At 44.4% G+C, this 288358-nt stretch overlaps 1 protein-coding gene and 1 pseudogene across 1 annotated transcript; one reads left to right on the top strand and one right to left on the bottom strand.

Moving 5' to 3' along the window:
- Positions 1–60606: 60606 nt before the first annotated feature.
- Positions 60607–187866, top strand: LOC124556483 (probable glutamate receptor). Its single transcript, XM_047130438.1, has 7 exons — positions 60607–60895; positions 68513–68601; positions 71444–71620; positions 80977–81209; positions 130530–130747; positions 165792–166048; positions 187402–187866. Exons 1-7 carry the CDS (start codon positions 60635–60637, stop codon positions 187862–187864), a joined length of 1698 nt encoding a protein of 565 aa, XP_046986394.1. The 5' UTR covers positions 60607–60634; the 3' UTR covers positions 187865–187866.
- On the bottom strand, positions 79360–79477 carry LOC124557021 (annotated as a pseudogene).
- Positions 187867–288358: the final 100492 nt, after the last annotated feature.

A 288358-nucleotide genomic window follows, 5' to 3' on the forward strand; every position in this document is an offset into this window, starting at 1 on the left:
CACCTGAAGGAAGTGTGATAGGAGCGTTACTGTTTGTAATAGGTACACGCCAATATGGTAGGCAACGTTTGTTCTAGTAGCTCTCTAAGGTAGATCACACAATTGTAAGCTTTGAAGTCATGTCATTAGAATATATGAAAGATTTCCTTTTGGGAAGGTAACCAGGAAGAGTCATTTGAAATTGAGAAAGGCGTTAAAATTATTGGAAGTCAGATTAGAGTTATTATATCGCTGTTGGGACTGTTGTGAAGCATAAGAGCACCCACTGTAAGTTCGTTCATACCATTTTGTCCTCTTAACACCACTAATTTGAAGAAAGGAAGATTAAAATCTGGTGTCACATTGGCTTCAAAGTTATTAGGAATGGAACACAAGCGCAGTTAAGGGCGGTGAATGGCAAATACCATATTATTTTTTAAGGTCGCCAGGCAATATTCTGAAGCGTTTTATGGAACCCGCGGAAGACTTTAATCATAATGGTTGGACGTATACAGGATGTTTAAAAATTTCTATAGTAAAATGCCCAAAAACCAAAACATTAAGAGAGACCTGAGCCAATCGGTCCTCCCATTCTAATCTGCCTCATACGGAGAAGTAGAAGTGCTGCATGTGCTTAGCACGCGTGCTGACACATCCTTCAGCCTTCCTTCGCAACGAATCACGCACTCTTTCAAATACACCAGGCTCCACTGCTCCAGGCTGCATTGCATCATATGCACTGGGCACACGCTGCTGTAGCGTCTGCATATTGTCGACGGATTGGACATATAGCAATGCTTTTGAACGTTCCCTTAGCCAGAAATGGAACGGATCACACTTTCGTGAACGCGGAGGCCATGCTACCAGACCCCCTCGACCAATCTGTCACCCATGAAACGTTGCGGTGTGGTACTGTCGCACGATCCGTAGAAGATGGAGTGGTGCCCCCGTCGTGTATAAACCACGGTCGTTGTCTTTCTGCAGTGGTAACGCCCTCCAATATTGCTGGTAATTCATTGTGGATAAATCGGTAATACCCAGCGGCAATTAATTTCTTTGGTAAAGTGTACGCCCCAATGGGTCTGTTATCCACAGCCCCTCCCCATACATTGATACTGAAGCGATTCTGATGCCTCACCTGCACGACTGCTCGATGATTTGCATCTGCCCCACGTGTATCTTGAGGCAATTTACTACACTATCTCTTGTGAATCCTGCCTCGTCTGTAAATAAGATGAAGTCTGTGAACTGCGTATCGCCAACGGCCCGTGTCTTAACAGCTGTGGGTTTCCAGACATATAATTATAGGAACTTTTGTTTTAGTTTTGATCAATACCGTCTACAGTAAGAATATGTGACACTTTTGTAACAATCTATATACAGGGTGGTCCATTGATCGTGACCGGGCCAAATATCTCACGAAATAAGCGTCAAACGAAAAAACTACAAAGAACGAAACTTGTCTAGCTTGAAGGGGGAAACCAGATGGCGCTATGGTTGGCCCGCTATATGCCGCTGCCATAGGTCAAACGGATATCACCTGCGTTTTTTAAAATAGGAACCCCCATTCTTTATTACATATTCGTGTAGTACGTAAAGAAATATGAATGTTTTACTTGGACCACTCTTTTCGCTTTGTGATGATGGCGCTGAATAGTCACAACATATGGCTCACAATTACGTCTAATGTGAGAAGTGGGTAGTGATTCATTGTTTGCATGCGTGACACATTACAGGAGCTACATTTCGTGACGGAGGGCAATGTACAAAACACTCAGCTCGCATTCACGACTTATACAGGGTGGTCCATTGATAGTGACCGGGCCAAATACCTCATGAAATAAGCATCAAACGAAAAAGCTACGAAGAACGAAACTTGTCTAACTTGAAGGGGAAAGTGGCGCAGTGGCTAGCACACTGGACTCGCATTCGGGAGGACGACGGTTCAATCCCGTCTCCGGCCATCCTGATTTAGGTTTTCCGTGATTTCCCTAAATCGCTTCACGCAAATGCCGGGATGGTTCCTTTGGAAGGGCACGGCCGATTTCCTTCCCCATCCTTCCCTCACCCGAGATTGCGCTCCGTCTCTAATGACCTCGTTGTCGACGGGACGTTAAACACTAATCTCCATCCTCCTTGAAGGGGAAAACCAGATGGCGGTATGGTTGGCCCTCTAGATGGCGCTGCCATAGGTAAAACGGATATCAACTGCGTGTTTTGAATAGGAACCCCCATTTTTATTACATATTTGTGTAGTACGTAAAGAAATATGAATGTTTTAGTTGGACCACTTTTTTCGCTTTGTGATCGATGGCGCTGTAATAGTCACAAACGTAGAAGTACGTGGTATCACGTAACATTCCTCCAGTGCGGACGGTATTTGCTTCGTGATACATTACCCGTGTTAAAATGGAACGTTTACCAATTGCGGAAGAGGTCGATATCGTGTTGATGTATGGCTACGTTGATCAAAACGCCCAACGGGCATGTGCTATGTATGCTGCTCGGTATCCTGGACGACATCATCCAAGTGTCAGCACTTTCGCCGGATAGTTACGTTATTTAAGGAAACAGGAAGTGTTCGATGACATGTGAAACGTCAACCACGACCTGCAACAAATGATGATGCCCAAGCAGGTGTTTTAGCTGCTGTCGCGGCTAATCCGCAAATCAGTAGCAGATAAATTGCGCGAGATTCGGGAATCTCAAAAACGTCGGTGTTGAGAATGCTACATCAACATCGATTGCACCCGTACCATATTTCTATGCACCAGGACTTGCATGGCGATGACTTTGAACGTCGTGTACAGTTCTGCCACTGGGCACAAGAGAAATTACGGGACGACGACAGATTTTTTGCACGCGTTCTATTTAGCGACGAAGCGTCATTCACCAACAGCGGTACCGTAAACCGGCATAATATGCAATATTGGGCAACGGAAACTCCACGATGGCTGCGACAAGTGGAACATCAGCTACCTTGGCCGGTTAATGTATGGTGCGGCATTATGGGAGGAAGGATAATTAGCCCCCATTTTATCGATGGCAATCTGAATGGTGCAATGTATGCTGATTTCCTACGTAATGTTCTACCGATGTTACTACAAGATGTTTCACTGCATGACAGAATGGCGATGTACTTCCAACATGATGGATGTACGGCACATAGCTCGCGTTCGGTTGAAGCGGTATTGAACAGCACATTTCATGACAGGTGGATTGGTCGTCGAAGCACCATAGCCCGCACCTTCACCGGATCTGACGTCCCCGGATTTCTTTCTGTGGGGAAAGTTGAAGGATATTTGCCATCGTGATCCATCGACAACGCCTGACGACAAGCGTCAGCGCATTGTCAATGCATGTGCGAACATTACGGAAGGCGAACTACTCGCTGTTGAGAGGAATGTCGTTACACGCATTGCCAAATGCATTGAGGTTGACGGACATCATTTTGAGCATTTATTGCATTAATGTGGTATATACAGGTAATCACGCTGTAATAGCGTGCGTTCTCAGAAATGATAAGTTAACAAAGGTACATGTATCACATTGGAACAACCGAAATAAAATGTTCAGCCGTACCTTCGTTCTGTATTTTAATTTAAAAAATCTACTTGTTACCAACTGTTCGTCTAAAATTGTGAGCCATATGTTTGCCACTATTACAGCGCCATCTATCACAAAGCGAAAAAGTGGTCCAAGTAAAACATTCATATTTCTTTACGTACTACACGAATATGTAATAAAAAATGGGGGTTCCTATTTTAAAAAACGCAGGTGATATCCGTTTTACCTATAGCAGCGCCATATAGCGCGCCAACCATAGCGCCATCTGGTTTCCCCCTTCAAGCTAGATAAGTTTCGTTCTTTGTAGTTTTTTCGTTTCATGTTTATTTCGTGAGATATTTAGCCCAGTCACGATCAATGGACCACCCTGTTTAGTATTAAAGTTCGTGGTGTTTTTGAGCGGTCTTCGAGATTTCACTCCTGGATTTAATTCTGTGCTTAGCTATCATCGTTCGTAAGTTAGTGTTTTCAAAGGGACATGTAAACATATTCAAAATGTTCTGCTTTCATGTATGCTAGAGATTTACCATGACCGTGTAAGAATGAAAATTGTTACCACTGATTTTGTATCAGTTATCGGGTATAAGACAATGGTATTTCAACAATTTCACAGTTTGTCGTAGTTATCAGACATGTTTTCTCTGAGGTTAAACCGGTAGAGTCGTTTTTACTGCCATCACTGCTTGTGAATATGAACTAAAAACGTTAACAGCATCACTCAAAGAAACTTTGCTGGATAATGTGGATAACCCAAATACGAATATTTCTCAGAGGTACGATGGTGCAACTCTTATGAGTGGTCGTCCTTCGGGTGTACAAACCCTTCCAAATGAAGACGCGAAACATGCCTGTTTTGTCCATTGTTATGCCCATAATTTGAATCTGATTTTAGGCTCAGCAGCGAGTCAGAATACGGACGTGAGGATTTGTTTTACTAACCTTAATGAGAGTATTTTCCAGAGTTCTTCACAGTGAATAGCTCTGCTAATATTACTGATATAGTGAACAGGAAAGTCCGTCATGTTTACGACACGGGATGGAATTTTGAACCAAGAACTATGCAGGTTGTATACGAAAATAGAGTGTCACTTGTAGAAAGCCTGGAGCAAACTGAGCTTACGTCTCGACAAATCACTACAATTACTCAAGAATCAGAGCTCCGTCCGAAATTAAGGAACCCAGCATTTCAATTTTAGTTGCCTCTAATTAATCATGCTGTGCCAGTCATTGCTATATTGTACAGCCAATTACAGGAATGACTAGTTGGCCCACTAACTGCACAACAAGGGGTAGAACATTTCAAAAATATATCCGAGATAGCATCATTGACATGATTTCCATGTGCAGGGAGGTGCTGCATCCTACGCAGAGAGACAAACAGGGAATCGAATTCCCATAATTGTTGTTGCAAAAGAAGTATGAGATAAAAGTATCGCTCAGGTTGCTGAACACTTTGGGTATCTCGTCGCTGCAAACTTATTTAATTTCAAGAAGTTAGTTTTTTACGAAAGTCAGTTTACGTACACGTTCGCCAAGGGGCCCGGGTTCGATTCCCGGTTGGGGCAGGAGATTTTCTACGCTCAGGGACTGGGTGTTGTGTTGTCCTCATCATCATTTCATCCCCATCTCCGACGCGCAAGTCGCCCAATGTGGCGTCGAATGCAATAAGTACTTGCCCTCGGCGGCTGAACTTCCCTGACTGGGGGAGTGCCGGCCCACAATGCCATACGCTCATTTCCATTACGCAAACGTTGCTGCAGATGTCTTGCAAAATACTGTATAACCCTTCCTTGAATGCAGTAAGTTGAGACAAGAACTTCGGGTACTGTACACGAAGAACGTATTCATAACTGTCACAGGTGCTGTTCCACTACTGCAATTCCTGTTCCAAAATAATTTGCAGAAGCTTTTAGTGAAACAGTGAGACTAATGACAGTGATAGTTACCACTCCAGCGACATCGGCTGAGGCGGAGCGATCTTTCCCTAACCCGATGAAAATAAAAGCTCAACTGCGAATTACGTTTGTGGTAGGAGGACATAGGACACAGTCGCACAGCCGGTGTGGACGTGCGGTGTAGCGCTCCGTTTTGTGGCTCAATGGTTACGTAACCAAGTAGTAGGGTACGTGTATATTACGTTCCTTGTGCAGCCACCGAACTTCTAAGTAGTGATACTTCTCGTTCATCGCCATCGTCGTCTTTGTGTATAGTTGGTTAAGCGGAGGTTCCGCTTCATACTCGTAAATAATGTCCATGAATTCGATCAGGAGAAATACTTTGAGGTTCACCTGTGTCAAGAATACAAGACATGTGCAACACACGGCTTTGGGCGTTCGTGATTGGCTACGTGAAAATTTTGGTATTTCTGGTCATAATGCAGAGTCCATTCAAATGGGTAGTGAGAAATACTGTGTTTCTGCTAAATTTCATACTTCTGTTATGTTAGATGGAATGTTACTGAAAACCCAGGGCAAATTTGAATTCCGTCATCGTGATGATGCAGTTAGTAGCGTTGATATACACTGCTGGCCACCGTAAATGCAACACGAAGAAAGGCAAGAGGTAGCACAACAAAATTTATTTTGTAGATAACATGTTGACCAAGTATCAAATGATTACGTTTACAGACGTCTGTGACATGTGGCTCCTGCCAGAATCAGTAGCCAGAGTAGCCGCCATTGTTGGAGATCACCGCTGCCACACGCCTCGGCATTGAGTCAAAGAGACGTTGGATGGGTTCCTGGGGTACAGCAGCCCAAGCAGCTTCCACACGTTGCCAAAGATCATCTGGTGTGGCAGCTGGGGATGTAATCTGAGTCTCTCGTTGAGCAACCATGGACCACATGTTTTCTATCGGCGAAAGATCCGGAGAGCGAGCCGGCCAGGGAGGCAATTCAATCTGGTTATTGACGAAGAACCTTTGTACAATGCGTGCCACGTGTGGTCGCGCATTATCCTGTTGAAATATGGCTGTGGCCGAGCCCTGAAGGTAAGGAAGGACAATTGGCTCCAGCGCCTCGGATATGTAGCGCCGGCTATTTAAAGTACCGGCAATGCGTACTAGAGGCGTGCGAGAGTAATATCCAATACCGCCCCATATCATAATACCCGGTGCAAGACCAGTGTGGCGGTGCATAATGCAGCTGTCCAGCATCCTCTCTCCGCGGTGTCTCCACACTCGAATCCGACCATCGTGGTGCTGCAGACAGAAGCGTGCCTCGTCAGTAAAGACAACGTCATTCCATTCTGCCATCCACATCCGTCTGTCATCACACCATTGGCGACGGAGACGTCTGTGGTTCTGCGTCAATGGTAGACGAAGCAATGGACGTCTTGCGGACAGACCACTCTGCTGGAAACGGCGTCGAATGGTACGCGCAGACACTGGATGATGCGTTACAGACGCAATGTGCTGTGCTATGGTTCGGGATGTCACTGAGCGATCCGTCACTGCCATGTGCACAATTTGCCTATCAGCATGTGCAGTGGTGCACCGAGGTGAATGCGATCGACCACGTCGGTCCGTCGTAACCCCTGCATCCAACGGTCACATATCCGCATTACAGTTGTTTGGTTTCGTCCAACACGACTAGCGATTTCTCTGTATGATAATCCACAATCTCGGTAAGCCACTATCCTTCCTCTGTCGAACGCGGATACTTGATCAAACGATGTTCGCTGTTGTCTACGAGGCATAACTGATCGTCTTGTGAAACAACCACAAGGTAAACACACGTGCCGAACGTACACTCGTCGAAATCGCCAAGCCTTAAATGGCGCTATTAGGTGGCGCCACTGGCGCGCGTGATGTGCGTCTGCGCTGAAATTCTAATCAGTTGCATATCTCATCGCTGCAAACCCATGGTGTAAATTTCACTTGATTCGGATGCTTCCTTCAGGGTGTTGCATTTACGGTGGCCAGCAGTGTAAGTAACGCCTACAGCGAACTGGAAACTGTCAAGTTGCTAAATCTTCCCCCACACCTTGTGACGTCCGTTGGGATTCGTTACGTCATATACAAAAAAATTACATATATATTTTACATATATTTTTATTTTTAATTTATCAGCATGATTCTCTCTCTCAGGGATATTGTCTTTTTTTTTATCACTTTCACTTACGTGCATAAGTAAATATGAAACGGGTTCTGGAAGGGCCTCAGTTATTCATGTACCAACTTTAGATTTTGAACTTGATGACTAAAATATAGTTGCCGTTAACTGAATTGAATGTAATTTGGTTAATTTCTATTTACTGATTGCAAAGCAAGGCTTGAGAGAATTTCGATTGTTGCCGTGGAGCGGCCAAGATGAAACTTACTGAACTTATGGAATCTGTATAATTTAAAAACCTTAACTTTAACGTAAATTAATTATCTGTTGCAATTTTAAAAGGTTCGTACAACGAAATCTCTCGCATTTACATTTACTGCTAACACTTTGATAAATAAATTAATAGTTCGGCGCGTAATGGCCGCCCAGAGCCTGCATCGGAAGATGAGCTTCTCGCAGCGTAATTACTGAAAAAATGCTTATTAAAAATAATTAGCCACTGCGAGCATTTGAGGGGACATTTATTACAAAGAGATTCATTCTGTAATAATAATAACAAGTTTATTTTAGCAATAAATACAAATAACTTACTTAAAATATGTGTAGCCGCTCAATGGCTGCCTTCCGTATAGCGAAACAAAACAGTGTTCAAATGGTTCAAATGGCTCTGAGCACTATGGGACTCAACTGCTGAGGTCATTAGTCCCCTAGAACTTAGAACTAGTTAAACCTAACTAACCTAAGGACATCACAAACATCCATGCCCGAGGCAGGATTCGAACCTGCGACCGTAGCGGTCTCGCGGTTCCAGACTGCAGCGCCTTTAACCGCACGGCCACTTCGGCCGGCACAAAACAGTGTGTCCACCACAAAATACGTCCTTCCTCCACGGCCGTACAATCGCGTCTCTTTCGATCCTTCTTTTATGTTCATAGGCATTAAATAAAGATGCTATCGCTGCATATCAGTTGTTACAAGAACATTAACTATATCTTTTACACTAAATATATTCATAAAATACGTAAACTATTATTTACAACCGCTAAAAATGTCAATATTTATGTGACATACCGTCACAACCTGGACAACAAGGACTTAAATACAGGCACTTTCTAATTACGTACAGGTAAGGAAGGAAGGAAGATTGGATTTAACGTCCCGTCGACATCGAGATCATTAGAGACGGAGTACAGCTCGGATTATGACAAGGGTGGGAAGGAAATCGGCCGTGCTCTTTCAAAGGAACAATTCCGGTAATTGCCTGGAGCGATTTAGGGAGATCACGGAAAACCTTAATCTGCATGGCCGGACGCGGGATTGAACCACTTACAGATAAAAAACGTCGAATTCTAAAAGTGGTTTACTGGATACAAGTTCCAAGCTACAATGGGATTAGATCTGCACGATTTGCCACTTCTGACATTCCATCCCACATTCTTGTAGGCGGATGCAAGGCACACATAATATATATTGGACAAACTCACACACGTCATGTGTGCAATGAACCAGGACATCTTCGAGAAAACTGCCCACGGCTCATTTTTATTCTTGGAAATAATCTGCAACAACGGACAAGATTGCAGGCGCAAGAATTGATTCCTTCAAGTTTTGCAACAGGTAACACCGAAAATACTACGTGGAATCCACTGGCCACTCTTCTAGTTTAGTTGAAGAGGAGTTCCCTTCCTTGAACAAGAGACTAGCAACAAATAAAGTACACAAGAATGCAGACAACGATCAAAAGGTTCAAATTGTTCAAATTGCTCTAAGCACTACGGGACTTAACATCTGAGGTCATCAGTCCCCTAGACTTAGAACTACCTAAACATAACTAACCCAAGGACATCACACATGCATGCCCGAGACAGGATTCGAACCTGCGACCGTAGCAGCCGCGTGGTACCGGACTGAAGCGCCTAGAACCGATCAAAAGGATGAAACCGATAAAGACAAGTCTGCTGCAAATATTGACCAGGAGAACAGCTACCGAGTCCATGAGATTTTAATTCAAGAGCAAGAAGACGAAACATACATGGAAAATTAAAGTCTTTCTTGAGCTCATCGAAATCAGAACAACAAAAAACTGCCCTTAGAAAAGGGCAGTACGAGCTCCGAAGAAGACCCTGAAGAAAAATCAGCACAGATACCAAGGAAACAGAAGCCCGATAATGTTTCAGCAATACAGGGCGGGCCCGAGTTTGACGTGGAAAGTCAAGCGGAGACAGATATTCTTCAGTTTCGACAACCATACCTGACGAGCCCATTGAGCCGTCCACAACAAGAAAGTAAACACCGACCACTGCAGCAAAAAACACGCCAGGCAACAACACAGGAACAGCTGAGTGTAACCACAGCAGCTGTGACTTGAGCATGTAAATGGGAAAGTAAAGTAGAAGGTTGTGTGGAAACAGCTTTCAGTGTCACAACACGATCTGCAAAGCACACAGTTAAAGCAGTAGAGGGAAGTATTAGCAACAAAAAGACTGCAGAATCTTTAGGTGTTGAGAAGGGACCGAGAATGAAAGCCAAACCAAATCTAAATGCGGCACGTCGGAAAAGGTAAGAAAGGTGCAGAAAGAGAACAGAAAGACGACGAAAACGGAGTAATGAAAAGTGAAATTCCTGGAAAGGAATCCGGACAAGACAACTAAGTAGGGAAATATGAATGGACGTGGAAACTGACAAATCGCTCGCAGTGGACAATAGAAGGGTGCTTACTCTACTCGCATTAAATATCTGCGGAATAACACAAGGAAAAAAACAATGAGGATTCTGCGGAATTTCTTAAAAACCAATGACGTGGGCATTGCCTTCCTTGATGAAGTGGCTTGCGAAGAAATTAATCTACAACAACAATACAATGTGTACAACAGTATCGGCTCTAGCGGTAGCGATTGCTGCATTTTAATCAGAATTGGACTGGAATTAGAAAAGCAACCGGGTGGACGAGTTATCGGAGCCAAACTAAATGAAACAACAATATTAAACATTTATGCCCCATCAGGAACACATTACAGAACTAGTAGGGAAAAGTTTTTTAGTGGGACTACTTCATACTTTATGAGACTCGCAAAGGGTGACACAATAATGGGAGGAGATTTCAGTTGTGTTGTAAGACCGGCAGACACAACAGGATCAACCCCTAAATGCGGCTTCTTAAATACTATGACTGGAGAACCAAAACTGATAGACGTCATAGGTGGACTAGCCATCAAGCGATCCCACTACACGTGCGTATCTCCACTGTCAGGCTCGAGACTGGACAGATTTTATACGACAACGGGAATAGCTGTACAGGACTATGAAGTAATCTTCGTCAGCTACTCGGACTACCATGCAGCTGTTGTTAAGCTAAAAGGCTTAGCCTAACCCACAGTAATGGGAAAGGGATACTGGAAGTTAAACTGCAACTTGCTCAACGTTGAGTGGGCAAAAACAAAATTCTGCGAATGTTATCGAACCTGGGTTCATCGGAAGCGGTTCTTTAGTAGTGTCCGTGAATGGTTGGATAAAGTGGTGAAACCTGGTATTCGTAAACTGTTCAGAAACGTAAGGTATAGGATCAGTGATACTAGAAGGAAAAACATCGAATTCTATTATGTGATTGTTCGAGAGTTCCAAGAAAATGTGGATAACAGAGAAGTCCTATCGCGTGTTTTTAAGAAATTCAAAAAGAAGATCCTAGAACTACAGGAAAGAGATAGCGAAGGCAAAATAATCACCTGCATAAATAAGAGACAAATTCCAGACGAAAAATGGAGCATCTACCACCTCAGAAGAGAACGGAAATGGTGCAAACAGAGATTTATCGGAAATCTAATGTCTTCCGACGGGAACCACACTGTTAATATGGAAGATATTAAGGACCAAAAAATGGTTCAAATGGCTCTGAGCACTATGGGACTTAACTTCTGAGGCCATCAGTCCCCTAGAACTTTGAACTACTTAAACCTAACTAACCTAAGGACATCACACACATCCATGCCTGAGGCAGGATTCGAACCTGCGACCGTAGCAGTCGCGCTGTTCCAGACTGGAGCGCCTAGAACCGCTCGGCCACCCCGTCCGGCACTATTAAGGACCACTTCCGGAGATTGTTCGGTGAACAACCATCAGATCCTACCAAGACCGCAAGTTGGCTACATTACTGCACGGCTTCATTCACCGACGAAAATCTCACTACGTTGATAGAGCCCATATCCGAAGAAGAAATTGCAGACATTATAAAGCAATTACCTCGAAATAGGAGCCTGGGAATTGTCAGCATACCGTAGCAAAGAGAGAGTCAAACATATTTAGAAAATGAACCAGGAATTATAGTCCTTGTACCAAAAACTTCGAAACCAAGAAGAGTAATTGATCATAGGCAATAACTTTGTTATGTGGCGACTCAAAAATAATGGTGCGCATAATAGCCACAAGACTAAAAGAGACTCTTCCAGAAGTAATCGGGCCTGGCCAAACGTGTAGTGTTCCCAACAAGAAGAACATCGACGGACTTTGTTCTGTATGGGACACGACCTTCTTCTCATGAATGTACCAAACCGGAACAACGGGATTGTTGAACATCTAGCTAGAAAATGCCTTTGACAACGTGTCACCAATATCTAAGGAATGTGTTGCAACGCCATAACTTCTCACAGTCCACAATAGATCTGGTACTACCACACCTGAGTCCAGTGGCCTACAAAATACAAATAAACTGCCGCTTCACGGGAGAATTCTCAATTCAGCGCTCAGTCCAGCAGGGATGCCCGTTATCCATGATATTACTTATAATTTCCTTGGAGCCAATGATCCACTCAGTCATCACTCTCTGGAATAAATGTTGGTGCTCAAAGATTCGCCGTTATCGCTTATGCCGACGATGCAACAATTGTACTCACACAGCATTAAGACATTGGGAAGATACTAGAAATAATGGAGTCTGATAAGGAAGCAGTTGGAGGAACAATAAACAACAACAAAACCCGGCTCCTATTGTTGAACAAAACTTCACAACTCACGCCACGTCCCTCCACAGAATACGACGAAATGGAAGTGCTCGGCTTTAAACTGAAGAATAACATGAACGAACTGGTTGAGGATAGTTCCAAATCAACGGTGGAGAAAGTAACAGGCGTCTTAATAGCGAACAGCACTGGGAATTTAAGTCTTTTCCAAAGGATACCATATGTCAACATGCTGGCCGTTTCTAAAATGTGGTATACCGCTCAAATACAGACATCGAAAAAAGGTTTGCATCACCTCGGTTACGAGAGTTCCGGAACCTGTACAGCAAATTGGAATAGAGATCATAAACATCGTTTCCGCCCTTTTTATTGCTCATGGAAACAACACACTGCTTGTTGTACCACCACACAAAGAGACCTTCAAAGGTGGTGGTCCAGATTGCTGTACACACTGGTACCTTTGATACCCAGTAGCACGTCCTCATGCACTGATGCATGCTTTTATTTGTCGCGGCATACTATCCACAAGTTCATCAAGGCACTGTTGATCCAGATTGTCCCACTCCTCAACAGCGATTCGGCGTAGGTCCCTCAGAGTGGTTGGTGGGTCACGTCGTCCGTAAACAGCCCTTTTCAATCCCTCCCAGGCATGTTCGGTAGGGTTAATGTCTGGAGAACATGCTGGCCACTCTAGTCGAGCGATGTCGTTATCCTGAAGGAAGTCATTCACAAGATGTGCACGAAGGGTGCGCGAATTGTCGTCTATGAAGACGAGTGCCTCGCCAATGCGCTGCCCATAAGGTTGCACTATCGGTCGGAGGATAGCACTCACGTATCGTACAGCCGTTACGGCGCCTTCCATGACCACCAGCGGCGTACGTCGGCCCCACACAATGCCACCCCAAAACAGCAGGTACCCTCCACCTTGCTGCACCCGCTGGACAGTGTGTCTAAGGCGTTCAGCCTGATCGGGTTGCTTCCAAACACGTCTCCGACGATTGTTTCGCCATGGACGTCGAGAGTGACGTTCCGCACAGTTTGAGTCGTAACACGACGCCCAGTGGCTGCACGAAAAGCATTATTCAACATGGTGGCGTTGCTGTCAGGGATCCTCCGAGCCATAGTCCGTAGGTAGCCGTCATCCACTGCAGTAGTAGCCCTGAGCGAGGCATGTCATCAACAGTTCCTGTCTCTCTGTTTCTCCTCCATGTCCGAAAACATCGCTTTGGTTCACTCCGAGACGCCTTGTTGAGAGCCCTTCCTAGCACAAAGTAACAAAATGGTTCAAATGGCTCTGAGCACTATGGGACTTAACTTCTGAGGTCATCAGTCCCTACTTAAACCTAACTAACCAAAGGACATCACACACATCCATGCCCGAGGCAAAATTCGATCCTGCGACCCTAGCAGGGGTGCGGTTCCAGACCGTAGCGCCTAGAGCCGCTCGGCCACTCTGGCGGCACACAAAGTAACAATGCGGACGCGATCGAACTGAGGCATTGACCGTCTAGGCATGGCTGAATTACAGACTACACGAGCCGTGTACCTCCATCCTGGTGGAATGACTGGAACTGATCGGCTGTCTGACCCCCTCCGTCTAATAGGCGCTGTTCATGCATGGTTGTTTACATCTGTGGGTGGATTTAGTGATATCTCTGAACAGTCAAAGGGACTGTGTGGTACAATATCCACAGTCAACGTATATCTCCTGGAGTTTTGGGAACTGCGGTTATCCAAAACTTTTTTTGATGTGTGTAATACCTATTGCTCAAATAAATAAGTGTATAGGAGGGTTCATCTGGAAATTGATGCTACTCCGTGTAGGCAGAGACCAGTTAACAAAACCGTCAAATGATGGTGGATTAGTCTTAATGGACTGTGAGAAAAAATACACCGCCCTCCTAGTTAAATATCTTATAAACTCCTTGAAACAACCAGCTAGTCAGTCGGATTTATTAAAGCCCACGTGAGGAATTACCACAAGAAGTAGAATTCACATCACAGCGACACCACCTGAGACTCACGGGAAACCCTTACTGCGAACGTTGTGGCTTGACAGACACAGCGCTGCACCGAGCAGTAGGCTGTTCACAAATTCTGGGCTTGTGGAAGTGGATTAAATTTATATGTGCAATGCTGTTAACGACAGCAACGGCTGAAATTAACACCAAGAAGATAATTTTCACGGATTTCGAAACGTTCCCTGCTTCAAAGACGAGAACAGTCACGTGGCTTATATATCCCTATATAAACTGCGTCATCAACGATAAAGGTGAATCTGCAGCCGATTTCAAACTATAATTGTACCAACAAAGGAAATAAATTATCAGAAACAAATGGGAAAAAGAAAAATTTTGCCCATTCATACACCTTTTGTAAGAATAAGGATGTTTGAAAGGGGAGACACCAAACAATTACTTTTCAGAGGGAATCTCGAGTTGACGTAGATGTATAGCTTTGTGCCCTTATTTCAAATGCAGTCAGAACAAGAATTTAATTCTCCTAAAATGCCACGAGTTACATAATAACATACCCCTAAGAAGAAGAAGGTTTTGAATTCGGGAGGAAATAGGAATAGTCCACCCAAAAAAATCATATTAAGAGAGAAATGACAATAGTTCTGAATACTTTTGCAACTTTGAAAGATTACGGAATTGTACTTTTTTGTAACTTGCAACTGTAAATTTGTTATAAATTATCAATAAAATATATGTTGGAAAAGAAAGATAAGATACCTGCCTAGTAAGCAGGAGACATGGGGTCGAGTCCTGGCCTTGGCACAAATTTTAATTCATTACTTCAGCTTCTGTCCTTATCGCATATGAAGTTGAGACTCAATACATCCTCAGGAAAATGTAATTGCATCGGATAAACTATTTGTTATTTATTATTGGCCTTTTCATGTTAGTTATTTGAAATTTTGTAGACTATTTTCCAATCAAATTCTTGGAAAAAACTTCACGAACTGTCACTGCAGATGACTTGTCGTACATCGAGAGATGGGTGACATACGAGCTTCGGGGCAATGTGGACGTGTCGATAGTACGAGGCTCGTAATACTGAAAATGTTACACAAAATATACATCTCTCTAAGTTACCTTTAAAGTTGATTTTTCATTCTTCCTTTGCATGATAATATTATGTTAATGATTTTTAGGTTGAGATCGCCTGTAGGCTGCTGAGTAAAATCAATATTTCTTTTGCCATACGCGTTTCGCAGCAGTTTATTAAGGCGTAATCAGTGGCTGTGTGTGTTGGTATCGATTTAAATGTGCGCTTTCAGTACTACTGGTGAAGTTATCTATGCTGTCTGTAGAACAAGTTTTAGGACAGGACACAAACAGCACAATACTCTCAAAAGAGGTTTTTGTTTTTAGCGCTAGCCTCACCAGCATACAGCGCACATGTGGGACAATATCAGTACATACAGACGCTGAGTATGCAGTAATAAATTGGGGCGGAACAAATATTGCCTTTATTGAGCTGCATACAGACGGTTCAGACCTGTAAATCATTAATAAACACACCGGACAAAGAATTGGTGACGCCAGTGCGCACGCACAGATGAATCTTAAAGCCTTTACAGATGACGCAACGATCGTGTCATGTGTACAACCCCGCGCAATGCCTCTACGTGAGCATAAGGCAGTGGCGATTAGAGAGACACCTATGATTCAAGCGGACATTGTACTCGTACGTGAACATGGGTAAACTTAAGAACGTGAGTTGCAAAATGGGACAATCGTGTTTGGCCGTGCCCATAACCATAAACTGTGTGAAGCTGCTTTGTATGTTGGGGTTCCATTTCGGACTGTTAAACGTGTCTACCAACAGTGGTGTATCTCACGTGCCCACGAAACAAGACGTCAAATTGTGGTAGGAAAAAGTTGCTGACAGAGGGACAGGAGACGGCGTTTCACGGCCAACCTGTTGGCGGGAGAATATTGCGATGGGACCTACATGCAATGTCCATTTGGAATCGGGCACGAGACCATTGCACACCAATACTTTTCGAAACGACAGGAGCAAATTTCATCGGGTGGAAGAATATGTGACTGGTTTTCTGAACACTTCACCACCGTATAACATCTCGACAGGCCTGCATACCCACCTAAATTGAACCCCATAGAAAAGTTGTGCGACATGCTGGAACATCGGGTAAAATGCCACCATCAGCATCCCAGAAATTTGGTGGAATTGCGAGATCAAATCGTTAACGAGCGGCTCAATATCTCGCAGGGGATTTTCAACGAATAGGGTATTTGACTGTTATCTGGAAATTGTCTTAAATAATTAATTATGTAATTTTAGGCTTTTAACGTGCTTTTTTTCGCACTTGAATTTTAGTATTATTTTATAAAAGTGAAAACGAAATTCAGATAATTTGAAAGCTCGCTAAAACGCTCCATTCTAGTCATGTGATGTCCGTGACGTCACTGGCTGGCTCGCTACTCCTACTGTCATAGTGCTAATTCATTGTGAGGTCTTGTTTTGGAACTAACGTTTCGGAAAATGTGTTAAAAATGGTGTGTAGTACCATACTGTACAAATACACCAGTAAAAACTCGTGAAAAGTTGTTTTTGAGTGTTCCAGGGAATGAGAAGATGCGCGAAGTGTGGTAAACTGCCACCATGTCGATGCCGAAGTTCACTAACTTAATTAAAAACGTGTTGCGGTGTGAATTAACATTAACCTACTTCCGAGATATGCTCTCCCACTGTTACACAGAACAGCGCCATTCAACGAAATTAAACTCCTAGTGAAAATTGTCGTTTTACCAGCCTACACCTGAATTATTCAGTAGCACAGTTGTTAGAGCGATAGACCGTTGAATTTTATGAGGTTATGCCCCTAGATCGGTGGTTCGAAACTAACACGAAAGAACATTTTAACTTATTTTTAAAGCGACAGCCTTCTTATATGAAAACCAAATCACAATTACAAAACCTCAGCACGCCGATCAGAAACAGAATATTACTGTCCAAAATGAGATTTTCACTCTGCAGCGGAGTGTGCGCTGATATGAAACTTCCTGGCAGATTAAAACTGTGTGCCGGACCGAGACTCGAACTCGGGACCTTTGCCTTTCGCGGGCAAGTGCTCTTGCCGGCGAAAGGCAAAGGTCCCGAGTTAAAGTCTCGGTCCGGCACACAGTTTTAATCTGCCAGGAAGTTTCAGAATATTATTGTGTTTTCCTTGTTGTTTATATGCGCTTACATTTGCAAACGCTGTGTACACACGTCGCGTTCAAAAAGATATTTTCTAATTAATATGAGCACACACCTTTTACTTGATTAGGGACAATGTTTTTATTTTCATACTGTCCAAATGGTTCAGAGCACTATGCGACTTAACTTCTGAGGTCATCAGTCGCCTAGAACTTGGAACTAATTAAACCTAACTAACCCAAGGACATCACACACATCCATGCCCGAGGCAGGATTCGAACCTGCGACCGTAGCGGTCGCGCGGTTTCAGACTGAAGCGCCTTGAACCGCTCGGCCATCAAACTAAGACTAATGACAAGCTATATACAGGGTGTATCATAATTAATGGCGTAAACGCATACAGTTGAAAGTACACGATTCTAGAAGCAAAAAAGTCTCAGTAAACATAGGGTCGAAAATGCACACCTTAAGAGCTACGAGCAATTTTTCATCTTCGATACTGTGAAGCAAATCTCGTCTACTGCAAACACTTTGCTTTCCATAATTTGGGAAGTGGTAGTATGGACCAAAACAAGAAAAATGTCCAGTAAACATGTGCTCTAAAATGCATACGTTAAGAGCTATGAGCACTTTTTCGTCTTCGCTACCTTGAAACATAACTCTTCTAATGAACAAATGCTCATAACTTCTAAGGCATGCATTTTAGAGCCCATCTTTACTGGTAATTTTTTTCTTCTTTTGGTCCATACTGCCACTTCCCAAAAGATGGAAAGGAAAGAGCGTGCAGTAGAAAAGATTTGTTTCACAGTATCGAAGATGAAAAATTTCTCGTAGCTCTTAAGGTACGCATTTTCGACGCTAAGTTTATTGAGACATGTTTGCTTCTAGTATCGTGTACTTTCAACTGTATGCGTTCACGCCATTAATTATGATACATACTGTATAATACATCCCACAATCAAACAAACTTCTAAACCTATATGACCCTCCTACCATTCGAACATGTGACCTCTTTACCTGCTGTCGGATGCACTACCTGTTGCGCCACCGAACACCTGCTGCTCGCTGGTTTCTTTCGTTGGGTGTCTCCTACAGACGAAATCAGCACTAAGCTTTGATAAGAATAATTGTATTGTGCTTTGGATCGTAGCTCTTGACTGATAGTCGACAATCTAGTTATAATATACGGACTCTTTTGCAAAAGTTATACAATTAGCGAATTTAATGATGTTAGACGGAGCAGGGAAAAGAATGCGCGTTGTTGCGCATACAGCAGCTCTAAATGTCTAAATGGGGGAGCATAAACGCATTAACTTTCGCAAGGCTTCCGCTATGGCTGTTCACAAAATTCCTTTCTATTGCTACTTGAAAGTTGTAATTGCGTTTTCCATCACTAAATAGCTAAACTGTTTGCAGAAAAAGTACATAATAACCTCGTAACTTCGGCTACGCAGCTGTAACACACGTGTCGTTTCGTCTTACTCTCTTCCTCTGACGTCATCAGAGCATTAGCCAATAACAGAGCGTTTTCTATCACGTGACCAGATATTGATATTTAATGATACTTAAGCTTTAATTACGTAAAAATAACAGATATATTGTGAGAATATTGACCATAAATGCTATTTAAATGCTATAATGATTGAGAATAACAACAATCTGAACCATATATTTACCACAGGAAAATGGCCTATTGTTGAGTACATGCCAAGTCGAGTTGCTGCACTACTCTGGACAAAAGGAGGTCCGCCACGATATTAGTGTATTGCAAGATTAGCCTTGGGCGACTGAACACGACCACTGCCCACGACGAAAACCAGCGCCGTCAGATGCAGGATACCACGAATACGCGCGCCGCCCTACAGCGAGAAAAAACAGTTCTCAGCGGCGGTGTGAACGTGTTAATCAACGGTTTAACCGACGGTTGAACGATATGGACCACTAATCCAAAAATACAGAAATGATACAAGAAAATAGCTCTGGTTTTTTGTGCCACACACCTTTACTCGTTTACTGAAAATGAAACAGTGAAACTTACTGGTCGATTTACCTTAGTTGTGTGTTAACAGTAGATCAAACTGGGCATGGTTGGTTAATTGGTAGATCTGGGGGAAGGGAACATACAGTGAGGTCATCGATCCCATCGGATTAGGGAAGGATGGGGAAGGAAGTCGGCTGTGCCCTATCGAAGGAACCATCCCGGCATGTGCCTGAAGCGATTTAGGGAAATCACGGGAAACCTCAATCAGGATGGCCGGACGCGTGTTACAACCGTCGTCCTCCCGAATGCGAGTCCAGTGTGCTAACCACTGCGCCACCTCGCTCGGTCTGGGCGTGGTTCAAATGGCTCAAACGGCTCTGAGCACTATAGGACTTAACTTCTGAGGTCATCAGTCCCCTAGAACTTAGAACTACTCAAACTTAACTAACCTAAGGACATCACACACATCCATGCCCGAGGCAGGATTCGAACCTGCGACCGTAGCGGTCGCGCGGTTCCAGACTGTAGCGCCTAGAACCGCTCGGCCACTCCGGCTGGCCTGGGCGTGGTGCCGCACTCGTAAGGCACTGGACTTACTTTCGGAAGGATGTTGGATCAAATCCAGTTTTCTGCGACTTCCGTAAAGCATTTAAAGTAAACGCCAGGACTATTCGTTGAAACAGACGTAACAGTTTCCATCCTCAGAGCTCATGCCTCGTCTCCAATGAGCTCGTCTTCGGCGGGACGTTAAGTCGTCAATCTATCTTCATTTTTCCTACAGTAGACCGATGTAAAGTCTGAAACATCCGTTGGTCCCGAAATCTGAAAATTTGAAACGTAGTGTTGGCGTTGTTTTCTAATTCTGTGACCTTTGACAATGCCATAACTATAGCAGAAAACTCTCCAGTGTTTGACGCGCTCGTGTGTATTCATAACAGTTCATAAAAGATTGAAGGTATCTGTAAGAATGCTGAGCCTCGCGGCGGTGACATTGAATAATATGTTCTCGGGCTTCTAGCAGGATCACGTGGTTAAAATGTCACGAGCTCTCGACCAACTACTCCTTGACCATAAGTGCGGCCAATCTGATGTCGCGTAGGCAGTGCGCACTGTAGAACAACACTGAAAAAAAGCATGACAGGTCTTATGGCCTACGCTACCTACCCAGATATATCCGCTTTAGTTGAGCATGTTACAAAAACGGTCACCGGATCAAATATGGAGAAACCTCTGTCATGACTCGCACTAATGGTTTCTGGGACAGCGTGATTAAATAAGCTACTGAAACAAAAGTCACAGCCCACACCGTTAATAAAGGCTGCGGACTGCAGCTCAGAGTGGCGTGGGATCCAACGGTCGCACGGTCGAAACGGGCGCATCGAACTTGGAGTCAACGTATGTCCATATATGGCGATACCATTGGCACGAATGACATCATAGCCGGCGACTAGAGTATATAAGGGCGTACTAGCAGACCGTCAGCAGTTATTACCCTTGCTAACGGCCAAGGAGTAGAAAGCTCGTGGCATTTTAACCACTTGACGCGTTTGGAAGCCTGAGAAAATTCTATTCCATCGAAGATACTGAACTAACGTTTTCGGCAGGAGATACGTTTATTACCAAACGATATACAGATGCAGTAATGTTTCTGAAGAGAACGACAGTTCTTATTAACGGCGGTCAATAAAGATTGTAAAGATCAGTATAGTACTGTAACACATTCCAAACGACGCAGTGACAGTTTTCACAAAAGTAGCCCGGGAATGTGAAGACAGTGGGGGAGACGTCTGCCAATACAGAGAAGTTCCAGCCTTGCAGATTCACATTTAGCACAGTTACTGGCTATTTTTGTGAAATGTTCTTAAATCTCCGCTCTTCGCTTGTACGAATTCTACGGACAAAATTTCGATAATTGTTCCAGGATATTTACTGAATATTTTGTTATAGGAGTGCCCTGGTCACCGTTGCCTCGTTACAGAGTAATAATGTACATCTACATTCTTAGTCTGGAGTTCGCAATTATGTGTCTGGCAGAGGGTTCATCGAACCACGTTCAAACAATTTATCTTGTGTTCCACTCTCGAACAGCGCGCGGGAAAAACGAGCATGTGAATCTTTCCGTGCGAGCTCTGATTTCTCTTGTCTTATTAAGATGATCCTTTCTCCCTATGTAGGTGGGTGCCAACAAAATATTTTCACACTCTGAGGAGGAAGTTTGTGATTGAAATTTCATGAGCAGAGCCTGCCGCAGCGAAAAACTCCTTTGTTTTAACGATTGCCACCCCAGTTCGCATATCATATCCGTGGCACTCTCTCTCCCGTATTTTGCGGTAGCACAAAACGAGCTGCCTTTCTTTGAACTTTTCCGATGTTTGCCGTCAGTCCTATATGATGCGAACAAACGTAGAGTAAGCAGTATCTTTCGCAGACCTATTGCATTTTGTACGTGATCTGCTAACAAACCGCAGGTTTTGGCTTTTTTCCCCACAACATTATCTATTTGATCGTTCCAATTCAAACTATATGTAATTGTAATCTCTAAGTATTTAGCTGAATTTATGGCCTTTAGATTTGTGTGCTTTATTGTGTAACCGAAGTTTAGTGGATTCTTTTTATTACTCACGTGAATAGCTTCACACCTTTCCTTATTTAATTACGGTTTATTCGGTTTGCTACTCGATTCGATCTGTCTTTGCGAAAATATCTTCGCTACAGATGCCTGTAGCATGCAGTCACGAAACGTACAACACGAAGCAGAGTACTGCAACAGTCCTCAGATACAAAAGTACTGTGATTTGGCCACTTTCGCTCCGAAATCAGCTCAGCGCAGCTACAATATTGCAGTGCCTGTTTTATTCCGAATTACGATGCAAAGTTCCGTCGGACATGCATGCATGTAAAATATCTCCCCTGCACGGGAATATACATTATGGATGTACTAGTAAATAGGGACACTTGGTTGACGACATATTCAGGGTGGCGAACTGTAAGCCACCTGATTTGTGTCCTGAATAACAATTTTTTTTAATAAATTGCAGCTGTTTCAAAGAAAATGCCTTTCTTGCATGCTGCACATCGAAATTTTTATTTTTATTTATGCACCCAGACGCGTTTCGCCTTTTTTACAAGGCATCTTCAGTAGGAATCCTGAAATATTGCATGATTTGTCCATTTTTACACATAGGTTATGGTTGACAAATGTTGAAATTTATGTGTTACATGGTTGACAAGATCTGTAATTTATTGATGTAGAAGAATACAGCTTGGAAATACAACCTAATGAATCACATGTTCAATATGACTGCCGTTTTGGTTTACAACTTCTTCAAGTGCGCACACGTGCATTTGTGATGACTCTCTGACACAAATCTTCTGGAATGGCGCGGCGTAACTCCACAATGATGGTCCTAAGTTGCACTGCAGTTTCGATGATTCCATGGCTGGAAATCGCGACCCACACGGATACTTTCTCCCTGGATGTGTCTTTTGTGCGAGGTTCACGTGCCCAGAATCGAACGTTCTGTTTGTTCACAACACCCTTCACGTAAAAATAAGCTTCGTCAGAAAACCATGTGGTGTGTAGCACTGCCTCTTCGTATTGCTCGATTGCCTACCTTGCAAACTGTCCTTATCTCTCGCAGTACGCTTATGCGCCACAGTCATCATACAGGGTGATTCAAAAAGAATACCACAACTTTAAAAATGTGTATTTAATGAAAGAAACATAATATAACCTTCTGTTATACATCATTACAAAGAGTATTTAAAAAGGTTTTTTTTCACTCAAAAACAAGTTCAGAGATGTTCAATATGGCCCCCTCCAGACACTCGAGCAATATCAACCCGATACTCCAACTCGTTCCACACTCTCTGTAGCATATCAGTCGTAACAGTTTGGATAGCTGCTGTTATTCCTCGTTTCAAATCATCAGTGGTGGCTGGGAGAGGTGGCCGAAACACCATATCCTTAACATACCCCCATAAGAAAAAATCGCAGGGGGTAAGATCAGGGCTTCTTGGAGGCCAGTGATGAAGTGCTCTGTCACGGGCTGCCTGGCGGCCGATCCATCGCCTCGGGTAGTTGACGTTCAGGTTTCATAACTAACCTTTTTCGTAGGACTCTCCATACAGTTGATTGTGGAATTTGCAGCTCTCTGCTAGCTCTGCAAGTCGATTTTCCTGGGCTGCGAACAAATGCTTGCTGGATGCGTGCTACATTTTCATCACTCGTTCTCGGCCGTCCAGAACTTTTCCCTTTGCACAAACACCCATTCTCTGTAAACTGTTTCTACCAACGTTTAATACACCACCTATCAGGAGGTTTAACACCATACTTCGTTCGAAATGCACGCTGAACAACTGTCGTCGATTCACTTCTGCCGTACTCAATAACACAAAAAGCTTTCTGTTGAGCGGTCGCCATCTTAGCATCAACTAACGCTGACGCCTAGTCAACAGCGCCTCAAGCGAACAAATGTACAACTAAATGAAACTTTATAGCTCCCTTAATTCGCCGACAGATAGTGCTTAGCTCTGCCTTTTGTCGTTGCAGAGTTTTAAATTCCTAAAGTTGTGGTATTCTTTTTGAATCACCCTGTATATTGATACAAGCGAAGATCGGATTGAATAATTCTTTGTACAGATCGGCGTGAAATTCCCAACTCGGGACTAGCTCTTCTTGTTGATTAGCTCGGGCTACGACTCAAAGCCACTGGAACTGCTTCAAAGTTTTGCGGCGAGCGTACGGTATGTCTAAGTGGCCGCTGACAATCCAAAACAGATGCAGTACCTTTGAATTTTTTATGTAATCTGCGTATTGTCTGTGGGTTGGGAGCCCCCCGTGTGCCGAAATGAGCACGAAACCTTATCTGTGTCAATGTAACGCTGTTCGTCGCCGCGAACAGTAACACATCTTCGTCTTTTGTGCGACGATCAACCGTCCTTTGTCCGCCATCGCGGCAAACTGAAATGACGGACTCACAACGGAAGCGATAAACTCGCAACGACATCTGGCGCAATTTCCATGAACCGCACGATTTGAGTGCGCAATTTGAAAGCTATTGCCCCAATAGTATACCTGTAGGATCAAAATTCAATCGGATGACTTATCGTGCTCTACCTGTAGAAGTCTGGGTCTGGTCGTGAGTCATGTTCGGGTAGCCAAATGGTTCCGGCACGGCTCAGCGTGTTCGGTCAGAGGGTTAGCTGTCCTCTGTAATAAAAAAGTGAGTTAATGGATCAACAACGAACTTAAACTGGTGTCTTACGACGTCCGCCCCGAGCAGATGCAACGAACTAACACGAACACAATGAGATTAAAAAAAATAACAAAAAATGGTAAGGCGACCGCTCAGGGTAAGCGGGAAATCCGGGTTCGAGTCCGAATCCACCACAACTTTTCATTGTTGTCGTTCCATTATACAGCTGATGGTTGTCCATATTCACAGATGCGAATAAATTTCATGTAGGTCAGCACAGAGTCGTTGTGCCGTTATTCCGTTACTTTCCGTCAACCCATTCACGAGGTGCGTATCGGCCAACTTTTTATCGTTAAACCTATCCACACCGCTGTGTATCATTGTTTATGTACAAACAAGACTGACGAAAACATGAACTCCTGACAGAACCGAGCAGTACAGAGTACAACCTTGAGAGCGAAGAGTGAAGGGGACATCACTGTTGTCAAAAGCTAGTACCGTAAGGGGAAAAAATTTGTTTTCACACAAGACACACAGCGCGACATCGAAATTTGCACTGTAGTGCAAATGTTTTCAGTTCAGTACAGATACGAAGATAAATGGGTGCAAGACATCAAATGATATGCAATTACTCTGTAAGGAGCCACCGAAGACCACAGGTCCCTCATACCAAAACACTCATAATATGTACCTAAACACCCACCGGACTTTTATTGGAGTCGTTCGGCTTCACCATGTAGAAGGTTTCATCTTAGAACCGTAATGGTTTCAGTATCTCAGTCGATAAAAGAAAATTGCGAGTGTTAATCATACTGCAAAATACACATCCCTTTCCTTATAAATATCTGCCGAAAAACTTTTTTCCAGTAACTCGAACTGTTATTAGAATACTAACGTACCCACTAGAATAAATTGACAAAATTAGCAGAAATCGTTTGAATAAACGCTCGGCGAACACTCACTGAAACCAATCGAAACCGTCAGATATGCAGGAGTATCTGTATGCCAAGGGGGAGGTTACCATGAGAAAAAGATTGAATAATCAACGAAAGGATAACGTTCTACGAGTCGGGGCGTGGAATGTCAGAAGCTTGAACGTGGTAGGGAAACTAGAAAATCTGAAAAGGGAAATGCAAAGGCTCAATCTAGATATAGTTGGGGTCAGTGAAGTGAAGTGGAAAGAAGACAAGGATTTCTGGTCAGATGAGTATCGGGTAATATCAACAGCAGCAGAAAATGGTATAACAGGTGTAGGATTCGTTATGAATAGGAAGGTAGGGCAGAGGGTGTGCTACTGTGAACAGTTCAGTGACCGGGTTGTTCTAATCAGAATCGACAGGAGACCAACACCGACAATGATAGTTCAGGTATACATGCCGACGTCGCAAGCTGAAGATGAACAAATAGAGAAAGTGTATGAGGATATTGAAAGGGTAATGCAGTATGTAAAGGGGGACGAAAATCTAATAGTCATGGGCGACTGGAATGCAGTTGTAGGGGAAGGAGAAGAAGAAAAGGTTACAGGACAATATGGGCTTGGGACAAGGAATGAAAGAGGAGAAAGACTAATTGAGTTCTGTAACAAGTTTCAGCTAGTAATAGCGAATACCCTGTTCAAGAATCACAAGAAGAGGAGGTATACTTGGAAAAGGCCGGGAGATACGGGAAGATTTCAATTAGATTACATCATGGTCAGACAGAGATTCCGAAATCAGATACTGGATTGTAAGGCGTACCCAGGAGCAGATATAGACTCAGATCACAATATAGTAGTGATGAAGAGTAGGCTGAAGTTCAAGACATTAGTCAGGAAGAATCAATACGCAAAGAAGTGGGATACGGAAGTACTAAGGAATGACGACATACGTTTGAAGTTCTCTAACGCTATAGATACAGCAATAAGGAATAGCGCAGTAGGCAGTACAGTTGAAGAGGAATGGACACCACAGAAGTTGGGAAGGAAAACATAGGTACAAAGAAGGTATCTGCGAAGAAACCATGGGTAACAGAAGAAATACTTCAGTTGATTGATGAAAGGAGGAAATACAAACATGTTCCGGGAAAATCAGGAATACAGAAATACACTCCTGGAAATTGAAATAAGAACACCGTGAATTCATTGTCCCAGGAAGGGGAAACTTTATTGACACATTACTGGGGTCAGATACATCACATGATCACACTGACAGAACCACAGGCACATAGACACAGGCAACAGAGCATGCACAATGTCGGCACTAGTACAGTGTATATCCACCTTTCGCAGCAATGCAGGCTGCTATTCTCCCATGCAGACGATCGTAGAGATGCTGGATGTAGTCCTGTGGAACGGCTTGCCATGCCATTTCCACCTGGCGCCTCAGTTGGACCAGCGTTCGTGCTGGACGTGCAGACCGCGTGAGACGACGCTTCATCCAGTCCCAAACATGCTCAATGGGGGACAGATCCGGAGATCTTGCTGGCCAGGGTAGTTGACTTACACCTTCTAGAGCACGTTGAGTGGCACGGGATACATGCGGACGTGCATTGTCCTGTTGGAACAGCAAGTTCCCTTGCCGGTCTAGGAATGGTAGAACGATGGGTTCGATGACGGTTTGGATGTACCGTGCACTATTCAGTGTCCCCTCGACGATCACCAGTGGTGTACGGCCAGTGTAGGAGATCGCTCCCCACACCATGATGCCCGGTGCTGGCCCTGTGTGCCTCGGTCGTATGCAGTCCTGATTGTGGCGCTCACCTGCACGGCGCCAAACACGCATACGACCATCATTGGCACCAAGGCAGAAGCGACTCTCATCGCTGAAGACGACACGTCTCCATTCGTCCCTCCATTCCCGCCTGTCGCGACACCACTGGAGGCGGGCTGCACGATGTTGGGGCGTGAGCGGAAGACGGCCTAACGGTGTGCGGGACCGTATCCCAGCTTCATGGAGACGGTTGCGAATGGTCCTCGCCGATACCCCTGGAGCAACAGTGTCCCTAATTTGCTGGGAAGTGGCGGTGCGGTCCCCTACGGCACTGCGTAGGATCCTACGGTCTTGGCGTGCATCCGTGCGTCGCTGCGGTCCGGTCCCAGGTCGACGGGCACGTGCACCTTCCGCCGACCACTGGCGACAACATCGATGTACTGTGGAGACCTCACGCCCCACGTGTTGAGCAATTCGGCGGTACGTCCACCCGGCCTCCCGCATGCCCACTATACGCCCTCGCTCAAAGTCAGTCAACTGCACATACGGTTCACGTCCACGCTGTCGCGGCATGCTACCAGTGTTAAAGACTGCGATGGAGCTCCGTATGCCACGGCAAACTGGCTGACACTGACGGCGGCGGTGCACAAATGCTGCGCAGCTAGCGCCATTCGACGGCCAACACCGCGGTTCCTGGTGTGTCCGCTGTGCCGTGCGTGTGATCATTGCTTGTACAGCACTCTCGCAGTGTCCGGAGCAAGTATGGTGGGTCTGACACACCGGTGTCAATGTGTTCTTTTTTCCATTTCCAGAAGTGTACAAGTCGCTGAGGAATGAAATAAATAGGAAGTGAGGCTAAGACGAAATGGCTGCAGGAAAAATGTGAAGACATCGAAAAAGATATGATTGTCGGAAGGACAGACTCAGCATACAGGAAAGTCAAAACAACCTTTGGTGACATTAAAAGCAACAGTAGTAACATTAAGAGTGCAACGGGAATTCCACTGTTAAATGCAGAGGAGAGAGCAGATAGGTGGAAAGAATACATTGAAAGCCTCTGAGGGTGAAGATATGTCTGATGTGATAGAAGAAGATACAGGAGTCGATTTAGATGAGATAGGGGATCCAGTATTAGAATCTGAATTTAGAAGAGCTTTGGAGGACTTACGGTCAAATAAGGCAGAAGGGATAGATAACATTCCATCAGAATTTCTAAAATCATTGGGGGAAGTGGCAACAAAACGACTATTCACGCTGGTGTGTAGAATATGTGAGTCTGGCGACATACCATCTGACTTTCGGAAAAGCATCATCCACACAATTCCGAAGACGGCAAGAGCTGACAAGTGCGAGAATTATCACAATCAGCTTAACAGCTCATGCATCGAAGCTGCTTACAAGAATAATATACAGAAGAATGGAAAAGAAAATTGAGAATGCGCTAGGTGACGATCAGTTTGGCTTTAGAAAAAGTAAACGGACGAGAGAGGCAATTCTGACGTTACGGCTAATAATGGAAGCAAGGCTAAAGAAAAATCAAGACACTTTCATAGGATTTGTCGACCTGGAAAAAGCGTTCGACAATATAAAATGGTGCAAGCTGTTCGAGATTCTGAAAAAAGTAGGGGTAAGCTATAGGTAGAGACGGGTCATATACAATATGTACAACAACCAAGAGGGAATAATAAGAGTGGACGATCAAGAACGAAGTGCTCGTATTGGTTCAAATGGCTCTGAGCACTATGGGACTTAACATCCATCTGAGGTCATCAGTCCCCTAGAACTTAGAACTACTTAAACCTAACTAGCCTAAGGAGATCACACACATCCATGCCCGAGGCAGGATTCGAACCTGCGACCGTAGCAGTCGCGCAGTTCCGGACTGAATCGCCTAGAACCGCTCGACCACCGCGGCCGGCAGTGCTCGTATTAAGAAGGGTGTAAGACAAGGCTGTAGCCTTTCGCCCCTACTCTTCAATCTGTACATCGAGGAAGCAATGATGGAAATAAAAGAAAGCAAAACAAATAAACATAAAAATTAAATGAGCAAGTCATATGTAATAGCCGAAAGTAGTGCGGCAAACATGCGCTAACGAAAATCGGCTAATCGAACAATGTAGCTAACGACATTTTTGACCAGGATGAGTAATACGCATTTCCGTTCGAATGATATACACTGAGGTGACAAAATTCATGGGATACCTCCTAATGGTGTGGCGGACCTCCTCCTACCCGGTGTAGTGCAACAGCTCGATGCGGCATGAACTCAACAAATTGTTGGAAGTCCCCTGCAGAAATACTAAGCCGTGCTATCTCTATAGCCGTCCATAATTGCGAAACCGTCGCCGGCGCAGGATTTTGTGCATAAACTGACCCCTCTATTAAAAAGCACTCCGTCGTCAGGCCACGAGAGGCCTACCGGGACCATCCGACCGCCGTGTCATCCTCAGGGGCCGGCCGCGGTGGTCTAGCGGTTCAGGCGCTCAGTCCGGAACCGCGCGACTGCTACGGTCGCAGGTTCGAATCCAGCCTCGGGCATGGATGTGTGTGATGTCCTTAGGTTAGTTAGGTTTAAGTAGTTCTAAGTTCTAGGGGACTGATGACAACAGATGTTAAATCCCATAGTGCTCAGAGCCATTTGAACCAATCATCCTCAGGGAGGATGCGGATAGGAGGGGCAAGGGGTCAGCACACCGCTCTCCCGGTCGTTATGATGGCATTCTTGACCGAAGCCGCTACTTTTCGGTCGAGTAGCTCCTCAATTGGCATCACGAGGCTGAGTGCACCCCGAAAAATGGCAACAACGCATGGCGGCCTGGTTGGTCACTCATCCAAGTGCCGACGACGCTCGACAGCGCTTAACTTCGGTGATCTCACGGGAACCGGTGTAGCCACTGCGGCAAGGACGTTGCCGACCCCTCGATTACGTCTCATAAATGTTCGATAGGATTGATGTCTGGCAGCCTGGGTGTCGAAATCATTCGCTCGAACTGTCCAGAATATTCAAGCCAATCGTGAACAGTTGTGTCCAAGTGACATGGCGCATTCGTCATCCACAAAAATTCCATCGTTGTTTAGGAACTTGAAGTCTATGAATGGCTGAAAATGGTGTACTTTCAATCAATGATCGGCTCAGTTGGAGCAGAGGGCCCTGTCCGTTCTACGTAAACACAAACTACACCATTATGGAGCTACCACTAGCGTGCGCATTGCTTTATTGGTAACCTGGGTCCATCGCTTCGTGGGGTCTGTGCCACACTCCAACCTACCATCAGCTCTTACAAACTAAAATCGGTACTCACCTGACAAGTTCAGTCGTCTAGGGTCCAACCGATATGGTCACGAAACTGGGAGTGGTGCTGCAGGCGATGTCGCGCTGTTAGCAAAGGCACTCGCGTCAGTCGTCTGATGCTGTAGACCATCAACCCCTAATTTCGCGCCCGCATCTCGTGGTCGTGCGGTAGCGTTCTCGCTTCCCACGCCCGGGTTCCCGGGTTCGATTCCCGGCGGGGTCGGGGATTTTCTCTGCCTCGTGATGGCTGGTTGTTGTGTGCTGTCCTTAGGTTAGTTAGGTTTAAGTTGTTCTAAGTTCTAGGGGACTTATGACCACAGCAGTTGAGTCCCATAGTGCTCAGAGCCATTTGAACCGTAATTTCGCCGCGCTGTCCTAACGGATACGTTCGTCGTGCACCCCACACTGATTTCTGCGGTTATTTCACGCATCGTTTCTTGTCTGTTAGCACTGAAATTGTACACCAAAGCCGCTTCTCTCGGTCGTTAGGTGAAAGGCCCGGCGGCCGCTGCGTCGTCCTTGGTGACAGGTAATGCATGAAATTCTCACACGTTCTTGGCACACTCTTATCACTGTGGATAGTGGAACATTGAATTCCCCAACGATTTCCGAAATGGAATATCTCATGCGTCTAGCTCCAACAGCCATTCCACGTACAAAGTCTGTTAATTGCCGCCTTGCGGCCGTAATCGCGTCGAAACGTTTTCATATGAATCACTTGATTTCAAACGACAACTGCGCGAATGCACTGCCCTTCTCTGCCTTTTGTGCGCAATACGATCGCCATCTGTATATGTTCATATCGCTATCCCATGACTTTCGTCACCTCAGTGTACTATCGCAGCAGGAGGGCACTGAACCGGTGAGAAAACTTGAGCAGGTGAACTAGTTTCTTCTGCATGTGTGTCCTTGTGGAGACACGGTTCCCCACTCGCGGGGAAGTGAAAGGGCGAGCCTCTGTCACCTTACTCGAAATCGTTGAGAGCGTGTCCCGCCTGAGAAACGGCAGGAAATGCGCTTCAGCGAGCTCCACCGGGCTTGTTAACGCGTCCACCCCGGTTCCTTCCGCAGTGAGAATCTCCAGCTGCGCATGCCTCATGCAAATATATTTCAGACCAGTTGAAATTTTACCACTTTAAACCTTTCAGAACCTCTTGCTACAATTGTGTACCTGAATTTTTGCTGTTTCTTAGCTGCAACTGAAGTATTTTTTCCCCAGTGGAAACCTGAGGTACGCATTTTTGAATGTTCAAACTTTTCATCGTGCGCACGTGCTGCCTATTGTTGGGCATCACTACGAAAATATCAGCAAGTCAATGTAGCAGTGCGCAGCAGCTTGTGACCACTAGAAACACGGATGTGATTGAATACCGTTATTCTTATTTTGGGTAGTAATTACTGAATGATCATTTTACTATCTATTACAATAGATAATATTTTGTAACTAGCTGTTTTAGTCCATAAAAGGAAGCCAAGTGTTCGAAGTGTGTTTTGAAAGCGAGTATGTGTTCTTGTATAAATCTTGCACCTAAAATCACTAAAAACTCACCTAAGAGCGTCACCACATAAAAAATTTCCTTCCTCCAGAAAATATTAAGGTCTGAAAGGGTTAATGTTACGCACTCAGCTCATTCGATAATCGTCTGTCCGCCGTAAGCGTTCGGTGTTGCATCGGAGACAAATGTTCAGACGTAAAAGCAGCATCAGGCGTATCCCAATATGCATAAATGACCTATCAGATAACATAAAATGCTCAATGAGGCTGTTCGCGGATGATGTTGCTAGTAGTGCAATGGAGGAAGTCCTGCAGAAGATCGATGGTTGGGACGAATGGATCAAATGGCTCTGGGTACTATGGGACTGAACATCTGAGGTCATCAGTCCCCTACAACTTAGAACTACTTAAACCTAACTATCCTAAGGATATCACACACGTCCATGCCGGAGGCAGGATTCGAGCCTGCGACCGTAGCGGTCGCGCGGCTCCAGTCTGAAGCGCCTAGAACCGCTCGGCCACACCGATGGTTGGGATCGATTGACTGTTGATCTCAAGCAAATGTAGCTTAGATCGAAATAAACAATGTCGACAGTAACCGAGAGTTTTAAAAGATGTCAGGACTCTGTTATACAAGCAATGAAGATGCATGCAGAAATTGAAACGAACGCAAAATGTCCAAGATTGGTGATGGCTTAGAGGTGCTCGAAACTTAGTGCTGATTTCAGTGTGAGATACATTTAATAGTTATCACAACGAAACTTTGTCTCGAAATCTGGAAGAAAATCCAAAGAGGTTCCGTTCGCGTGTTAATTATAACAGCGTCAAGACACAATCAAGACCTTACTCTGTGACAGCAATGGTAACGTTAGTGACGACAGCGCCACTAAAGCTGAGTTGCTATATTAAGGTTTCTGTTATACTTTCACCAAAGCGGATGCAGAAAATATTCTAGAATTCGAATACAGAACAGCTACCAACATGAGTAGTTCGATAGTAAATTCCCTTTCTGTAGCGAAGCAACTTAAGGCGCTTAATAACATAGTCTTCTGGTCTTGATTGTATACCTATAAGGTTTCTTTCAGAGTGTGCTGGCGCAGTAGTTCCATTTTTAGCAGTCAAGTACAACCACTCGCTCAATGAAAGATCTGTACCTAAAGAGTGGAAAATTGAACAAGTCAAAGGAAATGAAAGTAATCCACTGAATTATAGACCCATATCATTTACATCGATTTGTAGAAAATTTTAGAATATACATAATGAAATACTTCGAAATAAACAATTTGATGGGACATAACCAGCGTCAATACAGAAAATATCATTATAATGAAGCGCAACTGGCTATTTATCCGCACGAAATAATAAGTATTATCGACAGGGGATCTCAACTTGATTCCATATTTATAGGTATTCAGGATCCTTTTGACACTGTCCTTCAAAACTGGTTTCTAATGAAATTGCGAGCCTATGGAATATCGTCTCAGCTCTGCGACTGGATCCGTGATTTCCCACGGGGAGGGCAGAGTTCGTATAATAACTGACGAGAGGTCTTCTGGTGAAACTGGAGTTATATCCCTTGTCCCTCTTGCAAGCGATTTTGTCCCTCTACTGCGCACAGTGTGTACAAACGATATAGCTAACAATCTGAGCAGCCCTCTTACATTGTTAGCAGATGATGCCGTCATTTATTATCTAGTAAAGTCATCAAAAGATCAAGAATTACAAAAAGGGTGGCTTCAGCTGCCGGAGACTGTGCTCATGTGTGTGTGAGTTGCGTTTGCGTGTGTGTCTGTCGTCTATTTTTGACAAAGGCCTTGCTGGCCGAAAGCTTATTTGGTGACAGTCTTTTTGTTGTGCCTATCTGCGACGCATCATCTCCGCTATATGGTGAGTAGCAACTATCCGTTTCATAATACTGTTACATTCCATCCTGGATTTTCCATTGTTTGGAATTACTAAAAAATTTAGACAAGATAGTTGCAGAGTACGAAAAGTGGCAATTGACGCTGAACGATAGAAAGTGTGACGTCGTCCACATGAGTACTAAATAATTCCGTTAAATATCGGTTACACGATAAATATTGCGAGTTTAACAAGTGTCGATTTAACTAAATTTCTAGGGATTATAATTACGAACAAACTAAATTGAAATCATAACATAAAATATTTGTGATGAAAACAACAAAAATGTAAATGTAGAAATGTAAAAAATGGCTCTGAGCACAATGGGACTTAACTGCTGTGGTCATCAGTCCCCTGGGATTTAGAGCTACTTAAACCTAACTAACCTAAGGACATCATACACATCCATGCCCGAGGCAGGATTCGAACCTGCGACGGTAGCGGTCGCACGGTTCCAGACTGTAGCGCCTAGAACCGCTCGGCCACTCTGGCCGGCTGTAGAAATGTAACATACTGCACCTATATAAGCGGGAAGACATGTTGTTGTTTGACAACACGATAGCTCACAGTCAGCGGATACAGTCATATGTATTAAATTACCGGAAGTCTAGGTGTGGAGCTGTTTAAAGCGAAATGATCAGATAAAACTAACCCTAGGTAAGGTAAATACCAGAATGAGATTCATTTAAAAGCCTTTAAAAAGTACAATTTACGCACGGAGGAAATTGCTTCAAGACCTCCGTTCGTCTGTCATTGACTATTGTTCGTCATTGCGGGATCCAAAAATGGTTCAAATGGCTCTGAGCACTATGGGACTTAACATCTGAGGTCATCAGCCCCCTAGACGTAGAATTACTTAAACCTAACTAACCTGAGGACAGCACACACACACATCCATGCCCGAGGCAGGATTCGAACCTGCAACCGTAAGAGCAGTGTGGTTCCGGATTGAAGCGCTTAGAACCGCTCGGCCACAGCGGCCGGCTATTGCGGGATCCTTTCGAGGTAAGGTTGATAGAGGAAACAGCGAAGATACAAACGAGGTCTGCACGTTTCGGGACGGGTTCATTGCCAAGGAAATGATCATCCAATTCTAGTGTCAAACGCTACAGAAGAGGGGTTGTGTATGACGGTGTTATTTACTGATGAAATTCCGGAAGGATATGTTCCTAGGAGACTGGACCAAAATATGGTTTACTTACACATATATCTCATGATAAGGCCATGGCACTCGTTCTTCCAGAGCACGATTCGCGACTGGATAAAGAAAGGGAACAGCGACAATGGTGCACGAAGTATCCTCCGCCACAAATAATAACGTTGTTTACGGAGTACATATATAGCTGTAAATTCATTCAGCCGGAATCAATCCTTTTCCTTTCATCGTTCGGCCCGTTTGACACTACATCTCCATAAACACAGCAAATTGTGTGTTTCACGGGACGAAATCGAAATATTCCCTGTTTTACTCGTAAATGGAGTGCTGGACAAATGACTGTATGCTTCCCTAGCATCCTAATCTCTCTTGCTTTAGCATAATTGTCTTTCCACCGAAGATTTGGTGTCTTCAATAGAACAGTTTGCAGTTTGTCACGAATATATGTTCTTTAAACTTGCCCAACGGCGCTTCTCAAAAGGGCATCGCGGTTGTTCTAAATACTCCGATGCCTCGTTTACTGAATAAATGGGACGATTTCAAGAAGCGGTACGCCCTTGTACACCTTAGATCTCTCTAAATCCGACTTAGTGAGGATCCCAAATTCTTCTGCAGTACACGAGAAGAACCTTGTACGCTGTCTCCTTTACAACGTCACACACTTGGCAGATTTGTTTAGTCTGCGGCCAGATGCCCTTCCTATCTCCATGGTTGTCAAGGGAGGAAATTCGTGCACGCCATCTGTCTGGCAATTTTGTAAACTTTGCCCCGTGTGTTACCGTATTTTAGTATTCGTGTCTCGTGTTTTTTCTAGATGAGCGTGGAAACTGCCTAAAACCACAGTCAGGCCTGCTAGTGAAACCCGAAATACTGTTTCGATCCGGATTTGCCTCACCTCCCTCTTTCGTAAATTAGCGTGCTGCACATTAGTGTATATGAAGAGATCACTCATCTTTCCAGAATACTAAACTAAGACTACCTTTGTGTGTTCATCCCATTTCGTGGTAAGGGTGCAATATCAAGGGGAGACAGATACTTCTTAATGCAGAATAAAATTCAGTCGTAAGTTGCACAGATATTTTTATTTCGCTTTACCTGTTTCGAGAAATTAATTTGTCACCTTCAGAAGCCAATAAAATTAGGGTTACTATAAATCCTTAGACCTTGCCTATACATTTCCGTGAAGTATAGCTCCTCGTATAAAATATGAAAGTTAGTTAAAAAATGTTCAAATGTGTGTGAAATCGTATGGGACTTAACTGCTAAGGTAATCAGTCCCTAAGCTTACACACTACTTAACCTAAATCATCCTAAGGACAAACACACACACCCATGCCCGAGGGAGGACTCGAATCTCCGTCGGGACCAGCCGCACAGTCTATGACTGCAGTGCCTTGAACCGCTCGGTTAATCCAGCGGGGCTAAAAGTTAGTCCAATGCTTTTTATGTATTGGGTTGATGCATAAGTTTATAGCGATTTTGCATAAGTTTTATAAACAGAACAGGTACACTTAATAGAGACTTATTCATCGATAATATAGTCTGCTTCACTATCTACAACAGTCTGCCAGCGCTGAACTGATTATAGGAATCACGAATGACTCGTCAGGCCAGCAAGGTCCTCATTTCTGTCCCCGATAGAATATGTGTGGGGCCAACTCGAGTGTCAACTGCGTCCCATTTCCAGTATCCAGAATATCAAGCACTATTTACATCGGATGTGGACCGTCTTATCTCAAGAGAATTTACAGCAGCTGTATGACACCCTTCCCAATCGAATGAGTGCATGTATCCAGTCCAGAGGAGGTGCAATGTCATACTCATAAGTGGGCTCGTACTGCAAAGTTCTTTCTAAATTTCACTCGATACGAAGTATTGTAATCGCTGAAATAACATCACATACCCTTTCAACCCATGAAGTTTCGTTTTGTTTCCTCTTCCCCTTTTGAATGCCATACTTTTTTTGTCAGGCAATGTGTTAGTTGTTGCCTTTGTCGTAATATCTGTCAGTTTGGGCACTGAACTTTTGAACACATTGTAAACTGTGAATAGCCGCGGTTTTGTCACACTACCGTCAGGTATCCTTGAATCAACCTCTACCTCTGACGACGACTTCTACATCTACATTTATACTCCGCAAGCCACCCAAAGGTGTGTGGCGGAGCAGGTAGGCTTCCAAGTAAGAATGACATACTGACTGTTGATTGCCCGGCAGTTTTGTGTCCAATCGCATGTCTACTTGTTATTCCTGTGAATGTATTTTTCTCGTTAGATTCCGGCGAGGAATTGTTTCTAGGCCTTTTCGGAAATCAAGAAACAATTGTTCATCTCTGTAAAAGTCATCATACACGAGGATAATATATTTTCCGTAACTCCAAAAGAAATCGACGCAGGAGGTATATGTCTATACGTAGCACGATTTGTTGGCCAGAGCCATGTAGTGAACTGGTACTAGAAGGCGGGCCAGTTCCTCCTCATGTTCAGTATAAAATCTAATGGGCACGCTGTTGATCCTGTGGCCCTTCGCTTATTTCTATGGCTGTCAGTGTCTTGTTAGTGCGACGGTCGAACGTAAAAACTGTGTTGAGATCTTCTCCGGTGAATCAGTTTTCGGCCTTTATTTTATCATCTTCAGCACAGATAAGTTTATCCGAACAGCTGATTTTACGAATGACCAACACATTTTATGGTTTCTTAACAACATAGCAGGTAAGCTGTTACCTTCGAATTCACTGAACACTTCTCGTTTAGTTCTCCTTACGCTTGTTCTGATATCGATCAAATTTTATTTGTACGCAAGGGTTCAGCTTCGTTTCATTCTACGTTCACCTCTTTAAAGTTTCGTGGTAGCTTCCTAGTACACTACTGGCCATTAAAATTGCTACACCACGATAGATGACGTGCTACAGACGCGAAATTTAACCGACAGGAAGAAGATGCTGTGATATGCAAATGATTAGCTTTTCAGAGCATTCACACAAGGTTGGCGCTGGTGGCGACACCTACAACGTGCTGACATGAGGAAAGTTTCCAACCGATTTCTCATACACAAACAGCAGTTGACCGGCGTTGCCTGGTGAAACGTAGTTGTGGCTCTGAGCACTGTGGAACTCAACTTCTGAGGTCATTAGTCCCCTAGAACTTAGAACTAGTTAAACCTAACTAACCTAAGGACATCACACACATCCATGCCCGAGGCAGGATTCGATCCTGCGACCTAAGCGGTTTCGCGGTTCCAGACTACAACGTCTAGAACCGCACGGCCACTTCAGCCGGCGAAACGTAGTTGTGATGCCTCGTGTAATGAGGAGAAATGCGTACCATCACGTTTCCGACTTTGATAAAAGTCGGATTGTAGCCTATCGCAATTGCGGTTTATCGTATCGCGACATTGCTGCTCCCGTTGGTCGAGATCCAATGACTGTTAGCAGAATATAGAATCGGTGGGTTCAGGAGGGTAATACGGAACGCCGTGCTAGATCCCAACGGCCTCGTATCACTAGCAGTCGAGATGACAAGCGTCTTATCCGCATGGCTGTAACGGATCGCGCAGCCACGTCTCGATCCCTGAGTCAACAGATGGGGAAGTTGGCAAGGCAACAACCATCTGCACGAACAGTTCGACGACGTTTGCAGCAGCATGGACTATCAGTTCGGAGACCGTGGCTGCGGTTACTCTTGACGCTGCATCACAGACAGGAGCGCCTGCGATGGTTCAAATGGCTCTGAGCACTATGGGACTTAACTACTGTGGTCATCAGTCCCCTAGAACTTAGAACTACTTAAACCTAACTAACCTAAGGACATCACACACATCCATGCCCGAAGCAGGATTCGAACCTGCGACCGCCTGCGATGGTGTACTCAATGACGAACCTGGGTGCACGAATGGGAAAACGTCATTTTTTCGGATGAATCGAGGTTCTGTTTACTGCATCATGATGGTCGCATCCGTGTTTGTCGACATCGCGGTGAACGCACATTGGAAGGGTGTATTCGTCATCGCCATACTGGCGTATCACCCGGCGTGATGGTATGGGGTGCCATTTGCTACTCGTCTCGGTCACCTCTTGTTCGCATTGACGGCACTCTGAACAGTGGACGTTACATTTCAGATGTGTTACAACCCGTGGCTCTACCCTTCTTTCGATCCCTGCGAAACCCTACATTTGAGCAGGATAATGCACTACCGCATGTTGCAGGTCCTGTACGGGGCCTTTCTGGATAGAGAAAATGTTCGACTGCTGCCCTGACCAGCACATTCTCCAGATCTCTCACCAACTGAAAACGTCTGGTCAGTGGCGGCCGAGCAACTGGCTCGTCACAATACGCCAGTCACTACTCTTGATGAACTGTGGTATCGTGTTGAAGCTGCATGGGCAGCTGTACCTGTACACGCCATACAAGCTCTGTTTGACTGAATGCCCAGGCGTATGAAGGACGTTATTACGAGCAGAGGTGGTTTTTCTGGTACTGATTTCTCAGGATATAAGCACCCAAATTGCGTGAAAATGTAATCACATGTCAGTTCTAGTATAATATATTTGTCCAATGAATACCCGTTTATCATCTGCATTTCTTCTTGGTGTAGCAATTTTATGGCCAGTAGTGCATTTATTATTGTATGACAGGAACAAGCTGTATCGAGAAGACAAGATATTATTGGAGGTACGCTATAAAGTGAAAGCATTTGAAATAGAAGCCGGGCCAAATATTATAAAAAATGGAAATAAAATAATGCGTCAGCAGAACGATGAATATGTTCGCAGAATATAGAGCACATGATGCAGGGAAAACAAACGCCCCCTCACAGGTGAATGATGCGGCCATCCGTCTTACTGTGTGTAGGTAATTAGTTGCTCCTTGGCGCACAGCCAAGTTGGCGTTTCATCCAGACGTGATTTATTTTGGAATTAGTCGTTGGCTCAGTTGCTATATATTTTCTTGGTCGTGAAAGCCTGTCCTACTTACCTCTACCTGGGAGTTCATAAGAGATTATGACTCTGGTTTTATTCTGTGAAATGTTACCCCTTTATTTCAAATCTGACTCATTCGTAAATAAAAGCAACCTGACCGAAATTATTTAAGTTTCTGAGTGGCAAGGACTTTAGCATAGCCCAGGGGAATAAAAACGGAAGGGTTAACCGGAGTTAACCAAGACAAAATTGAAATTGAATCTATACTGTAGGCTTTACGCATTTACTAACAAGATATCTACATCTACATGATTACTCGGCAAATCACACTTAAGTGTCTGGCAGAGGGTTCATCGAACCACCTTTACAATGATTCTCTACTGTTCTGCTCTCTAACAGCACGCGGAAAAAGCGAACACCTGTATCTTTCCGTATAAGGTCTAATGTCCCTGATTTTATTATGATGATCGTTTCTCCCTACATAGGACGGCGTCGAAAAGACATTTTCGCATTTGCAGGAGAAAGTTGATTGTAATTTCGTGAGTGGATCCCGTCGCAACGAGAATCGACTTTGTTTCAGTGATATCCATCCTAAATCCTGTATCATTTCCGCGACACACTCTCCCCTATTTCTTGATAACACAAAACGTGCTGCTCCCCTCTGAACTTCCACGATGTACTCTTTTAATCCTATCTCCTAAGCATCCCGCATTACGCAGCAGTACTCCGGAAGAGGACGGACAAGCGTAGTGCAGGCAGTCTCTCTAGTAGACCGGTTGCATCGTTTAAGTGTTCTGCCAATAAATCGCAGGCTTTGCTTCACCTTCCCCACAACTTTTTCTGTGTGTTGTTTCCAATCTAAGTTGTTCGTAATTGTAATTACTAGGTATTTAGTTGAGTTTACGGCCTTTAGATTAGATTGATTTATATTTTAACCGAAATTTAACGAATTCCTTTCAGCACTTTCCATCATTTAGGGTCAATTGCCAATTTTCGCATCACGTAGGTATCTTTTTCTAAACCGTTTTTCAATTGGTTTTGATCTTCAGATGACAGCATCATCTGCAAACAGCCTAAGACGGCTGCTCAGATTTTCTCCTAAATCGTTTATAAAGATAAGGAACAGCAGAGGGCCTATAACACTACATTGGAGAACGCCAGAAATCACTTCTGTATTACTCGATGACTTTCCGTCAATTACTACGAATTGTGAATTCTTTCACAGGAAATCACGAATCCAGTCGCATAATTGAGACGATGTTCCATAAGCATGGAATTTGATTACAAGTATCTTGTGAGGTACAGTGTCAAAGGCCTTCTGGAAATCTAGAAATACGGAATCAGTTTGAAATTCCTTGTCAATAACACTCAACACACTGTGTGAGTAAAGAGCTAGTTGTCTTCACAAGAACAGTATTTTATGAATCCTTGATGATGCTGATGTTTGGTTTGTGGGGACCTCAACTGCGCGGTCATCAGCGCCCGTACAAGTCCCAGCTTTTACACAATCCAATATTTAACTCAATCCAATCTAGCAACTGTCACGAATGATGATGATGACGATGATATGATGAGGAAAACACAAACACCCAGACCCCTGGCAGAGAAATTCCCCAACCCGGCCGGGAATCGAACCCGGGACTTCTGAATCCGTGCTGACTATGTGTCAATAAATCGTTTTCTTCGAGGTAATTCATAATGTTCGAACACAGTATATGTTTCAAAATCCTGCTGCATACCGACCTTAATGATATGGTCCTGTAATATAGTCGATTACTCCTATTGCCTTTCTTGATTATTGGTGTGACCTGTGCAACTTTCCAGTCTTTGGGTAAGGATCTTTCGCCGAGCGAGAAGTTGTACGAGTATATGATTTCTAAGTATGGAGCTATTGCATCAACATACTCTGAAAGGAACCTAATTGGTATACAGTCTGGTCCGGAAGACTTTGTTTTGTTGAGTGATTTAAGTTGCTTCACTACTTCGAGGATGTCTACTACTAATTTACTTGTCGTGGTAGTTGTTCTTGATTCGCATTCTGGAATATTTACTTCGTCTTCTTTGGTGAAAGAATTACGGAAGACTGTTCAGTAACTTTGCTTTAGCAGCATTGACGTTGACCGTATTTGCATAACTATCGCATAGAGAAGGCATTGACTGTGTCTTGCTAGCATACTTTCCATACGACCAGAATCTCTTTGGATTTTCTGCCGCGTTTCGATACAAAGTTTCGTTGTGGAAACTATTGTATGCGCCTCGCATTGAAGTCCGCGCTAAATTTCGAGCTTGTGTAAAAGATTGCCAATCCTGAGGATTTTGTGTTCGTTTAAATTCGGTATGTTTTTTTCGTTTTTCTGCAACAGTGTTCAGACGCATTTTGTGTGCCAAGCGGGATCAGCTCCGTCGTTTTTTAATTTATTTGGTATAAATCTCGCAGTTGCTGTCGATACTATTTCTTGGAATTCAAGCCATATCTGATTAATTGTTAATTTGGAAGGAAAGGAGACTGTCTCTCAGGAAGGCGTGAAAGGAATTTTTATCCCATTTTTTGAACAGGTATATTTTCGTTTATTTTTGGAGGATTTGGGAGTTGCGATATTCAGTCTCACTACAACAACCCTGTGTTCACTAATCCCTGTATCCGTTTTGATGCTTGTTATTAGCTCAGCATCCTTTGTTGCTAAGAGTTCAAGTGTTTTTCACAACCCTTTACTAGTCGAGTGGGTTCATGAATTAACTGCTCGAAATAATTTGGAGAGAATGAATTTGGCACCATTTCGGATGATGTTTTGTGCGTACCTCCTAATTTAAACATGTATTTTCACCAATATATCGAGGATAAATTGAAGCCACCACCAACGCTGTTGAAATTAGACTCAAGTTTTCTTTGAACTTTTCAGCAATTGTATCGTCTGAAATGGGAGGTCTGTGAAAGGATGCAATTATTGTGTACAGAAATTGCATCTTACAGATAGAATTCGTGGGATGCATATGTTTTTGCCATATCTGCCCTACTTCAGCTAATAATATGAAAACCCTGGGATAATGTCCGAGTAGAAATCTTCTCCATGCCCGTCGCTCCGCTGTCACGTGTCTCGAATTTCAAGAGCGAGACGTACTTAGCTGCGTAGCTGAAATTTTTATTTACGAGGGTTGGAACTTAAATAGTGGCAACTCTTTATTCACAACCGATACAAAAGAGTTACATGTTTGTACCTGTTACTGTCCTTCAAAGTAGTCACCAGCGTTGTGTAGAACCCCTTGCCAGCGATGTGGAAGGCGTAGTATACCGATAGCAGAGCCTGTTCTGCTGATGGTGCGAATGGAGCGGTGTACTGCCTGTCGAATCTCTGGAACAGTTCTGAAGCGAATGCCACGAAGCCAAAATTGAAACGCCAGTCCAACGAATAGCGTCATTATGGGTCGCCGAGAAAGTTGAAAGTGCGTCAGAGCCCCAGTATGGCGAAAGTTATGGTGATTCTCGTGTACGACTGTGATGGTTTTATCCCAACGCATTACGTTCCTCCACGGCAGACCGTCAATGCACAGTATTACTGTTCAAAAATGGCTCTAAGCACGACGGGACTTAACATCTGAGGTCATCAGTCCCCTATACTTAGGACTACTTAAACCTAAATAACCTAAGGACATCACACACATCCATGCCCGAGGCAGGATTCGAATCTGCGACCGTAGCAGCAGCGCGGTTCCGGACTGAAGCGCCTAGAACTGCTCGTATTACTGTTCGTTCATGGAGCATCACCTACGACTAGCTTTGCGAAAGAAGCGGTGACACGTTCTGCGCAACCCACCCATCAATTTGTACGACAATGCGCGGGCGCATACAGCGCAAGCTGTGGCTGCTCTGTTCCATGGGACTGGGAAGTACTGGTATCATCCACTATACTCCCTGGACTTAAGTCCTTGTGACTTTGATTTGATTCCGAAGATGAGGGAACCACTTCGTGGCATTCGCTTCAGAACTGTTCCAGAGATTCGACAGGTAGTAAACCGCTCCATTCACACCATTAACAGAACAGGCTCTGCTATCGGTATACTACGCCTTCCACATCGCTGGCAAGGGGTTCTACACAACGCTGGTGACTACTTTGAAGGACGATAACAGGTGTAAACATGTAACTCTTTTGTATCTGTTGTGAATAAATAGTTGCCACTATTTAATTTCCAACCCTCGTAATAAGTCTGCAACCTCAGCATAAGGCAGGCTAATTCACCACAGTTTTGGGTACAATAAAAATGAATAGAGTATGTTTCAAGAACGTGGTTTTTGAGTAAACACATGTCCTTAGGGAAGGGAACACCTGACTTCCCTCCCAGATTTACTAATTCAAGCTTATGGTCCATTTCTAATGACCTCGGCGCCTTAAATCCTTACCTTTCTTTTTCTGATGATGGTGTACCTGGATTTATTGTTGAAGCATGATACAACATTTTATTTTGTCTCTGCAAAACCCAAGGAACAAAAATCGAAATACCAGACAGTGCCCTTGAGGGAATGATTCGAAACTCTGTTAGAAGAAAGAACAGAATACTTTTTGGTGCCTTACCCTTATGGTACAGTCTGCTTATTTTCTGAAACAGAAATAATGTACGTTCAAAAAATGGTTCAAATGGCTCTGAGCACTGAGTTACATGTTTGTACCTGACTTAGCTGCTGAGGTCATCAGTCCCCTAGAACTTAGAACTACTTAAACCTAACTAACCTAAGGACATCACACACATCCATGCCCGAGGCAGGATTCGAACCTGCGACAGTAGCGGTCTTGCGGTTCCAGACTGTAGCGCCTAGAACCGCTCGGCCACACCGGCCGGCTAATGTACGTTCATCGGTAACAAATTCAGTGTAGGTAGTAGAGCTAAGTACTACATTCAGCTTTCTTGGAAGTACGCGAATCAGAGAAAGGGTAAGGCAACACACATATATTTCACTCTCTCAGTCATAACCTAGTGACCGAGCGAGGTGGCGAAGTGGTTAGCACACTGGACTCGCATTCGGGAGGACGACGGTTCAATCCCGTCTCCAGCCATCCTGATTTAGGTTTTCCGTGATTTCCCTAAATCGTTTCAGGCAAATGCCGGGATGGTTCCTTTGAAAGGGCACGGCTGATTTCCTTCCCAATCCTTCCCTAACCCGAGCTTGCGCTCCGTCTCTAATGACCTCGTTGTCGACGGGACGTTAAACACTAACCACCACCACCACCAATAACCTAGTGTCTTACCTATATTAAAAACGAAACACCCAATCAGAGTGTACCCAAAGCCTGCCATATTCTTCCTTGCACCGCACCCCACTTGGCACCAAACAGAACAGAACAAAACAAAACATGTGGCGACGAGGGAGGCAGAGGGGATGGCAGGAGGGCTGCGTGTGTGCAATGTCAGAGTGGCTGTGCTAACAAGGGAACCTCCCATTGCACCCCCCTCAGATTTAGTTATAAGTTGGCACAGTGGATAGGCCTTGAAAAACTGAACACAGATCAGTCGAGAAAACAGGAAGAAGTTGTGTGGAACTATTAAAAAAATAAGCAAAATATACAAACGGCGTAGTCCATGCGCAAGATAGGCAAAAGCAAGGAGACTGCAGGCTCACGAGCGCCGTGGTCCCGTGGTTAGCGTGAGCAGCTGCGGAACGAGAGGACCTTGGTTCAAGTCTTCCCTCGAGTGAAAAACTTATTTTCTTTACTTTCGCAAAGTTATGATCTGTCCGTTTGTTCATTGACGTCTCTGTTCACTGTAATAAGTTTAGTGTCTGTGTTTTGCGACCGCACTGCAAAACCGTGCGATTAGTAGACGAAAGGACGTGCCTCTCCAATGGGAACCGAAAACATTTGATCGCAAGGTCATAGGTCAACCGATTCCTCCACAGGAAAACACGTATGATATATCCTATACGACACTGGTGACGGCATGTGCGTCACATGACAGGAATATGTTGTCGACCCACCTAACTTGTACACTTGGCGAATGGGTAAAATGATTCTTCTACCTTGCCCGATTTAGGTTTTCTTGTGGATGTGATAATCACTCCCAAAAAAGTGATGAAAACATAAGAGTTTATCAGATAATAATTGTCTAAAATTAAAAATTAAACTTTTCACTCGAGGGAAGATTTGAACCAAGAACCTCTCGTTCCGCAGCTGCTCACGCTAACCACGGAACCACGGCGCTCCTGAGCTTATAGTATCTTTGATGTTGCCTATGTTGCGCATGGACTACTCAGTTTGTATATTTTGCTTATTTTTTTCATAGTTCCACACAACTTCTTCCTGTTTTCTCGATTGGTCTGTGTTCAGTTTTTCAAGGCCTATCCACTGTGCGAACTTAGAACTAAATCTGAGGGGGGTGCGATGGGGAGGTTCCCTTGTAAGATGTGGACATATGCTTAGTCAGCATGCTCTCAGACACATCGAGACCTGTTGACATGCTCAAACTTGCATGTGCCTTATTTCTCATATTACAGAAATGCAGAATGCAGATGTATCAAGTTGCTACCAGATTGGGGGCAGCTGTGTACCAGTGGACTGGAAAGAAGGAAATATCTCTGTGGCTTCAGGGAATAATTTTTTTCAGCCAAATCAGAAATGGCTCTGAGCACTATGGGACTTAACAGCTATGGTCATCAGTCCCCTAGAACTTAGAACTACTTAAACCTGACTAACCTAAGGACAGCACACAACACCCAGTCATCACGGGGCAGAGAAAATCCCTGACCCCGCCGGGAATCGAACCCGGGAACCCGGGCGCGGGAAGCGAGAATGCTACCGCACGACCACGAGCTGCGGACGCCAAATCAGAATCGGGGGTTCGAAAGCAGGACGATTTATAACCTGTTATATGACACCCTTTGTTAGGGATATACGTACTAGAAAAATTATAAACTGTGCAGCAGATCAGGTACCACACAAAACTGTTCGCATCAGTACGTAGTTCAGAGAGAAACTGTTGTGTACAAATCTTAGCGGGAGGAGTATGATTAATGAAACACCGTAATGTCATTGGACTGATGTCTGAAACCTCCCGATTCATTTTTTTTTCTCGTCCATATTACTTTTTAACATGGCACATGAAACACATTTAGAATAATAATATTGCTATTGTATAATGCATTTTTGATATTTTGCATTTTCGGAGTAATGTTCATAATGGTTTAGATACTTTTATTTCCTGTAATATTCCAGATAAAATTGTTTTCTTTTTCAGATATTCGAAGCAGTATGAGTTCAACGAAGTTCAGAAAAGAGCTTTCACACTTGTTTATTCCGGCTGGCTCCATCAAGTTTGAAGGAAGCGTCGTAAGCCGACTGTCTTGCAATGAACAGAATCCATTCTTCATCGTGTTGTTACACAGTAAAAAAATACATCTTTCTTTACAGACGGTGAGCATTATTTTTGATCCTGCGTTTACTAACTATAGAGACGAATTTAAATGTTACAGAAATTCAGTGACAACGAAGCACTAAGATACAGTGGTAAATATGCGTAAGAGATGCAGTTAAACTGACACCTTACATTAGGGGTACTGACAAAACTATCTGAAATTAAACTACGTAAATTCTTTAGTATTAGTGCTACAGGAAAGTCTATTTGAATTAAATTATTTACACTTTCGTGAAGTACGCACATATCATTTAGCGCAATAGTATCTGGTAGCAAGAAAGTCGAAGACAGATGCACAACTCTGGTTCAGGGAATAGTAGTCTTCGTCTTACGTTCATGAATTAGGCAGCTACCCTGTTTCGTTTTCGCAGTGCTTATATCCATTGTTTCCTTGGTCGACCTATGTCGCTCCTTCCTTTCAGGCTGTAGCTCAGGATTTTCTCTGGATAGCTTTCCACCTCCCTTTCTATTCACTTGCTGTTTCTACCCATCTCTGTATTATGTTATTTGCTCTTTACTGGCACGTACATTCAACCCATTCCAAAAGTTTCCACTTTTAATGAAGTCTCTTCTTGCGTAGCCATGCCTTCTCCATGCATTTTTCTCTGCTGCTTGTATTGTGCTATTATATTTCTTTTCGTCTATCTATCTCTCGCCTTAACACATCTCGTATGTTATCGCCAAAGTTAAAAAAAACAATTTTTGTAGCTTTTATTTCCAGGTTTTGTCTCTGCATGCCCTGTCTATAGTTTCACATACTGCTTGAAATTTGTGCATGATTTATCTACATCATTATCATAATCGTAACTCGTGTCGTAGCTCTGATTTCAGATGTGGCAGGTATATAATTATTTAGTTGTTTTTGCTATATTCCGCCGAATTACGTATTTTCTTGAAAGGAAAACAGATAGTTATCCAGCAATTAAATTAGATAAACATACTAATCTACGGGGGCGTGCTGAAAAGTAATGCCTCCGAATTTTTTATTCTGTTCTCAGTATCGGTTGAGATGTTACAAGCCATGCATATTGCTCGGTCGACCTTCCCGCTTCGCTGACTCAAGATGCAACCCTCTGCTATTTGCAGGTTATAAAGTAAACATACAATGAAGTGAAGATGACCTCCAGTTAGCAGTCCAGCAGAGAAAACAAATTTTTACGGAATAAAATCTTAAAATTTGATTACGTAAGATAAAAGCCCTGCCAAGAGGCATGGAGCTTGTCGAGGAGAGATGACTTACGTGTCTCAGCGATACAAATAGCCGTACCGTAGGTACAACCGTAGCGGGAAGATATCCGTGATGAGGCTAGACGAATATGCGGTCCTTGAAGAAGGGCAGCAGAGTTTTCAGTAACTGCAGGGACGACACACTGGATAATTGGCTGATCTGTCCTTGTAACATCAGTCAATATGGCCTTGCTGTGATGGTATTGTGAAGGGCTGAAAGCGAGGGGAAATTACAGCCATTATTTTTCCCGAAGGCCTGCAGCTATACTGTAAGGTTAAATGATGATGATATCGTATTGGGTAAAATATTCTAGAGGTAAAATAGTCTCCTATCCGGGCAGGGATTACGTAGGATGATGTCGTTATCAGGAAAAACAAATCTGGAATTTTACGGGAGGAAACGGGGTGTGTTAGATCTCTTAATCGGGTAGGTAGGCTAGAAAACTTAGAATGGGAAATGGGTAGGCTAAAGTTAGATGTAGTTGGTCAAATGGTCAAATGGCTCTGAGCACTATGCGACTTAACTTCTGAGGTCATCAGTCGCCTAGAACTTAGAACTAATTAAACCTAACTAACCTAAGGACATCACACACATCCATGCCCGAGGCAGGATTCGAACCTGTGACCGTAGCGGTCGCTCGGCTCCAGACTGTAGAGTCTAGAACCGCACGGCCACTCCGGCCGGCTTAGATGTAGTTGGAATTAGTGAAGTATGGTGGTAGAAGGAAAAAGACTTCTGGTCAGCTGAGTACTGGGTTAAAAATACAAAATCAGATACGGTGACGCAGAAGTACGAGGTCTGTCTAAAAAGTATCTGACCTTTGATTTTCGCGCACAAAATAGAGACGATAGCGCGGCGCCACTGTAAACAGTAAAGGAAGAGACGTTTATGCGCATGCGTGAATTTTGTCCCCGCCTTCCAGCGCGTCAGTCGCTGAGTGAGGTGCTACACTACGTGTTCGTCGGATTGCCGATTCTCTCAAGATGACTGAACGTGTTGAGCAAAGATACTGCATCAAATTTTGTCAAGCTTGGTGATTCTCAAAGCGAAACAATTCGTAAGATTCAGCAGGTGTTTGGAGAAGATACGATGTGTGTAACACAAATTAAGGTGTGGTTCAACCGATTCAAAAGTGGCCGCGCATCAGCGGAGAGTAACCAGCGTTCTGGCAGGCCCCAAACTGCTCGGAGTGCAGCTGTTGTTGATAGGAGGCAAAATTTGGTGATGGCAGATCGTCGTTTGATTGTGCAGGAGATTGGTGGTGGTGGTGGTGCTGGTGGTGGTTGTGGTTAGTGTTTAACGTCCCGTCGACAACGAGGTCATTTGAGACGGAGCGCAAGCTCGGGTTAGGGAAGGATTGAGAAGGATATCGGCCGTGCCCTTTCAAAGAAACCATCCCGGCATTTGCCTGAAACGATTTAGGGAAATCACGGAAAACCTAAATCAGGATGGCTGGAGACGGGATTGAACCGTCGTCCTCCCGAATGCGAGTCCAGTGTGTGCAGGAGATTGCCCAAGAGGTTGGAGTGAGTAAAGATTCTGCACATGCAATTTTGTGTGATGGTTAGAACATGCACCGAGTGGCTGCGAAATTCGTGCCCTAGTTGTTGTCGCCAGAACAAGGACCTTCTGGACACCAGCAACACTAATCCTGGGTTTCTGAACACCATGATAACTGGAAATGAGTCATGGGTGTACGGGTACGACCCAGAAACAAAAAGACAGTCGTCGCAATGGAAGCATCCCGAGTCTCCAAGGCCGAAGAAAGTACGGCAAGTGCGATGCAAAATCAAGGTGATGCTGACTGTCTTCTTTGATGTCCGTGGAATTGTGCATCACGAATACGCACCGGAAGGACAAAGAGTGACAAAGGAGTACTATCAAGATGTTCTCCGTGACGCAGTTCGGCACAAAAGACCAGACATGTGGACGGCGAAAAACTGGCAACTGCATCACGATAATGCTTCCGCATATTCATCCCACTTGATCCAAAATTTCTTGGCCAAACATGGAATTACAGCCGTTCGCTAACCTGCCTACTCTCTAGACATGGCTCCTTGCGACTTCTGGTTTTTTCCAAAATTGAAGACGCCACTGAAAGGATCCCGTTTTGAGAGTAGAGAAGAGATAATGCGGAACACGACGACGGAACTGAACACCTTTCCCAAAGAAGACTTCCAGAGGTGTTTCCAGCGGTGTAAGGATCGGTGGGCTAAGTGTGTGCAAGCACAAGGGGCCACCTTTGAACAGGATTAGTGTCCCAACCCCGTCAGGTATTCGGAATATTTTTTCTGGCCAAAGGTCGGATACTTTTTAGACAGGTTTCGTAGGTCTAATAATGAATAAGAAAATAGGAATGCGGGTAAGCCACTACGATCAGTATAGTGAACACATTATTGTAACCAAGACAGACAGGAAGCTAACACCCACCATAGTCGTTGAAGGTTGTATGCCAACTAGCACCGCAGCTGATGCAGAGATTGAGACAATGTATGATGAGATAAAAGAAATCATTCGAGAGGAAAATTGAATTGTCTCATACAGCATGGTCCACATTTACTTGGTTAGAATTTTTGTTTACTTTATCTTGCATCCTGCGTGAAAATATTAAGAAGATGGATAGGTGTACTCCCTTTGAGCTCCGTGTATGTACGAGGCGTAGTAGCGAGTGAACAGACCAATGTTCTTGCAAGTGGTGCCAACTATGGCGCAGCGAACTTAATACGACAATAGTGTCCCTTATAGTACAACGACGTTCATACTCTAATGTTTCTTAGGAACAACGGTTTCAGTTTACTGCCGCTAACTGCCCACTTAACCACGTTCAGCCGCACGACGAACACTTATTAATCATACAACTCCAGGGAAGCGCTGGTACGAATGCCTGCAGCATTGGAAACTATAACGAACACCACTGGGATCCTCGGAAATGATTCAGTAAAACAGCACTGCCTCATTAGCAGGATTCAGGCCTCTCTTGTGATAGGGTTGGAGAAGTGAAGTGCCTGGGTGGGATATCCACGTAGGTGACTTCAACATAGACCGACATCTACATAGTTAGTCCTCAAGCCACTGTACTCAAAGTACATGGCGTAGAGTCATCCAAAACGGAGATACAAGAGAAGATATAGACCAGATCTGCAATTTGATCTTACCAAAATCTCAATCAAGAGTTAATGTCACGCAGTCAGTAGGAAAACTAAACATACTAGATGCACTAGACGATTACAAATGGTTCAAATGGGTCTAAACACTATGGGACTTAACATCTGAGGTCATCAGTCCCCTGGACTTAGAACTACTTAAACCTAACTAACCTAAGGACATCACACACATCCACACTCGAGACAGGATTCGAACCTGCGACCGTAGCAGCAGCGCGGTTCAGGACTGAAGCCCCTAGAACCGCTCGGCCACAGCGGCCGGCAGACGATTACAAGTTCAGTAATACTGAACTGATATAAGATGGGAAGCACCTAGAAAAAAGATTTACGTTAATTCCTTTGTTTCTGAGCAGAAAGATGTGTGATGTGTCTTCAGTTCTCTACAGTATGTAGAAACTTTAGAAGTCGAATCCAGTGCACTCGTAATTGAGATGAAATATACAGCAATCTAAACACTTTAGGCCTAACGAGAAATACATTTCTCGCGTGACCAGATCTCGTCGCTCCAACGGATACCCATCAATAGTTCATAACATTTCTCGGTTTTATTCCAGTGCCGGCCGTTGTCGCCAAGCGGTTCTAGGCGCTTCAGTCCGGAACGGCGCAGGTTCGAATCCTGCCTCGGGCATGGATGTGTGTGACGTCCTTAGGTTAGTTAGGTTTAAGTAGTTCTAAGTCAAGGGGACTGATGACCTCAGATGTTAAGTCTCATAGTGCTTGGAGCCATTTGGTTTTTCATTCCAGTGGCAAGACATGCTGAATATTGTCATATGTTACGACCTAGTTGGGCTCACTCCTCTAGGCCTCATCGCAATGTACGAGTTGTCAATCACCTACATCTACAGTGTGTTACCGAAAAACTTCGTAGAGTTTTAGAGGGTGTCATGAGGAACAAATTGAGGATAGGAACCAATATCCGGAAACGTCATTCAACGGCGTTACAGGACGTCCAAGTTATAGGCGGCGACTCCTGCCAGTAGCCACCCTTTCGGCAGCAAACGTGACTTTGCACATTGACGGACCATCTGCGGAGCGTCTCGAAATGTTGTTTGCTATTGAGTGTTCACGACTGACTGCCACGATCAGCAGTCGAGCAGATGGAGCTAGCTGCTGTGTAGATGGGCCTCGTATTCTATACAGTTCATTTTCTTCCTGGAACCCTCTAAAATCTCCCATGTTTTTCGGTGTACATGAAAAAAAAAACAACTCCTGGATCCAAACCTGTGTCCAAAACCACCATCCACCGAGGTAACAGGACATCCATAGGAGACAAGGCCTATCTACGCAGCGGCTAGCCCCATGTTCTCCACCAGCGATCGTGGCAGTCATTCAAAATCACTGAATAACAAACACCAAAGATTTAGGTGTTCCTTTTTCCCACGCGCTATTCGAGAGTGGAATGGTACAGAAGTAGTATGAAAATGGTTCGATGAACCCTCTGCCAAGCACTTATGTGTGAATTGCAGAGTAACCATGTAGATGTAGATATAGATCATTGTGAGAAGTTCCGCCTACGGTCCGTCAGTTTCCGGACACGGGTTCCCATCCTCAATTTATACCTCATGACACCTTCTTCAGCTGCACGAAGTTTTTTGGTATCTTTTTGTAACACGTTGTATATCTGTCCTCCGCAAACCACCTTATAGTGTGTGGGGTAGGGTACTTTGTGTACTACTGTTACTTCCACCGTTCCCTTTTTCCGTCGCGAACTGTCCTTAGAACGAACAGTTGTTGGTAAGCCCCCGTTCAATGGTTCAAATGTCTCTGAGCACTATGGGACTTAATATCTGAGGTCATCAGTCCCCTAGACTTAGAGCTACTTAAACCTAACTAACCTAAGGACATCACACACATCCGTGCCCGCGGCAGGATTCGAACCTGCGACCGTAGCAGTCGCGCGGTTCCAGACTGCAGCGCCTTTAACCGCACGGCCACTTCGGCCGGCGATGCGATAACAAAGCACTAAACAAAGAAAAGTGCGAGGTCATCCACATGGGTTCTAAAAGAAATCCGATAAATTTTGGGTATACGATAGATCACACAAATCTAAGGGCTGTCAATTCGACTAAATACCTAGGAATTACAATCACGAGCACCTTAAAATGGAAAGACCTCATAGATAATATTGTGTGGAAGGCGAAACAAAGACTGCGCTCTGTTGGCACTAAAGAGACAATCTACATTACACTTGTCCGTCCTCTGCTGGAATACTGCTGTGCGGTGTGGGATCCTTACCAGGTAGGATTGACGGAGGACATCGAAAAAGTGCAAACAAGGGCAGCTCGTTTCGTGTTATCGCCCAATAGGGGTGAGAGTGTCACTGATACGATACGCGAGTTGGGGTGGCAGTCACTGAAACAAAGGCGGTTTTCTTTGCGGTGAGATCTGTTTACGAAATTTCAATCATCAACTTTCTCTTCCGAATGCGAAAATATATTTGTTGACACCCACCTACGTAGGGAGAAATGACAATCATTATAAAATAAGAGAAATCAGAGCTCGAACGGAAAGATTTAGGCGTTATTTTTTCCCACGTGCCATTCGAGAGTGTAATGGTTCAAATGGCTCTGAGCACTATGGGACTTAACTGCTGTGGTCATCAGTCCCCTAGAACTTAGAACCACTTAAACCTAAGTAACCTAAGGACATCACACACATCCATGCCCGAGGCAAGATTCGAACCTGCGACCGTAGCGGTCACGCGGTTCCAGACTGTAGCGCCTAGAACCGCACGGCCACTCCGTCCGGCTGTAATGGTAGAGAAGTAGTATGAAAATGATTCGATGAACCCTCTGCCAGGCACTTAAGTGTGAATTGCAGAGTAACCATGTAGATGTAGAATAGTATGTAAGCGGAGCAAACACGGGCTGCAAGTGGGGGAAATCCACTGAGATAAGCGACTTTGACAAAGGGCAGATTCTTATTAAGCAGAGCTTGTGAATGTGTATCTCGAAAACGGCGCAGGTGGTCGATTGTGCACGTGCAACCGTCGCGAGTATCTACAGAAAGAGGTATAAGGACAGTGAAACTACCACTAGGCGATAAATCGTTTGATGTCCACGACTCTACACAGAACGTGAGGTTCGAAGGGCTGTCCGCTCTGTAAAGGATAGATGGTGATCTGTGACATCTCTGCGGAAAGAGCACACTGCTTGTTGACGCTCAAGTGTTTCGGAGCACACCGTTCATCGTACACCGTTGAACACGAAGCTCCGCAGTAGACCCCTATGTGTTCGCATGTTCACCCAACGACATCGTCAATTACGACTGCAGTGGGCACAGGACCGTCGGAACTCGACCGTCGATAATGGAAACGTGTCCGCTCTTCGAGTGAATCACATTTTTGTTACACTAGGTCGCTGGTCGTCTCCACAAACGCCGCCATCGAAGTGGACGGCGGTTCGAAACGTGCGGCGCAACACGGACGCAGGCTGGTGCGAACAGTATTATGCTATGGGAGACATTTTTCTGCGTTTGGGTGGGACCTGTGGTAGTAATCAAAGACACGCTGACAGCTGCGAACCATCGGCATCCCTTCACGCTGGATGTCCTACCCGACGACGATTTCCTCTTTCAGCAGTACAATTTTCCGTGCCTGTAGTGAAGGCAGCAGAGGATCAAGTAGGTAAAAAGACGAGGGCTAATAGAAATCCTTGGGTAACAGAAGAAATATTGAATTTAGTTGATGAAAGGAGAAAATATAAAAATGCAGTAAATGAAGCAGGCAAAAAGGAATACAAACGTCTCAAAAATGAGATCGACAGGAAGTGCAAAATGGCTAAGCAGGGATGGCTAGAGGACAAATGTACGCATGTAGAGGCTTATCTCACTAAGGGAAAGATAGATACTGCCTACAGGAAAATTAAAGAGACATTTGGAGAAAAGAGAACCACTTGCATGAATATCAAGAGCTCAGATGGAAACCCAGTTCTAAGCAAAGAAGGGAAAGCAGAAAGCTGGAAAGAGTATATAGAGGGTCTATACAAGGGCGATGTACTTGAGGACAATATTATGGAAATGGAAGAGAATGTAGACGAAGGTGAAATGGGAGATACGATACTGCGTGAAGAGTTTGACAGAGCACTGAAAGACCTGAGTCGAAACAAGGCCCCGGGAGTAGACAACATTCCATTAGAACTACTGACAGCCTTGGGAGAGCCAGTCCTGACAAAACTCTACCATCTGGTGAGCAAGATGTATGAGACAGGCGAAATACCCTCAGACTTCAAGAAGAATATAATAATTCCAATCCCAAAGAAAGCATGTGTTGACAGATGTGAAAATTACCGAACTATCAGTTTAATAAGTCACAGCTGCAAAATACTTTACAGAAGAATGGAAAAACTAGTAGAAGCCGACCTCGGGGAAGATCAGTTTGGATTCCGTAGAAACATTGGAACACGTGAGGCAATACTGACCTTTCGACTTATCTTAGAAGAAAGATTAAGGAAAGGCAAACCTACATTTCTAGCATTTGTAGAGTTAGAGAAAGCTTTTGACAATGTTGACTGGAATACTCTCTTTCAAATTCTAAAGGTGGCAGGGGTAAAATACAGGGAGCGAAAGGCTATTTACAATTTGTACAGAAACCAGATGGCAGTTATAGGAGTCGAGGGCTATGAAAGGGAAGCAGTGGTTGGGAATGGAGTGAGACAGGGGTGTAGCCTCTCCCCGATGTTATTCAATCTGTATACTGAGCAAGCAGTAAAGGAAAAAAAAGAAAAATTTGGAGTAGGTATTAAAATCCATGGAGAAGAAATAAAAACTTTGAGGTTCGCCGATGATGTTGTAATTCTATCAGAGACAGCAAAGGACCTAGAGGAGCAGTTGAACGGAATGGACAGTATCTTGAAAGGAGGATATAAGATGAACATCAACAAAAGCAAAACGAGGATAATGGAATGTAGTCGAATTAAGTCGGGTGATGCTGAGGGAATTAGATTAGGAAATGAGACACTTAAAGCAGTAAAGGAGTTTTGCTATTTGGGGAGCAAAATAACTGATGATAGTCGAAATAGAGAAGATATAAAATGTAGACTGGCAATGGCAAGGAAAGCGTTTCTGAATAGAGAAATTTGTTAACATCGAGTATAGATTTAAGTGTCAGAAAGTCGTTTCTGAATGTATTTGTATGGAGTGTAGCCATGTATGGAAGTGAAACATTGACGATAAATAGTTTGGACAAGAAGAGAATAGAAGCTTTCGAAATGTGGTGCTACAGAAGAATGCTGAAGATTAGATGGGTAGATCACATAACTAATGATGAAGTATTGAACAGAATTGGGGAGAAGAGGAGTTTGTGGCACAACTTGACAAAAAGAAGGGTCCGGTTAATAGGACATGTTCTGAGGCATCAAGGGATCACAAATTTGGCATTGGAGGGCAGCGTGGAGGGTAGAAATCGTAGAGGGAGACCAAGAGATGAATACACTAAGCAGATTCAGAAGGATGTAGGTTGCAGTAAGTACTGGGAGATGAAGGAGCTTGCACAGGATAGATTAGCATTGAGAGCTGCATCAAACCAGTCTCAGGACTGAAGACCACAACAACAACAACAACAACTGAGTCAGAAGCGTGCTATAGTGGTTTGAGGAGCATTATAGGGAACTCACGTTGATGTCCCGGCGTCCAAATTCGCCTGATGTAAACCCTATGGAACCCATCTGGGTCGTTATTGGGCGCCATCACCGCGTATGCAGGTCAGCGGCCCGTTATTTACGCGGATTAGATGACCTGTGGATCTAATGCCACAAACTTACCAAAGAACGGTCGGATCCCTAATACGCAGAATCAGCAATGATTTCGTTTCAAAGTCGGGAAAGTAAGTAAGTAATTACGCAGGTGTTAATAATTTTTTGGCTCATCACTGTATACTGCCTTGTAATCAAGTCTGAGCTCATAACGGAATGGTTGCTCTATTTTTATTACGACCATGTTGTGTCAGTAAGATTACATGGTGTACAGATTCATTCTTCAAGCGTGAAAACTTCCAGTCGCATTCTGACACCGTCTGTTGAATTATGTGGACTTCTACCTTTCGTCATTCCGTAACGCCGAGTCTCTTGAGCAATGGTTGGATACTTAAACGTTACGGCCTCACTTTCCAGCTGGCCCTCTCGACAGCGACAGTTAAAAGAAACTGCTCGCTCGATGGAAGTGTTTAGATGTTTCAAGCACTGGAGATTCAGACGTAGGCAGCTGTTAATGGCTCACTATGTAAGCGTGGAACACAAGGAAAAAGTAAAGTTCACAGAATTTCGTTGCGGTTCATTCACTTATGAAACGCTTACTAGCGCGCCGCTTAGTTGACTTGAGTCGATGTTTCTTTGGTCGGCTCTATAGCAAGAATTTTTCTTCCTTTGTCATTGATGTAAAAGACTCACAGAATTCGACTTCCGAACAAAGTTTAAAGGAACTTTCGTCTCAAGATTTAGGTGCTATCTCACTATTCATGATACATGTTATTTGGCGTGTCACGCAGTTGAAGTTCAAGTTTTCTTTATTTTGTCGCATGGACTGTGCTGTGTATATTAACGACCGTTTAACGTTTTCCTTAAACAGGGAGTTGACTTACTGTAAATGATTTTTCCATCTGCTAACTGCGTGTCACAAATCTGGTTGTCCTAAGCAGTTTAAATATAAAAGGTTTCGTACTCTGTACGATCTGTAGGATCTTTATCACCGTTGTACTCTTCATCACTGATGTATCAAAATTTTCTTGTAGACGTAGCTCACAGGAATGTACTACCACAAGACTGATTATTTTTCATGAAATGCCTGTCCGCTTTTGTATTTCTTGGGATTATGATGAGTTACAGTAAAGGAACGAAAATATTGGTAAATAGTAACTATTTATTTATTATTTACTTAGCTTATTGCATTACGTGCCAATAAAGGTACAGTCATAATAGACAGCGGCTACAAAAAAGCATAAAAGAATTAACAATTTTCACAACCAATATAGATATAAAAGGCATTATATTCCAACCTCAAGGTGTTCAATCCATTGTATCGCCGATGCGGATGCCTCTAGGAAGTCAATCCAGTTTTCCTTACAAGAGCAGAAAGACAGTCGCTGCGAAGATCCTGGATGGATTGTCTCGGTTCGCTACAGTTACAGTCCGGAGATGTTATTTTTCCACTTTTATAGTGTGAAGCGACAGAAATACAATCGTGAAACGTCTTTATACATCGATCCAGACTCCTTTTAAGTAGAAAATCAGTAGTGTAATCTGCGTCTCAGCCCATTTATTTCAAACAAAATTTCTAGCATCTTGAGAAAACGAACAAAATTTGTTTTTGAAAACCGGCTAGTAAGAGGACATGCAAACGTTATGAGTTGTTTGTGAACATAAGACACTTTGCGGCTATACGTCAAGTTATTTGGTTAATTAGGGGACTTTCACGTGGGTCAGGACTAGGAAAGCTCTACGAAGAAGTACAACAGCATTTGTTGTACGTGATTATAAAAATTAGAGAAATATATATTGTTAATATTTGCAACAAAAAAATGGTTCAAATGGCTCTGAGCACTATGGGACTTAATTGCTGTGGTCATCAGTTCCCTAGAACTTAGAACTACTTAAACCTAACTAACCTAAGGACATCAGACACATCCATGCCCGAGGCAGGATTCGAACCTGCGACCGTAGTGGTAGCGCGGTTCCGAAGTGTAGCACTTAGAACCGCTCGGCCACTCTGGCCGGCTAATATTTGCAACTATTCTTCAGTTGCTACTACGAGTGAGGGGGGAAAATGTCATCCGACTTTTGCAAATGATTGTTGCTTTGTTTTTAACCAAACATGTTTCACATATTCACATTTTTATCTTTTCCATTCTTTTCGCGCGTCCATTGATTCTTGTACAAGCACTAAAGGATAACAGTACAGGTTTCCAATCCATAGCATGTCACAACTCTGCATTTCACTGCACATAACCATGTGTACAATGATATGAATAGTGACGAAGGAAGATAATGTGAAATGAAAAGCATACTTGTGACACAACTGGAAACCTATATTGTGTTTATCTAACGCTTACACAAGAACCAATGCACACACAAAAAGAATAGGAAACATACAAAATCAATGATGATGCCTAACATGAATAGACGAAACAGGTCTGGTTAAATACAAAATAAATATTCTCTTGCAAAAGACTAATAACATTTGTTTATATATACGTGGTAAACGTAATCAGAGAAATATATTTGATGACTGATAGATTTGGAGACCAACAGAATTACTTTGAGTACTAGTTGCAAAAGACGCATACCGATGTTGCATTTCTAATATCTAGGCACCTTCCGGAACTTCATTGTTCCTCTAGTACCAAAAAATTTCTTTCTTCTGTAAAATATGCTTCGCCATGCGTCGACTTTTCGTGCTTACCATAAATTAACATTTTAGCGCTTTGGAATTAAGTATGATTGTTGATTTGTTTCCTTTTCTTTCCCTTGCAGCTAGCACAAAGCACGATCTCAAAATCCAAATGGCTGATGATTGCTGAAGAAGGTTTCGATATCAATAACATTCTCGCTGGCTCATTCATCCCTTTCAATACAGAGTTTGTGTTAGCCTTGCGTAAAGGAGAAATTTACAATGTTAGTGAAATATATCAAGTTTCTCCCGAACTCTCTTTAACTACAGTGGCCCTTGGTGAATGGGATCCTAAGAGGAATCGCAGCTGGAATATACCGAGCATGTACAGACGTAGGACCGACTTACAGGGCGTTACTTTAAATGTTACAACTTTGGAGGTATGTATAGCCGTAAGTTTTCATTGGTTCTTGTTAAAGCTGTAGCTACTTTTAGTCAACTAGTTGCTACAAAGTCTGAATTGAAGTAGTTTAAATTAAAGCTTAGGTTTTCATATGCAGTATATTTGGAACCTGCAGTAAACATACGAGATTTAAATAGTTTAAGTGGCTTACGAGAACTATTAAATACCCCATTAATTCTAAGACATTAACTTTCGTAGCTTTTCTTTCAGAAGAGAATCTTAAGTTATTCGGTTCTTATGTGGTTATAATTAAATTATACGTGGTGTCTCGAAAACGCTATATAGAATTCCAACCACTTCTGTACACCTCTCGAGAGGTTAATTACATAGGACACTTAGAGGAGATCAATTTAAAAACGATAGGTTATTTCTCGTTCAACACTTAACAGAGAAGGTAGTTCTCTAGAATGCCTGGCACCTATATTCATATTTAGACCGCACTGACAAAATAGACCCACAGATTTGTAGTGTCTCGGACTGTCACGATTTTCCTTGTTTTCTCTAGCTGTAATGCTTGTGGTATTATTCTTGTCAATATTTTTTGCAGCATTTCCTATAACACATCAAATTATTCTTCTCTTTTTTATGCTGTTTTTGTGTGATAAGAAAAGTATGGCTAAAAACAGGCAGTTAAATCCATTAAAAAGGTCTGCTATAACAGCCATGACAACAAAATATTAAAGCCGGCCGGAGTGGCCGAGCGGTTCTAGGCGCTTCAGTGTGGAACCGCGCGACCTCTGCGGTCGCAGGTTCGAATCCTGCCTCGGGCATGGATGTGTGTGCTGTCCTTAGGTTAGTTAGGTTGAAGTAGTTCTTAGTTCTAGGCGACTGATGACCTAAGAAGTTAAGTCGCATAGTGCTCAGAGCCATTTGAACCATTTTTGAACAAAATATTAACACTTAATGGCCAAGGATGAATATAACAGTAAGCTGCGTTATGACTGTCACATATCGGTATGTGTTGCTGTTTCATTTTCTGCCACTATTTCGTGGTTATTTTTGAGCGTACTGGCGTGTGTGCTTAGGAGGAAAGCTTTGCGTTTTTCTCACTACGAATGTGTGTTCCCAGTGTGGTCTTAGTTCCTGTTTGTAGGCATGTGGCGGTTAATAGGTCTCATAAGGAGATACGAGCTTTCCCAGGAATGGGACAGTTTTTGCGGAAGTAGGGTCGTGGACTGCTCCGTGCTTTGTTGGCAGAGCCTGCACCTCAAGGCAGAGGACGCCGTGCCGCCACTGCCGACCCCAGAGAATAATTGAGCACGGCCTTTTTGCCTTTTTTCTGCGCACATCAAAGGACGGAATGCGGCTACGCCACCAAACCAGTCTGCGAAAGTCAGTTATTTTCGCTCCAAAATTTTGGTGTAGTCAATAGAATGAGTCGCCTTCCACCACTGCGTTTGGCATGAAGAAGCTGACCAGTCGAGGAGACACTGGTCCACAGGAGTACCTATATCGTGTTTGTTAATGTGTGTTTTGTATGCGAAGAGTGGCAAGTTTCTTCTGTGTTCCCCTGTCTTTTTTCTTAAATAAGCGATATTCTTATTTGTCACATTGGCAACAAAATTGAGTCATCCCCTCCAAGAAGAGTCTTTTTTTGTGAGCAGTTGAGGGTTTTGAACTAAGATTCCGGATGATTCATCTTCCAGGCACCATCTGATACGTTGGTCGGTGCACGCTGGCTGATATGGGGGAAATGTAAGAGTCGCAATTGAGGTAGTGCGATCCATATTCTGAGCAGTTCGCTACTTACTTAATTTGTCACACAACTTCTGTCACTTAATTGCTTATAATATGCCGTCTCCTCCTGTCTCGTTAGGTATGAATTCGTGAGCTGTTCAGATGAAGAGATCTCGTTACCTTTACTCGGTAGAGTCAGCCAGATAATTTGGTAACTTTCCACAGTATTGGCGCCATTTTGTAATTTCATTTGAGATTTTAGAGAACTTTACTCTGGGCTAATTTTATTTATATTATGTCAGTCATTATGACCTAACTTAGATTTCAAGATCCTCTGTCCTACAACTTTCCGATGGTCAGGTGACGCATAAGCAATAAATATAATCTACTGTAGCCCTGGGCTGCTGATCACACTGTGACGCTGAATTTAGTTGTGCATAGAGACAAAACTCAACAATCAATTCGTTAAAAATTCAGGGAAGGGGACGAGCATTGCATTCGCTCATCTTGTATGCTTATAGATTTGTTTATTGATCAGAGAGTGTAGTTTCGATTTCCCCTTGGTCTATAATTGACCGGAACTTTCAAAACATGGCTCTGAGCATTATGGGACTTAACTTCTGAAGGTCATCAGTCCCCTAGAACTTAGAACTACTTAAACCTAACTAACCTACGGACTTCACACACATCCATGCCCGAGGCAGGATTCGAACCTGCGACCGTAGCGGTCGCGCTGTTCCAGACTGAAGCGCCTAGAACCGCTCGCCCACCCCGGCCGGCCGACCGCAACTTTCAAAGTGCGGATACAAAAGGCGCAGAAACCAATGACCCGCAGGAACTATGCCGTCTTCACAATTCAGACAATACTGATTGTCACAAACTAATTTTTAAAAATTCGTATAACTTACTTTATATGTGACAGAGGTGAAATATCTCGTAGCACTGATCAGATTTTCCGCTATCAGAATCCTTGAAAACTGTGCCGCTTACAATCACATTGGTATTCACAAAATATTTTTAAAAATTTCTATAACTTGCGTTATTGGTGACAGACGTGAAATTTCGCGCAGCACTGATCAGACGATTTTGCGCTAGCGGAATCCTTGGAAGTTGTACTGCGCACAACCCGATTAGCGACGTACTCGTATTGATATAAACATGTGGTGAAAAGAACTGAAGATAAGAAGTTGTATGTAACTCAGTTTCAATCGGTTTTAAGCGTGTTTCTTCTCAGAATACCTGACAATGAAAGGAGAAAATCCCCGGAGAGATGTGTGCTCCAATATTATGCCGAGGGAAACCTGTATTGGCGATAGCTGCCATGATGAATAAAATAGATCTCCTATAGCTTTAGCGCAGGCATGAGCAAACTTTGGTAGCCCGCGGGCTTGATTCACGTGCTTACATAAACTGGCGGACCGCCTCGTCACTTGACGCGACAATAGCGCTCCTAGCGCATTAAGGCAAAGCTATAGCGCCAGTGACGTTAATGTTGATAGGATAAATCACCAATAGCGACCCTTTCTCACCATACCACGGCAACAAATTATGCCTCAAAATACACGTTTTTGGGAGTACGTTCATTTCACGTCCACCCGATCTTCAGATGTTTACATTTACTAACGTGTCGTTCAAATGTGTGTGAATTCCTAAGGGACCAAACTGCTGAGGTCACCGGTCCCTAGACTTACACACTACTTAAACTAACTTATACTAAGAGCAACACACATACCCATGCTCGAGGGAGGACTCGAACCTTCGGCGGGAGAGGCCGCGCAATCCGCGACATGGCGCCTCTAACCGCGCGGCCACTCCGCGTGGGTAACGTGTCGTGAAGACTGTTTCTTTACTTAAGACGTTTTAAAAAACCTTACGTTACAAAATTCTACAACGTCGTTAGTAAAGAAACAATGTTCACGACACGTAAATAAATGTAAACATCTGAAGATGAGACGTCAGACATCATGAGATGTATCGTGGAAAAATAAATGAACTTAAAATTAACTAATACTTACAAAAACAGTCTTAATCACAATTTATTTATTACGGTGACTGGTTCCGATCACTACTGTGGTTATCTTCAGACCAATGAGGAAGAACGTCCTTCTGGTGGTAAATTACTAGTGGTAGTGATTTACCACCAGAAGGACGTTCTTACTCATTGGTCTGAAGATGACCACAGTAGGGGTCGAAACTGGCCCCCTTAATTTGTCTGTTTTGATAGTAAGTATTTGTAACACATTGATCACTTTTTACTTCCACAATGTATTCAAAAGCAATTAAAATTAACTGATTGCAGCTAACTGAATATCGATTAACTTCAGTTTCAACCGTCGCAGTATTGTAATACAGTGGTAAGCCAAAACATTACGGCCACTGTCCACCTCGACGTAGGCTGCCTCCTGATTGCGTCGAGGGCACGTGACACAGTAACAAAAGTACGTAAGCGGAGCAGATACGGGCGGCGGAACACTCTAGCGAAGATATGGGCAGAAATAGGGAAATCCATTGAGATAAGCGACTTTGACATTATTATTACGCAGGGCCTGTGGATGAATATCTCGAAAACGGCAAAGCTGGTCGAATGTTCACGTTCTACTGTCGCGATCATCTACGGAAAGAGGGAGGACAATGAAACTACCACAACGCTCTAAACGATTTGACGTCCACGACTCTTCATAGAACGTGGGGTTCGGAGGCTTTTCTGCTTGGTAAAGTAGGATAGATGGTGATCTGAGGCATATCTGTTGAAACAGCACAATGCTGGTGCACGCAAAATGTTTTGGAGCACACCGTTCATTGTACATTGTTGAACATGGAGATCTGAAGCAAACCACACCTACGTGTTCACATGTTGACCCGGCGACATCGTCAGTTGCGACTGCAGTGGGCACGGGACCATCGGGATTCGACTGTCGATCAATTGGAATGTGTCGGCCTTTCGGGGGAATCACATTTGTGCGACACTCGGTCGCTGGTTGTCTCCACAAACGCCGTCTCATCGATGTGAATGGCGATTCGGAACGTGCAGCGCGCCACGGACACAGGCTAGTGTGAACAGTATTATGCTGTGGGAGACATACTCCTGCGCTTGCATGGGACCTGTGGTAGTAACTGAAACCACTCTTACAGCTGCGAACTACCTGCATCCAATCATGCTTAATGTCTTCCCCGACGGCGATGTCATCTTTCAGCAGTATAACTGTCCGTGTCTCGGAGTCAGAACCGTGCTACAGTGGTTTGATGAGCAATGTAGTGAACTCATGTTGATGTCTCGGTGACCAAATTAGCCTGATGAAACCATATGGAACCCATCTGGGTCGCTATCGGGAGCCATCACAGCGTACGCAAATCAGCGCCTTTTATTTATGCTGGTAACATGACCTGCGCGTAGACATCTAATGCCACATAGCTCCACAACCCCACCAACAAATTTTCGAATCCCTAATACGCATAATCAGTAATGCGTTTCGTGCTAAAGACGGACAAACAACCTATTAAGGAGGTGGTCATAATGTTTTGGCTCATCAGTATATGTCCACAACGTACAAAAATTATTTGATGATGTTAATACGTAAATATCCGAACATGTGTCCCGGGCGGAACCCAGAGCGAGCACCTCGGCCTCTCCCCCACGACTTTTTTCCGGGGCCCGGACTGAACCAATCGCGGGCCGGATCCGGCTCGTGAGCCACCAGTTGCCCACTCGTGCTGTAGCAGATGGAATAGTTAGGCGTCTTATGCCATTGTGATGTCTTCGATTTTTTCCACTGGTCTTGTGTGCACAAGATGGACAAGACATCGTGAGGCGCTAAAGTCGTGTATGAGCTAGGCTTTGCACAGACCACCATGACAAGAGTTTTACAGTGCATACCTCGATTGAGGCAGAACGCAGAGAGAAGTGCTGCAGCCACAAAGTTTGGACGATAAGTGGCGCCGCCGACTAGCTTGGGTTGTAACAGCAAGTGGTTGAGCCTCAGTGCAGCTGATTACGTCCAAGATCATTGATGGACGAAAACAATAAGTAGTCATGTCAGGAACAAGGTCAGTGAAGCAGACATTCTGACTTTTGGAGGCTATATCGCTACGACAAGGTACAAGTTCATTGACAAAATCGTGAGGCAATGGATCTTTCCTGACAAGGATGTAATTTATGGGATACCCCAGAATTCATGAGTGGAAATGGAATCCTTAGTTGGTCTCTCAGGGCTTTCACGGGGTTTGTTCACCTAGAGCTCCACGCAGGCGAGATGTATTACAAGCACGACAATTTACCGCCACATCTCTTTCGAGCTATGCTAGAATGGTCCAATGAATATTCCACATAAAGAGGCTGTCCTGCAGCCCGAAATGACTTACCCGCCACCCTATCAAGAACACATGGAAGTCTGATGAGCAGTATGTGCACGTCTATGATCTTGCGCCGATCAGTATCCGTGACGTTTGGGTGAGTGATGAATTGTTGTGTGTTAATATGACTCCCTGTTGTCTCCACTGCTTTGTGGATCACATACTACGATAAACATAGAAGGAGAAAAATGGCAGTTTGTAGCGGAAATGGGCTCTGGCCATGACCCCTGTCACGTGTAGTGAAATACCAACTGCGTTATCCCGGTTCGCCTCGTAGCCCAGCTCGAAGCTTCAGCTTCCCTGCAGTTCCTTACCATTACTTCCAAAGTCACAGTCCTATTTGCACAATTCTGAGGGACAATTCTGAGGGACAATTCCCCCGAAAAAACTAACCATAGTGACACAGATGTTAAGGGCATAATTAATTTAACTCTATAATAGAATCCGAGACCAAACTCCACGGTGCGCTGCTGCAGACGAGATTGTATTATGTAGCACCAGCAAAGCTGGTGTGGAGTGCAAACTGTAAGACTGGAGGCAAGCACTGGAGGACAGAAGGCTTAAAATCAGTAGAATGAGAAAGCAGTATTTATAAGTGGGAAACGTGTGAGGTGACTCAGTCGCAATGAATGGGCAGAGCCTAAAGAGGGTAGATCACGTCAAATACCTGGTATCAGCTGTGACAAGTACTAGAAATCTGGATTCTGAGATAGATCGCAGAAGGAAATCTGGATGGAGTTGGAAAAGGATGTCCGGAATCCAGTATGACAAAAATGTAAATATCAAAGTCAAGGGGAAAGCATATAAGGCAGTCATAAGGCTAGCATTATTGTATAGAGCTAAGATATGGACAACAACTAAGAACCGGTACAACAGGCTAGATATAGCTGAGATTAAGATATTTAGGTGATTGTGTGGAGTCACCTATATGGACCGAATCTTAAATGGGAAATTATGAAGTACTGTAAAATTGGTAAAGTGTCGAAGAAAGTGCAGTGGTGTGTAGATAACATGAGAGCAGACCAAAGAGACGAGTGGTGTTTTAAGGTTATGGGGAGAAGCATGTGACGAACTGAATCTCCGGGTCGATATACGAGGCGTTATCCGAAAGTGCAAGGCAGGGGTATGAGGTCGAATCCCGATCCGGCGCCCTGTTATAGCTTGTAAGAAGTGTTCATCAGAATAAAAATTGTGAATTCTGAGGTTTTTTTAGAGTCCTGGCAGAGAGGAATCAACTATTATAGCCCGCAGCATTCGATGAAGACGACGAGGACTGTCGTCGAAATATTTTGCATACAAATTGAATCGTCACCGTATCTGGACACCAGAAAGCAGGCAGAACATCAAAGTTTCTGAGCTAGCCTGTAACTTACAAGAACTAGAGGGAATGAGTTGCAAAATTACTTCTTCATGAAAAACTCTTTCATTTTAATTCACATAATACTTTATAAATGTTTAATGTGTTCGTATTTAAATAATTTTTAGGTTTTAACAAAATTTCTGCTGCTTTTCTAACTTAAAGAAACAAACTGTTAACATCAGTCTTTTTGTTCATGTCTTTCTCTAGTATTCTCCAATGTTAAAGCTGAACGAAAATGGCATTGGTGGTTACTTTGGCATTGTTTGGACCCACCTCGAGAAAACACTAAATTTCAAGTGAGTATGAAATTGGATTAACTTAAAGTTGTCAGTATCTTTATTTCAGACTCCTTTCCATTGACTATATACGTCAACGTTTCGTTTTTACACGTTATTTATTAACTCCTAGATAATTTTTGGTTTCATATTGCTGAAGGTCATACTATAATCAAATAGAACAGTTGGATTAATGTCAAAAACACGGTAGACTACTATAGAGTTTTATAGCAACTTGAAACTATTTTAAGAATATTCAAGAAAGCCCCTTTTTGGACGCGTTTTTCTGATAGTAGATGTATTAACCCAAATAGTTCCTCATACGTCATAACAGACCGTAAATTATATATTTCGCACTCAAGTTAAAATAAAAGTTTAAGGTGAAAAATAATGTCCCATAATCGAATATATCGTTTACATATATTTCCCGATGTATGTCTTCGATAAGACCATCTGAGAAAAATTGCAATATTGAAAAATATTCATATACCCATGAATACGAGTACGTCTCTCATATAGAAAACATTTCACAGTGATTATTTATTGTTATAGTCAGTTTGAGGGTGTAATGAGACCAATTTGTTATAGTATCTGTATCCTTAGCGAGAATCAAATAAGTATAAAATTGTAGATTTCTTAAAAAATAATATTACTGCGTCTAAGCAGCCCTCGTTGCTTCCTAGAAGCTTTTACAGGCAATTGATTCCCGTAGTTCATTTTAAATGTTTACATTTTCTCCTAACAACTACTAGAATTAGGTCATTTTGTTACTACAACGGGTATCTAAAAATACGAAACTGATCTGCTTTCCCTTCCATTTGTTTCCTAAATAGAGCTTGATGAGAGAAGTAACTGTCCACCATGTCTTCGCAATACAGATGCTACAATGTCAGCACCTAGATAAGAAAAAGCAGGTGTAGTGATGTGATGCTCAATAATTTCATCACCTATTGAGAGTAAATTGTATGGACGTCCTCGAAGGACCTATTACTTGCTGAAATTCATTTTTGACGAGGCGTGGTACCTTCATATTTCCTTGGATCCCACTTTAAGACTTAATGCGACAGATGACAAAATAAATAACACAAGTAGGCACATCAAATGGACGAGTCGACATTTGCTGATTATGATCTTGCTATCAATGGGACGCTAAAATTATTCAGTAACGAACTCCCTGTAACAACATGAAGAGCAATGTTGGTTTCATGCATAATATACTTCTCCGCTGATCTGGCACCTGCACCCGCTGAAAATGAGTGTGAAATGAGATCAGTTAGAACTGTGGAGGGACCAGTGACCTTGATATCTAAATAAACTCAAGAATTTGCACCGTTGCTCACATTTAAACAGTGTCATCAGAGCAGCGACGGACATCGGATGTAGACGACGTACACACGCTCGTTGTGATCAATACTGTAAATTCTTCAGTTCAACCATAAAATTAGGCTTGTAGATTCGAGATCCATCATGACGTGTGGGTACATTAACACTGGGACTGTTTTTATGGAGGTTGACAATTTATTGACGTGTTTAATAGTAAAACAGAGGTTCTTTCGGGATTAATAGTTACAAGATATAACGTTGTGTCAAAGTGATGTATCGGTAGCTGAAGAGGACAATAAATACAACTAGACATCTACAAAAAATAATACATTAATAAGCTTATTTACAACAGGTACACTATAATGGAGATATACAGGGTGAGCCACCTAACATTACCGCTGGATATATTTCGTAAACCACATCAAATACTGACGAATCGAATCCACAGACCGAACGTGAGGAGAGGGGCTAGTGTAATTGGTTAATACAAACCATTAAAAAATGCACGGAAGTATGTTTTTTAACACAAACCTACGTTTTTTTTAAAATGGAACCCCGTTAGTTTTGTTAGCACATCTGAACATATAAACAAATACGTAATCAGTGCCGTTTGTTGCATTGTAAAATGTTAATTACATCCGGAGATATTGTAACCTAAAGTTGACGCCACTCCTGCGCTGTTCGATCGTGTGTATCGGAGAGCACCGAATTTCGTAGGGATCCAAAGGGAACGGTGATGGACCTTAGGTACAGAAGAGACTGGAACAGCACATTACGTTCACATGCTAACACCTTTTAATTGGTCTTTTTCACTGACGCACATGTACATTACTATGAGGGGTGAGGTATACGTACAATTAATTAGTACAAATAATTAGTGCTGCGTGTTTTTAGTTCAAATGGGTGAAGTAGTGTAAGGAAATTATTAGCTGAAAAACGTTTATAGCCCAACGAAGAGGTTTGGTAGCTGTGGTGGGTGTTTTCTAGACGTATCAAAACCGCACTTCTTTGGTGGAATATGCTCACTGGAAAAACGTTGGGTAAATTGTACTGACCTCTAATGTAACCAAAAACAGATGTATGTTTACCTAAATAAACAGTGTTCCCTAGCCAGGGTGAGAAAGATTCACAATGCTCTCGTAACAATTTAATTTGTCGCGATAATTTAGCATAAAATAAGAGCTGCATACCATCGAAAGTATTCAGTCTGGCGCAAGGGTGTACTGCACACATCTCTGAGGAATAAACGTAATTATATCTTCATACTGCAGTTGCTGCCTTTACTTGTGTGTTGCTCCTCGATTACCGCAACCGTTAAGTCTGTGATCTTCGTTTTGGGTCCATTGGGTGTGAAAGCCTCCCATGTATGTGTACGGTACTTACGAATTTGAAATATTTTTTAGTCTAAAAAATTGTTATTCATACTACGTATTTTTATTTTTCACGCTGCCAACTTTTTTCATAGTAAATAATTTAAGGACTACATAAATAATTGATAGGGGATTATAACTAACGAAACTTTTCCTTTGCTTTATTTCAGGAGCAGATTTAAACGACCTCCTGATAACGCCTGGGGGACAATGGACGAAAATGGGACGTGGGATGGGATGATAGCGTTGCTGTTGAGTGGAGAGGCTGATGTAGGTGTCAATGCCTTTACGCTGACGAAAAGTCGCTTAACTGCTGTTGATTTTAGCTCTCCCGTCATCTACACAAGGTGAGTAGGGAGATTTGACATGTACCACGTCAAAACTGGTTATGATGTGATAGACATTACAGTATGTATGGGTAAGTATCAGCTTATGCATCAAAAGGTTCGGTATTCTCAGTCGGTCTTCGGATTTTTTCTGCCACCTTTTTTTCGCTCCTGGAAATGATTAATATTTCAGAAAAATGCCAGGTAGCATCGTCATTCACGGTTCATATTAAACCGTAGATCTTCGTACAACTGGCTGGTGTATAGTGCCAGCTCGTGGTCCCTCCAGTGGTGGGTGGATTGGGCAGCAGAGGCAGTAATGGCTGCTGGCCTGCTTCCAAAGCAATGGGGGAAGAGTGACTGGGGCAAGCAGGGTCAGACCCTACTCTCTGGAAGGGCTGGTGACGAAGGCGTGTCTCTGCCCTGGGCATTGCACAGCAACAATGTAGGTTTGCACGGGACAGTGAACATAGTGATGGCTGGGAAGCTATGTGGCCCAGACTCAGATCCACAGCTCACTGGGAAGATAGCCATCAGCAGGTGTGAGACCTGGTGGGGACTCCTTGATGCGAATGTGTCAAGTTGACTGCAGACAGACTTAGCTCAGGCCGAGGCCTGCTGCTATTGACAGCAAAGTCGGATGGTTGTGGCTGACTGCTTGACCTTTGACTGCAAGCCGACTTCGTCTCGTCAGTAGTGGCTGGTATAGACTGCGTAGCTGGGCATACTGTGTACAGCTGCACACATCTGATACTGAAGGTCGCATTTAAGTGGTATATATGTGAGGTGGGCTGGGAATTTTTTCCCCAGTGACAATGATCCTGGTCTGTAAGTCGCAACAGTCGGGAGCAGCTGGCCATCACCGCTGGGAAATTATGACTCCATTCGCCTGGGTTTTCTATCTGTTCAGCTCCTTCAGAAGACATATTGGTGGTGTAAGGTGTCACAACTTTGGCTTTCAGGGATGCTGGCTGGCATCTTGCGCATTGTCTACAAACAGAATATGTGATCTTGTGCATACTGAATATGTGGTCTTGTGAAATGGCACGTAGCTATTGAGCTGACAGTCATTTCCCCCCTTATGATGTCGTACTGCTGAATCGATACAGAAGCTATTTGTTACCTGGGCTAGGCTGCGGTGCTACAGTCCTCTCCCCTACAAGACGTTCAGTCCCAGGTTGTGACCTGTTTACAATCCTGAAGAAAGAATCTTAATACGTTAGCTTATGGGTGCAAAGGACTAGTTATTAGTTTCTGGATTTGTAACAGGTGACCGTTGTTCCATTAGCTCTGGCATGATGTCGGTGCCCTGCTCGTGAATATTACGTCAGAGGGGCCAAACATCAATAGCCAGTTATTCGGTATAGCTAGTGCTACTATACTTGCTTGCAGATTCGGAATGATGATGCAAAAAATGGTCTCTGATAGTCAACATGTAGTGGTTGCTGGCCAGTGTTTGGCTAAATGAACACTAGATGTACATTTCAACCATTTCAGATTCCATAAATAATTTGATCAGTACACACAACAGAAACACAATCACGCCAAAACAACACGTTAGTGTACTCCTGAATATATTCATAAGAAATGGTCGCCTAACCAAAGGAGAAACCAATTTCAGATTTACCACTGTTATTCAAATTCAAAATCAATGTGGAGTCTTACTGCAATGTGTTTTGTGAAAAACAAAAAAAATAATGAAATTAATTGTGCGAGACCTTGATTGGCATCTTTAGGAAGACCGAAAGAAGCACAAAATCAGTTCTCCATCAGCACAATACACATTTTCATAAACAAGAGAACTGACCCCAGTGCACTTCACTTCCTAGATACACAAATAATAAGTTAAGCTGCGAGATGCTCAGAGTGCAGACTCAAATATGCAACTAACTCCTCATTCTAGAGCAAAAAGCAGTACTTACATCTTAAGATTCCACCATCAGCACCGGACAAAGGTTAGGGAGCGTATGATCGTCGGAATGGAACAATTTCCAGGAAACAAGTATCGAAATGCCAACATCTTTGAACTCAACCCTAACTTCCTTTCGAGAGGTGGTAGCAACTTGCAACCAGTGTTACGAATACGAATGTGCCTCGAAGCATGAAAATATAGGGAAACGGTGCAGACGTTTCCCTGATATGGCATACAATAGGCATAGACAATTTCTAAGGCACTGTGTTTTAATGGTCTTTTAATGTTGGCTGACGAAGCATGCTGTGTCTAGAAAAGGGGGGCAGTAGACAGGATTTCCCAAACAGAAAATATCTTTGAGAAGATACTAAATTTCTCATATTTCAAGGCAACAGAAAGACAGGATTCTTGTTGACATCCATGCTGAACAGATACTTGCTACATGTCAAGTAGGCAGTTTGGGCTAAGACTCCATTGCGGATGTGCGTCAAGGATTAACTGTGGGGAAACTACAACTTCACAATGTGCCAAACAGGCTCTGCGGGCCACCCAAGAATTGCCACCTAGGTTGAGCAAAGCCTTCTTTCTACAACTCCACAGTAGACGTGGGATGTCCTGGAAACCGCAGCTTCCTGTGAGAACCTTTCAGCCACTACCCAGAAGTCAGCACTGCCCACTTTATATATGAAACAAAATGTAACTGAATTAAGAAGCGATCTGTATTAGTCATGTTACATCACCTCCTCGCCCCTTAATAAAAATGTATGCTATCTTTTTTAGGTTAGCTACATTCGTTCGTCACTTGGTTTGGGCATTGGCGAAAAATTTACCGATGCTACAACTGTGAGAGAAACTTAACAGTCTTCCTACTGGAAATTAATACTGGCTAGACAGGTTATGGTTGATGTGATTTTTTTTTCAATAACCTGTTGTTGTTGTGGTCTTCAGTCCAGAGACTGGTTTGATGCAGCTCTCCATGCTACTCTATCCTGTGCAAGCTTCTTCATCTCCCAGTACCTACAGCAACCCACATCCTTCTGAATCTGCTTAGTGTATTCATCTCTTGGTCTCCCTCTACGGGCCGGCCGCGGTGGTCTAGCGGTTCTAGGCGCTCAGTCCGGAACCGCGCGACCGCTACGGTCGCAGGTTCGAATCCTGCTTCGGGCATGGATGTGTGTGATGTCCTTAGGTTATTTAGGTTTAAGTAGTTCTAAGTTCTAGGGGACTGATGACCACAGATGTTAAGTCCCATAGTGCTCAGAGCCATTTGTATCTCCCTCTACGATTTTTACCCTCCACACTGCCCTCCAATGTTAAACTGGTGATCCCTTGATGCCTCAGAATATGCCCTACCAACCGATCCTTTCTTCTAGTCAAGTTGTGCCACAAACTCCTCTTCTCCACAATTCTATTCAATACCTCCTCATTAGTTATGTGATCTACCCATCTAAACTTCAGCATTCTTCTGTAGCACCACATTTCGAAAGCTTCTATTCTCTTCTTGTCTAAACTACTTATCGTCCACGTTTAACTTTCATACATGGCTACACTCCATACAAATACTTTCAGAAACGACTTACTGACACTTAAATCTAAACTCGATGTTAACAAATTTCTCTTCTTCAGAAACGCTTTCCTTGCCATTGCAATTGCATTCAATAACATAAAAGACAGGAAATTTCTGTAAGCCATGTCTTCTGCTTATGTAAATAACAGAAACATAATAATTCTACGATACATTGAACAGTTATGACCTTGACAAAAATTAATTGCCATGACATGTCAGGATAACGGCAAAACGGAGCACACTGGACTCGCATTCGGGAGGACAACCATCCTGATTTAGGTTTTCCGTGATTTCCCTAAATCGCTTCGCTAAATCGTTTTGAAAGGGCATGGCGGATTTGCTTCCTCATCCTTACCTAATCCGATGTGACCGACGACCTCTCTGTTTGGTCCCCTTGCCCCAAACCAACCAACCAACCAACCAACCAACCAAACAACCAAAACGGCAAAATAAAAAATACGTTTAACTTTTTAACTGTGGCTGAAATGACAGAAGCGTTTGTGTAGGAAGAGACATACAACTAAATATACAAGTTTGCCAAAAGGAATCAATTGCTTAATAAAAATCATATCCCCAAAGGAAAAGGCTTGCTTTTAAAGAATTAACTTTGTGAAATTGAGGAAAGTGCCTGTGCAAGAAAAAACTTATGACTAAGTATACAAACAATTAATTGTTTAATAAAATTAAACGCTAGCAAAATGGCACGTGAAAATGGTTTAGTTTAAAAATTTAACTTTGTGAGTGTCCAAGTCAGCTCAGACGGATTCTAACACAGTAACGTAATCTTTTCACCCCACTCATCACTATGTAATGACAGACTCGTCCCCTAAAGAAGATCTATACTAAGAGCACAATTTTTACATTAGCACGTAACATTAGGTATCATATAATTCACTTTACAGCCTTTGACAAAACAGAGAACACCACAAATAAATGGAATGTTTCCATAGATGCATTGCTTTGAATTTAACGTTTTTAAAAGGAGAATCCTCTAGAACCGAGGCGTGCAAAACTATTCAGTTCGCTTTACAACGTGCTGTTTATCATAACAACAAACAAAACATATTATTTAAAATTGTCTCCTTCTCGACGTAATCAACGAAAATGATTGTGGCATGACAGTTCCAACCATTCTGTGATTTTTGGCTTGTTGGTGTAGTTCACTGACTTTCTGGCGGCTTACTGCAGACAGGTCGCTGCAGTTTTGTCGTTAGTTGCTTTAACAGCGCGACTTGATGATAGTGATCTCGGTACTCAGTGCGGGCCCCAGCAGCTTGTCCGTCTTCTCATCTGCCTTTTGCTTGCTCTGACATCTATTTCTCTAAAGTGCCCCTTTGTGCATACCACGTCTAACATTTTCTGCCAACATGGAAAGAGATTCTTATAAGCATATTTGTAATTGAATACAGACTTTTATGTAACCAGTTGGTAATCATATGAGAAATTTGATTATATCTGATTCTAAAAGCAGGAAGTGAGTATAACAGTAAAATTTTAAGTAAGAGTTGTAATGCTTAACCCCACAGTTAATTTATTTAGTGGAATTTGCAACATGATCAACATGGTTTGTAAGGTTTTGTTTTATTACGTGCAAAAAATTTTAGTCTGTCGTCAACTTTTATATCATGTGAAGTGCTACCCCCGAAAGGTAACATTCAGAATTATATTTCTCTCCTTGGCCCTCTTTTATTGTGTTTTTCGTCCTAGAAATTATGTTGGTGAGACATGTGCTTGCGCAGAAGGTTTGTTCAGGGTAGCGAAATGAAGGCAAAAACAAATTGTTCCTGCTGCCAGTAGTAACAGTTCAAACTGGCATGGAGAACAAATATAGTCCCTACCACGAACAAAAATCAAGGTCGCCCTATGCTCTCGTGAAAAACTGGCGTCTAGCACTTTATCTAGAACATTTAATAAAACAAGCATTATATTCTTGCACTACAGGATTACCGTACCACGTGCTTCATGGTCGATAAAAACAACCGCATTTTTAACACACAAGCAGCTTAAAAAAATGGTTCAAATGGCTCTGAGCACTATGGGACTTAACATCTGTGGTCATCAGTCCCCTAGAACTTAGAACTACTTACACCTAACTAACCTAATGACATCACACACATCCATGCCCGAGGCAGGATTCGAACCTGCGACCGTAGCAGTCAAGCAGCTTAGCAATAAGATTTACATAATACCAAATGAAGCCTAAACACTGTCAAGGATACTGGGGCAGGTGTGCCTATTTCCAGCCCATAAACTTTTACTACAAGTTAGTTACGGCAAATGAATCTAAATGCTTAAGGGATAGGGGCGTAAATTACAAGTTACGAGTAGGTAGATCTAAACAAAAACTTACACTTACCAGACGCAAATAAACTCTACTGAATGAAAGTCTTTATGTTCGAGATCTGGTGCGTGCCTGGTGTGGTTTTTGTGCGTAGCGTTTGCAGGACTGTCACATTTCTGAAAACTAGTTGCTTTATGAAAAAGTGCCCAAGATACAGAGAAAACAGTTTGCGCAACTTATTTTCCAATTTGCAGGACAGATGGTGACTCCTCACAAGTAACTTTTGGCCCACTTAGAAAAATTACTTCTTTCCACTCTTGGCGTTTCGTCTCTGTTTCTGTAACATCGCTTTCCTGATGTTTGCGATTGTTTCCTCTGTCGCCTATTTGTGTCTAGCCGGTTGCTGGACCAGAAACACCGCCACTTCCCGTCTTCAGGTCCCTTGTTCGTTAAGACTTTGATTGGTGCCATCTTCATGGAGTCGCGTGAGATGATTCAGTAGAAACTCATCCTTAAAGAAAACGTCCCAGGCGTCCTGCCGCTTGTTGCAGTCAACGTGACAGAGCTTCCCTAATTCTTGCATCACTCTCCCTGCTGTGTTTGACTGCAGATGTACTTTGCAGTGTATACAGTATTTCCTCTATTTTCTAGTTGTGCAACATTCATTTCCATTAACATGGAACAAACTATTTCTCATTGTCAGACAAACCGACCCTGACATATCCAACACTTCCTAGTAAATCTCTGGTGAATGCCTTAGCGATTGAGCTTTCCCTTCTCTTGTTGCGGCCAGTTAATCCTGCATACGTGTTGCCTACCTTCAACATCTGTACTTGGTACGGCCAGGCCAGTCCATTCGCCGATTACTGTCTCGTTCCATGAGCTCCTCCACATACGCAGGCCGTATCTTTTGATTCCACTGACTTAGAATCTTAAATATTTTATACCGCCGTAAACCTTAGCATTTGACATAAATTTCAACTTGATAGCTCTGCCTTTTCCTGAGAAAAAGGGGTCTTAGCAGACGATGGCACGAAATCCTAAAAATGAAGTGAAGGTCAAATGAACCCCTGAAAAGGCACACATAGGAAAGGTGTAAAGTGTCACAAATGCATTCACTGGGGAGTGTACAGTGTTCAAGAATTTGGAGGTCAGTACGCCCACGCAACATTATGTCTCCCACACTATAACACCTGGACCACGAAAACGATCATGTTAGACATTGCTGGACACACCCTCATATGGCGAGAAGTGTGAACGCGTAATTCACACAGGAAAACTCTCTAACACGATCGTTTTGGTGATACAGCTGTTATGCCATGAGGAGGTTATAATTTTACATGGGTGTACTTACTTCCAAATCGTTGAACATGGATTCTTATAAATATCTAGTCTTGAAACACATTCCTTTGCTTAAATAATATCTTAACGCTGATAATTTAATTAAGAAATGAAATTATATAGTCTGTGATATAAACAATGGAATCATTATCTTTTGAGGTTGAGCACGTCGCCATGACAGTTACACAGTATCAGATCTATATGCTGATTACTACTGGCTTAGAATAAAATAATTGTGTGTATGTTATTGGCAAACGTCTTTGGCATGTGGTAAGAAAAGTGTACAGGATTTCTCTCCTGAGAGCCATCAGGCGAATTTTCTCTGGTGTTCCGGCAAATGCTCGCAATTTCGTTTTCGCATTGTGTAGATGCAGCGAGCCCAAAGAAATACTGTTCATCACGCCTGTCATACGACAGTCGGTGCCGATGAGAAGCGTCGGTTTGTTTCCCGTTACAAGCACTCCGTCTTCAGGCCACAAGTGGCCCATCGGGACCATCCGACCGCCGTGTCATCCCCATCTGAGGATGGAGATAAGTGGGGCGTGTGGTCAGCACACCGCTCTCCCGGTCGTTATGATGGTTTTCTTTGACCGGAGCCGCTACTATTCGGTCGCGTAGCTCCTCAATTGGCATCACTGGGCTGAGTGCACCCCGAAAAATGGCAACAGCGCATGGCGGCCCGGATGGTCACCCATTCAAGTGCCAGCCACGCCTAACAGCGCTTAACTTCGGTGATCTGACGGGAACCGGTGTATCCACTGCGGCAAGGCCGTTGCCTTCCCGTTACAAACAAAATAGTTTTTTTAAGCGGAATTTTAAGTGCTCATCCGATAGAGCGGTCCCGAATTAGTGTATTTGTTTTATCGTTATGTGTGAACAAGGACAGTAAAACACGAAGAATGGCCAGTACTCTAGCAGCGATCTGAAGAGCTCTGCTGTCTGACGGCAGCAGTCAGCACGGGCCCGGGTGGTGCTATCGCTGCTGGAATGCTAGTTATTCTTCGTGTTTTACTGTCCCTGTTAACACAGATCGATAAAACAAATATCGCACTAGACTAATTTGGACCGCTCAACGGAATGGGCAATTAAAATTCCGCTTTAAAAATCTCGTTGCTCGTAACTGGTAACAAGTCGGCGCGTTTCATCGACACCGGGCGTAGCATGAAAGATGTGATTAGCAGTATTTGCTTGGTCTTTATTTTCTTTGTTTTGTTTTGCTTTAGGGCGCAAAAAACAAATGGGATCATATGCGCCCTTTGTCTGGGCTGATTCCAGCTACGAATTGCAAAAACTAAATTGCAAACATCTACCGAAACATCAGAAAAATGCGCCTGACGACCCATAGGAGAGGTGTCCTGTATAAGACAAGTTTAAGTACCGGGTGATCAGAAAGTCAGTGTAAAATTGAAAAATGAATAAATCACGGAATAATGTAGATAGAGAGGTACAAATTGACACACATGCTTGGAATGACATGGGGTTTTATTAGAACCAAAAAAATACAAACGTTCAAAAAATGTCCGACAGATGGCGCTTCATCTGATCAGAATAGCAATAATTAGCTTAACAAAGTAAGACAAAGCAAAGATGATGTTCTTTACAGGAAATGCTCAATATGTCCACCGTAATTCCTCAAAAATAGCTGTAGTCGAGGAATAATGTTGTGAACAGCACTGTAAAGCATGTCCGGAGTTATGATGAGGCATTGGCGTCGGAGGTTGTCTTTTAGCATCGCTAGAGATGTCGGTCGATCACGATACACTTGCGACTTCATGTAACCCCAAAGCCAATAATCGCACGGACTGAGATCTGGGGACTTAGGAGGCCAAGCATGACGAAAGTGGCGGCTGAGCACACGATCATCACCAAATGACGCGCGCAAGAGATCTTTCACGCGTCTAGCAAAATGGGGTGTTTCTTTTTTGGTTCTTACAAAACCCCATGTCATTCCAAGCATGTGTGTCAATTTTTATCTCTCTATCTACATTATTCCATGGTTTATTAAGTTTTCAAATTTATACTGACTTTTTGATCACCCGGTCGGTATATGGAGAAAAAACAGTCAAATTAAGTAATAAGAAACACTATACAATAGAAATAAATTTATTTTGAAAGATATGTAGTATTTCGTAATGTAGATGTACGCCTGATGCTAGTCTGGAAATTAATGAATATTATTTTTTTGGTAGCTTATTTCATTGGTGGTTAACGCATCTTTCCCACTATTTTTCTGCACTTACATTTTGACCAGAGTAACAGTATGTCTTCTGTTTCAGTATATGTATTTTCGTTGCGCTACAAAAAACTCGCGAGTTCGCGTGGACGGACTACGTGAGACCATTCAGCTCCTGGCTGTGGCTGGCTGTGTGTGTGTGCATGATGGGCCTATCGCTGTGCATGCCTCTGCTTCACCACGCAGGAAGGCTCGCCGGCACCTACGCTTACGAACCGCAGTGCCATAACCCTGTAATAAGCATTTTCTACGTATTTGGTATATTCTGCCAGCAAGGTGAGTACGCGACCTTAAACATTTTTACTAGAAACATGTCACTCTGTTTGAAAGAAAACCTCGAAGTTTTAATTCCAGGCCAGGTACTAGCATATGTTTTCTCGACGTGCCTAATTAATAGTATTATCCTGGGTTTTCCACCCGAATTGATGACTATTTTCGCGCACAATAAAAAAAAACCCTCCCGAACAGGCCACGAAGGCCCAACGGTGACGACCGGTTGCCGCGTCATCCTCAGCCCACAGGCGTCATTGGATGTGGATATGGAGGGACATATGGTCAGCATACCGCTCTCCCGGCCGTATGTCAGTTTAAGAGACCGGAGCCGCTACTTCTCAATCTAGTCCGGACACCAGTTAGCGGGCATTAATATGGGGTGTATCCACCATTCACCATTATGACAACTTGAACACATGAGGTGTCCGAATGTCTGTGGACGAATGAGAGCCCATTCTTCCTCAAGAGCCGGAACCAGAAACGGTAGTATAGTTGGACGCTGGGGTCTCGAGCGAAGTTGACTTTCTAACTCATCCCAAAGGTCTTCCATTGGGTTCATTTCGGGACTCTGGGTACGCTAGTCTATATCAGAACTGTTATTATCAACAAACTATTGCCTCATAGATGTTGCTTAATGACAAGATGCACTGTCACGCTGAACTGTTCCTCTCCTGAATGAGATTTTCACCCTGCAGCGGTGAGTGTGCTGATATGGAACTTCTTGGCAGATTAAAACTGTGTGCCGGACCGAGAGTAACTCATTCTGGAAACATCCACCAGGCTGTGGCTAAGCCATATCTCCGCAGTATCCTTTCTTCCAGTAGTGCCAGTTCTGCAAGGTTCGCAGAAGAGCTTCCGTGAAGTTTGGAAGGTAGGAGACGAGGTACTGGCAGAATTAAAGCTGTGAGGACGAGACGTGAGTCGTGCTTGGGTAGCTCAGCTGCCCGCAAAAGGCAAAGGTCCCGAGTTCGAGTCTCGGTCCGGCACACTGTTCCTCTATTGTTTGCAGAGCACAATTCTGTAAAATGAGTTCATATCCTTCCAGCTTACCGTTTTCTTAAGCCCAATAAGAAGCTCAGACCATAACTGCGAAAAACACCCTGATACTATATCACCTCATCCGCACTTCACTCTTGGTCCAACACACGATTTCAGGTAACATCCTTCAGGCATTCACCAAACCTAAAGGCTTCCGTCGGATTGCCACACGTTATAGCGTATAGCGTGATTTATGGCTGCAAATCGCTCGTTTCCATTTATCCACTACCCACTGGCGTCACTCTTTACGCCGTAGTTGACTACAGAAATTTCTCTTATTAGGATCCGGTCGACCGTTGTACCCCATTGTTTTTAACATTCGCTAGCCGGACTGCTGGTAGCGCTTTGGAGCTCACGCGTGATTCCTTCCTGTGATTTCACGCGATTTTTTACAAGCAGGCTCCGCAATGCTCGACGATTCCCGTCTGTCAGTACATGAGGTTTGTCTGTGGTGTGGTAGTGGTTAGTGTTTAACGTCCCGTCGACAACGAGGTCATTAGAGACGGAGCGCAAGCTCGGGTTAGGGAAGGATTGGGAAGGAAATCGGCCGTGCCCTTTCAAAGGAACCATCCCGGCATTTGCCTGAAACGATTTAGGGAAAGCACGGAAAACCTAAATCAGGATAGCCGGAGACAGGATTGAACCGTCGTCCTCCCGAATGCGAGTCCAGTGTGCTAGCCACTGCGCCACCTCGCTCGGTGAGGTTTGTCTGGTCTCGATTTAGCTGTAGTTGCTCCTTCACCGTCACATCACCAACAGTCGAGTTGGGCAGCTTTATTGGAGGTGAAATGTCTATAATGGATTTGTTACTCAGGCAACATCCAATAACTAGTCCTTGGGCGAAGGCACTGAGAACTTCGGACAGACCTTTTCTACTGTTACTGCTTCACTGCTGACAACACAATATTCCCCGTCTCCTGTTATACTGACGGATTCGCCTCTCATGACATCTAGTGGTTAATTCCGCATTATGTATGCGTATTCGCATACTTTTGATCAGACAACCTGACAAATCTACACACAACAAAAAAGTTTTGCATCACCTCGGTTCCGAGAGTTCCGGAACCTTAGAGAAAACTGGAATAGAAATTAACATAAACACCACTTCTGCCCTTTTTATTGCTAATGAAAACCACACATTGCTTGTTGTACCACCATACAGCGAGACCTTCAGAACTGGTAGTCCAGATTGCTGTTCACACCAGTACCTCTAATATCCAGTAGCACGTCTTCTTGCCTTGATGCATGCCTGTATTCGCCATGGCATACTATCCACAAGTTCATCAAGGCACTGTTAGTTTGGATTGTCCACTCCTCAAAGGCGATTCGGCGTTGGTCCCTCAGAGTGGTTGGTGGGTTACGTCGTCCATAAACAGCTCTTTCCAATCCATCCCAGGCATGTTCGATAGGGTTCATGTCTGGAGCACATGCTCACCACTCTAGTCGAGCGATGTCGTTATCCTGAAGGAAGTAATTCACAAGATGTTCACGATGGGGGCGCCAATTGTCGTCCATGAAGTCGAATGCTTCGCCATTGCGCTGCCGATAAGGTTGCACTATCGGTTCACGTATCGTACAGCCTTCCATGACCACCGGCCGTGGATGTCGGCCCCACATAATGCCACCCCAAAACAGCAGGGAACCTCCACTTTGCTGCACTCGCTGGACAGTGTGTCTTAAGCATTCAGCCCGACCGGGTTGCCTCCAAACACGTCTCCGACGATTCTCTGGTTGAAGGCATACCCGAAACTCATTGGTGAAGAGAACGTGATGCCAATCCTGAGCGGTCCATTAGGCATGTTGTTGGCCCCATCTGTGCCGCGCTGCATGGTGTCGTGGTTGCAAAGATGGACCTCGCCATGGACGCCGGGAGTGACGTTGCGCATTATGCAGTCTATGCACACAGTTTGAGTCGTAAAACGACGTCCTGTGGCTGCACGAAAAGCATTATTCAACATGGTGGCGTTGCTGTCAGGGGTCCTTCGAGCCATAATCCCTAGGTAGCGGTCATCCACTGCAGTAGTAGCCCTTGGGCGGCCTGAGCGAGATATGTCATCAACAGGTCCTGTCTCTGCTCCATGTCCGAACAACATCGCTTTGGTTCACTCCGAGACGCCTGGACACTTCTCTTGTTGAGAGCCCTTCCTGGCACAAAGTAACAATACGGACGCGATCGAACCGCGGTATTGACCGTATAGGCATGGTGGAACTGCAGACAACACGAGCCGTGTACCTCCTTCCTGGTGGAATGACTGGAACTGATCGGCTGTCGGACGCCTCCATCTAATAGACACTGCTCATGCATGGTTGTTTACATCTTTGGGCTGGTTTAGTGACATCTCTGAAGAGTCAAAGGGACAGTGTTTGTGGTACAATATCCACATTCAGCGTCTATCTTCAGAAGTTCTGGAAACAGGGGTGATGCAAAATTTTGTTGTTGTGTGTACAAACGACCTAATATTTACCTCATGGACGTCATTTCAGTACCGAAGAGAATATATCAATTACTCTTCGGAACAAATTTGTGTAACTGTTCTTTCCCCTATTCTCCTGAATAATCTAAAACACATGTTTTTATGATCTGTTATAAGTTACCATATACTCTGTATGTACTTATAATCATTTGTTTTAATCATCGTATGTATTGTATATGCACGAAACAATATACTGTGTAGCCTGACGTCTTCCCTGCTAAAACTGAACTCCTATTTGTGAAGTTTGCAGACGTACTTATTCGAATACATTCCTATATAACTCTGTCTCAAAACACACGAAAGTCGTACTGAGGTGGAGGCCTCAGGTGTCTACGAAAACGTAATTGGAGCGTCTTGTAACGTGAGACTGTCGAAAACAACAAAAGAGGCGGTCATTTCAATTCAAACAATTCTGTGTGTCCGGTACTCAAGTTTTTTAAGACCTTGCCGGCCTTCTCGTCCATCAAAAGCGGTAAATACGGAGGAGTTACGTATTTTGCTGAATGACGCCAAGGGTACTGGATGAGACAAAAATGCAGATCTAAAGGTGTAGCAGGAGCCTGGAATCGAACTCGTCTGTAAACAGCGGTCCGAGGCACCTCACATACTGATTTCATTCCAGGCAGCCAGCAAACATGAGATCACCAATCACAGCATCTGAAGATGGTGGCTAGATCAACCGTCGAAAAACAGAAAATTGAGTTGTTGCCTCGTCTGGGAACTCGAAAACTTGGCACTAAATATCTCTTTCTGATTTTGCAAACAAGTTCCTAAAAATCTATGGACAACATGATGAAAAGTAACCTCTACTACCCAAACATTTGTCACATAATTTGCTTGAAATACAGGGTGGTCCTTACTAAACATTCGTTACTTCAGAGGGATCTCAATCTCACGAAAAACGGGTGATCGTAGGACAATGCAACTATTTGGAAACATTTGTAAGGACATGCGTAGGAGAAATAACGAATAAACCACTGAAAGAAACACATTTTCATTTCCACATGAGAGGGCAACATTTGTTAATTGCGTAGCATGTTTACGTTCCAGGTTACAAACGTGGCTCAATGTGACGACTATCTGCAACTCCGACAGCCTGTAAGCGCACTAGAGATTGCTCTACTGCTGCTCGAAACATAACAGGTGGGATGTTTGACCATGGAACGTTCACCTATCGTGACACAGTTTGTGCACTGTTTGAAGATCGCACATCGCGTCCAGTATTCTCAGTCATGGCAACAGTAACTTCTTCAACAATTTGTGGCGCAATTGGTCGTCGGCCTCTCCCAGGAGCAGTTCCCAAATCGTCAATATTTCGAATTTCCGAATCATGTTCTTCAATCCTGGTGCGGAAAGATAACCTCTCCGTATTCCATTAATGCGTCAATACTTGCGAAGAGCATCAGCACTATTGCTGTTGTCTTGATGGTTCAAATAGCTCTGAGCACTATGGGACTCAACTGCTGAGGTCATTAGTCCCCTAGAACTTAGAACTAGTTAAACCTAACTAACCTAAGGACATCACAAACATCCATGCCCGAGGCAGGATTCGAACCTGTGTCCGTAACGGTCTTGCGGTTCCAGACTGCAGCGCCTTTAACTGCACGGCCACTTCGGCCGGCTGTTGTCTTGATAAAACTGCTTTACGAGTAAACTCTTTCTCACCTTGTCCAGACTCATATTCATATTCACAATCTGCAACTGTAATGTACACCGATACTTGTATTTCAGCCCTACGTCGCCGTACCAGTAGTGGCCCGTAACGGCAAGTCATGACTAACACTACTAACAACGTAAATAATATTTTTTGTTGGTTCAAATGGCTCTGAGCACTATGGGACTTAATATCTCAGGTCATCAGTCCCCTAGAACTTAGAACTACTTAAACCTAACTAACCTAAGGATTCCACACACATTCTTGCCCCAGGCAGGATTCGAACCTGCGACCGTAGCGGTCGCGCGGTTCCGGACTGAAGCGCCTAGAACCGCTCGGCCACAACGGCTGGCAATAGTTTTTGTCTATGCTGGCTTCAGTAATGAAGTTTAATTATAATCAACCTGTAAATATAGAAGTAACGCATCACTAGTGATAAGCTGATCTAAGATACCGAGATAGTGAATATATCTTCGTCGCATTATCCTCAGAAAAGTGACAAGTCAAACAATGATAGAAACCTGAGCAGGTATAAACTGTGTTACACTAGGACATGATTATAGATTATCGCTAACAGGCGAGTATCAAAACAAACCATGTCTCGTTTTCGCGAAGATGGCGAGCATCTTTTGCTGTCTGTAAGAGAGAAACCAATACAAGCATTTGCCACAGAACATATGCGTGCTGTTATAAACGGTCTTCATTTACGAGCTCAGCTGTACCCTACCATAAGATTTTAAGAGTAGCATTTATTTTGAGTACGCTGTGATATAAGGCCATCATGGAAATAGTATTGAAGGGATAATAAACTAACAGTGCTATTCGGAAAGAAAGGAAGATCGGTGACTAAATGGAAACCACAGGAAAATCAAAATTGTTTTATTTGCAACAGATAACTACACCTTCCAGCTGCTTCTCGAGAGAGTCGCCGCTCCGACTTAGACATTTGTCGTAGCGTGATACCAACTTTCCAGTATCTTGTCATAGAAGGCGGCCTCCTGTGCGTTCCGACAGTTTTCTACGCTGGATTGCAGCTTCTTGTTTGTGACAAAAGTTGTCTTCATAGGTAGCGGTTCATCTTTGCGAATATGAAAATCAGAGGGAGCCAAGTCCGGGCTGTATGATGGGCTATCAAACTCTTCCCATCAAATACGTTGCAGGAGCGGCCTCATTGCCCCTTCAGTGTGCGGCCGGGAACGGTCATAAAGAAGTAAATACATAACAGTTAATGTTATGGGGGTTGTATAAAATCAGGCAAAATCTCTCGGCAGGTTCCCATACTTGGCGGGAGACACTATTTTCTAGGCATCTAGACATCTATCTATGGGCATACTAGAGACACTGCCCAACACATGTGTGCAAAGCTTCATCGGGTTTTTACTGTGGTATCCATTTTGCGACCGATCGTTCCTCACTCTCCGGATAGCCGTCGTATTTCGCATTAATCGCCATAATACACTGCCTGAGTAAACAGTGAATCAACAAAAAGGGGAGGAAGAAATGAAATGAAACCTCAGCAGTTGACATGATATCTGACGTAATTTCAGTGATTACAGAATCAAGTTTATAAAGAACTTTTCAGCGTGTGCCCACTTATCAGTATGACGTTGCACCTCCTCTTGCCTGAATACACGCACGGATTCGATTGACAATGGTACACTACTAGCCATTAAAATTGCTACACCACGAAGATGACGTGCTACAGACGCGAAATTTAATCGACAGGAAGAAGATGCTGTGATACGCAAATGATTAGCTTTTCAGAGCATTCACACAAGGTTGGCGCCGGTGGCAACACCTACAACGTGCTGACATGAGGAAACTTTCCAACCGATTTCTCATACACAATCAGCAGTTGACCGGCGTTGCCTGGTGAAACGTTGTTGTGATGCCTCGTGTAAGGAGGAGAAATGCGTTCTATCACGTTTCCGACTTTGATAAAGGTCGGATTGTAGCCTATCGCGATTGCGGTTTATCGTATCGCGACATTGCTGCTCGCGTTGGTCGAGATCCAATGACTGTTAGCAGAATATGGAATCGGTGGGTTCAGGAGGGTTGGATCCCAACGGCCTCGTATCACTAGCAGTCGAGATGACAAGGATCTTATCCGCATGGCTGTAACGGATCGTGCAGCCACGTCTCGATCCCTGAGTCAACAGATGGGGACGTTTGCAAGACATCAACCATCTGCACGAACAATTCAAATGGTTCAAATGGCTCTGAGCACTATGGGACTTAACTTATCTGGTCATCAGTCCCCTAGAACTTAGAACCACTTAGACCTAACTAACCTAAGGACATCACACACATCCATGCCCGAGGCAGGATTCGAACCTGCGACCGTAGCGGTCGCGCGGTTCCAGACTGTTGCGCCTAGAACCGCTCGGCCACTCCGGCCGGCACGAACAGTTCGACGACGTTTGCAGCAGCATGGACTATCAGCTCGGAGACCATGGCTACGGTTACCGTTGACGCTGCATCACAGACAGGAGCGCCTGCGATGGTGCACTCAACGACGAACCTGGGTGCACGAACGGCAAAACGTCATTTTTTTCGGATGAAGCCAGGTTCTGTTTACAGCATCATGATAGTCGCATCCGTGTTGGGCGACATCGCGGTGAACGCACATTGGAAGCGTGTATTCGTCATCGCCATACTGGCGTATAACCCGGCGTGATGGTATGGGGTACCATTTATTACACGTCTCGGTCACCTCTTGTTCGCATTGACGGCACTTTGAACAGTGGACGTTACATTTCGGATGTGTTACAACCCGTGAGTCTACCCTTCATTCGATCCCTGCGAAACCCTACATTTCAGTAGGATAATGCAGGACCGCATGTTGCAGGTCCCGTACGGGCCTTTCTGGGTACAGAAAATGTTCGACTGCTGCCCTCGCCAGCACATTCTCCAGATCTCTCACCAATTGAAAACGTTTGGTCAATGGTGGCCGAGCAACTGGCTCGTCACAAGACGCCAGTCACTACTCTTGATGAACTGTGGTGTCGTGTTGAAGCTGCATGGGCAGCTGTACTTGTACACGCCATGCAAGCTCTGTGTGACTCAATGCTCAGGCGTATCAAGGCCGTTATTACGGCCAGAGGTGGTTGTTCTGGGTACTGATTTCTCAGGATCTATGCACCCAAATTGCGTGAAAATGTAGTCACATGTCAGTTCTAGTATAATGTATTTGTCCAATGAATACCAGTTTATCATCTGCAATTTTAATGGCCAGTAGTGTATTATAAGGCCGTTGTATCGTTTCATGAGACAATCTGGCCCACATCTGCTGTAACGGCTCCTTGATATCCTGATTACTGGCACTGGGATAGAGTTAGCGTCAGATCTGATCCCACACCTGTTTTCGTTGGCGACGAGAGTACCTCAACATCAGCCAGACAGTTCATAGAGACATGTGTCATATGTGAACGAGCATTGGGCTGTTGAAAAGTGGTACCACAATACCGTCACATAAGAGGTAAAACACGAAGACATAGGATGTCCCTGACGTATCATTTTGTCGTCAGAGTTCCCTCAATCACTACCACGTGTGACCTGAAGTCATACCCGATCGCTACCCACTCAATGATACCAGTGGTAACACAGGTTTGCCTCTAAAACATTGTAAGCATCGGAACTCTTTCCAGTCACCACAGACATTCGCTGTCGATGGTCATCCAGGGTAGTGCAAAACTGCAATTCTTCGTTGAACGCAGTGCGATGCCATTCATCAGCAGTCCATGTTTCTCGATTGTGGCGCCAGTTTAAACACAGCCGTTTGTAACATCTGGCACTATTCACTCCCCTCACATACCCTACCAGTTCTCCTGACAACGCTACAGAGCAACAACATTAATGCAGTCTGGTAGTCTACATCTACATCGATACTCCACAAGCCACCGTACACTGCGTGGCCGAAGGTACCCAGTACCACTACTAGTCATTTCCTTTCCTCTTCCACTCGCAAATAGAGCGAGGAAAAAACAACTGTCCATATGCCTTCGTATGAGCCCTAATTTCTCGTATCCTATCTTCGTGGTCCTTAAGCACGTTGTACGTTGGCGGCAGTATAATCGTTCGGCAGTCAGCTTCAAATGCCAATACTCTAAATTTTTCAATAGTGTTTCTCGAAAAGAACGTCGCTATCCCTCCAGGGATTCCCATTTAAGTTTCCGAAGCATCTCCATAACACTTACGTGTTTTCGAACCTACCGATAACAAATTTAGCAGCCCACCTCTGAATTGCGCCGATGTCTTCCTTCAATCAAACCTGGTACGGATCCCAAAAACTCGAGCAGTACTCAAGAATAGGTCGCACCAGCTTCCTATATACGGTCTCGTTTACAAGTGAAGCACTCTATCCTAATATTCTCACCGAGCGAGGTGGCGCAGTGGTTAGCACACTGGACTCGCATTCGGGAGGACGACGGTTCAATCCCGTCTCCGGCCATCCTGATTTAGGTTTTCCGTGATTTCCCTAAATCGTTTCAGGCAAATGCCTGGATGGTTCCTTTGAAAGGGCACGGCCGATTTCCTTCCCACTCCTTCCCTAACCCGAGCTTGCGCTCCGTCTCTAATGACCTCGTTGTCGACAGGACGTTAAACACTAACCACCACCACCACCTAATATTCTCCCTAGAACAGTTCTCACGCGCTCGTTCCATTTTATATCACTTTGCAACGTTACGCCTAGATATTAAAATGACTTGACTGTGTCAAGCAGGACTCTAGTAATACTGTATCCGAAAATTGGAAGTTGGTTCTTCCTAGTCAACCGCATTAACTTACACTTTTCCACATTTAGAGCTAGCTGCCATTCATCACACCAACTAGAAATTTTGTCTAAGTCATCTTACATCTTTCTACAGTCACTCAACTTGGACATCTTACCGAACACCACACATCATAATCAAACAGCCGCAGATTTCTGCCCACCCTGTCGGAATATATATATATATATATATATATATATATATATATATATATATATATATATATATATATATATAGAGAGAGAGAGAGAGAGAGAGAGACAGAGAGAACGGCGGCGGTCCTATAACAATTCCCTGGAGCACTTCCGACGATTCACGTTTCTCTGATGAACAATCGCCGTTGAGGACAACATACTGGGTTCTGTTACCTATCTGTCGCCAAGCATTGCAACTCTAATCGCTCAACACATGGGCTACTCGACGATTGCGTGTACATCTACGAAGTTGCATTGATATCTGACCATGTCATCTGGGTGCTTCAGTTGTTTCGTCAGTCAGCATAGTTAGCAGGCATGGCGCGTTTGTCCGGAGATAAATATTTATCACCCATACATTAGTGAGTCTGGTACTTAACGGGGTAGTTCTCCCCCAACGGCCGGCCGCTGGTGGCCGAGCGGTTCTGGCGCTTCAGTCTGGAACCGCGCGACCGCTACGATCGCAGGTTCGAATCCTCCCTCGGGCATGGATGTGTGTGTTATCCTTAGGTTAGTTAGGTTTAAGTAGTTCTAAGTTCTAGGGGACTGATGACCTCAGCAGTTAAGTCCCATAGTGCTCAGAGCCATTTGAACCATTTTTTGAACATCACACACATCCACGCCCGAGGCAGGATTCGAACCTGCGACCGTAGCGGTCGCGCGGTTCCAGACTGAAGCGCTTAGAACCGATCGGCCACACCGACCGGCGATAAATAAGTGATTTTCGTGATTTTTGCAAGTAAAGTAAAAAGTAAAACTAAATCTGATGATATAGTTTCATTTCTGACACTTTTGTCTTTAGGAAATCATTCCTGTGTCCACATCGGACGCTCCCTGTAACAGATTCTCCAGGTGGAAGGACCCCTTGCAGCCGGAATATTGGTTATCGACGAGAATTCCCGAAGCCCTTCTACTAGGCTTCATACGAAATAATTTTTTATAAATTTTTTTCAATATGTTTTGTATCTGCATACACAGGATAATCGAAAAATATTAAGTTCTAACGAAATGGTGACGTGTTGATACAAATGTCATTTTCTTCGCCGACAAAATCGAAGCAAAAGTGTGCACCGAAAATAGAATTTTGAAGATATCACAAAGTGGCTACTTACGCTGATAGAGAATTCAATTTAGAATGACTGCATCAGATCCGGGTCAAAATCATATGTACGGTTCTCAAGTTATGTTTCCTACCAATTTGAAAAAATACGGTTGCGATGAAAAAGCGTTTAAAGTTGTGGGTAATATTTTTGGTCGTTAAGTTAAACATACGGCTCGTGAGCTATCCCTGGACCAGTCAGCAATCCTTCCGGATCCAAATGGATGTCCTCCCCCAACTTCTTCGTAGCCGTGATGGTCCTGTGGTCCCCTTTTGCAGTTTCTGTCATCCGCTGCTCTGCGATACGCTTTTAGTCCTCCTTTGAGCAGACGTAACTGGGTGGTCCGATCTTAAGTTCGAGTGAGTTCACAATTTCTATAACGCGTGTCACGCCGTCGTTGAAAATACGTGGAGAATATTTTTTCCCGCCGTGAACAGTTTTCGGAGACACTTTCTCACAAATCGTCTATTAACTCGATAACGTAGTGTCTGGTGAAATTAGGATGAACATTACAATAAAGTCGACATCACGGAGAACATGTTAAGCAAAACAAATCTATTTTTTTATATTTACAAAGAGGGCTACCATCTCAACTTGCTACTTCGTAAAGAAAAAGACATACTGTGCAAAATGAAACCTGCAACTTCGGCATCACGCCAAGTGTCTCCTACTAAAAACAGAGGTTGTGGTTTTCAAATGCTTTCGAGAGTACGGTATAGACGAGCAGTATGACGTTATAGCATGTCCTACTTAATTAAAGGAATCTCTCTTTTCATTGGAGGTAGAGAGAAATGCAAAATGTTTTAGCCAATCCCTCGCTAAAAGCTAACCTTAGAGCACTGAAATAGTGGCTGCTTTCGTGCGTCTGCTGCGTCGCAAACAGACGCTGGCCGTAAGAACGACGAAATTCTGTTTCGCAGATTAGCCGCATAGTAGAGACTGTACTACATGAAATTCACGGTAGCTAAAACAGACACCGTGGCGTCGCTATTGGAAACGGATGTCATGCATAGGCCATGCGGGAACATCTGTTGCCCACCGATCTGCATGGGTTGCGGTTGCGGCTGCGCTAACGCTGCTACGATAACAGTTGTTCGTTATCTACCCCACACTGCACCACGTAATCCCGTGATGCCTGCAGAAAATCCGCTGACTAACAGAATATTTCTAAGCGTCCCTCTGTACAGCCATGCTATCCTACAAGCTGGCAGCTTAAGGATTTCAGATCAGACATCCACAGTGGACATAGGTAGAATTTTATATTACGTTAAATGCGTGCCGTTCGATTTCCATCTGTGGATGTTCCAGATAGCTACGTTCAATGTATTTACGAGGGCGTGCTGAAAAGGAATGCCTCCGAAGTTATAATGTGAAAGTCTTAAAGACTTTTAAATAAACCACGTCTCATTAAAATTCTACATCTTTATTCGACATGTCTACATATTTGTTACTAAACATAATCGCCCTGACGATGAACAAATTTCTCGCAATGGGAGACCAGTTTGTTGATACCGTCATTTGCGGAATGTTTGACTTCATTAATGGAGCCATAACCTTACCTGTGTTTGCACCGCTTCATCACTATCGAAGTGAAGTCCTAGAGAGAGTTCTTTAGTTTTTGGAAACAGATGAAAATTGGATGGAGCCAAGTCTGGACTGTATGCAGGATGACCGATGGCAGTGAACCGAAGGCGTCGGACTGTTGTAGATGTCGCAGTGCTCATGTGCGGTCTGGCGTTTTCATACTGAAGGAGAGGATGCACAATGTGAGGATGAGCTCTTCGAATTCGAAACTCGATTACAGGACTCCGTTTCTCATGCACCGACATAATTACGCCTTCTCCTCTAGCGGCAGAGGGTTGCAGATATGTAGACACGAAGAATAGAGAAGTACAATGTTAATAACGTTTGTTTCATTTAAAACGCTTTAATAGTTTTCACATTAAAAATTCGGTGACATTACTTTTCAGCACGCCCTTCTATTATGTTGACTCCTTTGTCGTTTGTTATAATGGAAAACAGACAGTTCTATACAAGTAAAGCTCTATAAGGTGATAGCAGTCACCTTGTTGACATGCGCTATCAAGAACTGAACAATAAACGGATCAAACAGTATGTCGGAAGAAGGAAGGAACTAAAAGTGTTCCCTATGTATTGCCTGATTAGAAAACGTGAATCATCCAGAAGGGAAGGAGGAAACGAAATGAAACTTCACAGTCTGAGACGATATGTGATGTTATTTCAGTTATTACAAAATTTACTCAAATGTACAAATAACTTGGTAATATGTACCCATACATTAGTACTACTTTTCGCCCCATCTGGCCTGCATGAATGGACTGATTGGGTTGTGCCCTCTCCCGCGGCAAGGTGGCCCACGAAGCCCCGTGTCGTAAATTACCCTTTATATTGTTGGTTCAAAAATGGTTCAAATGGCTCTGAGCACTATGGGACTCAACTGCTGAGGTCATTAGTCCCCTAGAACTTAGAACTACTTAAACCTAACTAACCTAAGGACATCACAAACATCCATGCCCGAGGCAGGATTCGAACCTGCGACCGTAGCGGTCTTGCGGTTCCAGACTGCAGCGCCTTTAACCGCACGGCCACTTCGGCCGGCAATATTGTTGGTACTAGCACAGTTATGAAGCTGACATCCAAGCTGGTCCAACACATGTTGTGTCAGGGACACCTCTGGGAATCTTGCTGGCCACAGGAGTATCTCAGCATCACGCAGATAGTTCTTAAGAGACATGTGCCGTTGTGGACGAGCATTGGACTGCTGAAAAACGGCACCACGATACTGTCGCATGAAACAGATGAGGACGCAGGATTTTCGTGACGTATACCCGATGCCCCCCCCCCCCCCATGCCATGACACGAGGAGCATCACTGCTGAGCCTCTGCAAACCATTGGACGAACTGGATCTCTTCCCAGGTTGCCGCCGTACTCGTCGACGATGGTCATCCACGTTGGAGCAGAACCACTTCAAAAGCAGCCGTTTGTGTAGCGGTGTTAATGGCAGCGTACGCATTGGACGGTAATTCCCTAATCTGGCTGATGGTAGTCTCCGATATATGGTGCCGGGTACCGCAGAATATTGTAGTCTACATTACTTTTTCTCGTATGGCAGGCGTCTGTTTGCAGGGGTTACGATGTCTTTTGATGCTTAGTAAGGCGACCCTCCCTAATGGTGGTCAGACCTGGTCGATTGGAAGGTTATCGTCGAGTATGTCTGCCCTCACGCTCCCATGCAGTCCAACATCACACCATTGTCACATCCTAATGCACCACATACGTGGGTATCACTGAGCGACGTGGCGTAGTGGTTAGCACAATGGACTCGCATTTGGAAGGGCGATGGGCCGGCCATACATATTTAGGTTTTCCGCAATTTCCTAAATCGCTCCAGACAAATGCTGGGATGATTCCTTTGAAAGGGTAAGGCCGATTGCCCTCCCCTCACCTTTGGCACAATGCGAGTGTGTTCCGTCTCTAATGACCTCGATGTAGACGGGACGTTAAACCCAATCTTACTTCCTTCGTTTTTTTACCTGCATGTTGCACAATTCTATTAACCGGCAAAACGGAGACTCCCAATGAAGTCCCTTCAAACTCTGTCAGGTGCTGATAACGCTGTCTCACACGAGTACAAAGCAGTTATTATGTTACGTTAATTACGAGTAAAGGTCTGTGCAAAGTTAATCCCAGATATAAAAATGTACATCATCCCAGCAGTCAAATAAGTCGGGGTGCCATTTAGCATATGTCAGTCACATCATGGGTATCTCTCCTCCTCTAGGCACGAGGTAGCAATGTGTTTAATCTGTATTACTGTGTGGCCGAGCGGTTCCAGGCACTATAGCCTGGAGTCGCGCGACCGCTACGGTCGCAGGTTCGAATCCTGCCTCGGGCATGGATGTGTGTGATGTCCTTAGGTTAGTCAGGTTTAAGTAGTTCTAAGTTCTAGGGGACTGATGACCTCAGAAGTTAAGTCCCACAGTGCTCAGAGCCATTTGAACCATTTTGGTATTACTGTGTGCACGTACTACGCATGTTACTACTCCTGAAGACCACCTAGGTAGACGCTAGACTTTACGCCCCATCAAGCAAATATATGATCTGTAAGTGTCACATGCCCTCACATTATAGGGAGATCAGGAATTTAACTACTATGCGAGATGATACAGTGGTTAAGGCATTCAAATCGGAGGCGGGAACTGCGGATTCAACTCTTCGTTCATTCATCCAGTATTAGGTTTTTCGTGGTTTCCTAAACCGTGTGAGACAAATACCAGGATATGAGAGACAAATACCGGTATAATTTTCTTTGAGATAGATGGGCCCAAGTTTTTTCCCTAATACGATGTTCTGAAGAACTGAAGGAAGATATGGATTTAAAATCCGACTATGTGATTAGAAACGGCGCACAAACTAGGACAGAATAGGAATTGGGATGGAAATGGTGTCCTTTTCGTAAGACCCCGCCAGTTTCACCGCAATCAATTTTGGAAAACTACGGAAATTTAAAATATGGATAGCCCGATGGAGAATTGAATCCCAGTCCTCTACATGTACGCACATACTCCACAAGCCATTGTACACTCTACAACGTATCTTTAATGTAGTAGAAAGTTGTTCGACACCTGTGGCTGTTAGCCAAGATACAATCAAAACGAAGTGTCTTCGCATTTATATGACTGACTAGATGAAAAACTGACTAATAGAACCTGTTACATTATGCTAAACGGTGAATGTTTCACAGATACGAAATGTAACGTCGGGTGTGCCCCAAGATACTGGAATAAGAACTGAAGATCTCAATATATATTTAACGAATTTGTGGTATGAATTATTCTCCACCGTGCTATGCAAAGTGGCTTTTGGAGTATAAATTATAGGGGCATGGTTTGAGACCCTTAATGTGTCTGGATGACGGACCTTTAAGTGCGGTGGAGAAAGAGTCTGTGACTGGACGCTAGTGATACAACATTAGTGGAACAAGAATTTACTACAGTAAAGTTTACGATCGTGTATTCTTCTCTGCGTCGGCGACCACGGCGGCAGTGCATCGCACGGCTTCGAGGCTTGCTGACTCTGTCTCAGCATTTAGGCGGACGTCCGGCTTACGTACCCATGGTGCCGGGCGGGCGCCAAGTTGCGTTGGCAATCGGTGTAGCCTGTACAACAGACCTTTCTGCCCAGGATAGTGACTGGATTTTTACGAATATATTCTCTTAGACATCGAAGCGGCGTGTCCTGGTAATTTGTCAGCAGTTGTTTATTCGAGGCACGCTGCTGCGGGGTGGTAGGTTCGCAACTATTTAATACTGAGGAGATTGGATAATTTTTCATTTCGTTCGTCTCAGTTGCACTGATGCTGACACGGGCGCACAACTTCAACGGTCATTAGCGCCCAGACTACGTTAGGAATGCACCGCGAGGCTCAAGTTTAAAACAGCAACTAAAAGGGAAAACACGATAGAAGATCGACAGGCATAGGATTAAAAAAAAACAGCATAATTAAATGTCCTTAGACAGGTTGGTCAATTTGATAAAACGAAGAACGCGAGCAGCTGCTCCTGGGTCATCTGCTAAAATGGCATCGAGAGTACATGGCAGGCCAAGATCAAGACGCAGTGTAGTAAAATCCGGACAGGACGTTAAAATGTGGCGGACCGTCAGCAAGTGCCCACATGGGCAGAACGGCGCCGGCGCAGCCGTCAGCAGATGGCGATGGGTGAACCGGCAGTGTCCAATTCGTAACCGGGCCAAAACTACCTCCTCCCGCCGAGAGGGGCGTGAGGAGGACGTCCAAGCCGCGGGAAGAGGTTTCAAGGCCCGAAGCTTGTTGTCCGTAATTGCAGCCCAATCGGCATGCCACAGCGATAAAATGCGCCGACAAATGACCCTGCTACAATCTGATGAAGGGACACAACAAAAAGCTGTCCGAGGCTGGAGGACCGCAGCCTTGGCCGCGGCATCTGCAGCTTCGTTCCCAGGGATACCGACATGGCCAGGAACCCACATAAAACTAACCGGAGAACCGTCGTCCACCAGCTGCTGAAGAGAGCGTTGGATCCAGTGCACGAAAGGGTGAACTGGATACGGATCACTGAGGCTCTGGATGGCGCTCAGGGAATCAGAGCAGATGACATAAGCAGAATGTCGGTGGCGGCAGATGTAAAGAACAGCCTGGTAGAGGGCAAAGAGCTCAGCTTTGAAGACCGAACAATGGCCATGGAGCCGGTAGTTGAAACTTTGTGCCCCGACAATAAAAGAACAACCGACCCCGTCATTGGTCTTGGAGCCATCTGTATAAATGAAGGTCGTATTAATGAACTTCGAACGAAATTCGACAAATCGGGAGCGGTATACCGAACCGGGGGTAACCTCCTTTGGGAGCGAGCTGAGGTCAAGGTGAACGCGAACCTGAGCCTGGAGCCAAGGTGGCGTGTGGCTCTCGCCCACTCGAAGGGTTGCAGGGAGTGAAAAATCAAGGTGTTGAAGGAGGCGACGAAAGCGAACTCAAGGGGGTAGCATGGCAGAGACATAAAACCCGTATTGACGATCGAGGGAGTCGTCAAAAAAGGAACGATAAGACGGGTGGTCGGGCATTGACAGTAGCCGACAGGCATACCGACAAAGCAGTATATCGCGCCGGTAGGGCAGTGGCAATTCACCGGCTTCAGCATGAAGACTCTCGGCGGGACTAGTATAAAATGCTCGCCGGCCGCGGTGGTCTAGCGGTTCTAGGCACGCAGTCCGGAACCGCGCGACTGCTACGGTCGCAGGTTCGAATCCTGCCTCGGGCATGGATGTTTGTGCTGTCCTTAGGTTAGTTAGGTTTAAGTAGTTCTAAGTTCTAGGGGACTGATGACCACAGATGTTAAGTCCCATAGTGCTCAGAGCCATTTGAACCATTTTTTATAAAATGCTCCGATCGCAAGACGTAAACCCCGATGTTGTATGGAGTTGAGGCAGCGTAAGATGGACGGGCGTGCAGAGGAGTATACGAAGCTCCCATAATCCAGCTTTGAGCGGACGATCGACCGATATAGGCGAAGTAGGACGGTTCGATCCGCTCCCCACGACATACCACTGAGAACACGGAGCACATTTAGTGAACGGGTACAACGGGCAGCCAAATAAGACACATGTGGAGACCAGCTAAGTTTCCTGTCAAATGTAAGACCTAAAAATTTTGTTGTCTCCACGAATGGGAGAGCAACGGGACCGAGTCGTAAGGACGGTGGGAGAAACTCTTTGTAGCGTCAGAAGTTAATACAGACCGTCTTCTCGGCAGAGAAGCGGAAGCCATTGGCGACACTCCAGGAGTAAAGATGGTCAAGAGAACGCTGAAGACAGCGCTCCAGGAAACATGTACGCTGCGCGCTGCAATAGATGGTAAAATCGTCCACGAAAAGAGAGCCTGATACATCAGCTGGGAGGCAATCCATTATTGGATTGATCGCTATGGCGAAGAGAGCGACGCTCAAAACTGAGCCCTGTGGCACACCATTCTTCTGGCGAAAGGTGTCCGACAGGACAGAACCCACAAGTACCCTGAACTGTCGATCCAGTAAAAAGGAACGAATAAAAAGAGGGAGGCGACCGCGAAGGCCCCATGTATGCATGGTGCGGAGAATGTCCGCCCTCCAACAGGTGTCGTAAGCCTTCTCCAAATCGAAGAACACAGCCGCGGTCGGGCGCTTCCGCAAGAAGTTATTCATAATGAAGGTTGACAAGGTAACCAGATGGTCAACAGCAGAGCGGCGCCTACGAAATCCACATTGTACATTGGTAAGTAGGCGCCGAGATTCGAGCAGCCAAACCAAACGAGAGTTAACCATTCGCTCCATCACCTTACAGACACAGCTGGTAAGAGAGATGGATCGATAACTGGAAGGCAAGTGCTTGTCCTTCCTCAGCTTAGGAATCGGTACAACAATAGACTCGCGCCAGCATGCGGGAACATGTCCCTCAATCCAAATGCGATTATAAGTACGAAGAAGGAAACCTTTACCCGCAGGAGAAAGGTTCTTCAGCATCTGAATATGAGTAGAATCAGGCCCTGGAGCGGAGGACCGTGACCGGGCAAGTGCATTTTCGAGTTCCCGCATGGTGAAAGGGGCATTGTAACTTTCACGATTCGAGGAGCGGAAGTTAGGTGGCCTAGCCTCCTCTGCCTGTTTTCGGGGGAGGAAGACAGGGTGGTAATGAGCGGAGCTCGAAACCTCTGCGAAAAAGCGGCCAAAGGCTTTGGAGATATCCTCAGGGGCCGCAAGGACGTCATTCGCGACCGTCAAGCCAGAAACTGGTGAGTGGACCTTAGTGCCAGATAGACGGCGCAGGCTACACCAGATAACAGAAGAAGGAGTAAAACTGTTGAAGTTGCTTGTGAAAGCAGCCCAGCTGGCTTTCTTGCTTTCTTTAATAATACGGCACTGCGCACGTAGTCGCTTATAAGTGATACAATGCGCCACTGTAGGGTGGCGTTTAAAGGTGCGTAAAGCACGTCGACGAGCACGTAAAGCGTCTCTACATGCTGCGGTCCACCAGGGGACCGGTACGCGACGTGGAGAAGAAGTGGTGTGAGGGATGGAATATTCAGCAGCAGTGAGAATGACTTCCGTGAGGTGTGCGACCTGACTATCGCAGCTTATGAAGGTTTGATCCTGAAAGGTCGCCCCGGAAGAGAAGAGCCCCCAGTCGGCTTTGGAGATGTTCCAACTAGCTGAGCACGGAGAGGGGGTATGATGCAGGAGATGGATGACACACGGGAAGTGGTTGCTCGAATATGTATCGGAAAGGGCATACCACTCAAACCGGCGTGCAAGTTGTGTAGTACATGTAGAGAGATCTAAATGGGAATAGGTGTGAGATGTGTCCGAAAGAAAAGTAGGGGCGCCAGTATTGAGGCAGACAAGATTGAGCTGGTTGAAAAGGTCTGCTAACAGTGAGCCCCTCGGGCAGGATGCTGGAGAGCCCCAAAGGGGATGGTGGGGATTGAAGTCTCCAGTTAACAAAAATGGTGCAGGTAGCTGAGCAATAAGTTGAATCATGTCTGCCCTGGTAACGGCAGACGACGATGGAGTGTAAACGGTACAAATAGAAAATGTAAAAGTGGGGAGAATAATTATGACGGCAACTGCCTGCAGGCCGGTGTGCAATGTGATGGGATCGTAGTAAATATCATCCCGGACCAGCAACATAACCCCTCCATGAGCCGGAATACCTACCACAGGGGGTAGGTCAAAACGCACAGAGGTGTAGTGTGCCAAGGCAATGTGATCGCATGGGCGGAGCTTCGTTTCCTGGAGGGCTACGACGAGCGGACGGTGCAAGCGGAGCAGCAACTTCAAGTCCTCTCGGTTGGAGCGAATGCTGCGAATATTCCAGTGAATAAGTGCCATCGTGAGAAGAAAAGGAAGATGAAAAAAAGGGGTCACCTCGAAGGCCGCTGAAGGCCTGGCTTCGAGCGAGTACTGCCGCCGCTATCAGTAGGCGGACAGCCATCGTCCATTGGTTCTATGGGTTCATCGGCCATCTCGTTAAGATGGCCGGGAGGAGGAGCTTCCTCCGCCGGTGGACGGCCAGATGTTCGGCTACCAGCGGTGCGACCAGGCAAAACGGATGACGGCCTGGGGCGGCAACCGCTGGGTGGCGCAGGAGAAGAAATGCGCCGTGGAGGAGAAGGAGAACTGAGCTTCCTATGAGCCTTCTTGGAAGGTCTTTTAGTGGAAGTACTGGTCGACAGCTGGGAGTGCGAGGTACGTAGGAAGTCTGCACGGGACGGCTCCTTCTTGAAGGCCCGTGCATCTGATTTCTGGGTCTTCGTCTTGCCAGAAGCTGATGAGGGTGCTTGTGTTGGAGGGGTGACGGGAGGAGGAGGAGACGTCGACCGCGCGATCTTAGCACTGGCCGAACGGACGACCGTGGTGCCGAAGGTCAGATCGCATGTCTGCGTCGCCACCTCCCTGGTAGTCCGAGGAGAGGCGAGGACAGTACTGTACTTTCCCGCTGGGAGCAGCGCGGGCTTCCTACTAGCAAATACACTCCTGGAAATGGAAAAAAGAACACATTGACACCGGTGTGTCAGACCCACCATACTTGCTCCGGACACTGCGAGAGGGCTGTACAAGCAATGATCACACGCACGGCACAGCGGACACACCAGGAACCGCGGTGTTGGCCGTCGAATGGCGCTAGCTGCGCAGCATTTGTGCACCGCCGCCGTCAGTGTCAGCCAGTTTGCCGTGGCATACGGAGCTCCATCGCAGTCTTTAACGCTGGTAGCATGCCGCGACAGCGTGGACGTGAACCGTATGTGCAGTTGACGGACTTTGAGCGAGGGCGTATAGTGGGCATGCGGGAGGCCGGGTGGACGTACCGCCGAATTGCTCAACACGTGGGGCGTGAGGTCTCCACAGTACATCGATGTTGTCGCCAGTGATCGGCGGAAGGTGCACGTGCCCGTCGACCTGGGACCGGACCGCAGCTACGCACGGATGCACGCCAAGACCGTAGGATCCTACGCAGTGCTGTAAGGGACCGCACCGCCACTTCCCAGCAAATTAGGGACACTGTTGCTCCTGGGGTATCGGCGAGGACCATTCGCAACCGTCTCCATGAAGCTGGGCTACGGTCCCGCACACCGTTAGGCCGTCTTCCGCTCACGCCCCAACATCGTGCAGCCCGCCTCCAGTGGTGTCGCGACAGGCGTGAATGGAGGGACGAATGGAGTCGTGTCGTCTTCAGCGATGAGAGTCGCTTCTGCCTTGGTGCCAATGATGGTCGTATGCGTGTTTGGCGCCGTGCAGGTGAGCGCCACAATCAGGACTGCATACGACCGAGGCACACAGGGCCAACACCCGGCATCATGGTGTGGGGAGCGATCTCCTACACTGGCCGTACACCACTGGTGATCGTCGAGGGGACACTGAATAGTGCACGGTACATCCAAACCGTCATCGAACCCATCATTCTACCATTCCTAGACCGGCAAGGGAACTTGCTGTTCCAACAGGACAATGCACGTCCGCATGTATCCTGTGCCACCCAACGTGCTCTAGAAGGTGTAAGTCAACTACCCTGGCCAGCAAGATCTCCGGATCTGTCCCCCATTGAGCATGTTTGGTACTGGATGAAGCGTCGTCTCACGCGGTCTGCACGTCCAGCACGAACGCTGGTCCAACTGAGGCGCCAGGTGGAAATGGCATGGCAAGCCGTTCCACAGTACTACATCCAGCATCTCTACGATCGTCTCCATGGGAGAATAGCAGCCTGCATTGCTGCGAAAGGTGGATATAAACTGTACTAGTGCCGACATTGTGCATGCTCTGTTGCCTGTGTCTATGTGCCTGTGGTTCTGTCAGTGTGATCATGTGATGTATCTGACCCCAGGAATGTGTCAATAAAGTTTCCCCTTCCTGGGACAATGAATTCACGGTGTTCTTATTTCAATTTCCAGGAGTGTAGCTTGCGAGCAGCCGAGGTGGACACTTTCTCTTTGACCCGAATTTCTTGGATACAGCGTCCTTCCTTGTAGATGGGACAGTTGCGGGAGGACGCTGCATGGTCACCCCGACAGTTCACACAACGAGGAGACGGAGGTGGACAGTCACCCTCATGGGCATCCCTGCCACAAGTGACACATTTAGCCGGCGAGTGTGATTAAAACGCTGACACTGGTAGCAGCGCGTAGGTGTCGGGACATAGGGGCGAACAGAAATAACCTCGTAGCCCGTTTTGATACGCGACGGCAGCTGAACACTGTCAAAGGTCAAGAAAAGTGTCCGGGTCGGTACAAGGTCATTGTTGACCTTTTTCATGACCCTATGGACAGCCGTCACACCCTGCTCAGCGAGGAAAGACTGAATCTCCTCGTCCGTCAATCCGTCAAGTGATCGAGTATAGACCACACCACGAGACAAATTCAAAGTGCGGTGAGCCTCCACCCGGTCAGGGAACGTGTACAGGAGTGTGGCCCGAAGCAGTTTTTGTGCCTGAAAGGCGCTCTCAGTTTCGAGTAACAAGGTACCATTGCGCAACCTGGTACACGACTTGACAGATCCGGCAATGGCATCTACGCCCTTCTGGATAACGAAAGGGTTGACAGAGGAAAAATCCTTTCCGTCCTCAGATCGAGAAAAGACGAGGAACTGTGGGGCAGGCGGTAGTACTTTTGTCACTGGTGGCTGGTCAAGTTTCCGTTTTTGGGCAGAAGTCGAGAGAGATGGAGAGAAATCCATTGCGGAGGAATCCCCCATGATTGCCAGCGTCTCCGATGGCGCGCTCCTTCCTTGTGGGGACCCTCTCAGAGGGCACTCCCGCCTTAGGTGAATGTTTACACCTCAGGTCACACCTCCCGAGAAACAGACGGAGGGACCAATCGGCATGTTCAGAAGGTATCAGCTCAGGCAATCACCCCTCCCTGGGCCTGGCCTTTACCAGGGGGTACGTGCGTGCCTTACTTGTCTACCCAGGGCGGGGAATTACGCGTTACCCCGTCACCAGCTACGCGTGCGAACGCGTGGGTCGGCCTTCAGGCATGCACAGGGAGGAAGGAAGAAGAGGAAAAAGAAGAGAGAGAGGGAGAGAGAGGACAGACTGTCTCAAACGCCGAGGCGGAGACCAGAGAAGGCAAGGAGAAGAAGACAAGGGAAAGAGTAAGGAAGACAGTGAGATGGAGAAGAGCAAAGAAAGGAACCAACCAAAGGAAGGAAGAAACGAGAAGAGAAAAAGCAAAATGACCGCAAAGAGGTCGTGGAACCGTCCGTCTCCGGACGCAGGCGTAACTACCCCCTTGAGTGGGAGGGACTCCTTTTAGTCGCCTCTTACGACAGGCAGGAATACCTCAGGCCTATTCTTACCCCGGACCCGCAGGGGGGGGGGGGGGGGTACTTTCATTGATATTAGCCTGTGTGTCTATTGTACGTGACGGACACAACCCGTCAGTCAGGTGCAACAGACGCATAGGCTAATATCAATGAGGATACTTGTTGCCCAAAGTACACCTTTCTGTACAGAAGCTATTCGCGTCTTTTGGCATCATATTACATGATTAGTTACGGTAATAATGCGGTGCTAGGCGCTTCAGTCCGGAACAGTGAGACTACTACGGTCGCAGGTTCGAATCCTGCCTTGGGCATGGATGTGTGTGATGTCCTCAGGTTAGTGAGGTTTAAGTAGTTCTAAGTTCTAGGGGACTGATGACTTCAGATGTTAAGTCCCATAGTCCTCAGAGCCAATAAGGCGGCGTGTGGTTTGAGGATTAGTGTGTCAGCCCGAAACTGGTAACCACTGCAGCAAAAATTTTGTACCAATGCAACTGAGATGGACGAAATTAAAAAAAAAATCTAATCTCTTCAATCTCTCAGCAGCTGCGCACAGTGTGGAGATGAGCAATAGTACACCCTTTCCACGAAGGAAGACACGGCTTACAAGTATTAGTTGGGGCAGCAGCGGTTAGCGCACCTCCTGCGACAGGTGGGCAGTGCGCCAAACACCATCAGTTTGGCTCTGGATGTTGGATGTTGAAGTCTCTAACTTTCTTTATCAGTGATTGCGAGGTCGGCAGCCCCCAGCGATGGAGTACGGCAGACCACACATGTAACAGTCGCCAAGACGGAAGTCATTTTGGTGAACAGTAACAGCACATCACAGGTTCGGGTTCTTAGTGTACTGCAACGTAAAGATGGAGACCAAGACTCAGAAGCATGCTTGCTTATTACAGCTTGTGTCTTGCCAACGATGACCGAATGTGACCTACTTTTCAGGGCTCATCATCGGTCCTCACCACTCCTCTATTTCGCAAGAGTGGCTTTCATGGCTTCAGCTTGTGCTTGCACCTATGGGCAGGCTGGTAGGTGTTCTTGTAAGACTTTTACTGTCTCTTACGAAATCAAGCTGTGCTCTAAGAATGGTGTGATCTCTTCTCCTCAGTGAGGCCATTTTTCAGGTGGGACAATAGCTTCTGCGTTTGTTCTGCTTTCCGCAGTGTCGGTATTCTGCCTGTTTGTCGTTTTGTTTGCGACACGGGGAGTTGCCTGGCTTACCTTGGCTTGGTACTGGGTAGAGAGGACTTTGAGAAAATTTTACATTTTCCCGTAATATATTCCTGGTTTGCAACGACATATGGATGTACATGTAGTTGAGTAGTGTGTATCGCACACACGGCAGAAGTGGCACCTCTTTTATAATTAGTTTGCTATAAGTCACTGGAACATCGGAGAATGCAACATAATTGGAAAAAGGTTCTGGACGTTTCATTATTTAAGGACACAGAACTGGTTTTCAGAACAATAAACCCGCCTCTCTTATTGTAAACCTATGAAACAATATTTTACGCTCACGTATAATGATATTTTTTTTTTGGGAGATCGAACACCTTCACTGTAGGAATCAATACAGATTCCCAAAGGACCGGTTGTGCTCTATTCGCGAACGACATCCAGAAGGCTGTAAATACCAGAACCAAGTTGTTTCTTGACTTAAAGGAGGACTACGATACTTCAAAATTAAAAATGATTCAAATAGCTCTGAGCACTATGGGACTTAACTTCTGAGGTCATCAGTCCCCTAGAACTTAGAACTGTGGTGTCACCGCCAGACACCACACTTGCTAGGTGGTAGCTTTAAATCGGCCGCGGTCCATTAGTACATGTCGGACCCGCGTGTCGCCACTGTCAGTGATCGCAGACCGAGCGCCGCCACACGGCAGGTCTCGAGAGACGTACTAGCACTCGCCCCAGTTGTACAGCCGACGTAGCTAGCAACAGACACTGACGAAGACTCTCTCATTTGCCAAGACGATAGTTAGCATAGCCTTCAGCTAAGTCAATTGCTACGACCTAGGAAGGCGCCATAGCAATTGATAGTTATCGTATGAAGCATGTCTCATCAAGAACGATGTATACAAATGATGGATTAAAGTTAAGTATTCCAGCAGCTACGTACTTTTCTTTATAGCATTCATTACGTATCCTGTTTCAGACCTCACGCCATCCTGCGTGAGTTTAAGCGCGTGCCTTTCGGTTACCCGTCACTGTGGACTGGCTGTCTTGTCAGTCCACAACAAGAACTACTTAAACCTAGCTAACCTAAGGACATCACACACATCCACGCCCGAGGCAGGATTCGAACCTGCGACCGTAGCGGTCGCGCGGTTCCAGACTGACCTTCCAAATTAGTGTCTTGTAAATGAAATACGTGCTGACTGAGTGTCTCATTTTCATGAGGAGACATTGTTTGTGGCAGGAGAAGTGCCTCTCGTACCGTAAAGAAACGTTAGGATCCCGAAATTATGTAAATAACGGACCACGTTTGTAGATTTTAGTTCTTTCTAGAACTAAGTATTTGCATAAAGAGAGGTTACGTCGATGGAACGTCGTTAGAAAATTGTTACAAAATATAATGAAACATGATGCCAAGAATAATGTAATGCAGTCATATAGAGGGTCGCCCCGGTGTCCTTTGACTTCTCCATCAGCAATCGGTCACCGAAATCAGCCGCAATGGTCAAGTATCTACATGAATAAATCTGCCAGCAAGTATCAGACCAGCACACGATTCGCTGCAGAGTGAACGTTTATCCTGGGGACAATCCTTCCCCTGTGGCTAACCCATTTCTCCAATGTATTCTTTCTTCCAGGGATGCTGGTCCCGTAAGTTATGCAGGAGAACTTCCGTAAAGTTTGAAAGGTAGCTGTTGAGGTACTGGTGGAACTGACGTTGGGCGGGAGTGGGGGGGAGGGAGGTGCCTTGGACTCTTGCTGGAATAGCTCACTTAGTAGAGCTCTTGCTGGCGTAACGCAAACGTCCTACGTTGTCGTCCCGGTCTGGCACACAGTTTTAATCTACCACGAAGTTTCGGATGTAGTAGTACTGTTCGAGGCGATTTAAGGCGGAACAACTACATAACTTAAATGAAGCCATTTGAAAAGCAGATTGCAAGAGCCACAGGCGGAAAAGTCCCTCACAGAACTCTCCTTCAGTCGATTCGTGAGTATTTCTCGTTGTTCTGTGGCCATTACCGAGTTGGGTTTATAGATTAGGTAGAAAATATTCAAAGAACAGGTGCACAGTTGGTCATCAGTTCGTTTTGTCAGCCCGAACTGACACAAAAGTGTTCACCAAAACCAATATGAAACCCAACAAGGACGCTATGTATCGCGGCGGGTCCTATCCCAAAATTCCAACCTACACTACGTGATCAAAAGTATCCGGACATCCCCAAAAACATACGTTTCGTACATTACGTACTTGTGCTGCCACCTACTGCCGGGTACTCCATATCAGCGACCTCAGTAGTCATTAGACATCGTGAGGGAGCAGAATGGGGCGCGCCGCGGAACTCACGGACTTCGAACGTGGTCAGTTGATTGGGTGTCACTTATGTCATACGTCTGTACGTGAGATTTCCGCACTCCCAAACATTACTAGGTCCACTGTTTCCGACGTGATAGTGAAGTGGAAACGTGATTGCATCAGGATCCAGTGCAAGTACTATGGCAGTTAGGCGAGAAGTGAGAAAACTTGGATTTCATGGTCGAGCGGCTGCTCATAAGCCACACATCACGCCGGTAAATGCGAAACGATGCCTCGTTTAGTGTAAGGAGCGTAAACATTGGACGACTGAACAGTGGGAAAACGTCGTGTGGAGTGGCGAATCACGGTACACAATGTGGCCATCCGGTGGCAGGGTGTGGGTATGGCGAATGCCCGGTGAACGTCATCTGCCAGCGCGTGTATTGCCAACAGTAAAATTCGGAGGCGGTGGTTTTATGGTGTGGTCGTGTTTTTCGTGGAGGGGGCTTGCACCGCTTGTTGTTTAGCGTGGCACTATCACAGCACAGGTCTAAATTGATGTTTTAAGCACCTTCTTGCTTCCCACTGTAGAAGAGTAACTCGGGGATGGCGATTACATCTTTCAATACGATTGAGCACCTGCTCATAATCCACGGCCTGTGAAGGAGTGGTCACACGACAGTAACATCCGTGTAATGGACTGATCTGCACAGAGACCTGACCTGAATCCTATATAACACCGTTGGGATGTTTTGGAACGCCGACTTCGTTCCAGGCGACACCGACCGACATCGATACCTCTCCTCAGTGCAAAATGGGCTGCCATTCCCCAAGAAACCTTCCAGCACCTGATAGATCGTATGCCTGCGAGAGTGGAAGCTGTCATCAAGACTAATGGTGGACCAACTCCAGCATTACCGATGGAGGACGTATTTTGTAAGTAATTTTCAGGCAGGTGTCCGGATACTTTTGATCACTTAGTGCACAATAAAGGTGTAATTTCATCCACATTGTATCTTATGCGATGGCCACGAGGATGAAATCACATCAGTTCGATTGCTCATGGAGGAGTACCGACAATTTTTCTTCTCATGGTAAAATATTCGAATGGATCTAGCAAGGGGAAAATAATTACCATACACTAACACTATGCACCGTTCGCCGCACACGGTATGGTGGCAGGCAGAGTACAGGCATAGATGAACATGTAAGCGACGTAACTTGTCAGTGTCCAGTCTAGGAAATGTTCTCAGAATTATTTCTTACTCCCTTTTGGTTCGAATATTAAGCTAAAAGTGAACAACAACTTGTGAAAGCGACGTAGTCGTCCAGAGACAGATACACACTTTCAACAATAAGTCGAGAGGAAGCGAGGGAGGCTGCACTACTACACTATTGTTAAAGTATGATCACGAGCGCTTGTAACATGTACCTCAATGTTTGCGTTCGATCCGATTACTAAGTCAATATCAATATTTCAGAAATTTTGTTTTCACAATCTCGTTACAAATTCACTGAGATATGGTTGCTGATTACTTACACGCTCTGTTCATACTATCTAAGGTCTACTAACTTACTCGCACTGAGCGAGATGGTACAGTGTTAAGGACAGTGGAATTGCATTTGGAACAGCGAGGTTCAAATCATTGTTACGCAGCTATCTTTTAGTTTCAGCAAGCTTTTTTTTAATCGCTTCAGGCGAAGCCTTAGTAGCTACTTCGAAACAGCAGCAGCCATTTTCTTTCCTCACTCCTCTCCGAACCGAGCTTGTGCTCCCTCCGTGTCTAATAACCTCGTTGTTGATACGACATTACAGCCTCATCGTCCCACCTTTTTTCAGATACGTAAGGCAGGCACGCAGAAGCTGTGGCCGCAGAGGGCACGAGACTGCCAGAAAAGAAGAGAGAGCCGTTTATGCAACATCTGTGGTTGAAAAGGGGGGCGGATCTCATTTACTTCGGTTACCACACTAGAAGGTGTAGCAGGGAATTTTCAACTGTGTCATCATTTGGCTTCAATAAAAAGCTTGCTACAGCACTCTACCGCAGAAGAGTTGTGGCTAAATATAATTATCATCACCATCCGACGCTGACACCAGGTGGTGAAAATACGAGGTTCAAATGGCTCTGAGCACTATGGGACTCAACTGCTGAGGTCATCAGTCCCCTAGAACTTAGAACTAGTTAAACCTAACTAACCTAAGGACATCACAAACATCCATGCCCGAGGCAGGATTCGAACCTGCGACCGTAGCGGTCTTGCGGTTCCACACTGCAGCGCCTTTAACCGCACGGCCACTTCGGCCGGCAAATACGAGGTGTCTTTTGTATTAAGGAGCTTGTATTGCATGTCTTAATGTAAAGCAGAAACTATGGTGCTTCTAGGTTAAATTAAGCGCTTCCTTTTTTAATTATAACTTGCTGCTTCCTTTTTTAACTGTAACTTGCTGCCATAGAAGTAACTTCATGACGATTTCAGTACACAGATTGGGTAGAAATAAGAGATGGTGAGATGACAATATCTTTTAGGTAAAGAAATGAATATGCCGACCTGGTATTCGCGGATGTACGCTACTAGTTGTTATAATCGAAATAGTCTCACGGACCTGCTCGAGGCTTCAACTGATCACTAATTTATCTCTGTACCTCCCATACCCCGCTATGCTAGCAGATGATATGATGAGTAATGGCAATTTAAAACTTTGAATCGTTACATGAGGCATGTTTTAATAGAGGAAATAAAGATGTATTGCCGCGAAATGCAGAGATCGAGCTTAGAGTCCCATTGCAGAATACAGTTTGAACTTGTCACAAATGTTAAGTAAGCAGCAGTCACCGTGAAGTGGAGCATCAAATGTAGACAACTTTCATCGTTTTGCGATTGCGTACACCTATCACAGTCGTTTGTGTGTATGCACTGAACATAGACGAGCTTGAAGGAGCTTCTAAGTGGAAAGATGTCACTGGAACACCTTCATTCGGAATTTGAGCGGACATTCAGCATTTCTCATGCAAGATGTTGTGTGTGTCATACTGTCTTCAAGGGATCACAATCCATTATCAACAGCACACCGGTCGATCATCATTGTGTCATTACTTCTGTTTTGTTTTGTACGCCCGCACCTCTTGTAGGCGGTTGATATAGGGATTTGAAATATGCTTTTTAACTGAAAGATAGTACTGTTACACTGATTGATGTCGTTCGGTTGTCTGAGTTTGCAAAAGTTCTTTTTGTCACATTGTTAGTATCTGTTAGGCAAGTGGACGGTTGATCTATCCTGGTATTTGCGTTACAAATGAGAGGGGGGGGGGGGGGGGGGGTGGACCAGCGACAAGAATCGCGAACATCCATTCCCGTATTAGACACGAAAGTGAGGCCTTCTATAGTTACCATGACGTATGGCAGTAGAAGAGCAGCGTAGTGTTTTTGCTGATGTCAAAGTACAAGAAGCAGTAAATCGCCTGGATTAATTGAACTACACTCCTGGAAATTGAAATAAGAACACCGTGAATTCATTGTCCCAGGAAGGGGAAACTTTATTGACACATTCCTGGGGTCAGATACATCACATGATCACACTGACAGAACCACAGGCACATAGACACAGGCAACAGAGCATGCACAATGTCGGCACTAGTACAGTGTATATCCACCTTTCGCAGCAATGCAGGCTGCTATTCTCCCATGGAGACGATCGTAGAGATGCTGGATGTAGTCCTGTGGAACGGCTTGCCATGCCATTTCCACCTGGCGCCTCAGTTGGACCAGCGTTCGTGCTGGACGTGCAGACCGCGTGAGACGACGCTTCATCCAGTCCCAAACATGCTCAATGGGGGACAGATCCGGAGATCTTGCTGGCCAGGGTAGTTAACGTATACCTTCTAGAGCACGTTGGGTGGCACGGGATACATGCGGACGTGCATTGTCCTGTTGGAACAGCAAGTTCCCTTGCCGGTCTAGGAATGGTAGAACGATGGGTTCGATGACGGTTTGGATGTACCGTGCACTATTCAGTGTCCCCTCGACGATCACCAGTGGTGTACGGCCAGTGTAGGAGATCGCTCCCCACACCATGATGCCGGGTGTTGGCCCTGTGTGCCTCGGTCGTATGCAGTCCTGATTGTGGCGCTCACCTGCACGGCGCCAAACACGCATACGACCATCATTGGCACCAAGGCAGAAGCGACTCTCATCGCTGAAGACGACACGTCTCCATTCGTCCCTCCAGTCACGCCTGTCGCGACACCACTGGAGGCGGGCTGCACGATGTTGGGGCGTGAGCGGAAGACTGCCTAACGGTGTGCGGGACCGTAGCCCAGCTTCATGGAGACGGTTGCGAATGGTCCTCGCCGATACCCCAGGAGCAACAGTGTCCCTAATTTGCTGGGAAGTGGCGGTGCGGTCCCCTACGGCACTGCGTAGGATCCTACGGTCTTGGCGTGCATCCGTGCGTCGCTGCGGTCCGGTCCCAGGTCGACGGGCACGTGCACCTTCCGCCGACCACTGGCGACAACATCGATGTACTGTGGAGACCTCACGCCCCACGTGTTGAGCAATTCGGCGGTACGTCCACCCGGCCTCCCGCATGCCCACTATACGCCCTCGCTCAAAGTCCGTCAACTGCACATACGGTTCACGTCCACGCTGTCGCGGCATGCTACCAGTGTTAAAGACTGCGATGGAGCTCCGTATGCCACGGCAAACTGGCTGACACTGACGGCGGCGGTGCACAAATGCTGCGCAGCTAGCGCCATTCGACGGCCAACACCGCGGTTCCTGGTGTGTCCGCTGTGCCGTGCGTGTGATCATTGCTTGTACAGCCCTCTCGCAGTGTCCGGAGCAAGTATGGTGGGTCTGACACACCGGTGTCAATGTGTTCTTTTTTCCATTTCCAGGAGTGTATAAAGGAATGGTAACGTGTGCCTGAATTAGTGTCACGGTATAACTTCCCTGCAAGGCACATTGTGATTCAGGTATGGTTCCGGCCACATGAACCCTTGGATATGTTTTAAAGCGTGTCAGTGTATGGGGCTATTCGAAAGTCATTTACCATAGGACTTAGTCTACACTGGTGATTCAGTAGCCTTGGCCCATAGCACAAAGTCGCATTTAGCGATATGTCAGGAACAATCATTCGAAGCAAAGAAGTCTAGTAAACTTGGGGTCTAAAATGCATGCCATAAGAACTACGATCACTTATTCATCTTTGATATGGTGAAACGAATCTCTTCCACGCAAGCTCTTTACTTTGCATATTTTGAGAGGAGGTAGTAGTCTGAACCAAAACAAGAAATTTTTTTTGATAAACGTAGACTCTAAAATGCATACCTCAAGAGCTACGAGTTCTTGTTCAGCAGAAGAGATGTTTTTCACAGTAGCTAAAAAATGGTTCAAATAGCTCTGAGCAGGTCATCAATCGCCTAGAACTTAGAACTAATTAAACCTAACTAACCTAAGGACATTACACACATCCATGCTCGAGGCAGGATTCGAACCTGCGACCGTAGCGGTCGCTCGGCTCCAGACTGTAGCGCCTAGAACCGCACGGCCACTCCGGCCGGCTTTCACAGTAGCGATGATGGACGAGTGCTCATAGCTTTTAAGATATGGATTTTAGAGCCCATGTTTACTAGACTCTTTTTACTTTGAATGATCGTTTCTGTCATATCGCTGGATACGGATTTGTCCTATGGACCAAGACTATTGGATCGCCAATGTGGACTTTGTCCTATGGTACACGACTTTTGAATCACCCCTACAAGCCTGGTTTCATTTATTGTGTTCACTGACTTTTGCTAACAGGAAGTTGATCTGGACTGCATAGAGGATTGCTTGGTGAGCATTCTGCGAGGTTTAACGTTATGTCGACGATGAGGTCATTACAGACAGTACCACTAAATGTAGTTCATTCACCGACTGAAAAATAGATTCTTACGCTTCGTGTTCATGCTTGCTGTGATGTACGTTCAGACAAAGAATTGTCCTTATCCTTACATGATATGCATCTAGATGAAAACCTCTGACACATGACGCAAAAACTTCTCCTACCAATGATCCATTTCAGGTATTTCGGGACAGGCGTGTGGCACATCATCTCTAGGGAAGTCATTCAGTCATTTGTTCATTCATCTACTTAGCCATTTGTAGCATTTTCTCTATGGAGATCATGGCTTACATTGTCGGTTGATCGTGGTCTTGTGGTTGCGTTTCTGAGTTTCTATCAAGTGGCTCCGGGTTCGATTCCCGGCCAGGTTGGATATTTCCTATGCTCGGGACTAGATTTGTGTGTGTAATCATCATTTCATAACAGCGAAGCACAAGTCACTGAAGTGGACTCAAATAAGACGACTTGCACCATGCCCCCGAACATTCCAGAAGAGGTCTCCTGGTCAAAGATGACGTATTAGCTTCCTTTTTCACGACTTTTTAACGTGTCATGTAATCATTCTGACAACCATAGTATCGTTTGGGGGCATGTATAGTCTGCATAATATCCAGCAGGACAAATAGCAGAGCCTTAGGCAAAATGCAGCGAAGACTTTTCCTCAGGACATAGGAATCTACCGAACAATGCTGATACAAGAGCTTCTCGTGATTCTTGGATTAGATCTAACTGATCTACATATCAGTGACACGTGAGAATATACTGTATGTGTGAGGGAGACAAATTCAGAGTGGAAGCAGGCGACTGTTAGTAGATATGGGACAAGTGAAAGGTCATAAGTGTAGCCCATCACGGTCTATCAGTCCGCGTGGTGTGTCGAAAGATGAACTATCAGCAACGGAAAGGAAGGACGTTTAACTTCCCGTCAACGGCGAGTTCATTAGGGATGCATCTCAAATTGAGGAAGGACGGGGAAGAAAATCGACCGTTTCTTTTGGAATGAAAAACCCGGCCATTTGCTTTAAGTTATTTAGGGATATCACGGAAAATCTAAACCTGGATAGCCGGACGGATATTTAAACTGACATTCTCCTGAATACGAGTTCACTCTATTATCATTGAACCACTTCGCTCGGTCGTCAGGAAGAGGTACGATACCTTCCGTTTAGGCGATAGTCCATATCCAGTGTACTTCTACAAAACAAATAGTTTCCTCGCAGAGAGCACAGAGTATGTGATATTTCAGTGCAACGACCATTGTGAATGTGCTATGGCGGTGAAAGACCTCATCAGAGGCAGCAGTCTACGCGACATTTTACGAAAACAGTGAAATGTGTGAAGTGAAAAAGTGCCCTAACGAAAAAGCATACAAAACTAAGAGTTACAGCTATAACTGCACCCTTCTGCACGTGGCTGGATCAAGGTCAAAACTTATAGTTAAAACCAGAACCTTGGTATGAATACATAACCAGTATTACTCCGCGGTCTGGTACCTTTACCAGTTGGGATTAATAGGGGAAATAGAGAAGATTCAAAGAAGAGAAGTGCATTTTGTCACGGATTCGTCTAATGAGCGGAAGAGGGTCACGGGTATGTCCATCTGACCCCAGTGGCAGACGATACAAGAGAGGCGTAATGCACCACGGTGTATTTTACTTTAAAATTCCAAGATGGTACATTCTTCGAGGATTCAACCAACATATTGGTTCCTCATACATATATCTCACGGAGAGATCACGAAGAAAAAAGTGTAGAAGTCGAGTTCATAAGAAAGATCACGAACCCCATTCGTGACTGGAACAGCAATGGTGGTGGTCAGGTGGAAGGGATGTGGTGACAGTGGTACACAAAGAACCCTACGCCACAAACTGTAAGGTGGGTTTGGCAGTATAAATGTGTATGTATCAGACAATTAGATGAAAAAGGTTTCCTTTTTAAGATTTTAAACATGGCTGCGATAAAGCAACTGTGCATGCAAGAGCTTCAGGGGATTGTAAATAACAGCCAACTAGTTGCAAAATACAGGTTTATTAAACCTTGACCTTGGTTTCGATAGTCTTAAAGCTGTCCCCTTCAGAAGGTATTCAACTTATTAACAAATATTACGACGCTGTGTGTGGAACGACATGGTATCGTTACAATAAGCAAAACTACAGGGAATGTTTGCAAATGACTTTAATGAAGCATACTCACGTAGAATCACATATTATCTGTATCCGATGTCTGACTCATTGACTGTCTATGTGCGTGTCATCCACTTAACCACCATTTAAAATGATTTAAAAGTAATATGTCACTACTGTAGGGTTTTGCCTTAAAACTTTTCAAATACCAAACATTTGACAATGGATCCAACAACATGTATTTTGCCACTTGAAGTACTTGTGCATGTATATGACATTTAAAAATAAAGCGTGGCATCGGATCCTACATAGCGTGAGTATGCCACGTACGGAGCTCGCCGACTGGTTGAAGAGTAGAGGCACTTGCTTTACGTCGCCTCCAGTGGGAGGCACTTCTGCGCGTTCTGTGTACGCGTACCTGCAGTGAGCAGCGTGTGTGTTTATAACTTCATTACTAGAACAAACATATTAACTAAATACACTCCTGGAAATTGAAATAAGAACACCGTGAATTCATTGTCCCAGGAAGGGGAAACTTTATTGACACATTCCTGGGGTCAGATACATCACATGATCACACTGACAGAACCACAGGCACATAGACACAGGCAACAGAGCATGCACAATGTCGGCACTAGTACAGTGTATATCCACCTTTCGCAGCAATGCAGGCTGCTATTCTCCCATGGAGACGATCGTAGAGATGCTGGATGTAGTCCTGTGGAACGGATTGCCATGCCATTTCCACCTGGCGCCTCAGTTGGACCAGCGTTCGTGCTGGACGTGCAGACCGCGTGAGACGACGCTTCATCCAGTCCCAAACATGCTCAATGGGGGACAGATCCGGAGATCTTGCTGGCCAGGGTAGCTGACTTACACCTTCTACAGCACGTTGGGTGGCACGGGATACATGTGGACGTGCATTGTCCTGTTGGAACAGCAAGTTCCCTTGCCGGTCTAGGAATGGTAGAACGATGGGTCGATGACGGTTTGGATGTACCGTGCACTATTCAGTGTCCCCTCGACGATCACCAGTGGTGTACGGCCAGTGTAGGAGATCGCTCCCCACACCATGATGCCGGGTGTTGGCCCTGTGTGCCTCGGTCGTGTGCAGTCCTGATTGTGGCGCTCACCTGCACGGCACCAAACACGCATACGACCATCATAGGCACCAAGGCAGAAGCGACTCTCATCGCTGAAGACGACACATCTCCATTCGTCCCTCCATTCACGCCTGTCGCGACACCACTGGAGGCGGGCTGCACGATGTTGGGGCATGAGCGGAAGACGGCCTAACGGTGTGCGGGACCGTAGCCCAGCTTCATGGAGACGGTTGCGAATGGTCTTCGCCGATACCCCAGGAGCAACAGTGTCCCTAATTTGCTGGGAAGTGTCGGTGCGGTCCCCTACGGCACTGCGTAGGATCCTACGGTCTTGGCGTGGATCCGTGCGTCGCTGCGGTCCGGTCCCAGGTCGACGGGCACGTGCACCTTCTGCCGACCACTGGCGACAACATCGATGTACTGTGGAGACCTCACGCCCCACGTGTTGAGCAATTCGGCGGTACGTCCACCCGGCCTCCCGCATGCCCATTATACGCCCTCGCTCAAAGTCCGTCAACTGCACATACGGTTCACGTCCACGCTGTCGCGGCATGCTACCAGTGTTAAAGACTGCGATGGAGCTCCGTATGCCACGGCAAACTGGCTGACACTGACGGCGGCGGTGCACAAATGCTGCGCAGCTAGCGCCATTCGACGGCCAACACCGCGGTTCCTGGTGTGTCCGCTGTGCCGTGCGTGTGATCATTGCTTGTACAGCCCTCTCGCAGTGTCCAGAGCAAGTATGGTGGGTCTGACACACCGGTGTCAATGTGTTCTTTTTTCCATTTCCAGGAGTGTAGTTGAAAAAAAAGGAAGTGGGGAGGAGGTAAAAAAATGTGCTATTAATACTATACTTTGGCTTATAAAGAGCCCGCAGGCTCTGATAAACAGAGGGAACTCTTTATAATATGTGCAAAAAAGAACGAGAAGCACTTGTTCGTGAATACGCAACTGCAACAAACATGAGTCAAAGCAGAAACGTTTCAAGGAAAAATTATCAACTTATAGGTGGTCCAATACTTCACTATCAAGTTGACCCTTTACATGAAGAAATACTGTAAAAGGACACTATGTCTGAGAAGCTACAAGTATTAAAAGAAAAATGCAAATTGGAAATTTGGAAATTTGTGGTAAGGTTTTATGGGACCAAACTGCTGACGTCATCGGTCCCTAAGCTTACACACTACTTAATCTAACTTCAAGTAACTTACGCTAAGGTCAACACACACACCCATGCCCGAGGGAGGACTCAAACCTCCGACGGGGGGAGCCACGCGGACCGTGACAAGGCGCCCAAGACCGCGCGGACCGTAATGAGCCGGCTACCCCGCGCGGAAATGGAAATTGGGGAAAGAGAAGGGTGGAGGGGGAAATATGAGGTAGATCATTTAGATCATTACTTGGAGGGGGGGGGGGGGTATTATCAGTACGACCGCTTCCCTTATAACGATGTTTGTAAACATTTCCTGTAACTTTGCTTATTGTAATTATACAATGTCTATTCCACGCACACTCTTGTAGGGTTAATAGGCACAACACCTTCTAAAGAAGACAGTTTAAAATTGTCGAAATCATGGTCAAGGTTTAATAAACCTGTATTTTGCAACTGGTTGGATGTTATTTCCAATCAATTGAAGCATTTCCTTTTCACTCTCAAATCAATCTATTAATCCAACAGCCAGTAGATATACTATTGTAGACGTCACACTGTACACGTTTAAAATGTATAAGATGTTACAAGAGCACTGGTATTAGTTCACGTTTCCGGCACTATTCAGCGATGCTGCTGCGTCACTGCAGTCACTGATCGTGGCCAGAAATTAAAAAAATTCAAGATGGCAGCAGCCTTAACTATCACGTGACAGTCCACGATCCCCTTACCTGTCACGTGACATGTCACACACGTATCCTCCATGTCCGCCTTCCTCAGCCCCTCCCACACACCGTCTCCCCACCACCTCCCCTCTCCAGCCAATATCAGTATAGTATTGAAACGAAACACTATATCACAACATAGTATTTTAGCAGGAATTAATAAAAAATCATAATGTAACCCCAGAGCAGCCATCTTGGCTGTGCTCGAAAGTATCCGAACAACCTGATTTTTTTAAAACCAGGTTAAAATGTATTTATCCAACAAATTACATAAAATTTGTATTCTAAATTGTTTTCGCTTCCAAAATATATAAGTGAAACATATATACACACACGCACACACACAACACAAAAAAATTCAAAGTTTATGTCAAGTATCACAACGCTATTTCCAACAAATTAAATATTTTCCAAATCTAAATTGTTCTAAGGTGCTTGCATAGTATCACAACATCTTTTACACAGCTAAAGTATCTGCAAAAATTCATTACTAAAACATGATGAGCTCTCAGATTAAGTGCCCCAAAGCTATTTTCATGCCTAGAAAGCCAGTGGATAAGAAATATCATGCTAAACGGTAAGATACACTTCACGTTTAGGCTTAGTTTAGCTGATGTAATAAAACTAAAGTGACCAAGCCTGTAAATATAGAAAACGCATGTTAAAATACAATGGGAAACAGGCAAACACACAAACAAACGGACAGTCTGAATTACTGCCAGCTACTAGAATAATTCAATTTATTCCATTTCTAGGTCTACGTAAGGTGTAAGGCACAACACAACATCAGATTAAATATTTACACCACTAAATTGTTCTATTGTAAATGTACGTCAGTAAGGGTATTGGAATTTTAGTCTAATGGTCTGTTATTGGTGGCTCGAAGAACGAACTGACACAACCTATAGGTTTTATAAGATTTTTTTAATGTTGCCTCTCCCTAGCAAGCAGCATTTCCAGTGGAAAGAAAATTATGCATCATGTATTGCACTTGAAGATATAATGAGTGGTACTAACAGCCTAATACCATTTTTTATTTGAATTTGAACTATATGTACTAAAGGTTGTGGACAAAACGAAAGTCTGAGGAATGCTGCATCATTTACCAATCTGAACTATCGTGTCAAGAATCTCTAAGACCTTTACAGACTGTATTTTCTATAATCATCTACTGAATACACGTAACTGTTATCAAATATAGGATGAAAACACACACACACACACACACACACACACACACACACACACACACACACGCACGCACGCAAAATCACTGCCAAAAGACAAACGAACTGTCTAAAAAACACGATTTTAGGCAGGAAGGAAGAAGGTGTTTTGACGAGTTTTTTATTGAGTTGTAACACCAACTGTAAATTTTCGTAATACGACGGCACTAGTTATCATGATATTGTGACGATGGTTACTAAGTTACAAATCAATCTAGAAGAGTATCAAGGAGAGTACATTTGCCAAAAAGAGCAGGTAAGCAGTTACTGGCATCCAACTTAGATAATGAGTGACATAATCGAGTTCCAGTATGATGGGCGTAGAAGAGTTATGGACAAAGTTTAAATGGATTGCAAATCGGGCTCTGGAGAAGTATGTGCCGAATAAGTGGATTCAGGACGAAAAAGACCAACCGTGGATTCGGAAAACACTGAGGAAGCACTCACCCCGTCAGCAGAGATTTATTCTTGTGTGTGTAGAAAGATTCATGTGAAGCATAGGACAACTACCATCGACATGCCTGCCCCGATATCAGAGTGGTCAGCTTGACGGATTGCCGTCCCACGGGCCCGGGTTCTATTCCCGGCCGGGTCGGGGATTTTCTCCGCTCAGGGACTGGGTGTCGTGTTGTCTTCATCATCATTTCATCCCCATCCGGCGCGCAGGTCGCCCAATGTGGCGTCGAATGTAATAAGACCTGCACCAAGATGGCCGGACCTACCCTTTACAGGGCCTCCCGGCCAATGACGCCAAACGCTCATTTACACCGTCATACCTTTGCAAAATATCTTGCGCGAACCCGAAGAAATTCCGATCCTCCGTAAAATCACTAAGCTGCTCGAAGGCATCTGTCCAGCCACTTCTTAACCAATACCGTGTGGCACCAGAAGACTGCAAAGGAAAAGCTGAACTTTTAAATTTCGAGTTTCAGAAATCCTTCATGCTAGGAGTCCATACAAATATACCGTAGTTTGACTGCCACACAGACTCCCGTATATAGTAACAGGTATCCCTGGAATAAAGAAGCAATTGGAAGACTTTAAAAGAAGTAAGTCTTCAGTTCCGTGTGGAATCCCAATTCGGTTTTACAAAGAGTAAGTCGTTTTTCCTTTACTCTGTTTGCGAGTGGAACAGAAAAGGAAATGACTAGTGCTGGTACCAAAGACGGTACTGGAACAAGACAGAGCTGAACATAACTAAACACAGAGATGAAAAGACAGTATCTCGAAACTATAATATTTGCCAGCCAAAGAAAATTATTGATCATAACAACTTCCAGTTTGAGCATAAAACACATGCAAATTGATTATCGTATTACGTGAATATAATTACAGATCTCTGATCGTAAATGAAAATGCAAACTTTGCACCGAAGTAGGATGTTATTATGGAATAATTAAATTATGACAGTAGTTCCATGTGTGTTTTGTGCTGAAAGCCTTGAGCGCGAAACACTCACTCATGGCACTGCTCAATGCTTTGAGCACGTAACACACATGGCACTACTGTCATAATGTAATTATTCTGTAAGATTTAAAAATATATATATACAGGGTGTTACAAAAAGGTACGACCAAACTTTCAGGAAACATTCCTCACACACAAATAAAGAAAAGATGTTATGTGGACATGTGTCCGGAAACGCTTAATTTCCATGCTAGAGCTCATTTTAGTTTCGTCAGTATGTACTGTACTTCCTCGATTCACCGCCAGTTGGTCCAATTGAAGGAAGGTAATGTTGACTTCGGTGCTTATGTTGACATGCGACTCATTGCTCTACAGTACTAGCATCAAGCACATCAGTACGTAGCATCAACAGGTTAGTGTTCATCGCGAACGTGGTTTTGCAGTCAGTGCAATGTTTACAAATGCGGAGTTGGCAGATGCCCATTTGATGTATGGATTAGCACGGGGCAATAGCCGTGGCGCGGTACGTTTGTATCGAGACAGATTTCCAGAACGAAGGTGTCCCGACAGGAAGACTTTCGACTCCCGACTGGGGAAGACCTAGAACGAGGAGGATACCTGCAATGGACGAGGCAATTCTTCGTGCAGTTGACGATAACCCGAATGTCAGCGTCAGAGAAGTTGCTGCTGTACAAGGTAACGTTGACCACGTCAGTGTATGGAGAGTGCTACGGGAGAACCAGTTGTTTCCGTACCATGTACAGCGTGTGCAGGCACTATCAGCAGCTGATTGGCCTCCACGGGTACAATTCTGCGAATGATTCATCCAACAATGTGTCAATCCTCATTTCAGTGCAAATGTTCTCTTTACAGATGAGGCTTCATTCCAAGGCGATCAAATTGTAAATTTTCACATTTAACATGTGTGGGCTGACGAGAATCCGCACGCAATTGTGCAATCACGTCATCAACACAGATTTTCTGTGAACGTTTGGACAGGCATTGTTGGTGATATCTAGATTGGGCCCCATGTTCTTCCACCTACGCTCAATGGAGCACGTTATCATGATTTCATACGGGATACTCTACCTGTGCTGCTAGAACATGTGCCTTTACAAGTACGACACAACATGTGGTTCATGCACGATGGAGCTCCTGCACATTTCAGTCGAAGTGTTCGTACGCTTCTCAACAACAGATTCGGTGACCGATGGATTGGTAGAGGCGGGCCAATTCCATGGCCTCCACGCTCTCCTGACCTTAACCCTCTTGACTTTCATTTATGGGGGCATTCGAAAGCTCTTATCTACGCAACCCCGGCACCAAATGTAGAGACTCTTCTTGCTCGTATTGTGGACGGCTGTGATACAACACGCCATTCTCCAGGACTGCATCAGCGCGTCAGGGATTCCATGCGACGGAGGGTGGATGCATGTATCCTCGCTAACGGAGGAAATTTTGGACATTTCCTGTAATAAAGTGTTTGAAGTCACGCTGGTGCGTTCTGTTGCTGTGTGTTTCCATTCCATGATTAATGTGATTTGAAGAGCAGTAATAAAATGAGCTCTAACATGGAAAGTAAGCGTTTCCGGAGACATGTCCACATAACATATTTTCTTTCTTTGTGTGTGAGGAATGTTTCCTGAAAGTTTGGCCGTACCTTTTTGTAACACCCTGTATACAGGTCGTGGATATTGGCACTATAGATAAAACTTATAAGTTAAGCAGCGATTGTTAATCATCGAAGTTTAATCCTTGCATCGCACTTTGCAAGCCCAATGGATCTTCAAATTAAATATTTCGACATCTAAACTGTCTGTATTACTTACTAAAATACACACAACTCACTTATTGGTACATCTGAAAGAAATTACAGATTGGTCGACGACCACACCTAGAGCTTCATGCCACGCATTAAATTCGTCAAAATACATAAAATTAGTTCTGTAACATTTCTGAGCACGTATGGGCGTTACTGCTGATCTAACACAGTTTAAAGTGCACTTGTAGACGTGAATTACCAAAACAAACAATGTTATTTCCATGACGCTGGCACTGACATCATCTTATACTAGCAAAACGTACGTTCAGCTAGCACACCATTCATCTGTACATCTCTACATGCTTGGAATGCATATGGTCAGAGCGCCTACTATCAGCAAGTACTTTTTGTTGATACGGAAAACGGCGATTGCCTATACTAGTAACAAAAACCTCTGGGGAAGTGTAGCCGTTTAAGCACGTTTCTCCGATATCATAACCTTAACCAGTCGTAGTTCAATCAGGAACTATCCAGTCTTGGTTCACTCAGGGAGATGCAGCAAGAAACTCTGAAATAATTAGGAGAAGAGTGAGATAAGAATTTCTGAGTAATTCCCATTCCACACCACTTCATATATTTAGAATGAGGTACGAAAATCTGAAGAATTTCCTAAGCATCCACCTTGTTGAGTTGCCAAATAGTTGGGCGTACTTCTGAGTAATTTTGAGTCTTTCTGCTGAATCAGTAGGTGGTGGAGAAGTAGTTTCCAAAACTTTCTTACCTTATGTACGTATGACATGTTTCAGAGGAGTTGGTTACAGTTTTGAGGCAAAAGTTGTTACAATTGCGGTTCGTGCGGCAAGGATGTTGTTACAGTGGCCAGAAAAGTTGTTACGCTTGTGAGGCAAGTTGTTTCAGTTTTGTGGGGTCAATTGGTACAATCTGGGGGCAATTTGTTATGGTTGCTGGGCAACCTGTTACAGTTGTGGGGAAGGTTGTTTCAGTTGTAGGGCAAGTTGTTACAGCTTTTATGTAACAAATGGTTCAAATGGCTCTGAGCACTATGGGACTCAACATCTGAGGTCATCAGTCCCCTAGAACTTAGAACTGCTTAAACCTAACTAACCTAACTAACCTAAGGACATCACACACATCCATGCCCGAGGCAGGATTCGAACCTGCGACCGTAGCAGTCGCGCGGTTCCAGACTGTAGCGTCTAGAACCGCTCGGTCACCCAAGCCGGCTTTTATGTAACACGAGGAAACTGTTGGAACAAGTTGCAACTTACTTGAAAAGTCTCAACGTACTTAGTGTCATGGTTATACCTGCTGACATCTACATTTGCGCACTGAGAAATGTTTTGTGGATAACAACATTCTTGAAATTGACTAGCCTGCTGATAATCCCGACCTGAAACTAATGGAAAACCTTTGGGATGAGTTAGAACGTCGTCTTCCTCCAGAGCCAGCGTGCAAAATCTCTACCTTCTCTGATTATAGTACTTAAGGAAAAATGAACTGGCATTCCAACAGATATTCAGGTACATCAATGAAAGCACCCCCTGGAGAGATTATATTGTGATTCGTTGGGCCATGACAACCCGATTTTCGTTGAGTAGGCAACAAGAGAAATTCTGAAAAGAAGACAGAGGCACAACATCAAAATGAACATATAGCAAAGTGGCGAAACAGGTAATAGCTGGTTCTTCACTGAGCAAGACATCTAATAAATGTTGAATAAATTTCATGGTGCTATTCTGTCGAAAGATGAAACCGGATTCTAGTGGTAATGATATTTATGGTTACACATAATTCTACAGTTTAATTAGCTAAGAAAATATTACATAATGTAAAGTAATTGAATATTTTAACATGAATTAATTTTCTAATTGATTGGTATCATCCATAACAAACACAGTGAATAAAAACACAAAAGTACATTAAATACAATTTTATATAGTCTCTTACTGTCGCTTAATAAAAATACTACTACAACATTGCCAATTTCAGACACTATTCCAGCTGAGCCCAATGTTGGACGCAGAACATCCTGCCACATTTGTCAGAGACGGAAATCCGAAAGAGGGCAGACCAGGCTAAAGGAGATGGCGCAACCAAAGAAAACACTGTATTAATGAAAGAAAACTATTAATGAAAACAGAAAATCGGGAAGAGGAAGACGAAGAAGAAGATGAATATTATAACAATGGTGATAGTTTTGAAGAAGAGTGACAAAAGGAAATTCTCAGTGCTACCAATGCTCATAAGTCTCTATGACGGTCTTGACTGCAGATACCTAGACATGCGTTATCGTGCGGGGATTTGTAGGACTCCCTTTGATAGGTCATGGGTGCACTACACAAAGGAAGCCGGCACTCGGATGGCAGAGTACTTGTGAAGTGCACATGAGACTTCTTTTTAGGCTAGGCGGTAGTCTGAAGTGCTCTAATGCACTCGTCAGTCGATACGCAGCAAGGGACGTCAGACAGCGTTCAGAATAATGGCACTTCGGCCATCAAAATTTTTTCAGTAAATTGCCGAAGTTTTCGCAACAAAATTCCCTGATTTATTGACCTCCAGAAAAGTTCTCGCGCTCAAGATATTCTTGGGGCCGAGAGCTGGCTGAAGCCCGAGGTGGAAAGCTCTGAGATATTTAGCGAGTCATGGAACGCATATCGGAAAGACCGATTAGAGGCCATATGAGGGGTAGTGTTCATTGCAATTGGATGTTTCTACCGGCCACCCGATTCCGCGGTGACAGATCTAGAGTCATTCAAAGAAAATCTACCGTCAGTAGCGTGTAAATACCCAGATCATTCAGTACTAGAAATGTTCAAATGTGTGTGAATTGCTAAGGGACCAAACACTGCTGAGCTCATCGGTCCCTAGACTTACAAACTATTCAAGCTAACTTATACTAAGAACAACACACACCCATGCCCGAGGGAGGACTCGAACCTCCGGCGGGAGGGGCCGCGCAATTCGTGACATGGCGCCTCTAATCGCGCGGCCACCCTCAGTACTAGATGGAGCGGACTTTAACCTACTGAGTATAGACTGGAATGTCTATGGATTCACTGCGGGGTGGGGGGTGGGGGGGTTGGGGTTAAAGAGACAGACAGTCGTGCGAAATACTTTTGAACACATTTTCTGAAAACTGTCTTGAGCAGCTAGCTCTGCATCCCACACGCAGTGAAATATCTTAGACCTTGTAGCTACAAATAGACCGGAGCTTATCGACAGTGTCAGTATAGAAACGGGGATCAGCGACCATGATTACGAAAGTTAATAAATCAGTCAAGAAGGCTAGGAGAGTGTTTCTGCTAGACAGAGCAGGTAAGCAGTTGTTCGCACCTCACTTAGACAGTTAATCACTTAGCTCCAGTAACATGGATGTAAAGGAATTATGGGCAACGTTTAAGCAGATTGTGAATGTGCCTACTAAGTGGATAGACGATGGAAAAGGTCCTCCATGGTTTAATAACAAAATTCGGAAGATGCTGAGGAAGCAAAGTCTGTTGCACTCCCGGTCAAAAGAGAGCGCACAAATGACGACAAGCAAAGGTTAGTAGAAATTCGTGTGTCTGTGGAAAGATCTATGCAAATAAATCACCAGTTCCGGGTGGAATCCCAATTCGGTCTTACAATGAGTAGTTTTGGCACTGACCCCTTACCTAGCCTGAATTTATTGTGAGTTTCTCGCCGAGCACAATGTTCTTAGCGACTGGAAAAAAGCGCAGGTGACTCCAGTATATAAGACTGAGTAAAAGAACGGACCCGCAGAATTACAGACAAGTATCCCTAACTTCAGTTTTCTGCAGAATCCTTGAACATATTCTCAGTTCGAATATATTGAATTTTCTTGGGTCAAATGCTTATTTCCACGAATCAGCATGGTTTCAGAAAGTATCGTTCCTGCGAAACTCAGATTGTCCTTTTCTCACTAGTGTCTTGCTTGACACAGTCAAGTCGTTTAAATATCTGGGCATAACGTTGCAAAGTGATATGAAATGGAACGAGCATGTGAGAACTGTGGTAGGGAGAATTTTAGAAACAGAGGTTCACCCATGAAGGAGACCGCATACAGGACGCTGGTGCGACCTATTCTTGAGTACTGTTCGCGTGTTTGGAATCCATACCATGTTGGATTGAAGGAAAACATCGAAGCAATTCAGAGGTGGTTACTGGTAGGTTCGAACAACACGTAAGTGTTACGGAGATGCTTCAGAAAGTCAAACGGGAATCCCTGGACGAAGGCGACGTTCTTTTCGAGCAACACTATTGAGAAAATTTAGAGAACGGGCATTTGAAGCTGACTGCCATACGATTCTGCTACCGCCAACATACATCGCGCTTAAGGACCACGAAAATAAGATACGAGAAATTAGGGCTGATACGGAGGCATATAGACTGTCGTTTTTCCCCCACTGTTTGCAAGTGGAACAGGAACGGAAATGACTAGTGGTGACTTGTGGAGTACCTATGTAGATGTAGATAAGCAAAATTATCTCTTCTACAAAACATTAAATTCAAACAGATGCTATAAATATACACAAACCGTCAAGCCTGCATCTAATAACAGTAGTGGATCATTACTGAGAAATGATGATACACATATCGATGTGGGAGAAAACGAAAATGGGCTTGACGTCTGCAATGGGAATAACCCAAATGAACTGGTGGGGTGATTAGCTTCTTTGCTCGCTACAAAAGCGATAAGCAATAATGCAGATGATAATGAAACGATGTCAATTGAAGACGAACGTCGAGAAGCGTCGATTACAGCTTGAAGTTTACAATGGCTGTGGAAAATATATTGAAAGACTAACTACAGTATGGGAAGTCGTGCAGACAACATAAAGTCTTACATCGAGAAATGGAATGCTTAGAAAAATAATGATTAACTTCCTCCTCTGAGCAGAGTCATTGCTATGTTTCCGATTGAACCAAGAGAGGGTATTTATGATGAACTTACATCATTCAGTCAGATTCTTGGTAAGTTGCTGATTGAACCAAGCCTGGGTATGTTGGTGATGGAAATAATGCAACATTCATCAAAATTTCAGTTTGTACATAACCTCTAGTACGTTAAGTTCAAATGCAAATAAAAAGCAATATTAGGCTGTTAATAACGTCGACTGTATTTTCTAGCATATTACATGATCCATCATCTTCGTTTCCCCTAAAATGCTGCTTGCTGTGGTGAAGTAGATTGAAAAACTAGTGAAAACGCTGGTTATGTCAGTTCGTTCTATGAATCAGCAATAACGTTTCCTCAGACTGAAGTGCAAACACCCTTACCACTTGACAAACATCATAGAACAATCTAGATGTTGAAATGTGTTTTCTTGAGATATAAGCTTTGTCAGGTTTGTTTTAGTATTTTGCCAACATTAGGCCCAAACATAAAGTGTACCTGCATGTATAGGATGTTATTTTTTAACGGCATGTGTTTAGGCATTAAAATAGCGTTGCGACACTTAAATCACCAGTTTGATGGATGTGTGTGTGTGTGTGTGTGTGTGTGTGTGTGTGTGTGTGAACTGGGAGGCGGGATAACACTGTGCTACTAGACACAAACATTGGATTTTTTTAGATTACTGACATATTCTTGCAGACATTTTTCGATGTGCAAAGAACTTGACAAGCATCATAGAACAAGTTAGATATGGAAATAGCACTTTGACATTTGAAATAAACAAAGCACTTTTTGTACTGCTTACATAACTTACAGACATTTTAAACTGAGAAACAACATTGTGTGACTCGGCAAGCATCACAGAAAAATTTAGTTGTGGATAATAATTAATTTGAGGTTCCATTGTGTCTTACACATGTATGGTACAGAAATCAAAGTTTAAATGCTCGATAGTGCTGTTTAACCTGCAGATTCGTGGCATAAATATTTTGTGCATGTGCATGTGCTGACTATTAACATAATTTTTTGGATAAATACTTTTGAATGTGGCGCAAATGATAAAAATTTCAGGTCGTTCAGATACTTTAGAGGATAGCCAAGATGGTTGCTCTGGGGCTACATTGTGTCTTATTTTTAATGCCTGCTAAAATAATGTGCTGTGACTGACTATTTTAATTTCAATGCCTTGCTGACATAGGATGGACTGGCGCGAGGTAGAGGGAGTGGGAGGTTAGGAGTAGATGAGTGGCATGTGATGTGATAGATACAAGGGGTGTTGTTTGTCATGTCAAAAATAAGTGGAGTATAGCTCCCACTATCTTGGGTTTTTTTTAACTTCCAACCACTGCCAGACACTGCAGCGATGTGACAGAAATAGCGACTAGCAGCGGAAACTTGAATTCTTTACTGGAATCCCGATAGATGTAATACTTGTTGTATATTTTCTTATAATATTAATACTATATCTGATTATTTTTCAGGTCATGACCTTACTCCTGAGTCTTTACCCTGCCGTGTTCTGTATTTTACTGCATACATAACAGCTGTCATTATTCTGGCATCGTACTCAGCTGGCCTTATAGCTTTCCTTACTGTGATAAAAGTGTCCATCCCGTTCACGGACTTCAAGAGCCTCCTGGACCTTGGAACATATCGCCTAGGCATGGCCCACAAGTCTGGGGTGCTGAATGTTTTTAATGTGAGTATATTGCTGGTCACTAAAGACAAAATATTTTCTTTTGAAAATGCTTATATGTTTCTGACACTGAAGTGGACGTACTCGTTCTCTTTAGTTAAGGGAGAACCACCAAACCACAATAAAGTGTTAGCTTAGTTTTTTGTTTGTTCTGACGACCATATTTGAGACAACTTACTGTGATATGGAAGGTTTTGGTAGTTTTACAAATGTTACACATTAGTTACATCCTGACCATTTGCATAATTGGGCTAATTTATGTGAAGATTAATAACTGAAATCCATTCACGTGTATTTGCTATGCAGTTAGAAGTTCGTTGTATTCCATCTGATTTTTTATGAGGAACGGTTCAGGTATTTTGTAGACGCATACTTTGCTCTTTCCTGTGCCGGAGTGAGATTAAGTTGTGGATAACGAAGGTCAATTTTGGCCCTAATTTTACCTTTATGAATGCTGGAACTATTTTCAAATTGTGACTGATTTTTTGCAACAAATTTCATGTGAAATTAGGTATACTGAGGGCTGCTGTTAGTATGACAAATTTTTTAAGGAGTTGCCTACAAGAGATTCGAGGATGATCGCCAGATTTTACCCTTATACTTCGTTACAGTATAGTGAACGATTTGTGTCTAAGTGTGGAATTACTCTGGAAAATAACTTCAAATGACATTAATGAATAGAGATATGCAAATTAAAGAAAATATTTGATGCTTTGCTTTACGCAGATAAGTAATCACACGTAGAACAGGTGTTGATCAAGTCAAGCGTTTGAGATCTATTCAAAATTCTGAACAATAAGTTTTTAACAGTCAACTTTGCATATTATTTCACCTTTTAGTATGTTGTTACAGAAGATAATACGCTGCCCAACGCAACAGTGAAGAACCCTGAAGTGAGGAGGAAACGAAATGCTGCGAGGGGCGTTTGAAAAGTCCGACAGATGACGCGACCGGCGAGTATCGAGTTCATGTTTAGTTAGTAGCATCTTTGGAAAGAACGCACACCATGTTTCAGCCATATTGGTCTATTTCTTTATATTTGGCATTCGTTTGAGTCAAGAAAGTCGAGTGATTGTCAAAAAATGGACGAAGAATAATTTCGTGTGATGATTAAACATTACTTTATGAAAGGCAAAACGCCTCAGGAGACTAAAGAGGAGCTTGATAAACATTACGGTGACTCTGCACCTTCGATTAGAACAGTTTATAAGTGGTTTCAAAATTTTCGGAGTGGCCAGTGATGGGCGCAAGTGATGCTGAACGTTCTGGACGCCCTGTGGAGGTTACGACTCCAGAAATCATTGGTAAAATCCATGATATGGTGATGGATGACAATAGAGCTAAGGTGCGTGAGATTGCTACTGTTGTGCGCATGTCGAATGAATGGGTACATAATATTTTGCATAAACATTTGGACCTGAGAAAGCTATCCGCAAGATGGGTTCCGTGATTGCTCACGCTTGACCAAAAACGGAATCGTGTGAAGTGTTGCAAGGATGGTTTGCAGCTGTTCAGAAAGAATCCGCAGGACTTAAAGCGTCGTTTCGTCACTTTGGATGAAACATGGATACATTACAATACTCCTGAGACCATACAACAATCTAAACAATGGATTACCAAGGGGGAATATGCACCAAAAACGGCGAAGACCAGTCCTTCGTCCGGAAAGGTTATAGCGACTGTCTTTTGGGATTCACAAGGATAATCCTCATCGATTATCTGGAAAAGGGTAAAACTACTACAGGTGCATATTATTCATCGTTTCTGGACCGTTTGAAAACCGAGCTGCAAGAAAAACGCCGGCGATTGGACCGCAAAAAAGTCCTTTTCCATCACGACAATGCACCAGCACAAACCTCAGCAGTTGTGGTCGCAAAATTAATGGAAATAGGATTCGATCTCGTTTCACATCCCCCCTATTCTCCAGACTTGGCTCCATCGGACTACCAATTGTTTCCCAATTTGAAGAAATGGCTGGCAGGACAAAGATTTTATTCAAACGAGGAGGTAATTGCAGCAACTAATAGCTATTCTGCAGACTTGGACAATTCCTATTATTCAGAAGGGATCAACAAAATAGAACAGCATTGGACGAAGTGTATAACTATAAAAGGAGACTATGTCGAAAAATAAAAAAAAGGTTTACTACAAATACGTAAGTAGTTTTTATTTTTGCACGAACTTTTCAAATGCCCCTCGTACTTCACACTTTGAGGTGGTATGTGACGTTGCTTCACTGATTACAAATTCGAGTCAAATTTACACAGAGACTGGCTATATGAGCCCATCTGTCAGTATGACATTGCACCACCTATGGTCTGGATGCATGACTCGGTTAGTATATGTGTCCTCATTTCATTGTGTCCTCTCCAGAGGCAAACTGGCTCACAAAAGTAGGATATTAGTGCAGATTCTAGATTTAAAGGGACATGTATCCCAAATTAATGGGATTTAAAAGCACGCAACTTAAAGGGACAGGGGGATAGCAGGGCAGGTGCTGGCTGGGATAACGAGCTTATCACGTCTGGTGTCAGGTTACACATCCAGTGGCAGGTTACCCATTTAGCTGACTTCTGAATTACACCCTCCACCCCCCCCTCGCCCCCCCCCCCGCCACCTCTCCCTGGGGAACCACCAATAGTCTAGGTCATCCACACCCCTCCACACCCTCATCTCCAATCCCATCCCCCCCCCTCCCCCCTGGACCAATGAGATTCAAAAATCGCCCTCCTGCCCCACTCATCTTCATTTTCCATAACTGGGGCACTTGAATGTGTGGAGCTCACTTTGGAGCTGGACAGCATAGGCTGAGGTAACAGGCTGTGTCTATTTATTAATAACAAATTAATGTTGCTATACTGTCACATCACTTGAGTTATAGGCTATGACTGTCTGTTAATAACAATTTAATACTACGTGATTTTCGTCATTCGAGACACCAGCAGAGGCCACACTCAGATATGTAAGTGCTCTCATTATTCTATATTTTCCTCAATTTTATGTCTTTTTACAGTTTCTCAGATTTTCACGTATTTTCCACAGTTTTACGTATTTTCCACAGTTTTAGGTATTTTACACAATTTGTCTCTTGTATAACTGGGAAACTTGAGTGGGTATATATAAAAAATCTGGCATATTTTGCTTATTTTCATTCCATTACGTCATGTGGTATCATATTTTGGGGTAACTCCACAGACCGAGAAAGAAAGCTTTAGAGTACATAAGCGTATAATAAGAGTAATGTGTAGTGTACATCCAAGAACATCATGTCGAAACCTATTCAAAGAACTGGGCATTCTAACCACAGCTTCTCAGTATATTTATTCCTTAATGAAATTTGTTGTAAATAATACATCTCTTTTTCCAACTAACTGCTTAGTACACAGTATCAGTACTAGGAATAAGAACAATATACATAAAGATTTAAAATCACTTACTCCCGCCCAAAAAGGAGTCCAGTAGTCCGCAAAGCATATTTTCAATAAGTTACCAGCAACCATTAAGAGTTTAGTTTCAGACGAGGCACAACTTAAACATAATTTAAAAGAATTTTTGGTGGCCAACTCCTTCTATTCCATCCAAGAATTTCTCAACAAGTGCGGTAGACCATTTTAATGAATATTTATTATACTTTAATTTTTGACAATACTTGGTTGTAACAGCCAAGTAACTACCTACTGTGTGAATGATGGATTTAATGAAAGCAGATGTCAGTATTAAACCTGTAAATGTTAGAAGTTTAATTCATGTACATAGTTGTACTGTTTATTGACTGAGGATCACTAAAATTAATGAAACTCCAGTTTTTCTAATTACATTTTTGTAATGTGTTTATCCGATATGTTCCACACCCAGGAGGATCCCCTCTTTTGTGGGTCTATCGAATGAATAATTAATCTAATGTAATCATCTAATCTAATCATCCAATCTAACACACAGGTCACGACACCTATTTTTCTGTGCGACAAAATGCAATCTTAGAGAGCAGCAAAGCTTGCGCACCATTTGTCGATAAGACGATTCTCTAAAGAGTCAATTGCAACTTAGCTAATACCAAAGGGATCGAATTATTGTGAACAACAACAACAACAACAGCAACACACACACACACACACACACACACACACACACACACACACACACACACACACACACGACTGTTGGAAGAATACGGGCTGCACATGCCTGAGAACAAACAGCAGATTCCAAAGGCCCCGCGAGGCTCCAGCTAGGTCAGACTTGGTGTCGCAACGGCACTCTATGTAAATGAAACGGCTAGCCCGGGGGAAGAGGCACTGACACCTCAACGTGCGGACACTGGGTGACGGCAACTATGGGAAAATGTCCTACGCAAACTGATAAATGGAGGGAATCACCAGCCTGCGCGTCCGCCTATTTAACGGTGCAGAATTCCTGCCCGCAACATATACGAATCTCCATTCTATAATCCAGAGGCTTCTCTGTGACCATTTGACAGAACAGAAGATGAGCTGCTGCTTCGTCATACAACTTGCACAGCCTCTTAAGATGGCCTCCAGATAGAGGAGCCCTCGCACTTAAAAAACGGGCTCTCCGAATGCAGTATGAGCATTCAAAACGGTTCAAATGGCTGTAAGCACTATGGGACTTCACATCTGAGTTAGAACTACTTAAACCTAACTAACCTAAGGACATCACACACATCCATGCCCAAGTCAGGATTCGAACCTGCGACCGTAGCAGCCGGATGGTTCCAGACTGAAGCGCTTAGAACCGCTCGGCCACAGCGGCAGCGCAATATGAGGATAACCTTCAGAAAACATTCTAAGATTATTTTTTGCTACAAGGCGCATTTCTGTCGTTGAACACGTCTGTGAGTTGCTGGATTTAAACATACAGTCTTATTAACTAAAATGAACTGTTTAGTAGCAAAAACACCTCTACATGTAGCCGATGTAATAACGTCATCAGGTGTGAAGTGTTGGACGATAAGATTTTACCACGAATCCACCTCTCACCTCGTTCTAATGTATCACTACAGTTCCGACAACGTCCCGTCTACCAGACTACCGTTGATAGCAAAGCACGGATTAACTAATATCAGATTCATTTTCAGAGCCTGACTTTGCTGATAGGAGACGTCTTTAGATAGGATATTACTAAATCTTTTTTCCGTTCTCTTTCAAGGCGGTAAATGCGACAACTCATTTGGAAAATGCGCATAATCCTTACATGCCATCGCATTCGGGAGGACGACGGTTCAAACCCGCGTCCGGCCATCCTGATTTAGGTTCTTCGTGATTTCCCTAAATCGCTTCAGGCAAATGCCGGGATGGTTCCTTTGAAAGCGCACGGCCGACTTCCTTCCCCATCGTTCCCTAATCCGATGGGACAGATGACCTCGCTGTTTGGTCCCTTCCCCACAAGCAACCAACCAACTCTTCATCTCAGAGTAGCACTTACATGCAACTTTTTCCTCTTAAAAGACTCTGCTGATTTTTTTGTTAAGGGACAATACGTTCAAGGTAGGGTGTGTAATGATTATATCCTACTTCTGATGATCCAACCTGGAATGAGTCCAGGCTGATGATCAATTCCCATAACGTGGTTTTATAAGGTTACTGGCCACACTTCGCAGCAGTGAATCTTTTGTTGCTTGTGGATTTGCTGTAACACACCCTTACTAACTAGAAAACTTCTCCCTGATTCAGTAACGTAATACTGGCTCGTTATCGTTAGCTTCGGTCAACACTATACAGAACCAATATTCACAGCCAGTGCAAGACAAGAGAAATTAGTTCAAATCAAATGTGTGTGAAATCTTATGGGACTTAACTGCTAAGGTCATCAGACCCTAAGCTTACACACTACTTAAACTAAATTATCCTAAGGACAAACACACACCCATGCCCGAGGGAGGACTCGGACCTCCGCCGGCACCAGCCGCACAGTCCATGACTGCAGCGCCTGAGAAATTAGTATTCATACAGATATACGCTTTCCTCTCTCTAGTTCCGCTTTTGTGTGCGGCACATGGTACTGTAGGAAGAGACTTCATGATCACATGATCATCTTTTAAGAGACCTTCAGTTCAAACAAATACTAAAAAAAAAAAGCCACTACCGCAACACAGCTGGGAAGGCTGTGTTTCTTAGAGACATAGCTGCGAATACACAATAAAGTATGTTTCCCGGCCTTGGTTCTACAGGAAGTAACGGGGCAGACGAAAGTTCCATCAATAGATCGGCTACAGAACAGCTGCCAATATCGCTGTTTTGTGTAATCGATTTCCACTTAACTGTAGACATACAGTGCGTAGTTTTATAAATCGTTATATGTTCTGGCTGTCTTTTTCTAAATAGCGTATTGAGGTTAGGAATTGCATCCTGCCATAACCAAATAACCCATTAAAACTACTGTCTTCCGAAACATGAATACATCCAGGTAGAAATGTAATACTTACGGATCTAATTTTGGGGGTCTTAACAGTAAAAAGGTGTCATGATTGCGTGATCAACATTTTTAGCTCGTATTACTTCCCCAGTAAACTAATAATTGCACAATGACATCATGACTACATATGCGAAAATACAATAGGTAATAGTCTAAACATACTAGACAAACATTGTCTCCCTTACGTATCAGGAATGCATAATTTGCTCTACAAATGGTTCAAATGGCTCTGAGCACTATGGGACTTAACATCTGAGGTCATCAGTCCCCTAGCACTTACAACTACTTAAACCTAACTTACCTAAGGACAACACACACACATCCACGCCCGAGGCAGGATTCGAACCTGCGACCGTAGCGGTCGCGGGGTCCCAGACTGATGCGCCTAGAAACTACATCTTTACCAGTAGGACAGCCAGGACTCACCTTTGTATTATTTGAATTGCTGTCAATAGATTTTTCCATATTCTTAACACACTAGCAAAAATATCGGGGGAAGGTTGTGCGTTTGAAAGCTGTAGTAACTGCAAATAACAATCACGTTACCCAGTCTTGATTATGTAGCTTGTATCTGACACCATTAACTTGGATGACGAAACGATTAGATGAATAGACAGCTACATCCTTTCGCCATTATCAACTGCTCCGTTAAAACAACATTCTTGTAATACATATTCACACCATACTGATGTGCTTATGACGAATAGACAGTAAACCCGACAGCACGGCACAGTGATACTGACAGTCATACTGTAGACTGTCTCTTGGCAGAATACTATTTGTGTAATCAATATCCATGTTGAAACAATTGGCATACAGTGTATAGTAACTCATAGGTCCTGATTGTCTTTTTAAGTAGAGTGTAGAGGTATGATATTGCATCTCGCCGGTTAATCCATTATTGTACACATGTACACATCCAGCTTAAACATACATGTTATATGTATTCTAATTTTAGAAGTTCTCACCAGAGAAGACGTCGTGATCACGTCGCCAACAACGTATGAGATAGTATTACATCGCCTACAGACAAATTGCAGAACGATCTTAGGATTGTGTGTACAGAAAATTTACTAGGTAACGGTCTAAGACTGCTAAACACACGTTGCCTCCTTTAAGTATGAGAAAGTTATATTTTGTTCTACATCTCTGCCAGCATGACAGTCAGGTCCTATAGAGCTGCATAGTTGTTCTTTGGATTCTGGTATTTACTGTCACTAGAATTTTCCATATTCTTCACATTACCAAAAAAAACTTCTGGGAAGATAAAGCATCCCATACTGATTTGCTTACTATGAATAAACAGTATAACTGTCACCATCGTTGTTTGGGAGCTCATGTAATTGATATCCAGGTTAAATGATTAAAATTGTAGACATAAAGAGCATAGCTTTGTTATGGTCCTGATTACCTGATGTGTATGTATTGTAACCTCCCCGCAAATATTTTGTTAAATAAGAATGCAAATTGACCATAAACTCACAACAATATTAATTAAATAGTAAACCATGACCCAAATGGAATCTCTCAGCAGAAATAATAATATCTGGTAAATTTTATAAGGACAGCAACGCTGACCTTCGGCCCTGTAAAATAATTAAACCTGATAGATTTTATAAGGACAGCAGCGCTGACCTTCGGCCCTGTATTCTGAATAAAAAAAGCAAAAATTATTACCTCATTAAAAAACTGCATCTATATCTGCTCTTATCTATCGACACAGCTTCGTGCAATGCTGGCGTATATTTAATTTTGATTCTTGGAAGGAATGCATAGGAAAAATTCTTTAAATTGAAATGAATACTTTTCTTTAAAAGAGTTACTTTATAAAAAAATTATTATTCGGGCATATTTTCTGAACAAATTAAATTATAATTGACATACATTATTAGATGTGCGCAATGTTGCGTCTTTACCTTCTACAACCATAGTCATCGTCCAGAATCGTGACCAGAGTCGCAGGCAGAGCACACCGCGGACGCATGCCGACTCCCGCTAAGTACAACCGTCCACTCGCTACTAAAGCCGAACGACTATCCCTCAACCGACTCGCTACACACAAACTGTTCCTGTCGACTCGCTACATGCTACAACTGTCGTCTCCCGCGGTCAAGCGCAGACTAGCAACGATAAATAACTCTCTGGTCAGAGATTCTGTTATGCCTCGCCATCGCTGGTAATGAATACATACGTGTTTCAGTATATTCTGACAAGTCAGCACCTCCTGTCGCCATTCTTTGTTTAACATTTTACCGTCATATATTGTTATTATTACTTAAACAAACAATTACCCTCCTCCTATAAAGTGGCCTGGGTGTATTTAAAATGAATTTCTTCCATTAATATGCGATTTGGGTTACACCAGACACCCAGAAAAAAAAAAAATTACGTCCACCCTACCCCTGGCCTTGGTGGTATCCAAGTCGCAGCACACACTCAACAGTATATAATTACATCCACACTCCAAGGGTACGACTGAAAGTTCTGCCATATTGGGGCTTTACCTAGATGTTTCTTATACGAATCATTGATTAGCCTGTGTTTGACTTGTGTGAGTCTAATGAAAAATATTATCTATCTATCCATATTTTTAAATATAATGTGGAATTCGAAAATGTAAACTTATGCTGTCGATGTATGTTCGTATAAAATAATGCATTCTGAAACGCTTCCTACTACTATAGACAGTGTGTAAGTGCTGGACTGTGCCCCTAAGTATAAATTATGTGTTTTATCAAAATAAACGTCTTAGTTGCTCTTCAGAAGATATCAAAGACACCCATACATTATGACAGCCCTTCGTGCTCGGGGTAGGGGTTATATTATTACATTCATTCATATGGTCGTCGGATTTGGGAGTGGCATCTCACATTTTTAAAGATATCGGGGCTGATACTTTAATAAATATATTCCGCTAACTATGCGTTCCTTGTGCGCATAGTAGCACTATGCATGTTCCATGTCGTTTCTGGACCCGCGTCCCATCCCCATCGCCCTAGGGTATCCGCGTCGCAACACACACACACAACATAATGTAGCTGGATTGCAAGTCGAATCACAGTTAGAAGATATGACCAGAAGATTACGTGATTAATAGTGTTGTGACCATGACCTTTCCTGAAAGTTTTTGCTACGAGTGTGAATAATCATGAGCAAAAATTGAAAAAAGCAACAATATTTTGCGGTTGATTGTTATATTGCTGTGCTAAACCACATTCCTGCGTTACAATTACGAAGTCAGATTGCTGTTGCGTCTAAAATATCTTCCGGAGAAATAATGTACACTACTGGCCATTAAAATTGCTACACCACGAAGATGATGTGCTACAGACGCGAAATTTAACCAACAGGAAGAAGATTCTGTGATATGCAAATGATTAGCTTTTCAGAGCATTAAAACAAGGTTGGCGCCGGTGGCGACACCTACAACGTGCTGACATGAGGAAAGTTTCCAACCGATTTCTCATACACAAACAGCTGTTGACCGGCGTTGCCTGGTGAAACGTTGTTGTGATGCCTCGTGTAAGGAGGAGAAATTCGTACCATCACGTTTCCGACTTTGATAAAGGTCGGATTGTAGCCTATCGCGATTGCGGTTTATCGTATCGCGACATTGCTGCTCGCGTCGGTCGAGTTCCAATGACTGTTAGCAGAATATGGAATCGGTGGGTTTAGGAGGGCAATACGGAACGTCGTGCTGGATCTCAACGGCCTCCTATCACTAGTAATCGAGATGACAGGCATCTTATCCTCATGGCTGTAACGGATCGTGCAGCCACGTCTCGATTCCTGAGTCAACAGATGGGGACGTTTGCAAGACGACAACCATCTGCACGAACAGGTCGGTTACCCTTGACGCTGCATCACAGGCAGGAGTGCCTGCGATGGTGTACTCAACGACGAATGTGGGTGCACGAATGGCAAAACGTCATTTTTTCGGATGAATCCAGGTTCTGTTTACAGCATCATGATGGTCGCATCCGTGTTTGGCGACATCGCGGTGAACGCACATTGGAAGCGTGTATTCGTCACTGCCATACTGGCGTATCACCCGGCGTGATGGTATGGGGTGCCATTGGTTACACGTCTCGGTCACCTCTTGTTCGCATTGACGGCACTTTGAACAGTGGACGTTACATTTCAGATGTGTTACGACCCGTGGCTCTACACTTCATTCGATCCCTGCGAAACCCTACATTTCAGCAGGATAATGCACGACCGCATGTTGCAGGTCCTTTACGGGCCTTTCTGGATACAGAAAATGTTCGACTGCTGCCCTGGCCAGCACATTCTCCAGATTCTCCAGATCTCTCACTAATTGAAAACGTCTGGTCAATCGTGGCCGAGCAACTGGCCTGTCACAATACGCCAGTCACTACTCTTGATGAACTGTGGTATCGTGTTGAAGCTGCATGGGCAGCTGTACCTGTACACTCCATCCAAGCTCTGTTTGACTCAATGCCTAGGCGTATCAAGACCGTTATTATGGCCAGAGGTGGTTGTTCTGGGTACTGATTTCTCAGGAACTATGTACCCAAATTGCGTGAAAATGTAATCACATCTCAGTTCTAGTATAGTATATGTGTCCAATGAATACCCGTTTATCATCTGCATTTCTTCTTGGTGTAGCAATTTTAATGACCAGTAGTGTAAATACTGATGATTTGTGTGGGTGTACACACGTTGCTGGTCATCAGGACCGGTAATTGGTTATAAAGCTATGCTCTATATGTCTATGCCAACGGGCTTGATGCAGTGGTAACGCCGGTTCCCGTCAGATCACCGAAGTTAAGCACTGTCGGCACTGTCGGCCCTGTCTAGCATTTGGATGGGTAACCGTTCGGGTCTGCTGTCTGCCGAGTGTTGTTGGCAAGCGGGCTACACTCCGCCCTTGTGAGGCCAATTGAGGAGTTACTTGAGTGAGAAGTGGCACCAGTCACGAAAACTGACAACGACCGGGAGAGCGGTGTGCTGATCACATGCCGCTCTGTATCCGCATCCGGTGGTGCCTAAGGGCCGAGGATGACAGCGACCGTCGGTACCGTCTGGCTTTCAAGGCCTGTTAAGACGGTTTATTTGTCTATAATTTTAATTATTTATGCCTGAAATAAATTATATGAGTTACCAAACAGCGATGGAGACAGTTTTGCGGTCTGTTCATCTTAAGTAGATAAGTGTAGGATACAATACCGTCCCAGCAATTTTGTTGCCAGTGTTAAGAATATGGAACATTCTAGTGACAGTAAATACGAGAAACCAAAGAAGAACTTCGTATCACTAGAGGACGTGACAGTCTTTCTGGCAGAGATATGGAATAAATTCTTTCTTCTGGATACGCAAAGGAGACACTGTGTGTTGAGCAGACTTTGACTATTACCTATTAAAGTTTGCGTTCGCCTCTGTAGCTGAGTGGTCCGTATAGATGGCTGCCATGTGGAGGACACGGGTCTGATTCACGGCACTGCCAAGGATTTTCCCTTGGTGGGAGGTCTGGTACATCTACATCTACATCTATACTCCGCGAGCCACCTTACGGTGTGTGGCGGAGGGTACTTATTGTACCACTATCTGATCCCCCCTTCCCTGTTCCATTCACGAATTGTGCGTGGGAAGAACGACTGCTTGTAAGTCTCCGTATTTGCTCTAATTTCTCGGATCTTTTCGTTGTGATCATTACGCGAGATATATGTGGGCGGTAGTAATATGTTGCCCATCTCTTCCCGGAATGTGCTCTCTCGTAATTTCGATAATAAACCTCTCCGTATTGCGTAACGCCTTTCTTGAAGTGTCCGCCACTGGAGCTTGTTCAGCATCTCCGTAACGCTCTCGCGCTGACTAAATGTCCCCATGACGAATCGCGCTGCTTTTCGCTGGATCATGTCTATCTCTTCTATTAATCCAACCTGGTAAGGGTCCCATACTGATGAGCAATACTCAAGAATCGGACGAACAAGCGTTTTGTAAGCTACTTCTTTCGTCGATGAGTCACATTTTCTTAGAATTCTTCCTATGAATCTCAACCTGGCGCCTGCTTTTCCCACTATTTGTTTTATGTGATCATTCCACTTCAGATCGCTCCGGATAGTAACTCCTAAGTATTTTACGGTCGTTACCGCTTCCAATGATTTACCACCTATGGCATAATCGTACTGGAATGGATTTCTGCCCCTATGTATGCGCATTATATTACATTTATCTATGTTTAGGGAAAGCTGCCAGCTGTCGCACCATGCATTAATCCTCTGCAGGTCCTCCTGGAGTACGTACGAGTCTTCTGATGTTGCTACTTTCTTGTAGACAACCGTGTCATCTGCAAATAGCCTCACGGAGCTACCGATGTTGTCAACTAAGTCATTTATGTATATTGTAAACAATAAAGGTCCTATCACGCTTCCCTGCGGTACTCCCGAAATTACCTCTACATCTGCAGATTTTGAACCGTTAAGAATGACATGTTGTGTTCTTTCTTCTAGGAAATCCTGAATCCAATCACAAACCTGGTCCGATATTCCGTAAGCTCGTATTTTTTTCACTAAACGTAAGTGCGGAACCGTATCAAATGCCTTCCTGAAGTCCAGGAATACGGCATCAATCTGCTCGCCAGTGTCTACGGCACTGTGAATTTCTTGGGCAAATAGGGCGAGCTGAGTTTCACATGATCTCTGTTTGCGGAATCCATGTTGGTTATGATGAAGGAGATTTGTATTATCTAAGAACGTCTTAATACGAGAACACAAAACATGTTCCATTATTCTACAACAGATTGACGTAAGCGAAATAGGCCTATAATTATTCGCAGCTGATTTATGACCCTTCTTGAAAATGGGAACGACCTGCGCTTTCTTCCAGTCGCTAGGTACTTTACGTTCTTCCAGCGATCTACGATAAATTGCTGATAGAAAGGGGGCAAGTTCTTTAGCATAATCACTGTAGAATCTTAAGGGTATCTCGTCTGGTCCGGATGCTTTTCCGCTACTAAGTGATAGCAGTTGTTTTTCAATTCCGATATCGTTTATTTCAATATTTTCCACTTTGGCGTCCGTGCGACGGCTGAAGTCAGGGACCGTGTTACGATTTTCCGCAGTGAAACAGTTTCGGAACACTGAATTCAGTATTTCTGCCTTTCTTCGGTCGTCCTCTGTTTCGGTGCCATCGTGGTCAACGAGTGACTGAATAGGGGATTTAGATCCGCTTACCGATTTTACATATGACCAAAACTTTTTAGGGTTCTTGTTTAGATTGTTTGCCAATGTTTTATGTTCGAATTCGTTGAATGCTTCTCTCATTGCTCTCTTTACGCTCTTTTTCGCTTCGTTCAGCTTTTCCTTATCAGCTATGATTCGACTGCTCTTAAACCTATGATGAAGCTTTCTTTGTTTCCGTAGTACCTTTCGTACATGATTGTTATACCACGGTGGATCTTTCCCCTCGCTTTGGACCTTAGTCGGTACGAACTTATCTAAGGCGTACTGGAGCAGAGAGCACTCAGCTTTGTGAAGCCAATTGATGACCTATTTGACGGTGTAGTAGCGGCAGCACGGTCTGGAAGGCCGGCAACATGGCCGGGAGGTGTTGTGGTGACCACATGACCACCAACCGCATCTGTGTGACTTCGCCAGGCAGAGAATGACACGGATGCATCGACTGGGCCTTCATGGCCTGGCGAGGAGCTCATGTATATAAGTTTTTGCGCATGTGGTCCTAAGATAGTTCTGCAGTTTGTTTTCTGGAGAAGAAATACTAGTTTATACGAGGGTTGGAACTTTAATAGTGACAACTATTTATCTACAGCTCGTATAAAATAGATACGTGTTTCAAAGTTTTACTGGCCTTCAAAGTAGTCACCAGCATTGTGTATAACCCGTTGCAAGCGATGTGAAGGTCGTAGGATACTCTTAGCAGTGCCAGTTGTATTGACAGTTCGAGCGGAGAGGTCCATTGCCTGACGAATTTGTAGCAGTTCTGAAGCGAATGCCGTGAAGTGTTTCCTTCGGTTTAGAAATCGAGCTGAACTTACGAGGGCTTAAGTCAGGGGAGTGCAGTAGGAGGTACAGCACTTAGCAGCCCCATCAGTCAAATAAATCAGTAACAGCTTGCACTGTACATGCTTGCGCATTGTCCTGCAAAATGATGGTCAGGTCCTGCAGAAAGTGTCATCACTCCTGTCTCTAAGCTGGTCGTAGGTTGTGTTCCAAAAATGAGCAGCATAGAAACAGAAGTGACGACACTTTCTGCAGGACCTGACCACCATTTTGCAGGACAATGCTCAAGCACGTACAGTGCAAGCTGTTACTGATTTATTCGACTGTGGTGGGGGAGGGAATTCTGGACTGCTAATAGATGGACATACAGGTCAGCTTCTGTGGGACAGTTTCGCACAGTTGGCGTCAGGCAATATCGCACATTGAGGTGTCGTTCCTTCTTACCTGGAGCTAGCCATTACATTTACGCAGGAATAACCATTCCGACACGCCGGCCGCGGTGGCCGAGCGGTTCTAGGCGCCCAGTCCGGAACCGCGCGACTTCTACGGTCGCAGGTTCGAATCCTGCCTCGGGTATGGATGTGGGTGATGTTCTTAGGTTAGTTAGGTTTAAGTAGTTCTAAGTTCTACAGGACTGATGACCACAGCTGTTAAGTCCCATAGTGCTCAGAGTCATTTGAACTATTTGAACCATTCCGACACATCCGACCTACTCGGAGACTTGCGGTGGTCTCAGGAATCTACTGTTCACTGGCACGTGCAGCCTGCTTTTTATTTCGGCAGTCATTATAGGTGTGTTTTTCGCAATTTGATCCTATTAGCGGTAGCTTAACTGTAAGCGACTCTTTGGAGGGTCGTCATTTCGTCAGACGGTGCACAAACTCTGCAGCTCTCTAAGGTCGTATTTTATCATACAGCGATATAGGTGTCATGACCTCTGTGAGTCACTGACTTTGCTCAGTCTCATTTGCATGTTGCGAGGACGTATATACTTACGATTATTTCCAGGTCTATTTACGAGTCTTACAGTGACGTTACACACTCATATTGCGAGACATACATGACCTTTTTATTCTGCCTGGAGACCCTGATAGATCTCGCCCACAGTGAATGTCCTATCAGGATTGTATTTACGACTCTTATAGCATCGCCGCAAATTGTTAATATTGCAGGGTGTATTTGTATAAATATCATGTTGTGATAGGTCAGTAGTTATATATTGGATTTGCAGTATTAGACCATTTATATACAGTGTCGCTCATTATCGATGCACAGCTAAGTTTTAGTATCAATATTAAAAAAACAAAAAAAAAAAAAAAAAAAAAAAAAACGCAGAGTGCTAGCTGTCCAGCGTGTGCTTTGGAATTCTGTGTACCAGTCAAAATTATGTTTGTATCAATGGCCATAATCGGACTTTCTGGTAGTTAATATACGAGACTTATAGTAATGCTGCATATACTAATAATATCACACAGTTTATTCCTGATTAGATATTACAATTATGATCACATATCTTCAGTCCATATGGGAGTAAGTTTCATTAGAATTAGCCCAGAGAGTAATGAGGGGAGGGAAGGGGAGCGCTTGGCTTTAAACTGTTGGCAACTTTTATCCGCAAAGTCGTCCACAGATTTTCTCTAGGGGGCGAGCAGGTGGCTGCAAGTTGCAACTGGTTTGCTGTGGGGGGATGCCATATTCCGTAGCACAGGGTCGGTCGCGTCGGAGATGATTACCCATACATATCGTTTAAATACCGCAATTTTTTTCTACTGTTCCTCGGGAGATGTTCTAGTGTAGTGTTGGGCTGACATGTGGAGCTCTCCCGTTCGTGGCCAGGGATCCGGTGGCAGCCGCGGCTGGTGGAGATGTTCCATACCCTACCAATACCTCACTTGACTCGTTCAACCTGCATTATCCGCTGAATGCATGGCGAGAGTTCCTCATAACCTAGGTGTGTATTTGTACGGTCTTTGATATTTCCACCGATGCGGTGGGACCTGATTGCAGTTATTAGCCTGAGTGGGACGTACCTTGGCCAGAACTGATTTAGCAGCAGCGTCTCTTGTGCTGGCAACCTGGTCAGAGACGATTGCATCTATTATAATGGAAGCTGGGTTGGGGGCTGCGTTCGTGGGTATACAACACACGTCAGAGAGTTTGAGATGTATGGAACCCTGCAGGTAACATATTTTTCAGTGTGGTGGCTGCAGATACTGGTCAACTCTCTCTCTCTCTCTAGGCTCGTATTTTGTAGCGTTGTGTAACACACACAGTATCTTCGGTTGGAGGAATCAGAAGTTTGCTATGACGTCACACAATGTAGTAATGTGGTGGTGGCGGCGGCTTGTCAGGGGGTTTATCTATTACGGTGTGTTATTTCTTATACATACTGTATTTTTGGTTGGAAATCGGTAGTGCTTATAGAATTTGCTATGCCGTCATTATTCCCACTAACGTGTTCATTTCTAACAGGTGCACTAGGACGTCACATACACACAGTAGTAATACAGTGGTACCTTAGCAGTGATAAACAGTTGCAGAACATGGTGCATTGTGATTATCTAAGAGCATCGTCGTGTCGATGCAGTGTCGATAGCAGTGGAATGGAGCTTGCGTAATTGCATAAAATATGAAAAAATATGTAAAATTTTGTACTCCACGGAAGAATACGAAAATAGACGACAAATAAAAGAAAAATGGAAAATAAGGATTAATACATAAAATTATGGAAGAATGAGAGTACTTCTATTTCTGCCAGGGTGTCATCTCTGCTGGTGCCTCGAATGATGAAAATCATGTAACAATAACTTCTTATTAAGAAACAGACCTCAGGTGATGTAACTTAACATAATTTGTTAGTAACAAACAGACACAGCTTGATCCCCTGCATATGCTGAACAGATCCAGAGTGATCCAATGTGTCCCACTTCAAAAAAAGAAAATTTCTGGAAAATACATAAAATTGTGGTAAGTATGGAAAAATACTAAAAATTGTGAAAAAATACATAAAACTGTGGAAAATATGAAATAATGGAAGTACTTACACATCTGCCTGGGTGTGGCCTCTGCTGGCGCCTCGAATGAGGAAAATAATGTAATATCAAATTGTTATTAACAAATAGCCATAGCCTGTAACTCAAGTATCATGACTTAATATAATAACATTAAGTCGTTATTAACAAATAGACCCAACCTACAACCTCTCCCTATGATGTGGAGCTCTAAAGGGAACTCCACCCACTCAAATGCCCCAGTTGTCAAAGATGAAGATGGGGACGATTGCTTCAATCTCATTGGTCCAGTGGGATGGGTTGGGAGGAAGGGAGGTGATGACGTTTCCCTGGATGATCTTGATAAATTCCCCGTGATTCTCTGGGGGGGGGGGGGGGGGCGGAGGGGAGGAGAGGAGTGGGAGCGTCCTTTATTATCAGTCACCCAAGTAGGTAACCTGATTTAGGATGTGTAACCTGTCGCCGTATGTGATAAAATCATTCTCTGACAGAATGCGCCCAGCTATCCTACTGTCCCGTTAATTCCCATTATCTTGAGATACATGTCGCTTCAAATCTAGAATCCACAGTGCTGTCCAACTCACAACTTCTGTAACTGGACTTTGATATCCTGGATACTGGCACTGACACTGAGTTGACACCGAACTGGTCCCACACTTGTTGTATCTGGGCTGGATCTGGGAAACTCCTACAGTTCATGAAGACATGTACCACGTGTGGACGAGCAGTGTCCTGTGACACCACGATTTTGCTACATCAGAGTTAACACTCGAGGATGTTCGTAACGTATCGTTGTGACGTCAGACACCCCTCAACCACTATTAGCTGTGACCTGAAGTCATACCCAATGACTCCCCATACCATGACACCAGGAGGATCATCGCTGTGCCTCTCCTAAACATTGGAGGAATGGGATCTCTGCTCAGGTCGTCGCAATATTTGCCTACAGTGGTCATCTGTGGTAGTGCACAATCAGAATTCATTGCTAAACAGAATGCGACACCTTTAATTGTCAGTTTGTGTTTCCCATTCACAGCACATTTGTGCTGTGGAATCAAAGGCAACTTATACATAGGTCACTAATTCTGTAGCCTGGCTGTAGCTAGTTTACGACCTTTGCTGCAATATCTCTCAGAATTCTGCATGGAGTACGTCACTTGTTCTCGGATGCGGGCAGGTATTTGAAGGGAATAGAATGTGATTGGTGCAGAATACGTGAATCTTCTCCAACATCAGGCTGCTGTCAGATTGGAATGCCTCAAAAATCTGGGTACTGCATGATTCGACCAGTCGGCCAGTACACTGACGTGCCTTTCAAAGTTTGTCAGGCGCTTATAGCGCAGCCTCACATAAGTATGCCTTATCTCCGTGCCCTTCGCAGTGATCACTGAACATCTGTCTGAATGACCTGCGTCTCTTCCTAAGTTGAGTGGTAGGCTGTTTACCGAGAAGAAACAATAATGTTTGTGTTGTGGATTGGCAAGACAGCCAACTCACTATGAGAGGAAGCCGAAAGGCACGCGTTTTAGCTCACGCAGGCTGGCGTGAGGTCTGGAATAGGTCAAGGAAATGAGACTAGCAAAAAACGTACGTAGCTGCTGGAATACTTAACTTTAATCCATAATTGGTGAACATCGCTCTTGACGGTACATGTTTTACAGCATCAATAGTAACTGGTAATGGCGCCTTGCTAGGTCGTAGCAAATGACGTAGCTGAAGGCTATGCTAACTATCGTCTCGGCAAATGAGAGCGTAATTTGTCAGTGAACCATCGCTAGCATAGTCGGCTGTACAACTGGGGCGAGTGCTAGGAAGTCTCTCTAGACCTGCCGTGTGGCGGCGCTCGGTCTGCAATCACTGATAGTGGCGACACGCGGGTTTGACGTATACTAACGGACCGCGGCCGATTTAAAGGCTACCACCTAGCAAGTGTGGTGTCTGGCGGTGACACCACAGTTTGATTACATTGGAAGCTGAAGAAGTGAATTAAAATTTGTCCTACAGCCGGGACTCAAACCCGGGTCTTCTTCCTTAGTAGGCAGAAATGCTGACCATTACACCATTACAGCATTATGGTCAACATAGCTGCACGAACTACCCACGTCAAATACCCTCCCCAACATAAACTCCAATTCACATCTCCCCTTGTGTTGTCACTATTACCAGAGCTCTCCGACATTGGAATAGCACCCCAGCATTGGACGTAATGGGGGAAGTGCTGTACTACATGTGATCGTATAGATCTTAAATTAAATTTTCCCTGAGACATTTAAGTCTCTAATTTATCAACGATAACGTTGGAAGCTGAAGAAGTGAATTGAAATTTGTGCTGAGGCCGAGACTTAAATGTCTCAGGGAAAATTTAATTTAAGATCTATACGAATAATGTATGAGAATGGTGATTTTCTCGTTACTTCTATCGTTGCATTTCTATTGGAATTATGATACGGGGTGGGGCAGATAAAAGTCTGCCGGACGAGTGGATACGATTGGACGCGAATGTATGTATATAACCAAACCCTGTGATGCGCACACCACATGTGCGCCCACCACGTGATCCACGCCGGTTCAGAGCCTAGCGCGGGCGGTGTCAGTGTGTGTGGACGATGGTACTCATAGTGGAACAGCAGGTGTTCGTTGTGGAATGTTACGTGACAACAGAGTCATGGGAACGGTGTGGGCAGTTGTTTGCTGAAATGATTAATAGTGTCCAAGTGCCAGCAAAGAGTGCCATGCAACGATTAGTTCGAAAATGACGTCAGACAGAATCTGTTTTGAAAAAGTCAGAAAAACACCCCGAAACGTGCCCGCACACCAGAAAATGTGGCTGCAGTTCACCAGAAAATGCCTCAGCGTCATACCAAATCAATCCGACACCTGTCACTAGAGACCAGCATATGTTGTCGATTGTGCGGAAGAATACTCCACCTTGACCTCCACATCCGTCCCTACCGAGTGTGTGTTGTTCGCGTATTAAAACCAGCAGTTGCTCCTCAGCGCCTCCAGTTTTGTGAGTGGCTGCTCACTGATATAACAACGATTGGTTCGGATATGGATCTGCTATTTATGTCAGATGAAGTCTGGTTGCACCTGAGTGCTTATGTCGACTTACAGAATCACAGGTTCTGGGCAGCGCAGAATCCCCATAACTTCCACGAAACACCACTGCATGATCAGAAAGTTGGGGGGTTGGTGTGCAGTGTCTGCACGCCGCATTATTGGTCCCATTTCCTTTCATCAGAGTCTGACTTCAGCTCGTTGTATGCCAACATTTTCGAAACATTTGTGACAGCATTAATGGAGGAGGGAAAAACATACAGTTACTTCCAACAGGATTGGAAAAATGTTCAAATGGCTCTGAGCACTATGGGACTTAACATCCATGTCATCAGTCCCCTAGAACTTAGAACTACTTAAACCTAACTAACTTAATGATATCACACAACACCCAGCCATCACGAGGCAGAGAAAATCCCTGACCCCGCCGGGAATCGAACCCGGGAACCCGGGCGTGGGAAGCGAGAACGCTACCGCACGACCACGAGATGCGGGCAACAGGATTGGAGCAACTGCCCATACAACCGGCCGAAAACCTTGGAGCACATTTACACAATCTTCACGTCTGACAGAGTTGTTAGCAGAGGTCACTCTGGTCGCAGCCCTAGCTGGCCACCCAGGTCACCTGATCTGTCGCCCGCATCTCGTGGTCGTGCGGTAGCGTTCTCGTTTCCCACGCCCGGGTTCCCGGGTTCGATTCCCGGCGGGGTCAGGGATTTTCTCTGCCTCGTGATGGCTGGGTGTTGTGTGATGTCCTTAGGTTAGTTAGGTTTAAGTAGTTCTAAGTTCTAGGGGACTGATGACCATAGATGTTAAGTCCCATAGTGCTCAGAGCCATTTGAACCACCTGATCTGTCAGTGTGCGATTACTTAGAATGGGGAACCGTTAGATCTAAGGTGTATCGCAACAATCCTCATAGTCTTCCGGAACTGCAGCAGAACATTTCGAATGACAGTGCCGCAATTTCAGCAGTCGAGCTTCGATCTGCCGTCAGCAACTTCCTGGCCAGGGCCCAAAAATGCCAAGAGATGAATGGTGGTTACTTTCAATATCTGTTATAGTCATGTTAGTACTGCATTTTTTTTCCTCTGGCGTATTTCTTTGTGCCTTGGAATTCTGTTCTCCAGGTCACTTATATTTTCCCCTCCCTGTATTATCAGTGTAAGATGGAAGATAATTTATCAAACACCCAGAAGCTTTTGTACCGTCCCCTTGAATTACATAGCTTTTGTATTTTTCTGGTAGTGAAATCGTAATTGAATCGTCTTTTACATTGAGACTATCGAAAACAGCAAAAGAGGCTGTCATTTTAATTCAGACAATGCTATGTGTACGGCACTCAATTTGTTAAGACTTTACCGGCCTTCTCGTTCATCAGAAGCGGTAAATCCGGAGGTGGCAACATGAGCAACAACTTGCAGACTGTTGTACCCTGCGCCCTCGGTAGCAGTAGGCAGGGCCTCCTCCAAATCTCGGATGAGGCCCCCCGGCAGACACATTGGACGCTAATTTCCTAAGGGATTCAATAACGCGCCTAACATTGGAGCTCCCGATAACCAGTAGACCCGTCCCCCGTGTGAGTGCTCGAACCCTGACGAATGAGCGGTCACCTGTCCACTCACAGAGTGAAAAGGCGAGGCCAGACAGTCAGCTTCCACACTGACACTCTGCTTCTGTTGTGGAGAGACTGTCGACGAATTTACCCACGTACATATAACACTCCGCAAGTCATGATACGCTGCTTGGTGAACGGGGTACCATGTACCATTGCCAGTCATTCCCTTTCTTGTTCTACCTGCAAATGGAGCGAGAGAAAAAGGATTCTCTCTTTGAATACGTACGAGTCCTGATTTTTTTTATCTTGTCTTAGCAGTTCTTACACAAAATGTTCGTTGAAGGCAGTAAATTTGTCCTACAGTCTGTAGCAGCTGCCGGTTAGGACCATCTCTTCCCTCCGAGGATTCCCATTTGAGTTCAGGAAGCATGTCGATAATACTTACGCGTTTGTCGAACCTACCGGTGGAAAATCTGGCAGCACGCCTCTCAACTGCTTCGATGTCTTCCTTTAATCCAACCTGGGGGGGACTTCAAACATTCGAGCAGTACTCTAGAATGGGTCGCAGAATTTTCTGCATGCGGTCTCCTTTGCAGGTGAGCTTCACTTGCCAAGAATTCTCCCATTAAACCAAAGTTGACCAAGTACTTTTCCCACAACCTACCTCACACGCTCGTTCCATTCAATCTCGCTTTGCTACGTTACATTTACATATTTAATCGACGTGAATGTGTCAAGCAGCACACCAGTAATATTGTATTATAACATTTTAGGACTGTTTTTTCTATTTATCTGAATTACCTTAGATTTTTCCACGTTTAGAACAAGCTGCCAGTCATCATACCAAATAAAATCTCCGTCCAAGTCATCCTGTATTCTTCTACAGACACTCAAGGACGGAACTCTGCATCGCGGTGTAGCTTGCTCGCCAGGTTTCGAGAGGGTGCGTTTCTGGATGAGGTATCGAATATATTGCTTCCCCCTACTTATACCTCCCCAGGAGATCACGAATGTAAAATTAGAGAGATTAGAGCGCGCACGGAGGCTTTCAGACAGTCGTTCTTCCCGCGAACCATACGCGACTGGAACAGGAAAGGGAGGTAATGACAGTGGCACGTAAAGTGCCCTCCGCCACACACCGTTGGGTGGCTTGCGGAGTATAAATGTAGATGTAGATGTGAACTTGTCCATACACTACTGCGTCATCAGCAACAGTACACGGTTGCTATTTACCCTATCCGTCAGATCGTTTAGGTATACAGGGTGATTTTTTCCACCGTGTACAAGCTCTAGAGATTGATCGATGAGAGGATACGGAACAAAAAAGGTCTAATGAACTTGTGTCGGCAAATGCATGGTTTTCATGCTAGAGACCATTTATTCAAATGAACATTGTTACAGAGGCTGCGGTCTAATGCGCGTTGTACCATGGAGCCACGGTCACGTGTCGAAAATGGTTTCCATGTGCCTCAACTCATGTGTGTACGCACCGCAGCAGGTTTTATCTCACACGTTCATTTCGTCCAGGCTGCATCCGAACAGTGTCAAAGGCAGCAGGAAGACGCTCCCTTGTCTCCACATCCGGAATGGGCTCTGCATACACGATACTTTTGAGATGGCCCCATAACCAGAAATCGCACGGCTTGAGATCCGGTGAACGATCAGGCCATGCAACTGGACTTCCTCGTCCGATCCATCGACCAGGGAAGACACGATTGAGATGCGTACGGACGTTAACGGCGAACTAGGCTGAAGCACCATCTTGTAGCAGCCACATAACCTCCGAATCATGAATGATACTTCTTGGAGCAGGGGAGGCAAAGCCACTCGCAAGAAGCGCCGACACTTCCGGCCTGTTAGGCGACGTGTAAGGAAGACTGGTCCCAAAATGCAGTCACCGATTATCCCGGACCACATATTTCGACTGCACAGATGCCGATGATTCGCTGTCTCCATACCATGGGGGTTCTGCATATTTTCCCACAGATGACTATTATGAAAGTTGAAGACACCACTCCACGCAAAGGTGGCCTCAGCTATGAATAGTATGGATGACACAAATCCCGGAATCGTGGTTGCCTGGTGAAAAAGCCAGTGACAAAACTGCTCCCGATGTGGAACGCCTGCACACGCTGCAAGTGATAATGGTAGTAACAATTGTCCTGGAGAATATTTCATACGGTCGTCTGGCTTACCCGGTTCTGGCTGGTCAACTGCCTGGTTGGATTAAAGGAAGATATCGAAGCAGTTGAGAGGCGTGCTGCCAGATTTTCCACCGGTAGGTTCGACAAACACGTAAGTATTATCGACATGCTTCCTGAACTCAAATGGGAAAAACTGGCTGCTCCTACTTTTCAATACCTGTATCCGGCTAAACAACATCCCGAAAATCTGGAGAAAGGGCAAGGTCATAGCCATTCCAAAATCCGGCAAACAATTGGACGAGCCAAAAAATTTCAGACCGGTAACATTACTTTGCTGCTTGTACAAGGTGTTCGAGCGCATGCTGCTGAATCGACTTGTGCCTAATATTGATCATCAGATAATTCCGGAACAGGCGGGGTTTCGCCCTGGGAAAACTTGCACTGGACAGGTCTTGAATCTTACCCAGTTTATAGAGCATGGGTACGAGAACCGTCTAATTACTGGAGCCGTACTTGTCGACCTCTCATCCGCATTCGACACTGTAAATCACAAACTGCTGCTCACTAAAATATACGCTATGACTAATGATTTCGGGCTGATACAAATTATATCAACTCTTCTCAACAACAGACGGTTCATCGTAAACCTAGGAGGGAAGCGAAGCCGATGGCGTATCCAGAAAAATGGACTACCCCAAGGCAGTGTCCTCGCACCCACTCTTTTCAACATATATGTGAATGATCAACCAGTTGCACCAGGGACTAGGAGCTTTGCTTACGCAGATGATCTTGCAATAGCCGTGCAGGGTCGGAACTTTAACGACATAGAAATTAGCCTTACGAATGCCCTCAGCGGTCTAACGCCATACTACGAAGCCAACTGCCTACTCCCGAATGCAGCAAAAACATTATCCTGCCTATTCCATCTTCGAAACCGAGACACCAAACATACCCTAAACATCACGTGGAACAACCAACGGATTGCGTTCAGCAGCGCTCCTTGTTATTTAGGCGTCACCCTTGATCGCACACTTACTTACAGACATCATGTAGACAAGGTCAGGGGCAAACTATCAACAAGAAACAACCTTCTGAGTAAGCTCATCTCCACAAAATGGGGTGTCGACCCACATACTTTACGTACGTCGGCACTTGCACTCTGTTACTCGGTTGCTGAATACGCTGCCCCAGTTTGGGAAAGATCAGCGCATGCGAAACGAGTGGATCCTCTGCTGAACGATGCCTGTCGCGTAATCACGGGATGCCTAAGACCCACCCCGGTTAGCCAACTTTATTTGCTTAGTGGCATAGTTCCACCCAACATCAGACGAGCTATAGTAAGCGAAGCAGAGCGCCTCAAGCAGCTGCGCGACCAGCGCCATTCTCTCTTCGGACAAAACCCTCCACACACACGTCTAAAATCAAGACGGAGTTTCCTCACCTCAGTTCAACCGATCGAAACCTCAAAACAAAAGGCCAGATTGTCAAAATGGAAAGCAACACTGCCTACGGGAGACCAGGCACCTTTAATCTCACCCAACGAACAATTGGTCTCTGGAAATGAACTAAAATGGCCATTATGGAGAACCCTCAACCGCCTACGAACTGGGGTGGGCAGATGCAACGTAAACATGTGTAAATGGGGATACCGAGACGGGACGGACACGTGCCAGTGCGGACAGACCCAAACAATGGACCACCTCCTGGAATGCAGCAACATGGGGGAAGTGTGCAGGAAAGAAGATCTGGCAAACGCTACGGCAGTGGCAGTTAAATGCGCTAAATTTTGGCGGGACGTGATATGATATATATACTATGTTTGTCTTTATATTGTAATGTGACTCCCCATTTTGGGTTTGTTTTACTTATACATATGTGTATTGTATTTGTATTTGTGTGTATATGTAATATGTGGGCTGTCTATGGCTTGGACACGATTAAATAAATAACTGCCTGGTACTGACACGGCAGTCGCCTTCCATAGTGTTAATCACTTTTTCCTCCAAGTCTGGTATTCGAACATTTCGGACTAAAGTACTTCTCAAAAAAATGACAATGGTGACGGTTGTGGGTTCACTGTGGCGACGGGTATGTGGCGATTTCGTTCTGCACTATTTAATGATTTCCTGCTTCCTGAAACGATCCTGTCTCAGACAAACGGCGAAACACTGTTGCAGACATTGAATGTTGTCGTTGTTGTTGTTGTTGTTGATGATGATGTTGTTGTCGGCGGGGATAGGTCTCCTGATACAACCTTGCTGCCTGCCACCCGTTGCCATTTGCCTTTCCGTAAGTAAACACCATGTTGTGTACGGCGCTGTATCATATGCACTACGAAGTGTCAGCAAGACAAGTGAATCGGACACAACATTACCAATGACTATGGCAGGAGAGGACGCTAGAGCATGACGTATGAGGAACAGTACCACACTCTAGGAGGAATCAGTGCATACTGTGACTGTGGCTGCATGGTACAGCGCGTATTAGTTCAATTCATAGAGTTTCTACACGGTGGAAAAAAATCACCCTGTATTGAGAAACAGAGCGGTGCTATCACACTTCTCTTGGGCAGTCTTGTCGACATCCTGTCTCTGATGAACAGTCACCGTCCAGGACAACGAACTGGGTTTCGCACTGTTACGAAGGACTGGTCCGTGTGATTCTGATGGTCTACAACGTCTTATAATCACGTTTCCGGGCACAGTCTACTGTCCTCATATTTGTTCAACAAGGCACCTTCCACAATACGCCGAAGTTCTACGATATAATTCTGAAACACTTCGTATGTCCTCGCTCCAGTGAATCTCTGTACAACGTTGTCGCAGGTAGTGAACATTAAGTCTTGTGAACCTCACCCGGCTATCGCCTTACACGTAAAGACGGCGTATCTACGCCTTTCACCGGAGTGGAAATTCCGGTTTCACACCTCTTAACGGCTGCCAACGCCTGATAACGGACGCTGTTAACACGTGGGAAGCTCTCGAATTCTGCACGCAACCGGCCAGTTTTTCCCTCTACGAGAATAGCACTGCAGGCAGTCTTAGACCAGTCGCAGTGGTAGGCATTATTGATTTCGATACTGATTTAAGTATCAAAAATCTATGTTTAGTGTCTGGAGACCAGAATTTTACACGAGAAATGGACAGTATTTAGATAGCTCAAGCATCATTACGAATTCTGTTGCCCACTCAAAGACAAGGTGATTGTGGTCAGAACACAAGCATAAATTACACAAGGACGAAATAAGTAAACGACTGTGGACCTGTCAAGGAACCATCTCAACTCTTTACTGAATTGAGATCGGGAATCTGTTTCGAGTCATACGTAGAAGCTAATGAACTACCGACTATCTGCAACGTATATTATCACGTGTGTGGAAATGAATGCGCAACATCTAAGGATGTGTTTCGATTTAAACAGGAAATTACCTAAGTGAATGTAATTTAAAGTGATCAGTTGCAGTGACTTATCTTTAATAATAATGTTTGAAATGCCAAATCAGACATTTCACAGTGTCATCGCAAGGTAGTAGCCCCTCTCTGAAACATGTCGATGTCCCCAGCTAAAGATGGGACCGATGACCTTGCTGTTTGGTCCCCTCCCCCCCTTGCTGTTTGGTCCCCTACCAACCAACCATCCCAGCTAAAGCACGTTTAAAAGAAAGACCCAAGGGTGACGGTTGTGGGTTCACTGTGGTGACGAGTATGTGGCGACTTGGTAAGGATGTCTTCTCTTGGAAGAAACCGAGCGAGACTAAAATACTGTGGAACGATTTCGGCAGAGACAGACAGACACTATAAGTTGAAATTATGAGGGGGATTGAAACCATGGATCTGCCAGGGCAGTAAGCCTTTGGAAAAAATTGTGTAGCAAAAACAGTTAAATCCTGTAACTGTAGGATGTCAAAGCGGTAGGTGGCTCAAAACAAAATGTCCAGACACTCTGTGACCAAGATGGTAGTGAAACAGAGGATGACAGACTAATGGCCGAAATACTAAATGTCATTTTCCAAAGCTGTTTCACAGAGGAAGACTGCACTGTGGTTCCTTCTCTAGATTGTCGCACAGATGACAAAATGGTAGATATAGAAATAGGCGACAGAGGGACAGAGAAACAATTAAATCGCTCAAAAGAGGAAAGGCTGCTGGACCTAACGGGATACCAGCTCGATTTTACACAGAGTACGCGAAGGAACTTGCCGCCGCTTGCTGTGGTTTAAAACGAGAAATCTGTCACTGAGTGGAATCTACACTGATGAGCCAAAACATTATGACCACCTACTTAATAGCTTGTTTGTCCGTCTTTTGAACGAAACATTCTGTGTATCAGGGATCAGATAGTGAGTTTGTAGGTGTGTGGTAGTATGTGACGTTAGATGTCTACTCACAGGTTATGTAATTCGCGTAAATAACGGGCCGCTGATTTGCGTACGCGGTGATGGCGCCCGACAGCGACCCAGACTGATTCGATGGGATATACAACAGGCGACTTTGGTCGCCGAGACATCAACGTGAGCTGCCGGCCGCGGTGGTCTAGCGGTTCTAGGCGCTCAGTCCGGAACCGCGCGACTGCCGCGGTCGCAGGTTCGAATCCTGCCTCGGGCATGGATGTGTGTGATGTCCTTAGGTTAGTTAGGTTTAGGTAGTTCTAAGTTCTAGGGGACTGATGACCACAGTGCTCCCATAGTGCTCAGAGCCATCAACGTGAGCTAACTATAATGCTCCTCAAACCACTGTAGCACCGTTCTGGTTCCGAGACAAGGACAATTATACTGCTTGAATATGACATCGCCTTTGGGAAAGACATCAAGCATGAAGGATGCAGGTGATTCGCAGCTGTTAGCGTGTCCTCTATTACTATCACAGATACATGTAAGCGTAGGACAGTGTCTCCCAGAGCATAATACTGCCCTCATCAGCCTGTGTACGTGGCGAACGCTTCACATTTCAAGCCGCCGTTCACCTCGATGATGGCGTTTGTGTAGACGGCTATGGACCTAGTGTAGCAAAAATTGAGTCACCTGAGGAACCGACACGTTTCCGTTGATTGACGATCGAATCACGACAGTCCCGTGCCCACTGCAAACGTAATTGACGATATCACTATGTGAACATGTGATAGTGGTCAGTTGCGGAGCTCCACGCTCAACAACGTACGATAAAAAATGGTTCAAATGGCTCTGAGCACTATGGGACTTGACTTCTGTGGTCATCAGTCCCCTAGCACTTAGAACTACTTAAACCTAACTAGGCCGGCCGATGTGGCCGTGCGGTTAAAGGCGCTTCAGTCTGGAACCGCGTGACCGCTACGGTCGCAGGTTCGAATCCTGCCTCGGGCATGGATGTGTGTGATGTCCTTAGGTTTAATTAGTTCTAAGTTCTAGGCGACTGATGACCTCAGAAGTTAAGTCGCAGAGTGCTCAGAGCCATTTGAACCATTTTTTAAACCTAACTAACCTAAGGACATCACACACATCCATGCCCGAGGCAAGTGACAGAAACCGACGTTCTGTGAAGAGTTGTGGGCGTCCAATCATTTAGCGTCTAATGGTAGTTTCACTGTTCTTCTACCTCTTTCCATAGATGCTCACTACAGTAGCACGTGATCACTCAACCGGATTCGCCATTTTCGAGATACTCGTTCACGGGCTCTGCGAAACAGTGCTCTACCCTTTGTCAAAGTCGCTTATCTCAACGGATTTCCCCATTTGCACCCCATATCATTGCCGGAGTGATTCCCCGTCCATGTCTGCTCCTCTTACAGACGTTTGTTACCGCGGTACCAGGCTGCAATCAACGTTGCGGTGTGCAGTGGTCAATATGTTTTGCTGATCAGTGTATCTCATTAAGGAAAGCATTCGAACAAATGAATGTGGAATAAAATACTATATTCGATTATTATTATTGTTACTGAGTAGGGCCACTCTGTGTCCGCTCTGGTGATGATGTACGAGATGTCAATAAAGTCCGGGTATCATTTAAAAAAAAAATCATAATTTGGAAACTATTAGAGACAGAGAATTTTGGTTTGTTGTAAAACGTTTAGACACTCTCAAAGTATTTTTCTATTGTTGCGTATTTGACTTGGAGAGCATGGAAATGGCGACATACCCGGAGAAGGTGCAATGTTTCATTTGATATGCAGGATCCAAATATGTGACAATGGTACTATAGAATTATCAACACCAGTTGGTTGGACACCACCGGCAGAGACAAGAATAACGAAATGGTTCAAAACCTTTAAAGAGACAGGAAGTGTCATGGCGGTCTCATCGCATGGCGCCACGCTCTCCTGACGTCGCGACATTTTGTGGAGTTTCATCAAGGAACGCGTGTATGCTAAACCAGTTGATGACATCGCTATCCTTCGAGCACGGCTCAATAAAACAATCGCATCTGTTGATGCTTCTATGCTGACCGGTATGTTGGCATAATTCTAAAATCGCTTTGATGTTCTAAGAACTACGAGCAGGGCACACGTTGAAATTCTGGCGTAACAGAAAAAAAAACTTTGAATGCTGTTAAACGTTCTACAAAAAACCACGATGCTCCAAGTTTTGATTTTTTGAAATGATAACGGGACTTTATGAACGTACTATATATGGGCGGAAAAGTAAGACGGATGGATTGTTTGACCTAAGCGATTTATGTATGGATGATTTTGCTTGATAGCCGACGTAAAGAGTTAGTTTCAAAAGTCAGAAGTTCTCAATGCAACAACGAATCTTACTGATGGTGAACTGCAGAGAAGGCTTTACTCCCAAGCAATATGTTTTGTTTTGACTGGTCTTGTGGGAAAAAAGGCTTCTCAAATTTTCCAGGTTCTTGCTAGTTCTTTAAAGCTGTGGAATGATTCTACGCCATTATACTTGGGTGTATATTTTACAATCTGTTGATGAACAAAAGCAAATAACACTGATAGTGCGTCGACCTTCAATAATGATAATGCACGTCCATAGCGTTTTATACATTTATTGGATTTCTTAGCCTCATTTCTATTTATCGGTTGTGGAGTTAAGGTAACTCTCTTCCTCAGCTCTTAATTTTTGCACTTTAGTGGTCTCATTTAGTGACGTGTAGGATGCCACATTAGTTAAGAAAGGGGAGTGAGTGAATTCCCTTATTTAGGATCTCCGTTGCTTCCCTAAACACCTTCAGTCGGATGCAGGAATGGTTCCTCTAAAAACGCACAGATCATATCCTTCCAAGTAATCGGAGATTGTGCCCCATCTATAATGACCTCGATGTCGACGAGTTACTAAATACTAATCCCTAAATTGTTCTATTGCTTTTCCTGGCTTTTTTGCTGCGTTATATTGGTGCTAAGTGTATAGTAATTTTAAGATATTGTTGTAAAATGTAAAGAAGTTGATTGTGCGCCTTCCGCATCATTGACAAACGAGACAAAGTCACCACAGATACAATTAGAACGATGTTTTACTCTCCTGGCAAGATTTTTCTTAATCATATTTGGCTGTGTGTCGTTCCGCTGTTGTTAAAGATGATTGTAGACTTCATACAATATACTATTAGAACAAATGCGACGCAGAATAATTCTCCCTGCGTATGTCCGATTGAACATCACAACAGAATTTTGCTTATAGAGTTATCAGAACCAAAGAGTTCATATTTTTTATGACGACAGCAATGCGTGTTAGAAGTCCGGAAGGTAAGCCATTATATTTAGGAGCTATCCTTTTTCGTGTTAGGTACGAAAATAATGTTGAGTTTGATTAAGGCGGTCAACAGCGTTCGTAATAGCTTTCATGTTGTGTAATAGGCGAGAGGACACCTGAAATCTTCCAGCTTTTTGCTGTAGAGACTTCGCGGCCAGCCGTTGCGAGAAGATTTGTAAGGGATGGAAGTTGGCTGCAACTATTACCAGTCCCTACAGCAGTTCGTATTAACACAAATACTTCTCGGTACTTGGCAGGCGTAATGTGGTTTGACTCTCATAACTTAATTGGAGAAGACTAGTAACAAGGTGACACAAAGTTTTAAAATCGATTTCCAAATGAATTTAAGTGAGGTGTAGAGCTGCGCTGTTGTTTGTTCGGATTCATTTAGCGAGGTGCATATGTAGTTAGTAGTTTCGCTGAATGACGGTCATACCCGCATCTCGTGGTCGTGCGGTAGCGTTCTCGCTTCCCACGCCCGGGTTCCCGGGTTCGATTCCCGGCGGGGTCAGGGATTTTCTCTGCCTCGTGATGCCTGGGTGTTGTGTGATGTCCTTAGGTTAGTTAGGTTTAAGTAGTTCTAAGTTCTAGGGGACTGATGACCATAGATGTTAAGTCCCATAGTGCTCAGAGCCATTTGAACCATTTTGAATGACGGTCATAGTTAGGTCTTACGGGAATTTCATCGCTGTGAGTCTCCGAGATATTGCCGCATTATACCACTGTGGACCTTTTGCCAGCGAAATTATGATTTGTTTACGTATAACTATACACATGCTCCTTAAGTCTCTATAAGCTGCATGGTGTAAGGAATTTCGTTACATTATTAGTCGATTTTGTTTATCTACATCTACATGATTACTCTGCAATTCACTTTTAAGTGCTTGGCAGAGGGTTCATCGAAGCACAATCATACTATCTCTCTACCATTCCACTCCCGAACAGCGCGCGGGAAAAACGAACACCTAAACCTTTCTGTTCGAGCTCTGATTTCTCTTATTTTATTTTGATGATCATTCCTACCTATGTAGGTTGGGCTCAACAAAACATTTTCGCATTCGGAAGAGAAAGTTCGTGACTAAAATTTCGTAAATAGATCTCGCCGCGACGAAAATCGTCTTTGCTTTAATGACTTCCATCCCAACTCGCGTATCATGTCTGCCACACTCTCTCCCCTATTACATGATAATACAAAACGAGCTGCCCTTTTTTGCACCCTTTCGATGTCCTCTGTCAATCTCACGTGGTAAGGATCCCACACCGCGCAGCAATATTCTAACAGAGGACGAACGAGTGTAGTGTAAGCTGTCTCTTTAGTGGACTTGTTGCATCTTCTAAGTGTCCTGCCAATGAAACGCAACCTTTGGCTCGCCTTCCCCACAATATTATCTATGTAGTCTTTCCAACTGAAGTTGTTCGTAATTTTAACACCCAGGTACTTAGTTGAATTGACAGCCTTGAGAATTGTACTATTTATCGAGTAATCGAATTCCAACGGATTTCTTTTGGAACTCGTGTGGATCACCTCACACTTTTCGTTATTTAGCGTCAACTGACACCTGCCACACCATACAGCAATCTTTTCTAAATCGCTTTGCAACTGATACTGGTCTTCGGATGACCTTACTAGACGGTAAATTACAGCATCATCTGCGAACAATCTAAGAGAACTGCTCAGATTGTCACCCAGGTCATTTATATAGATCAGGAACAGCAGAGGTCCCAGGACGCTTCTCTGGGGGAACACCTGATATCACTTCAGTTTTACTCGATGATTTGCCGTCTATTACTACGAACTGCGACTTTCCTGACAATAAATCACGAATCCAGTCGCACTACTGAGACGATACCCCATATCCCGCAGCTTGATTAGAAGTCTGTGTCAAAATCTTTCCGGAAATCTAGAAATACGGAATCAACTTGAGATCCCCTGTCGATAGCGGCCATTACTTCGTGCGAATGAAGAGCTAGCTTCGTTGCACAAGAACGATATTTTCTGAAACCATGCTGATTACGTATCAATAGATCTTTCCATTCGAGGTGATACATAATGTTTGAATACAAAAAAATGGCTCTGAGCACTATGGGACTTAACATCCGTGGTCATCAGTCCCCTAGAACTTAGAACTACTTAAACCTAACTAACCTACGGACATCACACACATCCATGCCCGAGGCAGGATTCGAACCTGCGACCGTAGCAGTCGCGCGGTTCCGGACTGAGCGCCTAGAACCGCTAGACCACCGCGGCCGGCGTTTGTATACAGTATATGCTCCAAAACCCTACTGCAAACCGACGTCAATGATATAGGTCTGTAGTTCGATGGATTACTCCTACTACCCTTCTTAAACACTGGTGCGACCTGCGCAATTTTCCACTCTGTAGGTACAGATCTATCGGTGAGCGAGCGGTTGTGTATGATTGCTTCTTCCACTCGTGACTGGGACGGAGTAAAAATGACGACCGTCTGTTTGCATCCTCGCGGGAACTGACCTTTCGTACACTGCCTTTATGATTCTTTCACCTAGATTAGGTAGACTGCCTACACGAAAGACTAGTTGTATAAATTTACACAAAGACGTTTCTTGAGAAGACCATCGTCTTTTTTAGAACGATTTTCATCCAACCCACCTGAGCATTTCCATAGCTCACGGGGCTGGACAGCAGCGGGTTGTTAAAATCAATCCTATGTTCTCTGAATTCGTTAGATGTCTTCGTTCGAACCGACCTTACGAGGAAATAAAACGCTCAGCCATCATTCAAGAACTGGTTGCAACGGTGTCTTATACGCAATTAAAAATAGGAAGCTTGGATTCCAGTGTTCTGCCATTAGAGACCAAGTCCAAACTGAGATAAAATATGATGGGGAACTAACTAGACCGCGTCCTGTTAGAGAAATGAGCTCCAGCAATGGTTTGAAGTGTTTTAGGGAAATTATGAAAAACCTCAATCACAATGGTCGGACGGTACGTGAACCCCACTCTAACGCAATAGGTTGCTTTACCATTACGTCACTTCACTAGATCGCGTACGAGACGACCACGTTTAGCGATCTGTTCATTAAATGTGTGTTATGTTCAAAAGTGTGACATGAATGTTGTGCGATAATTCTTTCGTGTTAACACTCAAAACATGATTTTATATTCTGTAATTTTAAATATTTCGAGTAATATCTCAATTGCTTTGCAGGATGCTACAGTACCGCTGCTGAAGAATATATATCGCAAGCTTATACTACCAGGTATAAACAACTTGCCCAAAAACCAAGACGATGTAGTGAAGCGACTGTGCAGCTCCAAATACGCTTACATGCGATCGCGGATCCTTGGTGTGAGGGACGACAGCGGTAACTGCCACATCGTGCCCATTCCACAAGCATCTCTGCCGGAGACACTCGGCTTGGTCTTCCCCAAGAACAGCTCCTACAGGGGGCTCATCAACGTTGTGTGAGTACACTGCACCATGTATTGTCTTTTGCGTAATACATGCTCACAACTGGTCCAAGTTTGCATCTGTACTCTGCAAATCACGGTAACTTAGTGACAGATATTACTTTTCATTGCACCATCCAGTCATAATGTTCTGGATTTCTAAATCCCTTTAGAACGTGGGAAAGAGGAAGCCCATTGCCACCTGACGGAAAGAACGAGGCTTAACTACGACACGGGGAAATTACCACTTGTCTCCGAAGCTTTACTAAAGGCAATAATAGCAACTAATCTCTCCCTCCCTCCCCCCCCCCTCCCCCCATGAACCATGGACCTTGCCGTTGGTGGGGAGGCTTGCGTGCCTCAACGATACAGATAGCCGTACCGTAGGTGCAACCACAACGGAGGGGTATCTGTTGAGAGGCCAGACAAACGTGTGGTTCCTGAAGAGGGGCAGCAGCCTTTTCAGTAGTTTCAGGGGCAACAGTCTGGATGATTGACTGATCTGGCCTTGTAACACTAACCAAAATGGCCTTGCTGTTCTGGTACTGCGAACGGCTGAAAGCAAGGGGAAACTACAGCCGTAATTTTTCCCGAGGGCATGCAGCTTTACTGTATGATTAAATAATGATGGCGTCCTCTTGGGTAAAATATTCCGGTGGTAAAATAGTCCCCCATTCGGTTCTCCGGGCGGGGACTACTCAAGAAGATTTCGTTATCAGGAGAAAGAAAAATGGCGTTCTACGGATCGGAGCGTGGAATGTCAGATCCCTTAATCGGGCAGGTAGGTTAAAAAATTTAAAAAGGGAAATGGATAGGTTGAAGTTAGACATAGTGGGAATTAGTGAAGTTCGGTGGCAGGAGGAACAAGACTTCAGGTCAGGTGAATACAGGGTTATAAATACAAAATCAAATAGGGGTAATACAGGAGTAGGTTTAATAATGAATATGAAAATAGGAATGCGGGTAAGCTACTACAAACAGCATAGTGAACGCATTATTGTGGCCAAGATAGACACGAAGCCCACGCCTACCACAGTAGTACAAGTTTATATGCCAACTAGCTCTGCAGATGACGAAGAAATTGATGAAATGTATGATGAGATGAAAGAAATTATTCAGATAGTGAAGGGAGACGAAAATTTAATAGTCATGGGAGAGAAGGAAACATAGTAGGTGAATATGGATTGGGGGTAAGAAATGAAAGAGGAAGCCGCCTGGTAGAATTTTGCGCAGAGCATAACTTAATCATAGCTAATACTTGGTTTAAGAATCATCAAAGAAGGTTGTATACATGGAAGAACCCTGGAGATACTAAAAGGTATCAGGTAGATTTTATAATGGTAAGACAGATTTAGGAACCAGGTTTTAAATTGTAAGACATTTCCAGGGGCAGATGTGGACTCTGACCACAATCTATTGGTTATGAACTGTAGATTAAAACTGAAAAAACTGCAAAAAGGTGGGAATTTAGGGAGATGAGACCTGGATAAACTGAAAGAACCAAAGATTGTACAGAGTTTCAGGGAGCGCATAAGGGAACAATTGACAGGAATGGGGGAAAGAAATACAGTGAAGAACAATGGGTAGCTTTGAGGGATGAAATAGTGAAGGCAGCAGAGGATCAAATAGGTAAAAAGACGAGGGCTAGTAGAAATCCTTGGGTAACAGAAGAAATATTGAATTTAATTGATGAAAGGAGAAAATATAAAAATGCAGTAAATGAAGCAGGCAAAAAGGAATACAAACTTCTCAAAAATGAGATCGACAGGAAGTGCAAAATAGCTAAGCAGGGATGGCTAGAGGACAAATGTAAGGATGTAGAGGCTTATCTCACTAGGGGTAAGATAGATACTGCCTACAGGAAAATTAGAGAGACCTTTGGAGAAAGGAGAACCACTTGCATGAATATCAAGAGCTTTGATGGAAACCCAGTTCTAAGCAAAGAAGGGAAAGCAGAAAGGTGGAAGGAGTATATGGAGGGTCTATACAAGGGCGATGTATTTGAGGACAATATTATGGAAATGGAATAGGATGTAGCTGAAGATGAAATGGGAGATATGATATTGCGTGAAGAGTTTGACAGAGTACTGAAAGACCTGAGTCGAAAGAAGGCCCCCGGAGTAGACAACATTCCATTAGAACTACTGACAGCCTTGGGAGAGCCAGTCCTGACAAAACTCTACCATCTGGTGAGCAAAATGTATGAGACAGGCGAAATACCCTCAGACTTCAAGAAGAATATAATAATCCCAATCCCAAAGAAAGCAGGTGTTGACAGATGTGAAAATTACCGAACTATCAGTTTAAGAAGTCACAGCTGTAAAATACAAACGCGAATTCTTTACAGACGAATGGAAAAACTGATGGAAGCCGACCTCGGAGAAGATCAGTTTGGATTCCGTAGAAATGTTGCAGCATTACAAAATTGTAGCGAAATGCAGGAAGGTCTGCAGCGGATAGGCACTTTGTGCAGGGAGTGGCGACTGACCTTTAACATAGACAAATGAAAAAAAAAAAAAAAATTGGCTCTGAGCACTATGGGACTCAACATCTATGGTCATAAGTCCCCTAGAACTTAGAACTACTTAAACCTAACCAACCTAAGGACATCACACAACACCCAGTCATCACGAGGCAGAGAAAATCCCTGGCCCCGCCGGGAATCGGACAAATGTAATGAATTCGAATACATAGAAAGAAGGATTCTTTATTGTATGATTATATCATAGCGGAACAAACACTGGTAGCAGTTACTTCTGTAAATTATCTGGGAGTATGCGTGCGGAACGATTTGAAGTGGAATGATCATATAAAATTAATTGTTGGTATGGCGGGTACCAGGTTGAGATTCATTGGGAGAGTCCTTAGAAAATGTAGTCCATCAACAAAGGAGGTGGCTTACAAAACACTCGTTCGACCTATACTTGAGTATTGCTCATCAGTGTGGGATCCGTACGAGATCGGGTTGATGGAGGAGATAGAGAAGATCCAAAGAAGAGCGGCGCGTTTCGTCACAGGGTTATTTGGTAAGCGTGATAGCGTTACGGAGTGTTTAGCAAACTCAAGTGGCAGACTCTGCAAGAGAGGCGCTCTGCATCGCGGTGTAGCTTGCTGTCCAGGTTTCGAGAGGGTGCGTTGCTGGATGAGGTATCGAATATATTGCTTCCCCCTACTTATACCTCCCGAGGAGATCACGAATGTAAAATTAGAGAGATTCGAGCGCGCACGGAGGCTTTCCGGCAGTCGTTCTTCCTGCGAACCATTCGCGACTGGAACAGGAAAGGGAGGTAATGACAGTGGCACGTAAAGTGCCCTCCGCTACACACCGTTGGGTGGCTTGCGGAGTATAAATGTAGATGTAGAAGTAATTTGGGGAATTCACGAGAAACGTAACTCAGTATGAACGGAAGGAGATACCAGGCTCTGTCCTCCACAGTACAAGGCCAATCTATTTAAAACATCGAAATCTCGTTCAGTTTATCCTCAGTGTGCAATATGGTCTTGTTCGTACGTTCTTGTAAACAAGTTATTTCATGTAGAGAGCTAGTGCTACATTGTTCATTCACTTCTCAACACCAGTCACCGCACGTGTTACACACTACACTGCATAATGTAATAAGCTGGTGCTACGCTGTTCATTCATTTCTCAACATCAGTTACTACACACACTACACACACACTATAGGTTGGCAATAAAACCATGGTGATGATATTTGGTTTTCATTTCGTGCACTGCAACTTCTCATTTGATTGCCTAAAAATCTGAGCCATCCTCATTTCATCATGAGTAGGATGTTTAGTTTAGTTTCATTATGGAATTTAGTAGATGATACAGTATTCACTCTTGACATATCATATGTAAATAATATAATGGCACTTTTAATGTTTTGAAGCAGAAAGCATCTCTACACACCATCATAAGAATAAACCTGATGTAAAGAAACACAAACACGATGATTGGTCACAAGCCGTAGCACACATACACTGGTGTTGTTATGCTCTTGGAACGAGGTCGTACTTGAGTAAGAGATATGTTATTACAAAGTTACGTTGAATGAAACTTTAAGATCCAGAATGAGATTTTCACACCGCAGCGGAGTGTGCGCTGATATGAAACTTCGTGGCAGATTAAAACTGTGTGCCGGACCGAGACTCGAATTCGGGACCTTTGCCTTTCGCGGGCAAGTGCTCTACCAACTGAGCTACTCAAGCACGACTCACGCCCCGTCCTCACAGCTTTTACTTCTCCCAGTACCTCTTCTCCTACCTTACAAACTTAACAGAAGCTCTCCTGCGAACCTTGCAGAACTAGCACTCCTGAAAGACAGGATATTGCGGAGACAAGTCTTAGCCACAGCCTAGGCGATGTTTCCAGAATGAGATTTTGGTAGAGCACTTCCCCCCAAAGGCAAAGGTCCCGAGTTCGAGTCTCGGTCCGGCACACAGTTTTTATCTGCCAGGAAGTTTCAGATTAAGATATTCAAATATATTAACAGCCATCAACGTATTACTTAATCACGCTTTAGCTAAGTAGCTTTTATTTGAAAAATCGGGCACAGTCACAGCCTCTGTACTCTTGTGCTCTGATTGTCGCGCTGTTTATACGCAGTATGAAAATGGCTGAGACTGCTTACTGTTCCTTAGTGAAACACGCGTGTGGAACACGGTTAAGAAGTGCCGAGAAATAGGTTGTTCTTAATGTTTTTCATGAATTTACGGAGATAATCGGCTTTGAAGTTTTTCGAGGGCCTATATTACATCAAATTGAGACAAACTCATCACGTACGTATAGAGATATCAGTAGCGTAGCATATTGCAAACGTAGTGGAATTCATGGTTTGCAGGTTCAGGTTTTGTCTGAGTCTTTTTTCTCGTTCAATTTGAAATACCTACAGCTCTTAATTGTAAAATTCATCATCATTTTTATGAATAATGCACGTCTTATTGTTTATAATTAGGCTACATTTTGCACGGGAAATTCCTGTTTTCATTTCAAATACAAATTCTTCATTATTGATATTTTATAAAGACTTAATAAATGTTGCTTAAATTAAGAAAACATAACAATTTAATTTTTAATGCAAAAATGAAAAACCAAATAAAATTATTTGGACTACGTCCATTGTTTTATACCACCGATGCAATAAGTGTCGTTGAAATATGGAAAACAATCATTTTCACAGTATCGAGCATACCATACAAATGCTGCATTTTTACGTTTGCCAATGTACCATTACAAAATGAACCTACCAGAGCCAAGTTAAGGGATTTGGCCCGAGAAAGAACAAGACTGTTAAGCTGCCAGACATACTGGAACTAACACACGCAGCTTTTTCACACGTCACTGCCGATCGCTGGCGGGATATAGAATGGCACGTCATAAAAGGAGAAAATGCGGCGCCTGGTTGGCTTCGTGGAGTCTGTTGTTGATTGACTCGTTATCAACGTAGCAGATGACAGTTCCAAAACTGAAACGTATTTCTCAACTTCAGATAAGAAAGGAGCTGAGAGATTACCTGACGACTGACAGTGATTAATACCTTCATTGGCTTCAGTATTCAGCAGTACGGTGAAATCCCTGCAGTACACTTTTGCATCACACGTAGCTCGCTCAGAAAAGTTACGGTTTTTATTAATTAGGAATATTCATCGCTCTTGTTTGTAATTAGAATACTATGTAAGGTGATAATAAGAGCATTTTATGCATTCCGTCTGGTTAGCTAAGAAGCACGTGGTAGTGTTGGAGTTTTCCCCAATATTATTTCATTCTTTTTAAAAATTAAATGGCATTCGAAGCTATATTATTTCTTTGCTCGTCTCTTTTTACGTCTGAACTGCAACTGCTCACACCATTGCAGGTTAGTTAGACCGTTGGCTGGCCAGTGCTATCAAATGCGCCGGTAAAGCCGTTGTCCCGAGTTATCGCTCAGCCTATGTGTGTGTAACACAGCATAAAAGTGTCCTTATGATCGTACTTGACTGTACTGCTCACAGCTTGGCTTCCGCTCCACGTGACACGAAATCCAATGATATTCAAGCAAACGTCGAAGAATACATGGCGTAATGTTTACGTCATGTTTATTCTTATTATTCCTCTCCCTGAGAAATCGTTCTATTTCCTAGCCAACTGTCCTAACTTCACAGTATGACCTAATGGACACGTCACATGCTACTGCGAGAAATTGCCGATGCTTGTAACTAAACGATAAATCGCACAAATCTAAGGGCTGTCAATTCGACTAAATACCTAGGAACTACAATTACGAGCAACTTAAATTGGAAAGACCACATCGATAATATTGTGGGGAAGGCGAAACAAAGACTGCGCTTTGTTGGCAAAACACTTAGAAGATGCGACAAACCCATTTGTCCGTCCTCTGCTGGAATATTGCTGCGCGGTATGGGATCCTTACCAGGTAGGATTGACGGAGGACATCGAAAAAGTGCAAAGAAGGGCAGCTCGTTTGCGCGGTATGGGATCCTTACCAGGTAGGATTGACGGAGGACATCGAAAAAGTGCAAAGAAGGGCAGCTCGTTTCGTGTTATCGCACAATAGGGGCGAGAGTGTCACTGATAAGGTACGCGAGTTGGGGTGACAGTCACTGAAACAAAGACGGTTTTCTTTGCAGTGAGATGTATTTACGACATTTGAATCACCAACTTCCTCTTCAGAATGCGTAAATATTTTGTTGACACCCACCTACGTAGGGAGAAATGATCATCATAATAAAGTAGGAGAAATCAGAGCTCGAACGGAAAGATTTAAGTGTTCATTTTTCCCACGCGCCATTCGAGAGTGGAATGGTAGAGAAGTAGTATGAAAATGGTACGATGAACCCTCTGCTACGCACTTAAGTGTGAATTGCAGAGTAACGATCTAGATGTAGATGTAGAAAAAGAGCTGTGTAGAAGATACCTTCTACCTAATAATGATGGTTTAACCGTCAAAATGTTTAGTGGACGAAATGAAAACTTTTTGACTGGTGTCCTTCTTGACCTCAGAACGTAGTCCATAATGGATGAACCTGTATCTGTTACATTTTCCTCGGAGAACACATGATATTTGTTGGTAGCGATCATCAGCTGGCGGTGTTGAGCCAGCGGTCAGTACGAGGAAGAACTTCACGGGTTTTTGTCTCACGTTATACACTTTTGTTGTTGTTGTTGTTGTTGTTGTCTTCAGTCCGAAGACTAGTTTGATGCAGCTCTCCATGCTACTCTATCCTGTACAGCCGGCCGGTGTGGCCGAGCGGTTCTAGGCGCTTCAGTCCGGAACCGCGCTGCTGCTACGGTCACAGGTTCGAATGCTGCCTCGGGCATGGATGTGTGTGATGTCCTTAGGTTAGTTAGGTTTAAGTAGTTCTAAGTCTAGGGAACTGCTGACCTCAGCTGTTAAGTCCCATAGTGCTTAGAGCCATATGAACCTATCCTGTATAACCCTCTTCATCTCCGAATAACTGCTGCAAACTACGTTCTTTTGGTCTCCTTCTACAATCTTTCGCACCCACACTTCCCTTCAGTACTGAATTGGTGATCTCTTGATGTTTCAGAATATGTCCCATGAACCGAACCCTTCTTTTAGTCAAGTTATGCCACAAATTTGTTTTCTTTCCCATTATACGGAGTAGCTCCTCACTAGTTGCATGATTATCCACCGACGCTGATGACCCTCAGCCATAAATCATCATCCTCATCTATCCAGCTTATGTTCAGTATTTTTCTGTAGCAGTACGTTTCAAAAGCTTCCATTCTCTTCTTGTCTTCACTGTTTATCGTCCACGTTTAACTTCGATAAAAAATGGCTCTGAGCACTATGGGACTCAACTGCTGAGGTCATTAGTCCCCTAGAACTTAGAACTAGTTAAACCTAACCAACCTAAGGACATCACAAACATCCATGCCCGAGGCAGGATTCGAACCTGCGACCGTAGCGGTCTTGCGGTTCCAGACTGCAGCGCCTTTAACAGCACGGCCACTTCGGCCGGCTAACTTCGATACTAGGCTACGCTCCAGACCAATACCTTCGAAAAAGACTTCCTAACATTATATTCCACATTAACAAATTTCTGTTCTTCAGAAACTCTTTTCTTGCCATTGTCTCACTGCATATTTTATATCCTCTCTATTTCGGCCATTATCAGTTATTTTACCGCCCAGATAGCAAAATTCACCTGATAAATTTTAGTGTCTCACTTCCTAATTTAACACTCTCGATATCGCGTGATAGAATTCGACTACACCCCATTATCTTTGTTTTTCTTTGGTTATGTTCATCTTGTATCGTCCTTTCACGACAGTTCATTTCGTTCAACAGCTTTTTCAAGTCGTTTGCTGTTTCTGACAGAATTACAATGTCATCGGCAACCCACAAAGTTTTTATTTCTTCTCCTTCCTGTAACAAGTTATAAATAACCTGTCGCTACCTGTATTTTACCACTGCTACCTTCAGAATTTCAAACAGTTTATTCGAGTCATTGTCAAAAGGTATCTCTAAGTCTACAAATGTTATAAACTTAGGTTTTTCTTTCTTATCCTATGTTCTAAGAGCAATCGTACTATTGGTATTGCCTCGCGTGTTCCTACATTTCTCTGGAATCCGAACTAATCTTCCCCACGGTAGGCATCTACCAGTTTTTGCATTGTTCTGTAAATAATGCGTGTCAATATTTTGCACACGTGACTTATTGCACTGTTAGTTCAGTAATATTCACGCCTGTCAGTGTTATTTCATTCTTCTTGAAGTCTGAGAATATTTCGCCTGTCTCGTGCATCTTGAAGACTAGATGGAAGACTTTTGTCACGGCTGGCTCTCCCAAGGCTATCAGTAGTTCTGAGGGAATGTCGTCTACTCTGTGAGCCTTGTTTATACATCTACATCGATATTCTGCAAATCACAGTTAAGTGCCTGGCAGAGGGTTCATCGAACCGCCTTCATAATAATTCTCCATTATTCCAATCTCGAACACCGCGCGGAAGTAACGAACACCTATATCTTTCCATGCAAGCTCTGATTTCTCTTATTATATTATGACAATCGTTTCTCCCTACGTAGGTCGGCATCAACAGAATATTTTCACATTCGGAGGAGAAAGTTTGTGACTGAAATTTCTTGCGAAGATTCTGTCGCAACGAAAAACGCCTTTGTTTTAATGGTGTCCATCCCAAATTCTGTATCATGTCAGTGACACTCTGTCTCCTATTTCACGACAGTACAAAATGTGCTGTTCTTTGAACTTTCTCGATGTAATCCGTTAATCCTATCTGCTAAGGATCTCAGACCGCGCAGCAGTACTCCAAAAGAGGACGGACAAGCGTAGTATAGGCAGTCTCTTTAGTAGATCTGTTACATTTTTTAAGTGTACTGTCGATAAAAAGCAATCTTTGGTTTGCCTTCCCCACAACATTTTCTGTGTGCTCTTTTCAATTTAAATTGTTCGTAATTGTAATTCCTAGGTATCTACTTCGACTTAGGTCTCTCAGCGTTTTGTCAACATCTTCTCGCATCTCCCGTCTCCTCTTCATCTGTGTCGCCTTCGATTTCTGTAATGCTGCAATCATGTTCCTCTCCCTTGTATAGACCCTCTATACACTCCTTCCATCTTACTGCTTTCCCCTTCTTTGCTTAGTACTGGTTTTCCATCTGAACTCTTCATATTCATACAGCTATTTCTCTAGGCGGCATCTAACTTTCCCCTAGTGAAATGTGCTTCTAAATCCTTACATTTGTCGACAAGCCATTCCTGCTTAGCCATTTTGCACTTCCTGTCACTCATTTCTTAGACGTTTGTATTCCCTTTCGCTGATTCATTTGCTGCATTCTTATATATTATTCTTCAATCAATCATATTCAGTATCTCGTGTGATATCCAAGGATTTCTACTAGGCGTTGTCTTTTTACCTAGTTCATCCCCTGCTGCCTTCATTATTTCATCTCTCAAAGTTACCCATTTGTCTTCTTCTGAATTCATTTTCCCTGTTTCAGTGAATCGCTGCATAATGCTCCCTCTGAAACCCTCAACAACTTGTGGTTCTTTTATCTTATCCATTTCCTACCTCCTTAATTTCCTACCTTTTGAAATTTATTCAGTTTTAATCTACAGTTCTTAACCAATAAACTGTGGTCAGAGTCCATATCTGCCCCTGGAAATACCTTACAGCTTAAAATCTGGATCAAAAATCTCTCTCTCTTACCTTCATACAATCAGTCTGAAACTTGCCGTTGTCTCCAGGTCTCAACCACTTATACAATCTTTTTTCATAATTCATAACCAAATGCTGGCGACGATTAAATTATGCACTGTGCAAAATTTTACCAGACGACTTCCTCTTCCGTTCTTGTTCTCCAGTCCTTATACTCCTACTACTTTTCCTTCTCTCTCTCTTCCTGCTATCGAATTCCAGTTCACCATCACAATTAAAATTTTCTCTCCTTGACTGTCTGAGTAATTTCTTTTATCTCATCAGACATTCTTTCAGTCTCTCATTATATGAGGCGCTAGTTGTTATATAATCTTGTACTACTGCGGTGTGTGTTGGCTTCCTGTGTATCTTGGATATGATAACGTCCACTGTGCTGCTCACCGCCGCTTACCCGCATTCCTATTTTCTTATCCATTATTAGAGCTACTCCTGCATTATCCCTGTCTGAATCTGTATTTACTTATCAGACCAGAAGTCCCGTTTCTCCTACCATGGAGCTTCACTGATTTCCACTACATCTAACTTTAACCTATACGTTTCCCCTTTCTAAATTTTCCAACTTATCTGCCCTCTTAGAGAATCCAACATTTCTCGCTCCAGTCCGTAGAACGTGATTTATCTTTTTCCTGATGAACACGTCCTCCTGAGTAGTCCTCGCATGGAGATCCGATTGGGAAACTACGCTGCTCAGAAGAATTATGGGAACATGACTTTGGGCGTCTGCCATACTCCACTGAGCAATAATTCATGATTGAGTATGTCACCAAAATATGTCTCTGTCTTCCACAAATTAAGTACACAACAAAAAATCATTATAGCCTCGATTTTTTACATAAAAAGAAATGAAATGTCCGACAGGTGTCGAAAACAACGTGGGAACAATCGTTCATTCAGTCATCCTATATGATTTTCATTGGAATTTGGGAGCTTCAGTATGCGTATATAAAAAAATGGTTCAAATGGTTCTGAACACTATGGGACTTAATATCTGAAGTCATCAGTCCCCTAGAACTTAGAACTACTTAAAACTAACATAATGACATCAAACACATCCATGCCCGAGGCCGGATTCGAAACTGTGACTGTAGTGGTCGCGTGGTTCCAGACTGATGCGCCTAGAACCGCTCGGCCACACCGGCCGGCTGACGCACGTGTTCCCCTAATTCTTTTGAACAATGTATTTTACCTCCGGACATTTTACCCAACAGGATGCCATCATCGTTTAACTGTAAAATAGCGATGCATGCCCTCGGGAAAAACAACTGCTGTAGTTTCCTCTTGTTTTCAGCCGTTCACAGTACCACCACATCAAGGCAATGTTGACTGATGTTACAGGGGTAGATCAGACAGCCATACAGACTGTTCCCACTGAAACTACTGCAAAGGCTGCTGCCCTTCTTCAGGAACCACACATTTTTCTGGCCTCTCAAGAGATACTTATCAGTAGCTGTTGCACCTAGGGTGCTGCTATCTGTGTCGTACAGGCACGCAAGTCACCCCAACACGGCAAGGTTAATTATTCGTGGGGAGTACGCTATCTGATAAAAAGTATCCGATCACCCCTAGGTAATGCTGAATTGAATACTAAATGTCACGAGAGGGGACCCGCCAGTATAAAAAGAGGAGTGGCTATTGTGTTGTCAGTTGAGCGGTAGTAACAGTAGAGTGGGTCGCTCAGTGGCTTCGAACGTGGGCTGGTCACCTAAGGAACAAATACACCGAGGGCATTTCAGCTCTTCCAAAGCTGCCTAAGTGGACTTTTAGTGATGAGGTTGTAACATGGAAACGCAAAGGAACAACCGCTATTAAACCAATATTGGTCAGACCTCATGTACTGACGATGAAGGCCTATCGAGCATAGCCGTGGCTGAATGGAAAAAGTCACATAAAATCAGCAGAAGGAGTCATTCGTGAGTTCAAAAGAGCCACCAGCAATCCAGCTAGCAAAATGACTGTGTACAGGAAGATACAACGAATAGGGTACAATACTCGAAAACTCTTCACGAGACACACGTTTCTATAGCCACTGCTAAGCGACCCTTAAGGAGGTATGAGTGACGCCAGTGGGCAGTGGATGACTGGAAACTAGTCATTTGAAGTGACGAATCACGGGATATCCTGTGGCATTCCGACGGAAGAGTTTGGGTTTAGCGAATGCCTGAAGAAAGTCACCTGCCCTCATGCGCCGTGCCAATAGTGAAGTATAGAGGAGGTGGTGTACGGTATGGGGGTATTTCTCGACGATGAGGTGTGGTCCCCTCAGTGTGTTTAAAGAAACGCTTGTTGCGGAAGGATATCAAGGCATTCTGCAACATTATGTACGGCGTAGAGTAGAGTAATAGTTCGCAAACGATGATTGTATCAGCTTGACAATGCACCCTGTCATACGTGAGGTAATGGTTTGTGGAAAATGACATTCCTGAAATGGACTGGCCAGCCCAGAGTCCCGACCCGAACTCAATGGAACACCTTTGGGATGAATTACAACCTCAGCTTCTCTCCAGACTGCAACGTCCTAATCACTACCTTCACTGGTTTCGGTTCTTGAGGAAGAATGGACCGCCATCCCTCCAGAAACATTCAGGCACCTCATTGAAATTGTACCCAGCAGATTTCATGGTGTCATTAAAGCGAGGGGTGGACCCAGTCCATATTAACATGTGTGGGGATACTTAATTCCAACATTCGAATGACGTCATTGTTATACACGCCAGTTCTGCCTGCAACATCCCGTACTGACAACCTTCTCTTGTTTAAGCTTGGAATGTGCCTTCGCGGCTCGTTGGCAGACTGAACAGTGTACAGAAACCGTACTGTACCGTTCACGATTCAAGAGTGTGTGCTCTGCTCATCTAAGTTGAGAATGCAGGTTTATTTTTACTTCCATTCCACAGGTGGAAATTTTCTGTAGCGTAAGAAGTAGTGAGAAAGAGGTTTCCTACGAGACAAACACGAGCTATGGAAGTTGCGAGTGTGGTGCACAACTTTTTTTGAGCAGAATATATTTCTAATGCTACCGACCAACATGACAGTAGAGAGTAATATACAGGGGGAGCTAGTTAAGAGAGTCTACCCCAAATGTGTACATAATGGATAAATGTATCAGGTGCGAGTTTTGCCAAGTTATAGCGGACAATATGTTGAATTCCTGACGTTCGCAAGTTATTTTTATCGTTTACAGTCGCCGAATAACGACACCGACCCTGTTATTTTCTAGTGGAACTATATACTTTTCTAACAGAACTTCAGTGATGTAACGTGTATGGGATTTAATCACACAGTATCAAAATAACAGCGCCGGAAACCACTGTCCAGCCATCAGAAGAGGCTCCACAAACGCCTGCCCTGTTTTACCAAATGTAAGCAAACATTAAACTCGGGAACGGTTCGTGTGTTTATTATCACGGCTGTCATACCAAAATCTCAGAATGTAGACCTTGAGCACAGATACAGGTTATAAAGTGATTCCGGAGAAACAATACTGAACGTTGAATTTCATCTAGGCATTTCATGACTTCAGGAGTCGTCGGTGTTTCCTAACAGACCTCTTGCTTGGATTTTAGCCACAGATTGAAGTATAGAAGTGTTACGTTTGGTGAGTGTGCAGACTATTTTGCTCTTCAAATGTTCCCTTAAGAGGGTCTGTTATTACATATGCGAAATGAGAGAGACATCCATCATGTTGGGCGCACACTGAGATTGTCTTATGTCCAGTGCAATGTCTTCCAAGAACTGCGAGAGCAGCATATATTAAGAACTCTAGATAGACGAGTGTATTTTGATTCCCGTCAATAAAACAGGGACCAATGACGTTCGTCTTGAAAAACACGTCGGTACACCAAGAGCGTTGTTTTTATCCACTTCTTTGAGTCAGCGTGGATTTGCAATTGAAGATTAATAAATATTACGAAGATTGACTGGCCGAAGGCATGTAAACGACGCATCTTTCGATTTTTTTTGCATAGCTATGCTTCATCACTTTGCACTTTTTGCGGATAAAGGTCGGAGAACTGTAACCAATTTTAGAAGTCACTGCCGTGAAGCAGTAGATGCAGCGGAATATGAAGAGGATGAAATGCGATGGAATGTAGTGTTTACGGGACACTCGTTTCGTTGATCCCTCTCGCACTACCGAGATGCTTCTTAGTGACATTTACATTGTGTGTTATTGCTACTAAAATGTTAGTTTCATGTTCTTTTCATCATTTGCTCTTCCTATTCCCTTGCGTATTTTATTCTCAACACTTCCAGCCTCTATACTTTTTGTCTGTAGTGTCTGCAAAGACAGATCTTGAGTGCTTGGCACGATCTGGATACTTTTCAAGATACTGCACCACTGCTCCAATAGTTTGGCGACATTCGCCATAAACAATGTTCACATCTTCGACTGTCTTATACATTTCGAATATCTCAGTAGCTTTACCAGAAAGTTATCTGAGTGCAACAACACCAGAACACAGGTGAATACAATAAACATACTTGAGTTACGAGTTTGCTTGCATTTGGGATAGTAGGGCAGGCGTTTGTGGAACCTCTCCTTCTGGTGGCGGGATAGCGGTTTGCGGTGCTGTTACCGTGATACTATTTGCATAAGTCTATTACATGATATGTCGCTGAAGTGTTCTTCGATGCTTCTTTCAAATCCAGTCTCAAACCTTGCTAGACATCCCATAGAAACTTACATTATTTAGAAACCTATATCATACTGAATCAAAAACTTGTGATGAAAGATAAGAAACACCTATTTAGTCTGCTTTCCCCTGCCCCTAACACTTAACGCATGCCGCGCGGAGTAGTCGTGCGGTCTACGCAGGGGGCCCGGGTTCGATTCCCGGCAGGGGACTCTGTTGCGTATCCATCATCATTTTGCCGGCAGGGTAGCTCAGAGTGTTCGGTCACGGGGCTATTTGCCCTCTGTAATTAAGAAACTGAGTAAAGGTATCAACGATCAACTTAAACGGATGTTATCTGACGTCCGCCCAGACCAAAACGCAAACGAACAGTACCGAACAAAATGGAAGAAAAAAGAAAAATAGGCGCCTTGCCACGGTTCGCGCGGCTCTCCCTGTTGGACGTTCGAGGTTCGAGTGCTTCCTTGGGCGTGTGCGTGTGCGTGTGCGTTTGCGTTTGCGTTTGCGTTTTAACTATGGGGCTTAACATCTGAGGTCATCAGTCCCCTAGAACTTAGAACTACTTAAACCTAACTAACCTAAGGACATCACACACATCCATGCCCGAGGCAGGATTCGAACCTGCGACCGTTGCGGTCGCGCGGTTCCAGACTGAAGTACCTAGAACCGCTCGGCCACGCCGGCCGGCGTGTGTGTTGTCCTTAGCGTAAGGTTAGTTTAAGTTAGATTAAGTAGTGTGTAAGCCTAGGGATCGATGACCTCAGAAGTTTGGTCCCATAGAACTTACCAAAAATTTCCAACATTTCAAGACAGAATTACACATTTAGCCTACTAGGTATTTTAAATAATTCCCTTTTATTGTTCATTCACAGCTGCAAACTTTTTTTAATTCGATTACATGTTTCGATCACTCTGAATCCTCTTCAGATGTCAAACGAAGTAAAACTACATATTTACCAACTAATATTTTACGATAGTAGAAAGAAAAGCATTTTACAAAAATTTAGAATTTACCAACGTAATGCATCAGCAGCCCGTCTTGTCTACTTAGAAACAACATATAAGAGTATAGTATTTTACAGCTGCGGTCAATTTCTTAAATACGTAGATGTTGGAGGTCGGAGGCGGGAGGGGAAATGAAGTGAGACTGATTGGAGGAGGGGAAAGAAAGCAGGAGGCAGTGGTGGGGATGTCATGAGGTCGCATTAAAATTATAGAATGTATAATTATGTGAAACTTCTCGTTGAAACACTAATAGTGTAGAATAATGTGTATGTGAAGTGCGAACGGTATAAAACAGTGAAATTATAAAATGAACTGAGGGAGGATTGACAGCGGGCAAAGGGAAAAGGTGGGGGGGGGGGGGGGGGATGGATTGTGGCAGGGATGCTATGGGGTCAGTATTAAAGGGTCTTACGCTTAAGTTTCGCGAAGTCAGTAATTTAGAAACCTTCTGTTAAGATACCAGAATGCAACTTTAGTGTAAGACAACCCTGTGGTGAACGATGTAGTGGTATCCGTAATAGTCGGGAATGAAGATTCGCACGAATGAGTCGGCCCCAAACAGTTTGATGCGACACATGACGTCCTGCGGCCTCGTCGAACGAAGGATTCAGTTCTGGACCACCAAGCACACAGTGCCCTTGACCCAAAGTCGAAGCTAACGATCATTCTGTGTACCTGTCGAACGTGGACGCCCTGTGCGGTTTGAGTACTCAGTACTGCATGTCAGCTAGAGCTGATTCCATGTCCACAACACATCGTTTCGACCCGACTGCGCACGTCGAGCAACATCCGTGGTTGACAAACCATCTGCTCATAACGTGATGATGTTGACCCAAGTCTTGATCGCGATTGTCCTTCGTGGCATGATGGATGTTCACTGTGCTGATTAATAGACGTTTTTAATGCGTCTCTGTTGATTATTTTCAATTGAAATTCTGCAATCCGTTCGAGAGCGACATTCTACTAGTAAGTAGTGCTCATGTTAACTGCGTGTAGGCTTTCAAACAACGTTAGGGGGTGACCTTCCGATAGGTACAGGGACAGTGGCAATAGCAGATCACCTGCATGACATATCGAGGTGATGCAAAATTTTTGTTGACGTTTGTATCTCGCATCGGTAATTATCGAAGGCTGTTTTTTAAGGAGCTTCAAAGGACTGGCTCATAACTATTATAAAGAGAAATCATTCACTTGTCATACATACTCCAGAGTCAACCAACATGGGAAGGCCGAAAAACTTTAACATGCAAGATGTCGATAAAATTTTTGTGATTCCTTCCTGTGTTCAAAAACACAACATTATCTGTCAAGAAGAATGGGCGTCGATGAAAGTAGCTTCACGTTTTTGCAACGGCTTAGTAAAATCATGGCCATGAATTCTGTATCAAGTTGGGACTACCAATTCCCCAAAGGGACTTAAGAAACAGTTGCTTCCGCTGTTAATATTGGTGGTAATGGGAGTCCATTTTCATGATACCTTTAACCACAACTTCACTGACGATGAATTCCCTGGATGCGTTGGCTAATCAAAGTGGGTGGGTGACGAACAACGAATTTTCAATGTTTCTGAACCACTTTACACTTTGTAATTCGCGCATGATCTTCGCAGGAGACAACATGCTTCCCATATGAGACTTCAAATGATAATGGCGTGCTGTTACTACGCTTAAAACTTAACAATTCCCATAAGCTTCAGCTACTATAGAACTGTGCACGACTCATTTAAATATTCTATTATGCAGCTGGAAAAATTCAGGTAAAAGATTATGCAGGTCCTTCAATAGTAATTTCAAATACCCCAGTACTGATAGACTAAACATTTCAGAATGCTACTACGCCAAAGAAATGCAATATTGGCTTTCGATCGACGCCGATTTTGACATTCAACAGAAAGGTCTTTGAAGACGAAGAATTTATCTCGTGTGAACTGAAGTACTACGGTAGAGTGTAAAGAGATGAAGAGGTTAGCAGTGTTGATAAAATGGTTCAAATGGCTCTCAGCACTATGGGACTTAACATCTTAGGTCATCAGTCCCCTAGAACTTAGAACTACTTAAACCTAACTAACCTAAAGACATCACACACATCCATGCCCGAGGCAGGATTCGAACCTGCGACCGTAGCAGTCCCGGGCAGTGTTGATAAAGAGGAATATGGGGCTTAACAAAACTACATAAACACCATTTAATCAGGGACTGAAGAAACACGCTACAGATCGCAAGGTGATGGGCTTACCGCTCTCAAAGACCGGCGAAAGCAATCTACTGAAGAAAAATGCGCAGTATTGATTGGATCTAAAAAAAAAAAAAAAAAAAGCAGAGATAGAATCACAACAATATGAATGTGCAATTAACGGAAAATATATTAAAGTATCTTGCACATTAGCAAGTAAGACGAAAAAGCATGCTTCTGCATCCTGCAAACTGACGAGACGACTGTCAGTCAGATTTTAGTTTCGAAGATGAAGGAAACTTAAACACTGGCCGCAATTAATAAGAGATGACCAAACGGAGAATCCGGTGAACTGCAAGAAATCGACTCACTCTCAGTGTGCCAGTTTGACGACCTGTAAATAATTTACCATAACTGCTACTACGACTACGAAACTTAAGATTTTAATTTTTCGTGAATACTTGTGTGACACCATTATACATTAAAAAATAATTTGTAGCAGTTTAACCTCTCGCTGTATCGCTTTGCCTCTCCATAGGGACGATTTGTGAAGTAACATACGAGCCAAAACATTATGACTACTGCCCACCGCGAAGTTGAATGCATCCTTGTGGTATTGCGGGCACGTAACACAGTAAGGAAAGAATGTAAGCGGAAGAGAGACGAATGGGCAGACAGTGTCGACACGGTCCACAAATGCGGAAATGGTTCAAATGGCTCTGAGCACTATGGGACTTAACTTCTGAGGTCATCAGTCCCCTAGAACTTAGAACTACTTAAACCTAACTAACCTAAGGACATCACACACATCCATGCCCGAGGCAGGATTCGAACCTGCGGCCGTAGCGATCGCGCTGTTCCAGACTGAAGCGCCTAGAACCGCATGGCCACAACGGCCGGCTCCAGTTTTTTCGCCTTAGCCTTCAATGATGAGTAAGGCTCTTTAGTTTCCGTAACCTACATTGAAAGACAGGAGTGAAAAACTCCATTTTCGCATTCTGATTGTAAAGGCATGTCATCCGTTAATACTACTTTTAACTGTAGCAAAAATATGAAACGCAGGAAGCTGAAGTTCAGAATACACTACAACAGAAATTAACTCCACTCTGAGTAAAGTCTCCCTATTCAACTCTCGCAGTCATATACGTAACGAACAGCGACAATAAGGAAAGATGTTCAATTAACTACGTGCAACATTTCGAAAATCGCATCTAAGTCACGTCGTAATTAAAGTAAATCCCATGTGTTTCGGTGCATTCCTGTGAAAACTGTGAAGTTCTACTGGCAAAAGTTTCCTGCTATTTTTGTATCATCCAGCAGTGAAGATATTTTTGTAACTCCTTTAGGACAACATATCGTCTAGTGTTATCCTTAATTGCGTCCAAAGAAAGCATGAAGAGTACTGGTCAAGTATATGATCACGCTGCAGCCAGCAAGTACGAAGGTGATTCAAATGAAAACCTTAAATATTTTTTTAAATATTATTTATTGTGCAGAAGTGGTACAAAGCTGTATCACTTTTCAACATAATCTCCCCCACGCTCAATGCAAGTCTTCCAGCGCTTACAAAGTGCATAAATTCCTTTAGAAAAAATTCTTTTGGTAGTCCGCGCAACCACTCATGCACCGCGTGGCGTACCTCTTCATCAGAACGGAACTTCTTTTCTCCCATTGCGTCTTTGAGTGGTCCAAACATATGGAAATCACTTGATGATGAGGAATGGCGCCATTCCTTGCTCGCTCTCTTCGTTTCCGGTTGGTGGAAGTGAACCCAGGTTTCGTCCCCAGTAACGATTCTAGCAAGGAAGCCATCACCTTCTCGTTCAAAGCGCCGAAGTAGTTCTTCACAAGCATCAACACGTAGTTCTCTCATTTCAGGAGTCAGCTGCCGTGGCAGCTATCTTTCAGACACTTTATGAAACTGGAGCACATCATGGACAATGTGCTGTGCTGATCCATGACTAATCTGTAAACATGCTGCAATGTCATTCAGTGTCGCTCGGCGGTTTTCCTTCACTATGGCTTCAACTGCTGCAATGTTCTGTGAAGTCACAACTCGTTGTGCCTGACCTGGACGAGGAGCATCTTCCACTGAAGTCACACCATTTGCGAACTTCCTACTTCATTCGTAGACTTGCTGTTGTGACAAACATGCATCACCGTACTGAACCTTCATTCGTCGATGAATTTCAAAAGGTTTCACACCTTCACTACGCAAAAACCGAATAACAGAACGCTATTCTTCCCTAGTGCTAGTCGCAAGTGGGGCGGCCATCTTTACACTGATACTGCGACGGTATGTGTGCATCAGCACTATGCTGCCACCTACATGCCATTCTGCTCGCTGTTTGTAGCATGCTTACCAACTTACAGAATAACGACTCGAAATTTCGATTTGTTATTACAAATTTAAGGTTTTCATTTGACTCACCCTCGTATAATGCATGCCTTCTGCCAGTCTTCAGAGTTTTACTTCGGTCACAAGTTAGACTCTACAGGGGGGTTCCTTCAATGATTAAATGGTCTTTCACATATACTAAATCCACAGGACTGACGTCATGAAATGCTCATTGTGATGTAGAGCTGCAAAGCTGCGCAACAGTCGAAGAGAAACTAAGTAAGAGAGGAGTTGTCGGACCGGTTACTCTACTAGAAAAAATATGGAGAAATGTGAATCAAAAGAGATTGGCGAACAGTAAGCGTATCAGATACAAATTCGTGGTAAACGAGTTCGTAATAATAAGCATCTCTCCCTGTTTGTGGAATGCTTCTGGAAGTCCCTTAATAGATTGCACACAGAAATAACAGGATCGATATCAAATTTTCTAAATTAGGAATGCGTAGTATCGTCTGATATAAGCAAATGTGGTGAGGTCAAAACAACCCACAACGTATATTCCTCCCTTGATTACCTCATCCAATAAAGTTTCGATGATATATCAGCAAATTCTAATGCACTGGCTTCATCCGCTTCTGGACTAAACTGGTCTGACTAGTGCGCCCTCTTTTCTAATATATAGTTTATAATATTTCATTTGTTTTGTAAGTGCCATACGTGCAGAACAGTTATATTGCCATATTTTATATTTCCTCTCCTTTTTTTAAAAAAAATAATTTGGTGCTTCTGAAAGAATAGAAATGACACTCTTCTATTGAAGTTTCGTCACAGATACTACTCTCTAAGTAGACGAAGAGTTGCCAATATGAATTGTATCTTTGCCTGTACTATAGCCCAGCTATTTATGAAATTTGTAAAAAAAATAACAAAAAGTCGTAGCCTCGTTCTTGGTAATAGAAATATTGTTGATAAATTTACTTACTTGGAATATTGCTTGTAACCCGTGTTTTGAATGTTTCAGGTTGCAGAAGTATAAGGAAATTGGGATCTTGAGAAGAACTGAAACTGAAACATGGCCGAAGGCCGTGCATTTCGAGGATAACAGCTACACAACAGTGGGCTTTGACAAAGTAATTCCAGTGTTCGTAGTACTGTCCGCGGGCATGGCTCTGTCTATCATTATTTTCTGCCTCGAGTACGCCAGGGTTTTTCCGATAGCGAAGTTGCAGGAGCTCTGTTACGGAGAAGAGTATGCCGGCGGCGTGTATGAACACCAGGATGAGGGCCTCTTTGCGAGTACTGTCATACGTTCGGCGCAGTCTTCATCTGGTTCGCAGGAGATCAGGCCTATTGCTCATGCCGTCGGAGAAGGCAGTGTTCCCGTGGATGGTTCCGCTAGAATGGTTGATGGGACGGACAAATACCTGGCTGTTGATCTACAAGGAAGCATGAATGTTCGGCATACTTCACCTCCGCGCAGCTAACAGCAGATAACATATTTTGCAAGTTTTTACTAAAAGAATTCCAATTTATGAAACTAATTCTTGTTGACAAAAAGTGTAACTCACTGTAATTTTGTTACTTCAAGCATTAAATAAATTTTCTATGAGTAAGACTTTATGAATTATTCGCCTCAATAAAATTTGGAAAATCCTACGATTTTCTTCCTCAAATGTTTGTACAGTGATGCAAATGTAGGATGTCATACCATGAATACGTTTACCGAACGCAGTGAAACGGGTACTCCAGTATTTCCACACATGCCGATTTCACCTTTAAAGTCTGCTAGTGCTGATAATCCTGTGTGCTGAGTCGTGTTAAAAACTACCGGCAGAAGGCAGTCTGTAAGCTTACAATGTTAAGTGGCATTGTGGACAAGCCGCACGCTTGATGATTTGACGCGACGTTGGTTACTACAGGGTGTTTCAAAAATGACCGGTATATTTGAAACGGCAATAAAAACTAAACGAGCAGCGATAGAAATACACCGTTTGTTGCAATATGCTTGGGACAACAGTACATTTTCAGGCAGACAAACTTTCGAAATTACAGTAGTTACAATTTTCAACAACAGATGGCGCTGCGGTCTGGGAAACTCTATAGTACGATATTTTCCACATATCCACCATGCGTAGCAATAATATGGCGTAGTCTCTGAATGAAATTACCCGAAACCTTTGACAACGTGTCTGGCGGAATGGCTTCACATGCAGATGAGATGTACTGCTTCAGCTGTGCAATTGTTTCTGGATTCTGGCAGTACACTTGGTCTTTCAAGTGTCCCCACAGAAAGAAGTCACAGGGGTTCATGTCTGGCGAATAGGGAGGCCAATCCACGCCGCCTCCTGTATGTTTCGGATAGCCCAAAGCAATCACACGATCATGGAAATATTCATTCAGGAAATTAAAGACGTCGGCCGTGCGATGTGGCCGGGCACCATCTTGCATAAACCACGAGGTGTTCGCAGTGTCGTCTAAGGCAGTTTGCACCGCCACAAATTCACGAAGAATGTCCTGATAGCGTTATGCAGTAATCGTTTCGGACCTGGAAAATGGGCCAATGATTCCTTTGGAAGAAATGGCGGCCCAGACCAGTACTTTTTGAGGATGCACGGACGATGGGACTGCAACATGGGGCTTTTTGGTTCCCCATATGCGCCAGTTCTGTTTATTGACGAAGCCGTCCAGGTAAAAATAAGCTTCGTCAGTAAACCAAATGCTCCCCACATGCATATCGCCGTCATCAATCCTGTGCACTATATCGTTAGCGAATGTCTCTCGTGCAACAATGGTAGCGGCGCTGAGGGGTTGCCGCGTTTGAATTTTGTATGGATAGAGGTGTAAACTCTGGCGCATGAGACGATACGTGGACGTTGGCGTCATTTGGACCGCAGCTGCAACACGGCGAAAGGAAACCCGAGGCCGCTGTTGGATCACCTGCTGCACTAGCTGCGCGTTGCCCTCTGTGGTTGCCGTACGCGGTCGCCCAACCTTTCCAGCACGTTCATCCGTCACGTTCCCAGTCCGTTGAAATGTTTCAAACAGATCCTTTATTGTATCGCTTTTTGGTCCTTTGGTTACATTAAACCTCCGTTGAAAACTTCGTCTTGTTGCAACAACACTGTGTTCTAGGCGGTGGAATTCCAACACCAGAAAAATCCTCTGTTCTAAGGAATAAACCACGTTGTCTACAGCACAGTTGCACGCTGTGAACAGCACACGCTTACAGCAGAAAGACGACGTACAGAATGGCGCACCCACAGACTGCGTTGTCTTCTATATCTTTCACATCACTTGCAGCGCCATCTGTTGTTGAAAATTGTAACTACTGTAATTTCGAAAGTTTGTCCGCCTGAAAATGTACTGTTGTCCCAAGCATATTGCAACAAACGGTGTATTTCTATCGCTGCTCGTTTAGTTTTTATTGCCGTTTCAAATATACCGGTCATTTTTGAAACACCCTGTATATGGGACTTCGATGTGGTGAGAGTAACCTGAACGGCAGTCACATCAGGGACGTGTTACAGCGGCCAGTACTGCCACTAGTACTTACAGACCACTGAACCTCTAAACGACACGGCATCAAATAAACGAAGCCGTGGATTTATTCTTGGGGAATCTCACTCTGCGTGGTTTATGCGCGACTATGCGACCGATAGTACTTATCGATCAATAAGCTTATGGGGTCCTGCACGTCACGGTCTGTAGTTTTTACTAGTATTCTGAAATTTAATATCTGAAAAACTGTAACAGATACCGGAATGAAACTTCAACCAAATAATTTCTATTGTGATGTCTATGTGAAAAAATTGAAAAACTGTGGAATACATGGTGGAGTGAATACTGATTTTTATCTTACGAACTGAAGTACGTGTAATTTTTATTTTAGGTACTCTGTACTTCCACGCTATCGAAAATAAAAGGTCAACACAAATTTAATTCTTTTAATTATTAATTTGTTGAAACAGTAAATCAGGAATTTTTGCAATTTTTCGTTTTATGTATTAATTATTTTTAAATCAATTTTAATCCTAATAATTTAAGAACTTATGACATGAAACTTCCTGGCAGATTAAAACTGTGTGCCCGACCGAGACTCGAACTCGGGACCTTTGCATTTCGCGGGCAATTGCTCTACCATCTGAGCTACCGAAGCACGACTCACGCCCGGTACTCACAGCTTTACTTCTGACAGTATCTCGTCTCCTACCTTCCAAACTTTACAGAAGCTCTCCTGCGAACCTTGCAGAACTAGCACTCCTGAAAGTAAGGATATAGCGGAGACATGGCTTAGCCACAGCCTGGGGGATGTTTCCAGAATGAGATTTTCACTCTGCAGCGGAGTGTGCGCTGATATGAAACTTCCTGGCAGATTAAAACTGTGTGCCCGACCGAGACTCGAACTCGGGACCTTTGCCTTTCGCGGGCAATTGCTCTACCATCTGAGCTACCGAAGCACGACTCACGCCCGGTACTCACAGCTTTACTTCTGACAGTATCTCGTCTCCTACCTTCCAAACTTTACAGAAGCTCTCCTGCGAACCTTGCAGAACTAGCACTCCTGAAAGTAAGGATATAGCGGAGACATGGCTTAGCCACAGCCTGGGGGATGTTTCCAGAATGAGATTTTCACTCTGCAGCGGAGTGTGCGCTGATATGAAACTTCCTGGCAGATTAAAACTGTGTGCCCGACCGAGACTCGAACTCGGGACCTTTGCCTTTCGCGGGCAATTGCTCTACCATCTGAGCTACCGAAGCACGACTCACGCCCGGTACTCACAGCTTTACTTCTGACAGTATCTCGTCTCCTACCTTCCAAACTTTACAGAAGCTCTCCTGCGAACCTTGCAGAACTAGCACTCCTGAAAGTAAGGATATAGCGGAGACATGGCATAGCCACAGCCTGGGGGATGTTTCCAGAATGAGATTTTCACTCTGCAGCGGAGTGTGCGCTGATATGAAACTTCCTGGCAGATTAAAACTGTGTGCCCGACCGAGACTCGAACTCGGGACCTTTGCCTTTCGCGGGCAATAGCTCTACCATCTGAGCTACCGAAGCACGACTCACGCCCGGTACTCACAGCTTTACTTCTGACAGTATCTCGTATCCTACCTTCCAAACTTTACAGAAGCTCTCCTGCGAACCTTGCAGAACTAGCACTCCTGAAAGTAAGGATATAGCGGAGACATGGCTTAGCCATGTAAAGTTTGGAAGGTAGGAGACGAGATACTGTCAGAAGTAAAGCTGTGAGTACCGGGCGTGAGTCGTGCTTCGGTAGCTCAGATGGTAGAGCAATTGCCCGCGAAAGGCAAAGGTCCCGAGTTCGAGTCTCGGTCGGGCACACAGTTTTAATCTGCCAGGAAGTTTCATATCAGCGCACACTCCGCTGCAGAGTGAAAATCTCATTCTGGAAACATCCCCCAGGCTGTGGCTAAGCCATGTCTCCGCTATATCCTTACTTTCAGGAGTGCTAGTTCTGCAAGGTTCGCAGGAGAGCTTCTGTAAAGTTTGGAAGGTAGGAGACGAGATACTGTCAGAAGTAAAGCTGTGAGTACCGGGCGTGAGTCGTGCTTCGGTAGCTCAGATGGTAGAGCAATTGCCCGCGAAAGGCAAAGGTCCCGAGTTCGAGTCTCGTTCGGGCACACAGTTTTAATCTGCCAGGAAGTTTCATATCAGCGCACACTCCGCTGCAGAGTGAAAATCTCATTCTGGAAACATCCCCCAGGCTGTGGCTAAGCCATGTCTCCGCTATATCCTTACTTTCAGGAGTGCTAGTTCTGCAAGGTTCGCAGGAGAGCTTCTGTAAAGTTTGGAAGGTAGGAGACGAGATACTGTCAGAAGTAAAGCTGTGAGTACCGGGCGTGAGTCGTGCTTCGGTAGCTCAGATGGTAGAGCAATTGCCCGCGAAAGGCAAAGGTCCCGAGTTCGAGTCTCGGTCGGGCACACAGTTTTAATCTGCCAGGAAGTTTCATATCAGCGCACACTCCGCTGCAGAGTGAAAATCTCATTCTGGAAACATCCCCCAGGCTGTGGCTAAGCCATGTCTCCGCTATATCCTTACTTTCAGGAGTGCTAGTTCTGCAAGGTTCGCAGGAGAGCTTCTGTAAAGTTTGGAAGGTAGGAGACGAGATACTGTCAGAAGTAAAGCTGTGAGTACCGGGCGTGAGTCGTGCTTCGGTAGCTCAGATGGTAGAGCAATTGCCCGCGAAAGGCAAAGGTCCCGAGTTCGAGTCTCGGTCGGGCACACAGTTTTAATCTGCCAGGAAGTTTCATATCAGCGCACACTCCGCTGCAGAGTGAAAATCTCATTCTGGAAACATCCCCCAGGCTGTGGCTAAGCCATGTCTCCGCTATATCCTTACTTTCAGGAGTGCTAGTTCTGCAAGGTTCGCAGGAGAGCTTCTGTAAAGTTTGGAAGGTAGGAGACGAGATACTGTCAGAAGTAAAGCTGTGAGTACCGGGCGTGAGTCGTGCTTCGGTAGCTCAGATGGTAGAGCAATTGCCCGCGAAAGGCAAAGGTCCCGAGTTCGAGTCTCGGTCGGGCACACAGTTTTAATCTGCCAGGAAGTTCCATATCAGCGCACACTCCGCTGCAGAGTGAAAATCTCATTCTGGAAACATCCCCCAGGCTGTGGCTAAGCCATGTCTCCGCTATATCCTTACTTTCAGGAGTGCTAGTTCTGCAAGGTTCGCAGGAGAGCTTCTGTAAAGTTTGGAAGGTAGGAGACGAGATACTGTCAGAAGTAAAGCTGTGAGTACCGGGCGTGAGTCGTGCTTCGGTAGCTCAGATGGTAGAGCAATTGCCCGCGAAAGGCAAAGGTCCCGAGTTCGAGTCTCGGTCGGGCACACAGTTTTAATCTGCCAGGAAGTTTCATATCAGCGCACACTCCGCTGCAGAGTGAAAATCTCATTCTGGGAACTTATGACATGCTCCAACTTAAAATATTTAATACACTGTTTAATAATGCAAAATTATGTTTTTGTAGTTTTAATACTGGATGAGATAATGATACCTAGGTATGCAAAAACGTTGATTATGGGAAGTTGAAACTTAAGATTTGCATGTCACTTTCTTCTCAATGATGACATGTCACAATATTCTGGCTCCATAATGATTCTGAGTGTCCTTTTCATCTTCAGTTTCCTTTCTTTCCTTTGTTATTGTGGCTTCCATTGTCACGCTTTCATCAGCGTTTTTGTCTTCAGCAACACGTTGCCTGTCCACATGTAGCTGCCCACTTTTCATTTTGTTCACAGTTTTCATGCCTAGTCTGTTTATTATTCTACCATTAAAATTTATTATGGGGTCCATCACACCAGACTGAAAATCTGGCGTATAACAAAAACAGATGTGACAAACATTCCAAAATTCAACTATTGAAGCTTTCATTTAGATTCTGTGTTTTGCCATGTAAACATTTTTTCAGAAGTATAGAATCCGAAAGAACATATTATTTCTACCATAACAGATTCTGGCATGGGGTGTGCATGTGTATGTTCCTATTTGCTTTACATCTATTGTACACGCACCATGAAGTGTTTTCTTTTTGGGCAGAGGCTATGCTGTCGGTTCTCATCAGTGGATATTCTGTGAAACAGAGTTGCCCAAGTTCCTTTTTTCATTTCATTGAAATTTTTGCTGTTTCTCCCGATGGCTAGACCATAAAATTCTGTAAGGTTTTCTATTTCTGATTTGGTGAGGGTGCCTTGTCCCCAATGGCTTTCCCATCAGGGAGTTTTTTCCTGTCATGTCCTCGCAGAATTTGCTTAGTGTTGCCCCCATTCCCTTCGCCCATTTCCTATACATTCTTTTTTTTTAAATTTCAATTTCACCGTATGGTCTAGCAGCCAAAACACTAATGAAGGATTTAGTCACCATCGCCAAGGCAGTGACTATATCTCATACCACGTCTAGCAACTGACCTACTAAAAATAGAGACTGCACCCAACCTTTCTATACCTCCAATGAAACCTTCAAAGTTTTTGGCACATTTGGGTTCATTTACCTTACTGGGACAACCTTGGAAGTATTTTTTTTTTCAGACATTCATGGTCCAACACTTTCCTTGTATCTACAGAGGTAACTACAACTTCATTCAGCGATGTATGGCCCTCCTACTACCAGGAATCGTCCAGTGCAGCAACAACATAACTAGACACAAATATCTACAGTTTCTTTCACTGCCCCCTGCACAGATGTTTCGTTGACTTCTGTTGGGGCATTACGCAAACGTTTATAAAACCTCTCAAATTTGACAGGTGGTGGTGGGAGATCCATTACAGCACACAATATCTGGGCTGTTTTTTTCCCCTCCCAATACACCTCACGGCACAATCAAAGCGAATATTCACTTCACTATGTTTTGTGCATGTTACAGGTGATGTCACTGCACATTTCGTAACTTTCCACACTTTACATTCTACTACAATTATGCTGTATAAGCCTCTTCTCTTAACTGTGTTCTCACTAAATTAAGGGATTTTTCACTATCATAGTATTTGCATACAGCAGCAGACAAAAGCAATTCTAAAAGCTTGCTCTTACTAATTAAAATGTAACAGTTATTTTTACTATTTACAACACCGACATACTGGTCACTTTCGGTAAGTTGTTTCAACTTGCGTTCTGAAGCAGTGCCTAGCGCACTTTTAGCCCCAACCACAATTTACTGCGGCTTAATAGTTTCTTCATTTTTACGTTTTGCAACAACAAGCTTGTGTTGATTACCGTAAAATTTACGACTACAATTAAAGTTCTTCGTTTCTGGCATTTTCGATGTAAAAAGGTTGAAATTAACGAGTTTACAACACGAACGCACGTGCAACGCAGAAGTTAACGCAAGTAATCTTCTTGTATTGACAGAAAAATCTGTTGCAATAAATACCTGCTTATAGTACAGTCGATATGTTTTTTCAAGGCTATTACACAAACGAGTTGCTATGAAAATAGCGGCTCAAAAATTAAATAACGAGACATTGTATGCAAGGTGTTATGTTTGACTGTAGTGTAACAGCTAGGCTTTCACGCACCGAATCTGCTTTAGAGAGGGATTTAAAAGCGAAAAAAGATGACGTACTTTACGTTAAGTATATATTTTCAGAATCAAAAAGAATAATAGAATTTTCCATTGTTTGAGTCCTCATAACGTCCTGGTCCCTTTGACATAGGTTTGATGAACAGTTCTTGAACATATTCTCATTTCGAATATGATAAACTTCCTTGAGCTGGGAAAGCTGTTGTCCACAAATCGGCATGGATTTAAGAAACATTACATGTGTGAAATGCGTTTTGCCCTTTTCTTTCATGATATACTGCGAACCAGGAAGAACAAAAGGCAGGTCCCACATTTCTTGATTTCCGTGAAACGTTTGACACGATGCCCCGCTGCAGACTGTTGACTACCTGACAAGGTTCCCAGAAATGTGAGTGGCTCAAAGACTTCTTAAATAATGGAAGCCAGTATGTTGTCCTCGCCGGCGAGTGTTCCTCAGAAACAAGGGTATTGCCAGGAGTGTCCAAGGAAAGTGTGATTGCATCGCTCTTACACTCTACATGCAAGCTCGTATATGATCAGACGGGCTGGGTGAGCAGCAATCTGCGGATGGTTGCTGATGATGCTGTGGTGTATGGGAAGGTGTCGTCATTGAGTGACTGTAGGAGAATACAAGGTGAGTTAGAAAAATTTTTTGTAGTAGTTGTGATGAATGGCAGCTAGCTACAAATGTAGAAAAATGTAAGTTAATGCGGATGAGTAGGAAAAACAATCACGCAGTGTTATAATACAACATTATTAGTGTACTACTTTACGCATAACGTCGATTAAATATCTTGGCGTAACGTTGCAAAGCGACATGAAACTGAACGAGCACGTAGGATGGTGGTAGGGGAGGCGAATGGTCGACTTCGCTTTATTGGGCGAATTTTAGGAATGTGTTCATCTATAAAGCAGAACACGAGTAGAACACCAGGAGACTAGTACGACCCATTGCTAGAGTGTCTGGGATCCCCTTCACGTCGTATTAAAGACATCGAGCCGGCCGGTGTGGCCGAGCGGTTCTAGGCACGTCAGTCTGGAACCGCGCGACCGCTACGGTCGCAGGTTCGAATCCTGCCTCGGGCGTGGATATGTGTGATGTCCTTGGGTTAGCTAGGTTTAAGTAGTTCTAAGAGACTGATGACCTCAGATGTTAAGTCCCATAGTGCTCAGAGCCAGAGACATCGAAGCAATTGAAAATTGTGCTACTAGATTTGTTACCGGTAGGTTCAGTCATCACGCGACTATTACAGAGATACTTCGTCAACTCAAATCGTAATCCCGAGAGGGAAGACGACACTATTGAGAAAATTTAGAGAACGGACATTTGACGCTGACTGCAGAACGATTCTACTGCTGCCAAAATATGTTTCGAGTAAGGACCACGAAGAGAGATGAAATTAGGTCTCGTACGGATGAAAATGGACAGTCGTTTTTCCCTCACTCTGTTTGCTAGTGGATGAGCCAAGAAAATGAGTGGGAAGTGGTACAAGGTACCCTCCGCCATGCAGCATACGGTGGCTTGCGGAACGTGTATGTAGTTCTTGCAAGTAAAATACGCTGTATTTGACCAAGGAAATGTCTAGCCACATATGGAGAGGAATGTGCAAGCCTTTCTGAAGAACGACGGGTACCACTGGTTTCCTGTCTTCACCTGTCATTAATCGAATATGCCTGGCACATGGGAACGTTTCCGTCGCTGTCCTTCAGCAGCTATTATTAATGGTTTATAGACACACATACAAACCACGCAGAGAGAAATCCTCCAGGAACGAGACCAGACCATCTTTCCTTTCATACCACTTCGTTTGAAGACGGAATGGCGGAATGCAGACCAAAGAGGGGATATGGAGGAGGAAAAATAGACTAGTTAGGGGGAGGTGTGCGGTGTAGCATAGTTAGCCTAGCATGTGGGGTCCGGTGTAAAATGAAGGGTTTTTGATTGGAAAAATATTGGCTGTGAGGACAGATATAACTGAATGGGGTTTGGGCTGTAGTTATGGATAGGAAAGTGGAGCATGAGAAGGAAACACATTGTATGAACTAGCTACTGAAACTTCTACGAAGTATTTGGGTAACATCACTGACAGAGTTACTCCGTTTTCCAACGGACACCAGGTTAAACGACTGTCAACATTGTAGCAGAATAATATATTTTGGCTACTGATAGATTCATTTTAAACTTCATCCAACTGTTGTTCCTCTAGTAACAGATGCGGAACCTCCTAGCGTTTCTCGCGGCGCAAGCGCTGCCAACTCATCTGGCGAAGATGGAGGGTAACAGCAGCTGCCTGTGACAGCAGCACACGGTGCCATGAGCTGGTCCTGTCCAACCGATGTTACTGTGCACCTTTGATTTCTTATTATGCCGGCCTTGTTACTCAGAAGAGATTTTCTGGTTCGTCACACGCACTCTCACAACGCCCCAAAACGTTTCAGCGTCTGTTGATAAATATGTTAACTCCTACATTCAATTGATCCCCAGTAAGTTGAAGAGCTTGTTGTGTCTTCAGTCTCCGGCATTTTGAGCTAATCCATTCTCTAACGCCAGCCGGCAATGATTGTTCAAAACATTTTGCTGCATATTGTGACAGAGAAAGCAAAAGCTCACACACATCATCTCTCTATATTTTTGTTCGCGTGATAATATTATTTAACAGTCTTTGTACTTCAGTTTCTTGTTTTACAAATACATTCAATTCGTTCCATTCGCCTTTCAGTGAAGGCCTCGGCAGAAACAGGGACAGAACTGTTACCGTAATAAACTGGCGAATCTTTTTTAGTGATAGGTCTTCCACCTGCTGTGTCAGTCCAGTCATATGCAGACATATGTGATAAGTAATAATTTTACATTGAAATTTTCTAAAATATTCTCAGTTTGTAGCTAAAGTATCTTAATTGTGTCAAACTACAGAGCTATATCTTCCGAGCGCGAGTGTTCCATGTAACAACACGATCGACCACGTAAGACAGAAATTAATATTGATGCTTAAAAAATAAGCCTAAAGATTTGTGATTCCTCCTAAGCTACATGTTGGATTTTCGAGAGCGAAATGTGGTAGATTCCGTCTCTGAGATGTGGTGTGTTAACGGCAGAAATTATTATAGTTCCATTAAAAAAGTGACCTAATTACCGATATCTCTGACAGTAATATAGCTACTCCTGAAGACTACACATCGTTCAGTGATGACTTTCTTACAAGTTATCTGAGGGAAAACAGAATTACGATGTCTTAATTAAACCATTCTCGCAATATTTAAGGTGGACATTTCAGGTGCATCATTCTGTATATATGATTTATTTTGTTTCTGGGGTCGCAGCAGCGGAACATTTCACCCACACTGGCGCCCGAGACGATAAACGAATACGTAACCTCCGCTTTGTGGGACAGCATTGCTACTCCGAGAACAAGATTGATTGGCTCGCCACCATCTTTCCTTATCTTGCCGGTAAATTATTGTTAGAGAGTAATTTGTTCATGCATTAATTTATAGCATCAGCGTGTTATCATGTGTCAGATACCGTGGCTACGGAGTTAATTGCTAGCAGAGGAGAGTGTTAAAACCTGGAGCACTTATCGGATTTCTGCCAGTCCTGTAATAGAAGTCTGATTATGTCCTTATTTCATTCACCTTATATGCTTTTCAGCCTTTTTCAGAAATTACAAAAATCATACCGGAAGAGTAAGGTTTCCCCAAATGTGAAAAAGTGTTCCTAGGTATGATATGGTTATATACCTAGGAACAAATATTCTATTCACATTTAGAAGTGTTGCAGTCGAGAAAATCTTTTAAATACTGTATTTTATAGCTTATGTGTCGCATTATTACTCTACTGCATACCAATAATGTGAAATCGAATTAAGAAGCATTATAAATAAATTAGTTGCAGCTTTATAACATTTTAAAATAGAAAGTACTGGCAACTAACATAAATTTCTCTTTTCGAGACAGGGAAATTTGTTGAGACACTAAAGAAACCAAGTTCATTTTCATATGTCACGCGTTAAATTGTAACTAGACCTTCCAATTCAAGGTATAAGATGGTGCACGGCTGGCGAAGTATGGCTTAACCGTCCCTTTGTGTAAATTAATCTCACTTGAAAAGTGGACTTTTGGCCAGCTTTTCGGGCGAAATACCATTATGCACGGTGGAATTGCAGAACACGCATGGATTCTGTCGCCTGGGTCTAATACGACATCCGTACATGCTCTTTACCGATGAATCAACCTGTATAAACCACGGGAAGCTAAACGCAAGAAAATTGCATTATTGAGCCACTGAGACTCCGCACTGGCTAAGGCGGGTTAAATATGAAAAGCAATGGAGAGTGAAAGTTTCGTGTGGAATTATTAGAGACTACGTAACTGGTTCTTATTTATTACAGAAACTTCAACGGATAAAGACGCACAGTTTCTTACCTGCCTGCTGCCGGCGCAGTTATAAATACGTGCTATCAGTACGGTGGATGCCTTGCTCAGTACTCACTTGTAGGCAGCTTAGGCTCAGCCACTTCTTTTCTGGTCGGTGAATGAGACGTAAAAGCTCTCTATTGACATGCACTGATTTACGTTTCTGGACTTTTTTCTCTGTTGTAATCTCAAAGACATGCATAATTTCTGATGATCAAAGGGAATTCTAATTTTTGTATTTTGCAGCATATGCACCTACATCTAAGGAATCTCGTCAGCTCGTCCGGAAGTCCTTCCTCCAGCGACTGAAAATGAGCACTGGAGTAGACGATGGGCATTTCGAACACTGTCTTCATGACAAATGGATGTTCGTGGAAACTTTTACGGCCACTCTCTGTTGTGATTTCCCATTTGTTACTGATTCTAGAGTTGTAATTTTACAATGTAAGTGTGTATCTCGAGATTAAACTAATGTAATTTTTTGTTCGTGCGATAACAGTTAATAATCTTCAAGTTTCTTTTTTCACAAATTTCATTAAATTGCTTACATTCACCTTTCTTGACTTTATCACCAAATTAATTTTGGTTTTCAACAGATGACACATTTCGGGACAACGCCATCATCAGACCTGTGGCATGGAAGGAAAGATATAAGAAAAGTTATTAAAGAGACTAGGCTTCAACAACGTAGTAACAGCGGAGGACATACTTGCTAAGATCAACACAGAGTACACTTACTGCTCCATAACACCATCAGTTCCCAACTGACACATGTAGTTCGAGCCTGTTCAAATAAAATAATTTCATCAGTAGGTAGCCTTAGTGAAAGTAGTGCCTGCGACATCATAAGGTACAGAGGCTACTTAACGAATATTATACTGACACTCAGCTAAATAAAAGATTCTAACTACCAAAGCCACTATCTACTAATAGGTATGTGGTTAGCAAAGGAAAGATTTTGTTGCAAACCAAATAATGTATTTTTCAGCTTAATAATGTGACATCCAGTTCAGACACGAATCTAAATCGTCATTGACATCCAGTACAAATATATATAATCATGAATAATTTTCAATCTCCAAGTCGGATACTTCCAGGTCATTAGCCTACGCCAACGCTTCAGACTTCTACCCTCCATCAATGCTAACTTCTCACATTTAACATCCATCACTGCTGGCTGTTCGCCTCAAACCGCCCAACAGCACTTCCATCACTGCTGGCGACTAACTTCCAACTGCCCAACACTACCGGCAATTAACTTCCAACAACGAGTCCAACCAGCCACAGTCTCATACAAAGAAAGCGCAGTCAGAGATCCAATGCAAAGTGCTGCACAGCGCTGCCAACACAGAAGCAGCCCACTTACAATTGCAAAGAATATGACGATACAGTATGAGAGATCAATAATAAACTCAAAGAGAAAGATGCCATCGCTATTAAGCCAAACGAGGGTAGCACATTGTCATTCACAAGGATAAATACGAAAGGAAAGTTCATTACTTTTTTGCAAAGGAGGATGTTACTTCATTTGACAGGGACTCAAATAATAAATTTAATGCATTAATCCCCCCCATGAACCATGGACCTTGCCGTTGGTGGGGGCCTTGCGTGCCTCAGCGATACAGATAGCCGTACCGTAGGTGCAACCACAACGGAGGGGTATCTGTTGAGAGGCCAAACAAACGTGTGGTTCCTGAAGAGAGGCAGAAGCTTTTCAATAGTTGCAGGGGCAAGAGTCTGGATGATTGACTGATCTGGCCTTGCAACACTAACCAAAACGGCCTTCCGGTGCTGGTACTGCGAACGGCTGAAAGCAAGGGGAAACTGAGCCGTAATTTTTCCCGAGAGCATGCAGCTTTACTGTATGGTTAAATGATGATGGGTAAAATATTCCGGAGGTAAAATAGTCCCCCATTCGGTTCTCCGGGCGGGGACTACTCAAGAAGATTTCGTTATCAGGAGAAAGAAAAATGGCGTTCTACGGATCGGAGCGTGGAATGTCAGATCCCTTAATCGGGCAGGTAGGTTAGAAAATTTAAAAAGGGAAATGGATAGGTTAAAGCTAGATATAGTGGGAATTAGTGAAGTTCGGTGGCAGGACGAACAAGACTTCTGGTCAGGTGACTGCAAGGTTATAAACACGAAATCAAATAGGGGTAATGCAGGAATAGGTTTAATAATGAATAGGAATGCGGGTAAGCTACTACAAACAGCATAGTGAACGCATTATTGTGGCCAAGATAGACACAAAGCCCACGCCTACTACAGTAGTACAAGTTTATATGCCAACTAGCTCTGCAGATGACGAAGAAATTGAAGAAATGTATGATGAAATAAAAGAAATTATTCAGATAGTGAAGAGAGACGAAAATTTGATAGTCATGGGTGACTGGAATTCGGCAGTAGGAAAAGGGAGAGAAGGAAACGTAGTAGGTGAATATGGATTGGGGGTAAGAAATGAAAGAGGAAGCCGCCTGGTAGAATTTTGCACAGAACACAACTTAATCATAGCTGAAACTTGGTTCAAGAATCATAAAAAAAGGTTGTATACATGGAAGAAGCCTGGAGATACTGACAGGTTTCAGATAGATTATATTAATAGCCCATCAGAAATTAATAAGTTCAGATTTCCGCGAACGGCTACCTCCTATTCTGCTCGACGGTACTCCAATACCATATCAGAAAACAGTGAAGAACTTGGGTGTAACTTTGGATGAGCATCTCAACTGGGCGCAGAATACAGTTGCAGTGTGCCGAAAGACGTCTGCTTGTCTCTATGCTCTCAAAAAGTTTCGGAACATATTTCCACAGGACTTGAATCGCCAGCTCGTGCAAGCACTCGTTCTACCGAACCTCCACTATTGTGATGTGATTCAACAAGGCATGAGTAGTGAAAACAAAAGACGGCTAGAGCTAACCATGAATGCCTGTGTGCGTTACACCTGCAACATTCGCCGATATGATCATGTTAGTGCTTCATACTCCGAGCTAGGGTGGCTGCGGCCGGACAAATTGCGTGACTACCACACTCTATGTCTACTCCACCGACTCCTCATCGCGCAAGCACCCCAGTACCTTGCTTCAGAGATTAAAAACCTGTCATGTCATCATAATCGAAACACGAGGTCACTCTTATTTGGTATCCTAACTGTGCCCACTCACAAAACAAAAACTTTTGCAAACTCCTTCTCAGTTGCCGCTGTCCGCCTCTGGAACAAACTGCCCCTTACCTTGCGCAAAAGTCGATCTCCTGCTGCTTTTATGAAGAAGTTGAAGCATTTCCTACTGTCATCCTCACAAAGTTCTCCACAAAATTAATGTACAAGGACAATCCCCTCATCTGTCAAATAGCAAAGCTAGCGTCTCCTATCTTGCTCCTGAGATGCCTTCCTCTTCATCTTTCTCTATTAGCCACGCAATCTTCTTTTCCTTTATATTTCCTTAATTATGTTTCATCATGTCTCTATTCTTCTTCTCCCTTCACCATGAGTCTCCCTCATACTCCCTGCTGCCGGCACTCCTATCTAAAATCTGTCTCTTCAATAATGTCTAATTATAACAGTACTTGTGACCTAAGAATATAAACCCTATATGTATGTATTTTTCCAGGTGTACCTTTCAAATTGTTTATTTCACTTTTTGTACTAGATGTAGTTTAACATGCCTACTAAAACATATGAATGTAAAATAAGTAGAATGCCTGGTTAGATGTAAGAGAGGGCCTGATGGCCCTAATCTTGCCAGGTTAAATAAATAAATAAATAATAAATAATGGTAAGACAGAGATTTAGGAACCAGGTTTTAAATTGTAAAACATTTCCAGGGGTAGATGTGGACTCTGACCACAATCTATTGGTTATGAACTGTAGATTAAAACTGAAGAAACTGCAAAAAGGTGGGAATTTAAGGAGATGGGATCTGGATAAACTGACAAACCAGAGGTTGTTCAGAGTTTCAGGGAGAGCATAAGGGAAAAATTGACAGGAATGGGGGAAAGAAATACAGAAGAAGAACAGTGGGTAGCTTTGAGGGATGAAGTAGTTAAGTCAGAAGAGGATCAAGTAGGTAAAAGGACGAGGGCTAGTAGAAATCCATGGGTAACAGAAGATATATTGAATTTAATTGATGAAAGGAGAAAATAAAAAATGCAGTAAATGAAGCAGGCAAAAAGGAATACAAACGTCTCAAAAATGAGATCGACAGGAAGTGCAAAATGGCTAAGCAGGGATGGCTAGCGGACAAATGTAAGGATGTAGAGGCTTATCTCACTAGAGGTAAGATAGATACTGCCTACAGGAAAATTAAAGAGACCTTCGGAGAAAAGAGAACCACTTGTATGAACATCAAAATCTCAGATGGAAACCCAGTTCTAAGCAAGAAGGGAAAGCAGAAAGGTGGACAATATTATGGAAATGGAAGAGGATGTGGATGAAGATGAAATGGGAGATATAATACCGCGTGAAGAGTTTGACAGAGCACTGAAAGACCTGAGTCGAAACAAGGCTCCGGGAGTAGACAACATTCCATTAGAACTACTGAGAGCCTTGGGAGAGCCAGTCCTGCAAAACTCTACCATCTGGTGAGCAAGATGTATGAGACAGGCGAAATACCCTCAGACTTCAAGAAGAATATAATAACCCCAATCCCAAAGAAAGAAGGTGTTGACAGATGTGAAAATTACCGAACGATCAGTTTAATAAGTCACGGCTGCAAAATACTAACGCGAATTCTTTACAGACGAATGGAAAAACTAGTAGAAGTCGACCTCGGGGAAGATCAGTTTGGATTCCGTAGAAATATCGGAACACGTGAAGCAATACTGACCCTATGACTTATCTTAGAAGCTAGATTAAGGAAAGGCAAACCTACGTTGCTAACATTTGTAGACTTAGAGAAAGCTTTTGACAATGTTGACTGGAATACTCTTTCAAATTCTGAAGGTGGCAGGGGTAAAATACAGCGAGAAAAGTCTATTTACAATTTGTACAGAGACCAGATGGCAGTTATAAGAGTCGAGGGGCATGAAAGGGAAGCAGTGGTTGGGAAGGGAGTGAGACAGGGTTGTAGTCTCTCCTAAATGTTATTCAATCTGTATATTGAGCAAGCAGTGAAGGAAACAAAAGAAAAATTCGGAGTAGGTATTAAAATCCATGAAGAAGAAATAAAAACTTTGAGGTTCGCCGATGACATTGTAATTCTGTCAGAGACAGCAAAGGACTTGGAAGAGCAGTTGAACGGAATGGATAGTGTCTTGAAAGGAGGATATAAGATGAACATCAACAAAAGCAAAACGAGGATAATGGAATGTAGTCAAATTAAGTCAGGTGATGCTGAGGGAATTAGATTAGGAAATGAGACACTTTAAGTAGTAAAGGAGGTTTGCTATTTGGGGAGCAAAATAACTGATGATGGTCGAAGTAGAGAGGATATAAAATGTAGACTGGCAATGGCAAGGAAAGCGTTTCTGAAGAATAGAAATTTGTTAACATCGAGTACAGATTGAAGGGTCAGGAAGTCGTTTCTGAAAGTATTTGTATGGAGTGTAGCCATGTATGGAAGTGAAACATGGACGATAAATAGTTTGGACAAGAAGAGAATAGAAGCTTTTGAAATGTGGTGCTACAGAAGAATGCTGAAGATTAGATGGGTAGATCACATAACTAATGAGGAAGTATTGAATAGGATAGGGGAGAAGAGAAGTTTGTGGCACAACTTGACTAGAAGAAGGGATCGGTTGGTAGGACATGTGTTGAGGCATCAAGGGATCACCAATTTAGTATCGGAGGGCAGCGTAGAGGGTAAAAATCGTAGAGGGAGACCAAGAGATGAATACACTAAGCAGATTCAGAGGGATGCAAGTTGCCGTAGGTACTGGGAGATGATGAAGCTTGCACAGGATAGAGTAGCATGGAGAGCTGCATCAAACCAGTCTCAGGACTGAAGACCACAACAACAACAACAACAACAACAATGCATTAATAGAAAAACTAATGAAAATGCACAGTAATTTACACAGAAAGGAAACTTAAAGACTGTGAAACAATAAATACCAGGACACAAAAACTTAGTGCTCAGCCAGAGATACATAAGGAGAATACATCAAGCTGCCTAATTACTAATTAGTTAAATAGATAATTATGTAAAAAGGAAATGTGAACGAAGGTGGCTGAGGAATGACATAGGCGAAAACAATAACCATAAGGATTGACTTAACGAACGGCTACATTTAGGACAACTCTTGTTAGGCAAAACCCTGTCGCCCCTCAAATTTGAAAATATTATTAGTTTGGGAGATAGCTACACAGATGCGATCAGAGAGTATGGACCTTTTGTACCACAAAAGAAAACTGCACTGTTTCTAGAAAATAAATAAGGATGTAACAGGCAGAAAGTAAGAGTCCGGTTGAAGATAAAGCTTTTTTTCTTTAGAGAGCAGAAGATTCAACAGGCATTCAGTTTACTGAGGTAGAAATTGCGTTGTCAAATAAGAGGTTGAAGTACAATGTCACCCACAAATTCCATGGTAACTCGGTACAAAATTTAATATCCAGCACTGAGGTTTACTAGACAATTCACAACTGTCAATTTGTAAGCAGAATGTGCTCACTTGCAAAGTCTGGAAACCAATATCTGAACAGGTATGGAAATGCCGTGTGGCTAGGGCCTCCCGTCGCGTAGACCGTTCGCCTGGTGCAAGTCTTTCGAGTTGACGCCACTTCAGCGTCTTGCGTGTCGATGGGGATGAAATCTGAAGAGATGAAGTGCGAGAAAAATAATTATCAGTTACTAATAGGAAAGAGTACGATACAGTATGAGAGATTAATAATAAATTCAAAGAAAAAAATACAATTGCTACGAAGGCAGACAAGGGTGGTGCATTGGTTTTACTCACAAGGACAAAAAAAGAAGAGAAAGCTCATTAAGCTTTTGCAAAGAACAACATTTAAATTTAACGCATTAATTAAAAATATTTAAAATGCGGTTATGTTTTCACAGATAAGAAAATTAAATTTGTGTAATAATTAATCTCCAGAAATGAAAACTTAGGGCCTAGCCGAAGGTTCATAAGGAGCATATATAGCAGTCCACAGAGTTATTAACTGCAGAGGCAGCCCTGTGTATTTTTAAACCAAGAAGTGTAATCGCATCACTAATAAACGGTATTAACTCAAAACTAAATTTATGGTTAGAAACTCCTAAGACCTAGGTAATGAGATTAAAAACTTTACAATTCCTAGTAACAAGAGTTTGTTTTAATCGACATTACAAACCATTATACAAACGTTCCAGCAGCAGAAACGATAAACATTATCAGGAACAATTTATTAAAATACAGTAACGCCAGCACAATCAGTTGATTTATATATTGCAGCTTCAGCTTATCATACAATTACTTTTCGTTTCAAGAAGTACTATAATCATATAAGGATGGTCTAGCAATGGGAAACTGTCTTGTGAGCATGCTTGGGGATATTTTTGTTAACCCTATAGAAAGGGAGTTTCTTAATAAAAACAAGCAGAACGCAGATAAAAACAAATATTACAAGTGATATTTAGACTATACATTGATCCTTTGCAACGGTAAAACTGAAGAAATACATATACTGCAATCGCAAACAGCTAAACAGTATGCATAAGCATTTGAAATTTATAATGGAATTATAAACACGAAAGAGTATCAACTTTCACGATTTAACAGTAGTAAATAGCAATTTGAAATACAAATTCGGAGTTTAAGAGAAGCCTACAACAACAGTGGGGAGAAGTTTAGGAAAGTGTGGTTCATTTGTAAAGGAGACCGCATATAGGACGCTAGTGCGACCTATTCTTGAGTACTGCTCGAGTGTTTGGGATCTGCACCAGGTCGGATTGAAAGAAGACGTCCAAGCAATTCAGAGGCGACTTGATAGATTTATTACCGGTTGGTTGGATCAGCTTGCAAGTGTTATGGATGTGCTTCGGGAGCTCAAGTTGGAATCCCTGGAGGGAAGAAGACATTTATTTCGAAGAACACTACTGAGAAAGTTCAGAGAACCTGCATTTGAAGCTGACTGCAGAACAATCCTATTGCCGGCAAAATACATTTCGGGTAAGGACCACGAAGATGAGATTCGAGAAATTAGGGCTACACAGAGACACACAGACAGTCGTTTTTCCCTCGCTCTGTCTGCGAGTGGAACAAGAAAGGAAACGTGTAGTTGTGGAAAAGGGTACCCTAAGCCACGCACTGTACGGTGGCTTGTGGAGTAAGTATGTATGTATGTATGTATGTATGTATGTGTGTATGTATGTGGATGTAGATGATTTAAACTTGGTTACGGAAAACGAAACAGATTGCAATAAATTTTACATTGGGGAAATGGGGAGAAATTTTAATACACTATTTAAAGAACACGTCAGAGTGTAAGTAATACATCCACGTTTAGCATGCAACTGAGAGAAAACATCCAGTCTGTATTAGACACAAAACAAAACATTAAAAATTTTACTCAGAGCAGACAAAGGTAAAATCATTTATATCTTGGAAGGGATAGGGATATATGACCTTCCGATAAAGCAGGCAGTACAAGTGCTAAACAAGCAAACAGGCATCCGAAGTAGGTTTTTAGGTAATTTTAGCCATATTTTGAGTTTTTTGTGAATTAACACGACTGACTGTTCACTGATTTAAATCTGGTGCTGGTTGCAGGGCAGCAATGTATCGCTGTCTAGAAGCGGTTTTTTATTTTTATCAGTGACCAACTAGTTAATTTTAATATAGTGTATAGGGAAAACTATCACAAGAGGCCATTATTTTTATACAACAATAACGAACATAAATAATTTTAGTATTTGACAATATTGTAAACTATTTCAACACTTCACAAATTTCTGGCATAGGGTTTTTCATCAGATATAGAGGTCTGCTTTTTACTACAGTGGTGAGAGACAGTGATGTTGCACTACTTTACGGTTTGGGTAATGGAAACGAGAGCAGAGACTATTTTTAGCAATGGCATCTGAAACAAAAATTAACTTTTAAAAAGTTTAAGAGGACCTTGAAGCATCGGTATAGCAGTAACGAACAATTTATTATACTATTAACGGTTGTAAGAAATTTCAAACTACATTAAGTAAGAATTTTATGAAGATTTAACAAGTACCCAAGACTGTGCTCACATGACTATAGCTCCCTCTTTCGGTAAACTTTGACTCTCAGGAAAATAGAATGTGCAAATATAACGTTGGGATGATGCCTTTTTGCCGCAGTTTGGTAACTTATATTTATGTATGGGGAACCAAGAGTAAAATTTGTGCCATGAAACAAATCATAGTACTGTTTTTACTTACATCACACGATGTAGAACGTGTGCTTGGAAGTAGGGTGTGACGTGCAATACCATACGTGTTGGAAAGGGAAAGGGTTATAATGGGGTTTCCGGCGGGGTCAGGGATTTTCTCTGCCTCGTGATGACTGGGTGTTGTGTGATGTCCTTAGGTTAGTTAGGTTTAAGTAGTTCTAAGTTCTAGGGGACTGATGACCTAAGAAGTTAAGTCCCATAGAGCTCAGAGCCATTTGAATTTGAACTGAAGGCGGCGAAGGGAAATACTCACGTAGAAAATGAAGTTATTGTAGTACACATAAACAGTCTTCTCCGATGGCAGATAGTTTGGAACACAATGATTGAAAACAATTCACTTCTTGATTACAGAAAGAACAATAACGATATAGGAAGGCTGAAGGCCTGGAAATGTCACGGTAAATTAAAAGATCAAGATCCGATGTCCATACACTAAGAGTACCACAATCAGAGTCTGGAAGTACTCCGTCTTTAGGCCACGAGCGGCCTACCGGGACCACCCGACCGCCGTGTCATCCTCAGAGGGGGATGCAGATAGGAGGGGCGTGGGGTCAGCACACCGCTCTCCCGGTCGTTATGATGGTATTCTTGACCGAAACCGCTACTATTCGGTCGAATAGCTCCTCATTTGGCATCACCAAGCTGAGTGCACCCCGAAAAATGGCAACAGTGCATGGCGGCTGGATGGTCACCCACCCAAGTGCCGGCCACGCCCGACAGCGCTTAACTTCGGTGATCTCACGGGAACCGGTGTATCCACTGCGGCAATGCCGTTGCCCAGAGTCTGGAAGGGACGTTCAAAATTCAAAATCAGAAACCAAACAAAAGTTAAAATCCTGAAGCGACGCACAGAAGTTTAAGTCCAGCATATTGCCAATGAAACACAAAGATAAACATTATAAAGGCGAATTGCTGGTCGCGGCGTTGGAGGTCACGTCTCTTCAGTGCAGAAGCCAAGAATGGTTTAGGTGTCTAGCTGGCAGCTCATTGAGGCAAAGGTCGAATTGGACAGCGGCGGCGTCGTAGCAGCGGCTCAAAAGTGGGATCCTGATTGTGGGAATGGTTTTGCAATTGGCGCCTGACCCAGGAAACTCACTCGGACTGAACTGCTGGAGAATAGGCTGGGCGCCGTCCTAAATACTGCCTGGGCCCCAGGATGTTGCAGGTATTGTTTTAGGGCATTTGATCTGCAGAAGGGGAAAGGCTCACATGGTCATTGACCTTTGGCGGCGCCTGGTGGCAGGACATAGCACAACCATCACGTGTCTATCGTCTGAAGAGCTATTCCCTGTAAGTTCTGTGCTCACACAACCTGTCTGTGTAGTTGGTTGCTGGCTAAGTGGGCGTAAGCCCACAACATTGCACAATTCACCTGGTCATTCTTCTCTGTGCACTGAGTCGTATCCCATAGTTTGTTAGTTTACGATGAAAAAGGGCATTATGTTAGCCAGTGCCAAGAGCGTGCCTGGCTCAGATGTGGTAAACCTTGGTTACTCCGAAAACTTTGGTTATTTCTTAAGGGTAACTCACAATAGGCATAGGGTTTTTATTTTCAGTAACAAATGTAAATAATAAATGTCTTAGTATGACTAAGGAAGATGGCGTATTAGAAATTAAAGAGATGAATACTGTAGTATTTAAGATAATTTGTAAGTCAGGTGCATTAGGTGTGGTAATCTGGGAAGATGTGATGCCCAAGGAAAATGGTTCATAGGTAATACTTAATTCTTTAAGATAGGTTTAAGCCGTACTTCAATGCCGATAAACTAGAACAACAAGAAAGAGTCACAGTGGTATTGCTTGATTAGTTTTTACTGCCTTTACATCATATGGCATTACCACAAAAAAAATCAAATTACTGAGATACCAGATGGATGCGATATGGTCGTTAAACTTTCGTCATCAATTAAACTGCTCCAGGTACCTCAAGAAGCAATCTTCACGATATTGGTAGATCCACCATCAACAGCCGACCAAATGAAAGAAATGGCACGGCGGGGAATCTATTAACGTGCTGCCGGCCGAAGTGGCCGTGCGGTTAAAGGCGCTGCAGTCTGGAACCGCAAGACCGCTACGGTCGCAGGTTCGAATCCTGCCTCGGGCATGGATGTTTGTGATGTCCTTAGGTTAGTTAGGTTTAACTAGTTCTAAGTTCTAGGGGACTAATGACCTCAGCAGTTGAGTCCCATAGTGCTCAGAGCCATTTTTTTTATTAACGTGCAAGTAATGGGATTAAAAGTGTTCTTATTTATTGTATGAGACAGGTGGGGCTGATACAGTGCCCGTAGTTGGCGAAGAATTATGGAAAATCTGGTATCTAGCTCCGCGGAAGTTGAATGCCTCCACAGTAAATGTATCCAGATGGCCAATAGAGAACATAGTATTATCGCAGTATTACGCTTGCATAGCGAGTGCGCCACTCATTTGGTTACGTCCATACACTGGTCAATAGTGTTCCTCGCTGCCGGTATAAGTATGGTTGCCCAGCGAATGGTCAGTCAATGCTGTACTTGCATCTTATACTGAAGAGCCAAAGGAACTGGTGCACCTGCTTAAGTAGTGCTGGAGGAAACTGACACCGTGAATCCTGCAGGGCTGTCCATAAATCCATAAGAGTGCGAGGGGGTGGAGATCTCTTCTGAACAGCACGTTACAAGGCATGCTCAATAATGTTCATGTCTGGGGAGTTTGGTGGTCAGCGGAAGTTCAAAAATGGCTCTGAGCACTATGGGACTTAACATCTGTGGTCATCAGTCCCCTAGAACTTAGAGCTACTTAAACCTAACTAACCTAAGGACATCACACACGTTCATGCCCGAGGCAGGATTCGAACCTGCGACCGTAGCGGTCACGTGGTTCCAGACTGAAGCGCCTAGAACCACACGGCCACACCGGCCGGCTCAGCGGAAGTGTTTAAACTCAGAAGAGTGTTCCTGATGCCACTCTGTAACAGTTCTGGACGAGTGGGGTGTCGCATTGTCCTGCTGGAATTGCCCAAGTTCGTCGAAATGCAGAGTAGACATGAATGGTGCAGGTGATCAGACAAGATTCTTATGTACATGTCGCCTATCAGAGTCGTATCTAGCTGTATCACGGGTCCCATATCACTCCAACTACACGCGGCCCACACCATTACAGAGCCTCCCACAGCTAGAACAGTCGCTGCTGACATGCAGGGTCTGTGGATTCATGAAGTTGTCTCCATACCCGTACACGTCCATCCGCTAGATACTATTTGAAACGAGACACGTCCGACCAGGCAACATATTTCCAGTCATCAACAGTCGAATGACGGTGTTGACGGGCCCAGACGAGGCGTAAAGCTTTGTGTCGTGCAGTCGTCAAGGATACACGAGTGGGCCTTCGACTCCGAATGCCCATATCGATGATGTTTCGTAGAATGATTCGCGCGATGACACTTGTTGATGGCCCAGCACTGAAATCTGCAACAATTTGCGGAACAGTTGCACTTCTGTCACGTTGAACTATTCTCTTCAGTCGTCGTCGGTCCCGTTCTTGCAGGATCTTTTTCCGGCCGCAGCGATGTCGGAGATTTGTTTTACCAGATTCCCGATATTCACGGTACACTCGAGAAATTTCGCACGGGAAAGTCCCCACTTCATCGCTATCTGGGAGATGCCGTGTTCCAACGCTCGTGCACCGACTGCAACACCAAGTTCAAACTCATTTAATTCTTGATAACCTGCCATTGTATCAGCAGTAACCGATCTAACCCCTGCGCCAGACACTTGTGTTACATAAGCACTGCCGACCGCTACGCTTTATTCTGCCTGTTTAAGTATCTCTGTATTTGAGTACACTTGCCTATAGCAGTTTCTTTGGCGCTTCAGTGTATATTATCAGTTGCTATCATCACTGTACTATGGAGTATTTAATAACAACTTCGCGTGGGACTTGGTTCTTCTCTCTGGTCGCGTTTCAGATTGTATCTCTGTTTGTTCTTGATATGTTGACTTCGTTCTGGCGAAGGTTTTTGCTTTGCGACTCGTTGTTGCGTAGGTAGCTATGGGCTTGGCCTAGTCTGTCTTGTCCTCCGTCAGCCAGCCGTGTGTAGCTGGACTACTGCTTGACCTCGTGCTCCCTTCCGCAGGCGGCCTTTCTGCCTTGCCGTTTGATCCATTTCTCTTCTGAAACGTGCCTTAATATCTGGGTACTCGTGGCTGTAGCATTGGCGACGAGGAAAAAGGAAGTTCTCCTGTGGCATGTGTAATGGTACTTGAATTACGTAACCATTACGGCACCTCACCTCAACCTCTCGATACCAGCAATAATCTACTGAGTTTCTGTAAAATAGTTAACATATTTCTGTGACAACATTCAGATGTGATTTCATTAATATAGAGGTAGTTCGATACATCGATATGTATATATTGCAATGATATTATTCTTATGTGTATTCTTTCTTTTGTCACTATGATCATTGACGTACTTGTAACTTTGATTTTTGGGCGCGTAAGCGGTTATTAGAGTGTCAAGCTTTGGTCATCATGTTAAAAAGACGCATATTGTAGTCAGTTTATGAAATGTGAACTTTGACATTGAGGAAGATATTTTCAAGTATGTTTTATATTGTGAAGTGATGTTCTGGAACGAGTTACGTGATATTGCAACAAAAGTAATAAAAAAGAAATGTAACTTAAATTTGGAGTGCTGATTACTTTTTTACATCACCATTGTCCTAAATTGCAAAAGTTTAATCTTCAAGAATGGTTTATGAAACACATCTATAAAACTTTTGAATATCGCAGAATAACACCTAGGCCTCTTTGCATCCGAGCTTGGAATCATCACTACCTAGATTTTCGACGATTGAGCCATGAGTTCACAACGAGACCAGCGTGGGAAACACGAAAAGATGAGTGCCTAGTTTATCCATTATTTCAAGAAATGACTTTATTAACTGTACTCTAATGACACCTGCCACATAATATAACCTTGTTGTTGCCCGAAAATGCAATATTTAGAAGCGTGAGCAACACTACAAGCATAATTAATATTTGACGTTTGTTGTGGTAGGGTTGTTAGACATGGACGCAAAATTGTTTTTCCCGCTGGTGCAACAGCGTCTGGTAATGCAACAGCAGCAGCAACGTATATACTTGTTACAAAAGTCACTTCAGTTTTAGGCGGAAAAATTGCTAGTGTATGAGGCCACGTTGTTCCAGGCCTCAGGCGCCCCTGCCTTCCCCCCCCCCCCCCCCCCCCTCCCATGTCCTCCTCCTCCTCCTCCTCGATGCCCCAGTACGTCTTCCATTCCTCCGTGGTTGGCGCCTTCCAATAACGCTGTGGAGGCCTGGAACTTATATTTGCATTGGCTGAGGCAACATTTCATGGCGTTTAAAGTCACGGATGGTTCACTGCAAGGATCTTTATTTCTGTCATTGGCATGCCAGACACGTTTTTTTGCTCCGAATATCAGTGCCCCTGTTTGACCTCATCACGCTGTCCTTTCAGGAGATGTGCATTCTGTTGATTAATTATTATTGGCAAAGATATCATGCGGTTGACTCCAGGCTCGACTTTAACCAATCCCATAAAAAGCCTGGACAACCATACCGCTCCTGGGTCGCTGACTAGCAAGATCTCAGCCGCAAATGCAATTTCACTTGGGCCAGTCGAGACCTGCAAGGCTTCCTACTCGAACCCCTTGATTCATGATGTGACTCAGCTGGCACCTGATTCAAGGTTTGCACAGTGGCACTGCAACTGGATAACCCATCGTTGACGGGAGGGACATCTTGTGCATCGCACACTCGTTCGGAACGGTGAGGGCTGCTAATGGTCGACTCGCGGCGAGGCCACAAGTTGCGGTGGTTAATGCGCCACTACTCACTGCAAACCCCCCCCAGGTCGCGTTCGTCGGACGACCCCCAGGTTGCAGCAACGTTGTGATTCGTTGTTGTCCAGGGGCACTATGACAGCCGACCCTCTGTTCGCCAATTTGGTCCATCCTTTCACGCGGAAATGGTTTATCCCACTACGCATATCTCACCAGGACGCCCGTCTTCAGGTGGACACAGGGGCCACCGTTACTTTAGTAACTCAGGCGATGTATGCACAACTGGGCTCGCCTGTGTTGTCCGTGCCCTCGCGGTGTCTGTTGGCCTACAGGGATAGTTCCATTCCTCTTCGTAGGCAGTTCTCTATCACTGCTGCCTACAAACGTGTTACTCTGCTCATTACGTTATTTGTCATCGACCACCCATCCGCTACCAAGATTTTTGCCTTCGACACTTTGCGTTATTTGGGTATTCTATCTCTGACGAAGTCAATGTCTTACCAACCACAGTCCCATTCCCGGAATTGGATGCTCTCTGCACTGCATTTTCGTCTGTATTTTAGCCGGATTTGAAGTATGCCTCAGACTTTCAGATGCCCATCACCATTTGGCCAGAAATCATGCCTTGATTTTACCACAGCCAGATCATTTCTGGTTACCTTAAATGCAGCTGTGAAGTTGGAGCTAGTTCATCTGTAGCACATGGGCCACACCACTAATAATCTCAGTGTATGGAGGTTTCAACGTTACAGCCAATGTGCAACATTGGAGGAAACTTATCTTACTCCCTGGTACTCCCTGGCCAGAAGACCTCTTCACCAGACTTGTTGGAAGGGAATATTACTCCAAGGTCGACCTTACCAACGCTTACCTCCAGTTACCTTTAAGTGAGGAATCCCAGAACAGAGCTTTCAATACGCCTTTTGGATTATGTAAGTACTAGTTACTTCCATATGACATTGCCTTGGTCCCACAATTTTCCAAACGTTTCTGGAACAGCTAATGCAGCATATTCCAGCTTGTGCTTATTACTTGGATAATCTGATTATTGAGGGACCCTCCCACCAGGCGCATTTACAAAACCTCTGGATCATCTTTATAACCCTGAAGGATACAGGCCTACGTTGTTGTTTGGAGATGTGCAAGTTTATCAGCAGAGTCGGCCGGGACTCGAACCCGTGATCTCCTGCTTACCTATAGTTAAGGCTAACCGGCCATTGACCTCCTTCTGTGTTGGATGCACACACATTGCCCGAACTCTTACGGGACTCGGTACGATTCTCTGCCGAGAGTAATGAGAGTAATGGGCAGGGGCACTGCAAATGTAGCGTGTGGACGTTAAGTTGGGAATGTGGGTCTCACGGGGAGCGTGCAAGGGATAAATCCCTGCAGTTGCGCTATCCTCTGTGCCCTCAGTGGCTCAGATGGATTCCAGGTCAATGGAAGGACGGTAGGACCAGTACCCATTAAGAGGTCTCTACGACAAGGTTGTCCCCTTTCTACCTACCTTTATGCAATCGCATTCGAGCCACTCCTCGGGGGCCTTAACCACCGGCTATCAGGCATCACGCAGCGGGACGTCACCTTTCGCTATAGGGCATACGCTGACGACCTGTTACTGGTTCGTTCCAATGACGAAGTTCAAAGCGTACTAACCTGGATCGAGCGATACGGACAGGCCGCAGGCAGTCTTCTGAACATCAGTAAGTCGGCGGCGTTGGATATTGGGCGTGGTCTCGGACCGGAAGCCCTCGTTCCCCTCCCATCAGTTTCTGATCTGCGATATTTGGGAATCACGTTAACGAAAGATGTACGCAAAACAGCTGCAGCAAACTATCGACAGCTACTACAGATCATACGCGCAATGGTGAGCCAGAACCTGCTCCGGGACTTGAATCAGCTGCAACGTGTTGAATACGTGAACCTCTACGTGGCATCAAAACTCAACCATGTGGCACAAGTCCTCCCACTACCGCTGTAGATAGGTCGCCGGCTTCCGGCGGCCTTCAGTTACTACGTTTCCGCAGGTCATATATTTAAAGTACAATACGACACTCTGACCCTCCCAGCGCACAAAGGGGGGCTGGGATTGGTCAACTTCATGGCGAAAGCAGCTGCCATTTACATGAGCAACGAGAGGAAACGATGGAAAAGTCAACATACCTCTCTCACGGGTCGTTTACTACAGGTTCTGATGCCAGTCTCTAGAGTCCCGCCGGTGTCGGTTGCGCACGTCGCACCACAGCTCTCCCATGTGTCGACCTTCATTCTTGATTACAGCTAAGTCAGCTCGAACCTCCCCGCCACACGTCCACCAAAGACGAAAGACTTTTATACCAACCTTCTGCGGGCTGTTCACCATAACGTGGTGGAAAACAAGTACCGTACGATTCATTGGCCAAGAGTATGGAAAACGATACACCACAGCTTTCTGTCGTCCAAGGTGCGTTCGAAGTGGTATCAGATCGCCAACAAAAAATATGCGACACGACAGCGACTTCACGCTATTGGACTGGCAGACTCACCTTATTGCCCAGATTGTCACCTCTTGGATAGCCGGCCGCGGTGGCCGTGCGGTTCTAGGCACTTCAGTCCGGAAACGCGTGACTGCTACGGTCGCAGGTTCGAATCCTGCCTCGGGCATGGATGTGTGTGATGTCCTTAGGTTAGTTAGGTTTAAGTAGTTCTAAGTTCTAGGGGACTGATGACCTCAGATGTTAAGTCCCATAGTGCTCAAAGCCATTTGAACCATTTGAACCTCTTGGATACCGATGAACATCTTATCGTCGTCCGGAGTTTGGCGACTAACAAAGAAGATATTGGCTTGTTACCTCCGGGTCACGCCTGATATGACTGACTCTCAGACCCTCCTGTGTCCAGATGAATCTTACTTTCCCGCTGCAAAATACCATGTGCTTACATGGTTCAAAGGAATTACCGTCGCCTGTATCTTTAGCGACGGAGAGAAAGAGCAGCTTGATTACTGGTGGTTCCTACAAAATGCTCACAATGCCCTTGAACGCACACCGAAATACCGTACGCTCTTCGCAAATAATTTACGCAGTGTTTTCGTTAACCCACCACCTATTTAGGGAGTTCTACGCTGCGGTTAATGTTCTGTGCTGCATCAAACTTACGGCTGAACGCCCTGCCTTGTCAGCAAGGGAGAAGGAAGAGAGAGGCTTCTTTAAGGATTGCTATTTTCCTTGAGGCACTACAGAAGCAGAATACCTCCGTTGCAGATACTCTTCGAAGGCGCTGTTGGAGATATCAGATAACGATGGTGAAGTACCAAATGGAACCAGTTACGTTTGTTGAAGAACTGTTTTAGCTGGAATTGCATAGTGATTTACATTTTTATTTTCTGTTTACTCTTTGAATGCCACCTTTGTTGTTGTTGTAGTAACATTCAGTTACTAGAATTATCCTTTGTACACGTTTCCTAAATGTAATCATGTAGAAAAAAAAGAGATGGATAGAGCGTCTGCCATGTAAGCAGGAGATCCCGGGTTCGAGTCCCGGTAGGGGCACATATTTTCAACTGTCCCCGTTTATGTATATCAACGTCTGTCGACAGCTTAGGTTCTTGATTTAATTATCATTTCATCTACATTTATATTCAAGCATGCATTTCTCGCGGAGTTCTCATATGTGTGTCCAACACCTGTACACTGACAATACAGTGTTTGCGCTTTTCAAAATGAAAATGCTAGTGGTGCGAGCAATGATCATTTGAGGTGACTAAACTACCCCTTGAGATTTTCTAGCCTCCAAAGTCAGGCGACTTCTTTTCCTTTTAACGAGCAAGTAGTAACCAAGAGCTTGCTCGAAATTTGAATATCAGAGACCAACTGTTAAATGTACTGGATACAATAGGTTTGTCATACTGAAGGTGCTGGTACGACGTAGGAGTAATTAGTGAGACGAATCAGAAAAATTGAAAGCCAACGGTAACAGGTACATGGAATAAGTTGTGAAATTTTCGTGAATAAAGTCAGGTCTTCTCAGAAATCGAGAATTCTTCCGTACGCAGACAACCTTCAGAGTAGTATGTAAATTAGTAAGCAACTATAAAACAAGAGCACGAGAAATACACAACTTGCAGGAGGGAACCTCCATCGGTAAACAAACGCCCAATACCTGGTGTATCGTTAGCACGTCATTGTGTCAGCTCCAAGCCCTCCCTTTAAGACACTGGAGCTTCAGCGTTGTTTACGAGAAAAGTGTCCACCTTGACTTCTAACCTTCGTATATTCGTAGACGTGGTAATGTTTGTTCGAGAAACTGAGCACGACTGCGAAACAAAGCCACCGCCCCACCGCACCTGGTACTAACAATAAATCAGAAAACCGCCAAGGACATGGCGCGACTGATCCTCACAATGTTGCCATTTATACATCGTCGAGTGGTGTCGCTGCGCCGTCGTAGCTTGAGTTGCAACATGAAAGTAAGAACCTAATTAAGATGCATGTTCTATGGGCTCTTCTCCAACAAGGAAAGATAGCATCATCTCAGCTTCACTTGAGAAATGACAGCAATAGCGTCACAGATTCGCAACGTGACAACTCTGATTCACCACTATAATTGAACTATAGGTAGAGAAATACGAATACTGAAATTTTAATTTTTCTTGCTGAGCGCAAGTAAAATGCCTATAAATGTTAATTCTATTACCACAAGTGCATATATAAAAAATATAGATGATATTTCGGCACCGGTACGTTTTGCCTGTCTCATTCTAAGTTGCGTGCTTAACTATTAATTGGTTTCACTTGACAAAGGTTGCACATGTATGCAACCATACCCTCAATACTCTTAAGAAATATGATTTTGCCTTTAAATGGAAGATAGACAAATTAGCATTGTCAGATGTAGAGGCGTCTAGAGAGTCGACAATACTATTGGAAACGTGGCACAAACGCATGGGAAAATAAAAAACGTCTCTGATGTGAATAATTCATAGCGTTCTCGCTTCCCACGCCCAGGTTCGATTCCCGGCGGGGTCAGGGATTTTCTCTGCCTCGTGATGAGTGGGTGTTGTGTGCTGTCCTTAGGTTAGTTAGGTTTAAGTAGTTCTAAGTGACTGATGACCATAGATGTTAAGTCCCATAGTGCTCAGAGCCATCTGAACCAATTCATAGCGTACGGAAATTACAGAAAGTCTTACACCGTTGTGGTTAATGCTGCCTCTTAGGTATAAAATCGAGACCTATTGGCTATGAAATAAATATTGCAATAATTAGGTACATGACACTGAATGATAAAAAGAGCAGGGTTTGGCTTCCCTTCGAGACGGAGTGTAAGCTTAGATTACGTAGGAAACTGTCCGTGACTTCAAGTGTAATATCCCCGCATATGCTGATCGCTGCAGGGAAGCAACGGAAATTTACATATGGCTGACTAAATGTAGAGTATCCCCACACTTTCCGAATACATGTTACTTAATTACTTAACCAACAAGCTACTTCTGTCTACTTATTAGTCGCACGACTGACGATGTCAAATAAACCCAGTGTTATTATGAAATGCAATTACCACCAAAATAATAAAAACGCTTTGTCAGATTTACAGTTCAATTCCGTCCACAGCAACTCTGTCTACAGACCACGCTGAGTCTCAAAAACAAAATAAAAATCACAAAAAAGATAAGTATGTGGAACGTGGTGAAACTGAGTTTAAGCGTACAAGACCTCCCATATTGTAAATAAATGTCAAGGAAAAGCTGTAGACAAAAAAATTATATTCTTACTTGAACAAGTTTGGAATGAATAAAGCGGGTATGAACGTCTGAGAGAGCGTAAGTAATGTGATCACCTCCAGTAATAATGATGCACATATACTTGTGATGCTACCGTCCATTAAATACGTAGAAAATGATTCCCATTCACCTTCAATAACATCTCTCAGGAGGAGAGAAATACGAGCAGCGGAAATCTTCACGAGATGATCCCAGATATGCTCTGTGGAATTCAGGTTGGAAAATCCAACTATTCATTCCACGCAATGAATTACTTACGATATGAAATGTGCGGCCATGATGCAATCTCTGGGTGATCGAGCGTAGTCGTCAAGTAGGATGGGAACTTCCCTTGCATGGAAAAAGACACCGAGCAAGATGGCTCAGTGCAAATAGATGGGACTCACATTCGGCAGGACGGGTCATATCCCCGTCAAGATATCTAGATATTTCAGAGTTTCCCCAAATTCTTAAAGAGGACTGCCGAAACAGATCCTTTTAAATCGACAGTCAGTTTCCTTCTTCAGCGTTCCCTTATCCGAGCTGGCCCCTTGTCTCGAGTAACCCCGTTTGAGATGGAACGTTGAACGCTACTCTTCCTCAAATCCTTGTGAACAGAGAGCTTAACACGCGTGATATACATACCATTCGCGAATCCTTTTGCATACAGTAACTGAGTTTACCCTTGTCGTGGTTGAAGCAAGAGCAGATGGTAGTTGGGCTATGGTGAAGGGGCTTGGCCGTTAGTTACACAGTAACTATGAGTGTGATGTCGCGGAAGGGTTTATTCTAACTTTACTCGCTTCATAACAAGCACGAACACGTGAACATCTCTTTTCTAGTCCTGAAAGAAAGATGAAAAATCATAAAACAAGATGCAAAACAGCTACCCGCTGCCATACCCATTGAAGTTACGAGTATCGTATACACGTAATTTTAGCTTTACAAGCGATGTAATGTAGCTAGAAGCGGGAAATTGTCTTCCCACCAAAACTGCAGTGAGGCCAGGGCAGACCGACATTACTGTATGGCGTGCACGGGTCAAAGCGCAGCTGGGGTCGCTCATATCGCCAATACCAAACCCGCTGCGAATTTACAATGCAGCGAAAGCCAACGGGATCTTGCAAATGTGGGCACCATAGATTTCATCCTTGCTCCCCCACCCTCTCCCTCCATCGCTCAGATTGATTTATTGAACAGTAGTAAAAGTAACTTCGGGTATACCTGAAGGGAGTTTTATAGGACCGTTTATTTATCTTAATGTGTATAAATGATCTGTGGATAATGTCTGAAGTTCCATGATACTTTTCGGGGATGATGTCGTCGTAAACAGACAGGTGATAACACCAGAAAATTGTACTGAAATGCAGGAAGATCTACAGAGGATCAACGCTTTGTGTAGAGACTGGTAGTTGACACGCAGCATGAACAAATGTGACGTACTGCACATAAATAGGCAGAAAGACCCTTTGGTGTATGATTACACGATTCTAGAACAACCACTGGAAGCAGTCACATCCATGAAATATCAGTGTGTGTACGAAGCGATGGAAAGCGGAACGGCCACATAAAACTAATAGCAATTTAGGTAAATGCCGTACTGAGATTCATTGGAAGAGCACTCAGGAAGTGTAGCCCACTCAGAAAGACGGTAGCTTACGAAAGCTTCGATCGGCGGAAACTTGAATAATGCTTATCAATCTGGGATACTTAACAGATAAGATTGATAGAGGAAATAGAGAAGGTCCACAGAAGAACAGCGTGCTTCGTTACAGGTTCATTTAGTAAGTGCAAGCGGCACGGAGATTCTCAGCCAACTCAAATTACAGACGCTACAAGAGAGACGTTCTACATCACTCTGCAGTTAACTATTAAAATTCCAAGAGCGTACGCTCCTAGAAGAAGCAACCAACATCTTGCTTACTCTCACATCTCGTGATAAGATCATGAAAGTAAAATTGGAGATACTCGAGCTCACACCGAGTCTTACCACCAGTCATTCTTCCCGTGAAACATTCGCGACTGGATCAGGAAAGTGGGGAAGTGATAATGGTACGGAGAGTACCCTCCACCACATGCCATAAGGTGGCTTGCGGAGTATAGATGTAGTGCAGCTCAAATGATGTTTGCCGGTTAATCGTAAGTTGATTCAGAGGTCTTTCTTTTGTTTTGCAAATTAAGGCATGCTTCCAACTGCTAGCCATTCTGAGAGTATGAAGAGGAGTTGGAGAATTCAGGAGTTCTTACACACATCTGATAAAAGAGGCTGTATACAGGTCTCTGGAAGGATCCATGTATGATAGTCTGATGGGTTGGAAATATCATCGACTCGATCTGAAGAAGAGGCACTAATGATTTCAGAGGAATTGTGGTGCTGTACATTACGTCCGAAGATCAAAGCCTTCAGCCCTTGTCTTAAATTTTATGTGCATCAATCTTGAATTTCCGAAAATGGTTCAAATGGCTCTGAGCACTATGTGACTTAACTTCTGAGGTCATCAGTCCCCTAGAACTTAGAACTACTCATTCCTAACGAACCTAAAGACATCACACACATCCATGCCCGAGGCAAGATTCGAACCTGCGACCGTAGCGGTCACGCGGTTCCAGACTGAAGCGCCTGATACTGTGTGTATTCTGTCACCCTAGATCCGATCGCTATGCTTATTCACAGTTCCAGAGAAATGGAATGTGGCCTTAATGCAAATCCATATGGCCGTTGCTTATTATCGGGCTTTATGGCTTGCACGTTTTATGAATACGGACGCAACCGCTTTTTGAAGGCGTTATGAATAATAGCACATGACATATGAAGTTTCCGTAAGTCCTGACGAACTGATACGCGTGGACTTCGTTGGAATGTTTGGCGGACATTCTAAACTTTATCTTCAGAGACACGCCCACCTCCTGCATGCTGCTTCAGAATGCTACTAGTGCCCACAAACTGCCTATGCCATGCATTTATCCTCTTGGCGTCTGGTGCTAATTTCTTGTAAACAGAATGAAACTTCCTTTGCACAATAACAATGGATTTAACAACAATCGCCAGCCGTTGTGGCCGCACGGTTCTAGGCACTTCAGTCCGGAACCGCGCTGCCGCTACGGTCGCAGGTTCGAATCCTACCTCGGGCATGGATGTGTGTGATGTCCTTAGGTTAGTTAGGTTTAAGCAGTTCTAAGTCTAGGGGTCTGATGACCTCAGATGTTAAGTCCCATAGTGCTTAGAGCCATTTTAACCATAACATGAGTCAACAATGAACGTCCGCCAAATGTTGAAAAAATTAGGCAGCAACTTTAGGTCTTTCTGCACCCAACGGACACATCAGGCCTGATACAAAGAATATTCATTATTTTTAAACCGCCTCCAAAGATAGGGCATTTCAGTGTAGACACGATCGATGCTACGAGATGGTCCGGACAATATACGTTTGACTGAAATGAGAGAGTGTTTAAAGAAAGTTGTGGCTTTATTCAAAGATACAGCCAGGTCTCTCAGATTCTTTTTATTCGAGAGAAGAAAGTTTGATAAGAATCTGAATGTGAGAACAAGTACCGAATCCGCAGAGCAAGGAACCCTTGATGAAGGTACAGTGTGAAAAAGTCACGTCGTACGTTTAGTAGCATCTCTCATAGGTGATCATGTAAAGCCCTGACATATACAAACAACTGAATGTTGTTCTGCATCTACGCATTAAAGCATGGAAGGCTATGACTCGTCGAACGACAAGACAGATGAAGCAGAACTGGTGACTAGGCATGTTACCATTTTTCCTGCAGTGGAAATGTATCAACAAATTTGAGGAACGAGTATAGGCGACTGCAAGAAGATAGTAAATACGATTAGATTTAAGTACTTCTCCGGTATAACGGTCATTATAAGAAGGAAAATGGTATAGTTGGACAAATACGGAGAATAAAACCGATTGTGGTATTGTCAACGGAATTTTATCGGCAACGAGTCTTAGTGATAAATGGAAGCGGTAATAAAATTACACCAGTATTGACAGCAACAGAATTGATCTCTGCTCTTTCTGAATACAAGCCAGTCATTGTTCCACTTCACTTAGTCGCAAGGTAAGTTGCAGTCAGTTGTGGCTGATCATGCTCACCAGTTTAAGAGGTAATTAGCGCTAATGCCCAGATTTTTCAGTGATTTTATTAAGCGAAAGAGACAGCTTCAAGAAGACCGTGAGGCATGCGTTCAAGAAAACAAAGTTCAGACAGTAAGAGAATGCTACACAGATGCCCAAATAACGTAAACTCAAATCACCTTAAGCGATTTAGGGAAATCACGGGAAATCTATGTCTGGATGGCTGGGCGGGGTTTGAACCGTCGTCCTCTCGAATGCGAGTGCACAGCCACACCTCTGCAGTACGACGATTCGGAGAGCAGCGTGTATGGGAAAGTAGTTCAGACACCAACTTGCAGAGTCGACACAAGTCTTGTCGGAAGTCTTTCAAAGCAGCTCCTTGTATCACGAAGCTGGCATTCGTGATGCACGGTTTCTCGCTGAACAATGGCTGAGAGTGCGTGTTTGGCACCGCTTGGTGTCTAGTGTCCCTTTGGGGTACTAATGAATTCAGTGCGTGATTCCTCGTGCTAAATCAAGTAATTTCATGCAGGCAGCAGCACTTCATGGGTGATCTCTGTACTGGAGCGATGATCTATTTTTGAATTTCTTCTTGTTCTCAAGACGTGTGAGAAGCTGTCACCCTGTGTAACTTGTTAAGTACTGGTGTTGGTTTCAGGATAATTCATTTACAGAATCACTGTATGAAAGTGTGCATATACTGATGGAACGCTTTCACTGCATAACACGGGAATGGCTAGCCCGGTATTAAGTACGCTTTAGGTAATCCATACATGTTATAAAAAATATATGAATGTTCTACATCTCCTCCTAAAGCACTGGACCGCTTTCAACCAAACATGGTACCGTATCAATTACTGTCTGGAGCGAATCGCTGCGGGAGTGGGAACCAATAAAGTATCAAAGGGATGGAGGCGAAAAACTAGAGTAGCTCAGGACGTTCGAGTACCCAAACTGTTCATCCAGTATTTGAGAATGACAGCTTTCAGTGACTTTCAACAGAGTTTACACATAATTTCAAATTTTTACAAATTTTCTTCTCACTAGCAACCCCCACAAAATGATTAATGTAAAAATGTTTATGTTTACTACATTTTTTTCTGTACGTGCAGTAAAACTACCGCATCAAGCATAAAGCTTTAGATTATTACTTCTTTACTAAAAACTGGGCATAACGTTGTAAATCGATGTGAGAGGGAACGAGCATGTGAGAACTAAGGTAGGGAAGGCGAATGGTCGACTTCGGTTTATTGGGAGAATTTTAGGAACGAGTGGTTCGCTTGTAAAGGAGACCGCATATAGGACGCTGGTGCGACCTATTCTGAGTCCTGCTGGAGTGTTTGGGATTCGTATCAGGTCGGACTGAAGGAAGACATCGAAGCAATTCAGAGGCGGGCTGTTATATTTGTTACGGTTGGTTTGAACAACACGTAAGTGTTACGGAAATGCTTCAGGAACTCAAATGGTAATCCCTGGAGGGAAAGCGACGTTCTTTTCGAGAAACACTTTTGAGAAATTTAGAGTACCTCCATTTGAAGCTGACTGCCGAACGATTATACTGCCGCCAAAATACAATGTGGGTAAGGACCAGGAAAATAAGATACGAGAAATTAGGGCTCATACGGAGGCGTATAGAGCGTCTTTACACTCGCTCTATTTGCGAGTGGAAATTGGAAATCTGTGGTAAGTTCCTATGGGACCAAACTGCTAAGGCCATAGGTCCCTGGGCTTACACACTACTTAATTTAACTTAAACTAACTTACGCTAAGGACGACGCACACACCCCTGCCCGAGGGAGGTCTCGAACCTCGGACGGGGTGGTGGCGGGGGGGGGGGGGGGGGGGGGGGTTGCCGCGCCAACCGTGGCAAGGCGGCGCCTCAGACCGTGCGGCCTGCGAGTGTGGAAAAGGAACGGAAATAACTAGTAGTGGTACTGGGTACCCTCCGTCACGCACCGTACGGTGGCTTGCGCAGTATCTATGTAGATGTAGAACTAAGATACATGAGACTATTTTTAACGTAGTTATCAAAGTCTCTGTCAAAGATGGTCGGAACGTTCTACCCATCGTTCAACTCCTCAACGATAGAAACCCGCTCGATGGTCACGGAGCCATTCGAGAACCGCTGTGTGAACATCTTCACTGCCAGAAAAAAAAAAAAAAAAAAAAAAAAAAATCACATTCGCCCCAGTTAGTCTCTCAGTTTGCCGAAAAGATGGAAATCGTGTGGTGCAAAATTTGGACTTTACGGATGCTTCCAAATCCTCTACAGAAACCGTTATTGCAAAACTTATGTTGTGAGTTGCTTTGTCGTGTAGCAGAAAAATGCTTTTGCTTAACATTCTACGCCTCTCGGTCTTTACGGTGCTGGGCAGCGACGTCATTGTTGCAGAGTAGGATCTGGCATTAACGGTTGTACGCTTTGCCAAAAACTCTGTGTACACAAATCCATCACAGATGAAGAAAACCGTGGCCATTATCTTCCCTGCTGATGGCAGAAGTTTGCATTTCTTCCATGGAGGTCAGGAGCTATGTCTTCATTCCATAGCCGCTCTCTTTGTTGCAGTGTGAAATGATTGACCCGTGTCTCATCGCCCGTAGTGATTCCGCGTAGGAAATCATTGCCTTTCACCGAATCGCATTCAAGGAAGTCCAGAGACGCCATAAATCTTGCGTTTTTGTGGACAGGTGACAGTGATAACTGAATCCAGCATCAGCATGATCTCCGATACTGCTGACGTCCTCTGACGACTGAATGAGCATCTGCTAAGCAATGTCCACGATGGTCACTCTGCGACTGCTGCATGGCCTCCCTTCTCAATGAGCTCACCCCCGTCTGTGAGGTCATGGTTAAACTGTTGGCTCCATTTCACTACAGTTGGAAGTGACATAGCATTTAGTCATATGCAACGAGAAATTCACGGTGAATCTGTGTGAAATTTAGACGTTTTGCCCACAAGAATCGTAATGTCTCGCAAACTTGAACTGTGGACTACTTTTCCAGTTGCCACGTCAATTCACTTCCCACTGTGATGCACCTGTTATCCACACCACGGCAGAATTGAATCAGCTGGAAACGGAAAACATGCTCTCTTTTGACAATGTGACACCTTCGTTGCGCAATGGTCTTACCGTGGAATGACACGTGTAACTTATTTTCTTAAGTCCCTAAGTAGCTCCACAGGTAATGAACACGTACAAAGGGTACATGAAATGATTAAACAAGTTATTCAGTTCTGGGAAAAGGAAAACCACCTCGTAGGATTTTGCACAAAGAACAGTTTAATCATTGCTAAGACTGTGTTTAAGACTCGGGAAAGAAGATTATATACGTGGAAGAGAGATGGAGACACTTCAGATAGATTACATAATTACAACACATAAGCTTCGAATCCAAATTTTAAACCGCAAACCATTTCCAGAGGCAGATGTACACGTAAAGATATTTCAATGTTTGTTAACTACAGATTAAAAATGAAGAATTTGCAGAGATGTAGGAAATTTAGGAGATGCGGTCTATATAAATTGAAAAAAAAAAAAAAAAAAAAAAAACAGATTTGCTGAGAGTTTCAAAGGCAGCATTAGGCAACGGTGGAACGAAACAGGGAAGGAAGGAAGGAAGATCAGGGTTTAACGTTCCGCCGACGTCGAGATAAATAGAGACGGAGCACAAGCTCTGATTGACTGACGGCTGGGGTAGGAAATCGGCCGCGTACTTGCAAAGGAACTATCCCGGCATTTGTATGGAGAGATGTATGGAAATCTATGAAAATGAAAATCAGGATGTTCAGTCGTGGAGTTGAACCATAGTCCTCTCGAATGCGACGAAACGTGGGAAAGAAACACAATACAATACTTATGAGTAGCTTTGACGTATGAAATACTCATGACAGGAGAGGATGAAATAAGCCTAATAACAAGGGGCATTGGGAATCCTTGGAAAACTCAAGAAATACTGAATTTAACTGACAAACGAATGAAATGAAAAATGCAACAAATGAAACAGACAAATGGAAATACAGGCGTCTAAAAATGAGATTGACAGAAACCGCAAAATGGTAAAGCAGAAATGACTAGAGTAAAAATACCAAGTTGTTGAAGCATCCGTGACTAAGAGAAAGTCAGATTTCGGCTATACGGAAATTAAAGAAATCCTTCAAGAAAAGAGAAGCAGAGGTATGTACACCATAAAAAAAGAGAGAGAGAGAAGTTACCCGAATGGGATGGAAATCGGTAGATGTGATGTACTATCACACCTTGTCAAGGAACAAGAGTGGCAGGATGTTTATAGTGCCGATAGCATAGGTCATTAATATAATGCTTTTCTTAACACATTTCTAAGCTATTCGAAAGCTGCTTTCCATGAGAAAGTTCTAAACAGGGTACTAGCAGTAAAAAGCAGCCTTTGTGGCTGAGACTAGTGGAGCAAGAATATCATGTAGAACAATGCGGGAATTATATCAAAATGTTAGAAGTAGTCACAATCAAGCAGCAGTAGCTCTTTACAAACAGTATTGCACGGTGCTTAAAGATGTTATTAGGAAGGCAAAGAGTATGCAAATACAACAGCTAATTCACAGGATAAAATTAAAACCATATGGTCAGTTGTGAAGGAAGTGTCTGGTCAGCAGCAGAAGTTCGACGATACAAAGTCAGTTCGCAGTAAAAGTATTTCTGTTACTGATAAATCAGATATGTGTACAGTATTTAACAATCATTTTCTGAGCATTACTGGTGAATTGAGTAAAAATTTAGCTTCTACAGGGAATCATCTAACTCTCTTGGCAAATGGCTTTCCAAGACTGATGTCTGAAATACTCCTCTGTGATACAGACAATAGGGAGAAGAGTCAATAATTACATCACTGAAGACTAAGGACTCTCATGGCTACAATGGAGTGCCTAGCAGAATATTAAGTAGTGTGCTGCACAAGTTAGCCCTGTACTTAGCCATATTTGTAATTTTTCCTTTAGGAATGGTTAGTTTCCTGAATGATTAAAGCACCCAGTAGTAAAGCCGCTTTATAAAAATGGAGAAAGGGATAATGTAGATAATATTAGATCTATTTCTACACTGTCAGTGTTTGCTAAAATTATTGAAAAGGCTGTGTATGTAAGGATAATTGATCATTTTATATCACACGATTTGCTATCAAATGTACAGTTCGGCTTTAGAAGTCGTTTAACAACTGAAAATGCTAAATTCTCTTTTCTCTGTGAGATATTGGATGGGTTAAAGAACAGGTTTTGAACGCTAGGCATTTTTTTATTTAACTAAGACGTTTGATTGTGTTGATTACGAAATATTGCTCCAGAAGTGGACGATTACTTTAGCAACAGACAGCAAACGGTCATTATTCACACTGTAAATAATGGCTGCGATATTGGGCCTGAGTGGGGTACAGTCAAGTGTGGGGTGCCCCAGGGATCAGTGTTGGGTCCACTCCTGTTCCTTATTTATATAAATGATATGTATTCTAGAATTACAGGTAGCTAAAATATTTCTGTTTGCTGATGACACTAGCTTGGTAGTAAAGGATGTTGTCTGTAACACTGGCTCGGTTTCAAATAGTGCAGTTCACGACATAAGTTCATTGCTTGTAGAAAATAAAATAACGCTAAATCACAGTAAGACTCAATTTTTACAGTTTTTAACACACAATTCAGCAAAACCTGACGTTTTAATTTCACAGAATGGGCATATTATTAGTGAAACTGAACAGGTCGAAATTCTAGGCGCTCAGATAGATAGTAAACTGTCGTAGAAAGCCCACGTTCAGGATCATGTTCAAAGACTTAATGCTGCTATTTTTACTATTCTAGCGGTATCTGAAGTGAGTGATCGTTCGTCATGAAAATTAGTCTACTTTGTTTATTTTCATTCGCGTATGTCGTATGGCATTATATTCCGGGGTAACTCTTCCTATTCAAAAAGGATATTTTTGGCTCAGAAACCGGCAGTTCGAGCAATAAGTGGTGTAAGTTCACGAACCTCTTGTCGACCTCTGTTCACGAGTTTGGGTATTTTGACATTGGCCTCTCAATATACATACATTCCTTAATTTGATTTCTTGTTAACAATATTAGCTTATTCCTAAGAATAAGCAGCTTTCGCTCAGTTGATACTCGGCAGAAATAAAACCTGCATTTGGATCGGACTTTCTTAACTCTTGGGCAGAAAGGTGTGCAGTATACTGCTGCATCCATTTTCAATAAGCTACCACTCGAGTTCAAAAATCTTAGCAGTAACCCACGCGCTTTCAAATCTAAACTGAAGAGATTCCTAATGGGTCACTCCTCCTATTCTGTCGAGGAGTTCTTTGAAAAAGTAAGCTCTTTCTTGTTGTACTGTTGACTGCGTTTACTTAAACTTATGGACTGACTTTTTCCTTGTTCATAAACATTTTATTTTCATCTGTTATTACTTTTATGTTGTAATTTCATGTACTGACACGTTCAATACCCCAGCAGTCTGGTCCCTTCAATCCCACCAACCAACCAAAGTTCCATGACCTTGGAGATTTGCTCCTCAATTTGGTCCTACAGAACTTGATGCGTAAATAAATAAATAAATAACCCAAAAGTATCCCAACGACCTGAATTGTGTTTCGCCTGATTTGAATACAGCCCCCATAACGTAGCTCTCTTTTAGATCCTCTAATCGCTTTGCATTATGGTCGTTTGACTATACAAAATGTATACCGCAAGACATCTCTAGAGAACACTTTTCTTTTAGGAAATTAGTTCAGATATAAATCGGCACCACGATATTGCAAATAGTAGATAATGCGACATTAGAGATGACAGTCCTTAATTAAATTTTATTACGGAAGTGACGTTTCCAAATCACTACCACACTAATTAGAGTTTAACTCAAGCTCCGTCACATAAGCCATTCCAATAATCTTTAGGCAAAATTAAATATTGTTATGAACAAGAGATTTTACGATAATATCTGGACTACAAAAGTTCTATGGCATTTCGAAGTATTTTTGCTCTTTAAAATGTTTTCCCATACCTGTCAAATGTCGTTCTTGATACGAAAGGTTTGTCATAAAATGGATCTTGAACTAACCAGTTAAAAGCGGCGAAATTAAGAGCGGCAAGTGCTCTATTTAAATCTCACAATTGACACTGTATGACCAGTAATTTCTCTGTCTCATGATTAAGCAATTATTTGTGCATATGTTTGAGCTTTAAACAAGATGACGAACTTTTTTTTTTAAATTGAAAACAAGCACCTATAGCCATTGTAACTAAGAAAAGGTTTTGTGTCTGACCGGGACTGTCACAGCAACGTTCGTAATTAGTGACTAGGCATAGAGAGTCGTGAATTATCGAAGTTTTCACCAGCACCGGTTAGGAAATCTGAAGACCCTTATCTCCCTGTTAACTAACCACAAAAAAGTTTAACTAATATTATTTCAAGTAACAAAATTTGACATGTTCGAAACGAGGTGCTATGATGTAAAGCTTTGTGGTAGGGAGACGAACTTAGTACGTAATCCGATTGTTAACTGAGTAAAATCAGATGTTTGATATCGAATTTTTCACCAGCAGCGAGATGTTTGAATTTGAAATGAAGATACAAGTTTTTGTTCGAGCGGGAATCGAACCCTTGCACCTACCGCCGTTGTTTTCTACCCACGAATTGTTTGCTCACTAATAATGAGATATGTGCATGTTTGACTCGAGATAAAGACACTTGAAGAAACATTAAAAATGAAAATTGCTGATCACTAGGAGGTCGGTGAGCATATGCTAGGGCTTGAAATGAAACCATGAATACTTTTGTGCTGGACCATAACTGGAAATTACATTTATGCCTTTCGTGGAGACGTAGAGGAATTTGCAATCGTGGGGAAAACAAAACGAGCTATATCGTTCCGTGTGTCAGGTATCAGGGAGGAGAAGATCCGAATTCAAATCTCCGTCTAGTTCAAAATTTTTCAACGTCTCAACTTCAGATAAGATCCACGTGGCAAATGTCCACTGGCTCATTAAATAAAGTAGGGTTTATAGAGTAAGGAAGCTCACTGGCGACAGAGTTCGTTTGCTGGGACCTCCACCTCTGCTGTGGCCCAAACTAAAATGGCTCTTCTCCAGTTGGTAGCAAAGGGATGTGCTGTTTATAATGCGCGTTCGAAACTACAAAGAAACCTGACGTTCTTCGCCTGGTATTAATAGAGGTGAAGGAGATCTATCCGTGTGTGTTTAAAATACACAACTGGCCATTAAAATTGCTACACCACGAAGATGACGTGCTACAGACGCGAAATTTGACCGACAGGAAGAAGATGCTGTGATATGCAAATGACTACCTTTTCAGAGCATTCGCACAAGGTTGGCGCCGGTGGCGACAGCTACAACGTGCTGACATGAGGAAAGTTTCCAACCGATTTCTCATACACAAACAGCAGTTGACCGGCGTTGTCTGGTGAAACCTTGTTGTTATGCCTCGTGTAAGGAGGAGAAATGCGTACCATCAAGTTTCCGACTTTGATAAAGGTCGTATTGTAGCCTATCGCGATTGCGCTTTATCGTATCGCGACATTGCTGCTCGCGTTGGGCGACATCCAATGGCTGTTAGCAGAATATGGAATCGGTGGGTTCAGGAGGGTAATACGGAACGCCGTGCTGGAGCCTAACGGCCTCGTATCACTAGCAACCGAGATGATAGGCATCTTATCCGCATGGCTGTAACGGATCGTGCAGCCACGTCTCGATCCCTGAGTCAACAGATGGAGACGGTTGCAAGACAACAACCATCTGCACGAACAGTTCGACAACGTTTGCAGCAGCATGGACTATCAGCTCGAAGACCGTGGTTGCGGTTACCCTCGACGCTGCATCACAGACAGGAACGCCTGCGATGGTGTACTCAACGACGAACCTGGGTGCACGAATGGCAAAACGTCATTGTTACGGATGAATCCAGGTTCTGTTTATAGCGTCATGATGGTCGCATCCGTGTTTGGCGACATCGCGGTGAACGCGCATAGGAAGCGCGTATTCGTCATCGCCATACTGACGTATCACCTGGCGTGATGGTATGGGGTGCCATTGGTTACACGTCTCGACCACCTCTTGTTCGCATTGACGGCACTTTGAACAGTGGACGTTACATTTCAAACGTCTTACGACCCGTGGCTCTACCCTTCATTCGATCCCTGTGAAACCCTACATTTCAGCAGGATAATGCACGACTACATCATGCTGCATGTCCTGTACGGGCCTTTCTGGATACAGAAAATGTTCGACTGCTGCCCTCGCCAGCACATTCTCCAGATCTCTCACCAATTGAAAACGTCTGGTCAATGGTGGTCGAGCAACTGGCTCGTCACAATACGGCAGTCACTACTCTTGATGAAGTTTGGTATCGTGTTGAAGCTGCATGGGCAGCTGTACCTGTACACGCCATCCAAGCTGTGTTTGACTCAATGGCCAGGCGTATCAAGGCTGTCATTACGGCCAGAGGTGGTTGTTCTGGGTACTGATTTCTCAGGATCTATGCACCCAAATTGCGTGAAAATGTAATCACATGTCAGTTCTAGTATAATATATTTGTCCAATGAATACCCGTTTATCATCTGCATTTCTTCTTGTTTTTTTTGTTGTTTTTTTTGTTTTGGTTTTAGGGCGCAAAACTTCTATGGTCATTAGCGCCCGGTCCGTGACTTAGGAAACAGTAAAAAACCGAAATTGAAAACCAGCAGCAATGGGAACGAAAGTCATAAAATTGGAGAAACTAAAAGCAGAAGGAAGGCTTAAAGATCCACTACAGAAAGGGGTTGGTTGTCCCCAAAAAAAGCTTCAAATAACTGACGTCATTTCACTGGCACTAATAAACTTGAGAACGCGGTCGGCTGAGCGCGTGTCATCTGCTAAAATCGACGATATATCAGGCGATAGCTGTAGACGGGAGCGTAACGGATTAAAATAGGGGCACTCAATTAAAAGGTGTCTTACCGTCCACAGCTGAGAGCAGTGGGGACAGAGTGGGGGAGGATCGCCGCTTAAAAGATGTCGATGGCTAAAAAGACAGTGCCCTATCCGGAGTCTAGTTAAAATTACCTCCTCCCGACGACGCGTTCGGGAGGAAGAGGTCCAAGCACAAGGAAGAGCTTTCATGTCCCGCAATTTATTATGGGTAAGTGTCGACCAATGCGTGTGCCATAAATGAACAACACGTCGACATAGAACGCTCCGTAGATCGGCGAAGGGAATCGATTGAATAGCTGGCCGAGGAAGAGAGACTGCAGCCTTGGCTGCAATATCGGCCGCCTCATTTCCACAGATACCAACGTGTCCCGGGAGCCAGAGGAACGCCACCGAGACGCCCCCCAAGTGGAGCAAGCGCAGACAGTCCTGAATCAGGTGGACCAGAGGGTGCACAGGATAAAGAGCTTGGAGACTAAGGAGAGAGCTGAAAGAATCTGAGCAGATAACATACTGTATCCGCTGATGGCGGCGGATGTAGTGGACAGCCTGGAGAACAGCGTAAAGCTCCGCAGTATAAACCGAACATTGGTCGGGAAGCCGAAAGTGATTTGGGGTGTCGCCAACAATATAGGCACTCCCTACACCTAACGATGTTTTCGAGCCGTCGGTGTAAATAAATGTGGCGTCCGTCATTTGTGCACATAGAGCAGCAAATGCCCGACGATAAACAAGTGAAGCGGTACCATCCTTGGGAAATCGACAAAGGTCACGGAGCAGGCAGATCCGGGGACGGAGCCAAGGCGGTGCTGTACCCCAAGTTGTCAAGAAGGTTTTAGGAAAGCGGAAGGAAAGAGAATGGAGCAGTTGACGGAAGCGGACTCTCGGTGGTAGTAGGGAGGAGGGGCGGCCTGCATACCCTACATCAAACGAGGCGTCGAAAAAAATGTCATGGGCTGGATGAGCAGGCATGGAAGACAGATGGCTAGCATAACGACTCAGAAGGACTGCTCGCCGATTGGACAGCGGAGATTCAGCAGTCTCAGCATAAAGGCTTTCCACAGGGCTGGTGTAAAAAAGCTCCAGACACTAAACGTAATCCACGGTGGTGGATAGAGTCGAGACGCCGAAGAATAGACGGCCGAGCAGAGGAGTAGACTATGCTTCCATAGTCCAATTCCGAGCGCACTAAGGCGCGATAGAGGCGGAGAAGGACCACTCGGTCCGCTCCCCAGGAGGTACCATTCAGGACACGGAGGGTGTTAAGGGATCGCAGATAGCGAGCCGAAAGATAGGAAACGTGGTAGGACCAGCACAGTTTTCTGTCAAACATAAGACCCAAGAATTTAGCGGAAGGTTGACAGGACCTAGATGTAAGGAGGGCGGAAGAAACTCCTTACGTCGCCAAAAATTAACACAAACGGTCTTACTGGGAGAAAAACGGAAGCCGGTTTCGATGCTCCAAGAGTGGAGGCGATCGAGACATCCTTGAAGACGTCGTTCAAGAAGGCTGGTCCGTTGAGAGCTGTAGTAGATCGCAAAATCGTCCACAAAGAGGGAGCCGGAGACATCAGGAAGGAGACAATCCATAATTGGATTGATGGCAATGGCAAACAGTACAACACACAGTACAACACTCAGCACGGAGCCCTGGGGTACCCCGTTTTCTTGGGAGAAAGTACGGGAGAGAGTAGTGTTCACCCGCACCCTAAATGTGCGCTCTGCCATAAATTCGCGAAGAAAGTGGGGCAGCCGATCTCGAAAGCCCCAAGAGAACAGTGTGCGGAGGATGCCTGTCCTCCAACAGGTATCGTATGCTCTTTCCAGATCAAAAAATATTGCTACTGTTTGGCGTTTCCGGAGAAAATTGTTCATGATGTAAGTGGAGAGAGCAACAAGATGGTCAACTGCAGAACGATGCTTTCGGAATCCGCATTGGGCAGGTGTTAAAAGACTGCGGGATTCCAGCCACCACGCTTAACGGTAATTCACCATACGCTCCAAAACCTTACAGACACTACTCGTGAGAGAAATGGGGCGATAGCTAGAGGGGAGATGGTTGTCCTTTCCAGGTTTCGGAACAGGAACGACGATAGCTTCCCGCCATAGTCTGGGAAAAGTACTGTCGGTCCAAATTCGATTATAAAGGCGAAGGAGGTAACGCAGACTATGGGTTGATAAATGCAGAAACATTTGGACGTGGATACCATCCGGTCCTGGGGCAGAGGAGCGAGAAGAAGAGAGTGCATGTTGGAGTTCCCGCAAGGAGAAAACAGTATTGTAGCTTTCGCGATTTTGAGAAGAGAAAGCAAGAGGTCGCACTTCCGCTGCACGTTTCTTCGGGAGAAACGCTGGCGGGTAATTTGAAGAGCTCGAAATCTCAGCAAAGTGCTGACCCAACGAGTTAGAATTTGCGACGGGGTCCACTAATGTGTCATGCGCGACAGTGAGCCCAGAGACCGGGGAGAAACTAGGCGCGCCTGAGAACCGTCGAAGCCGACTCCAAACTTCCGAGGAGGGAGTGAAGGTGTTAAATGAGCTAATAAAGAATTTCCAGCTTGCCTTCTCGCTATCGCGGATGACACGACAGCATCGCGCTCGGAACTGCTTATAGCGGATACAGTTGGCCAAAGTAGGATGGTGGCGGAAAACGCGGAGAGCACGTCGCCGCTCACGTATTGCATCACGGCATGCCTCGTTCCACCAAGGAACTGGGGGGCGCCGGGGCAATTCGGAGGTGCGTGGTATTGAATGTTCCGCAGCTGTAAGAATAACGTCCGTAATATGCGTGACCTCATTGTCGACGCTGGGAAAGTGACGGTCATCGAATGTCGCTAGAGACGAAAAAAGTGTCCAATCGGCTTTGGCAAACTTCCAGCGTCGCGGGCGCACGTAGGGCAGTTGAGGCTGCAGTCTAAGGACACGTGGAAAGTGGTCACTCGAGTGTATATCATCAAGGGCGAACCATTCGAAGCGCCGAGCTAGCGGAACAGTACCGACCGCAAGGTCCAAATGAGATAAATTTGTCGTGGAGGCAGACAAAAATGTAGGGACCCCAGTGTTGAGGCAAACTAGATCTGCTTGGTGGAAGACGTCTAGCAATAGTGAGCCACGTGGACAAGGATGTGGAGATCCCCAAAGCGGGTGGTGGGCATTGAAGTCCCCAACCAGCAAATATGGGGGTGGAAGCTGACCAAGAAGATGAAGGAGGTCAGCTCGTGCCATTGGTGTGGACGATGGAATTTATACAGTACAAAGAGAGAACGTGTATCCGGAAAGGGAAAGACGGACGGCGACAGCTTGGAAGGAAGTGTTTAAGTGGATTGGGTGATAATGGAGAGTTTCATGGAGAAGAATCATGAGTCCTCCATGGGCTGGAGTGCCTTCAACAGAGGGGAGGTCGTATCGGACGGACTGAAAATGAGGGAGAACAAAGCGGTCATGGGGACGCAGCTTTGTTTCCTGAAGACAGAAGATGACCGGCGAGTAGGATCGTAAGAGGATCGACAATTCATCCCGATTGGCGCGAATGCCGCGGATATTCCAGTGGATAATGGACATAGGGTGAACAGAAAATGGAGGAACGTGACCAAGGGTGCTGTCAACTCAACGACTGCTCAGAGCTTGCGACCGACAGCATGGAATGGCATTCAGCCGAAGGCAGAAGATCCTGATCCATAGGTTGGTCAGGAGCAACTCCTGCCACCAGCGATCGGCCGGTTGATCGGCCGCCAGGAGTGCGCCTCGGCGACACAGAAGACGGCCGAGGGCGATTTCCGCCAGGTGGTGCTGTAGATGGGACACACTTTGGCGGAGAAGGAGAGGAACTGGGTTTCTTTGTAGCCTTCTTGGAAGTATGATGTTTAGAGGAAGGAGGAACCGATGGTTGGGAAGTTGCCATACGTAAAAACTCTTCACCAGTATGCTCTTTTTTCGAAGTCTTGGTGTCTGACTTGTGGGCTCGAGATTTAGCAGAACTCGACGAAGGGTGAGCCAGAGAGTGGGCAGGCGAAAGTGGTGAGGTTGAACGGGCGATCTTTGCGCTGGCCGACCTGACGACCGTGGCACTAAAGGTGAGGTCGCAAGTCTGCGTGGCCGCCTCCTTTGTTGGCTGAGGAGAAGCAAGGACAGTGCTGTATTTTCCTTTCTGAGGCACGGTGGGCTGTCGACTGGCGAATAATTTTCGAGCAGCAAAGGTCGACACCTTTTCCTTTACTCTAATTTCCTGGATGAGCTTTCCGTCCTTAAAAACGGGACAATCTCGAGAGGAAGCAGGGTGGTCACCCATACAGTTGATGCAGCGAGGGGATGGAGGTGGACAAGCACCCTCATGGGCATCCTTGCCACACGTAACACATTTGGCCGGATTGGAACAGGACTGGCTGGTGTGATTGAACCGCTGACACCGATAGCAACGCGTAGGGTTTGGGACGTAAGGGCGAACGGAAATTATCTCATAGCCTGCTTTGATTTTCGATGGGAGTTGAACTTTGTCAAATGTCAAGAAGACAGTGCGGGTTGGAATGATGTTCGTGTCAACCCTTTTCATAACCCTGTGAACAGCCGTTACGCCTTGGTCATACAGGTAGTGCTGAATTTCTTCGTCAGATAATCCATCGAGGCAGCGTGTATAAACGACTCCACGCGAGGAATTTAAAGTACGGTGCGGTTCCACCCCGACAGGGAAGGTGTGTAGTAGTGAGGTACGCAGAAATTTTTGTGCCTGGAGGGCACTGACTGTTTCTAACAACAGGGTGCCATTCCGTAATCTGGAACAAGGCTTTTCAGGACCTGCAATTGCGTCGACACCTTTCTGAATAATGAAAGGGTTGACCGTGGAGAAGTCGTGACCTTCGTCAGACCGAGAAACAACAAGGAACTGTGGCAACGATGGAAGAACTGTCTGTGGCTGAGACTCAGTGAACTTACGCTTGTGAGCAGACATAGTGGAAGGTGAGGAAACCATTGCGGAAGAATCCCCCATGATTACCGGCGTCTCCGATGGCGCGCTCCTCCCTTGTGGGGGCCCTCTCTGAGGGCACTCCCGCCTTAGGTGATTGTTCACACCTCAGGTCACACCTCCCGACAAACGGACGGAGGGACCAGTCGGCACTTTCGGAAGGTATCAGCTTGGGTAATCACCCCTCCCTGGGCCTGGCCGTTACCAGGGCGTACGTACGTGTCCTACCTGTCTATCTGGGGTGGGGAATTACGCTTTACCCCGTCACCGGCTACGCATGGAAGTGCGTGGGTCGGCCTTCAGACACGCACAGGGAGGAAGAAAGGGAAAGGGAAAGGAAAGAAGAGAGGTCTCAAACGCCGCAGCGGAGAAAATGGTAAAGAGAAGAGGTAAGGAAAAGAGAAGGACAAAGGAAGGATGAAGACATACAAGCAAGGAAGGCGAAGAATGCGGTACATTTACAAGCGTCCGTCTCCGGACGTACGCACAAACCATACTCCTAGAGGGGGAGAAAGGGAAGGAAAGAGCCAGAGGTGAGGGGGGGGGCGAAGATGGGGGATGGGGAAGGATGCGGAAAGGGAAGGTATGCAGCCCGGAAAGGAAGGAAGGCCACATTAGCTCGGGGTCCCGTGCTCGCTACGCACGTATCCACAAAAGAGTTGTCGATCCCCTGGGGGGATTTCTTCTTGGTGTAGCAATTTTAATGGCCAGTAGTGTAGATGCCGTAAGTGGGAGTCGAACCCAAACCACGCAGCTGTGAAACAATGATCAATCCACTAGACCACTGACGCCTGCATTTGGTCCATTCGTGACTGTTTCGTAACGTATGGAGCGCTTAGCTCACAAACTAGACACAGTGTAATATGGAAGGAGAGGCACACAGTCATCAGTTGCATTCCCATTAATTTTTATTATACTTGCAAATCTAGATTGCGACTATAAATAGCCATCTTCAATGCTAAAATACAAGGAAAATTACAGAATCAAACTTAATTTACTGTACATTGAACAATAAGTAAATACCATGTTATCCAATAGCAGCTATCCACTTGGTCAACGTACAATTTCCGTCAAAAGAGATTCGCGACAGTTCATGTCACCTTATGTTCTTACAGGCATATCGGCAGGAGGACACTGAGCCGGTTGTTTACAGCAAGTACAACAGTCTTGGTTTACGTTGTGTAGTACAAGTAACGTCTTCTACGTTACGCATTAACTATAAGAGTTTTGTTTCAATACATTAGTTTAAAAAGCCTTTTTTATATAACATGTAAAATCAGAAAACATGTTTGTGTGCCACTCTTGAAATGTTCAAGAAATGCCAAATTACAACGTGCCTTCTTAGTGGTGAAACGATTCATCAAAGCATATGCAAAGGATCATTAGTCGGTTCACATAAGTTTTATACAATGTTATTACATAACTTTAGAAATAAAAATTAACAAATAAAAAAGGTTTTGTTGAAGATCGTCTTGATAAAATAGACTTACATACCAAATTGAAATTCGTCAGAAACTAAAACCTAGCGTAGTCACTCATATCATAGTGGTTATGTGATCCACAAAATATTTAGTATAAAAGAAATAAAGTCCTTACAAACAGTTTTTGTAAAGATATGTTAACATCATAGCAGTGAAGATAAAAACGAGAAGGCTGATCTGCCGATACACCTGTAAGAAGAGCATATGGTGACAAACTGCCGAGAGTGTTGAAATGTAACGAAAATGCTGTGTTGACCAGAGTGGATAGCTGCTATTGAATAACATGGGTTTTATTTATTGTTTTATGTACAGTAAATTAATTCTGAGTCTGTAATTTTCCTCGTATTTTAGCACTGAAGATGGCTATTTATAGCCGAAATCTAGATTTGCAAGTATAATAAAAGCTAATGGATTGCGACTGGCTGCTGTGTGCCTCTTCTTCCTTACAATCTACAGTCACTGTACACAACGTACAATAGCTGTTCACAGACGGCAGGTGGCAGCACTGGGGGTGGAAGGTATGCAAAGGATGTCGAGGAGATGCCGAAAGCACTGACGTCGTTGCCGTATAGCGGAAACAGAGTGATTTATCTAACATCCAAAAGGGCATTTTCGTTGGCTTTCGGGACAGGGCTGGAAGCATTTTCGAAACAGCTAAGTTTGTAAATTGTTTGCGTGTCACCGTGGTTAACCTAAATTAAGGATAATACTGATACATGGTGAAACAACGCTCTGGTGGGCGGTTTGCGGATTTAAATCACCTCGGGGTATGACCATGCGGTGCATTTGACCTGCGGTCGTCGTACGGTACTTGTCAGAGTACGGTGCAGCGAGTAAGTGTGCAGACATTTTCAGACGTGCTAATGGTGACTGTATGTTGAAAATGGCTCAAAGAACACGTACTGATGACGTTATGAGGGGTAGAATACTAGGGCGACTGGAGGCTGATCAAATACAGCAGGTCGTAGCACGGGCGCTCCGTGTGCCACAGAGTGTGATCAAGATTATGGTAACGATTCCAGCAGGCAGGAAACGTGTCCAGGCGCTACAGTACGGGACGTCCACAGTGTACAACACCACAAGAAGAGCGATATCTCACCATCAGTGCCCGCAGACGGCCACGGAGTACTGCAGGTAGCCTTGCTCGGGGACTTACCGCAGCCACTGGAACAGTTGTCTCCAGACACACAGTCTACAGACGACTGAACAGACATGGTTTATTCGCCCTGAGACCTGAAAGGTGCATTCCACTGACCGCTGGTCACAGGAGAGCCCGTAAAGCCTGGTGTCAAGAACACAGTACACTGTCATTGGAACAGTGGTCCCAGGTTATGTTCACAGACGAGTCCAGGTATAGTCTGAACAGTGATTCTCGCCTGGTTTTCATCTGGCGTGAACCAGGAAGCAGATACCAACCCCTTAATGTCCTTGAAAGGGACCTCTATGGAGGTCATGGTTTGATGGTGTGGGGTGGGATTATGATTGCTGTACATACACCCCTGCATGTCTTTTACAGAGGAACTGTAACAGGTCAAGTGTATTGGGACTTCATTTTGCAACAGTATGTCCGCCTTTTCAGGGGTGGAGTAGGTCCCACCTTCCTCCTGATGGATGATAACGCACGAATGGAATGGCCTGCCTGTTCTCCAGACCTAAACCACATCGAGCACGTCTGGGATGCTCCTGGTCGCCGTGTCGCTGCGCGTTTCAAAGCCCTACGACACTTCAGGAGCTCCGACAGGCACTGGTGCAAGAATGGGAGGCTATACCCCAGCAGCTGCTCGACCGCCTGATCCAGAGAATGCCAACCCGTTGTGCGGCCTGTGTACGTGTGCATGGTGATCATATCCCATTTTGATTTCGTGCTACATGCGCAGGAAACAGTGGAGTTTTGTAGCACAAGTGTTTCGGGACGGTTTTCACAACTTATCACTAATACCGTGGACTTACAGATCTGTGTAGTGTGTGTTCCCTATGTGCCTATGCAATTAGCGCCAGTTTTTGTGTAATGCCACGTTGTGTGGCACCACATTCTGCAATTATCCTTAATTTATGAGCATGAGTGTAGTAATGTCGCCGTTGTTTTCAAGAGAGAGACTGTGCAGGATCGGCACACCTTTGTAGAATCTGTTTTGTACCTTGAGGTGTGTGCTTTACTTGTTAATGTTACTTTCTGCTGTGCACAGTGATAGTTGTTTATGTGCCCTCAGTTTTGAAGACAAGGAGGAAAACTTTTTATCATCACAGGGGCACGTAACCCAGTGAGTGGTGATCTATTAAGGCAATTGGAAAAATGGAAATGTCGTGTGGCTAGGGCCTCCCGTCGGGTAGACCGTTCACCTGATGCAGGTCTTTCGATTTGACGCCACTTCGGCGACCTGCTCGTCGATGGGGATGAAATGATGATGATTAGGACAACGCAACACCCAGTCCCTGAGCGGAGAAAATCTCCGACCCAGCCGGGAATCGAACCCGGGACCTTAGGATTGACAGTCTGTCACGCTGACCACTCAGCTACCGGGGCGGACATTAAGGGAATTTGACGTGCCGTAGAGACGATTTTGTTAGAAACGGAGCACAGGCTTGCGCTTGCTCAGAATGGGAAAGGAAATCAGCAGAGGCCGTTTTCAAGGAACCGAATCAGCCTTCGCCTCAAGTCATTTAAGAAAGAAAACGGGAAACCTAGGTAAGTATTTACGGATGTGAATGTGAACCCTGCTCCTCCCTATGTCTTACCCACTACATCACCTTGACAGTGTCTAGGCAACAGTTAACGAATGACATGTCAGCGGCAAAAAAGAGGTTTGCCACTTCAATCTGTTACAGAACCATAGGTCCACAGCTCGCTGACCCTTGTCCGGAACAGGGAACAACATTCCTCTCGATAGCCCCCTGGTACGTTCAATGCAATTTAGTGCAGGAGCATTCAGGTGATAAAGTTCACTGGTTACAACAACATACTCGTGTTCAGTATGAACAGGTTAGGCAGCCAAATAGAATGAAGTGTCTGTGCTTTCCTTAAACGACTACTTATCGATTTTTATTTACTTATTTATTATTGCTTACTATCTCAACAACCGCCACCTGGAATCTAATTTAGATTGTATTTCCACATAACTACAGAAAGTTGTATACAACTGTGATTGAACATTCGATTTCTGATTTGCAATGTACGACGATTAAGCATTTACAGTAATTAACAAATTAAATATAAAATAAAGACGGAAAAATACTCAAAATCCTTAAACCACGATACTAATTTTGTTGATCATCATTACTACCATCGCAGCAGATATCTCTGTGACAGTTCCTGATCTTAACCACTGGAACACCTCAGGTTTTAACTAAGTTACGTTGTTCATTCTTTAGGGAACGCTTGTAGCGGAATTATGCATCTCTTTATTATAATAATATTACTTATATGTATTCGGGAGAATCCCTAATTGCCGGGGACAACATGCTAAACATATAGAAATGTAGCACTAAGAAAATCCATATCACTATGAAACAAACCGAAATCCGTAGTGCGCCAACCTTGAGATGTGGCCACAGATGAACTGGCACCATCGTCCGCAGTCCCAGTGATGTCAGCCAATTGGACTTGACAAATCCAAAAACATGGCTTAATTCGCTCTTGCTGAAAGACCTACGTAAGTCACCTACAAGATTTCATTAATTCTGCTGTTTCTGTCGTGGCTACCACGTTTTCGGCCTCATATCCACAGCTTCTGATCGTTCTCTGTGTAGGAATCAGTTCCAGCGTCGGTGAAACCTTAGTGATATTCACTACAATCGCAGTAGTCATTTTAGCTCTGCCACATACAATCGGGTTTTACCTTTCAGTGCCTTTATTTTATAAATATTCGCTAAGCTCCCTTCAGGATAACTTATTTGCTTTTTCGTTCACCAGATAGTGGAGGTCCAGAAATCTGCAGCCACGACCGTCACAGCATTGACGGCGCCTCTGGTTGAGACACTCCACTCGGCTCAAAACCGAAGGACCCTTATCGACTCTGGGCAGGATGCTGAAAATTGTGATATCTGCTTGCAACCTGCAAGTTAGGCCAGCGGTCTTCACCTCTTCCGCCCACTGCCCGTAGAAACTGAGGATGTCCTCAAAACCCAAGCAAAATGTGTCATTGGTGCCGATGTGAGCAACAGCTTACAGACTACTTTACCCTGCGCCCTCTGTAGCTGTAGGCGAGGCCTCCTCCACATCTCGGATGAGACCCCCTGCAGACATACTAGAATTTTTCCTGGCCATGGACGCTATTTTCCTAAGGCGTTCCATAATGCACCTAACATTGGAGCTCCCGATAACCAGTAGACCCTTCCCCCGCGTGCTTGCTCGAGCCCTGACGAAGGAGCGGCCAACTGTCCGCTCACAGAGTGAATGGGTGAGTCCAGACGGTCAGCCTCCATATTGACACATTGCTTCGAGCGACGCGGCCGCGTAACAACCCGCCATTCACTCTGCGGGTATGTCGTCACTCCCGTCCAGGAATGAACGGAATAAGTGCGAGGATGGGACGTAGACAATGTGATATCAGGTGGTCTATGTCGGCTAATGTTTAAGGTGACCATTTGCGTTAAGCGATAACTCCGGGTTCTAGTCCCTATTCGGCATGAATTTCCATCTATCATCAATCATCAATCATCAATCATTTGTAAAGCCGGTTTATAATCGTGTTCATAAAAAGTATGAGCATATTGCGAATATATTTCGTTAAAGAACCGTAATTATCTTGTGAAGGTTCACAGAAAATCTTTCTTGAGACAGTAACCGGCAGCTGACTTCAGATATTGCCATTGTAAGGCGGGCGAAATTCGTTCTTAAAATGGTTCAAATGGCTCGGAGCACTATGGGACTCAACTGCTGTGGTCATAAGTCCCCTAGAACTTAGAACTACTTAAACCTAACTAACCTAAGGACATCACTCACATCCATGCCCGAGGCAGGATTCGAACCTGCGACCGTAGCGGTCGTGCGGTTCCAGACTGTAGCGCCTTTAACCGCTCGGCCACTCCGGCCGGCGAAATTCGTTCTGTTTTGAGTAGTATAAAGATGATACTTCACTTGACAGTGTCGTTGTACAATACCTCGGTGTGACTGTTCAAAGTTGTAAACATGGAACGACCCGAGATTATGCGCTGCTAATCTACATTGCTTTGGAATATTCTTGAGACAGTTAGCTAATCTACGAAAGAAGTAACTTGCAAGGCATTAGCTTGTCCCAGCCATAAATATTACTTGTCCTAGATTGTTACATCAATTTGACTACGGAGACAAAAAATCTCCTTTAGAATCGTACGTGTTGTGGTAGATTGCGTCTAGCAGACATGAAATATTTACAGAGGTTAAATAAACTCAATCAGGCATCAATAGAAAGTCTCGTTTACAATTTCCAAGGCTTTAAAATGACATCTTTCGTTCCTATATGTATACAGGATGACACACCAAAAACTTGCACCGCTAACACTGCGGAAGTGGAAAGTGCTGTTGATGTGCGGTTTTCACAGAACGAGTTGACAGTCAGGGGCTCATACTGTTAGCCAATCAACAGATTACAATAACACTTAAAAATGTATGTTTGTTTAAACATACACTTCTTTAAGGGGAGGTTTACTATCTTTTGGTTAAAAAAATCGATTTTTAAAAATTTCATTTTTGGATCCATAAAAGTGTTTAGAATCCACCCCTGAAACGGATTTTCCTAATACGGAACGGAAATGTTTGTTATTTGCGGTTGAACAAAAATAATGCACCTGCCTGAAATCGGCCTTTTTCACGCACCAGTTTTTTCTTTCGGAGGATGAGTTATTGTACCGGTGCTTGGGAGGAAACACACAAAATTCAAATGAAAGTTTGAACGCGTGTGTTTGGAAGTTAGCCCCCAAGCATTTGCGTTCTGGTCCGAAGACTGTGGAGATTGCGACATTCCTGGCAGTGAGCAGCTTCAACAAAGGGTATTCAGCAATTCTAAAGACCATGACAACGATGGACGCCACCCTGGGACTCTATTCGACGCACGTCGCCAAGCATTCGGACGACCACCGGATTCAAGCGGCCGAAACCCGCTTGTCACCAGCCGTACCCGAGCGTCACTGGGGCAGCGCAGGATGGCCCAGATCGAGCAGAACGCCCTCTATGAGGAAGAGGAAGAACCAGTTTATGGACCCGCAATAGCAGATTGAACGTACGTTGCATAATATTGCATTTATATGTAGTCAAAACTTCAAACGCGTTTTCCTCGAAATGACGATTTTTTTATCGCGCGGTATGGTAACTTCAAACCTACTGAACCAATTAGCATGATTCTTGGTTTCCGACAAAGCTAACTAAATTGTCTAGGAGTTGTACCACTTTTATTCAGATCCATCAATTATAAATATTTTTAATTGGCCGACGAAGTCGAAAAATCGATGAAAAAACCGTATTTTTTTTCAAACGGCCGCCATTTTGGTCCAAATAACTTAAGCGAGGTATAACTCCTAAAGAATCTTATATAGTTCGCTAACGTCAACTCAATTTTGATTTCAGACGAGCGGGCTGACCTGTGACATACCGGGCGTGGAGGTCTACATCGAAATTTTGTTTCGTTCCGACGCCACTTCCGTCTTTGCTCTTCGACATTTCCGGTCGAAAAACTTCCAGTTTGTAGAGGAAATATAAACAAACATTTTGACCAAATTTGACACTGATATCTATAACATATCCCGAGGAAAAATTCTCAAAGCACATGCTTTTTTCGGGCCAAAGATAGTAAACCTCCCCTTAAATGGAACAATGCGTATTGACGTTAATATGCTAAAAGTGGGGTAAATGAGAATGTCAGTGGTATCTGTTGCAGGATTCTAGAGCTTGCCGTTTACGAGATACCGTATTTTGAAAAGCTTCCACAACGACACTTTTACATTACCTGTGGTAGCACACACTAAACAACAACGCAAGTGCATACACTAGTTATGTTGATTCTGACCAGCAACGAGGCAATTGACCATCGCAGGTTGTGTTCAAAATGACCATCGGCAGCGGCAATGCACGCTTCCAGTCTGGTACGGAACGGCTGCTGCTCACGTGCTAGCATTTCAGCGGAGATGTCCGAGAGGGCTGCAGTAATGCATCGTCTTAGATCATCGGGCGTAGTTGGTATGACGTAGACAGCGTCATTCAGCTTTCCCCACAGAAAAAAGTATACAGGAGTCAAATTCGTGATACGAGCTGGCCAATGTACGGCTCCTCTGCATCCAATCCAAGGTTTTTAAACAATTCGTGAAGACATGCTGTAGTACTTCATGTACTACGGGCTTGTCAGCTGTACTGCTGGTACTACAGGTTCCTCCTCCTAGCATCCGCGGAAGATTGTGTATTAGGAGGCTGCAATACTTGTGAGCGTTCCGTGTTCCGCGTATGAAAAACGGGCGTATGAGCTGATGGTTCGCTATCGCACACAACATGTTTGCACTCCACGGACGCTGACGTTCCACCTGACGAAGTCAACGGGGTTCGTAAACCGGTCAATAGTGCATGTTTCGGCTGTTGACCTGGCCATATTTGGTAAATATGGCTTCATTACTAAATAAAATACATGATACATCTGGAGTATCATGCCTTAACGTGCATGCACAAAAGTTAACACGGTTCTCGTAATTGTTTGCATGAAGCTCTCGATGGAGAGGACGTGATAGGGATGGAACATACGTCGATGGAGAATACGTTTGACACTTACCTGACTCATGGCACTTCCTCGTGCCATTATGCGGGAGCTAACGTGCTAATCAATTGCAACAGCCACAAGAACATTAATTTCCCCCTCTTCTGTCGTCTCTTGCTTCCTTCTGTTACGTTGTCTAGATGTTACACCGCCACCTTTACGTAACTGATTAAAGAGGTTGATAAATAACTGCCAAGATGGTTGATATCAATTGGGATATCTTGCCGCATACACCATACAAGAACGAACTGCATTCTTCGTACACACTCCATACATAACGAGCATGTGGGCTTTTTCTGCACTGGTAAATCGCATCGTCCACATCGAGCGAGTTGGCGCACTGGTTAGCACACTGGACTCGCATTCGGAAGGACAACGATTTATACCCCCGTGCAGCCATTCTGATTTAGGTTTTCTGTGATTACCCTAAATCGCTTCAGGCAAATGCCGGGTTGGTTCCTTTGAAAGGGCACGGCCCACTTCCTTCCCTATTCTTCCCTAATCCAAGTTCGTGCTCTGTCTCTAATAACCCCGTTGTCGACGGGACGTTGAACTCTAATCTCCTCCGCCATCCTCCTACCGTCCACTCTCGACCTACTGCTTGGGCTATCACGCACTAACCGACTAGCAGGTCGCAATGCACTTAACAAATACGCAGGCTGAATGGCACCAACAAGTGTCGAAGTGGAAACTTTTCAAAATATGATACCTCGTAAACGACTCGCAGCAGAATCATGCAACAGACACGAGTGACATTCTAATTTACCCTACTTTTAGTTTTTTAATGCCAACAGAAATTTTTCAATTTAAAAAGTATATGTTTGCACAAAAAAATACACTTTGTAAGCATTAGTATAATATGATGTCTGGCTAACAATACAAGCCCCTGACTAAATGATTCAAATGGCTCTGAGCACTATGGGACTTAAAATCTGAGGTCATCAGCCCCTAGAACTTAGAACTACTTAAACCTAACTAACCTAAGGACATTACACACACCCATGCCCGAGGCAGGATTCGAACCTGCGACCGTAGCTGTCGCGCAGTTCCAGACCGAAGCGCCTAGAACCGCTCGGTCACACTGGCCGGCAAGCCCCTGACAACCAATCCATTCTGTGAAAACCGCACGTCAATAGCACTCCCCATTTTCGCAATATCTGCAGCGCAAGTTTTAGGTGATTCAGACTGTATTGTGCAATGACCATGATGGTTAAATTAGAGGCATTGAGGCCCACAAAAAGCTTACAGGTCGCTTCACTCACCCCTCCCTCCCACACAAATGAACGCTTTCATGTAATACGATGATATATCTGAACGATATAGTATAAAATGGAGGCGAGGGGGGAGATATTCCTATAGTACGGATTTCTGTTTACTTACATCAAGCACCAGTGCAAGTAACGTGCCCTACTGCTGACGCTCTAGTTTTATTTTGTGATATACTGGACTTAGATTTCAGGTTACGTTTTATATCAACGACTGCACATTTCACATAAAATTGATCGAGCTGGTGTAATGGTAAAGCAAGCCGCAGCTACGAACCCTACTACTCCCGCATTGATACACATCACTGATGATTTCTCCAAATCACATCAAGTGGCTGTTAGCACGATTTCTTCTGCACGACGCGCGGCTGTTTCCTTCACCACACATTTAAAAAAATATTAGTGGATTCATTACTTTCTAAGATTTCCAGTAATATCACATTTTATCTTTACTAATTGTGTGAAGACTATCACATGTTACTCTGTATGAATGTTTTTCCGACAGAGCTGGACTGTTAAAGACAGAGCCAGTTTTGCGGAATTCCAGCTTCTGCCATGTTCTGCTAACCGTACTGGCGCACCTCTGCCTGCGTGTCTGCGCACAATGTTCCACACTGATTGCAGATGAAGCTTTAAACGCCACCTAGTACAGTTACACGCCAAGCCATTAAACAGATTTGAAAACAGGCATCACTTTTTGTTTAGCAGTAAACATGTCAGAGGACCATTACTACTTGGATCGTATCCTGTATAATATGTTTAAAGGGCCAGTCATGACGCACCTTTAGGAAACACTATCCTGCTCCACTTCGATTCTAATACACAAATCGCAAGTCTGAAAACGAGAACAGCACCCAACTTGTACCATTCATCTGCGTGCTATGGTTTACGCCAAATTTCAATACCGATTTCATTTGATTTATTCAAGATAACGGAATTATGTTTTTACGCTACAATATAGCCACAACTAACCAATGCAATGCAAACATACGCATGATACTTATGTTACTGCACTGATCAAGGTAACGATTTTTCTTAATAGAAAAGCTTTCTTTTTCATAGATCATTAGCGGTCACCGAGAGAAAATCAACGATATAAATTCGCCCTGCTTATCAAAAGAAACTTTTGTATTAAAGTACTTAACATTACCGGTTTTCTGTTTTTGACACATTTAATATAATTGTAATCACTATAACTGGAGTCTTACGCCTTGTGCTATTCCATTAATTTAAATACTCCAGTTCAATATTGGATAGTCATTTACGTGGTGGACAGTTATGCCTGTCGCTGAGCAAATGTGAGACATTTAAATTAATTTTTAACCATCTAACGTGTGCGCTATTGTAAAAAGTACAAATACGGCGATTTTTATGTCTAGTCGATGCCTTCACCTTGAGCTGTTGCGCCAGCCCTTCCATGTATTCCATTGCTAGTGTTTTATCGACAATGTTAACGCGACTTGAGTTGCTCTTCGTTGTTTTTTATTTGGTATAAATGCGCATTAAACGTTAATTTGGCTATACTGACATCTGAATTTATTTATTTAATTTCTTTTGACGTTAAATTTCAGTTCAAAGGATGTATCAGACAGGAAAATTCGCAAACTACTGGAAGAAAGTGATGAAGTCTACCCAGACTTTTCACACCTGAAAGAAAGTGAAGTTAATTTTAATGATGAAAACATTGACTATGAGGGCTAAGGCTATGAGTCTTAACATGAGGGTAGTAATGATCTCGAGGAGATAACAGATTTGAGGGTGTTCTTTTTGGGAAAGACAAAGCTACGCGTTGGTGTAAAAGCGAGTGCGCTAAACGTTAAAAACCAGGAGAAAAAACATATTGCAAATTCTACCAGATCAAGAGCTGTGTATGATGGATATAACTGATGAAGTTAGTGCTTTTCTGAAAATAGCTGACCTTGATATTATTCATGAAATCGTAAACTATACGAACTCTTATATAAATGGACAGCGAGAAACACATCAATTCTCAAGCAAAAGAGATGATAAACTGACGTTGAGACACGAAATAACGTCTATTTGGTATTATTTTTTTGACTGGAAGAAGGAAGGACCATCTGGGTGGCAGATGGAACAGGAATGCAACTGCTTAGGAGCGCAATGAGTTACAAAAGTTTGCTGTTGACATGAGAACTAGGAACGCCGGGGGAAAAACTGATAATATGGCTGCAGTTCGTACAGTATTGGACGCTTTTGTTGCTAACTGTCAAGGTAATAACAGCTTGAACGTGTTCACCACAGAAGGTGAAGTGCTTCACCCTCTCAGAGGCCGCTGTGGATGGATTCAGCACGTACCCAGCAAATATGGGATAACAACGTCTGTACTATGTGATGCAGAAACATTTTATTGCAATAATCTGGAGGCTTACTGCAGCGCGCAGTAAGAAGGGCAATGTCGGATATCTAATACTCGTGAGGATATAGTGAAGAGACTTGGGATGTTTATAGAAAACTGTACCAGGAACTTCATAACTGACAATTGTTACACAAGCTACGTCCTTTCTCAATACTTGCTGCAGAAGAAAGTCACTTGCATTAGTACAATGAGGAAGAACAGACGTGAAATTCCTCCAGAAAGTTTCCCAAAGTAGACAAGAGAAACTGGAAGTGCAGTCTGTGGATTTCAGCATAAGATTATATGTTCCTCGTGAAAACCGTGCTGTCATACTTTGGTCTAGTATGCGTAACACAGCGACAGCTGATGAAGAAACGCACAAACGTGGAATCTTAGCTAACTACAATGTGACAAAAGGTGGGGGTTGACATTGTAGATAAAATGCGTGTGTTACTCAGCTTCAGCCGGCCGAAGTGGCCGAGCGGTTCTAAGCGCTACAGTCTGGAACCGCGCGATCGCAACGATCGCAGGTTCGAATCCTGCCTCGGGCATGGATGTGTGTGATGTCCTTAGGTTAGGTAGATTTAATTAATAGTGCTCAGAGAGAGAGAGAAAAAAAAAAACTCAGCTTCAAAAATTATAAGGTGATGGCCATTAGCTAATTTTTAATTTTTTTAACATTGCTGGAATTAATTCACAAATATAGTTTTCCTTCACAAAGCGAGAAAGAACTTCGTGAAGACATATTTATCTCAAAAGGTCTTATGAAAGAACAACTCGTATCTAGAGCTGAACTCAGATCGTTGCCAGCCGATCTCACTGTATTTCTCATGCAGTTTCGTGCTGAAGCATCGACAACCGAAGATTAGCACTCTGAACCTCCAGCGAAAAAATGCGGGACGTGTATCCTTTGTGGACGACAAAACAATTGATCCACATCAGTTAAATATGTTAGATTAATAACATTTCTTGTAAACAGCACACTAGGAAAAAAGTTGTCTGTGAAAGATGTTATGGAAATGAACATTTATCAGAAGAACTTGCGAAATTGTTATTAAAAGAATCAAAAGAGCAAAAACTTGTAAATTCTGAGGAGAGTGAACGTGAACTGCTTTCATCAACAATTATAGTTTGTTAAGCACATGCTTGTTTTTATTGACAAATGTCGATGTAAATTTTGCAATGCGCGCCTGCTCGTTTGACAAGAATAGGCACGCCTGTTGGAACATTAATAACGTAGCACTAAAAAATCGTGCACTTAATTATGGTAACAGCAATTAGAATTTCGATGACGTGCTTTCCAGTAATGCCTACGAATTCCTTACGTGAATACTTTTAAAGCCTTTTATGTAAAACCAACTTTATTAACAACCTCCAGCTTCATGTCTACATATGAAGACATGCGAGAGAAAACGCGATAACCCTCAAATGTAAAAGCTTATCTCTAAGTGTTGCCATCTGTTGTTGGGTACGGGAACTATCAAAACTGACATTGGTGTCACCTCTAAATATCACTTACGGGCGAGACCTATGTCAGTTTTGATGGTTCCCGTACCGAGCAACAGATGGCAACACTTAGATATAAGCTTTTACATTTGAGGGATAGCCCGTTTACCGTGCATGCCTTCATTTTTACCACCCGAGGTGACAAAAGTCATGGGATAACGATATGCACATATAAAGATGGCCGTAATGTCGCCGACACTAGGTGTAAAACGACAGGGCATTGGCGGAGCTGGCTTTTGTACTCAGGTGATACATGTGAGAAGGTTTCCGACGTGATTATGGCCACTCGATGGGAATCAACAGACTTTTAGCTAGACCCATGGGACAGTCCATTCCGGAATTCGTTAGAGAATTCAGTATTCCCGAGATCCACGGTGTCAAGAGCGCGCCGAGAATACTAAATTTCAAGCATTACCTCTCACTATGGACAACTTAGTGGTCGACGGCGTTCGCTTAACGACTGGGATCAGCGGCGTTTGCGTAGCGGTTTCAGTGCTGACAGATAAGAAACACTGCATGAAGTAACTATAAAATTGGATGCGGGACGTACGACAAACGTATCCGTTAGGACAGTGTGACTAAATTTGGCTATGGCAGCAGGCGACCGACGCTAGTGCCTTTGCTGCTGACAGCACGACATCGCCTGCAGCGCGTCTCCTGGTGACCATATCGGTTGGACCTTAGACGATTGAAAAACCGTGGCCTAGATGAGTCTCCATTTCAGTTGGTAAAAGCTGGCCCCAAAAAGCCATGGACTCAAGTCATCAAGGCACTGAAAACTGGTGGTGCCTCCATAATGCTGTGGGCTGTGTTTATATGGAATGGACTTCGCCATCTTGTCCAACTCAACTGACCATTGACTGGAAATGGTTTTGTTCGGATACTTGGAGGCCAACTGCAGCCATTCATGGACTTCATGTTCCCGAATAACGAAGTCTCGTCACCAGGCTGTAACGGGTTGCAATTGATTTGAAGAACATTCTAGACAATTCGAGCGAATAATTTGGCCACCTAGATCGCAGACATCAACCCCGTCGATCATGGGACATAATTGAGAGGTCAGGTCGTGCACAAAATCCTGCACCGGCAACACTTTCGCAATTATGGGCGGCAATAGAGGTAGCATGGCTCAATACTTCTGCTGGGGACTCCGTACGACTTGTGGAGTCCATGCCACGTCGAGCTGCTGCACTACGCTGGGCAACGGGATATCCAACACGTTATTAGGAGGTATCCCATGACGACTGTCACCTCAGTGTATTACTCAATATAGTCACCCTGTCGAAGAAAACATTTCACTCAACGAGAGACCAGTTTGTTAATACCGTCACTGCAGAATGTTTCACTTTCTTGACGGAGCCACAGCCTTGCCTCTGCTTGCACCGTTTCACCAATGTCAAACTGATGTCCTCGAAAGATTTGTTTAAGTTCTGGAATGAGATGAAAATCGGATGGGGCCAAGATGACGCTAGTACCACAGTTTCCTTCATTACGAGCATGAAGAATACAACGTCGCACCCAGTGAGGTGGCGCAGTGGTCACCAAACTGGACTCTCATTCGGGAGGACGACGGTTCAAACCCGCGTCCGGCCTTCCTGCCTTACGTTTTCCGTGATTTCCCTAAATGTCCGCCCCCGGTAGCTGAGTGGACGCCGGCACGGTAACTCAGCGTGTTCGGTCAGAGGGTTAGCTGCCCTCTGTAATAAAAAAAAACTGAGTTAATCGATTAACGACGAACTGAAACGGGTGTCTTGCGAAGTCCGCCCCGAGCAGATACAACGAACGAAAAACGAACAAAATGAGATTTAAAAAAGTGGTCAGCGCGACGGACTGTCAATCCTAAGGGCCCGGGTTCGATTCCGGGCTGGGTCGGAGATTTTCTCCGCTCAGGGACTGGGTGTTGTGTTGTCCTAAACCTCATCATTTCATCCCCATCGACGCGCAAGTCGCCGAAGTAGCTTCAAATCGAGACTTGCACTAGGCGAGCGGTCTACCCGACGGGAGGCCCTCGTCACACGCCATTATTATTATTATTATTTCCCTAAATAGCTTCAGCAAACGCCGGCATGTTTTTTTTTTTTTTGGGGGGGGGGGGGGGAGGGCACAGTCGACTTCCTTCCCTATTCCGATGGGACCTTTGACCTCGCTGTTTGGTCCCAACCAGCCAACAAGCGTTGCACACTATTGATGATACTATCATCACCATACACAGCTTTCATTCTTCTATGGAGGCACGTTTTCTGCGGTTAGTAAATCTCTCATAGAGCTCCGTTTCTCACGCATCGACATAGTTACGTTACACACCGTCATGTTAGACGCAACAACTCTGAGCCCACTGGCGACAGAAGGTTCCAAATTGCGTCGGCGAAGCGGTAAACTGGACTGGGTAATATGCATGACATGTGATACCTCCATCGATATTGATAAAAAAATAAAAAAATTAGGAGACATTACTTTTTTGCACGCCTTCGTATAAAACGGTGATATGCACGAGCTACAAAAATGGAATACTAATATATTGTGAATAATTCTACACTCCTGGAAATGGAAAAAAGAACACATTGACACCGGTGTGTCAGACCCACCATACTTGCTCCGGACACTGCGAGAGGGCTGTACAAGCAATGATCACACGCACGGCACAGCGGACACACCAGGAACCGCCGTGTCGGCCGTCGAATGGCGCTAGCTGCGCAGCATTTGTGCACCGCCGCCGTCAGTGTCAGCCAGTTTGCCGTGGCATACGGAGCTCCATCGCAGTCTTTAACACTGGTAGCATGCCGCGACAGCGTGGACGTGAACCGTATGTGCAGTTGACGGACTTTGAGCGAGGGCATGCGGGAGGCCGGGTGGACGTACCGCCGAATTGCTCAACACGTGGGGCGTGAGGTCTCCACAGTACATCGATGTTGTCGCCAGTGGTCGGCGGAAGGTGCACGTGCCCGTCGACCTGGGACCGGACCGCAGCGACGCACGGATGCACGCCAAGACCGTAGGATCCTACGCAGTGCCGTAGGGGACGGCACCGCCACTTCCCAGCAAATTAGGGACACTGTTGCTCCTGGGGTATCGGCGAGGACCATTCGCAACCGTCTCCATGAAGCTGGGCTACGGTCCCGCACACCGTTAGGCCGTCTTCCGCTCACGCCCCAACATCGTGCAGCCCGCCTCCAGTGGTGTCGCGACAGGCGTGAATGGAGGGACGAATGGAGACGTGTCGTCTTCAGCGATGAGAGTCGCTTCTGCCTTGGTGCCAGTGATGGTCGTATGCGTGTTTGGCGCCGTGCAGGTGAGCGCCACAATCAGGACTGCATACGACCGAGGCACACAGGGCCAACACCCGGCATCATGGTGTGGGGAGCGATCTCCTACACTGGCCGTACACCACTGGTGATCGTCGAGGGGACACTGAATAGTGCACGGTACATCCAAACCGTCATCGAACCCATCGTTCTACCATTCCTAGACCGGCAAGGGAACTTGCTGTTCCAACAGGACAATGCACGTCCGCATGTATCCCGTGCCACCCAACGTGCTCTAGAAGGTGTAAGTCAACTACCCTGGCCAGCAAGATCTCCGGATCTGTCCCCCATTGAGCATGTTTGGGACTGGATGAAGCGTCGTCTCACGCGGTCTGCACGTCCAGCACGAACACTGGTCCAACTGAGGTGCCAGGTGGAAATGGCATGGCAAGCCGTTCCACAGGACTACATCCAGCATCTCTACGATCGTCTCCATGGGAGAATAGCAGCCTGCATTGCTGCGAAAGGTGGATATACACTGTACTAGTGCCGACATTGTGCATGCTCTGTTGCCTGTGTCTATGTGCCTGTGGTTCTGTCAGTGTGATCATGTGATGTATCTGACCCCAGGAATGTGTCAATAAAGTTTCCTCTTCCTGGGACAATGAATTCACGGTGTTCTTATTTCAATTTCCAGGAGTGTATTTACCATTACTAAGTAACTTCAGATTACAGCTAACTTAGGTTGTTGTTACATGTTTCAGAACACTACAAAGCTAGATACCCTACATTTCTCGTATTCAACTGCTTGAATTTTTTCTATTATAAATTAATACTTCACAAAATTATTTATCTTTGATTGCGGTCTCAGAATCTACTATCTAGATGATAAATCTTCGTGGCTTTGAAAAAAAAAAACTCGTCTTGCTGCTACTATCGTGCGCAGTGCATTTTGAGTCTTAGAGGCGGGAGGCGATTGCAGTGAAATGTGACACGCAGTTTGCGAAAACAGGTGATGCTCCAGATTTAGTTAAAAGCAGCGTCATTTTCCGCTTGGACGAAATCAAGGATCCATTATATTATTTACTTTAAATATATCAATTTATGTACATGGTGAGTGTAGTAAACTGTTGGTATTTTCTGTGTGTTTCACGTTGCACAGAGGAGATCCTGGTGATTCATCGGTATTCCATTGACGCAGCCAATTGGCAGTGCGGCTCACTAATCACAAGAGTGCCGACTGTCCGCGGCAGCGAGCACACTGGGTCAACACTGTCAGTTACCACGTTTGTACATTGTCAAAAACTGATGTTTGGAATGAATATATGAAAATGCATTAGTTCTACGTAATGTCCTGAACTTGTATGACCATTGTATGTTATAAGAGTTTCTATAATACGCTGAAAGTTAACTAAATGTGTGTCAATTACGTCTACTGATTAACGTATTAATTTTGTAGCTGAACCATACTGAAGTTCTTTAAGTTGGACTTATTGCAAGACTATCTTTAAAGGCATCTGACTGATACTATATTGGAAGATAGGTGATCTACTTTAATCTGAAGGTGACTATTGAAACCAGTTTTTAAGTTATTAACGAACAAGATAATTTTGTAAATTAATGCATGACGAAACATATAGTGAAAGGGTTTCCGATTTGTGGAAAGTGTCTGGATTAAATTTGGAAAGTGTTATACCACTGAAATCATTTTCTTTCTTTAAAGTGACTAACTCTGAACAGTGATCCAAATAGTTTCGTTTGATTGCTTGATTTCGAATTTCATCCTGATGGGCACTCAAGTAATCGATATCATGACGCTAATTTTCGTCTTGCATTAAGAGCTGTGACGCTTACCGATCATCATTTTAGGTTAAAGGGGTATTTCACGGCAAAGTGAATCTAGGGATTCAGAAGAGTAATACTTTTTACAGTTTCTTATCTGTTACCGACTGATATTTAAGAAGAAAGTAATCGGCAGTAACGTATTGTACAGTTACACAGCAGAACTTTTAAAGATTGTCTGTGGTTGATCAAATTTTTATCAGGTTGATGTGTCATTGTTTTAGCAAAGGAAAGTCCGCAGCTCGTGGTCTTGCGGTAGTGTTCTCGCGTCCCGCGCAAGGGGTCCCGGGTTCGATTCCCAGCGGGGCCAAGGATTTTCTCTGCCTCGTGATGTCTGGGTGTTGTGTGTCTCATCATCATTCCATCCCCATCGACACGGAAGTCGCCGAAGTGGCGTCAACTCTAAAGACTTGCACCAGGCGAACGGTCTACTCGACGGGAGGCCCTAGCCACACGGCATTTCCATTTCCAGCAAAGGTAAAAGCAATTCTTACACAACAGAGACTAAACGCATCTGATATATACTCGTCTGATCAGGCAACTGTTCTCCAGTCGTCTAGGGTCCAACCGATATGGTCATCAGCCCAGGAGATGCAGTGCAGACGATATCGTGCTGTTAGGAAGGGCACTCCCCCGGTCTTCAGCTGCCATAGTCCATGTACGCCATATTTCGCCTCACTGTCCTAGCGGATACGTTCACCGTACACCCACCATTGATTTCTGCGGCTATTTCACGCAGAGTTGCTTGTCTGTTACCACTGACAACGACTACGCAAACGCCGCTGCTGTCGGTCGTTAAGTGAATGCCGTCAGCTACTGCGTAGTCAGTGGTACGAGCTAACACCTGAAGTTTGGTATTCGCGGGGCACTCTTGACACTGTGGATCTCGGAATATTGAATTCCCTATCGGTCTCCGAAATGCAATGCTCCACACCTCTAGCTCCAAGTTCCATTCCGCGTTCAGAGTACGTTAATTCTCGTCGCGCGGCCATAATCAAGTCTGAAACCTTTTCACATGAATCACCTGAATACTAATGGCAGCTTTACCAATGCAGGGCACTTTTATACCTTGTGTACGTGTTACTGCCGCAATCTACATATGTGGACATCTGTATGCCGTGACTTTTGTCATCTCAGTGTAATTCCGCTTAAAGAAGATACGGAATCATCTATGAAGAAATTTTCGTGTGAGATGTGGTTCCGTAGATGAACGCGGTTATTTGCGTTATTGGGAAGAGATCTTTAAGAAATTTAATTAACTGTTGGTACTTCTGAAGGAGTACATCATTTTATCATAACCGAAATACGCCCGCTTTGCTCTAAGAATTACTGAAGACAGTGTGTTCTTTAATTATAAATATAAGATTGTATCAAGGAGAGAATACCAGTGGAAAAGAATACCACTGCAAATAGCGGGACGGGCTATCTCAACAGACGCTGAGGTTCAGAATTTTGGGTGGCTGGATTTTGTTGCAAGTAACCGATAAGGCACCCAGCTGTGTCTCTAAGGAAATCTACCAGGAAAATCAAACCAGACGGCATTCACAACCAGCGCCGTGAACGAAGCCTCAAGAAGAAATTTTCAGTCAGAACTGTCTCTTCGTCTTCTTTAGCTGCTTCAGTAAACCTCGCATACAGCGTATCTTGCATTTGATTGACGAGCTTATGTTTTCAGTAATATCAGTCACTTATTTGCTAAAAACATTTATCTTATTAGGGAACGCCAATCTTCACATTCCACACTTCTTTATCCAACACTACCCTTTGAAAGTATCGTAATTGATATCCAGTTTCACTAACATCTTTTCCCTATTGTAACACACATCGTCGTGTCTGCAGGCCTTGAGGTCAAAGGTTTTGCTAGTCCATTTGGCGATAGTAATCGTCCAGCACAAGATTTCTTATGTCATGTTTAACCAACCAGTTGAGTAGCAAATACATCCATCCACGGTAAACATCCCACATTTATTGAGAAACTGTATAAAATGGTTTTTACTCTGAATACCTGTTGAAACTACGAATATAACATATTTATACAAATGAATGTTCTGCATTCAGGCGTAGCATACGGGGTGATTTTTTCCAACATGAACAAACTCTAGGGATGGAACGATGAGAAGATACAGAACAAAAGAGGTCTAATGAACTTATGTCCGGAAATGCATGGTTTCCACAACAGACCATTTATTCAGTCATACTTTGTTGCAGAGACTGCGTTCTAATACGCTGTGTACCACGCAACCACAGTTCCAGTATGCATGGTTTCCTCCTAGAGGGTGATACTGTTCGCAGGTTCGAATCCTGCCTCGGGCATGGATGTGTGTGATGTCCTTAGGTTAGTTAGGTTTAAGTAGTTCTGAGTCTAGGGGAGTTATGACCTCAGATGTTAAGTCCCATATTGCTCAGAGCCATTTGAACCATTTCTCTTGCTGAGTCGCCTAGTAGTGGATGTGAGACAGCATTATATACAATGGTTCCGTATTCGAATCTAGAGCTTGCCGACATGGTGTTTACCTACGGAAAGCCGTGCGGTCTGTACAGCCTTGCCACGGTTTGCGCGTTCCCCCCGACGGAGGTTCGAGTCCTCCCTCGGGCGTGGGTACGCGTGTTGTCCTTAGAACAAGTTAGTTTAAGTTAGATTAAGTAGTGTGTGAGCCTAGGGACCGATGACCTAAGCAGTTTGGTCCCATAGGAACTTACCACCACCACCACCACCACCACCACCACCACCACTTACGGAAAGACAAATGGCAATGGGCGGCGGGCAGCAAAGGTGTATCCCCGGCCGGCAACAAAAACTACAGCATTCAATGTTTGCAACAGTGTTTCGCCGTTTCTCTGAGACGGTCGTTTCAGGAAGCAGGAATTCATGAAGGACGTACCCGAAAAGTTCGGACTCCAGGCTTGGAGAAAAATGTGATTAACACTGTCGATGGCGACCGCCGTGTCAGTACAAGGTAGTTGGCCCGCCAGTACAGAGTAAGCTAGACGACGGTGTGGAACATTCTCCATGGCAATTGTTACAACCCTTACCACTTACAGCGTGCGCAGGACTTACTATCTACAGACTTTCAACATCGAGAGCAGTTTTGTCACTGGTTTATTCATCAGGCAACACGATTTGGGATTTGTGTCATCCATCAGATTCACAGATCAGTCAACCTTTATGCGGAGTGATATATTCAACTTTCTTTACAGTCATCTGTGTCATAGTTTGCAGAACCCCCATGGTATGGCGACAGCGAATAATCAGCATCGATGCAGCCGGAAAGTATGGGCTGGGATAACTGACGACCATGTTTTGGGACCAGTCTTCCTTCCACGTCTCCTAACAGGCCGGAACTATCTGCGTTTCTTGCGGCTGACTTTGCCTCTTCTGCTGAAAAAGTGCCATTGATGATTCGAAGGGTTACGTGGCTGCTACACCACACCCCACTCCGCCGTTAACGTCGGGACGCATCTCAATCTGGTCGATGGATCGGACGAGGAAGTCCAGTTGCATGGCCTGATCGTTCACCGGATCTCAACCCGTGCGATTTCTGGTTATGGGGCCATCTCAAATGTACCGTGTATGCATTTGAGATATGGACACACTGGAGCAGCGTATTCATGCTGTCTTTGACACTGTCCGGATGCAGCCTGGCCGATGTCAACGTGGGAGACAGAACATGCTGCAGCGCGTGAACGCATGCTTTTAGGCACATGGAAACCATTTTGAACACATACTCTAACTGTGGCTGCATTATGTAGCGCATATTAGACTGCAGTATCTGCTCTGTAACAATGCGTGATTGAATAAATGGTCTCCAGCATGGGAACCATGCATTTCCGGACAGAAATTCATTAGACCTTTTTTGTTCCGTATCCTCTCATCGATCAATACCTAGAGTCTGCACACAGCGGAAAAAAACCACACTGTATTGCGAATACAACATAGCGGATTCCATTCTGTTACCTTTGCAGCGAAACATGCTTTGCAGAATGCTGGTGTCACCCAAAACACTTGTCAATATGTTGTATCCTTACCCCAATGTAACTTCAACGGGATAGGAATGTGAGCACCTCAAGTATTGCGACACTGTCTTCCCCATCTTCATTTTTGAATAGTATGAACCAACGCTTAATGTTACTACAGGACTCCTAAGCTAACAACACTCAGAGATGGAGCACTACTGGAAGAGAACAAATACTTCCGTATCAGAAGAGTGGAAGTGAAAAGCAAGGTGAAAGACGACGTCAGTCCTAAATTCTGTTTTTTCTCATGGATAGTAATGTGAAAAATACAAATTTATACTTAATGAATAGCCTAACGTGGTAACTATCAGCAGTATATTCTTTTATTGTGTTCTTCAGCATCAGAGGTCAGAAGCGCCGTAGGATTTTAGGATGTTTTTTGGTTCATAATCATCTTTCCCACAGAATTACCCAGAATATGATCTTTTAAATTTTGTATCTGTAGCAGTCCACGAGAAAAATCAATGACACATACTGGTGACATCCTAATAGAGCAGTCGTTCTCTTACTAGTCTACTATGTGCTTTTCACGTAATGATCACAGATAGCTGAAAAATAAATTATAAATACGACATACACTCACAGAACGTGTTGTAAGCAGAAAGAACAACACAGGGCTGCAGTTCATGTAAATCTCTCAAGAGCGTGTTGCAAATATTGTAGCCGTCATTTTCTCACCATTTTCTTTCTTCCTACAGTTAGTTCCCCCTCCTTCCACCCATCATTGGAGTCCTCTCACTTGACAGCTTCCAGTCGTCTCAGAATGGATAAATGTCCGTCTTTTATAGTTTTCAAGGGAGTCTTATACTATTATTCCTGCAAAATAGTGGCAAGTTCAGGCAACAATGAAGGAAGCAGGTAGAAATCATTCACCTTTCTCTCGAAAGTAGACCACAAAGTCTCAATAGTATTGACATCTTGCGAGTGTCGTGACCAGGGGAGATGAGACAATTCATCCTCGTCCTCACAAAACCAGTTCTGTACGATGAGAGCTCTGAACAGGACCCTATCATGTTGGAACACAACAACACCCATGAGAAAAAAATATTGAACGATGGTATGGACCTGATCACAAAATCCTTCGCAGTAATGCAAAATTGCAGAGTAATCATTGAGCCCATGGGACTCCACGACATGGCTGCACAAATCGTAACCAAATCCCCGCCATTTTTCATTCTTGGGACGTAAACTCGGCCGGAAGTTGGAAACAGTGTGTAACAAGACGAATTCGACCAAGTGACTCTTCCATTTCTCAATAGCCTAGACTTTATGTCTTCGGTTCCGCGTTTCCCTGTTACGAGAATTTTAATTACTGAAGAGTAGTTTTGGAAATCCACGACGTCCTGCAATTCCCTAGTTATGGAGCTCCCCTCGTGTTATTTTATTGCTGACGGTGCTCGCGAGTGCGACATTCAGCCCTGCAGTGACTTTATCACCTGTCGTCTTCCTATGTTTTATCACAATCCTCTTCAATAGCTGTCTGTCTCCATCATTCAACACACACTTTCGTCCGCATTGTGACATAGTGGATGATATTTTCGTGCTTTACCTGTATGCAGTATAACTTTTCGATACGGTACCTCTTGAAACGCTTCGGCTTCCTCGGTTACGGAAGCACCTATCATGTGAGCACCAACCATTTGGCCACTTTCGAGTTCACTTAGCTCCGATATAATGCAGTCACAACTGATCAGAACACTGCTCCCACCATGATTGACAGTTGCAGCGTATTGAGGACATTGGCCGGCCGGAGTGGCCGAGCGGTTCTCGGCGCTACAGTCTGGAACCGCGAGACCGCTACGGTCGCAGGTTCGAATGCTGCCTCGGGCATGGATATGTGTGATGTCCTTGGTTAGTTAGGTTCAAGTAGTTCTAAGTTCTAGGGGACTGATGACCTCCGATGTTAAGTCCCATAGTGCTCAGAGCCATTTGAACCATTTGAGGACACTGCACAGGTGCCGCTCGTGGTCAAATATAACTGCGCAAAATGGAGGCTTGGCTGGCACCTTCATTGAAGGATGCATCTCCCATATTTTTCTCCAACCTCTGCAGATAGATAAACTTATCATTCCATAAATCGTTAATTAGTACATCCTGATGTACGTAGAACACGTAATAAAAACAAAAATACGTATCATATTTTCAAAAGGACGTATTTTGTTACGTTTCTTCCACAGAGTCCAACTAAAATTGTGTTCAGTAAAGTGGTATAAGTCATCTAAAAACTAAAAACTAATTTTTCACGGACATGTAAACGTCTATGTACTGAAGTTCATGAGAGAACTCTTAGACTCTTGTAGCCACCCTTCACTGAACAGAACGCTGTTTATAGCAATTACACAGATCGCATTACTGCAGTGAACGTATGCAGAATTAAGATTTTACATAAGATTAGCATTATTTATTTAATACTAACAATATATGTATGTCTTGCTTTTACTCACAAATTTTTCAGATGAGTAGAAGTAGTTAGCCACTGACAAATCGGTTAGACTTCTTAAATTGTACTGTATCAGTAGAAAAAATTTATTGGTGTTCGAAAATTGTGTAACATGTGTGTTCTTGAATAACGAACATCATTCAGAACCAAGGATAGTGTCTATAAATCTTCTCGTAGACTATTCTGATTTCTAGTACTGATTTCCTGAACTGAGTTGCAGGTCGAAAAAGAGTATGTTATTTATAACAAATTTCGTTAAGGAATAAATATACTAGGAATGAGTAGTTAGCATTTCCAGTTCTTTGAACAGGCTGTATTTCACGTTCCTACATCCGCTGTGCGCTACACACTGTATATATATGGTGTACCAGAACTCTACCGACAAACTGTCAGAGGCTGTGCAGGGATACCTTCTGAGTATTTTAGTTCAAAGGACCCACGGCCTCAAGAGGCCCGTTACAGAATTATTGCGTTTCGTTAGGATTCTTGCCCCAATTAGCTTTGTATGTGTATTGCACTGAAAATAGTGCATAACAGTGAAAATGACGACGTGCGCTGTGTGACTTTTCCATTCGCTCACAGTAGCCGCTGTTCACAATTTTAATGCCCTCCTTATCTCGTTGTTCACAGGTTTGCTTTCGCTACTGCTCGGTTATGTCTAGGGTTTTATTATCCATCAGTGTTAGTTGTGCGTTATCGGTGATACATAACAGTACTATGGATAGTTTGACCGATATGCACCGCGTTTGTGGTTTCGCTAAATGCCATGTCCCCGTAGTGACGCCAACCACGTCAGATGTACATGGTCGCCTACGAGACATCAATTCCTGTGTTTCGTGTTGCACGTTTTGGCGATTAATCACTATAGGATTTTCCACTGTTAAGGTATTATCACAGAAACAAAGGTAATTGGTGTTACAAACTAAATAGTTCATAATTACGTTATTACGTTAACAAGCCGCGGAGACCGTGGATCCCTTACAACAAAACAGAAAGAATCCCTGAACAACCTCTGAAAGTTTGCAGGGGTGGGTTGTTTGGTGGAAGAGACCAAACAGCGAGGTCATCGGTCTCATCGGATTAGAGAACGACGGGAAAGGAAGTCGGCCCTGCCCTTTCAGAGGAACCATCCCGGCATTTGCCTGGAGTGATTTAGGAAAATCACGGAAAACCTAAATCAGGATGGCTGGACGCGGGATTGAACCGTCGTCTTCCTGAATGCGAGTCCAGTGTGTTAACCACTACGCCAACTCGCTCGGTCTGAAAAGTTTGTCGGTGGAGTTCTGGTTCACCATATGCAGACTGGGGCAAATACAAATGGCCCAGAAGAGAGGATACGATTGGGCGTGAATGTATTCACATAACCAAACCTGCTGACCTACATGTGCTTCTAACAGGATGGAGCAACTGCCCATACAGCTGGCCGAACCTTGGAGCATATTTACGTAATCTTCATGCCTGACAAAGTTGTTATCAGAGGTCAGTCTGATTGCGACCCTTGCTGGCCACCCAGTTCACCTGAGTAGTCAGTTTGCTATTACTTTGTGTGAGGAGCCATTGAGTGTAAGACGTATCTTTTTTTTTTTACTTTATTGTGATTTTAACAACTGAACAATCAGGTAGGCTGGCAGCGGCATACAACGGCGCTCTTCAGCCAGAGGAAACACAAAGAGAAGAAACACTGAAAAGACACATAAGTTACAGAACGGTGGGCAATAAAACAGGAGACACATAAAGACAAACACGGAGCCGTTCACACTCGACGATAATCCACACTGCAAACTGTTGATACGACGCACAAACACTGAAGAAGACGATGGCACTGGTGAACGATGGAGTGTGATGGTGAAACAGTGAACACTAAACATGACTGCACACACGAAACATTGATGGCGGTGATCTCCGGTGCGCGAATATCCACTGAGCGTGTGCGAGTCTGGGGACCTGCCAAGAGGGGAACAGGGGTGAGGTGGGGGAGAGGGGAGAAAAAGGATGCCAACGGCTGAGGAGACGGGGGCAGGAGGAGAGGGACAGGGGAGGGGAGGCCCAGGGGAGGAGGGGGGAGAAAGGGAGGAGGGAGGGAAAAGGGAGAGAAGGGAGGGAGGGTGCCCAGAGGAGCAAGCACAGGAGGAGGGCAGGAGGATCAAAGTTGGTAGGAGGGGTAGATGGAGGGGAGGAGGGCATCATCAGGGAGGGGGAGCTGCCGGAAGCCACCTTGGGAGAGGGTAAGGAGGGTGGAGAGAAGGAGACCGGGTGGGACGAGCGAATACAGGCGCGGCAGCGGGCGGGGGTGGGAGAGGATCGCGGAGCCGAGCGGGTGAGGAGGATTGAGCTTGCGGGAGGTGTACAGGATCCGTATCCTTTCAAGGAAAAGGAGGAGGTGGGGGAAGGGGATGAGATCGTACAGAATCCGCGTGGGGGAGGGGAGACGGATGCGATAGGCGAGCTGGAGAGCATGACATTCAAAGATTTGGAGGGATTTATAAAAGGTAGGAGGGGCGGAGATCCAAGCCGGATGGGCATAAAAAAAAGGGTAGGGTGGATGAGGGATTTATAGGTGTGGAGGATGGTGGAGGGGTCCAGACCCCACGTACGGCCGGAGAGGAGCTTGAGGAGACCGAGTCAGGAGCGTGCCTTGGCTTGGATTGTCCGGAGGTGGGGAGTCCAGGAGAGGCGGCAGTTGAGGGTGACGCCAAGGTACTTAAGGGTGGGAGTGAGGGCGATAGGATGGCCATAGAAGGTGATATAGAAATCAAGGAGACGGAAGGAAGGGGTGGTTGTGCCTACAATGATCGCCTGGGTTTTGGAGGGATTGACCTTGAGCAACCACTGGTTGCACCAAGCGGTGAACCGGTTAAGATGGGATTGGAGAAGGTGATGGGAGCGCTGTAGGGTGGGGGCAAGGGCAAAGTTGGGCCGTGTCATCGGCAAACTGGAGAAGGTGGACGGGTGGTGACGGCGACGGCATGTCCGCTGTGTACAAAAGGTACAGAAGGGGGAGAGGACGGAGCCTTGGGGCACACCGGCGGAGGGGAAAAAGGTGTAGGAATCTGAGTTATGGATAGTGACATAGGAAGGACGGCGGGAGAGAAAGGAGCCGTTCAGACAGACGTAGTTAATAGGAAGGGCAAAGGTTTGGAGCTTGAAGAGGAGACCGGAATGCCATACGCGGTCATAAGCACGTTCGAGGTCCAGGGAGAGGAAGACTGCAGAGCGACGGGAATTAAGCTGTTCGGAAAGGAGATGAGTGAGGTGAAGAAGAAGGTCATCGGAAGAGAAGGACGGTCGAAAGCCACACTGGGTAACGGGAAGGAGGCGGTGCTGGCGGAGATGCTGGTGGATGCGTCGGGTGAGGATAGATTCCAGGACCTTGCTGAAGACTGAGGTAAGGCGGATGGGATGGTAGGAGGAGACAGCGGACGGCGGTTTGCCAGGTTTAAGGAACATGAGGATACGGGAGGTTTTCCACAGGTCGGGGTAGTAACCGGTGGACAGGACTACATTGTAGAGCCTGGCCAGGGTGGAGAGGAAAGAGACAGGAGCTTCACGAAGGTGACGGTAGGTGACACGATCGTGACCAGGAGCGGTGTTACGTTTTGTGCGGAGTGTATCAATGAGATCCTGTGTAGTGATAGGGGCATTGAGTTCTATGTGTGCAATGTTATCCAAGTACTGGAAACCAGGAGCGAGAGGAGGGACAGAGGTGTCAGTTCGATCGCGGATATCCGGGAAGAGGGAGTAATCGAACTGGGGATCATCGGGGATGGAAAATACATCGGAGAGGTAGGAGGCAAAGTGATTGGCCTTACTAAGTGTGTCAGGGAAAGGGTGATCATCATGGAGAAGAGGATAATAGGGGGAGTGTTTAGATCCGGTAAGGCGACGGAAGGCCGACCAGAACTTGGACGAGTTTATTGGGAGGTTAGCATTTAAACGGGTGCATGTCTGTCGCCAGTCCCGGCGTTTCTTAGCCGCGAGCAAATTACGAATGTGTCGCTGTAGTTGCCGGTGGCGTCGTAGTGTGTCCGGGTCACACGTGCGGACGAAGGCACGGTAGAGACGACGGGATTCACGGAGGAGGAGGACGGCCTGCGGGGGTAAGGTAGGACGATGGGGGTGGATGGCGACAGTAGGGACGTGGGCCTCCACGGCCTCAGACAAGGTCTGCTGGAGAAAGGAGGCGGCATGGGTAACATCGTCAGGGTGGTGGTAGGTGAAGGGGTGGCTATCGACCTGGGTGGAAAGGGTATCCCGGTAGGCATTCCAGTTGGCACGGGAATAGTCATGGACGTACTTGGGGGGAGGGTCATTACGAGGGTCGGGGTGGGGGCGACGACCGTCTGAAACGGTGAGGAGGACAGGGAGATGGTCGCTACCAATAGGCTCCAGGACATCCACCGTTATGCGGCCAAGGAGGTTGGGGGAGGAGAGGGTAACATCAGGAGTGGAGTTGGATTCGGGACGGGTGTGCTGGGGGATGGGGATGAGGTCACCTTGAAGGGAGGAGAGGAACCGATGCCACCGCCGTAACTGGGCAGCGGAACGACTATGGATGTTGAGGTCGGCGGCGATCACGTAGGAGGAGAAGGTGCGGTCGATGTGGGAGAGGAAGTCTAAAGGAATAGGGGCGTTGGGGTGGACATAGATAATGGTAAGGCCGGGGAAGAAGAGGCTAAGGATCAGGTGTTTGGTGGGGTCGGGAAGGAGAGGTTGGAGCCGAACGGGGATCTGGCGGTGGTGACCAATGGCAACTCCGCCACGCGCAATTGGGAGGGGATTATCGGAGCGGTGGAGGAGATAGGGTGAGGTCTGGATGGAGTGGTGGGCTTGGAGGAAGGTTTCATTGAGGAGGAAGGCATCCACGCAGTGGGTGGCAAGGGTATGCAGGAAGAGGTTCTTGTTGGTGGGAAGGGAGTGGATATTGTTGGAAAGGATACGTTGCTGTCGCGCCATGACAGGGATTTAGACGAGGGTGTCAAGACGGGAGAAGATGAAATGGGCCTGGTTGTGGGAGTAGGTGGCGTACATTTTGAGTTGGAAAATGGAACGGGCGGCGAGGGAGATCTGTTGGAGGGTGTGGGGGTGCTGAAAGGGATGGACATTCTGAAGGACGATGGTGATGAACCTGATGATGTCCTCAGCGGTGGGGGGGGGGGACGAAGGGAATTGCCAGGAGGGGTGGGGGCGTCCAGAGGATGGACAGGGACGGTGAGTTCAGGAGTGATCGGAGGGGGTCGGGCTTTACACTTTTGGGAGTAGGTGGGATGGGGGAGATTGCAGGTATTGCAGGAGGGAGGGGATTGAAGGTTAGGCCACTGCCAGAGGAAGTGCACTTGCCTACAATGCGGGCAGGTGGGGGCCTCGCGGCACTCAGCTGTTGGGTGTGCGTTACAGCGCAGACACCTCTGGCAGCGCAGGGATTGAGGAGGGGAATGGGAGGGGTTGACCTTGTAGCGCTGGTGGAAGAGGAGGGCACCCTCCTTCAGGAGACGGTCAATGGAGGGGCCATCCTCGGAGAAAACCCGCATAAGGCGGGTGGGGCCGGCCGAGTTGAAAATGCGGCGGACCGCCCGCACCTCCAGCGTGTGATGCGCCTTGAGCTCCGCCAACACCTCCTCCTCCGTGATCGACGGACTGAGCCGAGTGATCACGGCGGTGAGGGTCAGTTGGGCTTGGCAGGTAGGAGATGGAGAAGGAGAAGGAGCAGGGGCGAGGGTGGCGTTGGGGCCAAAACGAGTGATGGGGAGGCGGGAGAGGATGTCAGTATGGAGGGTTGGGCTGGGGGAGGAGGTGAGAACAGAATCCCGTCTGGGAGTGAGGTGAGAGATGGGGGCACCAGGGAAGTGTTGGCGGAGGAGGAGGGAGAGATTCCGGGCGTCGAGAAGGGAAGGATTGGGATGGGAGAGGAGGTATTTGTATAAAGAGGGGGGGAGGTGGAGGAGGAGGAGGAGGAGGAGGAGGGGGGAGGGGGTGGGGGAGGGGGAGGAGGAGGAGGAGGAGGAGGCGGAGGCGGAGGAGGCGGAGGGAGCAGGGCCAGGTGGGGAGACATCCATGGCATCCTGGGGGGGGGGGGGAAGGAGGACGGGGCGGGGCCTTTTTGGGAGCAAAGGAGGTGGTTGTGCCACTAGGGCGTTTAATGGCGGCAGAAGGGCGGGTAGTGATATGAGGGACGGGAGCTATAGGGAGGTGGTGGGAAGGGACAGGTCCCGGCGTGGACGCAGCAGTCGGCGCCGGAGATGGCGACGGCGACGGCGGCGGCGGCGGCGGCGGCGGCGAACGCGATGGGGAGAGCTGCGCATGGACAGTGGCCCGACGGGCCACCACCCTAGCTGGAGTTGCAGTGACCGGCTGGGGGAGTGGGGGGAAAGGATCAGATCGAGAGGAGCGGGAGGAAGAAGCTGGAGAGGGGGCGAAAGGAGAGTGAGAAGAGGCGGGATGGAAGGAGGGGGTGTGAGTGGGCACACCATGTCATAGTGGTGGAGGCGGCGGAAGGAGAAGTATAAACTATGGCTGTGGTGGTAGTGGTGGCGGTGGTGGTGGGGGCGGACATGACGATAGGGAGAAGCAAAAACGCACAGGACGAAAAAGAAAGGACAGCCAATGGGCGACGAAGACGGGCGACGAAGACGGGCGACGAAGACGGGCGACGAAGACGGGCGACGAAGACGGGCGACGAAGACGGGCGACGAAGACGGGCGACGAAGACGGGCGACGACCAGGGTCGGACGGCGACGGCGGGTGGCAGAAACGCCGCAGCTGCTGCTGTTGCCGCGGACGGGGCCGGGGCTGCTGCTGTTGCCGCGGACGGGGCCGGGGCTGCTGCTGCTGCTGCGGGCTGGCGGGCTGGCTGGCTGGCTGGACCGCTGCTGCCGCTGCAGGAGAACTGGCTGGCTGCTGCCGGCTGGACCGGGGCTGCAGGCCGGGGCCGGGACCGGGACCGGGACCGGGACCGGGACCGGGACCGGGACCGGGACCGGAGCTGCTGCTACTGCTGCTGCTGGACCGCTGCGGCTCTGCTCGGCTGGCTGGCTGGCTGGCTGGCTGGCTGGCTGGCACCTGAAAAACCTAGCACTTCGATTAGTGCTGGAATGGCACAATCGAAGGGCGGTGACCTTGCGGTGTACCGCCGGAGATGTAAGACGTATCGCAACAACCCTCAGTCTTAAAGAACGACAGCAGAACGTTTCGGACGAGACTGCAGCAATTCCAGCAGTCCAGCTTTGATCCGCCTTCAGCAATTTGCCGATCAGGGCCCGTAAGTGCCGAGATATGAATGTTGGCCAATTTCAGCATCTGCTAAAGTCAGGTTAGTACAGTATTTCCTTTCTTCTGCTGCGTTTCTACCCTGGAACTCTGTTCTCCGAGCCACTTTCATTTACCCCACCCTGTATGTCACTGTACAAGAAAACTTTTAGTTTGCCATTGTGTTTGTCTCAGCTAGGCTGTCTGTAAAATGCGGATAGCGTATCACAGCCGTAAGATATTCATTTATCAGACTAAAGAGGTACTGATAGAACAATTGCCCAGCTGCACAAATGTGGGCCTTGGCAGGTTTGAGATTACGTGGATGCGTGTGTCGAGACCTGTGGGGAATAACCGCCGCGTGTTACGCATGGGACTTACCTCATTGATCCTTGAGAGAAGAACCGTTTGGGGGCAGGGCCATTGCGCAAGCGGGAAGTATTTAGTTGCAGCCATTCCTGTAGAACACAGTGGCTCAGCGAGCTGAGAGCCTGGAACTACCACGGCTTAAAAACACGCGGAATAGGTGCTTCAAATGTTAGACTGGAAAGTGCTCCCTTGTTGTGCAGCATCTGTGAAAAGACGCTGCAGACGATACGCGTACGCTTGGGGAGACGTTGACAAAATAGATCGAAAAACGTCAGTTTTCAATTAATTTTTTTATTTGTTGTTAGAACACATGGACAATAAGTTCCCAAAGTTTTAATAATGAAATCGCATCCGAAGTGCCTGAAAAATGTGTGACGCGACTTTCCTGCTACGCCCACCTATTGAAGCAACACCTCAACACTAGCTTGGTCAACGACGATTCCATGGATTACTTTCAAGCAAACTTGCACGGGATACAACTTGAAGACCGTGAATCCAAAAGTTTTAAAAAGTGTGTTCCTGGCAAAAGCCAGAATGCAAATGAGTCTCTGAATTCACTCAATTGGAAGCGACGCCTTGAAACCGCATTATCATCTGCTACAGTGGACAGAATTGCAACTTGTGATGTATTTCTTGCATTTAATGATGGGAACGTAGGGAGGATGAGGGTATCACAAAGATTTGGCTTTAAGATAGGAAATTTCACTCGAGACATATCGAGTAAAATCAGATTTACAGCGCCTCTCTGTAGCTGAAAAGTCAGTTGTAGATCTGATAAAGGAAAGAAGGCAGAAAACAAACCATAAAAGAAACTTTGAAGGGAAAGAAGACTGAGCACAAATATAGGGCTTTCTGAAAAGGTGACATAAAAGACGTTAGGTTGAACTTCAAATTGCATTTCCGTAACATTTCGTTTTTTTAAAGTTTATGTATCTTTCTCAGAACCTATGAAGGTTAGAATTATGAAACTTTTTACACCTTTTCTATAAACCAAAAAATATATATACGTGGCGTCTGTTCTTTCAGACATGTCGGAAAAAATGTACACTATTTTGGACCTACAGCCAATGTCAGTCAAGACACAAAGGAATTACGACATGCAGCTACCAATGAGCAGTCATTTACAATTATGGAAAAAGTTGAAAATTTGTGTTGGACCAAGATTGAAACCCAGGACTCCTGCTTACTAGGCAGATGTTCCGACCAAAGAGCCATACGGACACAGCAGTCATCGCAGCTGCACGTACTGCCCTAGCACGACTACCGTCAGGCCCTCACACTACTGACAGTGTTCCCGCCTATCGCCCACATTACTCGCGGCGTTACGCCGATTCCCGTGAGAGTTCGAGCTTGATGTCCATCTTCACTGAAGGGATCGTTGGCCAATCTAACCTTCATTATGTGTGTGGTGTCTGTTCTTCCGGACATGTCCGTTAAATCATATGCACGTTCTGGAAGTTCTGAATTCTACTGAAGAACGTGATATTGATTATTTTATATGAAGCGAGATGTCTAATCTTCTTCGAGTTGGAAATATAACATGATTCAGGAAGGTAAATACTTGCAACGAATATTCGTAATAGGAGCATTCGGATATTTTCATTTCAAGGACAACAAATTAGGTGTGTATTAACCATTGCCTTATTTACTGTATATGTCAGCAGGGGATAGTACGATTTATTACCCCTAATTCTTTGTGCTGACATCTAACTATGCTGTGGAACTTTAAGCGCCTTTTTGCAGACTTGCACTGTCGCTTGACAAGCATTGATGGCTGCATTTCCTCACGATTAGACAGCATTTTCAGGCGAATGTTATCTTTCCACACTACAGCCAGTAACTCTGTTTTGGTGTCGACTATGTAACCATACGTACCTCTGTTTCTAACGCTTCTTTCTCTCACTTTCAATGGGCCAATAGTTCATTCTGTTTAAATGGAAGGTTATTGTGGCTCTCAGTACCATCTCTGATTGCTCGTAAAAAGTTATTGAGATACATTTTCCGAAATTATCTATTCTGTAGTAACGAAATAATTATTACTGAAGCGTAAATCACCATAAGTCAAACTTTATTAGGATCACTGTTTTTCCTTTATAAATTGAGAAATGATGACAAATTCAGGAGCAACAAATGACCTCTCCCTTGCTTTGCATGAGTGAACTGTTTCAGAAAGTTGTGTGTGTATTACTGAAGAATTTTCCGGTCGATGCTTAGGCAGGTAAAGAACACTCCTAATTTTAAGAAATTGTTGTTTAACTGATCCATAAAGGGACGAATCCTGTAGCGTTTATTCCTTTGTTCTGATGGAATGCTGCTGAGTAGCATTGTCGCTCAGATGAAATAGCACTTTATTTCTAAATATCTGTTACGAATCAGATATTTTCGCGCACATGTTTCCAGTTTAGTTGTCCTGTGGGTGGTGTGGTATCCTGTGAAAAGCAATATTCCCACAAGCTTCTTGTTACATTCTTTCGACAATACTACTACACCAAAAAGCCTTAAAAGCATTCATATGCTTCGTTTTATAGCTGTTGTCAAATTACTTCTCTACTGTTCAGTTGCTGCAGAATCAGGGTAGCTATTGCAGTAAGTTGCGTCTTTCCCCAGCTGTTTCGAATTGGTACCCGTCTATACTTTCTTCAGCCAGCTATTTATTCTTATTATTATTATCTTTCCTTTCTCAGACGTTATGTCTGGTTAAAAATTGAAAGTGACACGGACCTTGATCAAGCGAGACTTCCTTTTAACTGTACGGTATATGTTACATTGCATTTAGGAACATTCGGGTAATTGAACATGTATCAATAATTACAGATTTCTGTGGTTGTATATATACGTTTGGATGTAGCTGTATTGCGTTGATGTACTGGTGGATATTGTGTGGTATGACTCCTGTAGTTGATAGTATAATTGGAATAATGTCAACTTTATACTGATGCCGCATGTCCTTGACTTCCTCAGCTAGTTGGATGTATTTTTCAATTTTTTCTCCTGTTATCTTCCGTATATTTGTTGTATTGGGTATGGATATTTCGATTAGTTGTGTTAATTTCTTCTTTTTATTGGTGACTATGATGTCAGGTTTGTTGTGTGGTGGTGTTTTATCTGTTATAATGGTTCTGTTCCAGTACAATTTGTATTCATCATTCTCCAGTACATTTTGTGGTGCATACTTGTATGTGGGAACGTGTTGTTTATTAGTTAATGTTGTATGGCAAGTTGATTTATTATTTTTGTTACATTATGTCTACTGGTGTATTCTGTATTTGCTAGTATTGTACATCCGCTTGTGATGTGATCCACTGTTTCTATTTGTTGTTTGCAAAGTCTGCGTTTATCTGTTGTGCTATTGGGATCTTTAATAATATGCTTGCTGTAATATCTGGTGTTTATTGTTTGATTCTGTATTGCAATCATGAATCCTTCCGTCTCACTGTATCTATTGCCTTTTCTTAGCCATGTGTTGGATACGTCTTGATCGATGTGTGGCTGTGTTAGATGATACGAGTGCTTGCCATGTAGTGTTTTCTTTTTCCAATTTACTTTCTTCGTATCTGTTGATGTTATGTGATCTAAAGGGTTGTAGAAGTGGTTATGAAATTGCAATGGTGTAGCTGATGTATTTATATGAGTGATTGCTTTGTGTATTTTGCTAGTTTTTGCTCGTTTTATAAAGAATTTTCTTAAATTGTCTACCTGTCCATAATGTAGGTTTTTTATGTCGATAAATCCCCTTCCTCCTTCCTTTCTGCTTAACGTTGATCTTTCTGTTGCTGAATGTATGTGATGTATTCTATATTTGTGGCATTGTGATCGTGTAAGTGTATTTAGTGCTTCTAGGTCTGTGTTACTCCATTTCACTACTCCAAATGAGTAGGTCAATATTGGTATAGCATAGGTATTTATAGCTTTTGTCTTTTATTATTATTATTATTATTATTATTATTATTATTATTAAGACTGCATAGGCATGTCGCAGTCATGTTTTCGGTTTGTGTGCAATTCCAGACTACCTGGAACATCCATAAGTATCCTCACAACCTGATTTTCATTTGGATGAAATTCTTCAGTAACATTGGATTCATTCACATTAGTATTATCGTGAGACCCGAGTTTCTCCTGGCATATACAATTTTCAAACAACTTACGGGAATTCAGCCAGATATTATTAACAGCAACCGCCGATATTTCGGTGGGAGCACACCCCACCATTTTCAAGGCAGTCACTGTTAATAATACCTAGATGGATTCCCGTAAGTTGTTTGAAGAAGTATCATTGTGATAATTGGTGTATCACTGTTGATTCCCTCAATTTTATTAATACTCGAAATGCTGTAAGGACTCGTTGCAGTCTGGAAAACTTGATTGAATGTATCATAAGGCACAACTGGAGATCAGGGTTAGAGACGCCCAAATGGGAGAATAAAAACAACTGGTAATATAAAAAAGTGATAAAATATTCTCCAGATAGATTGGAGCCCAGAGCTTTTTAGTTATTTGCTGTGTACTTTGTAAGTAGGCTGTTCAGGTTTTTATGTTGGTAACGCCACGTAGCGCTCTGTATGAAAATCACTGACTGTGCTGTGTGCAATTTTTGGTTGTTGTTAGTCAGGGCCATTCTTTTGTAGGGATTATTGAAAGTCATGTTGCGTTGCGCTAAAAATATTGTGTGTCTGTTTAGTAATGATCAGAATAAGTAAAGAGAGTGATGTGTTGGTAAATGTGCCAACACCTTGTAGATAGAGGCGGCCTAAATGCACGCTATCTAACGCAGACGGGCGTGAATTCTGGAACAGGATAAGTAGTGAATTGCTAATAAGAAAAGTATGCAGCTCCTCGAATACTTAACTTTATTCGATCCTTGTGGTACATCGCTCTTGATAATACAAATAAAACTATCTTCAGATACGGTTAATGGCGCCTTGCTAGGTCGTAGCCATGGACTTGGCTGAAGGCTATTCTAACTGTCTCTCGGCAAATGAGAGAAAGGCTTCGTCAGTCTAGTCGCTAGCAATGTCGTCGTACAACTGGGGCGAGTGCTATCCCGTATCTAGAGACCTGCCTTGTGGTGGCGCTCGGTCTGCGATCTCACAGTGGCGACACGCGGGTCCGACATGTACTAAATGGACCGCGGCCGATTTAAGCTACCACCTAGCAAGTGTGGTGTCTGGCGGTGACACCACAGAGAGAAATGTCTGAGTACGTTCAGTTTTGCTCATCTGTTTGAAAATCAAATAACGTAAGAGGTTCACCAGCACAGCAATTCATAGTTTTTCTAAGGGGACGTTTCAGCTTTTAGTCTGCTATCTCGGTTCTAAAACGTTCTGTATCATGTACACAGCATCATGTGTGTATAACACTTCGCATAAAATTTGCAATGGGTTGGTTTATTTTAACATTATAGAGTTTTACAAATGAAAGTAAAATACATAGGACAAGTGAGGAACCGAGTGAGAGGGGAAAGGGTAATCGCGTACTAAGAAAAGAAATATGCCCTCTGACACGCAAATACATGCTTATCAGGAATCCAAAAGACATACTGTGTTCTGCTGTGTTGTTGTACTATCGCTCACTGCTACACCACAGAGTTTGTATTTTGTAGTTTTACACCAACACTACACAACTGTTTAGAACTAACCTACTGAACTGGAAGTAAAAAGTAAAATTTTCCGCCACTCACTCAGAATCCTTAATGCTTTTCCCCGAGGCCGATCTCGCTGCTTCAGGATGAACGTTGAAGATGGCTGTTCTGTCTAGTTCGCCTGTTTCGCTTGATGTATAGCTTCTTACAGTTAGTCTCTCGAACAAATACCATTGTAGTTCTCAGTCTCACAAATTGCCTGTCGGCATATTCAGCTTGTTCCACCTTATCCTCGTTTCTTATGCTGTAGAGATTTCTATCACCAAATATTCTCTTTTCAGGTCTCTAACGTCTCGGCTGTTGACAAACTACCACATGATGTGTTTGGAGTGCTGATTTCTCCACATTCTCAGGTGTCTGCGGGTACGTTGCCGTATTGTAGGTAAATAAATGGGTAGTGTAATGCGGCTTCGGCTGGTGAAAGTAGACAACTTTCATATTTCCTATACATTAGGGAGGGACTTAAGTTCCCCTCCTTCCTTCTCCCTGTCCCATCGTTGTTGACAGTCTATCGATGCGTTACTTTATTTCTTTATTTATACTGTTGTGTCTAGGATCTCCCCACACCTTCCCGTATTCGTTCTTTTTGAGCTTCTCTTGTCGTAGGCCTAGTATCATTAGGAGTGTCTCAATTAGTATAGTTCTACATGGTGGATGCGAACTTCAAAAGGGATGTTTTGGGAGTTTCTTAGTAAAAGGGGCCCATGGACTCCTGTGATTTGTTAAAGAGAAACAGCATTTCGTCTGCTTTCTTAATTTACTTGTGTCTGTATTACACTGGAAATATCTGCACTAGAACTATTCTATCCCCCAATCACTATTCCACTTAGTATGTGGAATATATGGAACAGGCGAACTATCCTCAGATGCCATGGCTGGATGAATTTGCCTTATGCTGCTGTGTAAGGCGTGTGACCTTGAAGTGGACTTAGCCGCTGAGCGAGGCTGCCGGGCAACACGGGCCCTAGTATTATTAGGCCCGTGTTGCTGGAAAATCAAGATTGCCCAACACTGATAAGGCGTGCTTGCGCTGTGCGCGCTAGTGGGGGCAGGAAGTTCTGACGTCATGTGGCTTGATAACTGTGTCTAGAGGCAGCAGCATGTTCATTCAACTCGAGGCACTGCAACTGCTGTGTTCGGATGCAGGCTGAGTTGGCATCCCTTCGCTCCCAGCTTCAGGCAGTGTTGGCTTCGGTCACACAGCTTGAGGCTGTTGCCAATGGGCATCACTGTGGGGGTCCGGATGGGGGTTTGTCAGGGACGGCCAGCTCGTCCCACGCATCCCCTGATCGGACTACGACTGTGGTTGCCTGGGATACTGCCCGCATTGAGGCTGATCCCTCACCTGTGGTAGAGTGGGAGGTCGTTTCAAGGTGTGGCAGGGGGCGAAAGACATTCCAGAGGGCTGAACGGAAAGCCTCTCCAGTTTGTCTGACGAACCGGTTTCAGGCTCTGTCTCAGGCTGATACTGATCTTCGGCCTGACATGGCTGCTTGTCCTGTTCCAGAGGTTGCCCCTCAGTCTGCAAGATCCGGGCAGTTGCAGAGGGTGGGCTTACTGGTAGTTGGGAGCTCCAACGTCAGGCGCGTAATGGGGCCCCTTAGGGAAATGGCAGCAAGAGAGGGGAAGAAAACCAATGTGCACTCCGTGTGCATACCGGGGGGAGTCATTCCAGATGTGGAAAGGGTCCTTCCGGATGCCATGAAGGGTACAGGGTGCACCCATCTGCAGGTGGTCGCTCATGTCAGCACCAATGATGTGTGTCGCTATGGATCAGAGGAAATCCTCTCTGGCTTCCGGCGGCTATCTGATTTGGTGAAGACTGCCAGTCTCGCTAGCGGGATGAAAGCAGAGCTCACCATCTGCAGCATCGTCGACAGGACTGACTGCGGACCTTTGGTACAGAGCCGAGTGGAGGGTCTGAATCAGAGGCTGAGACGGTTCTGCGACCGTGTGGGCTGCAGATTCCTCGACTTGCGCCATAGGGTGGTGGGGTTTCGGGTTCCGCTGGATAGGTCAGGAGTCCACTACACGCAACATGCGGCTACACGGGTAGCAGCGGTTGTGTGGCGTGGGCTGGGCGGTTTTATAGGTTAGATGGCCTTGGGCAAGTACAGAAAGGGCAACAGCCTCAACGGGTGCGGGGCAAAGTCAGGACATGCGGGGACCAAGCAGCAATCGGTATTGTAATTGTCAACTGTCGAAGCTGCGTTGGTAAAGTACCGGAACTTCAAGCGCTGATAGAAAGCACCGAAGCTGAAATCGTTATAGGTACAGAAAGCTGGCTTAAGCCAGAGATAAATTCTGCCGAAATTTTTACAAAGGTACAGACGGTGTTTAGAAAGGATAGATTGCATGCAACCGGTGGTGGAGTGTTCGTCGCTGTTAGTAGTAGTTTATCCTGTAGTGAAGTAGAAGTGGATAGTTCCTGTGAATTATTATGGGTGGAGGTTACACTAAACAACCGAACTAGGTTAATAATTGGCTCCTTTTACCGACCTCCCGACTCAGCAGCATTAGTGGCAGAACAACTGAGAGAAAATTTGGAATACATTTCACATAAATTTTTTCAGCATGTTATAGTCTTAGGTGGAGATTTCAATTTACCAGATATAGACTGGGACGCTCAGATGTTTAGGACGGGTGGTAGGGACAGAGCATCGAGTGACATTATACTGAGTGCACTATCCGAAAATTACCTCGAGCAATTAAACAGAGAACCGACTCGTGGAGATAACATCTTGGACCTACTGATAACAAACAGACCCGAACTTTTCGACTCTGTATGTACAGAACAGGGAATCAGTGATCATAAGGCCGTTGCAGCATCCCTGAATATGGAAGTTAATAGGAATATAAAAAAAGGGAGGAAGGTTTATCTGTTTAGCAAGAGTAATAGAAGGCAGATTTCAGACTACCTAACAGATCAAAACGAAAATTTCTGTTCCGACACTGACAATGTTGAGTGTTTATGGAAAAAGTTCAAGGCAATCGTAAAATGCGTTTTAGACAGGTACGTGCCGAGTAAAACTGTGAGGGACGGGAAAAACCCACCGTGGTACAACAACAAAGTTAGGAAACTACTGCGAAAGCAAAGAGAGCTCCACTCCAAGTTTAAACGCAGCCAAAACCTCTCAGACAAACAGAAGCTAAACGATGTCAAAGTTAGCGTAAGGAGGGCTATGCGTGAAGCGTTCATTGAATTCGAAAGTGAAATTCTATGTACCGACTTGACAGAAAATCCTAGGAAGTTCTGGTCTTACGTTAAATCAGTAAGTGGCTCGAAACAGCATATCCAGACACTACGGGATGATGATGGCATTGAAACAGAGGATGACACGCGTAAAGCTGAAATACTAAACACGTTTTTCCAAAGCTGTTTCACAGAGGAAGACCGCACTGCAGTTCCTTCTCTAAATCCTCGCACAAACGAAAAAATGGCTGACATCGAAATAAGTGTCCAAGGAATAGAAAAGCAACTGGAATCACTCAATAGAGAAAAGTTCACTGGACCTGACGGGATACCAATTCGATTCTACACAGAGTACGCGAAAGAACTTGCCCCCCTTCTAACAGCCGTGTGCCGCAAGTCTCTAGAGGAACGGAGGGTTCCAAATGATTGGAAAAGAGCACAGATAGTCCCAGTCTTCAAGAAGGGTCGTCGAGCAGATGCGCAAAACTATAGACCTATATCTCTTACGTCGATCTCTTGTAGAATTTTAGAACATGTTTTTTGCTCGCGTATCATGTCATTTCTGGAAACCCAGAATCTACTTTGTAGGAATCAACATGGATTCCGGAAACAGCGATCGTGTGAGACCCAACTCGCCTTATTTGTTCATGAGACCCAGAAAATATTAGATACAGGCTCCCAGGTAGATGCTATTTTTCTTGACTTCCGGAAGGCGTTCGATACAGTTCCGCACTGTCGCCTGATAAACAAAGTAAGAGCCTACGGAATATCAGACCAGCTGTGTGGCTGGATTGAAGAGTTTTTAGCAAACAGAACACAGCATGTTGTCATCAATGGAGAGACGTCTACAGACGTTAAAGTAACCTCTGGCGTGCCACAGGGGAGTGTTATGGGACCATTGCTTTTCACAATATATATAAATGACTTAGTAGATAGTGTCGGAAGTTCCATGCGGCTTTTCGCTGATGATGCTGTAGTATACAGAGAAGTTGCAGCATTAGAAAATTGTAGCGAAATGCAGGAAGATCTGCAGCGGATAGGCACTTGGTGCAGGGAGTGGCAACTGACCCTTAACATAGACAAATGTAATGTATTGCGAATACATAGAAAGAAGGATCCTTTATTGTATGATTATATGATAGCGGAACAAACACTGGTAGCAGTTACTTCTGTAAAATATCTGGGAGTATGCGTACGGAACGATTTGAAGTGGAATGATCATATAAAATTAATTGTTGGTAAGGCAGGTACCAGGTTGAGATTCATTGGGAGAGTGCTTAGAAAATGTAGTCCACCAACAAAGGAGGTGGCTTACAAAACACTCGTTCGACCTATACTTGAGTATTGCTCATCAGTGTGGGATCCGTACCAGATCGGTCTGACGGAGGAGATAGAGAAGATCCAAAGAAGAGCGGCGCGTTTCGTCACAGGGTTATTTGGTAACCGTGATAGCGTTACGGAGATGTTTAATAAACTCAAGTGGCAGACTCTGCAAGAGAGGCGCTCTGCATCGCGGTGTAGCTTGCTCGCCAGGTTTCGAGAGGGTGCGTTTCTGGATGAGGTATCGAATATATTGCTTCCCCCTACTTATACCTCCCGAGGAGATCACGAATGTAAAATTAGAGAGATTAGAGCGCGCACGGAGGCTTTCAGACAGTCGTTCTTCCCGCGAACCATACGCGACTGGAACAGGAAAGGGAGGTAGTGACGGTGGCACGTAAGGTGCCCTCCGCCACACACCGTTGGGTGGCTTGCGGAGTATCAATGTAGATGTAGAAGAAAGACGTAGTAATCCCAACATCAAATGTTCAGATGTGTGAGAATTCCTAAGGGACCAAACTGCCGAGGTCCTCGATCCTAGGCTCACACACTACTTTAACTTAAACTAACGCATGCCCGAGGGAGGACTCGAACCTCCTGCGGGAGGGGTCGCGCAATCCGTGACATGGCGCCTCAAACCACGCGGCCACTCCGCGCGGCAATCCCAAGATCAAAGGAAGCAGGTGCTGACGCAAGTGAGTGTTACAAAACCGTCAGTTAACTCGAAGCCTGCAAAAAATTTACGCGAATTACCTACAAAAGACTAGAACGGCTATTTCCAAATGTTCAAATGTGTGTAAAATCTTATGGGACTTAACTGCTAAGGTCATGAGTCCCTACGCTTACACACTACTTAACCTAAATTATCCTAAGGACAAACACACACACCCATGCCCGAGGGAGGACTCTTAACATCCGCCGGGACCAGCCCCACAGTCCATGACTGCAGCGCCCCTGACCGCTCGGCTAATCCCGCGCGGCAGAACGGCTAGTACAAGTTGACCTGAAGGAAGATACGTTTAGTTTCCGGAGAAATGTTGGCACATCTAAGGCAATACTGGCTATACGACTTATCTCAAAAGTTAGGTTTAAGAAACGCAAACCTAGAAAAACCTCTTTACAATGTTACCTCGAATACTCTCTCTGAAATTCTGTAGTTACTAGTGAGACAAGCCAGGGAGTGGAAAGTAGTCTACAGGTTATTCGGAAACCAGAAATCAGCTACAAGAGACGTAGGGCATGAAAGGGCGACAATTATTGTCAAAAGTGTGAGACGGGATTTTTACCCGTACTCAATTTGAACATAGAGCAAACAGTAAAGATAACCAAGCAGATATCTGAAAAGGAATTGAAGGACAAGAAGAAGTAGTACAAATTTCAGGTTTATCGGTGAGGCAATTCTGCCCAAGATGGCAAATGACTTTAAAGATTAGGTGAATGGAATGAATAGTCTTGAAAATTGGTTATAAGAGGAACATCAACCGATCAAAACAAAGGCGATAGAGCGTTGTCTAATTTGATTAGGAAATGAGATCCTAAAGGTAGAGGCCGAATTTTGCTATCTGGAGTGCAAATTAACTGACAACTACTGAGGCCAAGACGATATAAGAAGCCTACTGACAGCAGCAAGGAAAGATTTTCTCAAGAAGAGAAAATCTATATTTAAGTGTTATCAAATACTATGTAAAAATATTTGGAATTTAGCTTTATATGTAAAAGAAACGTGGACGATAAGTGGCACTCGCAAGACGAGAAACTTCTGAAATGTAGTGTTACAGAAGAATGATGAAGATTATATGGTTAGATCGAATAACTAACCAAGAGTTATTTAATCTAATCGCGAAGAAATATTTTCGGCTAAAATTGACTAAAACAAGTTTCGGGTTGACAGGGCACAGCCTACGACTTCAAGACAAAGTTAATTTGGTAACTAAGGAGAATGGGCGACTGTGAAACAATGAAGAGGAAGATCGAGCCTTGAATGCAGACTGTAGGTTCAAATTGATGTCAGTTTCAGTAGGTAAGCAGAGATCGAGTGTTTTGCACAGTACAGGTGTCGTGGAGAGTTGCAGCGAACCAGTTGTTAGACTGAAGACTACAGAAGCACAATCTATACACTCTTTACTGTTTACTAGTTGGTAATTTATTCTGACTGCAGAGTTTATAGCTCTTGAAAGTGACCCTTTTAGTAAACTGAGACGCTGCTGTCCTTGATTTATCCTCTAAGCACCAATCCCTTGGAGTTTTGAGAACTTACGTTCTCTGCTTTCTCTCCTCGTGCTTACCTTTCATGATAGTATTACTCGTAGTAATTCACTTAGCTTCATCTAGTCTACCAGACTGCTTTTCTGCTATTTGCTTATCATATAACCATCCCTGGATTTTGTTTCCTTTTATCTCGTACCAGCATCCTATATTGTCCTTTACCCATAACGTAATCACGGTTATCCCTGTGATGTATGAATGTGTGGTTAACTGAGAGTGCATCTGCGATCGTAGGATTAGTATAGATTTCTTGGTTCCCATTCCAGGACTGTCGGGACGTACGTTGAATTTTTAGCTATAAAAGCTGGCTTGTGGCGTGGCCGGACAGGAGACAACAGTTTGTCTCGATCTTTTTAAAAGTTCGTCTTGCTATTGGCGACACAGACCAGTGTGCGAACTATGGAATTTTCCGCCCAGGTCTTGCTCAAATTATTGTTTTGGAAATTGAAGGGGGCTGCGAATCAGCACTCACATGACTGAGCAAGTCGTTTCGCGCCGCGAGGTAGTTTTTCATGGCAGCTGACTAGTGGCCACACCCACTCATGGAGGTTACACTGGAGCACAGCATCTGGGACATTTTATAAAGTTTTTGTAATAATAAGTTGCGGTCAGACGATGTTGTAACATTTGAGTGCACTTAGGATAGAACATTATGGTTGGGAATCCAATTAATCGTTTTGTTTTGTAATGTGTGTTGCGTGTGTGTGTGCAGTAATCAAATTTAGTTGCAAAGGGAGCTATGTAGCCAAATTTCACGTGTGAAAGGTTTATTAGATTTTGAAAGAGTGATTTGTTTCTCATTAGCCACTCACTCAACGATTTATATGTAGTGCTCTATGCTCTACATACTTTCTTGAGCGGAATGAATGCTCGAAAGCAAGTTTTGATGCCAGCCGCTTGCAATTCATTGCATTCCACTGCTGCAGCGAGTACTTTGGTTTTTTGTGTGTTCACACGAGCAACTGTGTCCCTTCTTTCAGATCGCACGACCTTCTGCTGACCAAATAACGTACATAGAGTTTTGTTAATAAACAGACCCCCATAAAGAACCATAATATTAAGGTGATTTTCACTTATTACATGATTGGTGAACTCGAGGGGAGTATACCTTGTGTTAATAAATGTCCTTTTTGGTGGAATGTGTTTAGCTGGCCATTTCACCTACGTGCTTTCCACCGCTTGGTTGGTTGGTTTAAAAGAAAGGGGGGGGGGGGGGGGGAGGGACCAAACTACGAGATCATCGGTCCCTTGTTCCGAAAGAAACAATGCCACACAAAGGTGAGAATAAGACAATGAGACTTACAAAACAAAACGGAATGAAAGGAAAAACTACAAAAACGACTGAAGGGCGACAAACACTTAAATGGACAAAAGGTGACAAGAAAACCACAAAGATGCAAGAAGCAGGTAGAAGAGGTTGAAACAAGAAAGCAGATTACCATGGCTGGTCCCAGTACATGTTGAGAATCGAGAGGAGGTGACAGCGGAGAGTCGCAGGGTTAACTGAGTTCTTAGTGCCATGTGGAACTTCCAGGCGAAGCCGCGGCCTATGTATATACCATGGAGGTGTTCGTGAATGAACCTCAAGTATAGGTGGTAAAGGCAAGGACTCTAGTTCGGAGAGAAGGGATCGCACACCAACTGCAATTTTAAGCCCTGACCTGGGCCACCGATGCGCATCAATGCGGTAGATGAACCGTCGTGGATGGGAAAAGGAAATGATAATTCGGATGCACGGGAGAACTACGAACGTGTACAACATAAGTGGAGAGCAACTGCGACCGCCTAACCTGCAATGGAGGGACTCCGCCCTCCACCATGACGCAGGTCACCAGACTCATCCTAAAAGCTTCTGTCGCTAGGTGAACGCCACAGTGGTGCACTGGGTCGAGTAAACGCAACGCTGAGGGCGCCGCCGAACCATAAACCAGACTCCCATAGTCAAGGCCGGACTGAACAAGGGCTCTGTAGAGCTGCAGCAGCGTAGAGCGATCTGCACCCCAGTTGGTGTTGCTCAGGCAGCGGAGGGCATTGAGGTGCTGCCAGCACTTCCGCTTATGCTAAACAAGGTGAGGAAGCCAAGTCAATCGGGGGTCGAAAACCAGTCCTAAGAATCGACATGTCTCCACTACAGTGAGTGGATCGTCATTAAGGTAAAGTTCTGGATCTGGATGAACGGCATGACGCCGACAGAAGTGGGTAACATCCTACTTTTCTGCCGAAAACTGGAAACCGTGGGCTAGAGCCCATGACTGCGCCTTGTGAATGGCTCCCTGTAGGCAACGCTCAGCAACACCAGTACTGGTGCAGCAGTACGAAATGGAGAAGTCTCCTGCATACAGAGAAGGTCAGACGGACGGCCCTACAGCTGCTAGACCATTAAATGGCCACTAAAAATAGAGATAGACTCAATACAGAGCCCAGAAGGACCCCATTCTCCTGGATATGTGGGAACTATGGGAGGCACCAACGTGACTCCATGACCCAACCCAACTGCCGACACACCATACGTTCCAGCAGCTTACAAAGAAGGTTGTTGAGGCTGATGGGCCGATAGCTATTCACATCAAGCGGTTTTTTTTTACTGGGTTTAAGCACCGTAATGATAGTGCTCTCCTGTATTTGCGATGGAGAGTTTCCATCGCACCAGATCCAGTTGAAGATGAGGAAATGTCACTTGTAGTCAGATGAGAGATGTTTAATCACCTGACTAGATCCAATCTGGTCCAGGAGCTGTGTTGTGGCAATGTGCAAGGGCACTGAGGAGCTCC

The sequence above is a fragment of the Schistocerca americana genome, chromosome X (assembly GCF_021461395.2).
Source record: "Schistocerca americana isolate TAMUIC-IGC-003095 chromosome X, iqSchAmer2.1, whole genome shotgun sequence".
Lineage (NCBI taxonomy): Eukaryota > Metazoa > Arthropoda > Insecta > Orthoptera > Acrididae > Schistocerca > Schistocerca americana.

Excerpts from the sequence above, each read along its gene's own strand:
- LOC124556483 (XM_047130438.1), top strand. The coding sequence starts at position 60,635 with ATGATTGCTGAAGAAGGTTTCGATATCAATAACATTCTCGCTGGCTCA. Across the intron at positions 60,896-68,512 it reads TAAATGTTACAACTTTGGAG|TATTCTCCAATGTTAAAGCT; the intron begins GTATGTATAGCC and ends GTCTTTCTCTAG. Across the intron at positions 81,210-130,529 it reads TGGTATATTCTGCCAGCAAG|GTCATGACCTTACTCCTGAG; the intron begins GTGAGTACGCGA and ends ATTATTTTTCAG.